Source organism: Haliotis cracherodii, unplaced genomic scaffold (assembly GCF_022045235.1).
Source record: "Haliotis cracherodii isolate W230 unplaced genomic scaffold, xgHalCrac1.p SCAF_4, whole genome shotgun sequence".
NCBI classification, from domain to species: Eukaryota; Metazoa; Mollusca; class Gastropoda; order Lepetellida; family Haliotidae; genus Haliotis; species Haliotis cracherodii.
In genome coordinates, this window is record NW_027266297.1 from 27,553,042 (window position 1) to 27,841,399 (window position 288,358).

The window sequence follows — 288,358 nt, forward strand, 5'->3', positions numbered from 1 at the left end:
ACACGTGATGATATGTTATGAATATATTCTTAAGTGCGAATGGATATTTGAATTTGTGATGAAACTTTTTGTTTTAACAAAGATAAGATTTAATTATTGCTGAAGAATGGATAATAGGTGTACTGAAACAGATAAGGGAAAAAAAATCCGTTTTTATGGAAAAAAATCTTTGTTGTTGAAAGAATAACAGAAATGTTTACACGTGGTTTAATAATGATAAATCCATTATTATTCTCCAAATTCCATTCACCAAGAGAATGCTCATGATGCTACATTATTATTATCCCGGTCAATGGATCAGTGTGCATGTTTTCATTCTCAGCTTCCTGGGGAGTATACAAATGAAAAATTTAACATTTAACAAATGTTGATTTCTGTTTTGGAAACATGCAAGTACTTGTGATATTGCATTTACCCACAGGCAGTAGATGTCTTAGAGTTATAGATATCAGTGTTGGTGTATCATGAAGGTTTGGAATATCTTCATATGATGGCATTTAATCACATGTGCAAGAGCTTTAAGGGGAGGTGCAATACTTTGTTACGAGGACTGGGATTCAATTACGAAAGTTCAACTGACTTGTCTATTTCTAGACGTGAAAGTATTTGGATATTTTTACATATTTTCGTATAGCTTTCAATGAGCAATGATTACAAGTTGCAATAAACAAAGATACCATTTTGTGGGGTTTTTTAAGTATAAGTGTGCTTTTTTTTGTCATTATTACGAGGATAATGTTTTGTGTTTTTTTCTCATCATTTTTACAGAAAGTGTTCGTTTGAATATGGCAACCTAGGTAGCTTGTATGAGATACGACCTATCGTCAAAAGATGCTGATAATTGTTTATTTAACTTTTTAGAGAAAATAAACAGTAAAGACAGATTAATATATTTTCCTGTCTTACAGATCTTCTATGCCAAGACGCCAAGATGCAGGATATAAAATGTGAATATATGTATTGATTATGGATGACTTAAGGTTAATGACAATGAATGAGTAAGATCTGAAAATTCCAAAACATTTTTGAAACTTTCTTGTGATTGTCATTTGGTAATTTATGTAAAACATATCTCAAATTATGATATAAGGCAAAACTATGAACATTGTGGTTTGAAATGTGAATTATCATTTTATTTTTCATAAAATTAAGATTACCGATATTGGATGATTCAAAACACATCAAAATATGTTGTCAATACTATCATGAAATCAAGGAATAAGGTTGGTTGCGTTTTGGCATGTGGTTTTATAAGATATAAAAAAGAAAACGATATGTTTCCTCATTGGAATAAACACACAAAACACATGAATTAAAAAAACTCTGATAGTGTAACTGATGTCTTGAACCTCCAAGTGTCTATTAATCCACGGGGATGGTCGGGTAGCCTAGTGGTTAAAGCGTTCGCTCGTCACTCCGAAGACGTGGGTTCGAATCCCAACATGGGTACAATGTGTGAAGCCCATTTCTGGTGTCCCCCGCCGTGATTTTGCTGGAATACTGCTAAAAACGACGTAAAAACCAAACTCACTCACTCACTATTAATCCACGTGTGATTGTATTGAGAACACATGGAACGAAGCCCTTCCCTATCAATACTTATCAGAACTATAATGAGTGAGTGAGTGAGTTGGGTTTAATGCCGCTTTTGACAGTATTCCAGTTATATCGCGGCGTGTCAGCTTAATGTGGGAGGAAAGCCCGAAGTGATGCAGGTCTCAGACGTTTACCTCTTCGGTGAAACCCACGAGCACGGGTATGGTGCTGACAAACCTAGAAACATAATCGGGGCGAACCGGGATTCGAACCCACAATCATAGGTTTCTGGCATGCCCAAGGGACGCAACTCTGCACAGCGAATCGCGGCGCCTAAGCTGACTGGGCCACCCGTGCCCCCATCAAAACTATAAGTTGATGTGGAGGAACAACTATGGTGGACATGAGTTAAAGTTATACATCAGTTGTTGATATGATACATGATAAGGCAGGCGATAATAGGAACTGGGGTTACCCAAAAAGTGTTTTTCAGTTGTGTAAAAAGTGAATGACAAATTAAATTGTAATTCAGTACTGATAGAGGTATCGATTTTCAATTCTAGAAAAACTATCTTGCTAGGATGGTATGATAAGAATTGAATGAGTGCTACTGTAAACACAGGCTTCACAATTATTTGCAAATTGCTCAGTAAAAATAATTTCTTTTGAAGCTACTTGTATTATTTAAGACGAGAACATGTTTTCCCTTCTTGCTTGCATAAGCTGGCTGTAAACTTTACAAAACAAAAGCAAACTGCTATGTTTTTAGTTTTTATTAAAATCCTCTTTGGATTTGCATTTACCTTAAGTATCTTTGCAATTTTACCTTAAGTATCTTTGCAATTTTACCTTAAGTATCTTTGCAATTTTACCTTGAGTGTCTGGGCAATTTTACCTTGAGTGTCTGGGCAATTTTACCTTGAGTGTCTGGGCTATTTTACCTTGAGTATCTTGGCAATTTTACTTTGAGTATCTTGGCAATTTTACCTTGAGTATCTTGGCAATTTTACCTTGAGTGTCTGGGCAATTTTACCTTGAGTGTCTGGGCAATTTTACCTTGAGTATCTTGGCAATTTTACCTTGAGTGTCTGGGCAATTTTACTTTGAGTATCTTGGCAATTTTACCTTGGGTATCTTGGCAATTTTACCTTGAGTATCTTGGCAATTTTAACTTGAGTGTCTGGGCAATTTTACCTTGAGTGTCTGGGCAATTTTACTTTGAGTGTCTGGGCAATTTTACCTTGGGTATTTTGGCAATTTTACTTTGAGTATCTTGGCAATTGTACCTTGAGGATCTTGGCAATTTTACTTTGAGTATCTTGGCAATTTTACCTGGAGTGTCTGGGCAATTTTACCTGGAGTGTCTGGGCAATTTTACTTTGAGTGTCTGGGCAATTTTACCTGGAGTGTCTGGGCAATTTTACCTTGAGTGTCTTGGCAATTTTACCTTGAGTATCTTGGCAAATGATTCAGAAAAGTTATCAAGCAAGAAAAACAATCAGGCTGGTCTAATGATATGAAAAATGTGCAGTTTAATGGCATGATCTGTATGACTGTTTTATTTTACTACTTTACAACTTTTTAAGCATCACCAACTATCACTTCATCTGCCATTCTGTATCTGTACATTTTGTTGTGAAAGCATGTTCATATTCTATATATATAATAGCTTGTACAAAGTGTCATTGACTATTTATGTGTTGTATATTGCGGATGTCACTCATATGCTGTGTAAATGACATCTGTGGATCAGCTGTTTCCTCTACCTCAGTGAATGGAGTTATACACGCAATCAATACACAGTGTATTCTCACTATAACATTGTTGAATAAATGTCAAATACCAGATCTCATCTTGTGTTTTTTCTAAAACATGGGGAGCGGCTCCGTGGTGTAGTGGTAGAGTGTCCGCTGGAGAACGGAAGGTCCAGGGTTTGATCCCTGGCAGCATCATACCAAAAGATGGTACTTGTTGTTACCCTGTCTGGCATTTGGCATTAAGGAGATTAAACAAGGACTGTTTGGCTCGGAGACAGTATACTGTGATTTAGTGCGGTATTCATGTTAAACTGCGGCATGGTATCTCAATGCACTAGTACTATATAGTCCATTAGTCCAGACTAGTACAAGCAGCCACACATGTGTGCATTTGCATCGCTATATAAGTGCAATAATCTTGAACGTGACATTAAACCCCATTTTACCTCACCTCATCTGAAACATCCTCAATGATCCAGGGAATTATATCTCCAATCTGTTATGATAAGTACCCTGGATCCGTCACCATAATTATGTTTCAGAAATGATGTCCCCATCACCATATCACTAACTTAGCATAGATTCACTCTCACTCAAGAGCTTGAACTCGACCACCGATAACAATGAGCTTCTGAAATACGTTCAGCACAGATCCATATTAAAAATTGCAGCATCATATGGGGAAGCCCCTGATATATTTTATGGAATCAGAACACTGTTGAAAATATAGTTGTAATTAGCTGAAAAAGATGTCCCGAGATCATAAGGCCAGGAAAGAAGACCTTGTGCTTCCAGGTAATTTTTTATTTGTGTATGAGATGGTTGGCAGAAAGGTGCAGTGTGCACTGGTGATGTCATGGCAATGTAGTTTGATTTGATGTTATTCTTTTGCGTCCAATAGAATCTGTTTCGGCTGATGATCGAGACTGGTTCGCTTGTCCAAGCATCCAGTGCCAGTACCAAACTCCCATTCTTTAACATATAACTACCATACTCCCACTCAATGTTTTCAGGGGAAATAACTCCATAAAGTACATCTCATAACCTTATTTCTGACTATAATCCATATTTACCAATGACGTAATTACCTAGTTCCTGACTCTGAAATAATGCATAAGTTGAATCAACCCAGTGCATCTCAGATTGCAGCCAAGGGAAATAACACTGTAAAGTACAATCCATAACCTTATTTTTCACTGAGCCATATTTACCAATGACCTAAATCATCTAGTTCCTGACTCTGAAATAATGCATAAATTGAATCAACCCAGTGCATCTCAGATTGCAGCCAAGGGAAAAAACACCGTAAAGTACAATCCATAACCTTATTTTTCACTGAGCCATATTTACCAATGACCTAAATCACCTAGTTCATGTCTCTGAAACAAGCATAAATTGAATCAAACCAGTGTATCTCAGACAGCAGGCAAGGGAAATAACTCCATAAAGTACAACCCGTAACCTTATTTCTGACTATAATCCATATTTACCAATGACCTAATTACCGAGTTCCTGACTGAAACAAAGCATAAATTGAATCAAACCAGTGTATCTCAGACGACAGCCAAGGGAAATAACTCCGTAAAATACAATCCATGGCCCTGTTCCTTAAAGCGATCTTAGCGCTAAGATCATCGTAAGCCTATGTTAAAGTATGCTATTTACGATCACCTTAGCGCTAAGATCGCTTTGAGGAACGGGGCCCATAACCTTATGTTCCCAAAGCTATATTCACCGATGACCTAAATGGCCTAGTTCTTATATATATAGCTCCTCTAGGGAACAATGCAGCATGACTGGAGGCAGACCAAAGTGCTCAGTGCTGCATCATCACCTGTGTGACTTGATGGCCACAAACCTTCACACGCAATACACACCATCAGGGAGGCCAGTGGCTGTTTCCACATTTCCAGGTGTATTTAGGACCTTCTGACATTATTTACAAACTCACAAAGCCCTGCTGGCAGCTGATGGTTGGACCACCCAGTCTCCGGATCTCATTAGATGCCAATACCCGATTGGTTGGATTGACCTAACATTACCTAAAGTGATGTTGTTGTTCGTGGTAACTCTGTGGCAGAAACGTTGCCATTATTGATAAAATTGTTTCTTCTTCCTACTTGACCTGACAGATTGAAGATAACATGTGCAATCATGAGACTCATATACCAGGAAATGGGATTTACCAGATTCCCGCGGTATCACAGCTATATCGCACCTGTCTGAGGTTGTTAGAGTGAGTGAGTGAATGTTGTTTGGTGCTGCAGACAGCAATAACCAAGCTATACTGTGACAGCCGGAAAATAACTGAATTTCAACCAAGCAAATTTGTGATTTCCATGTTAGCTGTTCAAGAAGCAAAAATGGTGAGGTGAGGTGAAATGGGGTTTACATTCATGTTCAAGATTATTGCACTTATATAACGATGTACTGACATTTGAGCTGACCAGGCCTTGTTTTAGCCCGTTAATGCTGAGCGCCAGGCAGGGTAACCGAAAAAAACAGACCCAATTCCATTGAGATTTTCACCAGTTACAAGCAGAAACCCTACCTGTTTTCTCTACTAGGTGTATTGGACTTGTATGAGGTGAGGTGTTCACAAGATATTCTGTCTCAAACAAAAAAACAGATCCAGTCCTTGAAGACTGTCACCAATACCCTGCCTGTTGTCTTACTTGGTGAGTTGACCCGTGAAGATTCCGGGGTAGAATAGGTCTTCAGGAACCCATGTTTGCCGTAAAAGGGGACTATGCTTGTTGTAAAAGGCGACTAATGGGATCGGGTGGTCAGGTTCGCTGACTTGGTTGATACATGTCATCGGTCCCAATTGCGTGGATCGATGCTCATGATATTAATCACTGGATTGTCAGGTCCAGACTCGATTATTTACAGACCGCCATCATATAGCTGGAATATTGCTGAGTGCGTAGTTTAACAACTAACCAACCAACCATCCAACTTGGTGAATAGGATTTGTTTCAGTGTCCACACCTGCCACCCAATACCTGTCTCCTGGCCCACCCACCAAGACAAGCTGACACAGACATCAGGTCAAAGCGAACTGACAACTCAAAATACACCATGTATACATGTCTGTCAAAATAAATATGTCGTGTTTGAAAACATCACTGCAAACCAACATGTTGGCCGATAAGGAAGGGTAAGAAACAGAAACACCACTTAGTCATAGGCTTGTGCTGAAAGAATAAGTTATCTGGTAAAAACATTTCAGTCTTATCTTTCATTCACCTTATAGACTGTAGACAAAACATCTACATTCTCCCAAAGTCTTGGCTGTAGGTCAACTATTCAAGCTCTGAAATTCATGATCTACAAGAAAGTTTATGCAGAACAGTATCACTGCATGGTGTACTAGTCATGTCTTGCTCAAACTGCCAGGCGCTAGCTTGAAAGAACCTACCTATGAAAATATTACCATGGAGCCTCAGTGACTGCTTTAAGAGTGTTTCCTGTTCTTCCCTTCAGTACCAAGAGACACCCGTGAAGATAGTTACATCTTAGTGTGCTGTTTCTTCACAGTGTATCTGATTGAGACAAAGGTATATGTAGGCTATTAGACTGACGGTGATGAAAAATGAACCCGTCATTTCCATCAGGGTTGTTTGCACACACATTTTGTTCTGAGTATTGTGTCACTGTAGAGGGGTGATGAGAGAGTATTGTGTCACTGTAGAGGGGATTGGTGAGAGAGTATTGTGTCACTGTAGAGGGGATTGGTGAGAGAGTATTGTGTCACTGTAGAGGGGATTGGTGAGAGAGTATTGTGTCACTGTAGAGGGGATTGGTAAGAGAGTATTGTGTCACTGTAGAGGGGATTGGTGAGAGAGTATTGTGTCACTGTAGGAACTATTGGTGAGACAGTATTGTGTCACTGTAGGAACGATTGGTGAGAGAGTATTGTGTCACTGTAGGAAGGGTTGGTGAGAGAGTATTGTGTCACTGTAGGAGGAATTGGTGAGAGAGTATTGTGTCACTGTAGGAGGGATTGGTGAGAGAGTATTGTGTCACTGTAGAGGGGATTGGTGAGAGAGTATTGTGTCACTGTAGGAGGGATTGATGAGAGAGTATTGTGTCACTGTAGGAGGGATTGATGAGAGAGTATTGTGTCACTGTAGAGGGGTGATGAGAGAGTATTGTGTCAATGTAGAGGGGATTGGTGAGAGAGTATTGTGTCAATGTAGAGGGGATTGGTGAGAGAGTATTGTGTCACTGTAGAGGGGATTGGTGAGAGAGTATTGTGTCACTGTAGAGGGGATTGGTGAGAGAGTATTGTGTCACTGTAGAGGGGATTGGTGAGAGAGTATTGTGTCACTGTAGAGGGGATTGGTGAGAGAGTATTGTGTCACTGTAGGAACGATTGGTGAGAGAGTATTGTGTCACTGTAGGAACGATTGGTGAGAGAGTATTGTGTCACTGTAGAGGGGATTGGTGAGAGAGTATTGTGTCACTGTAGGAGGGATTGATGAGAGAGTATTGTGTCACTGTAGGAGGGATTGATGAGAGAGTATTGTGTCACTGTAGAGGGGTGATGAGAGAGTATTGTGTCAATGTAGAGGGGATTGGTGAGAGAGTATTGTGTCAATGTAGAGGGGATTGGTGAGAGAGTATTGTGTCACTGTAGAGGGGATTGGTGAGAGAGTATTGTGTCACTGTAGAGGGGATTGGTGAGAGAGTATTGTGTCACTGTAGAGGGGATTGGTGAGAGAGTATTGTGTCACTGTAGAGGGGATTGGTGAGAGAGTATTGTGTCACTGTAGGAACGATTGGTGAGAGAGTATTGTGTCACTGTAGGAACGATTGGTGAGAGAGTATTGTGTCACTGTAGAGGGGATTGGTGAGAGAGTATTGTGTCACTGTAGGAGGAATTGGTGAGAGAGTATTGTGTCAATGTAGAGGGGATTGGTGAGAGAGTATTGTGTCACTGTAGAGGGGATTGGTGAGAGAGTATTGTGTCAACAGTTGGCAAGGGAAAGACATTATAAGGTGTGACTGTCTTCATATCGCCACAGCAGACACAACACGCCTTATCTCCAGCACTGGGACAACATTATGTAAAATGTGTTTTGTCTCTACTAATACAGGACATATTCTGGGGTGGAGCTTGAGTTACGGCCATGCAGATCAGTGTTGATGTTGCTACATGGCTGCAACCTGTTAATGATGCTCCTGGTACAGAGGAGGGATTGATGAGAGAGTATTGTGTCACTGTAGGAGGGGTGATGAGAGAGTATTGTGTCAATGTAGAGGGGATTGGTGAGAGAGTATTGTGTCACTGTAGAGGGGATTGGTGAGAGGGTATTGTGTCACTGTAGAGGGGATTGGTGAGAGAGTATTGTGTCACTGTAGGAGGGGATTGGTGAGAGAGTATTGTGTCACTGTAGGAGGGGTTGATGAGAGAGTATTGTGTCACTGTAGAGGGGATTGATGAGACAGTATTGTGTCACTGTAGAGGGGATTGGTGAGAGAGTATTGTGTCACTGTAAGAGGAGGTGATGAGAGAGTATTGTGTCACTGTATGAGGGATTAGTGAGAGTATTGTGTCACTGTAGAGGGGATTGATGAGACAGTATTGTGTCACTGTAGAGGGGATTGGTGAGAGAGTATTGTGTCACTGTAAGAGGAGGTGATGAGGGAGTATTGTGTCACTGTAGGAGGGATTGGTGAGAGTATTGTGTCACTGTAGGAGGGGGGATGAGAGAGTATTGTGTCACTGTAAGAGGAGGTGATGAGAGAGTATTGTGTCACTGTAGGAGGGATTGGTGAGAGTATTGTGTCACTGTAGGAGAGATTGGTGAGAGAGTATTGTGTCACTGTAGGAGGGATTGATGAGACAGTATTGTGTCACTTTCGGAGGAGTTGGTGAGAGAGTATTATGTCACTGTAGGAGGAATTGGTGAGAGAGTATTGTGTCACTGTAGGAGGGATTGGTGAGAGAGTATTATGTCACTGTAGGAGAGATTGGTGAGAGAGTATTGTGTCACTGTAGGAGGAATTGGTGAGAGAGTATTGTGTCACTGTAGGAGGGATTGGTGAGAGAGTATTATGTCACTGTAGGAGAGATTGGTGAGAGAGTATTGTGTCACTGTAGGAGGGATTGGTGAGAGAGTATTATGTCACTGTAGGAGAGATTGGTGAGAGAGTATTATGTCACTGTAGGAGGGATTGGTGAGAGAGTATTGTGTCATTGTAGGAGGGATTGGTGAGAGAGTATTATGTCACTGTAGGAGAGATTGGTGAGAGAGTATTGTGTCACTGTAAGAGGAAGTGATGAGAGAGTATTGTGTCACTGTAGGAGGGATTGGTGAGAGAGTATTGTGTCACTGTAGGAGAGATTGGTGAGAGAGTATTGTGTCACTGTAAGAGGAGGTGATGAGAGAGTATTATGTCACTGTAGGAGGAATTGGTGAGAGAGTATTGTGTCACTGTAGGAGAGATTGGTGAGAGAGTATTGTGTCACTGAAGGAGGGATTGGTGAGAGAGTATTGTGTCACTGTAGGAGGGGGTGATGAGAGAGTATTGTGTCACTGTAGGAGGGGTGATGAGAGAGTACTGTCACTGTGGGGGTGGGAGGGGATTGGTGAGAGAGTATTGTGTCACTGTAGGAGGGGTGATGAGAGAGTATTGTGTCACTGTAGGAGGGGGGATGAGAGAGTATTGTGTCACTGTAGGAGGGGGTGATGAGAGAGTATTGTGTCACTGTAGGAGCGAATGTTTAGAGAGTTTTATATTACTGTAGTATGAAAGCGAAGTGTAAATGAAATGACTCACAGTATTTAGTTTGATTTTGATACATCCATTCACAATATTAAAGGTGTCACACATATGCAACTTGTCATTGTTGTATTTGACTCATGTCACGGACAATTGTAAATCATAAATAGTTCCAATTAATTGTTAAACCCTGGTTCTTGAGAGTGATTGAGTTGAATCGCCTGGGGAGTTTGAGGTCAAGGAATAACCGTATCCAAATGTTAAAAATTGAAGGTTTAGAAACTCTAGATGAGGATACTTAAACAACTTACCTCAAGGACCCTAGGGCCCCCCCATGAAGATGGACACCATAGCTTTCTAAAGGTGTTGTTTTAAATCAAAATTTCAAATTTATCCTGGCAATGTCTGTCTTCTTTAAGCCAAGTCTGGCTCTTTTCATTCGTGATTAGAGATTTCAACAGTTGGCAAGGGAAAGACATTATAAGGTGTGACTGTCTTCATATCGCCACAGCAGACACAACACGCCTTATCTTCAGCACTGGGACAACATTATGTAAAATGTGTTTTGTCTCTACTAATACAGGACATATTCTGGGGTGGAGCTGTGAGTTACGGCCATGCAGATCAGTGTTGATGTTGCTACATGGCTGCAACCTGTTAATGATGCTCCTGGTACAGAGGAGGATAAAGCTGAAGGCTCTGATACCAAAGGAAGTGACAGGTATTCTGAGAGAGCAAGGAGGTATTTCAAGGGTGTAACGGAACCTGACTGAAGACTTACACTATGGTAGCAAGCACTAACAGTATACCCCAGCCACAGCCAATTAAACGGTGTGTTCCCTTCGTAGGAATGATATGGATTCAGACAGAATTACTAAATCATAGCCTGGGGATTTCTTCTAAGGGCCCATGTGGAATCTGGGAGTGGTGATGTGTTGATTTACTCCTGTTTTTGCATAGGTTCGGAGAAGGCATGATAATGGCCCTTTTTGGCACACTGGATCTGCCTAATTAGAGAAAACAACAGTGTTAGACATTGTTTTACAAGTTTTTAAGGGTGTGTGAGTGAATATTGTTTTACGCCACAGCAGGGGACACCAGGGTGAGTTTGGTTTTATGTCTTTTTTAGCAATATTCCAGCAATATCACGCCGGTGACTTTATCCTTATAACAGCCCATTATCTGAATATTTACAATGTCTGTGTGACGCCAAACCCCTTGCCATAGCGCGATTAATTGCGATAAACATGGCCGTCCAAAAAAGTATAATTTCCGAAGACCTATGATGCGACTTTATATATCAACACTGGTTGTTTAGGTAAAGATGAAAAGCATTAAAAAGAGTAATATTTGAACTAGAAAAAGTCTTTGACGCAAGCCTATTTTCTAAAATATACACACAGTAGAAAAAGTGGTAAACAATCTTGGATCAGACTTGTTAAAGTTAATTTGTCTTTGGATGTTTAAAAAATCAGCTTGTTATTCATTTTGGCTGTAATTATGAGCTTCATGATGTAGGAAGCTGAAAATTTGCAAATGTAAGAAAGAAAATAGGTAATTGTGAACCACTTCACGTATGATAATTAAGGTACCTCCTTCATTGGGGAATTTGCCGCCACCACAATTAGTTTTCTCAACAAATCGGTGTGGTGTGGTGGTGTGGTGGTGTGTGGTTAGGTGTTGTGTGGTGTGGTGAGGGGTGGTGTGTGGTTAGGCGTGGCGTGGCATGGCGTGGCGTGGCGTGGTGTGGTGTGGTGTGGGTTGGTGTGGTGAGGGGTGGTGTGTGGTTAGGTGTGGTGTGGTGTGGCGTGGCGTGGCGTGGTGTGGTGTGGTGAGGGGTGGTGTGTGGTTAGGTGTGGCGTGGCGTGGCGTGGCGTGTGTGCCCATGTGTACTAGCCCAGACTAAAGGCAGCCCACTGAGATACCAAGTACCATCCGTAAACGTTGTTTGGCGAGACGACCAGGGATGGACTAGAGAGTGAATCAGTAGGCTTTTACACAGCTCTCGGCAAGAATTCCTCTCATCACAGTTGACAGAAATCCACACTGCCAAATCTCCTCTGACTTGACACCATGTTCTTACAAAATGGCATCCAATCTGTAGCAGACGCAGGGTGACCAATTTTTCTGAGTCGAGGGAGCTAACTGACTGTAAAAGTCCAGTTTCCACCCTTGCTGAACTGGACTGGTATTTCTGGGCACAATCGTAGCGCCACCAGTGGCTATTACGAGTTCTGTCCCTTCTATGTCCCTCCTATTGACTAATCACATTCCCTCTCTCATATAACTTACATTTGCTTCAAATTAAATGCGTCGCTCAGAGAAGACGAGCTAACCGATAATCATGTTCTATATTGTAATAAAAATGGTCTTACTTTGCGACGTGCATCAAATCATGTGAGCACCTTGATTAAAAACATGACAAATATCTGTTGACATTAAGTTGTTGGTACACATGCTTTGCGGGGCACGGGTGGCCCAGTCGTCTAAGGCGCCGCAATTCGCTGTGCAGAGCTGCGTCCCTTGGGCAAGCCAGAAACCTATGATCGTGGGTTCGAATCCCTGTTCACCCTGATTATGTTTCTAGGTTTGTCAGCACCATACCCGTGCTCGTGGGTTTCACCGAAGTGATAAACGTCTTAGACCTGCATCACTTCGGGCTTTCCTCCCACATTAAGCTGACACACCGTGATATAACTGAAATAATGTTAAAAGCGGCGTTAAACCCAACTCACTCACTCACTCACACATGCTTTGCAAATCCTGCCATCGACTGAAATCTGCATGTCAGGTTATGATCAAAATGTCGATTTCAAGAAGCGATTTTGATTGGACTATGCATAGACTCGTTTGTCCAGCCAAAGCATAACTTCATAATTGCAGCCTCGTTGGGCAAGGGTGGAAACTGGACTTTTATGGTCAGGAAGATGAGAATGACCTGTGAGAGACATCACAACACTTCTGCACAGTGCTTGTCTCCTCCTTGGGACGTTGACATCGTGTACTTGTATACTCGTATAACATGTCACCATGACGATTAGTCATTTTGTGTGTTCTTTGTTACCTGATCACCAAATGGCGCCGAAAATCCAGTATGTTTTTCTTTAATCAATGGTCTTGATGAATTCAGCATTGGATTTTGCTTATCGAAACAGAATCAGCAGGAGACTGAAGACAGTCTTAAAAATCTATTACGTGATTGATTGATTCAACATGGCCAACTGCACACTGATCCCTCATTCCATTACGCCTATTAAAAGATGACAGACAATAAAATCAGTTCAAACTATTTATGTACAACATTTATATGAAACTGAAGTTTCATGAGCTTGTCTGAGTGAAATATGTGACATGATCTACAATGTACATGAGAATGAGTTGTTATTTGTAACAAGTGACATGATTGGTTATTTTACAGTGAAAATCTGAATACAACAAGCAACATGATTGGTCAATCTCATTAATTTCACATCTTAGTTCTCGCTACCCGCTAAACAAAGATCTGAGGACATCCCATTACGGGTCACGTCAGACCGACCTTGCGCGAACTTTGACGGACCAATGGAATGACCAATCAGAAGGCAGCTTTCTCATGCTTTACGGCACTAATTTCAAATTGGCGACTACGCTTCGGAACATATTTTGACAAATTCTCGATTACAAATTTGAAACCTGAACAAAAAAACATTCTGGAATGGTCTAGATTGTAAGGATTCAGTTGTTAAACCCGTAACTATCGTTCGGAATACCCCATGTTAAAGTTTTCGAGGATGCATGATTAGAAATCACATTCCGACTGTCACTTTCATAATGTGGTAAGCGACGCACTAATTGGTCGGACGAAAGGTCGTTCTGACGTGACCCCTAATGGGATGTCTACAGATCTTTGTTTAGCGGTAGTGAGAACTAATGTCTGATTATAATGAGATTGCATGATTGGTAATTTTACATTCCAAAACTAAATACAAAAAAACATTTTTTTATTCTACTGATGACAGTGATATGTACAAGTATGACAATGCCAAAGTGAGCTATGTACACTCTATATACACATATACTACTCTATGAAAGTTAAGGACCACCCGATTCTTTCATATTACCATTGTTAAGCTGCCAGGCCATGACAGTCGGGTGATCCTTAACTTATTTTAGTAGCATAGTAAGCACTTGAATATGAAACATCTTGTAACTTGGTAACAGCAAACCTTGTTTACTTCATCAAAAGGTGATATTAATATGAGTTTTGTGGTAAATATCACATATCAATGACATGAGTGAGTATGGTTTTACGCCGCTTTTAGCAATATTCCAGCAATATCACGGCGGGGGACACCAGAAATGGGCTTCACACACTGTACCCATGTCGGGAATCGAACCCAGGTCTTCGGTGTGACGAGCGAACGCTTTAACCACTAGGCTACCCGACCACCCCTCAATGACATGAAACAAAGGTATAAAATAATGGTACACCATAAGATACAAATGACATTATATGACACATAATTGCAAACATATGAACAAACACATACCGGTATCAAAGTATTCAATAATGTAACATACCTACATTTACACATGTTGTCTCACTTGGATGAGGGGGCACGGGTGGCCCAGTCGTCTAAGGCGCCGCGATTCGCTGTGCAGAGTTGCGTTCCTTGGGCACGCCAGAAACCTATGATTGTGGGTTCGAATCCCGGTTCGCCCCAATTATGTTTCTAGGTTTGTCAGCACCATACCCGTGCTCGTGGGTTTCACCGAAGTGGTAAACGTCTAAGACCTGCATCACTTTGGGCTTTCCTCCCACATGAAGCTGACACGCCGCGATATAACTGGAATACTGTTAAAAGCGGCGTTAAACCCAACTCACTCACTCACTCACTTGGATGAGTAAGTGAGTAAGTGAGTATGGTTTTATGCCATTTTAGCAATATTTCAGCAATATCACGGTGGGGGACACCAGAAATGGGCTTCACACATTGTACCCATGTGGGGAATCGAACCCGGGTCTTCGGCGGATGAGCAAACACTTTAACCACTAGGCTACCCCTAGGCCACCATCTCAATTGGAATGGTCCAAAACAGACATAATAAACACATAATGACGTACATAAGATTTACAGGAATCTATTCAATTGGTGTTTTGTGCAGTTAAGTGTGAGACTTCATTAACATCTGTCAACCAATGCAACAGTATGAATGAACAGTCTACACAGCACTGAAACTGGTGTCCAGTAAGATTTGTTTCCTGTCAAGTACCGGTAAAGTTAGCTCATAATTGTCTATTATACACCACTTTTGATATGTTTGTCTTTCCATTATACACAAAACTGATTCTCAGAATATGTCAAGTGTATATCTACATATATCAAACATATTTGATTATCTCTATCAAAAGTTGAGTAGTATACTAACTCTAAACCCACTAAAACAGTTGCCAAAAGAAATGTTGGAGATATTAGACTTAAACGTTCCTTCAACAGACTGCATGTTCTAAAGTATATCATGGAGCATAAAACGGAGCATTTTTTCTCCATGTGAAATGAGATTACCAAAATACAGTCACAGAGATAAAATATAATACAGTAAAGTACGGTTAAATGAACACGTTATAACGAACTGATGGATAACAAACTGTTTTTTTTTGTCCCAGCCTTTTGTTGTATATTTTATATTTAAAATATTGATGGATATAATGAACACACTAATAACGAAATAACGGATAAAACGAACTCACTTTGTCGTCCCATGTGTACTCTGTGAGCGACTATGTTTGTTTATAATGAACTGTTAATCTCTGAGCTGCTCACGTGTCACCACGCATGGCTGTTCACAGCGGCAATAAACAAGTGAAGGCTCGTGATTAACTGGATTAAGTACCGACACCTTGTCCTCAATTTGCACTCCCAATTGACAATAGACTCCTGTGTCTGTATGTCAGTGAAACTATCAATAACATATTTATAACATGTATTTACTTGTGTTATGTATTTTATGTCATTTATGGGATGTCTGCAGTTGAAATACTTACAACGAACTATGGTCATAACAAACTATAATTAGTGGTCTCTTCGAGTTCGTTATAGTGAGTGAGTGAGTGAGTATGGTTTTACGCCGCTTTTAGCAATATTCCAGCAATAACACGGCGGGGGACACCAGAAATGGGCTTCACACATTGTACCCATGTCGGGAATCGAACCCGGGTCTTCGGCGTGACGAGCAAACGCTTTAACCACAAGGCTACCCGACCGCCCCTGAGTCCGTTATAACCAAACTTTACTGTACTGGCTTTTTCTCAATGAAAACACTTTGAAAATGTGGTGCAATTTTAAATGATAGTAGAGTGAGTGAGTGAGTGAGTATGGTTTTACGCCGCTTTTAGCAATATTCCAGCAATATCACGGCGGGGGACACCAGAAATGGGCTTAAATCATAGTAGAACAGACTGAGCAGTCAAGCAAATTCGTTAAACTCTTACTATGCACACAAAGTTTCATAAAGTTTAAAAAACGTTTCCCTAGTCTCCTATACACTCACTCAAACACCTAGAAACCTGACCCTGCTGAATTTCACACAAAGAAACACTGTTACGCTGATATATTACATAAAGTAAATATCTTCCGCTCATAATTCATGGCTAATGTCTGTCTACGAAGGAGTCTTAAACCACAGACACCTGAAACACTCTTTCATCAAGCGTCAGGTGTAAATATTGTAGCCATTTAGTGTCCTGGTCAAACATATCCTAATTCTTTTATTGCCGTTGTGGATTTCTGTTCTCTCATCAAAGACATTATTGCCAGTTATGTACTTTGATTCGGTCACCAGCACGACCACACAGTGTTTCATTGCCATGTTTTATGGGTGGAGTGGAAGGGGCTTTGTTTTACACAGGTAATCTGGTGATAATTTACACCTGATGTCCCCGTGTTGAACCCTTGGAGGTAAGGTATGGCTGTAAGGTTGCGTGCTACTGTACACAATAGACGGAGTGGGACAGGTACAGCAGGTGCTTGTCATGCATCATTGGCGACATTCCACCTGGCTAGAGACTTAATGAACTGGTGGAGATCATTGGTGGCCCTGATATTGCAATACGTTATTACATGTACAAGTAATATTCTCAAAGATATCTGTTCATAGTGTTCATAAGTTGTGTGACATTGTAATTTGTCAATGACACCTGTGCCACCCCTACCATCCCTACACCTCATCTAGGGGGCACAGGTGCCCCAGTCGTCTAAGCCGCCCTTATTCGCTGTGCAGAGTTGCGTCCCTCTGGCATGCCAGGAACCTATGATTGTGGGTTCGAATCCCGGTTCGCCCGATTATGTTTCTAGGTTTGTCAACACCATACCCGTGCTCATGGGTTTCACCGAAGTGGTAAACGTCTGAGACCTGCCACACTTTGGGCTTTTCTCCCACTTTAAGCTGACACGCCGCGATATAACTGTAATACTGTTGAAAGCGGCATTAAACCTAACTCACTCACTCACTCATCTGTCCCTGTCAGACAGACTTCTGATACCCCACGGCCCTACCCATCATGCACAGCCCTATCCCAAGTTGGAGCCTACCCATAAAGCACTACCCTTATACTCTTGTATTATCCCTCCTTCTAGAGGACTACTGCTATCCCTCTTGTACTATCCCCCCCCCCCCCCCCTCGCAGCTGTACCCCCTTTTACCCCCCCCCCCGCTGCTGTACCCCCTATTGCCCCCCCCCCCCCCCCCCCCCCGCTGTACCGCTATTACCCCCCCCCCCCCCCCACCCACCCACTGCTGTACCCCTATTACCACCCACCCCCACTGCTGTACCCCTATTACCCCCCACACACACACACACACAAGGACAGAAACTCTGTCCTACACCTCCTGTCTATCTCTTCCCCACCCACTCAGCCCCCCACACAAGGACACAAGGACAGAAACACTGTCCTACCCCTCCTGTCTATCTCTTCCCCACCCACTCAGCCCCCACACAAGGACAGAAACACTGTCCCACCCCCCCAGTGTATCTCTTCCCCACCAACTCAGCCCCCCACACAAGGACAGAAGCCCTATCCCTCTTGCAATGCCACAACCACTCCTGTAAACCAGGGGCAGCAGAACTACCACCCACCACTAATGCACTTGTCACTGAAAGGATTCCTCACAATCCTGTAAGGTTCTTCCGACATTCTGACAGTGTTTATATCTGTTGAGCAGCAGACTGGGTCACGATGGTGCAGGTTCTGACATCTTCAGTCCAACAACAGCAACAGCAACAGCAGCAACAGCAGTGGAGGCAGCAGCAGACCGGGCCATGGTACCTACGGCTCATCCAGCCCCCAGCTTCAGTACAACCTATCAAGGCAGCATGCCCCTGTCATTCCTGGAACAAATCCAAGCAAATAAACATCTGCCATATAAATAAGCAATTCTCAGGATCAAACATATTACCTGACAACATTTTCATGGATCAGATATATGACACTGGGTAGTTCAGCATCTCTACATATTTCTTACCACAACAGCAACAGGGTCGGAAGTCAACCCTGACTCCTGAAACTGCCCCAGAGTGAGTGAGTGGGGTTTTACGCCGCTTTTAGCAATATTCCAGCAATATCGCGGTGGGGAACACCAGAAATGGGCTTCACACATTGTACCCATGTCGGGAATCGAACCCGGGTCGAACGCTTCAACCACTAGGCTACCCGACTGCCCGAAACTGCCCCAGAGAAAGCTGTCATGGATCATGACTACTGTCATATAACAGAAAGTCACGATCATATATTTTCAACACAACCCAGACTGTAGTCATTTTTTGTCATTATTTGTTGTTTAACGCCACACTCAGCGATAGTCCAGCAATATGACGGTGGTCTGTAAATAATCAAGTCTGGACCAGACAATCCAGTGATTGACATCATAAGCATCGATCTACGCAATAGGGGTACGATGACATGCATCAACCAAGTCAGCCAACCTGTCCTACCCCTCCTATGTATCTCTTCCCCACCCACTCAGCCCCCCACACAAGGACCCCCTAGGACAGGGGTTAGTCACCTCTTATGACAAGCATGTGTTGCTTTAGACCTATTCTACCCCGGGTCTTCAAGGGTCAGACTTTAGTCAGTACATATATAGTTTGTTTGTTGTTTGTTTTACATCACTCAGCAATAGTCTGGCCTGTAAATCATTGGACACAACAAACCAGTGAGTGATATTGTGAACAACGATCCATGCCATGGGTACATGGGGGAATGGAATCAACAAAGTCACAGATTCTGACCATCAAATGAGACGACAAGGATAGGTTGGTAGCCTGGGGGAGAGGTGAGGTGAGGTGAGGTGAGGTGAGGTGAGGTGAGGTGAGGTGAGGTGAGGTGAGGTGAGGTGAAATGGGGTTTAACGTTGCATCTAAGATTGTTGCACTTATATAGCAACATGCATGCACATGTGTCCGAGCCAACCAGTCCTTGTTTTTGCCCCGGAATGACATCAAGTCCAAGAAAGTATGACAAATTACACATACCAGGGATTATATAAAATTCATTTTAGAGGTATTAAGGGTGTTCAAAGATTGATTTTGTGTCTGGACAAGTAAGGGAACTTTTTTTACATTCGCTTGGTGCATGCAAACATAACTAAGTTACATTTTATAATAAAAAGCTGCACTGGTGCATGTATTATATAGCTAAATTGAGCCCTGAAGTGTCAATTCGAAATTCTAGACTATATTTTGGGTGACTAGTTCTTGAGCTTGCATGCAAACTCAAAAAGGTTGCCGTTCATTATGTGCCAAATTAAAGTATGCCCAACAGAAATGACCTGAAGATGAACAGATCTTCCTACACTCAACCTACTGACGAAAACCACAACCACCATTATGATTGACAGTTGTCGAGTATCATTACGAAAAATGGAAATTTAACCGGCTTTACAGAGAACTGTAAGACTTCTAATGCCAGCAATTAGTACAATTAGAGCAGCGTCCTAGTCTATCACTGCAGTCATCTTGCCTAAGCCAGTCAGTAATGCCAGAGAAGCCCCAGGCCATGACCATATCACTGACTGTAGCTGACCATCTCTCTGGCGATCTGGCAACTACGTCGTCTTGAGTGAGTGAGTGAGTGAGTGAGTGAGTGAGTGAGTGAGTGAGTGAGTGAGCCCTAAGCCATGACCATACCACTGACTGTAGCTGACCATCTCTCTGGCGATCTTGTAATAACGTCTTCTGAGTGAGTGAGTGAGTGAGTGAGTGAGTGAGTGAGTGAGTGAGTGAGCCCTAAGCCATGACCATATCACTGACTGCAGCTGACCATCTCTCTAGTGATCTTGCAACTACGTCTTCTTGAGTGAGTGAGTGAGTGAGCCCAAGGCCATGACCATATCACTGACTGTAGCTAACCATCTCTCTGGCGATCTTGCAACTACGTCTTTTTGAGTGAGTGAGTGAGTGAGTGAGTGAGTGAGTGAGTGAGTGAGTGAGTGAGTGAGTGAGTGAGTGAGCCCAAGGCCATGACCATATCACTGACTGCAGCTGACCATCTCTCTAGTGATCTTGCAACTACGTCTTTTTGAGTGAGTGAGTGAGTGAGTGAGTGAGTGAGTGAGTGAGCCTAAGGCCATGACCATATCACTGACTGTAGCTGACCATCTCTCTGGCGATCTTGCAACTACGTCGTCTTGAGTGAGTGAGTGAGTGAGTGAGTGAGTGAGTGAGTGAGTGAGTGAGTGAGTGAGTGAGTGAGTGAGTGAGCCCTAAGCCATGACCATACCACTGACTGTAGCTGACCATCTCTCTGGCGATCTTGCAACTTCGTCTTCTTGAGTGAGTGAGTGAGTGAGTGAGTGAGTGAGTGAGTGAGTGAGTGAGTGAGTGAGCCCTAAGCCATGACCATATCACTGACTGTAGCTGACCATCTCTCTGGCGATCTTGCAACTACGTCGTCTTGAGTGAGTGAGTGAGTGAGTGAGTGAGTGAGTGAGTGAGTGAGCCCTAAGCCATGACCATACCACTGACTGTAGCTGACCATCTCTCTGGCGATCTTGCAACTACGTCTTCTTGAGTGAGTGAGTGAGTGAGTGAGTGAGTGAGTGAGTGAGTGAGTGAGTGAGTGAGTGAGTGAGCCCTAAGCCATGACCATACCACTGACTGTAGCTGACCATCTCTCTGCCGATCTTGCAACTTCGTCTTCGTGAGTGAGTGAGTGAGTCCTAAGCCATGACCATACCACTGACTGTAGCTAACCATGTCTCTGGCGATCTTGCAACTACGTCTTCTTGAGTGAGTGAGTGAGTGAGTGAGTGAGTGAGTGAGTGAGAGACACCACACTCAGCAATAGTCCAGCTATGTGATGGCGGTCTGTTAATAATGAAGTTTGGACCAGACAAACCAGTGATTGACACCAAGAGCATTGATCTGATATGGGATATGATGACATGCATCAACCAAGTCAGCAGGCCTGACCACCCAAATCAACATAATCGCCTCTTACGCAATGCATTGGTTGCTAAAGACCAATTCTAACCAGGATCGTCATGTGAGTGAGTGAGTGAGTGAGTGAGTGAGTGAGAGAGTGAGTGAGCCCTAGGCAACGATTACTCACTGGTGATCTTGAAACTACATTTTCTAGGTATCAATGGTTAACAGGACATCAGTTAGATCACAGCATGACAGCCCAATATGAGAGGAAAGAAAAAGTAATGCAGGTTTTAGACGCTCATCACCTTGGTGAAATCCATGAGCACGAGTATGATGCTTTCCAACCTACAAATATAATCAGGGCAAATGTGGAATTCTAACCCGTCATAGCCCAAAGGGATTTAGACATGAAAATATGTGGGCTGCTTAATAACTAACATCTGGGTGAATTTGGATTCAAACCCACATCAGTGGATCTGAGGTGGAACTTGTCATGGAAATTGTAAAAAAGAAGAAGAGTTTGGAACCTAAGTCCATCTTGTTGCCACGGAAACGTAAAAAATAAAAATTTCTAAAAATTTCTAAATAGCAAAAGGCACCAGTTCAGCATGTACCTGACAAACCTGCAAAGTTTCATGAAAAAATATTGAACGGTTTATGAGTTATGCTCTGGAAACCAACCCTACCCTCACAGAACCTGAGTCTATCTTGTTGGCACGGAAACGTAAAAAATAAAAATTTCTAAAATTTCTAAATAGCAAAAGGCACCAGTTCAGCATGTACTTGACAGACCTGCAAAGTTTCATGAAAAAATATAGAACGGTTTCTGAGTTATGCTCCGGAAACGAAACGGACAGAGCCTGTTTCTATATCCCACCCGAATCTTTCATATAACTATAGTTAATCCATCATGACATGACAGATCTACAATAGTTATAAAAAAGGGTGACATAACAGATTGACTTTAGTAATATGAAAGAAGCGGGTGGTCCTTTACTTCTTTTGAGTAGTATAGGTATTTATGTTTATGTCAAAAGACCATTACATTCTTTTATCTCATACTGAGTTCCAATTGTAAACCATCAAATCAAATGCTCCCTTGTCTCACTTAAAGGGTTAACCTTGTTAGTCGGAACCCTTCCGGTAACTATCTCCCACGGGATCCACTTAACCCTCATAATCCTGGAGCTGGTTCAAATGATTGAAACTAATGATATCATCATTAGTGAAAGTGCACGGCTTCTCCAATCGCTTCAACAGAGCGCCTCAGACAACTGTGTCAGGATCTCTTCCAGTGGCTTCATTCCCCTTCACTAACTGTCCAGCAACATTACCTCAATTATTTTATCAAATTACAATGACAGAAACAATGAAAACACTTTCTTGAATGATATGCCAAAAATGAATATGAGAAATTTCAAAAAAGGAAGTTGGGTGAGTGAGTGATTATTGCTTAACACCATCAGCAATTTCGCAGCTTTTCACAACAAGAATTTGGGTGCAGGTGTTTGAAATTAAATATTGTTCTATCTTGAAATTTAATTGAAATAAGTGAATAGTCTCTCCACTCAAAAAAAAGAAGAAAACAAAGTGTGTGTGTTTGTATACACTAAAGAGAAAAATTAGAATGAAAAGAAAATTGTCACAAAGGACCAATCAAAATGTTTCCATTTTTCAACCATCGTTGAAAATATTTAAAAAAAGACACAAAATATCTTCCACAATATATAATAAGAAAAATCAGATCAAAATGAATGTTAAAACGGTCAATCCTACACTATGCAACTCGTTTGAAAGCTGTACCTGTTCAAACAAACACTTAAACAAAACCAGAAAAAGACGTTCTGATAAAGTTGTACCATAAAATCCAAAGAACAACATGTTTCCATTGGTGCCAGATGCCAATTCCCTCAAGGTGCATCTTATCAGAACCCTGTGTAAATATAACACAGTTACCATCAGTATGACATTCCATTTGCAAACTTCTGAGGCCAGATAAATCAGTCCATCATTTCAAAGACATGACACTGATCTGATTATTCAATTATCGCTGTAAAGAATCTAGCAACATCATCAACAACTTCATGTTTCACACTATTTACCCTTGGCGGGTTCTGCTTCTTGTCAAAGGTTCTGAGACAAAACAGTCCCAGCAGAGTTCATTTTGGGCACACATCAGTTAGTGGCCCCGAGTGGACCAGATCCAGATGATGGATATCAACCAGACTCAGGAGTTGGATCCGAACCAGTCTCAGATGAAGGACCTGGACCAGCTCAGTCTATGACAAGGATGCCAATCCTTGTGCCCTGTTCATGTCTGGTGTTTTCAGCCACACTGAACAATCCTGGAGTAGTTGTTGTTGTAGCTGTATGAGTGAGTGAGTTGTGTTTAAGGCTGCTTTTAACAGTATTCCAGTTATATCACGTCGTGTCAGCTTAATCTGGGAGGAAAGCCCGAAGTGATGCAGGTCTTAGACGTTTACCACATTGGTGAAATCTACGAGCACGGGTATGGTGCTGACAAACCTTGAAACATAATCGGGGCAAACCGGGATTCGAACCCACAATCATAGGTTTCTGGAGTGCCCAAGGGACGCAACTCTGCACAGCGAATTGCAGCACCTTAGACGACTGGGCCACCCGTGCCCCCTGTAGCTGTATGAAGCTGCAATCATCAGTATTCAAGCTATATGGCAGCAGCTTGACAAACCAGTGATTGATACTATGAGGAACATCTCATATTGTTGGGGTGCAATGGTACGCAATCAACCAAGTCACAGAGACTAGAACCATATAGTCGCCTCTTACGACATAGGTTACTGAGACTGATTCTAACTGAGAATCCCCACGTAGCTTTCATACTTTTACATATGGAGACTGTTCTAGGAAAAGCTACATACATCAATGGAACCTGTAGATAACTGCATCAGGACCAGTGGATGATGGCATGAGCACTGATCCAAACCATATCAAGGCATGATGACACAGGGAAGAGAATTTATAAAGTAGACACAATTTATGGATAGCGACTTCTTGAATTACTGTAAAGGCGACGTTTTTGATATAAATGCCATTCAAAGACTTGATGACAAAGTCGACCAAGTCTCACATTTGAACGATTGTCCCAATATCAAACTTTGTGGGTGTTCCCTTGATGTTAGTTTATATACTACAGGGTAACACCCCGGACATTCTGCTCTCAGGGCAGACACTCTACCTGTGTGTCAGCTAGATGTAGTATTAAAGCCCGAAGTGATGCAAAACATAGTTACATACCACTTTGGTCAAACCCCCCAGTACGGTTAAGGTGATGACAACCTAGAAACACAATCTGTGTAAACCATGATTGAACACAATCATAGGCTCCTGGCTTGCCCAAAGGATGTAACTCTGTGACCACTGGGCCCCCAGTAACCCCCTAATCACATTTTCAACATCTCCTAGTTCCAACATCACCCTCATCAAGCTGACAGCCTAAGCATCAACTTGTCAATATTAGTCTGGTAGATTAGGCCAGATTTGGTTGGTTGGTTGGTTGTTTAAAGCCGCACTCAGCAATATTCCAGCTATATGACGTCGGTCTGTAAATAATCGAGTCTGGACCAGACAATCCAGTGATTAATATCATGAGCATCGATCCACGCAATTGGGATCGATGACATGCATCAACCAAATTAGCGAGCCTGACCACCCGATCCCGTTAGTCGCCTTTTACGACAAGCATAGTCACCTTTTACGGCAAGCATTGGTTGCTGAAGACCTATTCTTCCCCGGAATCTTCACGGGTTAGATTAGGCCAGAAGACATGCTTGAAAAAAAGCTTCTCTGGTTTATGCACATGATCTTGTTATTCCCCAGGGCAATTGCGTAATAAGGATATCCAAATGCTACAGTTTATTTAGCCAGGTTTTTTTGCATGCTGATGTTTATCACAAGGGCATTCATATGTTGCAGTTTATACTGGGTGGATATTTTGCGTGATGATGTTTATCTTGAGGACATTCATGAAGGTAGGTTTACACTGTATGGATATTTCGTGCCATAATGTTTAGTCTCGGGAATCGAGAGTCCGATCTCCATTATCTACATGACAGAAGCACAACACAATAATTACCTCGAGCAGGTGTGGCCTCAGGCAATGTTCTTGCCAAAAACATCTCTCAAACTATCGTGTTGTATCTTGAAATAACAATAATTACAGCAATCTGTTCAGGTGAATTGGATCTTGAATGTGAGAATCAAATATTGACTTTTTGTTTCCTTATCTGAGTGAGTGAGTGAGTGAGTGAGTGAGTGAGTGAGTGAGTGTGTATGAGTGAGTGAGTGAGTGAGTGAGTGAGTGAGTGTGTATGAGTGAGTGAGTGAGTGAGTGAGTGAGTGAGTGAGTGAGGTTAAATGCTGCTTTGAACAGTATTCCAGGTATATCATGTTGTGTCAGCTTAATGAAGGAGCCAGGCCCGAAGTGGTGCAGGTCTCGAACGTTTACCACATTCATGAACCTCACGAGCACAGGTATGGTGCTGCAAATCTAGAACAATAACCAGGATTTGAACCCCGACCATAGACGTTTACCCAAGGCAAGCAACTCTGTGTCATACACTCCATACATCTCTGTGTCACTCCATAGGTTGTCAACAGCTTAAATGTCCATAAATAGTTTTCATAACATGGCCGTCGAGGCGGCCATATTGAGAACAGATAATTCAAGTAGTTTCTGGGAAGATGATGTTTACAGTGCAAGGAAATGCATTTTGAAAGAAATTTAGGAGTATGGTCAAAGGGTAAAATATAAAATATCACAAACAACTGAACATATGTGGCGAGTCTCACTACTAGCTACACTTTTGCCTATGGCAGCCATATTTGACTTCAAATGCCTCAAACAAACTTGGAAATACATACAGTGACCATTTCCAAGAAGTTTTAGGTCTATGGACCTTTACGTTTTGGAGACGATTTATGAGAAAAAAATATAATCAAAGATGGCTACTTGCCAGCCATATTGAAACTTAAATTTTGATGCCTTGAACCCTGATTGTAACAAACATCCACATCAAGCCATTTTGAAGAAGTAAAAAACATGTAAAACTTTTAAGGAGCTTACATGAGCTCTTCTGAGCTAAATACTTTACACCCAGTCACAAAAATAACTCCACCTGATATCAAACCCCACATTTACAACTCACTTGACCCGTCTGACTAAGCAATGTTTTGCACACACCTTCCCTAAAGATACCCCATCAAACAAAGACAATACTTAACAGAAGCGTTTATCAAGGATCCAAAAGCCATGCTTTCCTCAAATGGAGCAAAGAAAGTTCAAAGCGCTGATCGTTTGAGGTTCGGAGAAAAACACAGCAGAGGAGGAGGGGGTAATTAGCCCAACTCTGTGATGCTCTGTGCTTCTACAACAGTATCTCCCAACAGCTTGGACACCCTATCTGACTTCCAGTAAGTATCAGCAAACACTCCCTCTCATCCCTATCGTATCTCGCTATCAAAGAGACGGACTCGCTGCTCCATGGTGTTCTCCATCCTTTGTTGGCTTGTTTACTGTGAGCTTTTAGTTGTTTTTATCTCTGTTATTGTTTTGATATGATTATTGGCGTGTGGATGGGAAATAGATATCTACATGAAATTACAGGGGGGTTCTGCTGGAAGGAGAGCCTGTGGATTACAGGATTACTGTGCATGATGGCAGAGTGGGCAACTTAATGTCTTACTTGGACATTATTCTGGAGAGAGAGAGAGAGAGAGAGAGAGAGAGAGAGAGAGAGAGAGAGAGAGAGAGAGAGAGAGAGGCATGTGGTTCTGCTTGTGTGTGTGTGTCTGTCTCTGTGTGTGTGTGTGTGTGAGAGAGTGTGTGTGTGTGAGTAGTGCCTGTGTCTGTGTCTGTGTGTGGGGTGGGGTGGGGTGGGGTGTGTGGGGTGGGTGGGGTTACACGCCACAGAGTCAACCTATGTCAGTCCCTCCATGTGTTTCTGTTACCATGTGACCTCCTGCATGTCCAGTGTCACTATTTATTAAATTCTTGATCTGCCCTTGTCGTTATTAGAGTCCCTCCATGTTGTAATGTCCACCTCTTGACAAGAGAAGAGTGAACCCGCTTTTTTTCAGAGCATCCCAGAGTCACCAAGTCAGCTATCCACTAGATCCCCAGTTTACTGGACTCTCATGCCAAGCATGGGGTACAAGAGACCTGGTCTGACCTGGACTCACCACAGGGGAGTTATTCACTCAAGGAAGGCTGCTGTTGACATGCTAATCCTAGGGATGCTACTGGGAATAGCCCGGTCCAGAGAAACAGTGTTTACTGGTATACATACAGCAGCATTGCCATCAAGAATCTGACAAGTTCTGAACTCAGTGAACACCTCCTTTTCAGGAATGAGTCAGTCAGGATTAACGCCATTATTACACAAGCTACATACCAAACATAAATTTCAACTTCTTTAATTCTGTCAACGTGAAGGTGTGGTCCAGTTGCTTGTGTCTTATCCAAGTACACGCTTTATAAAGGTACTGGCATCTATACCAAAACATCACATTTACAGAATAAAAGAAGCTGAAATCCAAAAGCCCTGTCTGTCTGCACTGTCACCCAGCTTATAGAATGTCATTTAAAGACAAAGCACAGAGTGCTGAACAAAGTATCATGGTTTTTTCCACTTTGTCTCAAATCCTTGAGACATCTGATGAGACTGGATGGTATGTAAATCCACAACATTCAAGTACTTTTCTCCATACTAGACCTTTAATCAAAGAATAATTGTTTGCTTTAATTTTCGGCTAATTTTGCTCACAATCAGTAGGAACTAGGTGGATTGTGTAAATCCTGTCTCTGGTATAGTGATCTACCTTTGGTTGTTGACGATCTGTAGCCCAGTTTCATATTGTACAGTGTAATAATAGTTATAATTTTTTAATGCTCATATACTAGTCTTAAATTGATATAATCTGTGATAATCTAGTCCATCGTTTTGTAGACTATTACTTCATAATTTGGCCTTGTCATGATATGGCTGAAATACTGCCGATGTGACTTCACATTTTAACTCACTTTGATTATACTGATCCGCAAACTACAGTGAGTGAGTGAGTGAGTGAGTGAGTGAGTGAGTGAGTGAGTGGTAGGGCCGGTGAGTGAGTGAGTGAGTGAGTGAGTGAGTGAGTGAGTGAGTGAGTGAGTGAGTGAGTGAGTGAGTGTATCACCGCTTCAACAGTATTCCAGTTATATCACAGCATGTCAGCTTAACGTTGGGACAAGGCCCAAAGTGATGCAGGTCCTCACAGTGAATTACATAGCCTCAGACGACTGGGTCACTCTGGCCCCCAGTGTAGACCATGGGTGAACATCAATCGATGTCATCAGTTTCCGATGACATCCTAAAGTCAGGCCATGGTTGAGAGCCCCTTGCCTGAATGCCAACCATCAAGCACCATCTCTCCTACAAGCCAACCAATCCTCACTTTAAAGGTCTGCCATAACCTCTCCCAAAGCCTCATAATCAAGAGTCCCATGATGGTTGGGTTCACCACCACATACTTTAGAAGCTACAGGCCCTGACTAAACTCTTCAGGCCTTCATTTAATAATCTGCAGCTTGTGACAAATAAATCGACATATAAATTTACTGCAGGCCATAAGGACCCATACAAATTTGAAACTACAGCCCCTGACACTAAATCTAACTGCCATGGGCAGGTGCTTTTGTCAACACTGTGTTCAAACATGAGCTGCCTCTGAGCATTGAAGTCAGGAACTGTGGGGATTCCAGTTGGGGAGTCCGGTTAGGGAGTCCAGTTAGGGAGTCCGGTTAGGGAGTCCGGTTAGGGAGTCCAGTTAGGGAGTCCAGTTAGGGAGTCCGGTGGGTATTCCAGAAGAAGATTCCGGTTAGGGAGTCGAGTTAGGGAGTCCGGTTATGGAGTCCGGTGGGTATTCCAGAAGAGGATTCCGGTTAGGGAGCAGGTTAGGGAGTCCAGTTAGGGAGTCCGGTGGGTATTCCAGAAGAGGATTCTGGTTAGGGAGTCTGGTTAGGGATTCCGGTTAGGGATTCCGGTTAGGGAGTCCTGATAGGGAGTCTGGTTAGGGAGTCCTGATAGGGAGTCCGGAGGATATTCCAGAAGAGGATTCCGGTTAAGGAGTCCAGTTAGGGAGTCCGGTTAAGGAGTCCGGTGGGTATTCCAGAAGAGGATTCCGGTTAGGGTGTCCAGTTAGGGAGTCCGGTTAGGGAGTTCGGTGGGTATTCCAGAAGAGGATTTCGGTTAGGGAGTCCAGTGGGTATTCCAGAAGAGGATTCCGGTTAGGGAGTCCAGTTAGGGAGTCTGGTTAGGGAGTCCAGTTAGGGAGTCCGGTTAGGGAGTCTGGTGGGTATTCCAGAAGAGGATTCCGGTTAGGGAGTCCAGTTAGGGAGTCCGGTTAGGGAGTCCGGTGGGTATTCCAGAAGAGGATTCCAGTTAGGGAGTCCGGTTAGGGAGTCCAGTTAGGGAGTCCGGTTAGGGAGTCCAGTTAGGGAGTCCGGTGGGTATTCCAGAAGAGGATTCCGGCTGAGGGATCTGGTTGGGAATTCTGGTACTGCATCTGGGGATTCTTGTTGGGGATTGTTTGGGATTTCAGGTCAGGATAGATCCTCGGGATCCTCTGCTTGTAAGACCTCACCAAAAGGATCGGCCTTTGTGACATGGTTGACTGGAGACTTAAACAAAATATACTGTCTGTGTCTTTCATTGTGAATCATTGTTCATGAATCCAATCACTGTGATAAAACAGGACTACTTCTGCCCAGGATATAAACACCACTCACTCACACACTATCAAATTACTTAAAGTTTGGAATCGAATCATTTTCCAAGAATTGGTAAAATTGTCATTTGTCAGATAGATCACATCCAATGGCTGCAATACCTGGCTTCTAGGCAGTCTCCATGCACAATTACAGGATATCTATCTTCCCACAGCCTCCCGACACATCCCTCCATGGGGAACTTGATAGACCCAGGAACCGCAGTGGAAACACCACTGTAAGCATTATTACAATAATAATCATGTGTTATCTTCCCATGATTTGCTTGCATAGCTGGAAACTTGTTGACAACAAAGAGCCTCTTGACTTGACTATCTTAATTAATGGTTTATTTCCCTTTGATAGTGAGCCATATTTCAATGCAATAATTAGCAGATAAATCTTCTGGGTTCTCAAAATGTTGTTGGTGACCTTGATTTGCTGATAACAGTCCACAGAGGTGAACACACAGTCGGTTATCTCCTACATACAGATCACAGACGTACAGAGGTTTCAACTTATTCACACAACTGAAATATGTTTTGAAATTAATTCTTATTTTAATTTGTCAGCAAATACGATAAAGAGCTGCCATCTCTTCAATGGTTTGTTTGTTGTTAAACGCCGCACTCAGCAATATTCCAGCTATATGACGGTGGTCTGTAAATAATCGAGCCTGGACCAGACAATCCAGTGATTGATAACATGAGCATCGATCCACGCAATTGGGATCGATGACATGCATCAACCAAGTCAGCGAGCCTGACCACCCGATCCCGTTACTTGCCTTTTACGACAAGTATGGGTTGCTGAAGAAGACCTATTGTACCCAGGATCTTCACGGGACCTCTTCAATAGTAGTTGTTGGTCCACATGGAAATGTCAGCAGTCCTTCCTGAACTATGCTAGTGCCAGATGTGTGGACATAATGATAACTTTGAACCATGAATATCTATACCCAGTGTCCAAAATAACTGCCTGCCCGCCTGCCCGTGGCTGGTAACTTTTCTGTCAGGCTGCATGAAATTTTCCTCCACCTTCCCGACTGTCTGGCAGATAATTTTAGCTCAAACTATACGCTGATAAATAGAAGGCAAAATGAACAAAAGTGAGTGAGTGAGTGAGTGAGTGAGTGAGTGAGTGAGTGAGTGAGTGAGTGGCTGGTTGGGTGGGTGGGTGGATGAGTTAGTGAGTGGGTGGGTGGATGAGTTAGTGAGTGGGTGGGTGGATGAGTTAGTGAGTGGGTGGGTGGATGAGTTAGTGAGTGGGTGGGTAGATGAGTTAGTGAGTGGGTGGTTAGGTGGTTGGGTGGGTGAGTGGGCGTCTGAGCGCCAGACCAAGACTATATCACTGGCTGTAGCTGGCAATCTTGCAACTTCATCTTCTAGGCACCATTGAGTGAGTGAGTGTGTGAGTGTGTGAGTGTGTGAGTGAGTGAGTGGGTGAGTGGACGTGTGTGCTTGGGTGTGTGTGTGTGTGAGTGAGTGAGTGAGTGAGTGAGTGAGTGAGTGAGTGAGTGAGTGAGTGAGTGAGTTTGTTAGTGAGTATGGATTAAACATAAATGATGCAGGTCCTTCATATCTAACCCTTTGGTGAAACCACAAGTATGGAGATGATGTTTTCCAAGCAACACAAGCAGGGTGAATCTTGGATTCAAACCAATGACAGGCTTGTCACTTTGTGTGCACCATGTACTACAGGGCTAACAATGCCATCCAGCTTTTTTAGGTAATATTCAATCTGTAAACTGTAGGAATATGTACAGTGAACCTTGCTTAATCAGAACACCTCCATTCCTGGACAAATTGTCTTGATTAACAAATCTACAGGTAATCAAATGAAGAGTGAAGTGTTTTGTCAGCAGTCAGTCCTCAAGTTACAATGTTGTAGTATAAGGTGTTAACAGCTGAGCCAGGCCAGAGACAATGAATAACCTGGCCAATGAACCACACTACCACTACTGCTGTATGAACCACGCTACCACTACTGCTGTATGAACCACACTACCACTACTGCTGTATGAACCACACTTCCACTACTGCTGTATGAACCACGCTACCACTACTGCTGTATGAACCACACTACCACTACTGCTGTATGAACCACACTACCACTACTGCTGTATGAACCACGCTACCACTACTGCTGTATGAACCACACTACCACTACTGCTGTATGAACCACACTACCACTATTGCTGTATGAACCACACTACCACTACTGCTGTATGAACCACACTACCACTACTGCTGTATGAACCACACTACCACTACTGCTGTATGAACCACACTACCACAATATTCCAGCTATATGACGGCGGTCTGTAAATAGTCGAGTCTGGACCACACAATCCAGTGATTAATATCATGAGCATCAATCTACGCAATTGGGATACAATGACATGCATCAACCAAGTCAGCAAGCCTGACCTTCCGATCCCGTTAGTCGCCTTTTACGACAAGCATGGGTTGCTGAAGACCTATTCTATCCTGAATATACATTGGTATGTTCCACAAAGAGGTTACAGAGCTATGACAGGTGTAAGTCTATGTTAAAGTAAAGGAGTTACAATCAACTTAAGAGTTGAGGTCATCACCAGACAAACCAGTGATTGATATTATGAGCATCAGTCCACACAATCAGAGCATTAAGACACACAATCAACCAAGTCACTGAGCTTGACAAATAAGACAAATAAAGGTTGCTGTGGACCAATTCTAACCCATGATAAAGAATGAAGTTAATATTTGAAATTCAAACAAAATAGATCACATACCTGATGATAAAACCCTTCTAGTTTATTCGGCTGGAGCTTTTCTATTCTGAGGTGGCTGTCGTAGTCGTGTTGGCTGAAACAGGCAGGAATAGAAATGAACTATTTGACGTGTGCACCAGGGCACACATAAAGATTTTTGGATGTGCCCCTTGCAATTAAAGTGTGCCAACAAGAAGTTTCAGCGTTAGAAATTGGCACTAGTCCTGAAGTCCTTTCCAAACTGTCAAATAGTTAAGTGTAGTTGAAACCATGACGTTCCCTATCTCAACGGTACGAAATCTGCACGTGCGCCTCACAATGGCACGAAATCTGCACGTGCGTCTCATAGGCTGTTCGTAGTTTTTGTTCTCTCAAGGGTTTACAATGATTGCAAGCCCTCCTGCGAGGTGTTACCACAATTTCAAAAACTCCAGACTGAGACTGTTAGAGTATATTTTACTGCCGCTTCAATCAGTATATAATGCAACAGAGAGAGAAATGAAAATTTGAAATGCCTCCAATACCAGAAGTGTTGAAATTTGGTTGGATTGATCATAAAACATTGGTTGATGGGTTTGTTAATATATATGTATGGGTATGTTAATATATACTCAAACTCAAGTAATTATTAATTAAATAAAGAGTCTCTGTGTGCGTGTGTTTTGTTAACACCACACTCAGCGAGATTCCTGCTATATGACGGCAACCCGTAAACAATCAAGTCTGGGACAAACAATCCAGTGATTGATATTATGAGCAGCAAACCATGCTATCAGGGCATGTTGACACGCCATCAACCAAGTCATCGGGCCTGATCACCCTGATCGCCTCTTATGACCAGCATAAACTGTTCGCAACCAATTTTAACTCAGAATCCCCACGCGACTAGCCGTTAAATAAATATAGAGTATGTTGAGTATGTGGAATATTTTGACTCATGGATTGATTTAATATGTGATTGGGAATAAAAATGTATAACTGTTGAATGCATAGTTACATGGAAACAGATGAATTAGAATCATAGGAACATAACCAAACCACAGTAGTCTTCCTCTACAATCTAAACATGCTGAACACTTGTCAGTTATTTTTTATTTGACAAATATTTAGTTTTTTCAATTCTAGTTCAGAAACAAATATGCAAACATCTTGTTCTGCAGTCTTAATATATACTATTCAAAAGAAGTTAAAGAACACCTGATGTTTTTACATGACTAGTTAATCTGTTTTGGCTGGTGGGTATTGCAACACACAGTCTTCCAATTGTGGGTGTTCCTTAACTTGTTTTGAGTAGTATATAAGCCAGATGAGTCTGAGACTGTATTTCCGAACCCTGAAACATTGAGTGAGTGAGTATGGTTTCCCCCCTGGCTGGCTACGGCATTGGTTTTACGCTGCTTTTAGCAATTTTCCAGCAATATCACGGTGGGGGACACCAGAAAAGGGATTTCACACATTGTACCTATGTGGGGAAATTGAACACGTATCTTCGGCATGATGAGCGAACGCCTTTACCACTAGGCTACCCAACCATCCCCACCCACCCCCTGACACACTGATAGGCACTGACCTTGGTGAAGCCTCTCTGTCTCATCAGCATGTTGACCTTGGAGTTGTAGAAGTCAAACACAAACTGGGCCATTTGAGACATGTCATCGATGACTAGCGGGGTGCTCTCTGGACGCTCTTGTACCTGTGGGGTGTAAGGAGTTTCATGTCAAACAGAAGGAAACAGTTGTTCGTAGTTTGTCTTGGGATAGCTCGTCCAAATACACTCATCGATTAACTTATGAGCCCAAAAACACCGGTTGCAAAACCATTTGAACATGTTTTTTGTAATCTCGTGCTTCTCATACTCTGTATGTGACAGACTACGTTGAACAGCGTAACATCGTGAGTTGACATATTATCATTGTGGGACGAAGACGTCAATAGGAGTCCAGTCCGGAGATTGCTTTGATAACATTAGAGAGAACTTCCATTATCGGGAAGTTAATACCATTTTATGATACAAAGTGGTTAATTTTCACGCTTTCGGTGAATATATAGAAATGTAATTTTGGTGATATATTCATTAGTGTAAGCAAGGCAATGTGTATCTGTTTTTTTCAGACATTATCTTTTTGACTTGTTTAATTAATGGGGAATACAAACTGCCTCATTCCCAAATGTCTATATATTTGTTTCAGGGTTGAAAGTTTTTCATCCATAATAACTTGTCCTTGTACATTAAACTTCTAATGCCACTCAAAAGTTAATATATTATTTCAGTAGGTGAGTGGATGTTGTTTTGCTGCTATTTGGGTTTGAGTCTGGACTAGACAAACCAATGTATGATCCATGCCACAAAGTCATTCCCTGTAACAAGTGCATCCCTATTCTATACTACTCCACTTTGATAGGGATGTTTCTATCTTTCCATGGTACACACAACTGATTCCCATACGCCATGTGTATATATAAATAGAGTGACATGCCTGATTATCCCTATCAAAATAGAGTAGCATACATGTAGAATATTCTTATTGGGGCACTTTTCTTTTGTTTGTTGTTTAACGCCACACCCAGCAATATTTCAGCTATATGTCGACAGTCTGTAAATAATCGTGTCTGGACCAGACAGTCCAGTGATTGACATCATGAGCATTGATCCTCTCTTTTCTCTGACCTGGGAATTCCACGTTATTTCTGAGATGGTGGCTATGTTCAAATATCCCATTTGAACCATCTAGCACTGTGTTCCTTTAGATATTCCAACAACTGTATATATAATGACAAAATAGCTTCTCCCTGTCGCTGTACTTGAATCTTGTTGTAATTTTGCAAAACGTCTCTAAAACATTTTGGCTCTTGGGTAATTAATTTAAAAAACAGATGACCCAACTTTTTGTGAAGAGTTTGTTACCCCTCTGTCAATACTGTACTTCTTCGCACAAACCAGAAATAAAAAGGATTCAGTCAGAATATGTTCTGCTGATTGTGAGAAACAAGCTGCGAAGGTGAAGGTCAACATGGGAAATAACTCAGTATTTTTAAGATTCTCTGTTCAATCAGGATTTCTTATAAGCCTGGGCCTCAGTCATTCAGTAAAGCCCATGATAGAGTATCAGTCACACAGATGAGACTGCTTTGAATGAATGATGCACAGACTGTGTCATTTGTTAACCTGGAAGATCAAACAGTTGTAGAAACTCATCCTTATTGTGATATAGGCAAGAGCAAAATATTCTAAAATGTCCTCATTTCCACAGGCCATATTTGCAGGTATCTGAATCACCAGATGGACAGAGCAGTTGGTAATAAGCCTCACCTGTCTCTCGGGCGGAAACCCCTCCTGGGGCACGATGTGGATCTTCAGAGGTCGGGATGTCAACTGTGGACCAAACAGCAGGTATATTACTTGTCTTGTGCTACCATACATAACAGATATGGAAATAGACCTAAATATAAAACAGTTGCTATTCACAACCACTCACAGTCATTATCATTTTAGATACAAACAATACAAAAGATATTTGGCAGCGATACTTTGACCAAAGTAGTGTTATCTCATGGGCATTCTGATTAGTTTGTTGTGTTTCGCACAGAACACTGACAAGTCTTCTTTAGGGAAAGGGGTAAGTGATGATGAATGTTGACCATATGTGTGATGTGAACAAAATGATCTACATTGACTTACCCTGTTGAATATAGGTGTAAAGCCAACTTACTCTGTTGAATGGAGGTGTAAGGTCAACTTATCCTGTTGAATGTAGGTGTAAGGCCAACTTACCTGTTGAATGAAGGTGTAAGGCCAACTTACCCTGTTGAATGTAGGTGTAAGGCCAACTTACTTTCCCTGTTGAATGTAGGTGTAAGGCCAACTTACCCTGTTGAATGTAGGTGTAAGGCCAACTTACCCTGTTGAATGTAGGTGTAAGGCCAACTTACTTTCCCTGTTGAATGTAGGTGTAAGGCCAACTTACTTTCCCTGTTGAATGTAGGTGTAAGGCCAACTTACCTGTTGAATGAAGGTGTAAGGCCAACTTACCCTGTTGAATGTAGGTGTAAGGCCAACTTACCCTGTTGAATGTAGGTGTAAGGCCAACTTACTTTCCCTGTTGAATGTAGGTGTAAGGCCAACTTACTTTCCCTGTTGAATGTAGGTGTAAGGCCAACTTACTTTCCCTGTTGAATGTAGGTGTAAGGCCAACTTACTTTCCCTGTTGAATGTAGGTGTAAGGCCAACTTACTTTCCCTGTTGAATGTAGGTGTAAGGCCAACTTACCCTGTTGAATGTAGGTGTAAGGCCAACTTACTTTCCCTGTTGAATGTAGGTGTAAGGCCAACTTACCCTGTTGAATGTAGGTGTAAGGCCAACTTACGCTGTTGAATGTAGGTGTAAGGCCAACTTACCTGTTGAATGAAGGTGTAAGGCCAACTTACTCTGTTGAATGGAGGTGTAAGGTCAACTTATCCTGTTGAATGTAGGTGTAAGGCCAACTTACCTGTTGAATGAAGGTGTAAGGCCAACTTACCCTGTTGAATGTAGGTGTAAGGCCAACTTACCCTGTTGAATGTAGGAGTAAGGCCAACTTACTTTCCCTGTTGAATGTAGGTGTAAGGCCAACTTACCCTGTTGAATGTAGGTGTAAGGCCAACTTACCTGTTGAATGAAGGTGTAAGGCCAACTTACCCTGTTGAATGTAGGTGTAAGGCCAACTTACCCTGTTGAATGTAGGTGTAAGGCCAACTTACCCTGTTGAATGTAGGTGTAAGGCCAACTTACTTTCCCTGTTGAATGTAGGTGTAAGGCCAACTTACCCTGTTGAATGTAGGTGTAAGGCCAACTTACTTTCCCTGTTGAATGTAGGTGTAAGGCCAACTTACTTTCCCTGTTGAATGTAGGTGTAAGGCCAACTTACTTTCCCTGTTGAATGTAGGTGTAAGGCCAACTTACTTTCCCTGTTGAATGTAGGTGTAAGGCCAACTTACTTTCCCTGTTGAATGTAGGTGTAAGGCCAACTTACTTTCCCTGTTGAATGTAGGTGTAAGGCCAACTTACTTACCCTGTTGAATGTAGGTGTAAGGCCAACTTACTTACCCTGTTGAATGTAGGTGTAAGGCCAACTTACTTACCCTGTTGAATGTAGGTGTAAGGCCAACTTACTTACCCTGTTGAATGTAGGTGTAAGGCCAACTTACCCTGTTGAATGTAGGTGTAAGGCCAACTTACCCTGTTGAATGTAGGTGTAAGGCCAACTTACCCTGTTGAATGTAGGTGTAAGGCCAACTTACCCTGTTGAATGTAGGTGTAAGGCCAACTTACCCTGTTGAATGTAGGTGTAAGGCCAACTTACTTTCCCTGTTGAATGTAGGTGTAAGGCCAACTTACCCTGTTGAATGTAGGTGTAAGGCCAACTTACCCTGTTGAATGTAGGTGTAAGGCCAACTTACTTACCCTGTTGAATGTAGGTGTAAGGCCAACTTACTTTCCCTGTTGAATGTAGGTGTAAGGCCAACTTACTTTCCCTGTTGAATGTAGGTGTAAGGCCAACTTACCCTGTTGAATGTAGGTGTAAGGCCAACTTACCCTGTTGAATGTAGGTGTAAGGCCAACTTACTTTCCCTGTTGAATGTAGGTGTAAGGCCAACTTACCCTGTTGAATGTAGGTGTAAGGCCAACTTACTTACCCTGTTGAATGTAGGTGTAAGGCCAACTTACTTACCCTGTTGAATGTAGGTGTAAGGCCAACTTACTTACCCTGTTGAATGTAGGTGTAAGGCCAACTTACCCTGTTGAATGTAGGTGTAAGGCCAACTTACCCTGTTGAATGTAGGTGTAAGGCCAACTTACTTTCCCTGTTGAATGTAGGTGTAAGGCCAACTTACCCTGTTGAATGAAGGTGTAAGGCCAACTTACCTGTTGAATGTAGGTGTAAGGCCAACTTACCCTGTTGAATGTAGGTGTAAGGCCAACTTACCCTGTTGAATGTAGGTGTAAGGCCAACTTACCCTGTTGAATGTAGGTGTAAGGCCAACTTACTTTTCCTGTTGAATGTAGGTGTAAGGCCAACTTACTTTCCCTGTTGAATGTAGGTGTAAGGCCAACTTACTTTCCCTGTTGAATGTAGGTGTAAGGCCAACTTACTTTCCCTGTTGAATGTAGGTGTAAGGCCAACTTACTTTCCCTGTTGAATGTAGGTGTAAGGCCAACTTACTTTCCCTGTTGAATGTAGGTGTAAGGCCAACTTACTTTCCCTGTTGAATGTAGGTGTAAGGCCAACTTACTTTCCCTGTTGAATGTAGGTGTAAGGCCAACTTACCCTGTTGAATGTAGGTGTAAGGCCAACTTACTTACCCTGTTGAATGTAGGTGTAAGGCCAACTTACTTACCCTGTTGAATGTAGGTGTAAGGCCAACTTACTTACCCTGTTGAATGTAGGTGTAAGGCCAACTTACCCTGTTGAATGTAGGTGTAAGGCCAACTTACCCTGTTGAATGTAGGTGTCAGCTCGTAGCAGTTGCTGAAGAGGCCGACTCTGGCGAAGATGTACAGTCCCAGTCGAGCCCGGGACATGGCCACAACCAGACGGCGCACATCTCTATAAGAGTAAAAGTAGGTGTTATGAGTGCAGTAAATAAAGCTTTGCCTACATGGTCAAAACTTTATTTTAACAAAGTCAAAGTTATAACATTGTCTCTTATCCCAGTCCACCCACCTGAGATGTCCGACGGTCTTGGTCCTGACGAGGGACAACAGGATGTAGTCATTCTGCTGACCCTGATACCTGTCCACTGTGGTCACCTGAATAAACACCATTACACCATATGTATGATATGATTACACGGAAATGATATTATTAAATGTGAACGTTCTTCATGGTCTGGTGTCTTATAGAAAATAGCATATGATGTGCTAGTTTGCCTTGAGATTTTGTATAAATTAAATCAAGTATGTGAATGTAATGTTCATCACCTGGTAAAGACATAACTAACATTAGTGTTAGGTGAGTGAGTGAGTGAGTGAGTGAGTGAGTGAGTGAGTGAGTGAGTGAGTGAGTGAGTGAGTGTGAGTGATTGATTGTGAGTGAGTGAGTGAGTATGGTTTTACGCCGCTTTTAGCAATATTCCAGCCATTTCACAGCGGGGGACACCAGAAATGGGCTTCACACATTGTACCCATGTTGGGAATTGAACCCGGGTTTTCGGCATGACGAGCGAACGCTTTAACCACTAGGCTACCCGACCGCCCCAGAGATGTATGTATGCTCAATCATTCAGTGTTTCCATTCATATTGATGATATTTAAGAAGCTAAATTCATTGTTGAACAATATTTCATTATTATACAAATTACTCTTGATTTATCATTCTCTTTGAAAATTTTCATGTTTCTGTACTGGCACCAAAATATATCCGTGTATCAAGTGATTGTCTAATAGCAAGCTCTTAATGCCTGGAGGCCATCGCTTACTGACTGTTCAAACAGAACACTATTTAGCTGAAGATTTTGATACTTTGTTTTTGTCCAGGGTTTACATGGCCATTTTTTTACTAGTCAGAAGCAAGTGGATATATGGTAGACTGTCCATATCTTAACGAGTTCCAAATGAATTGTGGAATACATAGATTTTAACCATGGTGTCCCGTTCAGACATGATAAAGCTTACCTTGTGAGGTCTGCCGATGAAGGGGTTGTCTCCACAGCGCTGGTGTATGACGTCACGGATCAGATGTTTCTGCCCGTTGTATGTCGTGAGGATGGAGATCTTCTCAGCCGGGTAGCCAATCAGCCGCATGTACATGAAGAGAGCCACCACGTACTCCGCCTCCGCCAGGTTCTACAACACAAGGTCAGTGAGTGCAGGAGGTCATAGCACCCAGAGGGTCATGGACAGAAGACTTTCACGTATACTCAATTTATGTTATAATTCATGTTGATTGGATGGTTCACACCAATTGCTACTTTGTTTTAATTGCTTGCGGCCCAACAAAGTAATGTGATGTGATGTCTACTCACTGTCACAAATCATTGAACATGAGTGAGTGAGTTGGGTTAAATGCCGCTTTAACAGTATTCCAGTTATATCACGGCGTGTCAGCTTAATGTGGGAGGAAAGCCCACATTTACCACTTCGGTGAAACCCAAGAGCACGGGTATGGTGCTGACAAACCTAGAAACATAATTGGGGCGAACCGGGATTCAAACCCACAATCATAGGTTTCTGGCATGCCCAAAGGACGCAACGCAAATCACGGTGCCTTAGACGACTGGGCCACCCGTGCCCCCCATTGAACATGATCCCCCATTATTAATTGCATTATAAAACGGCTTATTTATCTCAAACAAAAGACTGAGATGAAGTCGCTGCTTGAGATTAGGAAACCCACATGTATCTACATTGACAAAGGCAATTGGGAGTATAGAGAATAACATACGTGCAACTTGGATTAGCACATAACCTGTCCCTCCTCATGAAATAATCTATAAAACTGATTCACAGATAATCCATTATTCCTAATTTTATTCCTCATTTTATTCCTCTTTATTCTCTCAGTCTTTCATCACAGTCAGCAGTATTCCACCTACATCATGGTATCCTAGCCCAGGAACATGTTTGATTTTTGTTTGTTTGTTGTTTAACGCTGCACTCCGTAATATTTCAGCTATGTGACAGAGGTCTGTATTAATTGAGTCCCATTAATTGATCCCATTAGTCGCCTCTTACGACAAGCATAGTCGCCTTTTACGGCAAGCATGGGTTGCTGAAGATGTGGACAGGGATCAAACCACCGACCTTCCGCTCAATCTTCTAGACAATAGAGGTGGTCATGGAATGAGTGAATGGAGTAAAGTTGTAGTTAGCAATTTTATTTTTAACAAAAACAACAACATGCATCGTGAAATACTTCAACTGAGACAATCTTACTGCTTACTACTACCAGCTTAATGACATGCCAGACCTACCTGGTAGAAGTATGGGTTTGGCTCTGACTCCCCGATACCATTAAAGTCGCCCACGTCCACCAGCTGATAGTCGAACACAAAGCCTGGATTGGCCATCTGGAACTCGGGGCGGTTGAGGACGTGGGGGAGACTCCCCAGCTTCTTGTAGCGCCAGTTGTACAGACTGGCCAAACTGGGGGGGGAAAAAAAACATTATTAATCCATTAGTGTCAAGGTCATTTGGAAGGCAAATCATTTACATGTCTACCAGCAGTGAAAATTGTAATCCAAGGTCAGCACTCCAAGTCTCCCTGGTACAGGACTTACCTTGCTCTGGCTCTCCCCTGTGCGTCAAGGTCCACAGCAGGCACTCCAAGTCTCCATGGTACAGGACTTACCTTGCTCTGGCCCTCCCCTGTGCGTCAAGGTCCACAGTCGGCACTCCAAGTCTCCCTGATACAGGACTTACCTTGCTCTGGCCCTCCCCTGTGCGTCAAGGTCCACAGTCGGCACTCCAAGTCTCCCTGATACAGGACTTACCTTGCTCTGGCCCTCCCCTGTGCGTCAAGGTCCACAGTCGGCACTCCAAGTCTCCCTGATACAGGACTTACCTTGCTCTGGCTCTCCCCTGTGCGTCAAGGTCCACAGTCGGCACTCCAAGTCTCCCTGATACAGGACTTACCTTGCTCTGGCTCTCCCCTGTGCGTCAAGGTCCACAGTCGGCTCTCCAAGTCTCCCTGATACAGGACTTACCTTGCTCTGGCTCTCCCCTGTGCGTCTAGGTCCACAGTCGGCACTCCAAGTCTCCCTGATACAGGACTTACCTTGCTCTGGCTCTCCCCTGTGCGTCAAGGTCCACAGTCGGTACTCCAAGTCTCCCTGATACAGGACTTACCTTGCTCTGGCTCTCCCCTGTGCGTCAAGGTCCACAGTCGGCACTCCAAGTCTCCCTGATACAGGACTTACCTTGCTCTGGCTCTCCCCTGTGCGTCAAGGTCCACACTCGGCACTCCAAGTCTCCCTGATACAGGACTTACCTTGCTCTGGCTCTCCCCTGTGCGTCAAGGTCCACAGTCAGCACTCCAAGTCTCCCTGATACAGGACTTACCTTGCTCTGGCTCTCTCCTGTGCATCAAGGTCCACAGTCGGCACTCCAAGTCTCCCTGATACAGGACTTACCTTGCTCTGGCTCTCCCCTGTGCGTCTAGGTCCACAGTCGGCACTCCCAGTCGGACCAGCCGGGTGAAGAGAGACTGCTCCATGTTAGAGAACTTCTGGAAGGCCATGTTCTTGATGACTGGAGGTAGCTGGTGGTGGTCGCCGATCATGATCCATCGCTTCAACCGGTTGTTGCCATCCTCGGGGTTCTTATGAAGGAAGTACAGGTAAAAGTAGTTAATTATTGAAGAATTTTTTTTATCCTTTTTATTCCTTTCCAACTACCCAGAAATGTATATATTAGTCTATTTCCATTTTGTTCCGTCCATGTGGGAATTATGGGTTAGGATAGGTCCCCAGAAACTGATGCTGGTCATAAGATAAGGATAGGAATTTATGGATGAACAACTTCTTTATTACAATTAAGAGCGACGTTTCGGTGTAGGTTCTTACTTAGTACTCCAACTTCTAAATGCCTATCAAAGAAGTTACTGGTCATAAGAGCCGAATAAATTGATAGAGGAATCAGTCTTGAGGACTTGGTTGAGCCTGTCATTGAACCCCATTGACATGGATGGTTGTTCAAGAGATCAATCACTGGATTATCTGGTTCAGACTCGATTATTTACAGGTTGCTTTCGTATAGCTTGAATATTACTGAGTGCAGTGTTAAACAACAAACAAGTATACTTTCAGCTGTAAAAGATTGAAGGGGACTTAAAAGCCCTTTCCTGTTGAAACTGCAACTCCTAGTTTACTCTAAGCAATGTCTAATATTGACTATAAATAAATCATGACCACATATTTCATGGTTTCCGTGACCTTACGTTTACAATGTTATAAATATATGGAGTTATTTCTCTGTTACCTTGGTGATAATGATTTATACTTGAAGCAATCCCAAAATCTCCATTTCACTTGGCCTAAAAGGGTTTCTTTGTAGTTTAAGAATAATGTGCAAATCTGGGAAGTGGATTAACGTTAAGTGTGCACACCAAAATTTTTATGGTAAAAACTTCACAGATTGCTTATTTAATCATTAAGACAAAAGGTTTTTGACAAAACGAAATCAGTGACATCATTCAGTGCAATATTATAACATAAGCCCCGCCCATTCTATTATCAGCCAATCAGGAAACAGTAGTCTGTTGGTGGGCATGGTCTACTTTTTTTCAGTTCATGAAAACACACAGAGAAAAATTGCTTGGTTACCTAATTAAATGTCACAGGATAAATTGCAATTTATCTATGTTTATATGTGCACAGTACCTGCAGCAAGAGAGGGATGAAAGTCTCGATCTCCAGAATCTGAGCTGCCTCCTCCATCAGAATGTTGTCAAACTGGAAACAGAATCCAATGTGGCTCCATTTATTAATTCTCATTACTATGACTAAACTGGTAATATAAAAATGTTAGTACAAATTGTATTCTTTCATTGAGATACTCACCAGACACAAACCAAAAGTAATGAAAATATGGGCAAAACATGATTAACATCAATCATTTTTTTATGTGGGGAGGCGTGATGGTGTGTGTGTGTGTGTGTGCGTATGCGTGCGTGCGTGCATGCGTTTGTGTGTGTGTGTGTGTGTGTGTGGGGGGGGAGATTTTCCAAATAAATAACATCCGAATACCAAACAGGCATACACATAAACATTCTACCAATAAAGATCCATCAATGGCAACATACTCACTTTTCTTTCTGTGCAAGATAAAAGTACCTACATGTTTATAAAATTCTGACCATTTTTTTCATAAAAAAATAATCTAAACGGTTGAATAAATATCAGCAAGGCCTAACATATAACCATATGGCACGAATCCGTACCTTGAAGCCCACACTGACAAGGTCCCTCCTCTTCAGGGCAGCATGGGTACAGGTCATGGCTATAATCTTGGCCTCCTTGATCAGCAGGTAGTTGGCTCGGTCAGCGCCACTCCGCAACAACTCAAATGCTCGGAACTCCTGCAGAGAGAACTTGTGTGAATGGTTTTTTGGCTTTATATTTTCATCATACCAGTCCCGAACTGGGAGTCAAGCACCAGCCACTGGCTCCCGGTGACAACATTTAAACATGCCGGACTGGGGCAGAGGGAGGTCATCACTGATCAACACTATTGTAGCAAAAATATATTGGCCTTTATCAGGATACCTTGCTCACGATCTGATAAGCCTTGACAACTGGGCCACCTGTAACCCTCTTGGTACTTATGTGCTGACTTCAGTTTAGTTGCCTGTTACGACAAGAAAATGGTGCTGGTGACCTATATTCTTACCCGGAGCACATCTTAAGACTGAGCGTGTGTGTACGTGTGTGGAGTAAGTGGGTGGGGGGCAGGGGTGTTAGGTGGGGTGGGGGTCACCAGCCTCCTCTTGCAAGCATGGGTCACAGGGGCTTACCCTTCCCCGACATCCCCACAGGGCCATTAGGTATTAGGGGTCTATAGGCATTAGTGGCCAAGAGGTATTAGGGATCTAGAGGTAATAGGGGCCTAGAAGTATTAGGGGCCTAGAGGTATCAGGGGTCTATAGGCATTAGTGGCCAAGAGGTATTAGGGGCCTAGAGGTATTAGGGGCCTTTAGGTACGAGGGGCCTACAGGTATTATGGAACTATAGGTTTTAGGGCCCTTTACATATTTGGGGCCTTTAGGTATTAGGGACAACTTGACCACTATAAGAGTTGATAAGATTGTCCCACCTCCAGTTGGGTGAATATCTTCTTGATGTGTCTGAAACAGCCCTCCGCGATGTCCAGATCCTCTGCATAGCTACGCCGCTTGAAAAGAGGTTGAGGAGCATTGTCGAAGAATTTGCTGAAGGGGAATATCTCGTTGATCACTTTCACATTCTGCTCCTGCAACAAAATAATCATGGTAATAAAATGCATAAAAAATAGTGTTTGTTTGTTTGCTTTGTAACACCTCATTCTGCAATATTCAAGCTATAAGACAGCAGTCTGAAAATAATCAAGTCTAGACCAGACCAACCAGTGATTGACATCATGAGCCTCAATCTAGGCAATGGGAATATGATGACATGCATCAACCAATCAGCGAGTCTGACCACCCGATCCTGTTAGTCTGATAGTCGCCTCTTACGACAAGCATTGGTTGCTGAAGACCAATTTTACATTGCATATTCAAGGGAGTAAAAAATAGTGAGTGAGTTAAGGTTGTTATCTGCAGTCAGCACTGTTAGTGCTAGATCCGGATGACCTGTCAAATTCAGACTGACAGCAGTTGTAACAATCCATGTCATTGCGGCAAGATGTCACACACTGTCAACCTCAGATCCCTGTTAGTAAGCTCTTAAGGAAAGCATGGAGTACTGGTGACCTATTGTTACCTGACCCACAGGGACGAGGACTGAGGACAGAATATTAGTGTAGCATATCATGCAAAATACTTTGTAAACATTTATGGGCAATGAATTCTTGAATGACCAGAAAGTAGCCTATTAATAGACACTGACACTAATTATGCAATAGGAATATTTTCTATACTTACTTTATCCTTGGTGGCCCTCAGCTTACTCAGGAATTCTTCCCATCTTGCTAATACCTGCAATGAGAGTTATCATTTTTTACAAATAATATTCATTAACATATTTATTGCTAAATAGAAATATGACATGGTAGTGAGTGAGTGAGTGAGTTGGGTTTAACGCCGCTTTTAACATTATTCCAGTTATATCACGGTGTGTCAGCTTAATGTGGGAGGAAAGCCCGAACTGATGCAGGTCTCAGACATTTACCACTTCGGTGAAACCCACGAGCACGGGTATGGTGCTGACAAACCTAGAAACATAACTGGGGCGAACCGGGATTTGAACCCACAATCATAGGTTTCTGGCGTGCCCAAGGGGCGCAACTCTGCACAGTGAATCGCGGCGCCTTAGACAACTGGTCCAACCGTGCTCCCATATGACATGGTAATACAACAGGTGATGATTGTATCAATGTTAACTGTAAGTCAGTGAGTGTACTGGTAAAGTGACCCCTTACCTGATACAGGTAGAAGTAGCCGGCGGTCTCACACGTGTACGACATGTCACCGGTTACTCCCAGACTGCCCTGCAGCCTAGCCACTTCCTCCAGCAGCTCAAGTCGCTGAGCCAGAACGTAGTTTACTCGACCATATCTGCCAGCAAAACAAGATGCTGGTATTTCGATGTTTCTCTTATGGAGTTAAAGTGAGTTAAAGTAAAATGAAAAGTATATACCAGTTCATTTGGCAACTATTATACAAAAATACATTCAAGTCTGCATTTTCAATGAAGTTTAAAAAGATATATTGCTTTTCTATTGGATGAGAGGCCGGTTACATTACCACAAAACTGACATTCATACGTTTCTTTTACAAAGTTGTATGCTTGAAATGATGGAGAATTGATGGACTACTTCCACATTCCTTGGGAAAATCCTGGAAATACCCAAACACAAATAAATACAGAAGCATTGTTTCTGATTTCTTAGACCCTTTAATCTTGAACTCAATGTTTTGGCATACATTGGGTAGCGTAATAGTTTGACTGATGCCCATGCACAGATATCCTCACTACACTTTAAACAATAATAAGAATGATAAATTACCTGCTGAAGTCTTTCTCAGTTTCAAGAGCCTCTTCACCGTGACCTAGACGTAGCAAATGTCTCTCGTCAATATCAAGCGCCATGATCTTCTCGAATAGCTGGTTCAAGGCCTACAACAAACCCGATGTACACGCGTTATATAACTGCATGATACAAGACACTCAACTCTTTACTCTTACACAGAAGTATAGTTCTATTCCAGCAATATCACAGCAGGGGACATCCAGAATGGACTTAATTCCCCTGTGGTAAATTAAATGTGTTTTTAATTGTAAAAAGTCAACATTTTAACAACAATTTTTCCTTTGATCCTAAAACTTCAAAGCATATCTTTCTATGAAACATAAGCTGGGTTTGGGTGGGTTCGGTTTAACACTGCATTAAATAGTATTTCAGTTTATTTAGCGTGTCAGTTTGATGTTGGAGGAAAGGCTGAGTTTAGGTGAGGTGGATGTGTGCACGTGTTTGAATTTGTGATTAGAGCACATGATAATAGGTTCCTGGCACAGCTAAGGGACATAACTCTACACATCTAATTGTGGTGCCTTTCATGACTGGACCAACTCTGCCCCAATCTGGATAGAAACTAGTAGTGGGACAATACACCAGCATTTTTTGCGCTTTTTTACTTCTTGATACAAGTTTCGATCAGTCACACACTAAGTAAAAAGCATCAGTTCTAACTTTAAATGTATTCTTTAATAAATGTTACACTAAAGACTAATTACTAGTGAAAAAGAGTAGTGAAAACACAAATATTTTCATCCACTGCGCCATACTTGGCACTGCCAGCTGTAAATCGCCAGGTATTTGGCCATCCTTGTCTATGTAAAAGATGGCTTACACACCATAGATAATGATAAGAACACATGCAAGTCACATGATACGTATCAGATCGTGAGCAAGGTATCGTGATACGAATCGGATCCCACAGTTGGTGTATTGTCCCACCCCCAGTAGAAACTAGGATCAATATCAAAACAACTGCTGGCCTCAAGGGGTTTGATGTAAGAAATAAACGAGTGGAAGTTGTTAATCAAACAATAAAATATTGGAGGGAGAATAAACCACGAGATCGTCTCATCTGTGTTGCCCAGCTACACTATGGGAAACAACTCACTAGACACACCCCTCTTAAAAATACTGTTGTCCAATTTACGAAGTCATCAAGTTGCAAGCGCATGTTCAAATCTCCCAAAGTGACGTCATGATGGAACAATGTTATAGCGTGAAATAAATCATGTTTTGACCTAATTGTTCTTTGCAATTTATCGCGTAGCTATCTTACATGTAACGATGCTATAATACGATGTGTGTACCTGGTTAGAGTGAGTGACTATGAGCGTCCTCTGGTCGGGGAAGTTGTGGTAGATGTTGGAGATGATCTGTACCGCCACGTCAGTCTTCCCTGTTCCCGGGGGTCCAACCACCATCGTCAGCCCTGGCTGCATCCCCGCCCGGATAGCCTCGATCTGAGTCGGGGTGAAGTGGATGGAGTTTCTGTCAACAAGGCACCACAAGGCATCAGAAGGTGGTCCAAATACAGAATTGTACAAGTGCATTGTCAATACTTCATGGTCTTTGAAAAAAATGTGATTTCGTGGCATTTGATTGGCTAACCAAACAATCACTTTTGCATTTGTTTCCCTAAACCGAAAAAAAGATTTAGGCCATGCCAACTAATGGACCAATGTTTCCTGATTGGCTGAAAAAACAGTAAGTGAGGATTGTGTTGCATTATGTGCCGAATAATGTCACTAATTTCATAAAGTTAGCTAAAGTATTTTTGTGTTAGTGAGGGAGTTTGGTTTTATGCTGCTTTTAGCAATATTCCAGTAATATCAATCAGAAGGTTTGTAACTATCTCTTCATATATACAGCAGGTACCCAGCATAGGTATGTGTTCATGGGTGAGGAAGATGCATACCGGTAAAAGCCTGTATTGAAGCCTGAAGCACGGCCAATGAGTGAATCAGCCATGGGGTTGTTCACATAGTGAGTGATTGTGGTTAACGTTACAGTCAGCTATGTTACGGCTATATGGATCCTCATGTAAATAATCAAAGCAACATATACCAGTAGTTGATAGCATGAAAATATTGTACCTTTTGTGCTATACCTGAGTAAAATCGTGTGTCTAGTTTGTGTACTTACCTCCGGGGCTGGTTGTAGGGGTAGGGTCCTGGTGTGTGCATGCGTGCATCTGTGCGTGAGTACTTACCCCCGGGGCTGGTTGTAGGGGTAGGGTCCTGGTGTGTGCATGCATGCGTCTGTGAGTGAGTACTCACCTCCGGGGCTGGTTGTAGGGGTAGGGTCATGGTGCATGCGTGCGTGCGTCTGTGTGTGAGTACTTACCTCTGGGGCTGGTTGTAGGGGTAGGGTCCTGGTGTGTGCATGCGTGCGTCTGTGCGTGAGTACTTACCTCCGGGGTTGGTTGTAGGGGTAGGGTCCTGGTGTGTGCATGCGTGCGTCTGTGCGTGAGTACTTACCTCCGGGGTTGGTTGTAGGGGTAGGGTCCTGGTGTGTGCATGCGTGCGTCTGTGCGTGAGTACTTACCTCCGGGGTTGGTTGTAGGGGTAGGGTCCTGGTGTGTGCATGCATGCGTCTGTGCGTGAGTACTTACCTCCGGGGTTGGTTGTAGGGGTAGGGTCCTAGTGTGTGCATGCGTGCGTCTGTGAGTGAGTACTTACCTCTGGGGTTGGTTGTAGGGGTAGGGTCATGGTGCATGCATGCGTGCGTCTGTGCGTGAGTACTTACCTCCGGGGTTGGTTGTAGGGGTAGGGTCCTGGTGTGTGCATGCGTGCGTCTGTGCGTGAGTACTCACCTCCGGGGCTGGTTGTAGGGGTAGGGTCCTGGTGTGTGCATGCATGCGTCTGTGCGTGAGTACTCACCTCCGGGGCTGGTTGTAGGGGTAGGGTCCTGGTGTGTGCATGCATGCGTCTGTGCGTGAGTACTCACCTCCGGGGTTGGTTGTAGGGGTAGGGTCATGGTGCATGCGTGCGTCTGTGTGTGAGTACTCACCTCCGGGGCTGGTTGTAGGGGTAGGGTCCTGGTGTGTGCATGCATGCGTCTGTGTGTGAGTACTCACCTCCGGGGTTGGTTGTAGGGGTAGGGTCCTGGTGTGTGCATGCGTGCGTCTGTGTGTGAGTACTTACCTCCGGGGTTGGTTGTAGGGGTAGGGTCCTGGTGTGTGCATGCGTGCGTCTGTGTGTGAGTACTTACCTCCGGGGTTGGTTGTAGGGGTAGGGTCCTGGTGTGTGCATGCGTGCGTCTGTGCGTGAGTACTTACCCCCGAGGTTGGTTGTAGGGGTAGGGTCCTGGTGTGTGTATGCGTGTGTCTGTGCGTGAGTAATCACCTCCGGGGTTGGTTGTAGGGGTAGCGTCCTAGTGTGTGCATGCGTGCGTCTGTGCGTGAGTACTTACCTCTGGGGTTGGTTGTAGGGGTAGGGTCCTGGTGTGTGCATGCGTGCGTCTGTGCGTGAGTACTTACCTCCGGGGTTGGTTGTAGGGGTAGGGTCCTGGTGTGTGCATGCGTGCGTCTGTGTGTGAGTACTTACCTCCGGGGTTGGTTGTAGGGGTAGGGTCCTGGTGTGTGCATGCGTGCGTCTGTGTGTGAGTACTTACCTCCGGGGCTGGTTGTAGGGGTAGGGTCCTCGTTGGTGCATGCGTCTGTGCATGAGTACTCACCTCCGGGGCTGGTTGTAGGGGTAGGGTCCTCGTTGGTGCATGCGTCTGTGCATGAGTACTTACCTTCGGGGCTGGTTGTAGGGGTAGGGTCCTCGTTGGTGCATGCGTCTGTGCATGAGTTCTTACCTCCGGGGCTGGTTGTAGGGGTAGGGTCCTCGTTGGTGCATGCGTCTGTGCATGAGTTCTTACCTCCGGGGCTGGTTGTAGGGGTAGGGTCCTCGTTGGTGCATGCGTCTGTGCATGAGTTCTTACCTTCGGGGCTGGTTGTAGGGGTAGGGTCCTCTGTTTGGTGTGACATGAGGCTGAACTTCCGCACTCAGACTGACAGGACCTGACGGACGGTCAACACCCTCCTTCCTCTTGCTCTCCGACTTTTCTTCTTTGAAGTTTATCCTGAAAGTACCAGTTTGGTATGTCTAGTTTCTGCCAGCAGTGTTCGAACATAACTGATAAAAACAAGACCTACATGGAAACATTTTCACAGATTGAACTTGGTCCTGGACACCATTCCCTATACTACCAAAGCTAAACTGACTCATGAATGTTTATCCCTGTGTTGAAATGCTGGAGTTGAGATGAAATGGGGTTTAACGTCGCGTCCAAGATTATTGCACTTATATAGCGACGTTCACGCACGTGTGTGTCTGGCTGCTTGTACTAGTCCGGACTGATGTTGATTTATAGTGCTAGTACACTGAGATACCGCAGTATATCATGAATACCCCACTCAGACACAGTATACTGACTCCGAGCCGTCCAGTCCTTGTTTTAGCCCCTTAATGCCGAGCGCCAGACAGGGTAACAACAAGTACCATCTTTTAACGTCTTTTGGTATGACGCGGCTGGGGATCGAACCCCGGACCTTCCACTCTCTGGGCGGACACTCTACCACTAGACCACGGAGCCAGTGTGAAATGCTGGAGCATTGCTTACACGAAGACAGACAATGACTCGTCTTGTATGAACAAGTTGGTTGCTGTTCACACAAATGTATGGAAAATAAGTCCACAGATATTTTTCTATTATTTATCAACGTATCTTAAATCAAGACTAGAAGCCAAAAGATGCTTATGAAAATATTTACTTAACCCATCATAATAACTATCTCGGCAGTCAAAATTAGTAAAATTGAAGTATTTGAAGTATATTTGATTCTGTCAAATGTCTAATCCATCGTGGATTTGTGATGATCTTCAAGTTTTGGTACAGATCATGTCTACCAGAAGCCACATGAAACAAATGCTACGAGAGTACTATCGCCCTCTCAATGGAATCGTTCAGCCAACATTGAACTTCAGTGGTCACATGGTGCTGTGATGGAATTAGCAACACAACTAGTTCGAACAACTTCTTCTTCAGCTGGACCCCACACAGCTTCTTATTTTTGTCAAATTCAGCAAAAAATGCATGAAGGAGTAATGCAGGATAAGTAAAAAATTCAGATAATCGTGGGTATTATCATATCATCTGCTAGACTCGTCCCACTGCACATGTTGGAAGCGGGGCTGCTGGGTAAATCTTATGTTGTGATGAGGACAATGATATTAGGGTCTATACATAACACTAAAACAGTATAATAAATAAGTCAGTGTCCATAAATACTTTGTCTATTTTGTCATCCGTCAACTACCTTAAAATGACCATGACACAATCCACGTCAAGTTGACTTGAGTAAGTGTCAGTGTATGCGAAGCAGTATAAGAATAAAGAAGCAAAGTGTCTGTAGTAGTTGGCTGGTTGTTCAGAGGAGATTGGCATTTCCAGGTAATTCAATCAAACTCAACAGAGAGACATGTATTTGGTTGTTCTTACATTCTCACCTGTATTTTAATCACTAGCAAGCATGAAGACAAACAATCTGATACCTGTTCCTATTGTTATTAGTACCTGAAAGGTGGGATCTGTTTCTCTTTGTCATCTGTTGCCACGGTGACATGGTGTTCTGGGAAGCTGGCCTTGAGATGGTCAAGGTCAAGAAACGTGTCATTCCAGTCTAGACTTGGGATCTTGTTGGGCATTCTGGAAACAAAAAGATTATGATTATGATGCTGATGAGTGACTGAGTGAGTGATTAGTGTTGATGTGTGCATGCATGCTTGTACTGGTCCTGACATCAGCCAGAGTTATAGTGCTAGCCCACTGAGATACCATGCCACAGTTCAACCTTTATACCCATCTCAGACACAGTATACTGACTCCGAGCCGACCAATCCTTGTTTTATCTCCTAAATACTGGATGCCAGACAGGATAACAACAAGTACCATCTTTTAACATCTTTTAGTATCACACAACCGACCTTCCGCTCTCCGTGCAGACCCTCTATCCACAGAGGCAGGAATTCACGGTTGGCTTGCACTTATTGGTCATTATACATACTTGTCATAGTGAGCTGCGTCCGGCTCCCCGTATCCCAGGATGAGGTCATGCAGCCAGTCCGGCACCACACAGTCAGTGTTCATCAGGTCTCGGATCGTCTCCAAGACAGCCTTGAAGTTGTTCTCCTTAGGTTTACGTCTCATCATCACGTTGAATGTTTCATACACATCCTGTCACAGAAACAGTTGCCATAAAGACAGTCTGTGATGAATTAAACATGAACGTCTAATGGTCCTTGTCCCTTGTCCCTTGCGTAAACTGGACTCATCAGGAGATGAAATATCCCCCTGGTCTGGTACAATTTGAAAATGGAGTTTAGCTACTCATACCCCACTTTGGTTTCACTGCCATAGGATTACTTCAGTTCAGCGAAGAAAAGAAATAATGCTGTTCAGTCTTTTCCAAAATCCCAACTCATCAAAAGGCACCAGTTTACCACTATACTGATCTGCATAGGAAGTTTCATCTAGAAATAGTCAATGGTTTTGGAGTTCTGCTCCAGAAACGAGCACAAGTCCAACTTGTCATAATGAACAAAATGATAAATAAAATAAAATAAAAATCCCAAACCATCAAAAGGCACCAGTTCACCACTACATTGGTCTATATAGCAAGTTTCAATAAGAAATGTCCAAACTGATTCCATGGATACCGAAAAACATAAAAATGCTAAAAATCTGCAAACAGCAAAAGGCACTAATTCAGGATCTGTTTGATATATCTGACAAGTTTTGTTGAAAGATTTTCAACGGTTGTTGAGTTGTGCTCCACAAAACGAAATCCACCCCTTATGAGACCAGGTACAAATTGATTCCATGGAAAACGAGAAAAATAAAAATGCCAAAAATCGGTTAATAGCAAAAGCCCCCAATTCAGGATTTGTCTGGGCCAGTTCCAACCCAGAATCCCCATGGAGAATGACAAGTAATAGACTGGGGACCTATTCGAACTGGGGTCAACACTGAGGCACAATATGTATGAGTATAGTACCGCCAGGTACTGACTGTTTCAGTTTTGACCTCTCACCTCTCCTCCATTCACAGTGTTGGTCATGTCCTGCTGGTACTGGTTGGGATCCAGCCACACCCGGAACGTCCTTGTGTCGCCCTTCAACTCTGGCTTGGGCTCCGGACCTACACGGAATCATAACAATGACAGTCATCATGACAACACTGACAGGCGATACAAAACTATGGTAGCAAATGGGTGATTACTTTGTTTGTTTGTTGTTTAACGCCACGCTCAACACTATTCCAACTATATGAGAGCGCTTTGTAAATAATTGAGTCAGGACCAGGCAATCCAGTGTCGCCTCTTACGACAAGCATAGTCACCTCTTATGGCGAGCATGGGTTGCTGAAGACCTTTTTTACCCCTGATCTTCACGGGTCCTAGGGTGATCACTACTTAAAAGAAGTAAAAAACACCCGATCTTTTCATTTAACTACTGCTTATCTGTCTGTGATGAATTAAACATGAAAGTCAAATCTTTTCATATGACTACAGCTTATCTGTCTGTGAAACATGATAGTCAAATCTTTTCATATGACTACAGCTTATCTGTCTGTGATGAATTAAACATGATAGTCAAATCTTTCCATATGACTACAGCTTATCTGTCATGGCTGGTGGTTATAACAACACACAGCCTTCCAATTGTGGGCATTCTTTTACTTGTTCTGAGTAGTATATATAATAATAGAATGGAGTTTTAATACCCTGGATAATAGAAGATGAGCAGTGTGCGACCATTAGGTGTGGATTTTACAACATTTCAAATAGAACCCTGAAGATGTACCATAACGATGTGCTCAGAAGCAGTAGCCATATTGCTACATCCTCCTCATCGTCTAAAGGTGCTGCCACTCACCCTCTTCAATGACTTTCCCTGCATCATCTAGCATGCCCTCTATCTCACAGCCCCGGACGTAGGCCAGGCCCACTTGTGGGATGAAGGGCTCCTTGTGTTTGTACTGGTACCCGATGGTCACGGATGGACGCAGGGTCACCAGGAAGGCAACGTCATGCTTCCTTAAACCTGGTAACAGAGCAGTGTTGGATCAGAATTAAGCAAGGTTGTTTGTTAATTGTTCAACACCACACTCAGCAATATTCAAGCTGCATCAAGACAGCTGACATTGATTGTTGAGTGTATACCGATTCAATTGTCCGGGGTAATACTAGCACTTTGAGCATGCCCCCGTGTGGTGTGAAAATATTCGCAATATATATGGCCAATTATTATTATTATTATTATTTTACATGATGACAACCTGTAAATAATCCAGTCAGGACAGTGATTGATATCATGAGCAACAATGAATGCTGTTGGGGTACGATGACCAAGCCCCGTTCCACAAAGTTATCATAGCACTACGACTGTCATGAGCTAAAGTATGGGAGTTGACATCACTTCAGTGCTAGGATTGCTTTGTGGACAGACCCTTGCTCCAAGTCAAAATGCATCCAGACACTGTACCGTTTTCCTTCCATGCCTGCAACACTTATGTTAGACAAGTAAAGATGTCAGTTATCTCCCCTGGTCCATGCTTAAGTATACCTGACCCCCACACAATGCAGTGAGCAATACAGATCCCCATGGTCCCCCGTATGGTTATCTACCTTTGGTTGCTGGCGATCTATAGCCCAGCTTTATATTGTACCTTCTAATAACAGTTATAACTTTTTAATGCTCCAATATGTGTTCTAAATATAATCTGTGATAATCTAGTTATTGTACAGTCCATCATCGACAAGTTTTTGTATGTCATTACTTTTTAACTTGTTCTAGTTGCAATATGGTTGAAATACGCTCTCTCAGTCATTCACTCCCAAGTAACTCACTCACTCCCAACTCACTCACTCCCAACTCACTCACTCACTCCCAACTCACTCACTCACTCCCAACTCACTCACTCCCAACTAACTCACTCCCAACTCACTCACTCACTCCCAACTAACTCACTCACTTCCAACTCACTCAGTCACTCACTCAGTCACTCACTCACTCCCAACTCACTCACTCACTCCCAACTAACTCACTCACTTCCAACTCACTCAGTCACTCACTCACTCCCAACTCACTCACTCACTCCCAACTCACTCACTCACTCACTCCCAACTCACTCACTCCCTCCCAACTAACTCACTCACTTCCAACTCACTCAGTCACTCACTCACTTCCAACTCACTCACTCACTCCCAACTCACTCACTCACTCACTCCCAACTCACTCACTCACTCCCAACTCACTCAGTCTCTCCCAACTAACTCACACACTCACTCACTCCCAACTCACTCACTCACTCCCAACTCACTCACTCACTCCCAACTCACTCACTCCCAACTCACTCACTCACTCCCAACTCACTCACTCACTCCCAACTCACTCACTCCCAACTAACTCACTCCCAACTCACTCACTCACTCCCAACTAACTCACTCACTTCCAACTCACTCAGTCACTCACTCACTCCCAACTCACTCACTCACTCCCAACTAACTCACTGACTTCCAACTCACTCAGTCACTCACTCACTCCCAACTCACTCACTCACTCCCAACTCACTCACTCACTCACTCCCAACTCACTCACTCACTCCCAACTCACTCAGTCTCTCCCAACTAACTCACACACTCACTCACTCCCAACTCACTCACACACTCACTTCATTCACTCACTCTCAACTCACTCACTCACTCCCAACTCACTCACTCACTCCCAACTCACTCACTCACTCCCAACTCAATCACTCCCAACTAACTCACTCACTCCCAACTAACTCACTCCCAACTCACTCAATCACTCCCAACTAACTCACTCCCAACTAACTCACTCACTCCCAACTCACTCACTCACTTCCAACTCACTCAGTCAGTCACTCACTCCCAACTAACTCACTCACTCCCAACTCACTCACTCACTCCCAACTCACTCACTCCCAACTAACTCACTCCCAACTAACTCACTCACTCCCAACTAACTCACTCACTCCCAACTAACTCACTCCCAACTCACTCACTCCCAACTCACTCACTCACTCCCAACTCACTCACTCACTCCCAACTAACTCACTCACTTCCAACTCACTCAGTCACTCACTCCCAACTCACTCAAGCACTCCCAACTCACTCACTCACTCCCAACTCACTCACTCCCAACTAACTCACTCCCAACTAACTCACTCCCAACTAACTCACTCACTCCCAACTCATTCACTCCCAACTCACTCATTCCCAACTCACTCACACACTCACTCACTCCCAATTCATTCACTCACTCTCAACTCACTCACTCACTCCCAACTCACTCACTCACTCCCAACTCACTCACTCCCAACTAACTCACTCACTCACTCCCAACTCACTCACTCCCAACTAACTCACTCCCAACTCACTCACTCCCAACTAACTCACTCCCAACTAACTCACTCACTCCCAACTCACTCACTCACTTCCAACTCACTCACTCACTCCCAACTCACTCACTCCCAACTCACTCACTCACTCCCAACTAACTCACACACTCACTCACTCACTCCCAACTAACTCACTCACTCCCAACTAACTCACTCCCAACTAACTCACTCCCAACTCACTCACTCCCAACTCACTCACTCCCAACTCACTCACTCACTCCCAACTAACTCACTCCCAACTAACTCACACACTCACTCACTCCCAACTCACTCACTCACTCCCAACTCACTCACACACTCACTCACTCCCAATTCATTCACTCACTCTCAACTCACTCACTCACTCCCAACTAACTCACTCACTCCCAACTCACTCACACACTCCCAACTCACTCACTCACTCCTTCTACATCCTGTGTTTACCTTCCCACTCCCACTTGACTTCAGGCCGGACACTCAGGTTGAGGGAGATGTCTGCTCGCACCTGGGCTGGGTGGTTCTCTCCAATCAGGGGCTTGGCAACCTGTCAAACCAACCATAGACATCCCATCAGACTGCCCTATACTCAATGTGGACCTTGAACCGTCATACACAACAGATAATGACAGAACAGCAGGGAGAGGATAACTTTCAACTTTCTCAAACCGCACCATGACCCATTAGCCAAGGACAATGGTACAAAATGAAATATTTGTGATAACTTCACCACCAAGCAGACCAGATATGACTTACACATCATACTTCCTACACAACAAGTGGCCTAGTCATCAAAGGTGCCACAAGTCCCTTACCATATTCAAGGTAATAAGCGCCCAGGGTGCACTCAAAATTAGAAATAGGGGGCTCTTATAAGAATATTATTTTGGTGAAAGATAAATTTCATGGTTTATGCTGACAGCCTGAAATGTTGATGTACGATATATTTTTCAAGAATTTAATTGCCGATAATTAAAGGAGCATATAACACACAAGTGCGTATTATACGCAAATAAATAAGTCTTATGTACATTGATCAATCAGAAGGGGTGCTAATTGGGATTGTTCACTAGACAATATATAGCAAATATCACCGTGGGCGCTTATCAGAGCGGGGGGCTTATTACATTGAATACGGTAATTCCCCTAGGTTATCTGTTGACCTGTCTTATTAGTTTCCACCTTTGTTATCTTTTTACTTTTGTTGTCCTTCCATGTACTTATAGATGCTCTCTGCCTCATGGCATTCATTCACCTGATGAAGGAGTAAGCATATACTCCAAAAAACATTGCGTTTCTTCATGACAAAGAAGTTGACATACATATATTCTCTTCCTTATGTGTATCACTTCTAAATGCCATTTAAAGATTTCTCTTAGGAATGCTAGGAACTATAATCAAGATTTGATTCCTAGATTTGCCCTGATAATGTTTCTACATTTTTGTCAGCACCACCTGCACTGGTGGCTTTCACCAAGGCGTTACACATCTTAGGCCAACATCACTTCCGGATTTCCTCACACATCAATCTGACATGCCATGACTTAACTGTAACTCTGTTCACAGCCTCTTTAAACCCAAATCCTCAAACACAAAAAACAAGTAGGCAAGATTTGATTACTATCTTTATCACAACAGTAGGGAGATATTCAAAGGCACAAACCTCAACCACGTTGAAAGCAACAATAGGCTGTGCCATTCTTGCCCAGCCCCCAAACAAACAATGCCCATCTTCTGCTCTCCTGAAATGAAAACAAAGATACGTCGTAACCATTTAATCACGCTTCTTTCTACTACAACACACATGAAATACTGAGAGACTTTCTTGCCCTAGATTTCCCACAAAGTGTATTAACACCTCTAACCTGGGTTATTTGCTGCTGATCTTAGTAAAATCTAAATATTTCTTACATTCGTTTACTTCTCCTGCATTACTGTTTACCTTACGACAAAGAAAGACAGCGCTTCGCGATGGTCCTGGGCGTGTTTCCATATCAAGTCTACTTTTGCAGGATCCATCACCACTGTCATGTGACAGATTGTGACATCACAACCAATTCACAGTCCTGGTCCTTGTTCTAAGTTGTGCTTCATTTAGCTCCTCCAACTTTGGTTTAATTTAGTGGTTAGCTTTCTGCTACCACATCAAATTTCGTCTACGATGGGTGATATATTCCTTTCCATATTACATTCACTTAATGCGTATTACTATGGAGATGTTTTCCATGTGAAAAGCACCCGTGAAGATCCGGGGTAGAATAGGTCTTCAGCAACCCATGCTTGCTGTAAAAGGCAACAATGCTTGTTGTGAGAGGCAACTAACGGGATCGGGTGGTCAGGCTCGCTGACTTGGTTGATCATGTCATGGATCCTAATTGCGTGGATTAATGCTCATGATATCAATCACTGGATTGTCTGGTCCAGACTTGATTATTTACAGACTGCCCTCATAAAGCTGGACAACAACAAACAAACAATGTGAAAAACTTTGTCTCTGAGATGGAAACAACATTTCTTCTTCACCCACGACCATCGTGAAGCCATGTCTTTCTTTGTCGTAAGGTAAGCAGTAGATGCATATAGGAGTAATGCAGGATAAGTTAAAAATATATCTGCTTGGATGTGTTACATTCCGTGTGTGCTTCCAGAGCATTTAAGTTGAGTTTCACCAACTCACCATGGTTTCATGTGTGACACTGCATCTTCAATGTCTTGTCTGATTTCATCTGCAAAACAACAAACAGTCAGTACTTACACACCGGCACAACAATAATCAATAACAGATGCACTTGAGATCAGATGTGACATCTAAGATTGATACGCATTCCTTGTATGTGAACTATTCCCAAAATTCCGAAATAAGGCAAACCAGTGACTTTCGGGTAAACTGACACACCATCAGTGAACATCTCAATGGAGTGACAAGCACAGGTACTGGAGATCTAATCCTACCCAATCCCATGAGGTGACAAACATAGGTACTGGAGATCTAACCCTACCCAATCCCATGAGGTGACAAGCACAGATACTGGAGATCTAACCCTACCCAATCCCATGAGGTGACAAACACAGGTACTGGAGATCTAACCCTACCCAATCCCATGGGGTGACAAGTACAGGTACTGGAGATCTAACCCTACCCAATCCCATGGGGTGACAAGCACAGGTACTGGAGATCTAATCCTACCCAATCCCATGGGGTGACAAACACAGGTACTGGAGATCTAACCCTACCCAATCCCATGGGGTGACAAGCACAGGGAAAGGAGATCTAACCCAACCCAATCCCATGAGGTGACAAACACAGGTACTGGAGATCTAACTCTACCCAATCCCATGGGGCGACAAACACAGGTACTGGAGATCCAACCCAACCCAATCCCATGAGGTGACAAACACAGCCAAAGGTACTGGCGATCTAATCCAACCCAATCTCATGAGGTGACAAACATAGGTACTGGAGATCCAACCCAACCCAATCCCATGAGGTGACAAACACAGCCAAAGGTACTGGCGATCTAATCCAACCCAATCTCATGAGGTGACAAACATAGGTACTGGAGATCTAACCCTACCCAATCCCATGAGGTGACAAGCACAGATACTGGAGATCTAACCCTACCCAATCCCATGAGGTGACAAGCACAGATACTGGAGATCTAACCCTACCCAATCCCATGGGGTGACAAGTACAGGTACTGGAGATCTAACCCTACCCAATCCCATGGGGTGACAAGCACAGGTACTGGAGATCTAATCCTACCCAATCCCATGGGGTGACAAACACAGGTACTGGAGATCTAACCCTACCCAATCCCATGGGGTGACAAGCACAGGGAAAGGAGATCTAACCCAACCCAATCCCATGGGGTGACAAACACAGGTACTGGAGATCCAACCCAACCCAATCCCATGGGGTGACAAGCATGGGTACTGGAGATCTAACCCTACCCAATCCCATGAGGTGACAAACACTGGTACTGGAGATCTAACCCAACCCAATCCCATGAGGTGACAAACACAGGTACTGGAGATCTAACTCTACCCAATCCCATGGGGCGACAAACACAGGTACTGGAGATCCAACCCAACCCAATCCCATGGGGTGACAAACATAGGTACTGGAGATCTAACCCTACCCAATCCCATGAGGTGACAAACACAGGTACTGGAGATCTAACCCAACCCAATCCCATGAGGTGACAAACACAGGTACTGGAGATCTAACCATACCCAATCCCATGAGGTGACAAACACAGGTACTGGAGATCTAACCCTACCCAATCCCATGGGGTGACAAGCATGGGTACTGGAGATCTAACCCTACCCAATCCCATGAGGTGACAAACACAGGTACTGGAGATCTAACTCTACCCAATCCCATGAGGTGACAAACACAGGTACTGGAGATCTAACTCTAACCAATCCCATGAGGTGACAAGCATGGGTACTGGAGATCTAACCCTACCCAATCCCATGAGGTGACAAGCACAGGGAAAGGAGATCTAACCCTACCCAATCCCATGAGGTGACAAGCACAGGGAAAGGAGATCTAACCCTACCCAATCCCATGAGGTGACAAGCATGGGTACTGGAGATCTTACCCTACCCAATCCCATGAGGTGACAAGCACAGGGAAAGGAGATCTAACCCTACCCAATCCCATGAGGTGACAAGCACAGGGAAAGGAGATCTAACCCAACCCAATCCCATGAGGTGACAAGCATGGGTACTGGAGATCTAATCCTACCCAATCCCATGGGGTGACAAGCACAGGGAAAGGAGATCTAACCCAACCCAATCCCATGAGGTGACAAGCACAGGTACTGGAGATCTAACCCTACCCAATCCCATGAGGTGACAAGCATGGGTACTGGAGATCTAACCCTACCCAATCCCATGAGGTGACAAGCACAGGGAAAGGAGATCTAACCCAACCCAATCCCATGAGGTGACAAGCATGGGTACTGGAGATCTAACCCTACCCAATCCCATGAGGTGACAAGCACAGGGAAAGGAGATCCAACCCAACCCAATCCCATGGGGTGACAAGCATGGGTACTGGAGATCTAATCCTACCCAATCCCATGAGGTGACAAGCACAGGTACTGGAGATCTAATCCTACCCAATCCCATGAGGTGACAAACACAGGTACTATAGATCTAACCCAACCCAATCCCATGAGGTGACAAGCATGGGTACTGGAAATCTAACCCTACCCAATCCCATGGGGTGACAAGCACAGGTACTGGAGATCTAATCCTACCCAATCCCATGAGGTGACAAACACAGGTACTAGAGATCTAACCCTACCCAATCCCATGAGGTGACAAGCATGGGTACTGGAGATCTAACCCAACCCAATCCCATGAGGTGACAAACACAGGTACTGGAGATCTAACCCTACCCAATCCCATGGGGTGACAAGCACAGGTACTGGAGATCTAATCCTACCCAATCCCATGGGGTGACAAGCATGGGTACTGGAGATCTAACCCTACCCAATCCCATGAGGTGACAAGCATGGGTACTGGAGATCTAACCCTACCCAATCCCATGGGGTGACAAGCATGGGTACTGGAGATCTAACCCAACCCAATCCCATGAGGTGACAAGCATGGGTACTGGAGATCTAACCCTACCCAATCCCATGGGGTGACAAGCACAGGGAAAGGAGATCTAACCCTACCCAATCCCATGAGGTGACAAGCATGGGTACTGGAGATCTAACTCTAACCAATCCCATGAGGTGACAAACACAGGTACAGGGCCTAGATTTTCGAAACGATCTTAGCTAAGACAAATCTGAACAACTAACGTTCAAAGATAAGATATCTTAAGGTTAAGATAAGATAGATTTTCGAAACTATCGTAAACCTGTTGCAGATCGTTCAGACTTACGATACCTACCGTAACTCTGACAGAGAACTCATTTGTGTTAGAGATTGAAAAAGCAAGGTGTTTCCCAATAATGTCACTGGGATTTCCCAGCCCTAGATTTACCACAAAGTGTATAACACCTATAACCTGGGTTATTTGTTGCTGATATTAGTAAAATCTAATAATTTTAGGGCTGCGATCGTTTCGAAAATCTGGGCCCTGGAGATCTTAGCTGCATCAGAATCCCCACAGGGGGTACTCACATGTGGACTCGAGTCGGAAGAGGTTGAAGTTCTTGAGGAGGTAGTCATGGAGAGTCAGGAACTGGAGGTTCAGCTTGGGCAGAGCCAGGCAGCCTGGAAACACAACACACACACACGTTTGTTTGTTGTTAATAACACCACACTCACCAGGGCCCCGTTCCACAAAGTGATCTTAGCGCTAAGTTGATTGTAACTCACTAAGTATGCGATCTTAAATTTTTGTTACGATCAGCGGCCCGTTCCAAAAGCAATCTTAGCGCTAAGTTGATTGTAACTCACTAAGCATGCGATCTTAAGTTTTTGTTACGATCAGCCGCCCGTTCCACAAAGCAATCTCAACTAAGAGAATTGTAAGTTAAGATCAAAATGCTAAGTTGCTCCGGACCAACTTAGGATTGTTAAAATCGATCTTAAATATTGTACCATAACAACAAAGATGGCGACTTTTATTATGGTGTGCAAGGAAATGCGTCGTCTGCTAAACGTGACCAAGGGAGGCCACTCTAAGGGAACCTTTCGTATCTTCATGGCTGAAGATTCCAATCTTTGTTAAGATCGGCTACTTAAGAACTTGTAAAATTACAATCGCCCTAAGATCACTTTGTGGAATGGTTGTAAACTTTAGCTAAGACAATTTTAAAAATCAACGTAAGTCTCTAAGATTGATTGTAGTTACGATCGCTTTGTGGAACCGGGCCCATTATTCAAGCTATATGATGCAATGGAAACTATGTGGATTTGTCAGATCCTGTTAAATTTTCAAGGTCAGTGACACTGAAACTTGCTTTCACTAATTAGATGAATTTTGAAACACATTTGTACAAATACTGGTATCTTACCTTCTCCTGAGAAGAACTCTGTGGGTACGATGTTCTCGTCCCAGATGATGTCTTCCGTGGGGTACAGTGGCATGTCATTAATCTCCTCCAGCTGAGATGGGTGACGTTCATGCTTTGACACCTACCAGGACAGTTAAATAACACATCAAAAGAAAGAATAATCCTACACCTATGACATTGTACTACAACCTTCAATTCCTACAGTACAGAAGATGGACAGTTATCAGAAATAACCTTAATGAGAAATGTGTCACATGTTCTTCCAGCATATATTAAGTCAAGATTCCAAGATGGACTAATAACCAGCTTTGATACACCCTTACATTTTTTCAATATGGCTGCAACCGGCTGTTTTCAGTTTTGATGCTTTGAACACATATGGGAATACTTATACAGAAAACTATGCAAATTCAAAGTACTGGGGACAATCAAAATAGATAGTTATCTGGGTGTAGTGACGATCACCTTAGAACTAAAATTGTTTTTGCACAACGGCAGCCAGGGTTGGAGGCTACTGCGTCAATGTTAGACCATGGATAAAGATTCTGCTGGGCCCAGAAACATAATAAAGTCACGTTATTTCGCACCAAGTTGACTGAGTCGGAGCTAACAGGGTTTCGCTTCAGTGTTCACTTCCCCTCACTTCTTCTTGAAACAACTGGGTCCAGGGCCATGTTCCACACAGTGATCGTAGCGCTATGAATGTCGTAAGTTTATGTTGAGGTATAAGAGTTACGATCACCACAGTGTTAAGATCGCTTTGAGGAATGGGGCCCTGGTGTACACATTGTTTACGCTCCTTTTAATCAGCATTGTTTCTTGGCACACTATATTGCTGGAATACTGAGAGGCACTCGGACACAGTATTGCTGGAATACTAGGAGGTACTCTGACACAATATTGCTGGAATACTGAGAGGTACTCTGACACAGTATTGCTGGAATACTGAGAGGTACTCTGACACAGTATTGCTGGAATACTGAGAGGTACTCTGAGACAGTATTGCTGGAAACTGAGAGGTACTCTGACACAGTATTGCTGGAATACTGAGAGGTACTCTAACACAGTATTGCTGGAATACTGAGAGGTACTCTGACACAATATTGCAGGAATACTGAGAGGCACTCGGACACAGTATTGCTGGAATACTGAGAGGTACTCTGACACAGTATTGCTGGAATACTGCTCACATCAAGCTTATTGCCCCGAGATGGACAAGAATACTGAGATACACAACTGTGCACATTGATAAAACAAGATTATTATGAACATTAGACAATTAGTGGTCAGATCCAGTGTGGGAATGTCGGCCTCACCATGAGATGCACCATGAATTCCGTGTTGTACACATCCTTCTGGTCCTCCTCTGGGTAGGGGAGGTAATTCAGTAGGGCCAGGATCTTGTGCAGGTCCATGTTACTAGGAGACAGAGAGAAGTACTGTTGAGTTTATTTAGATCTAGGGGTGAAATGATACAGCAGGGCCATGATACAATACGTACCACAATATATAGGTAACGATATGATACATATCGTAGTATGCATATTTATGTTAAATCACGTGGAAACGTCTCGACTTGAAATATTTCAGAGCAGGTTCAAAAGAAAAAGATAGCTGTAGACACATGTTATAGTGGCTATTTTTAGTACTGAACTTGAAAAAACTAATTACAACACATTTCGTGATATTTGACTGACAAAAATGCTGGGTGTCATTAAACGAGTAGTAAGTAAATTCTTTTAGCAAGTGTTTCGTCTTGTATTGATACAGAAAAAAAAGTATCATGTATCATATCGTAGCATGAAAATTTGGTGCACTGATGTATCGTTTCACCCCTATTTAGATCTATATCTGCACTACACTTAGACTGCCCCACATGAGCAGATGTAGTGACACAACAAGGCTGCATCAAATTTACTAAGTGACAATTCATCTATCCCATCAATTGCCAGAAAACCCTGTGTCATTCCCCACATGGATAAAAATAAGTGAATCCCACAGTACCATGCTGTGATAGATCCACTCCGATCCACTAATTCTTCTGAACAGAATTTGAACAACAGAAAATTATACAGGGTCCATTAGTACCAAGACTTTCATAAAGGCACTAATATATATATATATCTTTCTATTAATATGTGACTGGTCTTCAGATTAAGATCAATGTTGAACAAACTGTGTATAAACATAAATAGAGAATACTACACTCATTCTTGTTAGATAGAAAGTTCATGAGTTTCGTAAAAATGGTATCTAACGAGAATGAGTGTGGTATTTTATATTACCCACATTAAATATATATTTAAGTGTAAATACATAACAACTTTCGCTCGTTGACAGACCAAACTGAAACCGGTTGCAAAATCTGGTTGCGCATGAATATTCATACATGCCCAGATATGGACACTGTTGACATTTCTATGAATACGTATAAACAAAATGCGCCTGCTGTTGTGTTTGAAAACAAAACAGCACCAACGCTCAAAATCCTTTTGGAAGAATTCATGGTAATTCAAGCGCCATGTTGTAAGTACGCTGGACAGCTATAAGAAAAGTTAAAAAGTCACATTAGCGCCACGCTTTGACATCGGACCAACAGTTGGTCACTCGCACTGCCGAGGTCCCGTCTGTGCAATCAACATGGTTCGGTATCCTTGATCTGTCAGCTGAACTTATATCATGTCCGTACCATTTTGGATGAGGGAAATCAGAGTGTTCGCCAAAGATGCTCATGTTAACTTTACAGCCCTATACGTGAAAAGACGTGAAAATCAACAAACTCAAGTCTGCTTACATGTCAGTGACAGCTCCAAACGATCGAACGGCAAGGTCACCACCAGAATAAGAAAAGACAACCGTGATATCACTGCGCTTTACGCTAGAGATAGGGAATGTTATTGTTCACATTTGGGATATTTTGACCCACATAATCAGAAATCAGGCACATATCCTACTGAGTTTTCGAATGATTTGTATCGGAAATGTTAACTTTGAGTGATCATGATCGTGCAGTCGTGAACAAAAAATTCCCGAAACAGTGCCACAAAATACGCTTCGAAGGGGACACTGATGGCACAACCGGATCATCCCAAGTAAGTCTAGGTATCTATCCAGATAGTTTAAAATGACTTCATTTCACCACGCTAATGTTATATGTTAAATCAGATTGAAAGTTGTGAAAGTGGTCGGGTGCGTCATGCTCATTGGGACCCTCGCTCTATTGATCGGTAGTCGTACATTGTAAATGAATATAGCTGCTCCATTATATAATGTCTGTAGAAGCTCTGTGCATAACTTATATAGAATGCAAAACGAATTTCATGAGTGTGACTATCTTGTTTGGTTTAATAAAGTGTTTGTAAATATCTCTCGCTCTCATGAGATTGCTTCATTTCTGCCTTGTAGTTGCAAAATGAATGTCATCTCGCGATTTTTTATGAATGAAAAAAGTAGTCCCAGTGTGACAGAGGTCACGCTTATCCAATCAAAACGAATAAAACAAGTAACCTTGTACGACACACGTGTGACGTACAGATTTAGTATCTTACCACCTGTATCTTCACCACGTGGGTAATAAACAACAATACAAAACAAATGTGAAACCCTGCAACAGACAGCCCCAACAACATGGCGAGCCAGCGGTGCTACCTGAGAGGCTGGAAGTGTTTGAAGAGGTTCTGTCTGGTGTCCACACTGGCCACATTAGAGATGGCGAAACTCTGCAGGTCGGGGAAATGCTGGAACACTACTTTCTGAAACACAGGAGCAAGTATTGAAGCAAATTTAGAAAGTAGCTATTATCTTCTTGCTAATTCAACTTTTCAAACTCTAACTGTAGAGAGTTAGGATTCAGCTGTTCGCAACTGCTGGTAAAAAACTGAAGTTATTTCATCACGTAATTGACCTAATAATTCAGCTCACTAGTTTTTATGGTAATAAAATTTGGTAGTTATAAGGCAAATAATTTTCCCTAGCCTCAGGTTTATGTGATAGGGTAGGTGTTGCACACTGCTATTGCGAAAAATGAGTGTCTTAAAAACGTTCTTTAAGGCTAAAAAAAAGGCTTGGTTCTCAGGCACTGCCTGCATCATTATAAAGTCTGCTGCGCGATTCGTTTTTATTTTCATTTAAAAAAATAATTACAAAAATAGCACTCAGTTACTTCCCTTTACATGAGCACGTTTTTACTGTGCATCTCGTGATATGGTATGTATGCTTGTTTATGTAAGACGGCCCTTTCCCAAGTTGATAGCACACAACTGTTTATTTGGTTACATACTAGTTTGAACAAGCATAGCACTAAATCACATAGAACGCCACATCACGTCAGGAGATGATGGAAATACATGTATACACAATTTTTTATCAATTAGCTCAAAATATAGCACACGAACATAGCAATTATAATCCTTTGTGTACAAATGTTTAACCAATATGTGGTGAACATACAAATTGAACTTGTTAAATATTATTAGCACTGACTGATTACTGATACTTTCAAATGTTTCTATCCTGTTTGTCTCCACACTAGACTGTGTTTGGGCTGTGAGGATTTTAAGGGATAAGCACACTGTGTTTTCAATTACAATATTTTAAATGTGGATTTCATACCTGTAAATTTCATTGGAAAATTAGTGTGATAGCGTGTGGGTTCGACCTTGAAAAATTTACAGGTTTTAGCAAATTGGAGATCGAATGTACAGTAAGCAAGTATTCTTTTCATTTGAACAGTTGAACATTTATGTCTTTAAAACATTTTCATTTTGTTTTATTTGTTTGCTGTTTCACGTCGCACTCAGAAATATTACAGCTATATGATGGCGAACTGTAAATAATCGAGTCTGGAGCAGACAATCCAGTGATTGATATCAAGAGCATCGATCAAGCATGGGTTGCTGAAGACCTATTTTACCCTGCATCTTCACGGGTCTAAAACAGATTAGCAGAGACCCTCAAGTAAAGGGCTCTTCAGCGACAAAGAGTGGTCATTATGAGAAGAGCAAAAGTTACCTGGAGTTTGGTGACTCGGTTGTAATGAAGGTCAATCCGGTCATGTACTGTCAGGGCCTCGCCGGTCTGCTCATCGATCTCGAACCCCCCATACACTGCCAGCATGTCAAGGAGCTGGAACACGAGTGAGTGAGTGAGTGAGTGGTTGGGTTGTTGGGTGAGTGAGTGGTCGGGTGGGTGGGTGAGTGAGTGGTCGGGTGAGTGAGTGGTCGGGTGAGTGAGTTGTCGAGTGAGTGAGTGAGTGAGTGGTCGGGTGGGTGGGTGGGTGAGTGAGTGGTCAGGTGGTTGGGTGAGTGAGTGGTCGGGTGGTTGGGTGAGTGAGTGGTCGGGTGAGTGAGTGGTCGGATGAGTGAGTGGTCGGGTGAGTGGGTGAGTGAGTGGTCGGGTGGGTGGGTGAGTGAGTGGTCGGGTGAGTGAGTGGTCTGGTGAGTGAGTGGTCGAGTGAGTGAGTGAGTGAGTGAGTGAGTGAGTGAGTGAGTGAGTGAGTGAGTATGGTTTTACGCCGCTTTTACCAATATTCCATCAATATCACGGCAGGGGACACCAGAAATTGGCTTCACACATTGTACCCTTGTAGGGAACCGAACCCGGGTCTTCGGCGTGACGAGCGAATGCTTTAACCACTAGTCTACCCGACCGCCCATGGTAGAACATGTAGAGAACATTGCTAACTGTCCCTCGAATACCAAGATTGAAATATTAACTGACAAAACTTCTGATGTTCTGTTACCTGTCCATATAGCTTTCCCTCATCTCGCTTCCGGAGTTTGGAGAGTTTGCTGCGGACGATGACGTGAGCGCTGTCCATGAGGAGATTGAAGAAACGGCGAGTTGGAAGCTGAGCCTCAATGTCGATCATCAGCTCCATGAATCTTTCACAGTACCTCACTTTTGTGTCATCCACTGGACCTGGAGGGTTGACAGAGAGTAAAGTATTGACAAAACACTTAAAGGCAATCTATTGTTGAAACAGTAAAACACAATCTCATTAAAATCAGATCTTAGTTCTCGCTACCGCTAAACAAAGATCTGAAGGAATCCCATTAGGGGTCACGTCACTTTCATCCGACCAATCAGAGCGTCGCTTACCTGATCATGAAAGTGACAGTCGGAATGTGATTTCTAATCATGCAGCCTCGAAAACATTAAAACGGGGTATTCCGAACGATAGTAACGGGCTTAACGACTGAATCTATACAATTTAGACCATATATTAGCCATTCTAAAACGTTCTTTTGTTCAGGTTTCAAATTTTTAAGCGAGAATTTGTCAAAATATATTTTCGAAGCGTAGTCGCCAATTTGAAATTAGTGCCGTAAAGCACGAGAAGCTGCCTTCTGATTGTCTAATGTCGACTTCTTGTCAGTAATTCCATTGGTCGGTCAGAGTTTGCCAAAGGTCGGTCTGACGTGACCCGTAATGGGATGTCCTCATATCTTTGTTTAGCGGCAGCGAGAACTAAGATCTGATTTTAATGAGATTGCATGAAAACACTGCCAGTTTTGTGATGGACATATATATCTTACCATGCTTAATGACAGAGAAAAGATGTGAATTTTCAGAAAAAAATATTTCGGAAACCCATTAGAGCCATATCATGTTATTTTTTTCTTTCTTGAACATTCAACGTGCTAATTTGAAAATCAAGATAACAGGTTGAATCAGCCAGGTGACAGTGACATACCTGAGGACTGAACACTGTTTGTTTGTTGTTTATCGTCATGCTCAGCAAAATTCCAGATATATGACGGCGGTCCGTAAAAATTGAGTCTGGACCAGACCATCTAGTGACTGACATCATGAGCATCGATCCACATAATTCGGAGTCGATTACATAATCATGAGACAGCGAGCCTGACCACCTGATCTTGTTAATCGCCTTTAACGGCAAGCATGTGTTGCAGAAGACCTATTCTACTACGGATCTTCACGGGTCAGCTGAACACTGAATCAGCAAATCAAAGTGACATACCTGAGAGCTTAATACTGAATCAGCCAGGTCACATACCTTAGGGCTGAACACTGAATCAACTGGTCACAGTGACGTACCTTAGGGCTGAACACTGAATCAACTGATCATTGTGACATACCTGAGGGTTGTATAGAGTCCAGGATGGTAAAGTATGTGTTGATGAGTTTTGACAGGAATTCTCTCTCAAACTGGACCTTTTTTCTTTTCTCGTCAGTCAGCTTCTGATCATTCTTTTTTATGGAGTTGAAGAACTTCTTGTATTTAGGATGATCTTGGAAAATTTCTTCTAGTCTGCCCTGTAAACAACCAATTTCATTTGACATAAGTGAATGACTTGAGGTTTCAAGCTATGTTTAAGTGAATGAGTGAGTTTGGTTTTACACCGCTTTTATCAATGTTCCAGCAATATCATGGCGGGGGACACCAGAAATGGGCTTTGTACATTGTACCAATGTCGGGAATCGAACCTGGGTCTTCGGCATGACAAGCGAACGCTTTAACCACTAGGCTACCCGACCGCCCCAAGCTATGTTTAAATTTAGAGCTATATTCGATAAACAGCACGTCAGGGTACAAGGCATCCTGCATGTACATATAGCAGCCAGACAACGATGCAATACTGCTGATGCAGCCTAAATCAAGGAAGGGATATGTTTTCAGAACATTTTGTTATAATCCAGCCTGGATCCGATTGGCTGTGATTGATATTATATGCAAAGATCAATACCATCAATACGATGACAAGCCATCAAAGAAAATCATCAAAAATCTTTCAGATGGAAAGGATTTCTTTGTGTCCTTTACAACTGGAGTTGGCTTTGGTTTCTAGGCAAGGCAATTACCTCCCTTACCTATTTCCTTATCGTGATGTTTGATTGGTCGGTAAAAGTCAAAGAAAATCAAGGGCAGGTAATTTGAATCACAAGAGGCATGTTAATGGATCCAGTGGTTTGTGTAAGTTTACCGAAATGCGAGTCCTGGAGATATAGAGGATGGTTGCTTAGCCTGGAGATATAGAGGATGGTTGCTTAGCCTGGAGATATAGAGGATGGTTGCTTAGCCTTGAGATATGGAGGATGGTTGCTTAGCCTGAAGATATAGAGGATGGTTGCTTAGCCTTGAGATATGGAGGATGGTTGCTTAGCCTGGAGATATAGAGGATGGTTGCTTAGCCTGGGGATATAGAGGATGGTTGCTTAGCCTGGAGATATAGAGGATGGTTGCTTAGCCTGGAGATATAGAGGATGGTTGCTTAGCCTTGAGATATGGAGGATGGTTGCTTAGCCTGAAGATATAGAGGATGGTTGCTTAGCCTGGAGATATAGAGGATGGTTGCTTAGCCTGGAGATATAGAGGATGGTTGCTTAGCCTGGAGATATAGAGGATGGTTGCTTAGCCTTGAGATATGGAGGATGGTTACTTAGCCTTGAGATATAGAGGATGGTTGCTTAGCCTGGAGATATAGAGGATGCTGCATAGCCTGAAGATATAGATATTATATCAACATTAGAATTTCAATATTATCACTGTTGTGTGATAGTGTACAAGTGTCAAAGCTTACCGGCAGTAGGTTGATCCATATGGGGAGGGACACCAGTCTCTGGATCTGCTCACGGATCAGGTCAACCTCCTGTAACCATGGTATCGGTCAGAGCAGGTATTTACAGCAAGTTAAAGCAAGTTTTCACATTTATTTCTAAAACAGTGACTTACTATTAAGAATGCACAGGCCATATCTGTCCTAACCATGTCATAAATTTAACAGTTAACAGATATTTCATTGCATATTTATCTGACAACTTCAACTAAGAAGTGTCTTACAGTACAATGCAAACTCTTGGCCCTACTGAACATGTTCAGTGATGGAGTGAGTGAGGTAGGTATCACCACTGATACATGTGTGCAGGTGCTCTCTCTGGCAGACCCTTTATCCATACAGGTGGTCATGAGCACGGGTACCATGCTGACAAACCCAGAAATAAGGGTGAACCGGGAATCAAACTCAGGATCGTAGGTTCCTGGCATACCTAGGGGATCTAACTCTGCACAATGTTAGGTAGCAATGAGTTTAGGCGCAATAGGGTTTAATGTCACAAGTCTGTGCAGCTTGTCCAATCAACGCTGGTGTTATAGTGCTAGCTCACTGAGACGAGATACCATGCCGCAGTTGAAGTGTACCTACCAGACTGTTGAAGCAGTGGATGAGGAAGACAAGGAGAAGTGACTTCTCCTTCAGTGTGATGTCTCGCTCCTGTAGTGATGCCTCAAGCACCTGCTGGAAGTACTCAGGGAAGTGATCTGGCTTCTTCTTGAACACCTGGCAACGTCAAATATTGTTCAACACGATCAACATGCCAGTATTGGAGGAATAACGCTTGTGAACAAAAAGTGACTAGAGTATGACATGAGGTCAATCTTTAGGTGACAATTCAAATTCATTAAGAAAATATGATTCAAATAAATTTGGATTTTTTTCCCCCTGACCATCCTATATTTCATTGATTAGGAAATGAAAAGTAAAAAAGAGAAAAAAAACATAATAAAAATGTCACTGTTTACAAATATTGTATACTTTCCAGTTTCTAAAAACAAATCACGCGAAATATCCCAGCATCTCCATGATCACCACTCAAACAAATGGGCCCCGCACTGTAATCCTGTGCATGGCAGCCTACACCTCCTGATCATGTGGTTACTCCTGCCACATCATTCTCTTTCCCAGAGCTAACAAGCTAGGGGAGCTGTGAGTGAGTGAGTGAATTTGATTTTACCCCGCTTTTAGCAATATTCCAGCAATATCACGGCGAGTGACACCAGAAATGGGCTTCACACATTGTACCCATTTCGAGATTCGAACCCGGGTCTTCGGCATGACGAGCGAATGCTTTAACCACTAGGCTACCCGACCGCCCAATAGAGGAGCTGTGATGTCGGGAGGGCATATAGCATATTAGATAGGATAAGTATATAAATATACAATTAATGTAACATTTACACATTTTTAAACGTATCCTATCTCACACTATGTATTTATCCTATGGCTGGATGGTGTGGCACAGATACCCTAGCCATTAGTAGACTACAACAGTGAGACAGACACGTGGAAGCTGGCGCTGAACAGCGAGATAAATACATAATTTATAACCATGATAACACTGCCTTGCATCGTAAAGACAAGAATTTGTGAGCAGGAAAACATATCATAACAGGCAATATGATCCCGATACATTAGTTGGATGAACAGCATGAAATTTGGTATAACATGCGTTACACGTTTTCACGTATGACATCGTTACATGAACGACCACGTAGCTGTAAAGAACAATCTATACAGCATGACTTATAATCGTTCATTGTGGCCGCCGTAGGACGTGGGATGAAGAGTCTCTACTGGGAGCGCTGAAGTGGTCTCGCCAATCTGGTTGTCCCGAAAGCTGATTCTACGAGATAAATTCCCAGCACAGGCCCAGAAATATCTTCCTATTTTGTAACCTCTCAAACTGGACCCCGTTAACATCCAGAGAACGGATTTCACTAACTTGCCCAGCAGATGCAAGGGCCAGGAGAAAGACTGTCTTGAAGGTGATTGATCACAGATCCTTGTCAACAAGCAGTTCATATTCAGCCAAAGGCGATGTAGGACCATATGATGGACAGTAGCTCATCAACCGTAGATAGCTTTGATCTGGTTGTAGTAGCAATGACAGAGTTAATCACAGAAAGATAGGTAGCCAACTGGATCCTTTAAGCTTCCGGTAGATGGAAAATGATGGAGGTAGCTGGCAATCTGTTGTGGAAAAGCAGTGGTAGGTGTTAGAGCGTCTTAGTAGAGAAATGGTGAGCTTCCGTGACAGTCTTGGCTACTCTCCTTGAATACCCTTTGTCGACAAGGGATGTAGAGAAGTAGGGCTTTGGGCAATGGGTAGAGCAGGTGGGAGTCAGGCTGAAGGAGAACATCGTCACGTAGTAGAGGACGTTGGAACCTTCAGGGCCACAAGTAGTCTTAGACAATCCATATGTGCTGGAATCTTCCACAGGAAAGCAGAGAGTCTGCAGCCGATTGCGTCATCTACAAATGATCTAGGTCGATATGCACGGGATTACAAGCGTGACCCATTTGAATGGGTGGTCCCCATGGTAATGCTGGGATGTGTTCCGGTGACTTGTGTTTAGAAGCTGGAATCTTTGTTCAAGTAAGTTTTCACAGGATAGAAAGAAAGAAGAAATGTATAGTGTGAGATAGGATAAGTTTAAAAAGGTAATATTTAGTATAGTTAGTCAAATATGTTTCTGAAAAATAGTCTCCAACCATTGTAACATAAAAGAGAATAAGACGTTCATGTTACTGTAAATACATCCTACTCATTGTTTGATAGGGACAATCAGACATGTCATTCTTTTTGATAATATACACTTGACCTATTATGAGAATCAGTTTTGTGTAAATCCCTATCAAAAGTGTAGCATAGTATACCTCCTGAATGTTAAGCAAACTTAGCATTTTAACTCTTTTGCCCTCAACACCAACCACCCCAAACACACTAATGCCAAATAATATAAAGTGAACGTCAAGTAATGGGTGATTGAGCAGTGTTTTACGCCGCTTTTAGCAATATTCAAGCAATATCATGGCGGGGGACACCAGAAATGGGCTTCACACATTGTGGAGAATTGAACCTCGGGTCTTCAGCGTGACGAGTGAAGCCTTTAACCACTAGGCAACCCCACCACTCTGAACGTCAAATAAAAATACATTTAAACTACTTTCATTTCGTAGTTGTGACTGGTTACTACTAAATAGAGTGACAGCACTTACCTCCCATGCTGGCACTCTCTCTCGTATCTTCTCATTCACGATGATTGCTATTGACATCATGTGGGCAGTGCTCGTCTGCAATTGCAGGAAGAAAAATCATGTAACACAGGAAATGACACCATTTACTTTTGGAAATATACATTAAATGATAACTACATGAACGTGATGTATGCAATTCATTGTTTTACATTGATGATAAATAGGTGTGTCATATGACTATAGTTACCATATTCGACGTAATAAGTGCCCCGCTCTAAGTCTAATAAGCCCCCACGGCGATATTTGCTAATATTTGGCAAGTGAACAATCACAATGTGCACCCCTTCCGATTGTTCAATGTACACAATACTTATTTATTCGTGTATAATACATGTATTAAATGCATCCTTAATTATGGGAAATTAAATTCTGGAAAAATATATCTGTCGCATATAAACATTTCAGGCTGTCAGCATAAACCACGAAATTTACAATCTTTCAACTCTGTTGTTTTTCACCAAAATAATATTCTAATAAGAGCACCATGGGCGCTTATTATGTCAAATACAGTAATCTGTCATTTGTTTCGAAATGAATATGAATATACTAAATGTCACCCATCAGGCATAGGAATATGATAAATTCTCACCTTTTTGGGATCATAATTTGGCCAAAGGTAATTCTCCAAGTAACGACTGAAAATATAGAATTAACATGTCTGTTTAGTCAAGTAATGAAATGAGGTTGTGTTCAACTCACGGAAGTCAAATGAGCCCCGTGCCATGAACTCTGTGAGAACTACAACATTGTCTGATACGGAAGCATCATGTAGAGCAGATTCCAAAAGACTATAGTACATGATGCTTACCATGTCAAGTCCATTGCTTGATGTTAACTCAGTGCTCATTGCATCTCTGTTGCTTGAACTACGCCATCACTTCATTTGTTGGTTAATCAAAGAGACGACATCTTAAAGGGGCCATATGTACCAGTATTCACAGGTTATGGAGAAAAGTATGAATACAAAAACAATGAAGGATCAATGTCTTTCTTGAGTGAACTGGATTTAATGCTGCTTTTATCAGTATTCCTGTTATATCACGGTGTGTGTGGGAGGAACATCCGAGGTGACGCAGGTTTCAGATGCTTACCACATTGGTGAAGCCCACAAGCAATACATTATAATATTATCAGGGAGAAGCGGGGGTCGAGCCCACAACTATAGGTTCCTGTGTGCCCAAGGGACGCAACTCTGCACAGCGAACTGCAGTGCCTCAGATGACTGGGCCACCAGTGCCCCGTCTTTCTTGATGATATAAATTGTATAATAGCAATGATATGATGATGACTCACCTGAATTCTAACATCATTATCCGTCTTGTGGAAAACCTGCAAAATAATTTACAATGGTATCAATAATATTGATTTGTCATCGAGTATTACTAGCACTTGATTGCTACCTTTCATCAAGCATTCCACATGTGATCAGGGTTTTACTGCATGAAAACTGTTGTGTCCTATATGCTTTGTTGGTTTGTTTGTTTGTTGTTTAACGCCACAATCAGCAATATTCCAGCTATATGACGGCAGTCTGTAAATAATCTGTAATAAGTCTGGACCAGACAGTCTAGTGATTGACATCATGAGCATCAATCCACACAATTGGGATACGATGAAATGTATCAACCAAGACAGCAAGCCTGACCACCTGATCCCGTTAGTTGACTCTTACGACAAGCATAAAGCATGGGTTGCTGAAGACGGATTATACCCCGGATCTTCACGGGTCTGTTCTATATGCCTGTGTCCTATAAACTGTCACTGGATGAAATATAGTTCTCGGAGGACACACACAATTGACAATTTCGTGCTGATTGAATGAATCATTAAAGTAATCAATATTGTATGTTATATATAACTGATATTTATATTCTGGTGAGAAATATACTCAAAGTTTAGAGTGACAGTGGTTGTGTTATTTCAATCAAACACTGACATCCGACATATCATAAGCTAATAGCTTCTCAGCATATGCACTGAGATGATAAATTAATACAACACATATGTTACTTACTTGGAGGCAACAACTTCATTTTTGTAGAGATCTTCAACAATCTGGAAACAGGAAAACAGATGAAAATAACGTCCATAATCATAATAATTACTTACCTTGTGATAGTTTTCATTTCCTACCTTTCTCATATACATTATGATGAAGCTCTTACGATAGCATGAAGTGGGATTTTACAGTTATAACAAACTATGTGAAAATCTTAATTGAGTTAGGGGCTTTAACATATACCGTATTCGACGTAATAAGCGCCCCGTTCTAATAAGCGCCCACGGCGACCTTTGCTAATATATTGGCTAGTGAACAATCCCAATTAGCACCCCTTCCGATTGATCAATGTACACAAGACATATTTATTCGCGTATACTACGCACTCGTGTGTTATATGCACCCTTAATTATGGGCAATTAAATTCTGGAAAAATATATCTGTCGTATATCAACATTTCAGGCTGTCAGCAGAAACCATGAAATTTATCTTTCAACTCTGTTTTTTTCACCAAAATAATATTCTAATAAGACCCCCTATTTCTAATTTTGAGAGCGCCCTGGGCGCTTATTACGTCGAATACGGTATTTATAAATGAAATGTCATGTTAGTATTTCAGTTGCAATACATGTCAGCATACATGTGGGAGCATTGCCAAATGCACTGCATGTCATACATATTTACAACCTTGCTGAAACCCACCATAATGCATCATAAACAAAATTGGATTCAAACCTATGATGAACCTGGCAGCTACATAAAAGACAATATTCTGCACTTAAAAAACAATGTTAGATAAAACTGTTAACAGTTGAAGGGATATCCTTTCACTGCAGTTACCATATATGGCCTACCTGGGGTTTAAATGTTGATCCTTCCTTCAAAGCCTGTTCGATCCAATACTGACTGGCAACCTGAAAAAACGAAGTCAAGATCGTATCATGAGGCATCTTCCCAAGGCAAAAGAGTTAACTGACTACAAAAGTCCAGTTTCCACCCTTGCCGAACTAGGATGGTATTATGGAGTTACATTTTGGCTGGGCTAAGGGGTCTATGCACAGTCCAATCAAAACCGTGCACCGAAATAGAAATCCGGTTCGTAAACTGTCGTGCAGATTTCGGTCGATTGCAGGATTTGCAAAGCATGTGCACCGCCAACTCGTTGACAGCAGATATTTTACAAATCTTTTCATGTTTTTAATCAAGGTTCTCACAGGATTTGGAGCATTTCGCGATGTAAGACCCGTTTTATCACAATATAGATCTTGATTATCGATTAGATCGTCCTGACCGGGCGCCACCATTTTATGTGAAGCAAACGCAAGTGATACGAGAGATGGAATCTGATTGGTCCATAGGAGTGGCTTAGAAGGGACATAACTGGTAATAGCCACTGGTGGCGCTACAATTGAGCCCAGTTATTCAAGCTTAGTTCGGCAAGGGTGGAAACTGGACTTTTTTAAGTCAGTTAACTCTCTTGCCTTGGGAAGATGATCATGAGGTAACACTGTAAAGACTAGTGAGAAAATTACTGACATACAATGTAAATGGTAGGATTTATCTAGGTCTGTGCAGAGGCCATATCTGGCCCCATATCTCCAGTACAAGTCAGGAAAAATTCCCAAATTTGAACATGTCGAATTAATAACCTTTCAAGTTCACGTTAATATGGTTATAACTGATGTTATGAGTCCTAATGAAGACTTGTGCATCACTGATAATGTGGCCAATAACCATGATAAAGAGGAAGTGGCTTCTAAGCTTAGTTTTAGATTATGGAATACAACGCTGATTGGTAAAATACCTCTGAATTTAAGAAAAAAAGAACTAAACATAGATGTTTTCCCCAAATTGCCTGGTCTACTCATTGGTGACCAACTCGTATTATTCCGGGACAAGCCGAATAGCGACTCGTGCCCCCTTCAGTCCTGTGGCCATTTTTGTGGCTGGGTTCCGCCTTATACCTAAAACAATTGTCAACTCGTTGCGTAATGGTTCACATATATTTCCCACAATATTATAGATATTTCAGATGAAATTTAAAGCACATCGGGACGTGCGGAAGTATACAGTATGATTGAACACATTTAACTGTGTCTTGGGTTTGTTTTTAGATGCAAGACATATGTAAAACCAAAAATTATTTCTGAGGGATTCTTTGACGAATAACTTGAAATCATACACGCATTCTGATTGGTGTGTCACATATTCGCACATAACATTCATCGATGGGGGGACGAGTCCTCTTGCAGGTTACTGAAAGGGGCAAGTGGTGACAAATGTGTCTTCTACCAAGACTACTAACCTGCATTATAGTGTCACCCTGTATCTGTTCCACTGTCAGGGACAGACTTTTCTTCCCACTGGGAGCACTCATGATGTTAGTTTGTGTCAGTCTGCTTGATCAAAATTGAAGGTGATAAACCTGAAAATGTATCATGTTTATGACAAACATAAAAATATATCATTATTCACATATATTGATGACAGTGATTCAGGTTGTAATATGCTGCCTTTAGCATTGTGTAGAGCAGCATGAAAATAATTGATTCCAGACCAGACGATCCAATGATTGATATTGTGAGCAACTATCCACATTGTCAAAGTACAATGACACTCAATGATGACATACGACAATGATATTGTTACTTCCATTGCCCTTAGCCTCAAACCTTGTCATATTTAACCAGTAGCACGTACATTGGTCATCCTTGTTCTGATGTGTCTAAATAACCAGCATATTGTTATGTAACATTATCACCCTTCATGTTAGTCAACATGGTAAATACCCCAGCCATGTTCATCAGTGTTTATGCATGCATGTTTCGTACATTGCTATGGTCATGTTATCTCAGACAATATTCTTGTCATCAAGGGCACCATGATGTAACGTCAACAAACTACATGTCTAAGTTGTTTATTCAGAGAGATATTTATAGCGTGATCTCGAAAAGACTGTTAACAGCAGGCCACAGTAGTTAACGTTGTTGGTACAAAATGTGGACCAACTGCTATGCGACCAGTTGTCTGCAATCTTTTCCTACACACGACACACTGTAAATTTGGATAAACTTAAAATTCAAAATATATGCGAACATGCCTGACGAAATGTAAAATTCAACAATACATTTGCAGAAAAGATCGTGGACAGCGAAACAGTTTCACAAATTATACATACGATTGATTTCGCGTATGCTGATGAATTATGTTGAACAAAGCTTGAGAATAGTCATAGTTAACCGGTTTTGCTTTATAAACGTACTTCACATGTGCCGGAAGTTGATTTCCGGAAGTCAACATCATAGCAAAGCTAAAAAAAAAAAAGGTTTCGTATAAAGCTATCAAAGACACAGTTTCGTAACGATTCACTCCCTAACTCGATGGAAAGTGAAGTAAATTGGTTAAAATTAACCAATCGTATAAGCTAGGCTCCTTATTATTTCGTATAGTAAACACTACCCTCAGTTGAAATTTCTCCCAGGGAAACGCAAATATGAACAAGAGGAGGCACCACTTTAGTAGTAGTTCTCAGCTAGTTTAGTAAAAGTACTTGTTTGGGACCGTTCATTATTTATGGGGTGTGGGGGTGGATTTATGGAATCTGCTCTTCACGTTGCTTCAGTATCAGACAATGTTCTTACACAGCTCATAGATTGGGGCTCATTTGATATATAGAATCTAGTTACAGATTATGACACTACCACACCAAACTCGATACCCCACATGGATACAATATGCAAAGACCAATATTGGTGTCCCCTGTCGGGATGTTGCTAACATATAACTGAAAGCGGTTTTAAACCCTCCCTCACTAGCTCTTCAATAGTCACTGAAGCATGCGTAAAATACCGTCATATATTCCCTTGCCAGATTTTCTTGTCTGGACAAAAATGTCTCCTCATTATCTATTGTGGCGAAATGTCTTCTAGAAATACGGGCGTTCAAGGGGTCTTAAAAAATATACTTGATATGTTTCATAAATAAATTCCACGCATACAAACACATTTCATGTGAAACCAAAAGATTAAAAACACACTAAAATCACATTAAAATACTTCCCATTCAATCATCCATACGTCCCATGAGTGAGTGAGTGAGGTGGGTTTAACGCCGCTTTTAACACTATTGCAGTTGTATCACGGCGTATCAGCTTAATGTGGGAGGAAAGCCCGAAGTGATGCAGGTCTCGGACGTTTACCACTTCGGTGAAACCCACGGGCACGGGTATGGTGCTGACAAACCTAGAAACATAATCGGTCATACGTCCCATGAAGCAACTACAGATAATTATCTGAAAATGAAGGTTTGATAAGCAGGATGCTTCACAGAATGTTTTGTTTTTTTGCTGGAGCGTAAACTACTATTAAACTGCCGGACACCTACGTTTGGTGGTGACTAAAATGAAACAAACAAGGAATGGTTATTCAATTGTGATGTAAGTTTTTATAGGGGTATTATAGTTGTTTTTTAAACGCCGCTTTTAACAGTATTCCAGTTATATCACGGCGTGTAAGCTTAATGTGGGAGGAAAGCCCCAAGTGATGCAGGCCTCAGACGTTTACCACTTCGGTGAAACCCACGACTACGGGTATGGTTTCTGATAAACCTAGAAACAGAATCGGGACGAACCGGGATTCGAACCCACAATCATAGGTTTCTGGCTTGCCAGACTCTGCGCAGAGAATCGCGGCGCTTTGAAGACTGGACCACCCGTGCCCCCTTTTCGGACTAGTAACATTATAATAACATTTGTATTTTTGGGTCACATGCCCATTTTTCAGGTATATACTTTCTTTTGCCAGCAGTTTAATAACACGAATAAACAGAATGGAAACATCCATTAGTTACAGGACAGCGCTAATATATTATATGTAACAAAGACCATAGTCTCTGATCATATTATTAAATATAACATTTGTTCAGGCCTGAGACTTATTTTTAAACCGAAGTTAGTTTCAATCTTACTGTGCCATCAAATTAGATGTATATGAAGCTATGATGGTTTTGTTACACATTTTGTTTGAATACTTTGGAAGTAGAAAAAAAAGACAAAAATAAAAGGTGATCATCCTCTAGCCCTTGGGTTACTAACCGAATCAGACCTGTACCAATTAACTTGCATTCTTATTTTCTGAAACTTATAAAGCTACAATGCGGTTAATGAATGATTTAATTATGAATTAATCGTCCCATCAAATTGTCGGAGAAAGTTATAAATCAGGAATATAATAGGGAATGGTAGTAACCTTTGTCAATTTCTCGTACTTGAAGATTATAGATTTATTTGCAAACAGACAAAAATTGAAAACGTTTTGCGATATAGAAATTCGTATGGGAAATATAATGCGCATAAAGAGAAGAGAGATATCTATATGTTACAGAATAGCAACAAGATACCATGCCAGAGATCAGGATTCTGATTATATGCTAAAAATTAACGTATGTTCAGGCCTGAGAATTAAACTATTGGAGGGTGGCTAAATATGAAACAAAGAATAAATAGTTCTTCGATGGTGATGTATCGTAGTTTTTGACCTGTTTTCAGGGTTTCGGCGACTGGTTTCAGCCAAGTAACGTTTTGATAACGTATGTAATGTTTGGTCAAATCTAAGAAAACTTTCAACATTATTGGTAAAATTGTTCTACAAGTGTATACTCTCTTTTGTCCGACAGTTTATTCTCGTTTATTCATAAAACGAAATTGGTTTCCATTTCACTGTGTCAACCAATCAACTGTTTATCAACCTATCGAGTTTATTTATTACGCTTAGATACTTTCGATGAAGCAAAAACCCTGAATACATGAGCGTGGAGAAAATAAACATATTTAATTATTTACATGAAATGTTTATCGCGATATATTGCATCATTGAAACTATGTCATAGATTCGCGCTGTTGTGACTTATGTGAGATCGGTTACCGCTAATAACGGAATAATCATGTTAATCACGTGTGTTTGTTATCTATTTCACCTGTCACAATAGGTTACAGGTCTAATTTCGTTTGAAAACCCCATCGTCTTTCTTTGTCGTACGACAGGTGCGATGATGCGTTACAACCAATGAAAATGCTCCTGTCAAATAACGACAGCTCCTGCTGTCCAATGGTATGCGAGATAAGAAAACAGTTGCCGGTGAAACTCATAGTCGGGATCACAACCGAAGATGGCGGACAGCGAGAACTCGGTAGAAATGGAGGGACTTTTCCAGCCCCCAAACGAGCTTCAGAAAGATGCTCACGTCAAGAGCTTTGATCAGTATAAAGAAATGTACAAGAAGTCTGTGGAACAGCCAGAAGAATTTTGGAAGGAGATTGCAAAAGAATTTTATTGGAAGTCGCCCCCCACTGGCCGATTTCTTGACTACAACTTCGACTACACACAAGGACCGATATCCATCAAATGGATGGAAGGAGCGAAAACTAACATCTGCTACAACATGCTTGACAGAAACATCGAGCGTGGTTTGGGAGACAAGATTGCATTTTACTGGTAAGACTGTCATACAGGTTTTTGGGTTCAGATGTAGCAAACTAGAGTGTCAAATGAGCCAAGTGTCAGGCCATGAAGTCCATCCAAAGTTGTGACGTAACTTTGCCTTTGACGTAATCTGGTGAATATTGACGTATCTTCTATCGATCACAGAAATATTTACTGTTATTTCAAATATTTGTTGAAGTGACATACGGGAATAAAAGAAGATAGTGATTGTGAACGTGGTTGGTGCACTTTTTAGCTGCAACTGAATAGCAAAGTTTCTAAAAAAGATTTCATGTTTATGTTGTACCGAAAACGTATAGGCCTTTAGATCTACATACGTCTTTGGTTCTAGAATACTAAAGGACCAGACCCGTGAAGATTCCGGGGTAGAATAGGTCTTCAGCAACCCATGCTTGTCGTAAAAGGCGATTAACGGGATCGGGTGGTCAGGCTCGCTGGCTTGGTTGATGCATGTCATCAATCCCAATTGCGTGGATTGATGCTCATGATATTAATCACTGGATTGTCTTGTCCAGACTCGATTATTTACAGACCGCCATCATATAGCTGGAATATTGCTGAGTGCGGCGTTGAACAACCAACCAACCAACTAAAGGACCAGGAGCATATTGCACCCATCCTGTTCACTGGCTTAACAATAATATCATTATCATTATTTAGTATGTTAACCAGATATGGCTGAAATATATTTTGCTGTAGTTACTAAAACATTTCCATGGATGCAGTAAACCTGACATATTAGATAGCCAGAATCATCAGTATTTGTAGCTGTACACAAATAGACTTTTTTTTCTTATTGACCCTGTCAATTAATAATATGTATGTTTGTGTACATGAAGACTACATCTACAAATTCTTGTGCCCGAATAGGGGTTATAGCGAAAACGGCACCTCAGCAAAACAGCACCGACTGCCGAAAACGGCACCTCGACTCAAGCGAAAACGGCTAGTATTGCCTGGCAAAAAGAGGAAATACCATGAAAATACATCACATACATCCAATAACATGTACATACATCAAATACTATGTAAAGAAACCATATATATTACTACAAAAATGGTTGTTACCGTTATCAAAAATAGAGGTGCCGTTTTCGCCCGACACATAATAGCCATTTTCGCCAAATGCGGTGCCTTTTTTGCCAGAGAAATCGGTTACGTTTTGTTGAGGTGCTGTGTTAGCCTGCACCCCCCGAATAGTGATGACATACCTTTAAAATTTGATAATCTACTAATAGACAGGGGCTAGCAGGCTTTTTCCAATTTGCATCCTTAATTTCTATATCATATGCTGTACAATGAATGAGTGCAATCAAGGATATCATAGTTCAAGAATGTTAAAAATAAACCCAAACAAAATAAAAAATATGGCATGAGCATTATGAGCAGTAATTAATTCAGCATGTTGAGCATATTGAGAAGGATCTCTTCTTTGTCAGTTAAATATATTTTCAATATGATCAATTCAAACATATTGAGAATTAATTACAACAATATTATTATATTATGAGTAATCACTAGACCTTTTGTCTAGTTTGAAATACACACACACACAGAGACACAGAGACACAGACACACACATCGGCAGTCTGCCTAATCCTTTTACTAGCAGGCTGTGGAGGAGGCTGTGGTCAAACCTTAAGTCGCATAGCCACCTTGCAGGGCTCCGAAAATTTTAAAACTCATCACCTCTAGGACGTTTTTTCCAGCACTCAGAGATTAAATATGGCTTCCATTTTCCTCATTTCATGGCGATTTATGAGCAAAAAAAGAAGTTGTTGTACATATTATTTCAAAATGTCTGCCGGTAAACCGGGTTGTCATGTCACCGAGATGATCCAATTTAGAAAAATTAAACATACACAGAGAAGGGGTGAAATTTTGACTAGCCAGACGGGCCATCTACTTTATGCATCAGCAAGCCCTTTGTAACTTTAACTGGCCATGGGCCAACAGGCCAGCAGTTGTGTCGACCCCTGTTGACAGAACTTGTCTCTTGGCATCATTTCGAGTAGTATCTAATGTTGTTATGTGATGTATATGGACTGTTAATTACCAGCTTATCAGACAGAAAATGTTTTGGACTGTAGCTTCAAACGAGTGGCGAAGCTTACAGACAACTGCTGTCTCACACAATGTGGTATCTTTTCACCATATTTGCCAAACTCAGTGTTCATATTTACCGGTAATTACCGGTTTTGAAATTAGGCTTGGACCGGTAATTCATGTGACTGCCAGTCCCTGTTGACCGGCAAATAAAGTATCAAATACATCTTTGTTGTTGAACAAAATATTGGCAATATTCATATAAGTATATTTTTTTAACGAAATCAGCTTGTCTGTTACCATCAGGGTTTCCCCTTGTCTATTTTTAGTTCAAGGGTGTAACATTTCGCTTTGATTCAAGGATAAATATATATTTGTAGCAACTTAGTCTCGAAACACATGTTTTTTAAAAAAAATGAGACAATGACATGTAGATCTAACCACTGGTAAGTTTCTTCAGTGATGACATTGCAGTGAACATAATGTTGACAAAATTAAAATCATGTAATTTTCATATTTTTTTTTTATTTGTTGAAAGTCGGGACTGACATAAATTTGTGGGGACTGGTCATTTTTAGTGGACTGGGATTGGCAGTTTCAAAAGCCAGCAGGAACACTGCAAACAAAAGTTAAGCCATCATCTCATTGGTAGCCAAGGAACTCCATGCAGTGAATCATGTAATGAAGTCCATTTGTACTGTGAGTTCATCAAAGGTTCACAATCATTGTGTTCAGTAGGGAGTACAGCTGTATAGGGCCCGGCTGACATAAGCCCATCATTTGGTCAGTGATATCCCTGGCTGTGATAACAGCTTGTGACATCTGTGGTATTATCCAACCAACAATTATGGGTGTTTTGAACACAAGTCGTGTTTAGATGTTCAAAGATAACATAGGTTAGATGAGGGTGACATGTTTTATACCTCTGTTTTGTCCTGACTACAAAGATGTGTCTGTCACAGTGACTCGAAATGGAAACTTGCTGAATTTTTTAAAGCGTGTCATGGTTCATATTATAATTCGATATTAGATTTTGTACGTATGGCACTGTTTAAATAGTGCCCAGTGCCTATAGCAGGAATTTATCATGGATTCCAAATTAAGTGCCCATGGCAAGCAAATTAGGACAAAATTGTGATATTGTTCCAAATTTGATTATTTTGATGTTCTTATTTTCATAAATTCTGAGGAATTTGGAAATCTTGAATTCAAAATAGTAATATTGGCTATCATTTGCTGCAGGTTTGGGCCGACTATTGACCTCTTAACAGGTCTAAATAAATCTCTGTACAGGGCACAATTAGAAATTATATTTGTTACCTACTTTGTGACAAGGTTTATAATATGAAGCCAGTGACAAATGCTTTCGGCACAAGTAAAATGGACAAACAAGTGGAAAATGAGGGAAAGAAATGTGTATTTATTACTATGCACGTGTGCAACAGATGTTTAGATGTGCAATGATAAGGAGTTGTATTCAAGAATGTTTTGTCATGTTCATAGTACAGATAGCTTTCATAAAACAACATTCATCGCCAGCTTTATGTAACATACATTATAACAGGGTATTTACAAAATATTTGTTGTGTGTCCTTCAGGCGCCAGGAACTTATTTCAACTTTGCGATTACAAGTTTAATCCTCAATTCGCATGATCAGCACATGATGCAAGAAATTTCAAACCCTGGAATATTTGCTATCGTGGTAATTGCTCGTTCAGTTTAAGTTCAACCGACGGTATAATGAGTGCAGAAAAAATCAGTTGTTAATAGACATTATTTGGTGTACCAGGTTTGTTAGCACTTGTGCAGGAGGCTCAATTTCAAACCCTCATCCTAAAATTGTTGGTGTGCACGCCGAATATAGATCTTCTCGAGTGATTAATGATTATCATGATTATGTAGTTCATATTGTATAGCACCTCTGATGACCTTGACCTTGACTACACCACACCAGACATTCAGTGCCTCAGGCCTGTGTTGGTATATTGTCAGTTTGTTGACAGTGCTCTTTGACGTTAAACAGTACACAACATAGGTCTGTAATGTACACATCTATCATGCTGGTTTCTGTGTGACCTGCATGAAGTGTTTACAGGGAAAGGTTGATATATAGTATCTACTGATGTACTTACTATGGTACTATTCAGCTGTCTTAACCAAGGTAACTGGAGTAATTTATTTAGTCAACTTGTTTGGTAACTTTCATCTTCTCGAGGAAAGGGAGTTAACTGACTTTAAAAGTCCAGTTTCCACCCTTGCCGAACTAGGCTGGAATTCCTAGGCTCGATCATAGTGCCACCAGTGGTTATTATGAGTTATGTCCCTTCTACGCCTCTTCTAGGTGGAATCTCGTATCACTTGCATTTGTTTCAAACAAAATAGCAGTCAAATTGTCTGATCAATAATCAAGATCTATATTGTGATGAAACAGGTCTTACATTGCGAAGTGCATCAATTCACGTGAGCACCTTGGTTAAAAACATGAAAAGATTTGGAAAATATCTGTTGACGAGTTGGCGGTGCACATGGTTTGCAAATCCTGCAATTGATCGAAATCTGCATGACAGTTTACAAGGCGGGTTTCGATTTCATTTCATGCATGTTTTGATTGGACTTTGCATAGACTCGTTAGTCCAGCCAAAATCTAACTCCATAATACCACCCTAGATCGGCAAGGGTTGAAACTAGACTTTTATAGTCTGTTAGCTCTCGGGAAGATGTTTTTTTTCTGGGCCATGGCTATTTATGCAAGACTATTAGCTCAAAGCATTGACTGCAGAAGCTGCTTTGTTGGAATTGTTGCAAGAGCTGATGTGTCAGCAAATTCCCATAGTTAAGCTGAATGCTCTCACTGCCTCGTCAGCGTGGTTCTACCTTTCACCACAGGACATAAGGGGGATAGGTCTATGCTTGAAGTACTTTGTTGTGTGGCGTGGAAGGAATCGGCCACTCACTTGCAGCACTCTGTCCTTTGTCAAATCTGTTTCAAGTAGCATTGTTGTATTGTTGGAGCAGTAGTTTCTTATTTTCTTAAGTAGTTTACTGTTGTGACTTGTCATTTGGCTAGGGCTTACATGGCTTCTGAAGGTTTCAACAACAACATTGCTCATAAATTAAGGGTTATCAGGGGTGTAACTAGGGAAAATAAATTGTAAGCTCTTAAATGCTATAATAGTTTGACATGGCCAAGCTGTATTGTGTTGCCTAGAAAAGATTATTAGTTTAAAAGGACCATTGTTATAATTTGCAAATAGTAGATCAAACACTAGTACCAGATGTATCACATAGGTAAACTGAACCATTATGCTAATAGTTCGCAAAGCAAGGAAAGTGCAAACATTTCCAAATAATAATTGCCAAAATAATGACCTCATGACACACACATACTTTTGGAACACTGGAATTGTGGCAAGGAGCTGAAGGAGGAACCAAACACAAACAGGTTCTAACCCAGTGCCGTAGCCAGCCGGAGGGGGCAGGGGGTGCAGTTGTGCACCCCTGGATTTTTTAATAGAAAACAGTTTTATTTGAATCATGAAAATACAAGTTGGGGACAAGTGATACATGTACTAATATTTGACCCCCCCCCCTTGTCAAAAAAAGTTAACTTGTAACCACAAGTCTCTAAGAAATTGAACCATGTCACATTGACTTTCCCTAAAAAATTGCAAACCAATCCTAGAAGGTTTTAAAAACAAATATTCCACAGATTAACATTACAAGGAAAAATGATTAAACTCTCTGGATATGTGACTGATATATACCAACTGATATAAGATTATTTTTGGGGGATGGTGTGGAGGGATGTGTGTGTTAACATTCAAATTTCTTAATGTAGACGCTTGCTTTTTTGCTATGCAGTTGTAACAATACACAACTCTATATTTTTTCTTCGGAAATTGTGTCCTGACACCCCATTGATTTACTTTCGCCAATTTTTGCCAAAGATTCAAAATAGTAAATAAGAATGATTTGTGGAATTTACCAGAAAGAAATATCATGACATATAGCAAAACCCTTAAAAATGGTAAATTTCTACTAGTCCTTATGATACCTTAACTATTGAGCAGGTTGGCCAGGACAACAGGACTAGTGCCAGTTTCTAACGCGTAGTGTGTACACTCGGGGTAATGTGGGAATTCTGGGTTTTGAGTTTGTCTCCAGCAACCTATGCTAGTCGTAAAAGGCGACTAAATGGATTTGATGAACAGGCACAATGACTTTGTTGATGCATGGCATCATCATACCCCGATGGCATTGATCGTTGCTCACAATATCAATCTCTGGATTGGATTGCGTGGCCCAAACTAGATTATTTACAGGTTTGTGTGATTTATAATATACCGGTATATATTAAACAACAAACACATACACTCCCTGAGTTCGTACTGATCTGTCACTACTCCCACTACAAAATCTCTGAAAATGGGTCATAGCTACACAATTGGATATGGATCTGCTCTTTTCCAAAAGAATCCTCAAGTGCTTGTAACGATTTAGATACAAAATGATTTGAAGCAAATTCTTTACATTACTTCAACAATGATAGCAGTACATTCTTGCAAACATCCATGACAGACTCTGTTAAACACGCTGTGTCAGTCTGACCACACATGCTCAAGACCTTTTTTCACTGCATATGTGAACAGTTTAGTGGCCACTTTGAGCCCTTCTCATATCTCACGGGGCCATGACACAATGATCACATGCACGCAAGTCCTGGTATTTATAGCCATGGTGAAGTCTTGGGGAAATCGTGCTTGGACTTTATGCTGTGGTGGATCATCACTGTCACCTTGTTTTGAAAAATAAATTTATTACACAAACAATTGCTTCGTAACTCAATTCCTGTGTCATAAGTTAGCGTGAATCTATTTCTAAAACAGGTCGTAATGCTCTACGACAAGATATGTAGTTTTCTTTAAATGGGCAACAAAGCGTGTCAAATTTCTCAAGACCTATGCAGGCAGTGAGCGAGGAATGTGACTCTTTTGTCATTGTCCTCAATATCAAAATATTTCATGACAGTCTTAATAGTGATGGTCAGACAAAACATTGATCGTATTGGCAGCATCAGTCTAGGGTGACACCAACCAGCAAGATTACCAGTGCCTGTTTTAATAAGCTCTCTCTCTGTGGACCAATTCACCAGTGAATCACGATACTTCACTTCCCTATACAATACTGTGATATTCAGTGATATATAATCGTGATAATAGCAAGTACGCCTTGTATGGCTTTAGCAACAAACTCTTTGTAGCTCTGTAGCTGTCAATCGTAACCTGTTTTGCTGTACGAGTTTGTCAGGGCCATGTTCTCTTTCCACTTGTTGCCTGTCTTGTTTTCAAGTTCAATATAAGAAAACAAAATTTTAAAAACATTTCCAGTTGTCATGTATTTAATGTATTCTGATTTTTATGCCCCTATCATGTGTATCAGGCTGTGCTGGACCAAGTTGACCCAGCACCAGCGATGTGAGGCATAAGTTTATTGTATTTACGTAACTTTCCATGAAAGCCCAAACGACTTAACATGCTTCAGAATGGCCAGTAATTATTATTGACACTGCATGCCTGTGTGTAGTTCAGGGATTATAGATAACTTAAGTCTGTCCCCTGCCTTAAAAGTTATATTTGCATAAGATGTTTTCTGGTTCAGTCACATTCAAGCAAACATTGCTACACTGAGATATGCAAACGCATGCTTTGTTCTTGTTTGCTGACTTATTTCGGTTCTGGTTTTATTTTTTTCAAACATTAATATACTGCGCCACATTAAAATGGTAACAGAAACTTAGGTCGGGTACATGGAATCATGGTATAATACATCATAAATATTCATGGAGAATATTTCTGATGTGTTCTTTTTATATATAGATAGATAGATAGACCCAGTCGTCTAAGAAGCAGTACAGAGTCTAAGAGTACAGTAGAATTGTCTTTTGTCTAGTATGCACAGTTTATGATATGCAGTAAACTATGGCTCTAACGAACCCAAAAGGACCACCAATTTTTGTATTGTTATAACCATAGTACGCTAAAAGCATATTTTAAGCATATGTACAGCAAATGTCGGGGACCAAAAATATGTTCCTTATATCCTTCAGTTCGTTATAAGCGTGTTCGTTATACACATAGTTTCCTGTATTTACACTACCGGGTAAATTAAATTGAAATTAATGCCAAGAAACGGTTTGGGGCTTGTTGTTATCCTGGGTCCGGCTGTTTCACACACAACTATTATTGTCCCATCAACATTAAAGCCCTGGGTTTGAATAGAGGTGCAACATGGTTTTCTCTTTTGATGGAATTATTCAAGTGCCAATTTCCAACCAAGTTGAAGGGTAGGATATATGTGATTGCTGAAGACACTATTTTGGTTCTGTGAACATATAGCATACATGCATTCAGAAGACCCAGCTAGTGGCCTGCTATGTGGACACCATACAGCATACATGTATTCAGGAGACCCAGCTAGTGTCCTACTGTGTGGACACCATACAGCATACATGTATTCAGAAGACCCAGCTAGTGGCCTGATATGTGGACACCATACAGCATACATGTATTCAGAAGACCCAGCTAGTGGCCTGCTATGTGGACATCATACAGCATACATGTATTCAGGAGACCCAGCTAGTGGCCTGCTATGTGGACACCATACAGCATACATGTATTCAGGAGACCCAGCTAGTGGCCTGCTATGTGGACACCATACAGCATACATGTATTCAGAAGACCCAGCTAGTGTCCTACTGTGTGGACACCATACAGCATACATGTATTCAGAAGACCCAGCTAGTGGCCTGCTATGTGGACACCATACAGCATACATGTATTCAGAAGACCCAGCTAGTGGCCTGCTATGTGGACATCATACAGCATACATGGATTCAGAAGACCCAGCTAGTGTCCTACTGTGTGGACACCATACAGCATACATGCATTCAGAAGACCCAGCTAGTGGCCTGCTATGTGGACACCATACAGCATACATGTATTCAGAAGACCCAGCTAGTGTCCTACTGTGTGGACACCATACAGCATACATGTATTCAGGAGACCCAGCTAGTGGCCTGCTATGTGGACATCATACAGCATACATGTATTCAGAAGACCCAGCTAGTGGCCTGATATGTGGACACCATACAGCATACATGTATTCAGAAGACCCAGCTAGTGTCCTGCTATGTGGACATCATACAGCATACATGTATTCAGAAGACCCAGCTAGTGTCCTACTGTGTGGACACCATACAGCATACATGTATTCAGAAGACCCAGCTAGTGTCCTACTGTGTGGACACCATATAGCATACATGCATTCAGAAGACCCAGCTAGTGTCCTACTGTGTGGACACCATACAGCATACATGTATTCAGGAGACCCAGCTAGTGTCCTACTGTGTGGACACCATACAGCATACATGTATTCAGGAGACCCAGCTAGTGTCCTACTGTGTGGACATCATACAGCATACATGTATTCAGAAGACCCAGCTAGTGGCCTGCTATGTGGACACCATACAGCATACATGTATTCAGAAGACCCAGCTAGTGGCCTGCTATGTGGACACCATACAGCATACATGTATTCAGAAGACCCAGCTAGTGGCCTGCTATGTGGACACCATACAGCCTACATGTATTCAGAAGACCCAGCTAGTGGCCTGCTATGTGGACACCATACAGCATACATGCATTCAGAAGACCCAGCTAGTGGCCTGCTATGTGGACACCATACAGCATACATGTATTCAGGAGACCCAGCTAGTGGCCTGCTATGTGGACATCATACAGCATACATGTATTCAGAAGACCCAGCTAGTGGCCTGCTATGTGGACACCATACAGCATACATGTATTCAGAAGACCCAGCTAGTGTCCTACTGTGTGGACACCATACAGCATACATGTATTCAGAAGACCCAGCTAGTGTCCTACTGTGTGGACACCATACAGCATACATGTATTCAGAAGACCCAGCTAGTGTCCTACTGTGTGGACACCATATAGCATACATGCATTCAGAAGACCCAGCTAGTGTCCTACTGTGTGGACACCATACAGCATACATGTATTCAGGAGACCCAGCTAGTGTCCTACTGTGTGGACACCATACAGCATACATGTTTTCAGAAGACCCAGCTAGTGTCCTACTGTGTGGACATCATACAGCATACATGTATTCAGAAGACCCAGCTAGTGTCCTACTGTGTGGACACCATACAGCATACATGTATTCAGGAGACCCAGCTAGTGGCCTGCTGTGTGGACATCATACAGCATACATGTATTCAGGAGACCCAGCTAGTGGCCTGCTATGTGGACACCATACAGCATACATGTATTCAGGAGACCCAGCTAGTGGCCTGATATGTGGACATCATATATCATACATGTATTCAGAAGACCCAGCTAGTGTCCTACTGTGTGGACAGCATACAGCATACATGTATTCAGAAGACCCAGCTAGTGGTCTGCCATGTGGACACCATACAGCATACATGTATTCAGAAGACCCAGCTAGTGGCCTGCTATGTGGACACCATACAGCATACATGCATTCAGAAGATCCAGCTAGTGGTCTGCCATGTGGACACCATGACTTGCAAGCGTGGACAGGCTATGGGAGCACTTCCTACTCCACAGATAATGTATGACAATGTAGGTCAAACGATGATGTTGGCAACCTTTTGTGAGACATTGTTGCTGAGGTTCTTGTCACATCAACCGTCCTTGTAAAATAGTGTAATCTACCAATCTTATCCAAAGACAGAAACGAGAAAATGAAAAAGGTTACTTTACAACAAAGATTTGGTATTTTTGTATTCTCTTCATTCTTATGACAAAGGATACACGCTCATCACTTAGTCTTCATTACATCAGACCGACCTTTCGCAAACTTTGACCAACCAATGGAATGACTAATAAGAAGTCAACAATAGGAAATCAGAAGGCAGCTGACCCGTGAAGATCCGGGGTAGAATAGGTCTTCAGTAAACCCATGCTTGCCGTAAAAGGCGACTTACCTTTCGTAAAAGGCGACTAACGGGATCGGGTGGTCGGGCTTGCTGACTTGGTTGATACATGTCATTGATCCCAATTGCGTGGATTGATGCTCATGATGTCAATCACTGGATTGTCTGTGCAGACTTGATTATTTATAGACTGCCGTCATATAGCTGGAATATTGCTGAGTGTGGCGTAAAACAACAAATCAACCAACTTAATCAAGTTTTACGGCACAAGTTTCTAACTGGCAACTACGCTTCGAAACATATTTTGACATATACTAGATTAAAAACTGAACAAAAGAACATTCTGGAATAGCTGATAGATGGTCTAGATTGTTTGAATACAGTCATAAAGCCCATAACTGTCGTTCAGAATACCCTGTGTGTGTTTTTTCCGAGGTTGCACGATCAAAAGTTATATTCCAACTGTCACTTTCATGATCGGATAAGCGATGCTCTGAGGTGAAAGGTCGTTCTGACATGACCTGCAATGGGATGTCCTCAGATCTTTGTTTAGCAGAAGCGAGAACTAAGATCAGATTTGAATGAGATTGTACTCATACGATAATACCTACTGGTATATATCTGTTGTTATCATGACCATGATAACATGTTATCACTGCTGCTGCAGTCCTCCACATAAGCCTCCATTGATATAGATGTGTTCATAACCACTGTCGAGTGAACTGAAACTGCTGTAGCTACAGATGTTAGGGATATGATTACTCACCTGGATTCTCAAAATTTGATTGTTACAATTGATCATGCTGTGATTGCTTTAGATTGATATTTTGATTGATATTTAGATCCTGTCTGACCATTCATCCTGGGCTGGGGCAGTGGGGCAGTGGGGCAGGCGATAGAGGAATGGAGTTCGTCCATTTTTCCAGATTGATTTTCTCAAAGGGGACAAATTTTCTCAAAAACTATTTAAGTTAGAGAAATGAAATTTTACACACTGATATAAATAGTCATGATCTGAAATAAATTTGAAAATTGCTGTCTTAAATTCGTTTTTACAGAGTTATCCCCCTCACTCCGTGCTTTTCAACCTGGTGCATACTGCGTTTTCTCAGAAACTACTGAAATTACATGAATGAATGTTTGCATGCTTATATCATGTATATAAGTGATACTTGTCAAGACTGATTTTGAAAATTGGTACCGGTACCATAAATTTTTTATGGCCCTTGCTTTATGCTTTTGAACTTAGTGCCTGGTGTCTGCAATGAGGACAAGTTTTCTCAGAAACTACTGACATTACATGAATGAAACTTTGCATGCGTATCAAAGAGATACATGTCAAGACTGTTAAAAAATTGGTCCCCCTTAATTAATTTTTTCTGAGTATCTTCCCTTGCTTTATGTTTTTAGATTTTGAGCATACACAGTTACGGCCCTTGATCCTTGCTTTACAAAGTGCACAGCGTCTGCAATAGGGACACGTTTTCTCAGAAACTATTGAAGTTAGCTTATCTAAGAGATACGTTACCATGGTTACGATGGACAATGAGAAGGAAGAATATTCAATTCTAAACATAATAATTGATCATGTTGATTAGGTCAGTTCCTTTTTAGCATGATTTAATTAATTGCACGCATACATATAGGTAATTTTTATGTATACATACAGAATTATATAATTGATCAATTTAATATATTGTCATGATACTTTTGAATCAATATATATGAAATAGTTTAATTTCCCTGAAACATTTCTGGCCGAATAGTGGAAGGACATGAACATGATTAGAACACTTGTCAGAGGGGTATACAAAGTACGTGATCTTGGCTGCAAGTTGTAAGACTTTAATTTTTGTAGAAGCCAATGGGTCTGGCGATTAGGTGCCTACTCTGAGAGAGTGGGTTCAAATCCAGAGTTGTGTCCCCTGGGTGTGCCAGAACCATCTGCTCAACACGCTCAGGGGTTTCAACAAAGTTATTAACCTTTAACACCTACACACCTTAGGCATTCCATGCTGACATGCAGTGATATGACTAAATTACTTAACTCACATACACTGCAACCATGTTAATGTCTATATATAGAACTAGAGGGGCTATTATCTTGAACGCAACATTAAACCACATTTCACCTCGCCTCTAACCATGTTAGCAACCCGTCTTGAGCATTGTTGAGCGCAACATTAAACCACATTTCACCTCACCTCTTACCATGTTAGCTACCTGTCTTGAGCATTGTTGAGCGTGACATTAAACCACATTACACCTCACCTCTAACCATGTTAGCGACCTGTCTTGAACATTGTCTAGCACGACATTAAACCACATTTCACCTCACCTCTAACCATGTTAGCGACCTGTCTTGAGCATTGTTGAGCGCGACATTAAACCACATTTCACCTCACCTCTAACCATGTTAGCGACCTGTCTTGAGCATTGTTGAGCGTGACATTAAACCACATTACACCTCACCTCTAACCATGTTAGCGACCTGTCTTGAACATTGTCTAGCGCGACATTAAACCACATTTCACCTCACCTCTAACCATGTTAGCGACCTGTCTTGAGCATTGTTGAGCGCGACATTAAACAACATTTCACCTCACCTCTAACCATGTTAGCGACCTGTCTTGAGCATTGTTGAGCGTGACATTAAACCACATTTCACCTCACCTCTAACCATGTTAGCGACCTGTCTTGAACATTGTCTAGCGCGACATTAAACCACATTTCACCTCACCTCTAACCATGTTAGCGACCTGTCTTGAGCATTGTCTAGCGCGACATTAAACCACATTTCACCTCACCTCTAACCATGTTAGCGACCTGTCTTGAGCATTGTTGAGCGCGACATTGAACCACATTTCACTTCACCTCTAACCATGTTAGCGACCTGTCTTGAGCATTGTTGAGCGCGACATGAAACCACATTTCACCTCACCTCTAACCATGTTAGCGACCTGTCTTGAGCATTGTTGAGCGCGACATTGAACCACATTTCACCTCACCTCTAACCATGTTAGCGACCTGTCTTGAACATTGTCTAGCGCGACATTAAACCACATTTCACCTCACCTCTAACCATGTTAGCGACCTGTCTTAAGCATTGTTGAGCGCGACATTAAACCACATTTCACCTCACCTCTAACCATGTTAGCGACCTATCTTGAGCATTGTTGAGCGCGACATTGAACCACATTTCACTTCACCTCTAACCATGTTAGCGACCTGTCTTGAGCATTGTTGAGCGCGACATGAAACCACATTTCACCTCACCTCTAACCATGTTAGCGACCTGTCTTGAGCATTGTTGAGCGCGACATTGAACCACATTTCACCTCACCTCTAACCATGTTAGCGACCTGTCTTGAACATTGTCTAGCGCGACATTAAACCACATTTCACCTCACCTCTAACCATGTTAGCGACCTGTCTTGAGCATTGTTGAGCGCGACATTAAACCACATTTCACCTCACCTCTAACCATGTTAGCGACCTGTCTTGAGCATTGTTGAGCGCAACATTAAACCACATTTCACCTCACCTGTAACCATGTTAGCGACCTGTCTTGAACATTGTCTAGCGCGACATTAAACCACATTTCACCTCACCTCTAACCATGTTAGCGACCTGTCTAGAAATTGTTGAGCGCGACATTAAACCACATTACACCTCACCTCTAACCATGTTAGCGACCTGTCTTGAACATTGTCTAGCGCGACATTAAACCACATTTCACCTCACCTCTAACCATGTTAGCGACCTGTCTTGAGCATTGTTGAGCGCGACATTAAACCACATTTCACCTCACCTCTAACCATGTTAGCGACCTGTCTTGAGCATTGTTGAGCGTGACATTAAACCACATTACACCTCACCTCTAACCATGTTAGCGACCTGTCTTGAACATTGTCTAGCGCGACATTAAACCACATTTCACCTCACCTCTAACCATGTTAGCGACCTGTCTTGAGCATTGTTGAGCGCGACATTAAACAACATTTCACCTCACCTCTAACCATGTTAGCGACCTGTCTTGAGCATTGTTGAGCGTGACATTAAACCACATTTCACCTCACCTCTAACCATGTTAGCGACCTGTCTTGAACATTGTCTAGCGCGACATTAAACCACATTTCACCTCACCTCTAACCATGTTAGCGACCTGTCTTCAGCATTGTCTAGCGCGACATTAAACCACATTTCACCTCACCTCTAACCATGTTAGCGACCTGTCTTGAGCATTGTTGAGCGCGACATTGAACCACATTTCACTTCACCTCTAACCATGTTAGCGACCTGTCTTGAGCATTGTTGAGCGCGACATGAAACCACATTTCACCTCACCTCTAACCATGTTAGCGACCTGTCTTGAGCATTGTTGAGCGCGACATTGAACCACATTTCACCTCACCTCTAACCATGTTAGCGACCTGTCTTGAGCATTGTTGAGCGCGACATTGAACCACATTTCACCTCACCTCTAACCATGTTAGCGACCTGTCTTGAACATTGTCTAGCGCGACATTAAACCACATTTCACCTCACCTCTAACCATGTTAGCGACCTGTCTTGAGCATTGTTGAGCGCGACATTAAACCACATTTCACCTCACCTCTAACCATGTTAGCGACCTGTCTTGAGCATTGTTGAGCGCAACATTAAACCACATTTTACCTCACCTGTAACCATGTTAGCGACCTGTCTTGAACATTGTCTAGCGCGACATTAAACCACATTTCACCTCACCTCTAACCATGTTAGCGACCTGTCTAGAAATTGTTGAGCGCGACATTAAACCACATTACACCTCACCTCTAACCATGTTAGCGACCTGTCTTGAACATTGTCTAGCGCGACATTAAACCACATTTCACCTCACCTCTAACCATGTTAGCGACCTGTCTTGAGCATTGTTGAGCGCGACATTAAACCACATTTCACCTCACCTCTAACCATGTTAGCGACCTGTCTTGAGCATTGTTGAGCGTGACATTAAACCACATTACACCTCACCTCTAACCATGTTAGCGACCTGTCTTGAACATTGTCTAGCGCGACATTAAACCACATTTCACCTCACCTCTAACCATGTTAGCGACCTGTCTTGAGCATTGTTGAGCGCGACATTAAACAACATTTCACCTCACCTCTAACCATGTTAGCGACCTGTCTTGAGCATTGTTGAGCGTGACATTAAACCACATTTCACCTCACCTCTAACCATGTTAGCGACCTGTCTTGAACATTGTCTAGCGCGACATTAAACCACATTTCACCTCACCTCTAACCATGTTAGCGACCTGTCTTGAGCATTGTCTAGCGCGACATTAAACCACATTTCACCTCACCTCTAACCATGTTAGCGACCTGTCTTGAGCATTGTTGAGCGCGACATTGAACCACATTTCACTTCACCTCTAACCATGTTAGCGACCTGTCTTGAGCATTGTTGAGCGCGACATGAAACCACATTTCACCTCACCTCTAACCATGTTAGCGACCTGTCTTGAGCATTGTTGAGCGCGACATTGAACCACATTTCACCTCACCTCTAACCATGTTAGCGACCTGTCTTGAACATTGTCTAGCGCGACATTAAACCACATTTCACCTCACCTCTAACCATGTTAGCGACCTGTCTTAAGCATTGTTGAGCGCGACATTAAACCACATTTCACCTCACCTCTAACCATGTTAGCGACCTGTCTTGAGCATTGTTGAGCGCGACATTGAACCACATTTCACCTCACCTCTAACCATGTTAGCGACCTGTCTTGAACATTGTCTAGCGCGACATTAAACCACATTTCACCTCACCTCTAACCATGTTAGCGACCTGTCTTGAGCATTGTTGAGCGCGACATTAAACCACATTTCACCTCACCTCTAACCATGTTAGCGACCTGTCTTGAGCATTGTTGAGCGCAACATTAAACCACATTTCACCTCACCTGTAACCATGTTAGCGACCTGTCTTGAACATTGTCTAGCGCGACATTAAACCACATTTCACCTCACCTCTAACCATGTTAGCGACCTGTCTAGAAATTGTTGAGCGCGACATTAAACCACATTACACCTCACCTCTAACCATGTTAGCGACCTGTCTTGAACATTGTCTAGCGCGACATTAAACCACATTTCACCTCACCTCTAACCATGTTAGCGACCTGTCTTGAGCATTGTTGAGCGTGACATTAAACCACATTTCACCTCACCTCTAACCATGTTAGCGACCTGTCTTGAGCATTGTCTAGCGTGACATTAAACCACAGTTCACCTCACCTCTAACCATGTTAGCGACCTGTCTTGAGCATTGTCTAGCGCGACATTAAACCACATTTCACCTCACCTCTAACCATGTTAGCGACCTGTCTTGAGCATTGTTGAGCGCAACATTAAACCACATTTCACCTCACCTCTTACCATGTTAGCTACCTGTCTTGAGCATTGTTGAGCGTGACATTAAACCACATTACACCTCACCTCTAACCATGTTAGCGACCTGTCTTGAACATTGTCTAGCGCGACATTAAACCACATTTCACCTCACCTCTAACCATGTTAGCGACCTGTCTTGAGCATTGTTGAGCGCGACATTAAACCACATTTCACCTCACCTCTAACCATGTTAGCGACCTGTCTTGAGCATTGTTGAGCGTGACATTAAACCACATTACACCTCACCTCTAACCATGTTAGCGACCTGTCTTGAACATTGTCTAGCGCGACATTAAACCACATTTCACCTCACCTCTAACCATGTTAGCGACCTGTCTTGAGCATTGTTGAGCGCGACATTAAACCACATTTCACCTCACCTCTAACCATGTTAGCGACCTGTCTTGAGCATTGTTGAGCGTGACATTAAACCACATTTCACCTCACCTCTAACCATGTTAGCGACCTGTCTTGAACATTGTCTAGCGCGACATTAAACCACATTTCACCTCACCTCTAACCATGTTAGCGACCTGTCTTGAGCATTGTCTAGCGCGACATTAAACCACATTTCACCTCACCTCTAACCATGTTAGCGACCTGTCTTGAGCATTGTTGAGCGCGACATTGAACCACATTTCACTTCACCTCTAACCATGTTAGCGACCTGTCTTGAGCATTGTTGAGCGCGACATGAAACCACATTTCACCTCACCTCTAACCATGTTAGCGACCTGTCTTGAGCATTGTTGAGCGCGACATTGAACCACATTTCACCTCACCTCTAACCATGTTAGCGACCTGTCTTGAACATTGTCTAGCGCGACATTAAACCACATTTCACCTCACCTCTAACCATGTTAGCGACCTGTCTTGAGCATTGTTGAGCGCGACATTAAACCACATTTCACCTCACCTCTAACCATGTTAGCGACCTATCTTGAGCATTGTTGAGCGCGACATTGAACCACATTTCACTTCACCTCTAACCATGTTAGCGACCTGTCTTGAGCATTGTTGAGCGCGACATGAAACCACATTTCACCTCACCTCTAACCATGTTAGCGACCTGTCTTGAGCATTGTTGAGCGCGACATTGAACCACATTTCACCTCACCTCTAACCATGTTAGCGACCTGTCTTGAACATTGTCTAGCGCGACATTAAACCACATTTCACCTCACCTCTAACCATGTTAGCGACCTGTCTTGAGCATTGTTGAGCGTGACATTAAACCACATTTCACCTCACCTCTAACCATGTTAGCGACCTGTCTTGAGCATTGTTGAGCGCAACATTAAACCACATTTCACCTCACCTCTAACCATGTTAGCGACCTGTCTTGAGCATTGTTGAGCGTGACGTTAAACCACATTTCACCTCACCTCTAACCATGTTAGCGACCTGTCTTGAGCATTGTCTAGCGCGACATTAAACCACATTTCACCTCACCTCTAACCATGTTAGCGACCTGTCTTGAGCATTGCCTAGCGCGACATTAAACCACATTTCACCTCACCTCTAACCATGTTAGCGACCTGTCTTGAGCATTGTCTAGCGCGACATTAAACCACATTTCACCTCACCTCTTACCATGTTAGCGACCTGTCTTGAGCATTGTTGAACGGAACATTAAACCACATTTCACCTCACCTCTAACCATGTTAGCAACCCGTCTTGAGCATTGTTGAGCGCAACATTAAACCACATTTCACCTCACCTCTTACCATGTTAGCTACCTGTCTTGAGCATTGTTGAGCGTGACATTAAACCACATTACACCTCACCTCTAACCATGTTAGCAACCCGTCTTGAACATTGTCTAGCGCGACATTGAACCACATTTCACCTCACCTCTAACCATGTTAGCGACCTGTCTTGAACATTGTCTAGCGCGACATTAAACCACATTTCACCTCACCTCTAACCATGTTAGCGACCTGTCTTGAGCATTGTTGAGCGCGACATTAAACCACATTTCACCTCACCTCTAACCATGTTAGCGACCTGTCTTGAGCATTGTTGAGCGTGACATTAAACCACATTACACCTCACCTCTAACCATGTTAGCGACCTGTCTTGAACATTGTCTAGCGCGACATTAAACCACATTTCACCTCACCTCTAACCATGTTAGCGACCTGTCTTGAGCATTGTTGAGCGCGACATTAAACCACATTTCACCTCACCTCTAACCATGTTAGCGACCTGTCTTGAGCATCGTTGAGCGTGACATTAAACCACATTTCACCTCACCTCTAACCATGTTAGCGACCTGTCTTGAACATTGTCTAGCGCCACATTAAACCACATTTCACCTCACCTCTAACCATGTTAGCGACCTGTCTTGAGCATTGTCTAGCGCGACATTAAACCACATTTCACCTCAGCTCTAACCATGTTAGCGACCTATCTTGAGCATTGTTGAGCGCGACATTGAACCACATTTCACTTCACCTCTAACCATGTTAGCGACCTGTCTTGAGCATTGTTGAGCGCGACATGAAACCACATTTCACCTCACCTCTAACCATGTTAGCGACCTGTCTTGAGCATTGTTGAGCGCGACATTGAACCACATTTCACCTCACCTCTAACCATGTTAGCGACCTGTCTTGAACATTGTCTAGCGCGACATTAAACCACATTTCACCTCACCTCTAACCATGTTAGCGACCTGTCTTGAGCATTGTTGAGCGCGACATTAAACCACATTTCACCTCACCTGTAACCATGTTAGCGACCTATCTTGAGCATTGTTGAGCGTGACATTGAACCACATTTCACTTCACATCTAACCATGTTAGCGACCTGTCTTGAGCATTGTTGAGCGCGACATGAAACCACATTTCACCTCACCTCTAACCATGTTAGCGACCTGTCTTGAGCATTGTTGAGCGCGACATTGAACCACATTTCACCTCACCTCTAACCATGTTAGCGACCTGTCTTGAACATTGTCTAGCGCGACATTAAACCACATTTCACCTCACCTCTAACCATGTTAGCGACCTGTCTTGAGCATTGTTGAGCGCGACATTAAACCACATTTCACCTCACCTCTAACCATGTTAGCGACCTGTCTTGAGCATTGTTGAGCGCAACATTAAACCACATTTCACCTCACCTGTAACCATGTTAGCGACCTGTCTTGAACATTGTCTAGCGCGACATTAAACCACATTTCACCTCACCTCTAACCATGTTAGCGACCTGTCTTGAGCATTGTTGAGCGCGACATTAAACCACATTTCACCTCACCTCTAACCATGTTAGCGACCTGTCTTGAACATTGTCTAGCGCGACATTAAACCACATTTCACCTCACCTCTAACCATGTTAGCGACCTGTCTTGAGCATTGTTGAGCGTGACATTAAACCACATTTCACCTCACCTCTAACCATGTTAGCGACCTGTCTTGAGCATTGTCTAGCGTGACATTAAACCACATTTCACCTCACCTCTAACCATGTTAGCGACCTGTCTTGAGCATTGTCTAGCGCGACATTAAACCACATTTCACCTCACCTCTTACCATGTTAGCGACCTGTCTTGAGCATTGTTGAGCGTGACATTAAACCACATTTCACCTCACCTCTAACCATGTTAGCGACCTGTCTTGAACATTGTTGAGCGTGACATTAAACCACATTTCACCTCACCTCTAACTACCAATCTGTATACTTCTGTAATTCCAGATGCTTTGTTTTTTCCAGGGAAGGGAATGACCCGACTGACTGTGGTAAAATAACCTACAAGGAGCTCCTGCAGAAAGTATGCAAGTTCGCCAATGTTCTCAAGGCTCAGGGTGAGTACATCAGCCATCTGTTGATCTGTGAAAGGTTGTTTCAAAATATACCTGATCGTGCTAAGTAGCACAAATTTTGTAGGGATAGAAACTTGGAAACACAGCATCCTCTATGTCTAAAGGACTCTCATTCCCCTGGTTTCCGTGATATTCAATTACCTGCCCTTGATATTCATGAACATTTTACTGACCAATCAAACGTGGAGATAAGGGAAAAGAAAATGGGTAAGGGAGGTAACTTGTATTGCATACAAACCAAAGCCACCACCAGTTTTAATGGGCATGCAGGCATCCTTTTCATCAAAAAGAATTTGGAGAGATTTCTTTTGCACAGTATCGGGTGGTCATGCTCTGACTTGTTTTATGCATGTCATTGTATCCCAATTGTGTAGATCAATGCTCATTGTTTGGTCCAGACTCGATTATTTACGTAAGACTGTCATACAGTTGGAATATTGCTGAGTGCGACGTTAAACAACAAACAGATGAACGAACAAGCATATAGTTGAGATATTACTGAGTGCAGCCTTACATGCTTCAGCAACAAGCACTTTGAAAAGTCTGTAAACAGAAAAATGGTTGTATGCAGAGTTTAGAGCTGTGTTTCAGTTCTTTCATCATACTATTCGTTGTAGGCCTGGCAAAAAAAATCCATAATCGGAAATGGGATGGGAAGAAATATTAACAATTATCGATATGAAAATTGTGTCATCGATAATATCTTATATAAGCTATTGTGATGAAATAAAGTTTAGATTTACCAAAACAGGCTTGTTATTGTCAACAATGTTAATTGCTGAAGATGGAAAGTAACTGTTTTTGTTATATCTCAAATGTCCACAAATTAATCTCTGAATAAATGTGCCACCACTCACCAGTGGAGTGAAATATGTTGATTTCTTGCGGAATCTTTTTTACGTATTTGCTCAAAGTTTCTTCTCTGATATTTATCAATAATTGATCGGTATGTAGTTAACAATCACTATGATCTGTATCGATAGCCAGCCCTAATTTCTTGTGTATTTTGGTATCAGTGGTATCGTCAGTACGTATCATGATGAGTATCATATTGCGAGACCTCTGGCCATATTCAGCTCTAACAGTTGCCCAAGTTTTCAGTCACTGTTTTGCCTTGTCTACAGCTGCTGTGGCATAAAACAACACTCACTCACCGTTTGATACAGTGTGTCATGATGCACTACTTTTTCTGTTTCCAGGAGTAAAGTTTTCAGTCACTGTTTTGCCTTGTCTACAGCTGCTGTGGCATAAAACAACACTCACTCACCGTTTGATACAGTGTGTCATGATGCACTACTTTTTCTGTTTCCAGGAGTAAAGTTTTCAGTCATGGTTTTGCCTTGTCTGCAGCTGCTGTGGCATAAAACAACACTCACTCACCGTTTGATACAGTGTGTCATGATGCACTACTTTTTCTGTTTCCAGGAGTAAAGTTTTCAGTCACGGTTTTGCCTTGTCTGCAGCTGCTGTGGCATAAAACAACACTCACTCACCGTTTGATACAGTGTGTCATGATGCACTACTTTTTCTGTTTCCAGGAGTAAAGAAAGGGGATCGTGTAGCGATCTACATGCCGATGATCATCGAGCTGACTATAGCCATGTTGGCCTGTGCCAGGATAGGAGCCATTCATTCCATAGTGGTAGGATCTGGTTATGCTTGTAATGCATTCACTCACCCCAGTGCAAACTGCTCAGTGCCTTCCGTTTCTATTTACTGACGTTGCTTCCATCTGTCCGTAACCCATTTGTGTTTGTTGTTTCAGTTCGTTGTGACCCTTGCACTAGTCTTTTCATTTCGATTTCCTTTCATTCTCATCATGCTTACTTGGCTTCCATTATCAGTGCTTTGTAACTTTTTCTTGAACATTGTAAATAACTGTGTTTCTGTGAAATAACTCTGAAACAAGCATATCCAGGGATGAGAATCTTCTGCGAATCCACAAATTTCTGCAAAATTAATGACCACAAATTTGTTAAAATTTGATGGCTTCCCCCATAAACACCCCCAAATTATAGACGACACTCCATTGCAAAGATGTTTCAGCAGAAAAGAAAAATATCCATTCTCATCCCTGCATATCAGGACAGCTCTAACAGTAACTCTATATTTCATTGCAATCTGTAGTTTTGGGCAATATCTAGGGGTGTCACGATAAATCAAAATATCGATATATTACTATTGGTAAGCACGTAAAGTCAATAAATCGATTGTTAAATCAGTTTCCAATCAATAGTATCGATTTCAGTTAGGAATATCGATAGTTTCGATTGTATTTACCATATCAATAAAATGCAATGCTGTTCAAATTTGTTTTTTCTTTTGATCATGAGTGGTAGTAATTTACACATGGTAATGTGAAAGTTTCTTTTTCTTAAATTATTAGGGTAAAGAAAAAACAAATCAGTCATATCTCAAACTTTACTTTTTATTTGTTGTTATGGTTATCACTTCAACTCTAAAATCCATCTAAAATGATACACTGAAAACTGTCGATATTTATTGCAATAGTTTCTTGCAATATCAATGCTTATCGCGATAGGGATTTCCAGACCAAAAGTCACCCCTACTTCCAACCATGTCACCTGGAACACAGTTGTTTTTTAGCTGAACTGCTGCTGTTTTTGTCTTAAGGACTAATCATTCATCATTTGCAAATTATCATAGTTTTTAAAGAGATAGATTAGTTGGTTATCATGGTTAATACAGAGATCTTGAGCTTTTGGTTATCACAGTATTTTACCCTTGGGTTTGGTTTTAATTGGGTATCCACAATTGTCAGTGGGTATTCAATTATTTTTGCCCAGCTTATCTAGAGCTCTATTAGTACAAATCTTGTCCTAATTTTGAAATAAAATTAGATCTGAAAGCAAAATTATATAACACAACTTCACTCATTGTTTGGAACAAAATATCTGTTCACATATTTCTCTATTAGATCAGAAAGCACACACAGACTTTTCAGGGAAGATATGGTTTATGGTTGTTGTTTTTCCAAAGTGCCACAGGGCACTCGTAAAGAAGTTTAGGTGTGCCCTTTAGAAAATGACTTTTGATCACTATTGATCCGTCTTCGAACTTGGTGAATGTCAGGCCATCATAAGCATGATAAGCAGCTCTAATTTAGAAAGAGAGCTCTTTTTCATCGAGATTTGCAATTACCCTCTATCATTTCGGAATCTCCATATTGAGTTTGTGACTCATACCATGCATCAGGTGTTTTCATACATGTGGCATTTTTAATGTCACATTAATTTCTTTCAAAAGTACATTTATCACTGGCTTTTAAAATAAACATTTTTACAAGGCAATGTTTATAAAGGAAGTTTGGTGTGCCCTTCGAGAACAGAGGAGTAGTTATTTCTATGTGTAAGACTAATTTTCAGACCCGTGAAGATTTGGGGTAGAATAGGTCTTCAGCAACCCATGCTCGCCGTAAAAGGCGACTAAGGGGATTGGGTGGTCAGGTTCACTGACTTGGTTGATGCATGTCATCGATCCCAAATACATGGATCGATGCTCATGATATTAATCACTGGATTGTCTGGTCCAGACTCGATTATTTCCAGACCGCCATCATATAGCTGGAATATTGCTGAGTGCGGCATTAAACAACAAACAATCAAACAAACAAACTTATTTCTTTATTTTTGAGTAGACATGATTTGAGTGTCAAGGAAAAGATACTATTGTTTATCAGTTTTCCTTTCTCTGTTTGCTGACTGGTGAAGATATGTTGAAAATTGTTTGTCAACATTTGTTCTTTCAGAAAGTCACTGAATAAAGCAAAAGTAATGGAATACAGATTTTTTTCTAGTTTCTTAATTGATGATGATGAAATTCCATACTGTTAAATTCTATCAAAGAAACTTTTGACAAATGCTTGTCTTTATCAAACAGGAAGTGACAAACTTAGATTATGTATGTAAATAGTTTCATTAACATATATCCTTGTGAAAGCTACGATATAAATGTACGTAACAGCATGTGCCTCGTCATGTGATCCCAGTTCTCAGTCGTTATTGATTTGCCAGATGTCGCTCAGCTGTAAGTTGTAATAAGGGCAATAAATCTGTCTATCCCCGCTAAACTGGCCGAAGATTGAACTCCGAATACAGAAAATACTATTATTTGACCTTTATCAGGCTTCAGCATACTCTTTCATCTGATCAAAAGGACAGATTACTGTTGAAAATATCATGATAAATATACTACTTTTGTAGTAAATTTGCAATTATCATGATTATAACTGACCCTTCGTGTCATTTTTGGTGAAATAAACAAATTATATTGTTATATCAATAGTAATATAAGGCACGGGAAGAACCTGTGATCATAGTGGTATTTATGGATATTAATCTCAATGTTTTATATCAGCATAAGACCCTGATTTCCCCTTAAAATTCCTAAAACTCACATTTCAGATTTGTCAAAACAATCCAACTTTTCCATGTTTAACTGTCCATGTTAAAACCATGTTTAACTTTCCATGTATACAGTGAACCAAACCATGGGGAAGTATATGTGTATTTCATTGTGAAATGTTTCATTATCATAGGGATATTAACATACTTGAAATATCGGCTACTCAACTTTTGATTGAGCTATCAAGTGGTCGATTGCTTATCATATGATTTCTATTTTGCATTTGAAGTGACACAAGTTTGGCTTCATATCAACTTAAAATAAAAAAACATAGATATTTCAATATATCATTGTCAGAAGAGTCCCAGCAACCTGTGCTGGTTGTATGAGTAGACTTTAAGGATCAAGTGGTTGTTCCCTGACAGCATTGATCAATGCTCATAACATCAATTACTAGATTGTCTTGGCCAGACTCAATAATTTACAAGCTACTGTCTATAGTAGTGGGACGATACACTGATGCATCGGTGGATCGCGATATGTTACTTCCCGATGCAAGTATCGATCGCAGTCGCATACTTAGTTAAAAAATATTGATTTGTACCTTAAATGTTTACTTTAATGGTTGTTACACCAAACACTAATCATGCTAATTAGTAGTGAAAAAGTAGATATTTTCATCCATTGTACCATACTTGACACTGCAACTGTAAATCATCAGTGTGTGCAAGGTATTTGACCATCCTGTCTATGAAAAATATGGGTTATGCACCACAGATACGAGCACATGCAAGTATCGTGATACATATCGGATCGTGAGCAAGGTTTTGTGATACGTATCGGATCGCACATTTGGTGTATCGTCTCAGTCCTAACAGTCTTACAGTGGAATATCAAGTGCCACATTAAACAAAGAAAACAAAAAGGAAAGTCAGGAGAGTTTGAAATAAATGTAAATATTCCAGTTGAGTTGTTATGTTTCTCATATTTCAGCTTTAGAAATTGGCTCTAGTCCTGTAGTCCTTGCCAATTTACCCAATAGTTAAGGTATCATAAGGACTAGTAGAAATTTGCTATTTTTAAGGGTTTTGCTATATGTTATCATTATAACGACTAGTGGACTAAAAATGTTAGTTTCTACTGCTGTCTTTAGTGCTAAATTGCATCACTCATGCTTTAATCTGTTGTTCCTTGTTCTCTGCCTACTAACCAGCACACTCTCCTTTTGTCTTGCTTAGTTTGCAGGATACTCTGATCTTGCCGTCACACAGCGCCTCTACAGCTCCAACGCTAATATTATCGTCCTTGCAGGTTTGACTTTCATGGACAAATAAACCACAGCATCTTGGATGCTGTTTTGGGGAAAATAATGTTATCCGTTGCTTAATATGTAACTTAGAGTTTATAATCATGACAATCACATTATTATTTATGAATGGTCACCATGACAATGTTACAGCAGGATTTGTAAGTAATTCCCCTTGGGCAATGGGTACAAAAGTGGCTCCGTGGTCATGTCAGCTTGCTATAAATGGTGTCCAGGTTTGGCTCCCTGCATGGCTGCAATTTGTAGTCCCCAGTTTCAAGTCTACTAGAACATGCTGAAACCGTTTTCTCTCTTAGTTGCACACTGCTTGGGCAGTCAGGCTTGGTGAATTGGTGTGACCTAATACCCTGACAATGTGAATTATTGCTCATCATATCCAGGGGTGAGAATCTTCCGCAGATCAGCGAATTTCAGTGACCACAAATTTGTTAAAATCTCATGGCTTCCCCTATACACCCCCAAATTAGGGACCACGCTCCATTGCAAAGAAGTTTCAGCTGAAAAGGAAAACATCCATTCTCATCCCTGAATATCAATCACTGGATTGTCTGGTCCAGATTAGATTATATGCAGCCTGCTGTCATAAGTTTAGAATATTGCTGAGTGCAGCGTGAAACAACAAACAAGCAAACAAACTAGAATACCATCAGCAGAGGAATAACATGCAGAAACTCATGTTCAGTGCTGGCAATTGATGTTGGAGATAAGTCAGTCATACTAACATGCAGCCAGAGAAATGGGATTTAAAAAGACCTGCTCAGAGGCCACTATTCGGCCTCAAGCCAGCAGCAAATGTCATTAATAATTACCAAATTGAAGTTAATAATTATGCAATTCATAAAAAAAATATATATACCTAATAACTAATGTGATGTCTTTGTAGACATGGTAGAGGTAACCTGTTTTTCACTGATAAACAACCAGATAAGGAACAATAAAAAGGAAGAGCTTTCAGGCTTATTTTTTTATTATGCATTATTGCCTCATTTTGAACTGAGAAAACATAATTCACAATTTCCTTGTCAGGGGCACATGGTTTGGAATTCGAGATAAATCCCAGGAGTAACCCTGGTGCAGGAATACTGTATTTTTCATGCAGTCTGTCAGTAAATGACACAGACAATTACCACCTGTTCAGAAAAATAAGTATGGTCAGTCCACTTACTGTATAGGATAACCTGGCAGTATAAAATAGATTATAATGTATTGTGTCATTGGATACCGATATTTCCATATTACTCATTGGTTAAATACATAATCAATACAACCTGTAGCTGCGATCAGGCGATGTACTTCTCAAATTTTACTATCGCCATACCCTGGTCGCGAGTAACTATAATTCTTGCCTTCATATTTTCTACTCAAGTCTGATGCTAAATATGCAATAGTCTTTTGCAAACTTATTACAGCATCAAACTTTATTAATATGTTAAGAAGGCGTGAATCATAGCTATGGGTGAATGAGTACGATTTTACGCCGCTTTTAGCAATATTCCAGCAATATCACGGCGGGGGACACTAGAAATGGGCTTCACACATTGTGCCCATGTCGGGAATTGAACTCGGGTCTTCAGCGTGACGAGCTAACGCTTTCACCACTAGGCTACCCGACAGCCCTCATAGCTATGTATTATTAAGCAATGAATTCCTATGATTAAAGTGGAACAACCCATAGCTACGAGTTGACTGCTAACAGATCCCGTTAAGATCCGCGTTAGAATTGATCTTCACTCACCCCAGTTCAGTATCTCATTTGCATAGATCAGTGCTCATGATGTCAATCACTGGATTTCCTGGTCCAGACTCAATTATTTACAATCTGCCATCATAACGCTGGAATATTTATGAATGCGGCATTAAGCAACAAACAAAACAAAAAGTCCCTGCAAACACCACTTGTAGCCATACTGGGAGTGTTTTGGCTCTTGACATATATTTATTTAAGTTTATTATAAATGATTATTCACTAAATTCTATTTAAACTCTATGCAATGTTATCGATCTCATCGAATTCACCATTCAAAAAGACTTTTAGATCAAGAAAAATGTGCTTACAGCACTGTGCAGTCATCTGAGTTGTCTAGCAATTCACATGGATTTAGTATGGCAATGAATAATTAATTGTCAGTCTGTTGCCATGTGTCATTAAAGAAACAGTTATTGATATGTCCATTGATTCAGTGTTGTGAGCCTGAGACAGGATGAGAGATTTATCTATACCAGCTCAGAGGTCAATATTTGGCCCCAAATCTGAAGCAAATGTCAGTAAAAGTTCTCAGATTAGAATTACGTGGTACCTAGTTCATGTTAAAGAACTTATAACTAATGTTTTGGCTTTGTGGATGTGACTCTATATCACTGATTACGGGACCAATAAAGACGTGACCTTAATGCTGATATTTACATTACTGCAATGCTAAAATACCTCAGAAAATAGGAAAATAAAAACTTTGAAAAAATACCACTTTTGGACAAAGTATTTTTGGCCCAATATGCCTGCCAAGGACACTTAATTTAGGATCGCTGATAAGTTTCTGGATGATTAGTTGGTTGGAGGAACGATGTCAACAGAGAAACTGTTGCCTTACTTGTAAAGGACGAGGTATGATACAAACCCTGTTTGGCCAACAGGGTATGTATGCTTAATCTAACAGTCTTAAGAAATAAGTGAAACCTTTCGACCTGATTATGAAGGTTGTCAGATATGTCCATATGAATGAGATCTAGATGTTGTTGATTTCAACACTTGTATACATTGGACTTACAGCAACACTTAATGTATATATCAGGCTGAAATGTGTCAGAAAGGATGATTTTAGAGGCTTTCAGGAAGCACTTTTATGTATTTGAACATTAGCATGCCTTGACACAAGCTGGTTTTCTGAGAAAATGTCATGAAGTGTTGACTGAAAAACATATTCTGTCACAATGCCTTTTAGTTTTTATCAGTTGGTTTACATATTTTTTCGGCTAATATTCAATGTATAATACTATTGGTAGGTGGAAAAAATAAAAAATAAATAAATACAAATTCCACTTCCATATTACAACTCCTACTGAAGAATGGGAAATAAAGAAAGAATTTTAACCTGGCAAGATACCAGTAGAAAATCAATTTTCTTAGAATTTTGTTGAGATGTTCTGTGGCTCCCTGTTTGGGATCAGGGATGCTAGCACCCCTTGGTCACCTGTCACTGCTTAATAAACAGCACCCCTTTGTGTAACATGTCCTTGTTTCTTGTGACGGCTTTTTACACATCACACGATTCCAGACCCTAACATCACACGATTCCCTAACATCACACAATTCCCTAACATCACACGATTCCCTAACCATTTTGTTTTGCATGCCGCATGTGACATTGTTCATTACTCTTGGTCTTAGAGGGTATCTGACCTGTCCTCATTCTTGATTAACTTGTTACAACAGATCGTTTGTGTTTCAATAGAAAATGTAGAATGTAAATTTATGTCAGAATAGGAATTAATGTTTCTTGTGAATTTTTCTCATCTGTACTGTTTTTCGTTGGTGGTTAATATATTCTTTGAAGAATTTCTGCAACTTTTTGTCGCACTAAAATGAATAATAATGAATTACTAATTAGATTGAAAGCATGACGTAATTCTTGATGATATTGTTCTGATGTGTTTAATATGTTAAACCCTAACCATGACAGTTCATGAGGAGAATATTTGTAGGAAATTAATTATCAATTTGTGAACTTTTGTTAATGCATATATCATGTGTTAATTTGTTTATGGTGTGTTACGTCTTGATGTTAATCTTATTAATTCATCAGTGTGTTATTAATTTGTTGTAGTTTGCTGGATATTCCTCGGAGTCGTTAGCAGACAGATTCTTAGACGCAAAATGTTTGGCAGTAATTACTGCAGGTCTGTCTTCTAGTTGCATTCAGAGTTATTCCCCTTTTGTGACTGACTTTTTTATTAAACTTAAAACACTTTGGAAAGAATTCAGTCTGGATGGCACAGATTATGTGTGAATGTCGTGTATTTTGTGGGTACAGTTACAGGGACATTATCAATATCATGTTTATCTGAGCATATTAATGTTGAATACAAGCGTGTCACATCAGTTTCTGGGGCCAAATGGTTCTAAAACTAAATAGGTATAGCACTAAAATATTGAAAGTTTTGCTGTGCACATAAAACATTTTGATCTTTAGAAAACATTATATAATTCTTGGGTATACATTGTATTTTAACAGGCTCAGAGGATGATATTCAGACCAGAATCTGCAAGGATTGTCAGTAAAAACTTCCAAAATGGGACTAAACAAATTCTGAATCCATTTTATATTGTTTTTACAAAGGGCTTGCTTGGTCAAGGTAATTTGTGTTTCATTGAAGACAGGACCAATAAATTGGAAGAGGTTTCATTTTATATTATTGCATTGGAGCAATGTTAAAATACCTCTGAAATTAAGAAAACAGAAATACTTTTTAAACATCCCATTGTTTGTTGGAATTCCACACGTTCCCTCAGCACCCCATGCTTGACTGAAATCAGGATTGAGTCTTTACACTAGGTGACATGGTTAAACACATAATCCCCTACTGGTGTTGCTCATGTTATCAACCATTGGTTAGCCTGGCCCTGTTCCTACTGTTAACAGGCAGCCTTGATTTAGCTGGAATATTGCTGATGAGTAAAACAACATTCACTCACTCACTCACTTGTCCCTTGAACTCATTGAAGTGGTGTCTGTACAGTGGGATATAAAACACAGTCAAGGTCTCTTTCCCCTTTTCCCACACATCTAACGTATCCCAATTGCATAGATCGATGCTCATGATGTCAATCACTGGTTTGTCAGGTTTGTCAGATTCAATTGTTTACAGACTGGCTTCATATAGCTGGAATATTGTTGAGTGTGGTGTTAAATAAACAAACAAACAAACAAACAAACAAACCCTGACATCCCTTATGTAAATTACTTGATATTTATATACTACTCAAAAGAAGTTAAGGAACACCCGATTATTTCATATTACTATAGTTCTATCTATCATTGCATGACAAATTAACTATAGTAATATGAAAGAAACAGGTTTTCCTTAACTTCTTTTAAGTAGTATACATTTCTCAAGTAATGAAACAATGTGTATGATATTTTCTTATGGTATGTAGATTGTTTGGTCATTATTGTGAACTCATTAAGTTAAATTCTTCATTGACATCATGGTCAAGGCAGTCATTGTATGAATTGGGAAACATTGACCCCCTCCGTGCCATGGAAATAATGATGTTTTGTCTTTTAATGTATGTTTTATTGTTTTAAAAATGTTCTCAGCATTACACGAAACACAGGTAACAGTATTATGTGAAGATACTACTCAAAAGAAGTAGAAGAACAACCAATTTGTTTCATATGATTATATGATACGGCCATGACAGATTAACTATAGTCAAATGAAATATTTGGTGTTCTTTAACTTCTTTTGAGTAGAATGTATGGCAAACTATGTTGCATGTTTAGCAAAGCAAACCGTATTCAACGTAATAAGCGCCCCGCTCTAATAAGCACCCACGGCGATATTTGCTGATATATTGGCTAGTGAACAATCCCAATTAGCACCCCTTCCGATTGATCAATGTACACAAGAATTATTTATTCGCATATAATACACACTCGTGTGTTATATGCACCCTTAATTATGGGCAATTAAGTTCTGGAAGAATATATCTGTCGTACATAAACATTTCAGGCTGTCAGCTTAAACCACAAAATTTATCTTTCAACTGTTTTTTTCAACCAAAATAATATTCTAATAACTTATTAAGAGCCCCCATTCCTAATTTTAAGAGAGCCCTGGGCACTTATTACGTCGAATACGGTATTATCAGTAATAAATGTAATAAATGCCATTAGGAACATGCACCCTTTTGGTAGATGCTGGGTAAAGGGAAGGTGACAAATGCTGCCTTGATATCTGCTTTAGAGGAAGGCATAGACGAGTGTTTGGCTGTAGGTGTAGGGCTGGTATTGGTGCATTTATGTGTGCTTCACAGACATTGTTATGTGGTCTTTAGAATGATTGTCATGATTATAATCAGTATCCGTTTGAATTGTTTTAAGTTACCATGGTTATTGATATACCTTTATGAGAAAAGTGTATTTCATTGGATTAAGTACTGTGCTGTGATTGTCAATGACTTGTATATGAGAGTTATATTTGACAGTGAGTTTTTGTAACGGTAAACATTTCAGGGTTGCAGGTATCAGTACATCATATTTCTCAAATCTGTGTTTTTGTCCGCCATTTGAATTTGAAATCAATAAAAGATTCCAGTTCATTAATCACAACTCCTTATAGTATTCAGTTGTTAATTGCTATGTTGTGATTACATAGCCATGTATACATCAAGTTACAAAAAGCACAGAAAAATACCAACACCAGCATCTTTCAATAATCGATCCTCAGGTTCCTCAATCACAATTAATGATGGTGTTAATTACCACTGGTTGGAACTGGAATATGTTTCCTGACTGCTGGTTCTCACATGGCTGACTTCATAATAACTTCATAACTTGCAGATGTAGTGGTTTGTTTTGTCCAACTGTCACAGAATATGTGTTACACCAGCTGAGCCCACAGTGTTTAAGGGGCGGTGGGTAGCCTAGTGGTTCGCTCGTCATGCCGAAGACCCGGGTTCGATTCCGGGTACAATGTGTGAAGAACATTTCCGGTGTCCCTTGCCGTGATATTGCTGGAATATTGCTGAAAGCGGCATAAAACCATACTCACTCACTCACAGTGTTTAATGTGATAGTTTAAATGTGAACTCGGCAGAGTCCTACAGCTCACTGTTTTCTTCGCTAGATGGTGTGTGGCGCGGCACAAAACTTCTGAATCTCAAAAAAATTGTGGATGAAGCCATTAGGTTGTGTGGTGAGAGGTGAGTTCTATCTTATATCAAGTAACCTCCAGACAACAATATCAAGTTCCTCATGCATGTTATAGCTATTATTGAAAATAAACGATCCGTGACAATCTATGTTTTGAAGATGTATTTAAGTCTGTTTAAAGTATGAGCAGTGATAAGTCAGTGTTCAAAGTTAAGGGGGCCCTTTGGAAGGTTGGGTTGTTCTGCTGTAGTATTTAGATCCAGGGACCGCCTCAGGTTAATGACAAAGAGGGGCGGTCGGGTGGCGTAGTGGTTAAAGCGTTCGCTCGTCACGCCAAAGACCCGGGTTCGACTCCTGACATGGGTACAATGTGTGAAGCCCATTTCTGGTGTCCACCGCCGTGATATTGCTGGAATAGCGGCGTAAAACCATACTCACTCACTCACTCACTAATGACAAAGACATCCACTGTGTGGGTGTACATCATTTACAAACTGTACTCCTTGTTATGTATGAAAGCAATCGCCTAAAAACTATGTTTGAGAGCCTCTATTATTTTGGATTCTTTACATATATGTCTTCATATTCATTTATATTCATTCCAGAAGCCACAAGGTGTCCAAGTGTATCGTAGTGCGGCATCTGTCGCCGTCAGACGAGGAGGTGATAGATGGAGATGGGGACGGCCATGATGAACCCCCGGCCAAGAGGCCTTATCGGAAGCTCAAGGTTAGACTTGGGACATGATTTAGGCCAAAATGAAATAGTTGAGTTTCAGGTGACATGGACCCCCACAGATGTGGGCCGGAAGACCTGTGAAGATCCGGGGAAGAATAGGTCTTCAGCAACCCATGCTTGCCCTAAAAGGCGACTATGCTTGTCGTAAGAGGCAACTAACGGGATCGGGTGGTCAGACTTGCTGACTTGGTTGATGCGTGTCATCGTATCACAGTTGTGTAGATCGATGCTCATTATATCAATCAATGGATTGTCTGGTCCAGACTCGATTATTTACAGACCGCTGTCATATAGTTGGAATATTGCTGAGTGCGTTGCTAAACAACAAACAAACAAATGAACGAATGGAAGGTAGTTTTGTTTTTAGCTCACCTGACTGACTTTGTTAAGTGGCTTTCTGCTGACATTTTAGAATGTTGACTACATATCCAGGTGAGCTACAGTACTTTGGCACTATTTATGATTTTTTTAATAATGTTTGACACAGATAGCTGGTGAGGAACTGATGCTAGTTGCAGTGTTTGTCAAATTTGTAGATCAAAGAAGCAACAGCTATGACAAGATAGGGAAATATCTGACTTATATAATACTTAGAGTACCACAATGTAGCACAAAAATCAATGTCCCCTTCGTATGAAATAAACAAGCTTTGCTGTCGTAAAGTTTCAAGATGTTTCATATTCACGTGCTTACTATACTACTCAAAAAAGTTGATTCTTTCATATCACGACAGTTAATCTGTCATGCCATGAATGTGGCCATGAAAGAATCGGGTTGTCCTTAACTTTTTTTTTAGTGGTATATGAGTGTAAAAGATGGATCTTTAGGCAGTTGTTTCCAGCTGTGATGAAAACATTTTGGCTGCAAAATTGAAACAATGGGTCAGTCGGGTTACCTGGAACACCAGCAATTCCCGGGGGCACAAGACCTCAAACATCAATGATATAAACATGAATGATATAAACGTGATATAAACATGAATGATATAAACATGAATGATATAAACATATGATATAAACATGAATGATATACACATATGATATAAACATGAATGATATACATAAATGATATACCGTATATGACCGCGTATAAGCCGAATTTTGATTCTGTAGAAAGGGGTCGGCTTATCCACGGGATACACTTTCATGATAGTATTTTTCAGATTGTGATCTGTCAGAAACATCGCCTGAATGACGGTCTGATAGATCACAACTTCCCGAAAGTTTGGAAGTTGCCACGACTAGAGCCATTATTGTTATAAATTATCAATAAAGTTATTATTATACACCAATGTTGTCATTATTAAAAAAATGTTATGCATGTGACTACTTCCGATAATAAGTTTTCAATTGAATGTTCAAAGTTTATCGTTCTTCGTAAACTTCACAATCTTTACATGTAACAATATATGTAATTCACAGCTAAAATATATAATCCCCAGATGAAATCGCCAATAGCTATTAAATACGTTTTGCAAAGTTCATAAATTGATAGTGAACAAGTGTCTACCTTTATTGAAAGAGGCAAATAAACAACTGTATCGGCGAGTTATTCCGTTCGCCTTTTGCAAAAACATGTGATCAGCTGTTTCCTGTGACGTCACAAACGGTGACCACTGTGATTGCTTCCTGTTGTTTAAAAAGCAACACGGTACACAAGGAAATGAGCATTGATAATAACGGGCCGATTGGTCTTGTCATGTTGTTTACACAAACATTTTCAAGTTTTTGGTGCTTAGCGATCGTGTTGGGAGTAGGGACTTAATTCCTTTGTTTTCGAGAGATTAGTTTAATAAACTGGAGAAGCCTGTGAGTAAGTGATGGTCATTCAATGTGTTCATAGTATGATAGTTTATTTAATTCAATTGGATTAACATACAATAGTGGTGTAAAGGGGGTTTTAAAAGTTGGTATATTTTTACTGACTGACATTTTCATCATGAGTTGGAAACGAAAACGCCATGCTTACGATGCTGAATTCAAACTGCGAGTCTTCGCTCTAGCTGATATATTTTCTCACGGGTTCGTAATTCTATATACACCGATTCACAAAATGGCGCTTGTTGTTGATGGCAACATATAACGATCATTATGAGATTAAAAAAACCCACGAGAAACAGCTTCCCACATTATGAAAGTGGATGACTGGTTTGTTAAATCTTTATTAGAAATAATAATGACTTTTTCAATATAATTAAAACGTTTTTCATCTTATATTTTTGAATATCTGCGAGTACCGGCACATGTCTTGCAGTCCGACTTCGCAGTGTTATTTGCCTTTCAATTCCTGGTTCGGCTTATCTGCGGGTCATATCATTTTCTCTCGTATTTCAAAGGTCAAGTTAGCACCTCGGCTTATCTACGAGGTTGGCTTATCCGCGGTCATATACGGTAAACATGATATAAACATGTGATATAAACATATGATATAAACATGAATGATATACATAAATGATATAAACATGATATAAACATGTGATATAAACATATGATATAAACATATATAAACATGATCTTGTATGAATTTCTGATATCAGCAAAATAATCCTGTAAAATATTAGTATAGTACCAACAATGGTGATCTGAGTTAGATTAGGTTCTCAAGTAATGATGCATTTAATTCCATGGATAGGATCCCCATGATTTCTGGTGACTGCAAATGCCCACTTCCATATAACAGTCAAGAAATTCTATTGTTAAGTCCAAGTTGTGACCAAGTCCAAGGTTCGAGATTGCCTAATTTATTTTTATCTCGAATTCGAGATAAGGTGGCAAATTTATATGCATGTATTATATACCGTGGTGGTCTGGACTTGAGAATATATTCAAGATATCAGAACATTCAAGATAAAGGGTTTCGAGATAGTGAGTATGGTTTGACGCGCTATCATTGGATGGTAGTGAGACAGGTGGCACGGAAAACAGCTTATGATTAGCTGTGCCGGAAATTGAGGGGTTATCTTGCTTCTATTCTATTTGAATCATGAGGGCCCTTATATCGTGAACATTATGAGAAGGACCCCTTACTTTCCAGCTTAATTTCTAACTCTGTCCAGTCATGGTGTGTTAAGGCCTGGACCCCGTTCCTCAAAGCAATCTTAGCGCTAAGGTGATTTTAAGTCCCATACTTTAACATAGGCTTAAGATCATTGTAGCGCTGAGATCGCTTTGAGGAACGAGGCCCTGGTTCTTAAGTGCTCTCCGTCACGCGGAAGACCCGGGTTCGATTCCCAAACATGGATACAATGTGTGAAGCCCATTTCTGGTGTCGCCAACCGTGATATTGCTGGAATATTGCTAATAGCGACGTAAAACCATACTCACTCACTCACTCTTAAGTGCTCTCAGTACGATGAATTCTGTCTGTGCTGTCAAATATTATTATTATGATGAATCAGATGTGATAGGATTAATGTACGAAGATAACAACATAATGACGAAGCCTATGGGATTAACAGGAGCGGTAGTGATGACAAGGTGCTGGCTGTTGTGACACGACCCGTGAAAATTCCGGGGTAGAATAGGTCTTCAGTTAACCCATGCTTGCCGTAAAAGGCGACTAACGGTATCGGGTGGTCAGGCTTGCTGACTTGCTGATGCATGTCATCAATCCAAATTGCGTGGATCGATGCTCTTGACATTAATCACTGGATTGTCTGGTCCAGACTCGATTATTTACAGACCCCCGTCATATAGCTTGAATATTGCTGAGTGCGGCGTTAAACAACAAACCAACCAACTGTTGTGACACATGCAATAAGGCAACAGGTGAATACTGACATAGCATGCATGCTTTGTAAACATGTGGTGTATGTATTGTAGATCAACTGGCACAGCGACCGTGATGTGTGGTGGCATGAGTTGATGAAGGACAGTTGTGATACCTTAGAACCAGAATGGATGGATGCAGAAGACCCCCTTTTCATGCTGTATACAAGGTGATTATCTCCCTTGGGTCAAAGTCAGGCCTGGAATTCATAATTTTTTTGTTTTCAAACAGAATGAGCTGACTTTTACTCTTATCTGCTGACTGATTGTTTTGGGTGTTAAATGGAGCTGCTTATTGGCAGATGGTACAAGTGTATCCATGGAGTTCCGTATATCGCCGTTTATAAAGCGACCCCACATTTAAGACGCCACCCCCCCCCCCCCCCCCCCCCCCCCTGCACAAGCCTTTAAAATCGATGCTAATTTATATACCCCGTCTATAAAGTGAATCGGAATGAAGCACTTCACCAGCGCATACACAATCCCCACATTTGCAGTTAAAAATGTGTTTGTCTTCCGCAGAAAACAATAACATTGTTTCCCTTCAGTGATCAGGGAAACGAACAGATCATAACAATTAAACCTAGTCCATACAAATTTAAAGTTGAGATACGAAAAACACTAGACATGATCATTTTCCGATTAAATTGTATTTCCTGTTGTGATAGGCATTGTTTTATATGCAGAGATTAAGATTACCATGTGTATTTTCTCATAAACTAAACCGGAAGTAGCAATCAGCTGTACACAGGTTTCTCAGAATCTACCAGTGATTTGGTTAATAATTACCCAAGAATATGGCTTTAAGAATTTTGATACTCGAAAGAATTGAATCTGAAACTTTCATTTATTCGCAATAATTTATTCCAATATTGTTATTTTAGTAGTATTTTACTACCTGTATATATATTTGAAATAAAAAAAAATTAAAAGCCATAAGCGTAGCACTTTGGTCAAGCTGATAGCTATTTCCGTATATTTTTTTTGTATGGAACATTTTGACCAATCACTGGACTCGCAATAGTGAAAACTATATGTTGACAAATAATAGTCAAACAGCAACAATTCAGCGAGTCAAAGTATGGCTTTTTATGATATCTATATCCATTCTCTATACACTATAGTTCATTTCAAGGCGTCTATAGCGGTAATATGACCGTTTGCTGTAAATAACGGTGAGTTGTGAGATCTTCCGATCACTTCACATATTATTTTGCCGAAATGTAAATAAACAATATTGAATGAAATTTTGAATAATATTAATAAACTAGATTCCAAAGGTAAGTCCAGATATAAAATGAACTGTTTTTATAACCAGACAGTGTAATTACATGATTACTGGTAGTTTGCGTACTTCATTACGGATTTGTTGACATGGTGTTTCCGGTGTTACGTGCTCACAATAATGTATTTGGGTTGGGGGAAAAAACATCAAAACTCTTCAACCCTGTGCATAAGACAACCCCATCTTGAAAGCCCCCTAATTCGAGGTACGAAAAACTTGCCTTATACACAGCGATATACGGTATGCCTTCCACTGTGTTAGTCCGTCCCATAACATTGACTAACAATTATATATGTACACAGCACTGAATATGTGGATACAACCTTTTATGCATGTGGCAATAAATATTTGGGTTCACACAGGTAAGAAAAGTGCTTAGTTTCACAAGTCTTATGTAAATTGCTTGTTTTGGGGTTTCGTGAGAAAAGTGCTTGAAAAATTGTTTGTTTTAGGTCCTATGAAGATCTTGGTTAGTATAGGTCTTCAGCAACCCATGCTAGCCATAATAGGCGTCTATTCTTGTCGTAAGAGGCGACTGACTGAGTTCGGCGTTAAACAACAAATAAACGAAATGTTTATTTTTAGTTTCTGTCATTGTGAGATGCTTTTGTCAAAGCATGGCATGAATGTGAGACTTTTGAGCAAAGAATTTCCAAGATTGTTGCAGTACATCACACAAAAGGCAAAGTGATCCAATCCAGTGGTTGACAACATGAGCATCAGTCTACAGGATACGATGACATGCATCAACCAAGATATTGAGTCTGATCACCGGATCCCGTTATTCCCCTCTAATGATAAGCATGGGATGTTGAAGACCAATTCTAACGGATAACTCCCAATAAGTGTATAAGAAGCCTCATCAATAACACTAACATGTCCTCAACACAAAATTCATGTCATTCAGCTGGCGAGATGGCCCTTTGGTAGAAACATTTGTGTAAGTCAAAGGCCCAGGATTGAATATTCACATAGGCTCAATGTGTGAAGCCTGTCTCTGGTGCCAGCTGCGATGATATTGCTGGAGTACAGTAACTACATCTCTAACAAACCTGTTTATAACGAACTGACGGATATGAACTGATTTTTTAGTCCCAGCCATTTACAGCATATATGCTTATAAGAAACTATGGTTATTACAAACTAAAATTAGTGGTCCCTTTGAGTTCGTTTTAACCTTAGTTTTCTGTATTGATGAATATAAAAAAAAAAACAGTGCAAAACTTAATCATTCGTGTAAATTTTGTCTGTCTTGAATGTGTTTCAGTGGTTCTACAGGCAAACCTAAAGGAGTGCTTCACACTGTTGGAGGCTACATGTTGTTCACGGCAACAACGTTCAAGTACGTGTTTGACTACCAGCCTGACGATGTGTACTGGTGTACTGCGGATGTTGGCTGGATCACTGGACACTCGTATGTCTGCTATGGACCACTGGGAAATGGAGCCACCAGCATCATAGTGAGTGTGTCAGGGTGCCTGTAGATTAAACCACCTTACCATGATAAGTGTTTGTAATATTTTTAAAACCCAATAAAATAGTCGGGCAGATGACATAAGTGTTGCCTTCTCATCTTCAAAGTTACCTGATTCGATTCCCGAAATGGGTACAGTGTGTGAAGCCCATTTCTGGTGTCCCCCGCTGTGATATTGCTGGAATATTGCTAAAAGCGGCGTAAAACCATACTCACTCACTCAAAGTTACCTGCCCACATTCTGACATTATAAATATTGAAAAATTGCGCCTTGATTCAGTTGAATTAATACAAATAATGACTCGAGAATCTACAAGAAGTTATTATGAAACTGAATACCTAAGTAGTCTTAAAAGTTTCCCACCAGACAGGTGGAGGAAAATCTCATGCAGCCCAACAGAAAAGTTACCAGCCACGGGCACATGGGCAGGCAGTTATTTCGGACTCTGACTATAATTGTATTTAGTTTTACATTAGTGCTTTGAATGTGATATTAGAATAGTTCTGTATAGCTCTGAATTTCAGAAGCTATGGATTTGGGAATTATTTTGTTTACCTGTTTGGTTTGGTGCATGCACGTTGCTTATTATCTTAGTTATATCCCTGACATAGTGCCAAGAGGAATTCTGCCTGCACCACTGACATGTATAAAGAAATTAAGCAGGAAAGTAAGGGGTTCTTTGCATAATGTTGAAGATATAAAGTCTTAATGTATTGATATTGGGGTAATGCTGTTTTGCTGCCAAGATGTTGATGGCTTCAAGTTTACATTAGGACTAGTAAGTTTATCATGTATACCAAATCCAGTTGACATCTGTCTGTATGTGTGCCACAGTTTGAGGGAACACCGATGTACCCCGACGCTGGACGACTGTGGGATGTCGTAGACAAGTACAACGTGACCAAGTTCTACACTGCCCCCACAGCCATCAGGTCACTCATGAAGTTTGGGGACAGCTTTGTCACAAAGTAACTACAATCTTATCCTTACTTGCTTATTGTGTTGTGGGCTGGGCTCGTGAGACAGCCATGTCGTGGAAGTGCTTACTGGGAAGAGAAAGCCCCCAGGTGCCTATTAAGGATTGAGTGGTTGCAGTGTATGACATGGTTTCCAGTGTGGTTCTTAACTCACTGACTTGGATCGGTGTTCATGCTATCAACCACCAACTTTCCAGGCCTTTTTGACATACCGTATTCGACGAAATAAGCGCTTCGGGCGCTCTCAAAATTAGAAATAGGGGGCTCTTATAAGAATATAATTTTGGTGAAAGAGTTGAAAGATCGTACATTTCGTGGTTTATGCTTACAGCCTGAAATGATACAAAAGAAAAGTCGGTGCATATTATACACGACAGATATTTTTTTTCGGAATTTAAATGCCTGTACTTAAGGGTGCATATAACACACAAGTGCATATTATACATTGTTATAATAAATAAGTCTTGTGTACATTGATCAATCGGAAGGATGCTAATTGGGATTGTTCACTAGCCAATAAATTAGCAAATATCGCCGTGGGCGCTTATTAGAGCGGGGCGCGTATTTCGTTGAATATTTTAGGTGGAATTTTGCTGAATCACAATATTCAGTCACTCATTCCCTGAATATAACATGTTATTTTATTGGCTGGTTAGTTAATGAAGAGTGTCATGGCTTCACTACATATTACTATAAGACAGTCTGGGTAAAGGAGGAATATTGTGTATGCAATACCTTGGATGATAACAATAGGAAATAGTTAGTGAGTGAGTTGGTTTATTGCCACTTTGGACAGTATTCCATTTATATCATGGCATGTTTGGGAGGAAAGCCCAAACTAATTTAGGTCTTGGATGTTTTCCACATTGCTGACACACGAGCAAGGGTATGGTGCTGACCAACCTAGGAGCATAATCGGGGCAAACCAATTTTTGACCTCAAGGTCAGGTTTCTGGTGTGCCGAAGGGAGTTGTTGCCCCTTTGATGACGAGGCCATCTGTTCCCCCAGTGAAAAAAGACATGTTAGGTTATAAGATTCTTTATTCAAATGTGTTCAGTTTGCATCGTTCAGTACTATTTTGTAGATACTCCCGGAAGTCCCTGAAGATCTTGGGTACTGTAGGAGAACCCATCAACCCCGAGGCCTGGCTGTGGTATCACAAGGTGGTGGGCAACAGCCGCTGTGCAATAGTAGACACCTTCTGGCAGACTGAGACGGTAGGTCAACTGTTGGGTCATCAATACAATGCAGCAGAACAACATGAGAACTGGCCCGTGAAGATTCATGTTAGAATATGGCTTCAGCAACCCATGCTTGTCATTAGAGGCGACGAACAGGATCAGTTGGTCAGGCTCGCTGACTTGGTTGATGCATGTCATCTGATCCCCCAATTGCATGGATCGATGCTCATGATGTCAATCACTCGATTGTCCGGTCCAGACTTAATATTTACAGACTGCTCTCATATAGCTGGGATATTGCTGAAATATTGCTGAGTGTGGTGTTAAACAACAAACAAATATTAGAACTTTTACCACAAACAAGACAAAATGTTATTGAAAGGATATTTCTGTTCCAGCACATATCCATCAGAGCAAAACAGAACGAGACATGACAGAAGTTAGCACATCTGAAAGTGATGACAAATTGAGAATCTCACCCAAAAGTCTTTTGATATAAAATATATTAACAGTTGAGAACAGTTTGACTCAGAGCCTTGCTGAAGAATTTTTTAAGTTTTATCAACGAGATTAGTTATGTCATTGGATTGTGATGTCATGTTAACCGATGATGTCACAATGATGATGCAATGCAATTTCATATCTCTTTATGTTACCTAAACGATATCTAATATGGAACCCATTTTTGGATTATAAATATGTATTGTGTCGTCATTCAGTAGAGTTTGTGAAGATGCAGGTGGATACTTTCAATAAAAGTCTGTTAAGCCACTTTCTCTTTTTGCATGGAATGCATAGCGAGCTTAGGGTTAACTACATAGGTATTCAGCTATGTGGAACTATTCACTGGTATTATTAGCTAGATGTTGGTGGGTTGATGTAAGTGTTTCTCTGTGATGTCATGTGATATTTCTGTTTCAGGGAGGTCATGTGATCACCCCACTTCCTGGTGCCACGACCACTAAACCAGGATCAGCTGTGAGTAGACTTCCCTCATGTTTGTGTCAGTCTTTCAGGTTTTCAGTGAACAGATCTAGTCCCTTACCCTTTGTTAGAGTTAGAGGACCACCTCCGTAGTGTAGTGGAAATGAGGCGTCTACCTAAAGTGCAGAAGGTTGGTTCTTTGATCACCATACGTTTCAAGACAAATGACTCAAAAATATTTACAAAATATTACATGTAAAAATATAAAATTTATTTTGGAACTGATTCAGCCTGAACCATGTTTAGTATTGTTCCACCTCCAGTGCTTGTACAAGAAGTATGACGGCGTCATCATTGTCTCTGACATACCACTTGCTGAAACTCGTGGGCATTGAGAATGGGTTATGTGTTGTAAATATTGAGACAGATAAATATCTTGGAAGATTGTAAAGGACCAGATATAACTTCTGTGTTTCTTTGGCAGACATTCCCTTTCTTCGGTGTAGTTCCAGCCATTGTGAGTGACGAGGGAAAGGAACTCACAGGCGCCGCTGAAGGATATTTGGTAGGTGGAATTTTTGTGTGCGCCAAACCCTGTCATTCCCGACTGTACCGTTTCCAATGAAATTGACCAGCTGAATAAGTTTTAGTATTGATTTAGATTGGTCTGCTGTTATCGATGCTTGTGACTTAATGGATCGAGTAGACAGATTCAGCCAAGTTGATCATATCGTGATGGCAAAGGATTTAGCTCGTAATATTAATCACTGGTTGTCTGGTCCAGGCTTGATATTTGACATGGCAATGTCGCATAGCTGTAATATTGCTCAGTGTGGCGTTACACTAACCATGCTAACAGACAGATCGCTATTTTAAGTGCTTGAATTGAACTCAACATACAAGCGCAATTGTTTACAGGTCTTCAAGCAGCCATGGCCCAGCATCATGAGAACAGTGTACGGAGACCAAGAGAGGTTTGAGACCACCTACTTCAAGAAGTTTCCTGGGTACTACTGCACCGGAGATGGTGAGTAGTAGTTTTGGTCGATTATTGCAGAACAATAGGATTTGCACACATCAATTACAACATGCTGGTGCCTATAGACTAAAGTACAGTCTCCAAAATGAAATTATGCTGAATTAAATAATACTGTGGAGGGGTCTATTAATTCTTATGAATCCTCAATGACATCATTGGATTTGCTGTCAACTATAGAGGGAGTGTACTAGAGGCAGAACTTGCCTTCCCTCTGGTACATGCTGGCAATGATGTGATAGAGGTAGCGGATTCGTAAGAATTATCAAACAATAGTTATCATTTTTAATAATTGTAAGAATACCACCTCTGTTAAAATGGTTACATCAGAAATACTCCCTCCCACCTTTTTAAGGCAAATGCTTCTTTCTATAACAGTAAAACATTAGCCGATTTCAAATGGATTTTGACCCATTAAGATCTGGGTTAGAATTGATCTTCAGTAACCCATGCTTGTCGTAAGAGGCGACTAGTGGAATTTGTGGTCGGGCTCGCTGACATGGCTGATGCTTGACACCATATCTCAAATGCGTAGATCAATGCCCATGATATCAATCACTGGATTGTGATGTCCAGACGCGATTATTTATACACCGCTTTCATATACCGTATTCAACGTAATAAGCGCCCCGCTCTAATAAGCGCCCACGTCGAGATTTGTTAATATATTGGCTAGTGAACAATCCCAATTAACATCCCTTCCGACCCCTATTCGCATATAATACACATCGCTTCCTTCCCCTATTCGCGTATAATACGCACTCGTGTGTCATATGCATCCTTTATTATTGGCAATTAAATTCTGGAAAAATATATCTGTCGTGCATAAGCATTTCAGGCTGTCAGCATAAACCATGAAATTTATCTTTCAACTCTGTTTTTTTCACCAAAATAATATTCTAGTAAGAGCCCCTTATTTCTAATTTTGAGAGCGCCCTGGGCGCTTATTACGTCGAATACGGTAGTTGGAATATTTCTAAGTGCAGCACTTAACATTAAACAAACAAATGAAATGGATTTCTTGAAAAAATATATAATTGTTCACAACTTTATTTTGACCTTAGACTTGGTGAACGATGTTCCCTGTTTACAGGGAGAAGCTGTAATTTGCTGAGTGATACTCTGTGTGTTTCAGGTGCACGCAGAGATGAGGATGGGTACATCTGGATCACAGGACGTATTGATGACATGGTGAATGTGTCAGGGCACCTGTTGAGCACAGCGGAAGTAGAATCGGCTCTCATTGAGCACAAGGCTGTGACTGAGGCAGCGTCGGTCTCACACCCACACAAGATCAAGGGAGAGTGCATTTACTGCTTCGTCACACTGAAGCAGGTGAGTCGACACACAAGCCCTGTACTCTATACAGTAGCTGCCAACTGTCCAAAATAATTCATATTTGTTACAAATTTACGGCTTGAATAGATATCTTCCTTAATTATCCCTCTCATGTGTTTTTCGGGGGTTATTATCCCCTGCCATGAAGTGGAAGGGGGATATAGGAATGGGTGCTGTCCGTCCGTCCAGCCGTCCTTCCGTCCGTCCGTCACATTTCGTTTCCGTAACAGATCTTGAAAACCGTACCATATTTCTTCACCAAACTTGGCACATAGATAGGTCTTGTTGTGAACTGGTGCCTTTTGATAGTTTGGGATTTTAAAAAAAATAAAATTTTGAGTTTCCATGGCAACGACTTTGACTTAGACTGAAAATGGTGGTAGTCCTCGTTTCCGTAGCTGATCGTGAAAACTGTACCATATTTCTTCACTAAACTTGGCACATAGATAGGTCTAGTGGTGAACTGGTGTCTTTTGATAGTTTGGGATTTAATTTTTTTTATTTTTTCGAGTTTCAATGGCAACCAAACTTGGCACATAATGTCATCTCACAGTATTGAATACATTTCCTTTTCTTGTTGGTAAGTTCTGGATTGCTTGAGTGTATGTTCCTCCAAAAGTGTCATGGACACAGTTGTTGCATTCACTGACTAACTTCATGCAGAAACAGAAACACAACTCATTACAAATACAACAGTGTAACTGATCTTAAACCTACTCAACTGTATAAACACTATATATTCTTGTCAACCATACTCTGTACTTCACTTGCTTGATAACGGTGTTAGAACCTACACTGAAACCATCGCTCCTAATTGTAATAAAGAAGTTTTTCGTCCATATGTCTCATCCATACTCATTACAAATACAGTTACATATTCTGTCATAATCTGCAGATGGCAAAACAAGACAAGTAATAACTGTTTTAGTGCTGCAATAAGGCCATTACTAAAAGGTCACAGGAGCTAATGCATTGCACACAACTGGACATGTCATATTGGCGGAGGATGTGAGTATTTCATGCTTGTTAAAATTGACGCCTTCAACACATAGTTTCTTAAACATGTTAATGGACCATGGTTGCAACTGAATTGTATTCACGTTATCACGGTCATAAATGTTTGTTTCAGGGATTTGAATTCACCTCTGATCTTATAACTGAACTGAAGAATATTGGTAAGTGTGAATGAGTTTTAAATAGGAATAGATAAATTGCAAGTGATGCCATGGCATTTGATTGGCCAACCAAGCAATGTTCCCATAACCCTTTGTAAACTATAGACCCCGCCCACGACCAGACTGCTGATTGGCTGATAATAGGGCGGGATGGGTTGTATTATTGCGCTGAATGTTGTTCACTTATTAAGTCTCTCACTCTCCCTAATGATTAAATAAGCAGTCGGTGAAGTTATTATTGTTGACTTACTTATTCGAGAATTTACTTCAGTCATGTTCAATATGGTTTTGTGTTACGGAGGATTAAACGTTATAAAAATAAAAATACAAAATATATTTAAGTCAGTGCTCAAGTAAAGATAAAAAACTCTGTGTACTCTTTGCATAAATCAGTTACAGTGATTTACACAGCATGCACACCATGTTTTATGTTTGTCCCTCCTTAAACACAAAATACGTTAAAGTCATTTCTTAAATATATCCAGGAGATATATTCAGGAAGTTTATACAGATGATGAAGACTAAATGTTGTTATATATTCAGAATAACAATGTCTTGTTAATTTAGTAGTTTTTGTTTGTTTGTATGTTGTTAACGCTGCACTCAGCAATACTCCAGCAATGTGCTGTCTGTCTGTAAATAATCAAGTCTGCACCAGACAATCTGGTGATTTATAGCATGAGCATCGATCCACACAATGGGGATCCGATGACATGCATCAACCAATTCAACGAGTGTGACTACCCAACCCCGTTAGTCGCCTCTTATGACTAGCATAGGCATCCTTTAATGGCAAACATGGGTTTGTGAAGACCTATTCTAACCCATATCTTCACAGGTCATTTAGTAGTTTTATTCAATTTATCGGTATATTCATTTCAGTTCGCGCAAAGATCGGACCATTTGCTCAACCTGACTTCATCCAAAATGCTCCAGCTTTGCCCAAAACTCGATCAGGGAAAATCATGAGACGTATCTTGCGGAAAACAGCCGTCGGTGACCGCCAGCTTGGTGACACATCGACTCTGGCCGATGAAAGCGTCATCGATGCGTTGTTCCAGAACCGACCAAACGATGCATAAACTCATTACCTCTATTGTAAATATATCTGAAGTCAAGATGCAGTTGTTACAACAGCTAGGGTCTGTTTTAGCTCAATTATTATCAACAATAACTGGGATAGGATGAGTAAGATTGTGTGGGATATCACTGTTAGGCAGCTTGTTACATTCAGGTGATGTGTATCAGGAGTTGTTAGCACTTAGGTTGTGCATCATAGTTTCTCTATGTCTTCTTTGACAGAACGTTGTTTTTAGGGTTCTTATATTTTTTAGTGTAACAGTTAGTTTGTGTGCATTTCGGGAAACAGTTTATGGTTGCTCTTTTGGGTTGTCGGTTTTAGTGTGGATAAGATTTTAACTTTCAACTGTCTCTTGTACGGGCCGAACAAATGTGGACTTCATTGCAAGACGCCTTTGATGAGGTATGCAGTGAAATTAAGATGCAAAGTCAAGGGGCCCTTCTCATCACTCTTGATGTTAAATGCTACACATTTAGGGGTCTGGATTCAAGTACTATAGAGCAAGCATCAAGGCTCCACGGGCCCCATATTTCAAACACTGGGTAATTTTTTCAGTATGTTTGTGATAGCTTTGATGAAGTAATGCAAAGTATGTGATAGCTTTGAGGACATAATGCCAACAGTATATAGTAGCCTTGATGAAGTAATGTATCAGTGATGAAGTAATGCTAACAATATATGAAAGCTTTGATGAAATTACAACCTTGGCAAAATAACAGTAACGTTTAATGATAGCCTTGATGAAGTAAATGTAACAGTTTGCGATCTCAATGTACAACTCTTTCACAATCTTTCAAATTGATAGGAAGTACTGATGAATGATGATGTTTGAGAAGAATCCTACAATGAACTGAACAGAGAACCTGCAACATCACTTCATTATGGGGGCACAGTTGTCTGAGATGCCGCAACTCACTGTGCAGAGTTGAATGCGTTATGCATGCCCGAAATCTATTATCATGGGTTTGAATGTATGATGCCCTGATGATGTTTCTAGGCTTGTCAGCACCGTACCTGTGCTCATGGCTTTCACCAAAGTGGTGAACATCGTCAATCTGAATCACTTAGGGCCTTCCTTCAATGTGAAGCTAACACGCCATAATACAAATGCAATACTGTTTTAAGCATCATTATTGCATAATTACAAAACTCTTTGTAACAGAATTAGCAATATGTATCAACAAGAAAATCACTTGGGCACAGTTAGCTCATCTTGGTATCCAGGTCATTGATGCTTGCTCAAGCCTTCTTGGCTTACTGACAGCAACACTGTTATGCTTAATTACTGGCTGAATGGTATTACCATAAACCCTTGAATAAATGTTTACAGTATGGTCTATTGGCCTACAATGATATATGGGTGCCACAATTCACTGTGCACAGTTGCGCCCCTGATTGGTTGCTGAATCAGCAGATCGTATTTGTTCTGATATTGCGCATTGATTTGTCAGCACCATTCATGGGCTTTCCTTCCACATTGAACATACATGCCTTGATATTACAGAAATATTGTTCAAAGCAGTACTTTGTACTGTAAGGCCATTTTTTTATTAGTTGAACCATGGATCTACTGACCCTGTCTTCTTCAATACTGGATATATTTTTCTTCCAAACTTACACTTATTTTTTTTCGCTGAGAAGGACATTACTATGATTAAAAACAAATCTTCGATGAAACTTATGATGCTCAATTTGACATTAATATTTTGCAATTCAGTTTATGAGTTGGAGCGAAATTCCTTGCATAATGAATCTTAGAGTTATGTCCTTTGTCCTTGATACACAGACTCTGTCTTCCTTGAAAAAACGACAAAAAACCAAAGCTTCCAGCGGACAATGGCACTAAAGATTGTAAGTTTGTGGAAAAAATATATATCTGTGATCCAAAAAATTAAAAATATACTGGCCTAAGTGAGAATGGTTCTTTGTCTCGTCAGAATACCATAAAAATATTCTGTCGACAAATTAAACCTGAGTTGAGAGTATTAACCTGTCATCATGGTCTTAAAGATGATCAATTTGTGACATTTGCCATCCATTTTGTCTCACTGTTACAATGGTAGTAGCAGTAAACTTATGTTTTTGTGTTTATACTCATATGCCCCTTCAAGAAATACTATGTCTGATTTCTAGTTTTGCTGACTTTTTTGTTCTTTTGTGACAATTAGCAACTGACATTGATATTTGTTATATTACCGTCAATGTGCCATTCCTTACTCTCACACAGCAATGTGTGCAATATTACACAAGTACTCACAATTTTGTCACTTATTATTTGCCTATACATATCCTTTGTTTCTTGAATTTTATATCATTTATTTGTTGTTTTTGTTTGGGAAACTACTAAAACCTAAATATTTGTTTATTTTGCATTTATAAGCAAAACCACAAAATTAAGTTATGATCTATTTATTTGTAGAATCTAATGAGCATTGATAAACATATATATGGGCTGAACATTATTTAATGAAAGAAATTATCTTCCCGAGGCAAGTTTTTAAAGTCCGTTAACTCCCTTGCCTTATTAAGATGGAAATGAAATAATTACTAGAATTATGTAGACCTGTTTTTGTTTTTTTTTATCAGTAATTGATTTATTTTATGTGTTGTTAACTTAAGTCTTGTTTGTTAGGTGCTTGATAATACATGAAGGCCACAGAACATGTTACCAGGAACGAGAAATAATTACATTACATGAGGTGCAATATGAAATGTAGCTACAATGGAAGCTGAAGCAATATTAGTGATGTGATATGAACTGTATCACAGTGTTTTATGTGTTATTTGGGTAACACATTACACCTCCTTGTGAATTGCTACTTATTTCATTACATTGTCAGATTTTTGCAGAGCTTACTAACTTTTTGAAAACTGACACAGAATTATATCATGAATTGATACATGGCTAGTATAATTATAAGAAATGTTTCACATTCATGAAGTAATCATCATTGTAAGTAATGTATCACAATATTAGCATTGTGATATGAAAGGTATCTCAATATTAGCATTGTGATATGAAATGTTTCACAATACAAGTTCTGTCCTGTGAAGTGTGTCACAGTGCATACCCCATGGTTGTATTGTCACCCCTGTTAGCGGGCTATGTTTATCATTTCCTCAACCTTTTTAGTCTTATTTACAAAATAACCTGGTTTGCCTGATCCAAGTATGTAAGTTGCAATGGAGATATTGCAAAGTATTATTTTCTTTTCCAGTATTCTTTATTTGTATTGGCTATGAATCTCTCCAGTTATGTTTCATTCGGCCGGAACTATCCCAGTTCAAACTCTCAGCATAAGAAAAGTTAACCTCCATTGTCTTCATATTATCAAATATAAAGATACAATAGGAACTAATGATAACTTTTAAAAGCTATTAATTTAAGCATTTTGGTTCAGTAATGGTGCATTTCCTGTTCTACCATTCCATTTAACATACCGGTAACTCTGAATACCGTGTGTGATAGTGTGTGGTTTGTATTCAGAGCCCTGTCATCCAAGCATGAAAGGAGATACTACTACATTGATCTAACATTGGTATTGGTAGAGGGTGGCTACTGTGTGCTTGGTATCGCTAATATATGATGATAATGAGTTGCATCTGTGTGCAAGACAAAGGTAAATGTAAGGGGAAAATATCCTGTAATTTCTTCTTCCTAACTCCTTGGGTACATTGGTAAAGAGTAATAGGGTGTCCCATCCCAAACTTGTCAAATATGCAATAAGACCATAATAAATTGATGAATGTACTTTGAGCTCATTTTTATATGAAAACAAATGGTAAACATTAATCTGCAATACATTTTTTTACCATGGTCTCTGGGTGCCAGAAAGTCATGATGTGTATGTAAAAGTATAGCTTTTAACTATTACATAGCCTCATAAAGGGGTATGTGCACTACAGTATTCATTTGCGGAATTTATCTGTAATTTGGTGATTAGTTGCAAGTTACTTTGTGACCCGATTATGCACATTTCGATTTGCAGGACACTCCACCAAGAGTTACCAATTGACAAAGTAAAGGTCACATACCTTTCTCACCATGTCATCGCATTTCTGCTACACACCAGTGATTGTATGCCCTATGTACTGTACTTAATTACCTCAGGAGACCTGGAGATTGTGGTCTTTGACACAGTTATCTCCCTTTGTCCATCTTCACTGGATAGAAGTTTGTTTCATTGTCGTTTTTTTTACATAATTCAGTATTGATTTGTCTAATGGTGTTATTGGATTGATTAGAAGTGAATGAGTACAGTGCGTACAGTCCTCAATATGATATTGATAAAGTAAGGTAAGACCTGATTCACTTTACATGTGATTAATCATTTTGAATGAAATTGGTCCTACAATTTATGGGTTTATTAAATCGTGTGTCTTTGCATGAACATTTTTATTGGGGATCATGAACAGGTGGGATTTGAATTGTCCACGGTTGATAAGTGTTAATTTAGAGTGTCCCTTTTCGTAGAAATTTAGGACTCGCATTCCTAATCACATAGATCAGCAACTCATTTTTGACATAGCTGTAGCTATAGATAACTTTATACAGAGATCTCTAGGTATAAATATATATATATGGCAATATGTAACAGTTTAGACAAACTAATATGTATGTATTTAGCACAGTCATGTGTCTTTTATTGTATGGGTGGTAACTGGATGCAAGGCAGATGTTCATATCAGCTTCACAATACAGAATATCTTGGTTGTTAGTGTATGATAACATGTATGTCAGCAGAATAAATTTCTACAGGAACCATGTGGTTAATTTGGTTATTTGTCTTCATAAGTGCTCACAGATGTTAATGGTATGTGGGCACGCCAGAAACTTCTGATCGAGGGTTCGAATCCCGGTTCGCCCAGATTATGTTTCAAGGTTTTTGGTGGATTTCACCGAAGTGGTAAATGTCTAAGACCTGCATCACTTTGGGCTTTCCTTCCACATTAAGCAGACAGGCTGTGATGTAACCCAAGTCACACACTCACTTTATGGTGGTGCATCTCTCCAATCCAGGAAGTGCACTAATATCGGAAGTTGCTGTAGTCTAGTCGAAATAGACACACACTAAGTCAAAGACACTCACTGACATTGAATTACGATTGTCATAGCGCTGATATCTCTGTTGTGTTTGTTTGTTGTTTAATCCCGCACTCACCAAAATTCCAGTTATATGACTGTGGTCTGTATATAATCAGTCTGGACCAGACAATCCAGTGACTCACATCATGTGCATCGATCCACACATTTTGGATACCAAGACATGCATCAACCAAGTCAGCGAGCCTGACCACCCGATCCCATTAGTTGCCTCCTACGACAAGCATAGTCGCCAAACCAGTGACTTCAACCATGAGCAGCAATCCACGCCATTACGTTGCATTGACACACAATCAGCCAAATACCAGGGTGCGGTTGTACAAAACAGAGTCTATGTTAAGGTATGGGAGTTCCGATCACCTTAGCGCTAAGGTCGCTCTGAACAACGGCACCCAGAGCCTCACCAGGCGTTCGCTAGTCGATCCCCCACATTGGTACTATGTGTGAAGCCTATTTCTGGTGTTCCACGCCATGATATTGCTGGAATATTGCAAAAGCGGGACAAAACCATACTCACTCACATGGCAGCAACACCTGATAGTATAATAGGGAGAAGGAAGGTGGTATCGAGAACAAGACGTACACCTTACCCACTCATTCTGGTCCATCAGCATCCCCTACAGCCAGTCCATGGCTGAGCGTAGGTCTCCTCACTTACCAATCATTTTGTCCAATCAATCCCCAAATGGCATTAAGCAATAAAGGTGCTAACCTCTTGTTTCCAGAACAAAGTACAAGAAATCTTGGAACATATTTATTGATTTATTTCGCTTTCAAATTTCACATTTGATTATGTGGAAACAGACCAGGAGGATTGTACAATATTTGGCCTCTGGTGAAAAGCATTACAAAATATAACTGGCATTGTGGAATAAAGCACGCAGCAGGGTACGTTTACAATGTACAATGTTAAAGGACATGCAAACAGGACAACAGCATTCATCGCACTGTTCTCCGACTCTGACCATCAGTAACAATCATCAGAGTTAATCACCAGACAAAGGCAGAGCAAAGGTGAAAAGTTCCAATAGGAAAATTGACACATGCGTTTAAGTTGTGACCTTTACTTATTGTGAAAGATGGGGTTGACAGTTTAGGTGATGTGGGTTTTCTTGGGTGAAAGAAAATTTGGATTTCATGGAAAACGTGATACGCTTGTTAGATATAGTCCTTGTTTTTTAGGTTCCGCGACCCCTAAACTTTTCCCCAACCCAATTATATTTCATTTGTGTGTACGGTTAAGAAACAACTATTGCGATTCAAATTCTAACTTTTTTCTCACACCAGGGTGTATTGGACTCGCACAGGAACCAAGTTTCTGGTCAGTTTCTTCGTATTTCGAAGCGCGGGGAAAGAGGTCAAGTAGTACACTACTTCATAATTTACCTTCATATAGACCTGTGACCTACTTACGATTTAAAATTAAAAAATAAGGTCATCCCGGTACGTACCCATTCAGTTTTGAAAAAATGTCACGAACAAGGAGATATATTTTTTTCAAGTGGCCAAGAACGTGGTAAGTCGAGTTCAATATCGAAACGGGTGTGTCCAAACGATGGAACGTCAACACGTGCACTACATCTATCTGGTGAGTGAGTATGGTTTTACGCCGCTTTTAGCAATATTCCAGCAATATCACGGCGGGGCACACCAGAAATGGGCTTCAACATCTATCTGGTAGACATCCGTGTCAGGAATAGGAGTTTCCATTAATGTGATCATGTTATGGTAAATTCTTCACCAAAATCGGGTTCATTGAAACTATTCTCCTTGATACTTCACTCATGAAATTAATTTATTCAGCAAGTATCGGGAGACGGCGAAAAAGTGCACGTTTTGCACATGCATTTAGAATCTACTCGCAATGTGCCATATTCATCTTTGGGATGATTAGCGAATGGTGTACAATGCCACAGTGATACATGTTATCAAGTTGTGTGGAAGCGGACTGTAAATAATAGTAGGAGGAAGGCAAATCAGTGATTGGCTGAATCCGCAACGATCGACGCCATCGGGCAAAGAAGGTTCACACTCAATCACCCCGCAGTACACCAACACACAAATAGTAGGACCTCACATTTTTTATTTTTCGTTTCACGGGCCAGCCGCCCCTAATGAAAAGCAGCCGGTCTACGAAATAAGTCAAACATAAAAATATAATTTTTATTATGTCTCCGCTAGTATTATAGACCATCTTTTACAACATACATTGTTTTATATAAATTCTATGTATACATCACAATCTGTGATTCAAGAGGCCACCTGAAACTCCACAATAAATAAATAAATAAATAAATAAATAAATAAATAAATAAATAAATAAATAAATAAATAAATAAATAAATAAATAAATAAATAAATAAATAAATAAATAAATAAATAAATAAATATTTTTTATTTCGACCGACCCTGTGTGGCAAATCTGGAATGCATCCGTGAAACGTAACATTAAAAAAGTGTGGCCTAAAAGTTCAATGACACTGGAGGTCCACATTCAACGGTTATACGAAGTACCAATGCAATTAGTCCGTGTCGACAAATATCACATTTATAGCGTCCACTACTTATCACAATATGCTTGTTGTGTGACAAACAACACTTACAACACACGCAGTGTTTGTGGGATTCCTGAAATTTGCATGCATATACAGTCATTATATATTGCCAAGGAATTACTACAGGACACAGTAAATCGTCCCATAATGACAAAACTAGCACAACAGGAAACATTCATTTGAATTTCAGTGAACACATCATATGTATCTATAAGATACAAACACAGAGCCTGATGAATACAGGTATTAAAACACATGACTACAACAGGAAGTGATCGGCCTTAGCCACCGTGCAGGTTAATCTCGTGTCTTATTAGAACCGCCAATTAAATATTCGTGTTTGGTAAAACGGTTGGGGCTAGTACGGAACCCCATTTATGATTAGGCCGTGACACTTTTTTAATATTGTGAAAATTAATATAAAAAAACAAGTAGCTCTCTTAAAATTCAAATTATCAAGTTGAAAACTGTCTTGAACTATCTTGAAATACTGTGTGGAAAATTAAAGATAAATTGATTTTCGGGAAATGAACCCCCCACCCACACCATGATGTTTGTTTGTAAAACCGGAGGCCAAAGTATATTATTTCAGTATTTTGTAACCATTTTTAAAAATTAAACAATAACATAAAATGGTTGTCATGTCACTTTACGAATGGTATGATGCCAATACGCCACGTGTACAATACCATGCATGTTTTGGGTATAAATGGTAAAACGTATTATTGGGACTAATACACATGCCTACTCTAAAGTATCAACATTCTAAAGCCTGTAGGCGAGACCACGCATAATATTTGTTTGTTGTTTAATGCCACAATCAGCAATATTCCAGTTTTATGACAGCGGCCTGTAACCAAGTATGGGACAGACAATCCAATAATAATTATTGTGAGCATTTTTCCACCCAACGACACGCAATCAACGAAGACACCGCGTGTGACTACACGATCCATTTGGTCGCCTCTCACGACCAGCATGCACTGCTGGAGACCAGTTGTTCATCCTGACCAACAGTGTGAGTGAATGCTGTTTAACGCCGCAGGAGTAAGCCAGCTATATAAGGGTGACCTGTAAATAGTCGAGCCTGTAACAGGTGCGTGTGTAACTGCAATCATGATCAGCGATTCGGCCATGTTCTCAAGTAAAGTTTGTCTCATGTATAGACGGGAGTCACGAGTCAGTTGTCACGGGGAGGCAGTCTGTTGTGGGAGGAAAACCCAAACTGACGCAGAGCTTAGACCTTTAGCGTATCTATGAACGCCACGAGCACGGGTATGGCGCTGGCTGAGCTATAGATGTCATCGAATCTGGGATTCCAACACGCGGTCATAGATTTCGGACACATCGCACAGCGTCTGGTGGCGGCTTAGGAAATTGGGCTCTTGTGCCTCACAATTTCCTGTTTACATGTGTTTCAGCAAGTTATTTCAACAAAATAAACACAATATTAATCATAAAAAAGGTTACGTTTGAGGTATGGGGTTGAAATAGAAATATGAAAGAACAGTTTCACTGATATATCTTTAAATATACACCCATACTAAATACCCTGGAGTGTCATAGATGGAAGCACACATATTCACATGGTCTAAAGAAAATGTTTGTGAACGTTTTAAATGCGAACGTAGAAATCCAAAAATACTGGATTCAATACGTCAAAAACACATCCCAAGTCATCAGGCTTTTTGCAGCTACATTCATTTTGTATAAGCGGAAAATAAATCATTTCAATTTAAAATAATGCATTATTTGTTGTCTGTAAGACGTCAATGAAAACCCATCTCCACAATCAACTGTAGTACGACTACCATCAGTCAATACAATAAGTTTCACATAGCGATCATATGATATTGTAATATGGGAGTTGTAATGCCGAACGCGTTCGAGTGGGTGGTGAGGTGAAATGAGGTTTAACGTCGCGTCCAAGATTATTGCACTGATCTAGCGACGTGCATGCACGTGTGTGTGTGTGTGTGTGTGTGTGTGTGTGTGTGCGCGCGCTTGTACTAGTCCGGACTGATGCCGATTTATAGTGCTGGCCCACTGAGATACCATGCCGCAGTTTAACATGAATACCCCACTCAGACACAGTATACTGACTCCGAGCCGACCAGTCCTTGTTTTAGCCCTCTAATGCCGAGCGCCAGACAGGGTAACAACAAGTACAATATTTTAACGTCTTTTGGTATGACGCGGACGGGGATCGAACCCCGGACCTTCCGCTCTACCACTAGACCACGGAGAAGCAGTTCAAGCAGGTGTGATCCTTCATGTTAACTTATGAAGTGTTTTCCCCAAAAATCATGGAAAGTCCTTTGCCTTAAATCCGTTTCTCCAGATACTTTCAGTCAAAATTTCTTACATACAACTTCGAACGCATCGCCGCACGCACAGCGTAGACATTGCTACAGCGTATTACCGTTATGTACGGAGAACGTTCATTTTTTGTTCTGATCAAGACACGGGTGGTCATCTGATATGACACTTAAAATCGGAAGTTTCAAAAGCAGCGACATGAAATATGAAACATGTATAAGCTCGATAAAATTGGTCAAAAGTGGCCGAAAATAGAGTTTTACTACTTGGGTAAGTGTCTGTGTCTGAGTTAAACGTTCAGTCACACCGTTATGTTTCAGCATACTTTGCTCAATAACATTATATGAGTGACCCACGAAACCAACGAGCACGTATATCGTGCAGACAAACCCAGTGACATGATCTTGTTGGTTTGTTGTTTAACGCTGCACTCAGCAAATATTCCGTCTATATGACGGGGGTCTGCAAATAATCAAGACTGGATCAGACATTCCAGTGATTGATATCATGAGCATCGATCTACGTAATTGGCGAACCTGACCACCCGATCCCGTTAGTCGCCTCTTACAACAGGCATAGTCGCATATTTGCCTTTTACGGCAAGAATGGGTTGCTGAAGACCAACTAATACCCGGATCTTCACGGGTCAAGTAACATAATCAGGGCGACTCCCAGGATGTGTGTAAATACGTTTCCCTTGTAGAAGAGTATACAATATTCATACAGTTCTTAAAGTCTTTTGTTAACGTTAGCGTGAACTACATATCTTATCCTCACTCTGAACATAAGTTGTCAATCATAGATGTTCAAAACAAAAAACAGTCGTATTGTTACAAGTCTCCATCAACAGCACCATTGAAGAAGCGTCAATCAATCGGAATTCCCAGTGCATGTGTTCCGAATTCGGTTTCATAAGGTAGCCATTTGTCTCTTGCACATCGCCGTTTTGCATTCTGGGACATCGGTGAAACAACATACAGCTCAGCCTGGTTCCCTGGGTATGCTGCGCTGGCGCTACCAGCGCAACATACCCAGGGAACTAGGCTGCATACAGCTTCACACACAGACACATATATAAACCTTCTTTCAGAAAATCGATAGCAATTGTCTCTCTTCCAGACAAGCTCGTTTTGCACAGAATCGACAATCTAGGTGACCTCATGAAAAAGCACGAGCCATTATAATTATTATCATGATCACTACAGGGGTCGATACACGTTCGGCATGTCAGCAATCGCCACCTTCTTCTTGACAACGTATGTATTATCATCCTTGAAAGCAGATGCCAGTTTGTCAGTGAGGGATTTACACTGTCGAAGCTGTCGCAAACACTCTATGCTGTTGACGTTCAGGATGGAGGTGATGCACTCCAAGCACCTGCCACTTGCTACCCGTTCTTTGTGGTTCCGCCCACAGTCGAGCGAGCTATTCTGAATGGCTGTTATTAATCCGGGTAGATGACGGAGAATTTCCCTTGAAGGGCGTTCGATGAGCTCCAAACGTCGGAACAAAATATCGGCTTTAGCATCCCCGCTCAGTGAATTGAAATCAGAGTAGGACTTCATAACGTATGTCGGTCTGTAAACTGCCATGCTTGCAAATTTATCAAACGCTTTTCTCAAACAGTACCGGTCTGCCAGGTAGAGTATATGAGCGAGGTCGCTGTTCGAAGGGTTGTTTTTCTCGCATCGGCATAACAGATACGTTTCGCAGCGTTTCTTCAGCTGTTCCATTTGGTACTCGTCCGCCAGGGACAGGACGACATCTACGTTGTCCTTGTCGATCTGTTTCATCGTCGAGGGGTAGATACAAAGAAGGAATTCGACAAAGTCTCTGTATTTCTTGCCTGGGAGAGGAATCTCCATTGCAGATTTCTCTTTGAAGTCTGAATGAAACATGCGGCAGAAAACAGGCGAGGATAGCGCCAAGACGATTCTTTCAACATAGATCTTCTTGTCTTCGACTATGATTATAAGATCTGTTGTAGCGGATTCATTGGTAAACATAACATTTTCGTCCTCAGAACTATCGTCTGATGCCAGGTTTTCCGCCATCTTGGAATACTGAGTCAGAAGCGATCGATACAGCGATGACGGAATTGGCAAACTTCTCCCGCAGGCGAGGTGGAGTTGTAACCATCACAATTGTAGTATTGATTCCATTACGTGTTTGAAGGAGTTTAATGAGTGAACTTTGAGTCGGGATGCCCAGTTCTTCATGTTAACGACGTGGCAGTGGGAATATTATCAAAGTATAACTATCGCGCAATAAAATGGGATAATGGCCAACACAGAAGTCAAGTGCCTGACTGAGTGAGGCAGTTGGAATTTGAGCCGCTTTTAGCATTATTCCCATCAATCGCGGCGCGGGACAATGCAATGCATTCTTTCGGCCAACCTCGCCCTATTCCGTAATCGAACCGGAAAATGCCGATCGTGTTCAGAGAGCACGACATCAAGTCTTGTACCCACTTAGGAATTCGAACCAAGATCATGGGCGAGCCCACCGTTCAACCAATACGTTACGCTACCGGTTTCACTATATATAGGTACATTAAGTAACATTAACGTCAACAACATTGGTAACTCTTTGGTAAAGGAATAGGTATAATAAATATCATGAAATTATTTAAACATGGTCCTTAATGATTTCTGTAATCTCGACGGTACCGTCGCCGGTTAAATTGTCCGTATTGTAACGAACACTTAATACGGAATAATGCCCCTTTGTGTATTAAGATCGGTGGTGGATCCAGAGGGGGAGTTGTGGCCAGACCACCCCGTTTCTTATTACATCTGATGACAGTTTGTATGAGCATTGCCTACCATGATATTATGTTGATTTGTTTGTTAAAGTAAAATAATTTTACCCACATTCACATACAGCATTTGATGTTTTAAATTTAAGTCCAATCTGATGCAAACAATAAAGTCAGGCACACAGTATGTATTTAAGTAATTTGTTTCCTGGAAATTACGTGCACTCCGTGACGGGTATATGAGCCAAGTTTAGCAAATACACGTGCTGCGCGTGCAAGATATGGCATATAGAGCCTTTCTTTGGGGTACCTGTAATTTGATGCCGTGCGTGCTGCACGATATTAGGTCGAACCTTGTCAGTGTCAAGTGAATAAATAAGGCAACGTCGTTGATAACAATAGTTTATTTCGTAAAGTTGATTGACGTGTGGGTCTTACTGGTATTTACAACTCATGGGCGATAACTCATGTAGATCATAGAACTTATTTAGACCACATACATGGGAAAATATTACATTTATAAATAAGGACTAAATCGGAAAAGATTTCCGTCAGTAACCCTGCTTCCAATTCATTTTCCTGTGCTAAATAAATGATACTTTTAACCAGGGGTATGTTTTTTTCAAACTTTGCGGCAGGGTTTACGTTCGGAAGCTTTACCTATAAATCTAAAATAGTGAAAGTGTATTGCAAGAACAAATTGGGTTACACTTCACAGAACATCGACACTGATTCTGATTTCAATATTTACAAGTTGCTTTCTTCCCTAACTATGTTACAAGCAGTGTCATCTAACATATCGAATACAAAATAAAAGCATTTTGTCTCATTGTAAAAAAGGTAAAAATGCGAAAGTGTATATGTACAAATTAATTACAACATAGAAAGGAACAATTCCGTGATATTAGTCCTTTTACAATTTTTTACAAAATATACAACTTGTGATCAGTGAGAGGAAGTTAGTAGGTCAATAGGTTATAGATTTACAACACGTGCTGTTTCGATATGGTACAATTTTTCAGGTTGGCAAAAACGCCAATGTCTGATAATATATACAGCTGTGTAAATGTACAGTATATGTCATACCAACAACATGACAAAATAAAACTTGGACAGATTCAAACTATATACATGACGTCACAACATTCGATGTATAACAATGTATAAAAAAATATTAACAATAACATTTTTTGTCTCCATTGAAATAATGGATATAACAGATGATACTATTTTTTTTCTATTTTTTTTAATCATATATCTCATATACAGGCCTACGGGCACTTGTTCGGAGCGTGAACAACACACAAGACACTCCGGTTATGATATCAATTCAGTAAGTATGATCCATATATATATATATACATAAAGCAGCGTTAAAGTTCGCTGCAGACAAGATACAAATACTTTGAACAATGTAGCACAAATTAAATAAACATAATTAATGAATATATTCAGCACTTTTTTATAAATCACGATCGCAAAGTAGTAGCACCTTATATCACGATAGACTGTCGGGTGCACATTTATTAACAGCTGAAATAATACCCTTGGCACCATCAAAACAAAAGCAGTCATCAGATATGTCAGCGTGACCCACGGAACATATAGAAACCCCATATAGAAATTATGTCATGGGGACACAAAGTGTGATAAGTATCTCAACCTAAAACACGGATCACTATTGTTCATTTCATATCAAGCAAGTCAAATCGAAACATCACGAGCAATGGTGTTGGTAACCTCTGATAATGTTGGCCAATCTTCGATGCTATCTCGGTAACAGAGCACTGAGGTCACATGAAATGAATCATGTTGAAAAATACCAACCTAGTCGAGATATTGTTTCCAAGTTTCCAAGATTTCCATCAAATCAGTGGACGTCGGTCTGTCTTCCGGGCCAGCAACCCAGCACTGGGTGTACAGATCTTGATACAGTTTATCAAACGGCTCATCTCCAATCACGGGATGTTTTGGTCGGAGTCCATACGCGACGACACCGAAGATGACAACGTGCTGGTTTTCATTAGCGTAGGGAGTTTCCCGACTTAGCATCTGCCACAATGTCACTCCAAAGGAATAAATGTCAGCTTGTAAAGACGGCGGCCCTCCTTTGAGGAGTTCAGGTGCCCGGTATGCAAAGGTTCCGGTTAACGCAGATCGGTTTGTGGGACTAACTCGACCCGTATTGAACTCCACTTCTTGACAACAACCAAAGTCGCCCAACTTGCAGTCGTCATCTTGGGTGAGAAGAATGTTCACCGGTTTAATGTCCAAGTGTACAATGCAGTTGTCGTGAGCGTATTGGATAGCACTTGCAATCTGAAGGGCGTACTTCAGCCTCCGTACCATACACAACTGCTGGTCCATATTGTTTATAACACCGTGTAGTGTCTGGTCGCTCACATACTCCATCACTATCCATGCACCGTCGTTGAAGTCCTCCAGCGTCGTTGCAGTGAGGGTCCTGACAATATGGGGATGTTTGAAGTTCAAAATCGCCAGCTCAGCCTTGAAGCTCTGTATTTGAGCTTGGGGGTTCTTGGTTACAGCGTGGAGAATTTTGACTGCAACTTCTTTGTTTTTGTACGTCCCCAAATACACCGACCCAAACCCCCCTGAGCCTAACAAACGACCCAGGGAAACGTCTTTTTTCGATAAGGTTGCACCACTGAGACTTTCAATGGTATAGTCATATGTATTGTTTGGTAAACTCAGGGATCGCGACTGGCGATAAATCACATCACACACCATCGCGATATCAGTACCGTCCTCCGTCGGTCCGTCGTCTGCGCCCTCTGCAACTTTCGGCATCACGTAACAAACGCCTTTTCAGGCAAACTGGTATATTTCATTTTCAGCACAATGTTGCGCGTGTCGAAAGCTGTACTGCCACCTTATAGCTTTAAAGTAGTCCTTAAACGCCAGAAAGTGATCGGTAGACAAAATATTTCAAACGGATTATCGCTTGAACATACAAACTATTCTCACTCGTTGTCTGAGTAGACTTGGCAAAATTACAAATTTGGATGAAATGAAAACATTGCGATTTCAAGCATTGGCTATTGTCCTGTAATCTGACGCCACGCGTTCTGCGAGTTTCACGTACTTGTTTTGCTAGTGACCATGTTTTGATTGACCAGGACCTAAATGGATAGGCGTCTATCACCATAACACACTGGCGAAAGTTCCGTGCAAAATGCTTGCACGTTTTAGTACAAGATTGTCAGGTAATGATGACGTTTTGTAGTGATGTAAATTTCAGTGTAAGTCCAAGCTATTTTACAAATAATAACACTATACGTGTTCATAAATTCATATAGATACGGCTCCGTCCGAACCCACTTAAAATATTTCACATGGCCAATATCTTGTTTATTTGTTCAATGCAAAGCTATTTCTGTAAACACATTTGATAATAAATCGTAACTTATAATAGAAAGGGGGCTGGCGGAAGGATTCCGTTGAGTTGGCTTACCAAGTTTATCCGCTGTGTAAATCGTCATTTTGGACACCCCCTCCAAACACCAACCAACCAAACAACAAAAATAATTTTAAAAGAAGAAGAAAAAAACACCAAAACCAAAACACCAATAAAAACAACCTTAACTACCACCCCCCCCCCAAAAAAAACCCCACACCAAACAAACAAAAAACAACAACCCCAACCCCCCCCCCCAAAAAAAAAACAAACAAACAGCAACAACAAACAAACACCCCCCCCCCCCCCCCCCAAAAAAAAAAATAAAAAAAATACAAACCCCAAAAAACAAACAACAACAACATGAAAAACAACAGTTTTAAAGCAAATTTACCTTAAACTTTATACCTAAAACACACACATATTTTGAAATACGACCATGGTATCATCTGACTGAGTAATTCTTCATTACACTTTGGATCGTTCTAAGTACAAAACCTTTATCTGTAAAAGCTGGGTGAGTCAAAATGTATTTTAATCAGTACTTATTGAACAGGGTGCAGGCGAAAAGGCACCTCAGCAAAACGTCATCGACTTCTTGGGCGAAAACGGCACCTCTATTTTTAATAACGATAAGAACGATTTATGTAGTGGTATATATGATTTATTTACATGCTTCATTATGTTGTGTTGTATATGTTTTTCTTGTGCGGGGACACGGTCGGTTATATTCTTGTATTCTTGTGATGTCGGCAGCCAGCAGAAAGGGGAGATATGACAGACAACAACTTCGTAACAACAATGCCTATATTGTTTTTATTGTCGCATAAATCCTCGTACTCCTTTTTTTTTAAGCAACATCACTAATCTGTTACCACGCCTAAATAGCATCTAATGCTTTTTTGGAGTTATGTCCCTTTGTTTACACTCGCTAGGTGACACTGATAAAAGCACTTCCGTTAAAATTGGTTAGCTTTTTAAGAACAGGCATGCAGTTTGATATTATCAAAATATGGTACGATAAACAGACGTGAAGATGGACAAAGATTCATGTAAGTGCAGTCTGTTACACGGAGCCCATTTCCTATAACATTTACAGTTTTGTTACGGTAACAAAAACGTGTATATTAGTAAACCCTCAGTTGTGAGGGGTTAACATTAGGCGACAGCAACACTACAGGGGTAGACAACAGGTATAGAGTCCGCTAGCCCAAGGACGTTTCCCAACAGTTAAAATATCACGATGGGTAGTAGATCTTTTATGGGATGTGTATATTACATCGCTATTCGGGATACCGTTTCCAGTCCAGGGTCGATTTGTCAATCTGGGCGCGCGCATTATTCATTGTTATTGGAAACATCTCAATGTCTGAAATAAGTTTCTTCACTACTTCTCGTCAACTGACAACACATTTAATTCATTGTGGTTGGTTACTTGTGTCACACCGTGTTTGCTTCATGTGGGAAAAGAGTCTGATGTGATGCATGATTTCATCAACTTTGGTTCAATATATCCGGCCATGAGCATGGGTGTTGTGGCAAATCTGGATTCGATGCTATGTAAAAACTGAAATACTGTTCAAAGGTTTCACTCACTTTGAGTATATAAATGCCAACTACTCCTACTAATATAATGGTAACTGTGAGTGACTGAGTGAGTTTGGTTTTACGCCGCTTTTAGTAATATATTCCAGCAATATCATGGCGTGGGACACCAGAAATGGGCTTCACACATTGTACCCATATCGGGAATCGAACCCGGGTCTTCGGCGTGACGAGCGAACGCTTTAACCACTAGGCTACCCGACCGCCCCTATAAAGGTAACAATATTTGTCAGGGCATTATCATTTTACAGAAGCTCGAGGTCTGCCGTAAATAGCCTGACGAAGGAGGCTAGTTGAACAGATCAAGGATAGAATATTAGCTAACCCCAAAATGATCAAAACAACAAACAGCAACACAAGTTTAGTAGCTGTATTAAGAACCTCACAACGGAGGTCACTGAGTTACGTATAGCAACGTCATAGACTATGATATAAGATGACGCCACAAACAAGACATGTGACGCCAGTGATGTCACATGACAATAGAACAGATAGCAGCCCGTCATTAGGGAAATGCAGGCTGCTGTCAAGTTACAGTGGCCCACAGATTTCTGATAACATTCAGCCTTTTTGTGATAATTCTATCTATTTTAGCTATAAGGGAAGGTAATGCCCGATGGGACATTAAGTTCCAATAAATGGTCCCATACATGTTACTTTAAGGTCAACTCAGAATAGGTACAGGTTCTATTTGGCATCTGTTTAATGATGTAGTTTTTTAAATATTTTGCCTCAGCTAAAGAATGTCTGCAAATAAACACACGGACAAAAGAAACACAAAAAACATACATGTTGGTTAATAGATGAAGAATTACTCATATTCAAGAGATATAGTTTGGTTTGATGCACAAACAAACATACTTGTATGTTGTTTGAATCAACGCTCATGAACATATCACATGTGACAAGATGCACCATTTGTCTCGGGCAGGATTTGGGTGTTAAGTTTGAAAATCACGTACAGCATATCGTGATAAGAATAGAGACACTGTGGTAACACTTGACTGATTGTTAGTTTTGTCATTAAGTGGTACACATTGGAAACATCTCTTAATGTACATTATTCTCTCTATGTTTCAATGATTCATGCTTCTTTTGGCGTTAAGTATCTATTCAATAATTTGAATTTCTTTTTCTGTTATGACATGCCCATGTTTCAGTTTTCAAGGACAGAGTGCTACACAGACTCTATGGAGACAAAGATACTGACCTGGTGAAGCATCAGAATGATAAGTCATCACATGAGACAACCAGGACAAGCCCCAGCCACCAGGTGGCTACAAAGAGGAAGGTGTACACCGTGTCTCCAGCTCCCTGTGACTGGGGGGACAACTCTGTCAACAACAATGTCAAAACCTCAGCAGAGTTACCTCCCGTCTCCAGTGAATCAGCCTCGTCAGAGACAAACGAATGTAAGTGTCTGTTTCTGGTATATGTATATGGCTATCTAATATGTATTGTTCTTATATCTGTGCTGATGTATCTTTGGAGACAGAAACAGATTGTTTTGGCTGGCTTGACGAGTCTATGCATAGTCCAATACAAAATAGCGTAACATAACTACATGGAGACTGTCGTGCAGATTTTGGTCAACTGCAGGGTTTACCAATCATTTGTAGTAAAAAGGGTACTCAAGTGATTTGATGCACTTCATGAGGTGAAACCTGTCTAATTACGTATAGATCTTGATTATTGATCAGATTGTCTTGACCGGGGGCCGACAGTTTGTTTGAAGCAAATGCAAGTGATATAAGAAATGGTATCTGATTGGTCAATGGAAGGGACATAACTCATAATAGCCACTGGTGGCGCTACAATCGAGCTTGGAAATTCCAGCCTAGTTTGGCAAGGGTGGAAACCGGAATTTTATGGTCAGTTAACTCCCTTGCCTCATGAAGATGGGTGTGTGTGAGTATGTGGGGTATAAATTATGGACCAGCCCTCGGGACCACTCACTTTAGATGCCAGCAAGCTTTCTGACATTTCTGCTTGACACATAACATGTTTTGGACCACCAGGTAAGTTGTCCCTGAAGAGTGAGTGATTATCGTTTGACGCTGCTTTTAGCAATATTCCAGCAATGTCACTTCGGGGAACTCCAGAAATTGGCTTCACACATTGTACCCGTGTCAGGAATCGAACCCGGGTCTTCAGCGTGACGAACGAGCGCTTTAACCCCGGGCCTACACGACCCCCCTGACCCTGAAGAAAGGCTAACGAATTTTCATTTGTATCCATAATGTCAGATGTAAACCTGTGTTAGAATGATGTATTTTCTCAAGGCACTGTTGTATAAGGGCAGACTCTAGATGGGAATATCGCCAAGCCATACCAAGTTCAGTCAGTTCAGTTGTGGGCAGACTTGCTGACTTGGTTGATACATGTCAATTGTGTAGATTGATGCTCATGATGTCAATCACTGGATGACTGAGTTCAGTAGGAGGAGACCAATCGACCAGGTCACACATTGTGTTCAGTCGATTCTCATTTTCGTCCTCATATTCTGCCTTAGTATCTCTAGTTGGGTCAGCCTATATATATTTTGTAATGTGGCATGACCTTGGTGTTTGAGGTGAGGTGAAATTGGGTTTAACGTCGCGTCCAAGATTATTGCACTTATATAGCGACGTGCATGCACGTGTATGTGTGTGTGTGGCTGCTTGTACTAGTCCGGACTGATGCCGATTTATAGTGCTAGCTCACTGAGATACCATGCCGCAGTTTAACACGAATACCCCACTCAGACACAGTATACTGACTCCGAGCCGACCAGTCCTTGTTTTAGCCCCTTAATGCCGAGCGCCAGACAGGGTAACAACAAGTACAATCTTTTAACGTCTTTTTGTATGACACGGCCCGGGATCGAACCCTGGACCTTCCGCTCTCCGGGCGGACGCTCTACCACAAGACCACGGAGGCGGACCTTGGTGTTTGAAATCATGTTGACCCGTGAAGATCAGGGGTAGAATAGGTCTTCAGCAACCCATTCTTACCATAAAAGGCGACTATGCTTTTTGTAAGAGACGACTAATGGGACTGGGTGGTCAAGCTTGCTGACTTGGTTGATGCATGTCATCGTATCCCAATTGCGTGGATCTATGCTCAAGATGTCAATCACTGGATTGTCTGGTTCAGACTTTACGGACAGTCATCATATAGCTGGGATATTGCTGAGTGCAGCAATAAACAACAAACAACCAAACAGACATTGAAATCGTGCTGTATTGAACTAATTATTTTTTTGTAAATGTAAGTTATTCATATTGCATTTTGGTGTTTCAGCTGATGATGGCGCTCAAACACCATATAAAAGGAGAAAAAGAAGAGGAAAAAGGTTTAAGATTGATCCAAATAAAGCTGATGTGCTTCGAAGTGAGTCAGGACCATTGGATGTAAAATCTGAATCATCAAAACAAACAAACAATTTTGATTCCAATTCAGGTGATCAGACAAAATTGACAAAAAATCAGAAGAGGAAGTTAAAGAAAAAGAAACGGAAAGAGAAGGTGAAGGAAAGTTTGCCCAGTGACCTCAACACGGAGTTTGTGTACGGAGCAACGTGTGACCATTGACCTCAACACAGAGTGTGTGTGTGGAGGAACATGTGACCATTGACCTCAACACAGAGTTTGTGTACGGAGCTACGTGTGACCATTGACCTCAACACAGAGTGTGTGTGTGGAAGAACATGTGACCATTGACCTCAACACAGAGTTTGTGTATGGAGGAACGTGTGACCATTGACCTCAACCCAGAGTTTGTGTGTGGAGGAACGTGTGACCCAGAGTCAACCCAGAGTTTGTGTGTGGAGGAACGTGTGACCTCAATACAGAGTTTGTGTGTGGAGGAACATGTGACCTAAACACAGAGTTTGTGTCTGGAGGAACGTGTGACCTCAATACAGAGTTTGTGTGTGGAGGAACGTTTGACCTCAATACAGAGTTTGTGTGTGGAGGAACGTGTGACCTCAACATAGAGTTTGTGTATGAAGGAACGTGTGACCTCAACACAGAGTTTGTGTATGGAGGAACGTGTGACCATTGACCTCAACACAGAGTTTGTGTCTGGAGGAACGTGTGACCTCAATACAGAGTTTGTGTGTGGAGGAACGTGTGACCTCAATACAGAGTGTGTGTGTGGAGGAATGTGTGACCTCAACACAGAGTTTGTGTATGGAGGAACGTGTGACCTCAACACAGAGTTTGTGTGTGGAGGAACGTGTGACCTCAACACCGAGTTTGTGTGTGGAGGAACGTGTGACCTCAACACAGAGTTTGTGTGTGGAGGAACGTGTGACCTCAACACAGAGTTTGTGTATGGAGGAACGTGTGACCTCAACACAGAGTTTGTGTATGGAGGAACGTGTGACCTCAACCCAGAAGGTGTGTGGAGGGACATGTGACCAATGACCTAACACAGAGTTTGTGTGTGGAGGAAGGTGTGACTATTGATCTCAGCACAAGTTTGTGTGTTGATCAACGTGTGACCAGTGACCTGAACAAAGTTTGTGTGTTATTCAAAGAATGTGTGATGTCAAAACAGTTTGTGCTTGAACAACATGTGATACAGAAATTGTGTTTTGACATAATAAATATGACACTTTTGAATTTAAATCAGAACCATTTTTTTCTGCAGATGTATTTGTACAGTGGAACTTGTCAAAACCTTGCCGTGGCCAAAAGTTTAATTTGGTTAGGCAGTAGTCCGGATTAGTCAAGATTCATTCAGTTGATGCATGTGATTTATCGGAGACAAAATCCATAATCAGAAAATATATTCAGCATGTTCAGAAATAGATTACATTTGTTTTTATTTGCATCATCACCATCATCATGACCCCATTGATGTATTAAATAAATATAAAATACATCTACAAAACAATACAAAATCAAAGCAACTATTAACATATTAAATTGGGAGACAAACATGCTGTGTTTTCAATGTAGAGCAAGGCTACCTTTAGATTTAACCGTGCTAAATTGATTTTGGAACTGACCTAGCATTACTTTAAGTGGATACATTTGATAAGAATTATAAGTAAAGAAGATCATGAAGATTGTTTGACAGATATTTATTGCATATTAAAATGATTAATGTATACATTTCACGCTATCATATTAACTTCAGGAAATGCCAAATAAGACACATTCCAAAGAGACGGGTCAGATTATTTGGTGAACATTGCAAAGTTTCTGTTACATGAGTTAGCACAATGTTATTTGGTTGATACCCCACAAATTCAATATCTCTGATCATAAACAACTATTGGGAACAGGTAGATAAATGAACTGCCTAACATGAACATGATGAAAGATACTTGTAATCAATAAATGCTCATTTAACATTTTTCTTACCCTAAAGAACAGAACTCTAAAAAAAACCCAATATGCTCCTTCCGATTACAGGACTATTTAAAGTACCCAAAAAAGCAGACCCTTGAAGATTCCCTGGTAGAATTGATCTTCAGCAACCCATACTTTCCGTAAAAGGCGACTATGCTTGTCGTAAAAGGCCACTAAGGGGATCGGGTGGTCAGGCTCGCTGACTTGGTTGATACATGTCATCCATCCCAATTGCGTGGATCGATGCTCATGATGTCAATCACTGGATTGTCTGGTCCAGACTTGATTATTTTACAGACCGCCGTCATATAGCTGGAATATTGCTGAGTGCAGCGTTAAACAACAAACAAACAAATAAAAAAAGAGCAAAAATTGTTCCAAATCTTCCAATTTATGTCCTTACTGGTCCAAATGAAACTACAAGATGATTAAAAGTCCTGTACAGTGCATCTTGTATCTTTCCACCTACTGGTCACTTTTTTTTAACTATTGAGATCCGTAAACCAGAAAACAAATTTGGCATACAGTGATAAAAAATTTTTTTGGAAAAGATTCAGTTTTAGTCATATACATCTCCATTGTTGTATCAATACGATCTTTACCATTGGCAGTAAAAAGAAATACCTTGTTATTCTAAAAAAAATTATTTTTACGTCAGCGAATCCATAAACCAAGCAAAATAAGTGTGAAAAGTGTAATTAATTGAGTCTGGACCAGATAATCCAGTGATTGATATCAGGAGCATCGATACACGCTGTTTGGATACGATGACACGCATCAGCCAAGTCAATGAGCAGGCTAGTCGCCCCTCACATAGCATGGGTTGCTGAAGACCTTCTAACCAGGATCGTCATTGGTCAACACGTTAATGAAGTACAACCTCAGAAAACACGGGCAGATACTGTATGATGGACCGCCTCTGTGGTCTAGTGGTAGAGCGTCCGCCCGGAGAGCGGAAGGTCCGGGGTTCGATCCCCGGTCGCGTCATACCAAAAGACGTTAAAAGATGGTACTTGTTGTACCCAGTCTGGCGCTCGACATTAAGGGGCTAAAACAAGGACGCGGCATGGTATCTCGGTGAGCTAGCACTATAAATCGGCATTAGTCCGGACTAGTACAAGCAGCCACACACACACGTGCATGCACGTCGCTATATAAGTGCAATAATCTTGGACGCGACGTTAAACCCCATTTCATCTCATCTCATCTGTATGATGGATTTTAAAACGTTTAACACGAGAAGGCAGGAAGAAGAATGTTTATTTCTTATGAATCACGGCGGGGACATTGAGAAGTTGACAAGCAGAAACTATTTACAGTGATGAGACAATAGTTCGTGGAGCATACACAGTCCACATTTAACATACTGACCTTTATGAGAGCATGACACGAGCTGATACTTTCGTGAGATCGAAATGTCCGAAAGGGTTATTAATATGAAGCCTGAATACAACGAACACATATCGTGCTGACGTAACAAATTGACTCTTTCTATACATTAGTATTAGTAGGTGTAGTAGTTATAGGTATAGCGGATTAAGCATCAAATAATTTTGGCCAAATGCAAATGCCCCGATGAAAGTTCTGCATACAGCTAATAGAAAACGCCTGCGGAAACGGACTGTAGGGTTCAAGCGCTTGCGCACACTGTGTCCACATGGTGAAGCCGTTGAAACACGCAGTGAAGATAGGGCGTGTATTAGGGAATAGCGATATCAACGTTCTACAAAGTCAAGGGAACAATTTTCAAAACATTTTCCAGAAAATACGAGGTGTAATCGGCGACCACAAACTGCATTGAATTCTTGAGGGTGGTGTCATCGGCCTTGATGTAGGATCATGTCTTGACTGTTTGACCCCATCGCGGCTCTCGGTGACCGCATGACCCGTTACGGTTCACTCCTCCATTGACGTGACCCTTAATGCTGTGTGGCGGTGATTCTCACGTCCGTCTTCACTATCAACGTGACATTGACTGCAATATCTTGTTAACACTGCGAATCACTTCACAGAATAGTTAACGTACGTTAACGATGGACATGGCGCTTATCTATCTACTTTCCCTCATCGTAGGGTTATTAGTCTGGCTACTTTACCAGAAATGGTCGAGCTATCGGAAATGCCCTTTACCCCCAGGACCCTCTGGTGTGAGGGTATTCTCGGAGATTATCCACGCCCTTCAGTCGCAGAGAGTCCACCTGTCGGCGGTAAAATGGGCCAAGGAGCACGGCGACATGTTTTCCGTGAATGCCTTCGGGAAGACCATGGTGTTCTTGAACACATCTGAACTGGTCAGAGAAGTGATGAACGGTGCGGATTATAAAGCAGTCACCAACGACAGACCCGAGACCTTCTTCGGTAAATACGTGGCCAACAACTACAGTAACATCACAGAGTTCGTGACGTACGACAGCACGTTGGTGTATTTCAGGAAAATGTTTCACAACTCCCTGAAACTGTACGGAGACGGTGTTCACAGTTTTGAAGCCTTGGCATTGGAAGAGCTTCAGAACGTTGCCCACATTCTGCGTACGTCTTCCGGAAACGTGGACATGGAAACAGTGTTTTCGGAGTCACTTTTACGTGTAATTCATATTCTGGTAGGTGAAGGTCATTCATATTCTGGTAGGTGAATGTCAATCATATTCAGGAAAGAGAAGGTGATCACTATTCTTCTGGGTGGAGGTAATTTATATTAGTGAATGAGAAGGTAATTCATTAAGATGTTGTTTGATTTGAACTTTAACCCGTTGGCCTTATCTGCGTCGCCGCGATAGTTCAAATCTTGTTTGTTGGAAATTGTGATTAAATAATGTTAGTCGACTTCGACCCTTACTTACGGCCCTATTTGAATCGTTTTTTTAAAAAATGACCCCTTTCTAACCAATTTCCCAATTCTTTCATATCGTGTTCAGTGAATAAACCTCATATTTATTTAACTCACGAAAACTATCTTTCTTTTGATTTTCTCTTTTGCCGTTAAACATCTCATCGATTGAAACTGCGTTCATGACGATTAAACTGGATTATGAAACGGTATCATTCTTATCCAAACATTGTATTTCCTGTTCTAATTTTTAACACTGGCGAAGAAAATGTTTATAATTTTGTAGGTCAGCTTTGATCGCACAACCGATAAGTATTAGCTCTAGAACGTCTTCCACCGTCATGTATATCGTGTTGATATGTTGATATTTATATGTGTTGTACCTCATATGTCGAGTGTAATATCGTAATGATAGGTGTTCCACATGTTACTGGTGACGCCCCCACGAAACCTTTAATCGTTTTACGTTTCGGGGAGTCCTTATTCAATGTACACTTTCGATGAAATAAGAATTGGCTTCAGGCATGTTATAACCATGTTGTGATTCGAAACCGGATTCACTTTGACAACTAGTATTACCAAGGTCGAACTACGGGTAAAGATCGGGGAGAATCTGGAGTTCACACGAGCAGCGGATCCTGGCATAGCTAAGGTATGCAACTTTTACAACAAATTTGTAGTCATCCATGCCTCCTGTGACGTATAGAAAACTGGAGATTTTTTTAATAACAGATAACTGGCGATAGTGCCGACAGGGAGACGAACATCATCGATGACATGAAGAACTACAACTTGTGGGGTAATCGCCTGAATGGCTTCGACGTCCAGACGGTGCTTGCTACCATCCCCGTGCTGCGGTATTTCCCTATCAAACATGGCCGCATCTGGCAGAACGCTGTCAAGTATAGGGACGCCGTAGCTCAAGTATTTGTCAAGGATCGGAAGGTCAATATTTTGTTTTCTTCAGTAGTCGGATAAAGTTAAGTAGACTAACATAACAATGATGAACCCCAACTGGGCGATATGTATCTGTATCTCCTGTTCATTCATCTGCATCCTCCCCATCCCTGTCGTGGAATGGGACCAGACTGTGGAATAGAGCTAGCTTGAGCTGGCTAGACTTGCTTTTGTATGCATTTCTAGATTATTTTTTTCATATAATAAATATATTCCACGGTCATGGTGCAGGACTAAAAATTAAGTTATGGTGGTATTTGTAATTATTAATTTTTTTTTCGCCCCGATTATGTTTCTAGGTTTGTCAGCACCATAACTGTGCTCGTGGGTTTTCACCGAAGTGGTAAACATCTGCGACCTGCATCACTTCGGACTTTCCTCTCACATTAAGCTGAAATTCTATGATATAACTGGAATACTGTACACTCACCACACTTCTACATGTGTGTAGTGCTGTCGATTTGTACTGCCCTCAGAAGCGAGATACCCCCGGGGAAGATCGGGGTGGGGTGGTGTCCGTGTTGCTGGAGGAACAGAGACGGAAGGAGGAGGAGGGGGAGCAGCAGCAGCAGCAGCAGCAGGCAGGTGCCCAGGGACTCACGGACGACCAGATATCAGCCATCACACTCGACATGAGTGCAGCAGGTGAGATACGGAGATGACAACACTATACACATAATTTCTGTGTCGTTTGCGCACTACATTCGTCCACGATTTGCCTTTCAAGACGAAAACGTTTGTGCCCACCCTGAAGACATTACCTCCAGCAGCCAAACATCACCAGAATGCAATGGTCATCCCTATGTCCCGGCCTTCTTTCCCCCATAGAGCACATCTGGGACATGATCGGGAGACGTGTTCGCCGACGTCAAAGGCCACCGCTACTCAGCGGAACGGGTCCAGGCGCTGCAGAGTAGGGGACAACACCCTCAAATTATCATTCGGAGATTGATTCGGACCATGTCACACCGCATAAACGAATGTTTGACCCATCTTGGGGGCATGAATTGAGGCGGGTATGGCGGGTAAGAGATACTTGTCAACACTGAAATCGAAAATTGGTCCTGTCAATTATTATTTACAGAGTTATGGCCCTTGCTCCATGCTCTTCAGCTTAGTGCGTAGTGTGTGCAATGGGGGCACGTTTTCTCAGAAACTACTGAAGTTACATGCGTAAAAGTTTACATGCATCTAAGAGATATTTGTCAAGACCGAGTTTTCGAAAGTTGGTCCCGAAAATGATTTGTTTACACAGTAACGGACCTTGATCCATGTTATTTTACTTGGTGCATAGTGTGCGCAATGGGGACATGTTTTCTCAGAAACTACGGAAGTTAGCTTAGCTAAGAGATACTTATCAAGACAGTTCTTTTTTTCTTGAGAAGGGGATTTTTGTGTGTATTAATTTCACATTTTATATCTGAAGACATAAAGCGCCCCATGTGCCTATCTCTCCTAAGGCTACATAGGGCTTTTTTTGATAGTTTTTATCCACTGCTATATGAAAAAGAAAATTCTAATTTGCCCCATGGTGGTGGAAAGTGATAATGCTGTTTTCTTGTTAATCAAGTCATCTGAAGGTGAGGAAAGGTGAAATGGGGTTTAACGTCGCGTCCAAGATTATTGCACTTATATAGCGACGTGAATGTACGTGTGTGTGTTTGTCTGGCTCCTTGTACTAGTCCGGACTGATGCCGATTTATAGTGCTAGCTCACCGAGATACCATGCCGCAGTTTAACATGAATATCCCACTCAGACACAGTATACTGACTCCGAGCCGACCAGTCCTTGTTTTAGCCCTTAAATGCCGAGCGCCAGACACAGTAACAACAAGTACCATCTTTTAACGTCTTTTGGTATGACGCGGCCGGGGGTTGAACCCCGGACCTTCCGCTCTCCGGGCGGACGCTCTACCACAAGGAGGCGGTCTCAAGTCATCTGAAACGTTCACCTTTAGACTACACGCCCTTATCGTCCTTCTCTGTTGTTCGCACACTAACAGTACACCGCCATCATCTTCTGTTGAGTGTCATGTTAGACCTCGTCCTTCCTTTATCTTATCCATCCATTACAATCACTCGGCACCTCTTTGTATTTCCGCGATCATCTGTTATTTAAACCAGCGTTATAGATGGCGTTATCGTTACAGCCTACCTGACCTCGAAGGGGGCTCTCGTCGGCATGTTCCTGTCGTTTCTGCATTACCCACATATTCAGGAACGGATATATAACGAGATCGAGGCTAAGATTGGAACCCGTAACCCTGTTATTGAGGACCGCTCCAGTCTTCCTTACACCGAAGCAACCATTCTAGAACTGCTGAGGTACATCAGTCATGCAGTGCTGGGAGTTCCACACAGTTGTAGAAAGGACATCGAAGTAAGAGGGTTCACCATTCCAAAGAATGCTATGGTACGTATAACTTATTGGTAACGGGTCTTTAGCATGCATGAATGCTGATTTTCAGGGGATGGTGCATCAAGAATATGATTGTGGTAGTGACAATGATGATGATGATGATGATGCTTTCTATGCTCAATGGAATCTGTTTCGTCGGACAATCGAGACTGGTTATTCTCTGGCGTTGACTTATCTTATTTATGATTATGGTATTGTTGCTTCATGTTTTGTGTGTTGTTTAACGCTATTATTCCAGCTATATGACGGCGGTCTGTAAAAAATCGGGGCTGGACCAGACAATCCAGCATCATGAGCATCGATCCAATGACATGCATCAACCAAGTCAAATGGGATACAATGACATGCATCAACCAAGTCAGCGAGCCTGACCACCCGATCCCGTTAGTCGCCTATTACGACAAGAATGGGTTACAGAAGACCTATTCTACCCCTATGCTTCTTCCTATACAGGTGTACATATAGGAGTTCGGACCTTAGGCGGACATTTTACGAGCTATACAGCAAAACACGTTCAATATTCGCCTTCATTATGATGCTCTCGGGTTTCACTAAAACTTGACACTGAAATGCTGTTCCCAGCTGCGTTAACCCCATCACACCCACTCTGATTCTGTGTCAGGTAGTCTCCAACCTGTGGTACATCCACCACGACGAGGCTGTGTGGGGAGACCCGTGGAAGTTCCGCCCGGAGAGGTTCCTCGGAGATGACGGGACACTCCTCGGTGGGGAACACCCCCTCAGACGGAAGTAAGTAAACAGGTCCTTTGGAATTTAAAAAAAAAAAAAAAATCTGTTCTAAAATTGTTAAAGGTTCTGGAGATGATGTGTTGTGGGTTCTGCTTTAAGAGAAAAGTACAGGCAAGACTGTCTCTGACAGAAATCTCAGCTCCACCAGAATAGTAAATAGTCAAATGTTTCGGTAACATCAACATTTAGTGTTCTCGTAAGGGGCTACGGCGTAGCCTTAAAGCGTTCGCCAGTTACGCCGAAGACCCGGGTTCGATTCCTTACTTGGGTACAATGTACGAAGCCCATTTCTTGTGTCCCCCGCAGTGATATTCCTGGAATAATGCTAAAAGCGGGGTGAAACCATACTCATTCACTCGTAAATATGACGAGACATAGTCCCTGTTGACACTGACCATTTAAATGACGGGTGAAATTTGGTTTAACTTCGCGTTCAAGATTATTGCATTAATTTTGCGACTCGGGTGCGCGTGTCGGCATGTGCTAGTCCGGACTAATGCCGGTTTTATAGTGCTAGTCACTGAGATATCATCCCGACGTTTACCATGGATACCTCACTCAGATTCAGTGAACTGGCTCCGAGTCGACCGGTCCTTGTTTTATCCCCTTAATGCCGAGCGCAAAACAGGGTAAAAGTTAGTATTTGAACGTGATTGAGGCACTAGGCTTGGTCACTTGGCAGAACTGGTAAGTTTGATTCAATTAATTCACACACCATTTTGGCTGCAAACTCGTTTTTGTATAATTTTCAAAATCAACCTTGCAGCTAATGAGAAGAGTGAGTGAGTGAGTGAGTGAGTTGTGTTTAAGATCGCTTTTAACAGTATTCCAGTTATATCGCTGCGTGTCAGCTTAATGTGGGAGGAAAGCCAGAAGTGATGCAGGTCTCAGACGTTTCCCACTTCTGCTGACAAATCAGAAACATAATCGGGGTGAACCGGGATTCGAACCCACACACATCACAGGTTTCTGGCATGCCCAAGGGACGCAACTCTGCACAGCGAATCGCGGCGCCTTAGACGACTGGGCCACCCGTGCCCCCTGCTAATGAGAAGAGTTGCCACACAGAAACAATGTTTTAGTACCACCTGGAACTGATAACCTTGACCTTGGGCATGGGCACCAGGTCACGGAACATAGATCCTCCTAAGAGTAGTGTCTGCTTATAATGTCGCAGTCAGCAGCATGGCATATATATGACGTGACTTGTTTTTGTTTGTTTGTTTGTTTGTTTGTTTGCTGTTTAACACCGCACTCAGCAATATTCCAGCTATATGACGACGGTCTGTATATTATCAAGTTTGGACCAGACAATCCAGTGATTGATATCACGAGCATCGATCCACGCATTTGGTATACGATCAACCAAGTTAGCGAGCCTGACAACCCGATCCCATTAGTCGCCTCTTACGACAGGCATAGTCGCCTGTTACGACGCGTATTCGTTTCTGAAGTGTCTACCGGAACTTCACGGGTCAGATGTGTCTTGAAAGTAATCTTGAATCCAGCTTCAGTGGTAAACCGCAAAAGCAACCATCCACGCCGTCGTGCCAAGATGACGCACAATCAGCTCGAGCACAGTCTATGTCCGATTAAGTGGACTCGTCCGATAACCATTTGAGGAACTTGGGCCCATTCTGTCCCATATTCCCTTTGCAGAGCGTCTTTTAATAAAGCATGACCTCATCGTCCAGCCTGACATGCTATTCTTAATACAAAACATATTGTTTTATAATTGCTCTCTATGTTTTTAAACGTTTAATTGCTTGAGTAATGTTATATTTAGCCTCTTATCCTCTTTTACAGTCTACTTCCGTTTGGGACCGGAAGACGTCAGTGTCCTGGCGAAACTCTTGCGAGGTCAAGGCTGTTCCTGTACGTCACGTTCCTGTTACAGCGTTTCGTGTTTCTGCCACCAGAGGGCGAGACGCTTCCGCCTTTCGATCCGAGTCTCTGGAACCCTGGCATTATCATACAACCGCTGAAGTTCACCTGTAGAGTCGCTAGTCGCCTACAGAAGTGAGGCAAGCGCTTCTTTCTCTGAGATGCTTATTCGAAGTGATGAGTTTGATCAGTCATCCCACCCACGTGTTAATTCAATTGTACTCGTATGCTTTCAGAACCCACGAATACTTGCATGGGGTTCATGGGATTTATTAAGTCTGTCGTTCCTCAAGTATGAAGATCCCAACACAATAGTGTGTCATGTTGATGAGGATGATAATACCAAAAAAATATGAATAAGGTTAAATTAGTGGTATTCAGTTACAAGAATCTGTTTGTCAAAGTTGACATGCTTGATGAAGTTGCATGCTAGTATCTACATCTAGCTATCTAGGGGTGGCCACACACCCTTTTTGAAATGTGAATGTGAAAAAAAATGTTACCTACCATGATAACATGTTCATTTTACGTTTACGTAAAATAAATAATGGTTCACATATCGTATGTGTGATGTTTCGGTGGAACCCTCAACTGAAGGTACAGATGGCCAAGTTGGAACCCCTTTTTTTTTAAATCATGGATCCGCCCCTGAACACAATTGCTTGATTTCACTCTTTTAACTTCAACTTTGCCCAAACATAAAATGAATGACACCTGTCTAAATGTTATCTATGAACACAATGGCATGTTACGTTCTATGGCTGCCAGTGTAGCTTTGGTGTTACTTGACATTAATGAAAGTGAGTTTGGTGGTGAGGTGAGGTGAGGTGAGGTGAGGTGAGGTGAGGTGGGGTTTAACGTCGTGTTATTGTACTCATACAGAGGTATGTTACATGCAACACAATAGGTCAAATTTGTGTCAGATGCAAAAAAGTAACAGGCCCCAGAATTCACATTACTGCACTCACGAAAGTTCACAATATTGTCACTGTTACATGTCTTGACAGAGGCCTGTCTGAGATCTTGAATCTTGTCTGTTTTGCCGTAAAAGGCGACTGCTGTCGTCGCAAGAGGCGACTAACGGGATCAGGTGGTCAGGTTCGCTGTTTTGGATGATGCATGTCATCGTATCCAAATTGCGTGGATCGATGATTATGATGTCAATCACTGGATTTTCTGGTCAAGACTCAATAATTTACAGACGGCTGGCATATTGCTGCCATATTGCTGCCATATTGCTGAGTGCGGCGTTAATAAACAAACACACAAACAACATAGGTTGAAGTACGTACGCTGCCTTCATCAATATCCCAGCCATACCACAGCGGAGGATACAAAACAATGGATATACATATATATTTGAGGACTCGTCCCTGGGCCTTCGGCTTGATATGCCAACGTTAAGCATTGTGGTTAACATCTCTGAAAAGTGCTACTTTGAGCATTCAAGACAGACTGAAACATGGATATAATTGAAATACTGTTAACGACGTATGCTCAACGCATTTACTCTTTTGAAAGCGACCCGTGAAGATCTGGGGTAGAATAGGTCTTCAGCAACCCATGCTTGTCGTAAAAGGCATGATGCATGTCATCGATCCCAATTGCGTGGATCGATGCTCATGATATTAATCACAGGATTGTCTGGTCCAGCCTCGATTATCTACAGACCGCCGCCATATAGCTGGAATATTGCTGAGTGCGGCGTTAAACAACAAACCGACCAACCATCCAGCTTTTGAAAGCGGTGGATTATTGAATGAAGAGGACATATAATATCACTGAAATCACCATCTTTAGTGTCGTACTCGTAAAGATTCTATGGTATGATCCGTATGACATCGTTGTACGATGAAACGTAAGTATCTGCCACGGAATTAAAACACATCTGTGACGTCATTCTATAATGAACGCTCCATTATTTTTAAGGAATGGAGAGTTGCTTGTAAACTGTACATTATCTTGAAGCAGCATTTGCATTTTTCAAATATTTTCAACTACAGAATATTTTGTCAAAGTGTACAAGTAGGGATGAGTTTTAAGAAGGGGAATATCCTCGTAACTCTCCATTCCTTAAAAATAATGGGCCTCTGTTCCATTATTTTTAAGGAATGGAGAGTTACTCGGACCCCCCCCCCCCCCCTCCCCTCTACGTAATGAGCGAAGAAGGTTGGTTGGTTTGGTTTTCGTTTAACGCCACACTCAGCAATATTCTAGGTATATGACGGCGATCTGTAACTAATCGAGTCTGGACCAGACAATCCAGTGATTAATATCATAAGCATCGATCGCTTCGACAGACGCTTCTCATCCTTCTCATCTGTGACGTCTAGCTAGTTTCAGCGACCAATTGGATATGTAAAATATGTCTTCAGCAACCCATGCTTGCCGTAAAAGGCGAATATCGAATGTCAAAAGATGCTACAAAGGGGACCGGGTGGTCAGGCTCGCTGACTTGGTTGATGCATGTCATCGTATCCAAATTGCGTGGATCGATGCGTTTGATGTCATATCACTGGATTGTCTGGTCCAAACTCGATTATTTACAGACCGCCGTTATATAGTTGGAATATTGCTCCCGTTTTATAGCTGGAATATTGCTGAGTGAGGCGTTCAACGGCAAACAAAATCACAAAATCTAAAAGAACGGTGAACAACAACAACAACAACAACAACAACAACAACAACAACAACAACAAATCATATCAGGGGGAGTGTAACATTCAAACTAGGATATGTTTGATTAAACATAGTGCAGGGGTCTTATATATATGCAGGGGGTTATACATGTGTTCATGAGCCAGACACCCACGTGTTATGATATCGGACCATTCTGCTGCCTCCAGGGTAAATATAAATGCATTTATTTTAAGGGTAACTCCTTTGAACAACTGTTCAACAGGAGCTCACATCTTTGTGCCATGTCGATGGTTGACCTACTTTTCTTTAAACTATTGTAAACAGGTTTAGTTCAGAAACGGCACCAGATACTGTCTGTCCCGAGGACAGATGTAGGACATATCCTCGGTACGGGCCGTGTGTTGAATAACATTATATGTGATGTTCTGTAGCGTTCTATCCACATGTGGTGTGGCTTTACATACGTGCGGGCATTGAGACCTAGTGCACTTGTCCTCTGTGAGTTCAACGTCGAAGAAATGTATCTTGAAAATAGTTTTTTTTTAATGAAGACTGCATTAATTTGTTTTTAGTACCTATATAAACCTCTAAGATTAAGTTTGATGAATGGAGGATAGTCATACTTTCTGACCAGATACCATTGTTACGCCTTTCATATGTGTTATAGAGGCGGTGGGGTAGTCTAGTGGTTAAAGCGTTCCCTCGTCAGGCGGAATACCCAGGCTCGATTCCCCACATGGGTACAATGTGTGAAGCCCAGGTTTGGTGTCCCCCGCCGTGATATTGTATTGGTGGAATATTGCTGAAAGCGGCGTAAAACCATACTCACTCACTGTCTATTATTTGAAGCAGCGATATGACGGATAGCTTTACCAACAACATACATTTCGACAAAAGAAAGTGAACCTATCATTTTTAGTATTGATGGCCGATACTTGTAAAACAATAGAACTGGGTCTATTATTGGAATCTTTTGGTAGCTAGAAATAACAAATTATTTGTTTGTTTGTTGTTTAACGCCGCACTCAGTAATATTCCAGCTATATGACGGCGGTCTGAAGATAATCGAGTCTGGACCAAACAATCCAGTGGTTGACATCATGAGCATCGATCGACATCCAGGTTAAGATGGTATGGTGGTCACGTGGTGTCCTGTGTACTGGATGTACTGCATATGAGGGCAATACTTCACGCATGGCTGCGGAGAGATTTCAAGGACTATACCCGGATCCTTGGGTGCCTTTGTACCAGGTCAGTGTGAGAAGAGACATTTACTGCATTAACGATAAGAGGTCAAACATGCCGTGCTTGACACATGTCCTTGAAAACACAATACAAGGCTTCTTTTGATGAAAATAATAACATGCGAGTCAACAAGTCGGCCATGCATCACCGCAGATGTGTACACCGCCTCCTCGGTCTAGAACTACACTACCTGGCAAAAGAAAGTATACACCTACGTTTTATGATGGCCCAGATTGAACCTAACAAGAAATGGTTATTCCGTGGTGAAATATTTGATACATTACATTCATCATAGCAATGCTTAAGGAATATGGGGGATGGCAATTCTACACTATATACACAGTAATGAGCGGGGTGCATTGCCCTGATCAGTGTGTGCGGGTACTTTCTTTTGTCCGGTAGTTTAGTAGGCTACAGTTTTCACGAGTTAAGTTTCTGACGCACCTATTCATAATTTTTGAAACGTGAATTATGTCAGCGCCGTGGGTGAATTCCTGTCACGCGACATTGAGTCTACCCCTGAAATTAAACTTACCCAGAGATGAAGATTAAGTTATTTCTATCTGATGGCGTAAAATTAAATACCGATCTAAAACTGGTTTGAAAAATAGACAGTTGTAAGTGCTGTCAGAGAGTTTGCTGTGCGTAAGCGTAAAAGAACAGTAACATTTTATCGTTCACCGTTAAACGTATACTGTTCGAAGATTATAATATTTTATAGCCGTCTAATGTGAACGAGGACAATGATACTTAATATCTGAATGACAATGATATATCATGTAATGATTTGGGGGTCGGTGGGGTAGCCTAGTGGTTACAGCGTTCGCTCGTCACGCCGAAGATCCAGGTTCGAATCCCATCCAGGGTACAATGTGTGAAGTCCATTTCTGGTGTCCCCGCCGTGATATAGCTGGAATATTGCTAAAATCGGCGAAAATCCATACTCATGATCTATGTGTCTATTCATAACCTTACACATTCGAAACGGAAAATAGCTTGACTGAATAACTTGGGATGATATCTCAGAACAGAATAATCCCGCAGAATGCGAAAATTCCAAACTGTCAAGCGTGTATTTACTCACCAACATCTAGAATGCTAATCGAACAGTTGTTAAGTGTGTTTGTGCGCGTTATACATGTGTACTTCCAAGCCCCCCTCCCAGCTAAAAAACCCCCAAACAAATAAAAACAAAAACAAAACAAACATGGTATTTTTACGGATATACGTTTTTCGGATTGACCGAGCCGATGCGAGATTATTTGTTCAAGTATTCGCTTGTCACGCCTATGGCCGGGTTGAATTCATTCAGTGGGTGTAATGCGCAAAGGCAGTTATTGAAGTTCACGCCATGGTGGACCCGGAATACTCAGTCGCTCATCCCCGCAGGTCCCATGCACCAGTAATATAACTTTTACATGAACATCTAATGTAATATTCGATGCAATTTGAGAGGACGACACAACTGACCTTTGTTTTGCTTGTTAAGGCTAAACCATTTAGCTAAACTAAACCATTTATAGAGACACGTTTTGATGTCTCCTGTGCCACTTTAAGCCACTGTGAATGTTTATATGATCTCCTTGGCCTATTTTATCTGCCTTGCCCCAGGGGATCAGCCGATTGACTGGATGACTTTATGAACGTGATCTATGTGATCTACCTTCCTCCCGCCATCAGCTGATAGACTCGATGACTGAAGCTGACTGCAAAGGGCAACTTCGATCAATGATTGGTGATCGATAACGTGAGTAGCAGTTGTGACCTGTTTTTATCAGTTGTTTTACGGATTTTTCCTCTCAAAACTTGAAGACGGTGGTGGAAAATCCCCCCTAAAAGCACGTTTAATTGTTTTTATCTCTTGTGTAAACATATAGTCGGGAGGCATTAAAAAATAAATACGTTATAATTCCGTGTCATGAGGGCCAAGTTCCCGATCAATTATTGAAACATGCTGTCTTGATGGGTTTAATATATTGAAAACACTTTGTGATACATTTTATTGCTAAATGGGGTTTTCAGACACGACGTAAAAACTCTCAAGTGAGAATTATTTCGTTTTCTTCTTTCCAGATTTTTTACGGTAAGTGTATCAGCAGTCGTCTTCAGCCTCCAATACATGTAAATATAATATCCGCCCAAAGTCACAAAATAGTTTGTTTGTAAAAAACAGTTTACGGTATTTAGCCGTATAAGGCCAAGTACGATAATAATAATAATAAGTTACCAATCTTTTTCTTACGTTAATTAATAAGAACATCTGAAATTCAGCGTTTCTACTCGACGCATATGCCTAACCCCATTTCTCTCGGAACGCCCACACCAAATGCAAGTTGCAGTTCTGCGTGGGTTATTTCAGTTTGTCAATGGGTGTCTTGTGTTGTGGGATAGAAGTGCTCGATACGGGCCCTAGTTTGCTCTACTTTTTGGAACATGTTTTCTCTACTTTGTACTACATGTATGCCCCGATTTGCTGACAGCACAGTCTGTCCCGATACGAGGTCTAAATCGGCACAGTCGCGTCAAACTGACCTCCAGGTAAAGACCTTTGTCAGCTAAGAATGAGAATAAAAACATTCTGTAAACTTTTTAATGGTAAATGATCAAATGGTAAATGATGTAATTAAGGCAGATGGACTGGGACAATATATATATTCAAGATGACTGCTCTTAAATAGCGACCTGTATGTGTGTCCGTGTGTGCGTGTGTGTGTCCGTGTGTGTGTGTGTGTGTGTGTGCGTGCGTGCGTGCGTGCGTGCGTGCGTGCGTGTGTGTGTGTGTGTGTGTGTGTGTGTGTGCGTGTAATATGCCCTTGCCAACTAATTGTCAGTGAGTGAGTGACTAGGTTTAGAATTGTGAGTGAGTGTGTGGTTGGGTGAGTGAGTGAGTGAGTGAGTGAGTGAGTGAGTGAGTGACAAGGTTTAGACGCTAACATCAGCACGACGGGGTATGTATGGTTGTCAAAGTGGCTACAGATATTAGGACTTGGCATGACACATAATTGGGACTCGAATCTAGGTCATCAGAATGACGATTTAACACTATAAGCACCCACCGCAAATTTGGAAACGCACTTAAATGATGGTCGGGCTGACCTATTCAAAAAGCATTTATAACGATTATCTATCCGAGGTGAACTCAGAGCCGCAATTAGCTTTCCGGAAACCTTTGATCATAGGTTCGAATCCCGGTTCGCTATGATTATGTTTCTAGGTTTGTCAGCACCATACCCGTGCTCGTGGGTTTCAACAGAGTGCTAAACGAGACCTGCATTATTTCAGGCTTTCCTCCCACACGAAGCTGACACACCGTGATATAACTGGAATACGATCAAAAGCGGCGTTAAACCCAACTCAAATAAAGGTAAACCCAGTGATATCGAGTGTCAGATTTAGGGCAATTTCTTTTCAAACCAAGAAGACATAACAGTAAGCCTTTCAACAGCTTCCAACTGGTTGTGCGTACTTTGCGCTCGGTGAAACCACACACGACTGTCCTCGTTTCTGGACAAGCCTGGTCAGGGAGTTGCTCAACGGTTGGGGACAAAGGTCAAGATGACAGGCATGGCAAGATAACTTGTGCTTCACATTTATCAAAATACTGTCCCAGTTCTTGATCTACGTTGAATAGCAGAATACAGAATGAAACCCACATCGTGCAGCTTATCAAGCAGGGTCAGTTACCCAAATGTAACAAATGGTCGGGTAGCCTAGTGGTTTTCTCGTGGTTCGCGTTCGCCCGTCACGCCGAAGACCCGGGTTCGATTCCCGAAATTGGTACAATGTGTGAAGCTAATTTCTGGTGTCCCCCGCCGTGATATTGCTGGAATATTGCTAAAAGCGGCGTAAAACCATACTCACTCAATCAATAAACCTAATGTACATACGAGTTAAGAGTTGTCAACTGATCTCGAGGGGTATATAGAGTGATGTACCCTGGGTATGAACCTATGTACCCGAGTCTACAGCAAGGGATACATAGGTTAACACACAGGGTACATCACACCATAAGCCCCGAGGGATCGGTTGACAACGAACTCATCCACATTCATTCATACAAATCCGGAATATATGTGATATATATATAAAGCTTTGATTTAGCAATTTTGACAGCTAGCAGACGACGCAAACCGAATTACTTTCCTTTACCAAAAGCATACGGATGAACATCGGTTCATGACAGCTCAACGATACTCATGCGAGATAAGCAAGTTACCTAAGTTGTGTTCCGATTGTTTTCTTGGCGTGGAATATGAGTGGGCTACATGGAAAATAATTGCCCGTTCCTTAACCAATCAGAAGCTTGTATTTTAATGTAAGGCGAGATAAGTACATTTCGTTGTCCAGTAACAGGGCCAGTAGCGGGACTTTATCTTGTTCATTTTTTGTTTGCGGATCTTATGCTATCAAGATATCTTGGTACACCCGAAATGCAAACTTATTTTATACATATTTATTTGTTAAGCTATGCATCAGGAGAGGCTTGTAACGGCATTTTCCAAAACAAAGCGACTCGGTCAGTATCATGAATCAATTGTTTTAAAAATGTCATAAAATATATCATACAATTAGTGAAAAACATTTTATTTATTTCTTATTTTTTAAATTTGGTTTTGCCAGTCCTTGTTGCTGGTTTAAGTTGGAGATGAGATACACATAGACAAAAACACACTTGGTTCTGAAATAGTTCTGCAATAGTTCCGCAATAATATGACGAATTCCCTAACAGTTTTTTTTTCTTTCTAAAAAAACCCAGGTTTTCCTGGATTTTAAGTGCTAAATCACAAGGGGCTTTCCTCCAACGTCAGGCTGACGCGATTTGATATAACTGATATACTGTTCGAAGCGGCGTTAAAATCAACTCACTCACTCACAGTCCCCTTGTACATCAAGTTAAGCTGGTTGTCAGGGGAGTTGTTGAGGGATTGAGTCTTTAAAAGGCCTTTTGGATAACCACACATCCCTTACAAATAGGTGCATTTCGGTCAAAGGCTGATGGTAAAGTAAATTATTGTAATAAATATGCATTGTGTTACGACTGTATTGACTGAACTATAAATGTTCTGTTGCAGTGTAAATATACTCGCAGTTCCATCAGCCCTCAAGTACAGAGAAGGTGAGGTGAGGTGAGGTGAAATGGGGGATAACGTCGCGTCCAAGATTATTGCACTTATATAGCGACGTGCATGTACGTGTGTGTGTGTGTGGCTGCTTGTACTAGTCCGGACTAATGCCGATTTATAGTGCTAACCCACTGAGATACCATGCCGCAGTTTAACATGAATACCCCACTCAGACACAGTATACTGACTCCAAGCCGACCAGTCCTTGTTTTAGCCCCTTTATGCCGAGCGCCAGACAGGGTAACAACAAGTACCATCTTTAAACGTCTTTTGGTATGACGCGGCCGTGGATCAAACCCCGGACCCTCCGCTCTCCGGGCGGACGCTCTACCACTAGACCACGGAGGCGGTCGTCAAGTACAGAGAAACCTGGAAGGCTCTGCTAGGAAACCCTGACGTCAGAACGTTTTTTGTTTAGGTGCAGTGAAATGGGGTTTAACGAATATGATTACTGCACTTATATAACGACGTGCGTGCGAGCGTGTAGTTGTACTTCTCAGGACTAATGTCGGTTTTATAGTGCTACGCCACTGAGATACCATATGGCAGTTGAACATGGATACCCCACACAGACACAGTATACTGACTCCGAGCCGACCAGTTTCCCTTTAATGCCAAGCGCCAGGCAGGGTGACAACAAGTACCATCTTTTACCGCCTGTTGGTAGGACGCTACCGGGATCACACCTACTGACCTTCCCCTCTTCGGCCATACGCTCTATCCAATAGACCACGTAGGCGGTCTCCTGCGTTTGAAAGTCTACGAATAAACAAATGGAATTCATCGAACAAATACTTAATCCAATAATTAACGGTCGATCGATCCGTGAACTACAAGTGTTTGTTCTGTCGTTTGTTATTTAAAGCGACACTAAGCATTATTATAATTATATAACAGCAGCCTGTAAATTATAGAGTCTAAAAAATCCAGTGATCGATATTGCGAGCAACGTAGCCGTGGGGGTACGATGACACGCCATAAACCAAGTCACGACCACCGAATCCATTTGGTCGTCTCTTACGACCAACACAGGTTTCTAGGAACCTCACCTACGTGTAAGTGGTAAAAGTCTCAGACCTGCATCATCCTTCCTACCGTGGTATAATTGGAATAACTCACTCACTCACTCTAGGAAGCTGTTCTAACCAGGAATCCCCACGGGGTAAACGGAGAGTGTGTCACCCTGACAGGAAGTAGTCAGTCGGCAGAGCGTTCTCTGGGCATTATGCCCGTAAGTAGCTTTGTTAATATATGGCCAGTGTGATGTGCTTGGATCGGAAATGTCAGTAGGCTATCGCTAATGAGTGAATGGATAACTGTAGATTGTGTTATCAGGACTAATGATTAGTACAGGTAAATAAGGCAAATAATCGCGGAAAGCTTGAATGTACTTTTTGTACTTGGTAACTTAAGGACAATCAAGACATGACGCTTACATCTTGCACAATCATTTGTCGTCCTGGAAACAAGAGGTGAGTGAACGAGTTCATGTTCAACGTCTATCACAGAAGGTTAAGATATTCAGGGAGAAAGCTCTAGCCGCAGACGTTTACGACTTTGATGACACTGTATGGTGGTCCCTATGACAGACAAAGGATATTAACTGTGCTAATCACGGGTTCGAACCAGAATAAGCGGATCCTGGCAAGTAGGAATTCACCTCTGAGCATTGAGGAGGACAAACCTTTACAGAACGTAATCCAGTCGTACTATCACTAAGAGATGACAACGTTCTATCGGTGAGCATTCTATGATTAATTTTTTTATCGTTTGAGTACATTGATGTGACCTTGCGGAGACCCCAACCACCCCAACATAATCTCAATAGTTTATTAATTATTGAGGAATGGGATTCGTTTCACAAAATAATTTCTTGGGGTTGTCTACATTTTCACAATTAAGTTGGGATTTGGGTGCGTAGGGGTAGGTATCAAAAGTTATGGAAAATATTTTTAATCCTGACATTTTAAGCTGCTCCCTAAGAGGCGACTCCACTGATCTGGTTCCGTGACGTATCGAGTTTTATAGCTGTGGTGTTGCTGGAATATTTCTGAATGCGGGGTAAAACAACAACCAAATTAAAGATGATAGAAGCCAGTTTTTAGAGAGGTAAAGACTGACAATATCCTGACCAACGATGTCCATATTATTAAGGTCCCGATTAACGAGGTTGAGACTCACGAGGTCCTGACAAACGAGGTCCAGATTAGCAAGGTCGAGATAAACCATGCCCCAAGATAAACCAGGTCCCAAGATAAACCAGGTCCAGATGAATACGGTACAGACTAACTTTGTATTGACTAACAGGGTCCTGAATAACGGGGTCCTGAAGATATAGATGCCCAGACTCCAGAAAAATGAGATCCGCACAAATGAATCTCGAAGATCTAGACACTCAAAATCCAGAAACACGAGATCTGCACACCGGAGTCCTGAAGATCTAGACGCTCCAGCTCAAAGTCTAGAAAAACGAGATCCGCGCAACGGGGACGCCACTATATGTGATCGCTGAAGCTTTGTAGTTCCAACTGACCAGTTAAACAGAGCGAGGAGTTCTTCACGAACAAAGATATTGCTAAAGCGTTGTAAAAAACGTGCCTATCTCAAGTCCTTTAACGTTACCAGCTTTAGTGAGTGAGTGAGTGAGTATGGTTTTACGCCGCCGCTTTCCCATATCGGGAATCGAACCCGGGTCTTCGGCGTGACGAGCGAACGCTTTAACCACTAGGCTACCCGACCGCCCCGTTACCAACTTTAGATATAGCAATGGGACAATAGCGGGGAAAAAGGTAAATGTTATACAACATATATCTCTATCTTATGTATTTAATCATTTCGTACTCGCATTTATTTCAGTTAGCTAGTTTTAGTCAACTAGTCGGCATTCGTTGCCTCAAATAATATACAGGGGATTTCTTTCACAAAGAAATCTGAAGGCAAGTCTATAACAAGTCTATGTTTTAAATATAGGAGTCGTAGGGCTGCGATCGCTTTGCGCAATCAGAGCCGGATAATAAAATATACGACCACTCTAAATATTTTCATAGTTATTTAAAAAAATACAAATCCAGAGAGGGGCACATGTCTGAGTGACCTAGAAAACAAAAACCGTAAGAGACATTGACAGTTTTTATGAATGCATCCGGCCTGCCTTCTGGGCATGCTCTCGAGGTCAACGCTGGTGTGTGGGCGAATATTTATTAGTCATTCCATTGAGTAAACTAGCGACATACGATTAGATATGCTGAAAATAGAACATGTCTTTGGGATGATATCACATAAAAGGTCTACATGGGATGAAGTTGTACCTGTTTGAAGTTCCCCATCTGGTGTAATCAACTAGTCAGCATGTGGTTTATTTTACGGATATGCATTTTGGGAGTCACCGACTATTTTTTCGTATTTGAGGTTGGATCGACTAACCACATTTGTAAAAATTATTAATATATTTTTAAAGTGACTGAGACAGTCATAGTGAAAAACAATGTTTACTGCACGATAACGAAATTCAATACACGTCTTTGCACTTTGCCTTCTATAAATAACCCCCAAAATAACGCGCACTTAACGACTGGTGTAGATGGGATAGGCTGTATCCTGATTCCAGAACATATTAATTCATAATACAAGTTTATGATAAAACTTTGATGTTGTATGTGGTTAGAGTGAGTGTTTGTTGGTTGTTTAACGCCGCACTGAGCAATATTCCAGCTATATAATAATAATAATTCTTCAAAGCGAATACAAATCATCTGTTCTTATGAGTGAGTGAGTATGGTTTAAAAAACCCGCCGCTTTTAGCAATATTCCAGCAATATCACGGCGGGGGACACCAGAAATGGGCTTCACACATTGTACCCATGTCGGGATTCGAACCCGGGTCTTCGGCGTGACGAGCGAACGCTTTAACCACTAGGCTACCCGACCGCCCCCACACTTATGTAAATCTGTGGTCAGACTGGTCCGGTTAATGGCCACGTTAGTGTAGTTCAGTATGACATATGAAGAGCTGTAGCCAATTGGCAGTCCGTGGGTCAGTTGACACAGCTACAGGTCATCTCCTCACGTACCTTCCACGCTTTGGCTTGTGTGCCCTTTGATAACGCCTCGTATGTGTTATTGGTATATGACCCCGCTAGGAATCCGGGTACAAAGAAAGGTACTCAGCAACCTGTGCTTGTATGAGTGAGTGTGTGAGTTGGGTTTAACGCCGCTTTTAACAGTATTCCAGTTATATCGCGGCGTGTCAGCTTAATGTGGGAGGAAAGCCCGAAATGATGCAGGTCTCACACGTTTACCAGTTCGGTGAAACCCACGAGCACGGGTATGGTGCTGACAAACCTTGAAACATAATCGGGGCGAATCGGGATTCGAACCCACAATCATTGGTCTCTGGCGTGACCAAGGGATGCCCCCTGTGCTTGTATGAGGCTGTTTCAGGGGTCGGGGGGTCAGCCTAGTTGATTTGGTTTGATTTGCATGTCATCGTACCCCGTCAGCGTGGACCGTTTGGTCATGATCTCAATCACTGGATTGACTGGTCCAGATTCGAAATGTTTTACATTTATATAATTTATTAATAAATTAAGGGGGAAAAGAAAGTATACCTTGTTTGATTTTTATGTAATTGAAAGTTAAAAGAACTGTTGTTAAATTTGATTATGTCTATGTTACCATCACTCATTCCTGCTTCAGTTTGTAAAAAGTAATCTGTGGCTGTGTAATTTTGAATAAAAATAAATTGGTTCAATGAAGACTTGGTTAAGGAATTTGCAACCACATGACCCCTATCGTGTTTGGAGATGTTGTACATTTGTGCCGAAAAAAGCAAATGCATTGGATGCCTAAAATACCAATCAGTAGTGCACCAAATATGCGATTACTTTTAATTTAAAAATTTTTTAAATCAAATTATATTTAAAAAATAAAACCATATAGGAGTATTAACTTAAGATATTTTCAATCGAAAATCAAACACATGATAAAAACCGCGACTAACGGGATCGGGTGGTCAGGCTCGCTGTCCTGGTCGAAGCATGTCATTGTATCCCTATTGCGTGGATCGATTCTCATGATATCAATTACTGGCTTGTGTGATCCAGACTCGAATATTTACAGAGCGCCGTCATATAGCTGGTATATTTCTGATGCGGCATTTAACAATAAACAAACAAAACATATAGCAGGCACAAGCCTATGTATCGAGTCTGACTCAAAATACGGGGTTTGACAGATGGAAGGACACGGCCAGTAACTCTTTAAGACATTTTCTTTTCATACGCTATCTCTGTTTGTTCGCCCAAATTCCAGACTAGACGACAGAAAATCGACAAGGCATACTACTGATAAGATTATGTCCAGAGTGTGGTTAAAAAAGATGATAGCAGAGGTGGATTTCTTTATCTGCGATCTGAAGCTCAGTGTTCACTAGGACAATGCTCTGATACAACGGGTGATCCAGTGGCCGTGATTGACACTCGGAAGTAGGCAGTGCGCATCTCTCGACCGAATCTGTGGAGAAACAGTTTCAAGGACTCGGCGTCACAGGTAAGGCGTGTTGAGGGGTCAGTCTCGCATTATATGCCCACATCATGGTGATATGTCGAACCACTAAATGCTAAGGTGGTCAGTCGTCTAAGGTGTCGTCATTCTCTTGCGGACCTGCGTCCATTTGGCATTTCAGAAATCCATGATTGAGGGTTTAAATCCCGGTACGTCCTGATTATGTTGCTAGGTTTGTCAGGACCTTAACCGTGTTCGTGGCGAATCTGGAATTCGAACCCACCATCATAGGATCCAGGCACACATAAGGGACGCAACTCTGCACAGCATGTTTCTGCGCCTCAGGTGACTGAGTCTACCGACTCGCCCTTAACAAATATTAATCGTGACTTATGACCATTCGCCACTGACGTAGATGGTAAAAGAACATTCCAAACTTTAATCGTGCCAAGATTAGTTCTTGAACCCTTTTGATAACATGACATATTCCTTGCGGTAACAGACATACAAGGTTCATATTTAAATACATTGACATACCCCCCAAAAATGAATGTCATTGAGTGTAGTATTATATGGAGTCTCGTCTGTATGACGCCTTTATTCGAAGTAAAAGGAATTATAAAACGTTGCCCTCAATAGATTTCAATTCCAACGCCTTACAGGTAGCAGACAATCCCTTTCAGCAAAATGGACATATTTATGTGTTTAAGCCAATTGAATGTGTTTGAGTATGTCTGCCAGTGGAATTTATTTGATGCAGTGATGCACAGAAATCACATGAAGTATTATCCTTCAATTGCACTGTACTTCAGAACATTGATGTAACGTGACTCGGGTTTATTGTACGGCTTTAGAAACCTCCATTGAAGCCATGCCTTTGTTCCCCGAACCGCTTTATGCCTGGTAAGGATTTTCCTTACCTGATATCCCCGAGATACCTGAGAGTATGTCAAATGACGGGGATGTTATCTTGCCATTGACTGTTTTCACATATATTTCCCAAACGCCTCCATGGTGTAGTGGACGGAGTGTCTGCACGGGGAGCGGATGGTTGGTGGGTCGGCCCAGTCATACCTAAAGACGTTACAAGATGGTACGTTTGTTTGTTTGTTGTTTAACGCCGCACTCAGCAATATTCCAGCTATATGACGGCGGTCTATAAATAATCGAGTCTGGACCAGACAATCCATTGATTGATACCATGAGCATCGATCCACGTAATTGGGATACGATGATATGCATCAACCAAGTCAGCGACCCCCCGCACCCCCTTCTGTATCCGCCCATGGCACGTATGTACGCCGATGTACACTGGCAGAAAACAATAAACTCTCGCGTTTCACCTCTGAGAACACCTTGGCGTGAGCAAATGAATACCTTGGCAATGCAGCTTCTATTGTAAGACAGGCGATTCACTGATATGCACACCTGTAGCAACTAAAGAGCAATGGTCCTCCCCACTTGAAAAAGAATCTTTAAATACGCGATTTTTTATTAACGAAGATAGCTGCATGCGTGACAACACCAATACGCATCGCATTCGTGACCAACTCGTGTTATTCCGGGACAAGCCGAATAACAGGTTACGGAAAGGGGCGAGTGGTGACGAATGGCGTCGATCACGAGGTTACAATCCGGGAAAGGATTGGCAGTCAGCTGCAGGTGACTGCGAGCGGCTATTTATAGCAGCGTGTGTACCCAGGGACGAAACTACCTTTGTAGCAGAAAAACAAATTTCTTTCACCTAAAAAAAGTTTTTTTGGCACCTACAAAACCGACTTTTTTAAATAAGTAAACCTCAATTGATTATCTATGCAGTAAATTATTAATTCAAACTCTACACGGTCTAACATGATATTTACTGTCTAAATCGGAATCTTTTACGCACTTTAGGATATTAGCGGTAGATGGTTAGTGACGTAAGGAAACTGCGCTCACAATTATTTCATTTAGGTCGGCTCGCCGTGTGAAGTATATATAAATATATATGGTACAAGTATATATATATATATATGACTATTAAAATTATATCATAAATAAATTACCAATATTTGTTACAAATATAATATAACATAAACGGTCCCCAAATGCAGGAAATAGAGTTAAAGAACATTTAATTTTTGAATATTTCTGAGTGAATATGTTTTAGAGGGTATTCAACTTTTTTAATCGAATTTCTCTTCACATTTGAGTATTTAACTTAAAACCTGTTTTGTACACAATCCATGTTAAACTTTTATAACTGTGAATAGTAGTGTACCCGTCTGCGTCTGACTGCGGCTCCCTCCCCTGGAAGCCATTTTCTGTTAATTTGTTAATTTCTTTAATCACCTATCAGCGACTAATTAAGATAAACCATGTATAATGACTGGGCATGATTAGCATCTATCAGTATGTTTGTCGCCGAAATGTTTCTGAATGTAACTGTTGGCAAGAGAATTTGGCGATCGGCTAACACACAATAATTTTATCTAACAGTTAATATATACACCATCGTTTTATGCAAATAGTTATAATATATCTGTTCCTCCCACATTAAGCTGACACGCCGCGATATAACTGTAATACTGTTAAAAGCGGCGTTAAACCCAACTCACTCACTCATCAAGATTTCCGTTCCTCCCACATTAAGCTGACACGCCGCGATATAACTGTAATACTGTTAAAATTGGCGTTAAACCCAACTCACTCGCTCATCAAGATTTCCGTTCCTCCCACATTAAGCTGACACGCCGCGATATAACTGTAATACTGTTAAAAGCGGCGTTAAACCCAACTCACTCACTCATCAAGATTTCCGTTCCTCCCACATTAAGCTGACACGCCGCGATATAACTGTAATACTGTTAAAATTGGCGTTAAACCCAACTCACTCGCTCATCAAGATTTCCGTTCCTCCCACATTAAGCTGACACGCCGCGATATAACTGTAATACTGTTAAAAGCGGCGTTAAACCCAACTCACTCACTCATCAAGATTTCCGTTCCTCCCACATTAAGCTGACACGCCGCGCTATAACTGTATTACTGTTAAAATTGGCGTTAAACCCAACTCACTCACTCATCAAGATTTCCGTTCCTCCCACATTAAGCTGACACGCCGCGATATAACTGTAATACTGTTAAAAGCGGCGTTAAACCCAACTCACTCACTCATCAAGATTTCCGTTCCTCCCACATGGGCCACGCCGCGCTATAACTGTAATACTGTTAAAAGCGGCGTTAAACCCAACTCACTCACTCATCAAGATTTCCGTTCCTCCCACATGGGCCACGCCGCGCTATAACTGTAATACTGTATAAAGCGGCGTTAACCCCAACTCACTCACTCATCAAGATTTCATCTCAATTTTAGATCTCGCTGTGTCTCCAACTTGGATGTTGTTTTTTTGTGTCATGTATCTATGAGGCTCTGAGGAAGCCAGATTCTTCTTGATAAGTTTATCAACCAATGTAATTAAATTCTTAAACAGACCGCTATATATGATTTACATTAATGAATGTCTCATCTAAGAATATACATGATAGGGGTTCAACAATTCCTGAAAGACATCAGTTCTTCATTCATGTGGTGCCTTTAACTATTCCATAGAGGGATCAGTGATATTTGATTTGCGGGGGTGGGATCCATCTTTCTATTGAAGGAGAAGCAAGCATGCTTCTGACGTTCTGCTTATTTCTATGATAGCTATATTGACGAAGACAATTATGAGATGGGAAAACCACCGCGCTTTGAATATTCTAAACGACCCGGGACATGCAACGTTATCTAGTCTTCATTTTTCATATTTACGTCACTGGAATGTTTTACTTAGGATAATAGCTATTTATTAAAAAATACGAATTAACCAGATATAGTTGCGTTGAAGAAGATATATTTTCCCGTCTGTCAGTTTGGATATTGATTATCTGATTAGTATTCCTTCACACTTCCACCCACTCACTCCATCTTTCTATCTGTGCCCCCTGAGATCCCCCTGCCAAACAACCCACGCTTATGTTGATCTACCCATCTTATCACTTATCCATTATATACATAACCGCGCACTTATCCATCCACCTACTCACTTATCCAGTATATACATAACCGCGCACTTATCCATCCACCTACTCACTTATCTATTATCTTCTCAATTATCCATCCATCTACCCACTTATCTACCAATCTAAACTGTTCTATCCATCTACTCATTTATCAATCCATCTACTCACTTTTTTCATCAATATACTACCTTATCTATCCATCTACTCCCTTATCTATCGTCTACTCATCCATGCCCTTATTTACCCTGCTACTAATCTACACACCTTTCTACCCATTTATCTATCATCTACTCGTTCACTCACTTATCTAGCCATCTACCCACTTATATATCCATCTAATCAAGTATCAATCAGTCTACTCCCTTATCCATCAATCTACTCACTTATTCATCCATCTAACGACTTACCCACCATTTACCCATTCATCCATCCACCCTCTTTCTATCCATCTACTCACTTATCTATCTGTCCTCCTACTTAGCTATCCATCACCTACTCACCCACGCTCTTATCAACCATTCACTAATTAATACACGCACTTAGCTACCCCCATAACCACTTATCTATCAATTACTTAACAGCTGGTAATCCACGCACTTATCTATCCACATATCTCTCATCGATCATCTACGCTTATCTATCAATCTACCCACCTATATATGCCTCTACTCATCCATTCACATATCTATGCAGCAACTCACCCACGCATTTATCTCTACGTCTCCCACGTATCTATCCATCTACTCGCTTACCCATCCATATATGAACTTATCTATCATCTACCCACACTTCCATCTATCAATAATCTAATCACCAATCCATCCATTATCTCACTTATCTATACATCTTATCACTGATCCATCCACATACTCACTTATCTATAGATCTAATCACTGATCCACCCATCTACTGACTTATCTTTGATCTAATCACTGATCTATCCACCTAATCACATATCTATCCATCTGATCACTAATCTATCCACCTACTCACTTATCTATACATCTAATCACTGATCCATCCACCTACTCACTTATCTATACATCTAATCACTGATCCACCCATTTACTCACTTATCTATACATCTAATCACTGATCCATCCACCGATTCACTTATCTATCAGTTAATCACTTATCCAATCATCTACTTACACACACATATCTATTCATTCACGTTCACATGACACATATTCATTCTACCCACTTATCTATCCACTCAGTTATCCATCCACGCACACAGCTGTAATCATTATGCCTCAACGTGAGATTGACCAATCAGAGAGCTGAACTACGAACCCCAAATGTGCCTGATTGTTACTGACCTAAAATGAGACCGTATACCGTCAGTAGCAGCCACTTTGGATTTTCCAGCAGCCATCTCACATATTTCACCTGAAAAATCTGGTACAGAAATTCGTTATTCAACACTGTTTTGTGTTTAAATATCATTTAATTGTGTTGTGCAAAATCATTAATTAAAAAAAAAACACCTTCGTGACTTTATTAATTAACACAGAGAAAAAAAAGCCCACAACCGAGGTCACTGATTTACAAATAGCAACGTCACAGAACATTATATAGGATGACCTCAGAAACAAGAAACATGACGCCAATGACGTCACATAGCAATAAAGTAGATAGCAGCCCTTAGTTAGGGACATGTGGACTGCTATCACGTTGCAGTGTCCCGCATATTTCTGATAACATGCGAAATGTTTTATGATAATTTTAGCTATAACACTTGTTTAAACGTTCACATTGTGTGCGTTATACATTCCATTGTTAACGTTTATGTTTACATTAAAGCGTTGGATCGGAAACATGTACTGGGCCCCGTTCCTCAAAGCGATCTTAGCACTAAGGTGATCGTAAGTCCCATACTTTAACATAGGTTTACGATCATCGTAGTGCTAAGATCGCTTTGAGGAACGGGACCCTGGTCCTCTTATTAATACCAGTTGTAAGTGTTCATTTTTCAAGTTTTCATTTTGACATGACATGTGCCATAACGATACAAAACAGTTTAAACATATCGGCATAATAAATTCGTCATGGTGTCTTTAAATGCCGTATACGGTGTCAGATTAGGTTAGCAGAAAAATATTAGGATCGGCTCACGCCTCGCCAAATATCTTTTCTGCTTACCTTATATGACATCGTATACGGCAATTAAAGACACCACAACTAATATTATTACCTACAAGGGCAATTATATCGGGGTTCATAAAAACCATATGTGCCCTCGGGCCATATGACGTCACGATAAATATAGAATACTAAACGAACCCCCGTGTAATACCAATTTTATGAAACGAGTGAATAGTTCTGGTATCTGACGAGCGAAAGCGAGTCAGATACCACAACTATTCACGAGTTTTATAAAATTGGTTTTACACGGGAGCGAGTTTAGTATTTTATTTATCACTGGCCATTCATAACGTTTTTAGAATTATACTGCTGAGAGTGAATAGGCTGACACCTACACGATCCACGGCATAATCCAACTGAGTTAACACAGTAATACTTCAAATACGTCAAAAGTTGAAACGTATGAATCTAATACCATTCAACGGTCCACCTTTAGAATTCAGGCGTCCGTTCCACAAAATTATCGTAGCGTTAAGGTTATCGCAACTCATATACTTTACTTTAGACCAACGACTGTCTATGCGCTACCGTACGATCGCCTTGTGGAACGGGGCCTTGCACCTCAAAGTTTACAATCACGTCACAATACCCGATGACGTAATTTGTGGAATTTTGTTGCAAGATCCTACGGCGAAACAATGCCATGTGACGTCAACCTAGCAACAAGGTTGCTTGGGTCATCGATAAGCTGGGCCCCGTCTCCAATATCACAATATAGGAGCCGGTACAGGCCAATAAGACAATGGCTGTGAGCGCCTTCGAAATATTAAACATACACTATGTTATGTAATTTTTCATTGGTCGCTATTTTTAGACGAAGCGCTACCCTTCTACAAAAGCCTCCACTGACAAACGTCACAAACTACTTTAGTCATTTTGTTAGATGTGCCACCATCTGCTGCGGGAAAGACCTTCAAACTTTAAATTGTAATTGCTGAGTGTTTTTTATTTTAGCCTGTACCGGCTCCTAGCTTGGCGCAAGTTGACGACGCGCATAGGGAGCCGGGAACCAGCTTAGGGTCATCGAGTGTGCATAAGCTCCTCTCAGTGATCGATCATCTCCACACGCAATGTCGATGAATAAGCCAAGGGATGTTGAGAGCTTTCAATACTTGTTCGTGAAACGTGTTCCGAGAGTACATAAGCACGTGTTTTGGTATTACACGATGTGTAATACAGCTGTACGTTTATTAAACGGGTGATCTCTTCACGGGCAAGTAATAATACAGCGTATTGTTGACGTCATTCGAATCTTATTGTGACCTGAGGTCGGAACGAAACGACGTCATGCGGATGATTGTTGACGTCATTCGTCAAGTTGTGGTTCCACTGCTGTTGCGACTTGCTGTCCTTGTAGGTAAACACTAAAACTCGTCTCTGTATGTAGACATCTTCTTCGGTAATAAATAGAACATTTGATCATATAATGGTTAGGTTTCTCGGCAGGATAAATCCAATGGATAAAAACTATATTCGTTCGGGTCATATGCGGATAGAAATGCAAATGTCAAAGGTCAAGTAGGGACTACTTTCAGAGTGAGTGTTTGTAAACAAGCGTCATTCGGAGAAGTTCTATCATCACCAAAAGAACAGTATAATATAAGGAAAGTCAGTGTTTTACTGTGGCGTAGCTAAGACATTTTTCAAGTTTTAGCAACTTTGGCGATATAAATTGCGAAACAATTTGCGAGAACACGAGGCTAGCCAAGCGGGATCAGTTTTCCATTTCTGTACTTGTCGATCTCAGCGGCTTGGAACCATTCCCCCAAATTAAAACAGCTAGATTTGCCCGAAATATGTCAGAATTGTTACCTTGTTTCGTTTTGTCGCTGTGTGTACGCCTGACTACACTTTGTAACGTTATGAGAGGACAGGACAACAGTCAACGAAGTCTGACTGTGGCCGCGACGTCTCATAAAGGAGGGTTAGAGTAGCTTCCCTTCGATAAGGGTAGTTACTCTAGCGAACAGACCGATGATCGCCCGCGAAAGGCAAGTAGAAACAATTTGTGTAGACAGTTGTTATTTTGCATATATGTAGTTACGCCACTGTTTAAGAAACAGATTTCAGATGGAACTATATTGGCTACTGTCACTGTCCGACTGACACATCACTTACCTTCTGACTTAATATATATTATTGCGCACATTCAAGGAAAACTTGCAATCTTTAGGTAATGTTTGTGAGAGTTGGGAAGAGATGGTCGAACACAGATACTGAAGAATGACATTACATGATAAAGAGTTTATCACCAATATACAGAGGTTATCACGCGAGTGCGTTTTGGGGATGGTAAATATCCTGCCAATCCTCGCAAAATACAATGTTTATTCCAAATACAGGATATATACCCAACCCCAAACACACTCGCGTGATAACCTCTATATATTGGTGTTCATGTCATTCTATGTTTACGACACTCGTGCCTAAATTTAGACACACGTGTTGTAAACATAATATGACATGATAACTCATATCGTGGCCTAACTGTCCCACCCCCAAATCGAGTCCCCCCTCCCTCCCATGTACAGTTAATCTATTACACCCATCAGTCACGACCCGTCACGACCCGGGGTAGAACAGGTCTTCAGCAACCCATGCTTGCCGTAAAAGGCGACTGTGGGTTGTGGTAAGAGAAGAGGCGACTAACGGGATCGGGTGGTCAGGCTCGCTGACTTGGTTGATACTTGTCATCGTATCCCAATTGTGTAGACTGATGCTCATGATGTCAGTCACTGGACTGTCTGGTCCAGACTCGATTATTTTACAGACCGCCGTCATGTAGCTAGAATATTGGAGTGCGGCGTTAAACAAACAAACAAACAAACAAATAAACAAACAAACAAACAAATGGTTTGACATAATGTCAAAAACTGGTTTGCATGGCCCATGACCGTGGTCACAAAACTGGATTATCGCTGAGTGTGGCGTTAAACAAAAAACAAAACAAACAAAAGATGTAGGCTATAATTGCGTCACTACACAAACCTGTTACGCTCTACCGCCAGACTACCCTTGGGTAGTATTCAGTATGTCGTATATACACAGTAAACATGTCAATACGTTTTATAAGCTGGCTCGAAAGTGTCGCAAGTCGACCTCATTATAACTGTTCCCGTTTGGGGTCAGACGGACACATAAACAAGCTGCACCACAGAGATCCTTGTTTAATTCATGAGGTTTGTCCAGAAACTAGGCAACTGTAACTGAGATCAACGCTGTTTATCTGCCAGACCCAGTGGCATTTTTTGCATACTCCTGAGACAGTTTGATACAGACGTTTCGTCATTCTAGACGATTGTCTAGATTGATTGTATGATTGATTGATGGTTCGCCATCTGTTCGATCGGTAAACCCATTTCTTGTGACTTGATATCACTGAAAGCGGTGTATGACTATTCCCACCAACACCGATATAACATCATTATGCATGACATGTTACTTATGTATGAAGACGTGACACGCCGCAGTGAGTGAGTGAGTGACTGAGAGTGGTTGTACGCCGCTTTTAGCAATATTTAAGCATCATCACGCCGGTGGACACCAGAATTGAGCTCATAAAGTACCCACGCATGGAATCGAGCCCGGATCTTCATCGTATAAGGCGAACGCAGTATCCATTTGTCTATCCCACCGCATTGAAAGTTTAGTTCATTTGACTAAGGCTCATTTGTATATTACTCTAAATGTGCATTGCTGCTATGGCACATGGCTTTTGATGTCAGCACGATTTGATCGTATTTCATAAACACATGTTCTTGATTTTATGGGGATACAGAGGACTCTGCTTTTTGCCCATCTTCCCGAGGCAAGGGAGTTAACTGACTATAAAAGTCCAGTTTCCACCCTTGCCGAACTAGGCTGGTATTATGGAGTTACATTTTGGCTGGACTAGCGTGTCTATGCATAGTCCAATCAAAATCGCGCACCGAAATCGAAAGCCGGTTCATAAAGTGTCATGCAGATTTCGGTCGACTGCAGGATTTGCAAAGCATGTGCACCGCTAACTCGTTGTCAACAGATATTTTCTATATCCTTTCATGTTTTTAATCAAGGCGCTCACGTAATTTGATGCACTTCGCCATGTAAGACTCGTTTGATCACAATATAGATCTTGGTTATCCATCAGATCGTCTTGACTGGGCGCCACCGTTTTGTTTGAAGCAAATGCAAGTGATACGAGAGGTTGAATCTGATTGGTCAATAGGAGAGAAAGGACATTACTCGTAATAGCTACGATCGAGCCAAGGAATTCCAGCCGAGTTCGGCAAGGGTGGAAACTGGACTTTTAAAGTCAGTTAACTCTCTTGCCTCGGGAAGATGCTTTTTGCCGAGATTTCTTGTGACTAGGGAAATGGTTTTGTGGCTTTCATTGTTAAGACGCACAGCGCATATATCTATACATCCGCCCGCTTATATATCCACCCACCAATGTATCCACCTATCTGCTCATGAACGCACTTATTCTTCCATCCACTCACCTATCTGTCCACCTAAAGTCTCATCGATCCGTTCACAGAGGTTATCACGCGAGTGTGTTTTGGGGATGGTAAATATCCTGCATTATACATTGTATTTAGCGAGCCTTGGCGATCTAAATACATAGTGTTTATTCCTAATACAGGATATTTAACATCCCCAAACACACAAGCGTGATAACCTCTTCATCACATAATGTCATTCTTTAATTCTGTGTTTAAAAATCGCTTCCCCTCTCTCACAAATATTACCTAAACATTGCGAGTTTTCCTGCAATGCGCGCATTACTATCTATTATGTCACAGGGTAAGTGATGTGTCAGTCGGACAGTGACAGTAGCCAATATAGCCAACTGAAATCTGTTTTTTATACAGTGGCGAAGCAACATATCCGCAAAACAACAGTGGTTTTTACTTGCATTTCGTGGCAATCCATCGGTCTGTCCGCTTGAGTAACTGCCCTTTGTCAAAGGGAAGCTACTCTAACCTTAGTCTATGAGACATCACGGCCACGTTCAGACGTTGTTGACACTCGGCCTGTCATGTCATAACGTTGTTAAAAAGTGCAATCAGATGTACACACAGCGACAAAACGAAACAAGGTAACAGTTCAAACATATTTCGGACAAATACAACTATTTGAATTTGTGGAAAAGGTTTCAAGCCGCAGAGGTCTACAAGCACAGATATGGCTACTGATCCCGCTTGTCTAGGCCTGGTGCCCTCGCAAAATTGTTTTGAAATTGATATCTCCAAAGTTGCTAAAACTTATAAAATACCTTAGCGACGTCACAGTTGGACACTGATTTTAAGTTTATTAGACTGTTCTTTTGATAATGATAGCAATCATCTCTGTAGTTTATCCAGATTCCCGATGGTTAATTCTGAGTCGATCGCCGAATGACAAAGGCGACGCCATTTTTGTTTATAAACACTGAAAGTAGTCCCTACTTGACCTTTGATATTTGCATCTCTAGCCGCATATGACCCCAACGGATATCGTTTTTATCCGTTGGCTTTATCCTGCCGAGAAACCTACCCATTATGATAAACTGATATATCTATCCATATCATTTCTATCCTTCCATCCATTCACATAACGTCCGTGAAGATATTAGTTAGAATTAATCTTCAGCAAGTACAGTAAACTACGTTTATAACGAACACGCTTATAACGAACTTACAGATATAACGAACCCGGTCATTTGTTATGTATATTCTGATTATACTGAACCAAATTAAAAACTTCACAATCCTAAAATTTTAACATTTTGACCAGTTATCATTGTGGGCCCTTATCGTGTGTTTAAACAGTAATGGCCACGTATTGTCTTCAGATAACACCCGTTTTTGTGCAGGTGAATCGATCAAAATCATGTGCATAGCGCTATAGTGACAAAAGTGGTTTTTCACGTGCAACTGGTCACGTGGCCATAATACCGCACGTGTTTTCAGCCATACTTGTTAGCAGTCATTAACAAAAAAAGAAAAGCACAAGAAAACAAAAGTCTTTACGGCCATTTGTCATGCCACGCCTTTCAAATGTGCAACGTGAACGTGCCATTGGCATGTTGCAGACGGGAACGTCTGTAGCTGAAGTCGCAAGGGCGATGGGTTGTAGTCGACGGACTGTTTATGATTTACAGACGCGTCAACAGCAAACGGGTACCACCGCTGATCGCCCTCGGCCTGGTCGACCACGTGTGACGTCACATGCAGAGGGTCGTCAGATAGTCTTACGGCACCTCCGTAACCGATTTTTGACGGCTACATCAACCAGACATGAACTGTTTAGGGTTAGACTGAGTGCGCAAACTGTTCGAAACCGTCTGAGAACTGCTCACCTTCAAGCACCACAGCCATACTGCGGGCCGATTCTGACTCAATTACACAGACGTCAACGTCAATTGAGGGCACAGCGACACTTACGATGGACTCAAGAGGAACTGGAATCAAGTCGTCTTCAGTGATGAATCCCGATTTAATCTTCGATTTGCTGATGGTAGGGCGAGGGTGTGGAGGCGCCGTCATGACTCGATTATTTACATACTACAGTCACATAACTGGAATATTCCCGAGTGTGGCGTTAAACAACGAGCAATCTCTATCCATCCATCCACTCACACATCCATCCACTCATATATCTATCCATCCAATCCCCATCCATCCACTCACATATCTATCCATCCAATCCCCATCCATCCATCCACTCACATATCTATCCATCCAATCCCCATCCATCCACTCACATATATATCCATCCAATCCCCATCCATCCATCCACTCACATATCTATCCATCCATCCATCCACTTACATATCCATCAACTCACATATTTATCCATCCAATCCCCATCCATCCACTTACATATCTATCCATCCAATCCCCATCCATCCACTCACATATCAATATACTCATATATCTATCCAACCAATCCCCATCCATCCACTCACATATCTCTCCATCCAATCCCCATCCATCCACTCACATATCTATCCATCCAATCCCCATCCATCCATCCACTCACATATCTATCCATCCAATCCCCATCCATCCACTCACATATATATCCATCCAATCCCCATCCATCCATCCACTCACATATCTATCCATCCATCCATCCACTTACATATCCATCAACTCACATATTTATCCATCCAATCCCCATCCATCCACTTACATATCTATCCATCCAATCCCCATCCATCCACTCACATATCAATATACTCATATATCTATCCAACCAATCCCCATCCATCCACTCACATATCTCTCCATCCAATCCCCATCCATCCATCCAATCTCCATCCATCCATCCACTCACATATCTATTCATGTAATATCTATCCATCTAACCTCCATCATCCATCTATCAACTCACATACCTCTCCATCTGGGTGTCAGACTACCATTGTTATATTCAGTTCGTCGTATTTACACGTAAACATGTCCATATGTATTAAAAGCTGCCCCGAATGTGTCCCGAGTCGACATTTGTATAACTGTCCCCGTTTCTGGACAGATGGCTTCATAAACAGGCAGGGCCTCGACTCGTACAGATAGTGCAGCGTCACCATATAGAGCCTCCAAAATCTGTCCAAAAATGAGGCCACGTCAAAGAAGGTCAACACAATTTATCTGCGAGATCCAGTCGGCAGTTTTTCATTCGCGTGAGACAAAGTTTGGTACATACGTGTTTATAGCCATGTAGACTTAATCCTGAATATATTTTTTTTTACCGATTGTAGATTGATCTCAACAGAGAGTAACTATAAAGCATTGAACATAAATATTCGTTAAATACAAAGAACATTTTCGTCATTAAATATTCAGAAATATTTACACTGATCATGTTTGTTGTAGGGAGAGGTACCGGAGGCAGATCGCCTCCCTCGACCCTTTGGAAGATCTGTTGAATACTCTATACACCCAGACACGGGGTAATACGGAGTTTCTTCTCGAGATGACCCTGTTATTTTTTCACTGTGGAAAAACGAATGAGAGACAATAAAAGGACATAAAAATATTCACAAATAAACTGTTTTACATATTTCAATATGATAGTGCTATGTATTCACTCCTCTTCTAAATTAACGTCCCCTCAATCGCAAACTTGCTGATTCGGCGTAAAGCAATATTCATTCATTCATTCATTCATTTCGTGTGATACTGAGCACTGAATTTTAAGGTTCGCGACCGAGGAGGAGGTTTGAGGGGGAGGTTTGACCTGAGGGGTGATAGGTCAAAACGTCGGCCGAGAGGTCTTACTTTTTGACCTATCCCCACTCTAAAGCCGGAGGTTTATATAATGTATGGTCCAGATTAGATTGCTCAAAGGTCGCTGTCAAATGGCATGAGTATTGCTGGTAGTGGCGTCAGGAAACAAACATAGATTGACATTTTTAGGACAGTTGTGTATGGCGGGTGCTACCGGTAGAGCAGGACATGCTCACCCCTATTCCCAACACCTGGTGTCATCACTAATTATCAGTGACCTATTCAGACATTTTTCATCACTATATTGTCTTTTACGTCCAATGGGATCTGTTTCGGCACATAATCAAGTCTGGCGTTGACATTAAGGAAATGACGTCTTATCATCAAAGTAGATATTTTCCAAAGCCCTGGGTAGCTTGATAATGAGGAGAGTTATACATGGATGTGCTAATTCGGGAACCGTAGTCACGCGAGGCCGGCATTATGCCCCTTAGAGCAAACATTAATGTTTAACTTTTCATTCAGAATTAGACATTTCACAGTGTCGTCTGAAACGCTTGTTAATCACTTGGACACGATCTCCGGGCACAGCTTGGAAGAGGTCAAGAAATGTATCCGGCTTCACTCACTCAGTAGAAGTATTTCTATATTCCTTAGTGCTTAGGCTGTTTCGTTGCTGTGTGTATAGTTTTAATTAGAACATTACGTTATCTAAGCTGTATTTACTCGATACGTGAATATTGTGAGAAGATAAATGCATTTCACGAGTCTTACAAAGTGGAAATTCGTACATTCTGAAATAGATTTTTATATTTGCTTCAACAGTTTGTATGGTGACGTGTTAGAGGTGTTAACGTCACATATAACTTTCCCTATAGAAGGTGTAACAGTTTTCATCGTTTGGTAATGTGGATATCAGGGGTAGTAACACAGCCTTAATCAAAATAGTTTTAAACAGTGGGTACGCTCCACTAACTTGCGCGGCTACGTGCAGGTATGTTTATACACACGAGGATTCTATCGTCAAGGGTAGGGGGCGTGGTTACATAGTATTTTGTATGTTCAACAACACAGGAGAGATATCGGTGGTTACAGACCACACGGGGTACATATAAACTGGGGTGGTCTGGTGCTTCGTTTTCTCTTATTGCTTCTAAAAGTTCGTCGCCATTTATTTTTCTGACAGTTTGGTGGAACGGCAGCATTGAACACGCTCTACTTCTTAAAAGAAGCGCGTGTACCGCACACGTTTACCCCGTGGGTAACGGTTAAAGGTAGGGGCCGACGTGAGACACTCAAGTGTATAAATATCCGCCTATTATCAAATCCTGTTTTATCCCACTCTTTCATATATAGATTGGCGGTAATAATGACACCCGGCGGCCTGAAGTCCCGCCCACACAACTCAGCTGTATATTAAGTGCGAATCCAATGAAACCACACGACAGTACCAGCGGCCCGGTGTCCAAATCTACAATGGAACTCGTTTCAAGCCTCTCGTTGGCTTTTGGTGTATTGGGATGCAGTGCTTTGGTCGCAAAGTGGGCTCTGTACAGAAACAGATCGTCCCTACCTCCGGGGCCAAGTCTCCTGACTGTTGTACGGGACTTGTTCAAAGCTGGTTTTTCAAACTCTGCTCATGCACAATTTGAGCAATGGGCTAGACGATACGGGGAAGTCTTCTCCGTGTCGCTCCCAGGACAGACCGTGGTTGTCCTCAACTCCGTGCGGGTCATCCGGGACTTGTTTTCTGGAACCTACAAACACATTACCAACGACCGACCTCCTAGTTTTGTGGGCAAGTACATGTTCCGAGGCTGCGGCATCACCTTTTCCAGTGCTGGAAAGTATTGGAGGAAACTTCGGCAAGTGTTTCATTCCTCGATAAACATGCACGTGGACGGGGGCAAGACGATTGAACAGACTCTCCGGTCCGAGATGGTGACCACTGTCCGTGATATAAAGTGTGAAGGTGAGACCGGCAACGTGCAACTGCAGGAGATCATTTCCAAGTATCTGATGAACGTGCTTCATATTCTGGTGAGTACAAATGACTTTGTCCCAACACTGATAATGGTTTTGATACTGCTTTCATATATGTGATACAAATAATTGTTCTCAAATTACCATTTTTAAGAATAAGGTGCGTATGCGTAAGCACCAAACCCGTGCTCGTGGGTTTCACCGAAGTGGTAAACGTGTGAGACCTGCATCACTTCGGGCTTTCCTCCCACATTAAGCTGACACGCCGTGATATAACTGGAATACTGTTGAAAGCGGCGTTAAACCCAACTCACTCACTCACTTTTTCTGTATCGATACGAGGCGACACACTTGATTATATAAATTCCTAAATACTACTTGTTTAATGATCTCTCGGCGTTTTTGTAGGTCAAATAGCGCAAAATGAGTTGTTATTCAAGTTAGATGTCCACTGCTACAAATAGCCGCTACGATCATGTCTACAGTTCGCTTTGTCATTTGAACCTGCTCTGAGATATTTATAGAAAACAACTACCCTCACCCTCTTATAACAAGCCTTGTATTCCCTCTCCTCCCCTCAGTAAGAAAGAAAATGGTGTAAGTGTGACATGTTAAGTTTAATGCAGTTTTCACTATTTGTCAGTAGTTTGTAAGGTCATCATTTTATCAGACAAAACAAGGATGACAATCGGGCCTACTTAATGTGTTTCAAAATTTTGATGGTTGAATTATTGGATAGATAATTGAATACCTTCAAAACGCACTATTGAAATATAATCAGTGAAAGTTGAACATTTCAACGATCAACGGATCCTGGTAAGACTAAGGGTCGCAACTGTGCGAATGCTGCGCTCTAGGTGACTGAGCCATGCAAAAAGGTAATTGGTTTCAACTTTGTCAAAGAATGATGACTCCGATTTGTAGACATGACATGTGAAAGCAAACAACATATGATTAATCAGTTAAAACAGTCAGCCGTCGCGTAAGTGACACTGGTTTTTGGTTGATAACTTTGACATTTAGATCGTGGTGGAGCTTGATCCCAACAAAGGTGAAGGTCAGTGGGTAACCAATCAGGTCGATGTGAAGGACACCGTATGGTTATGGCCATAACGTGTTGGGCACAAATCCGAAAATATTTCATATGCATTCTTGTTTCACGTACAATCGTTTCCGCTTCAACCGATGAAAAATTACGGACAGACAAATTAAATTCTCTACTTTAGTTCTAAAGTACAGAATAAAATCTGCCTGTTTGCCTGTCAGAAAAAATGTAGTATTTGTATATTTTGGTATACAATATATTAAAATGACCGTAACGATACAGAGGCTATTGAGAATCAGTGTTCATGACAACACCAACGCTTGAGCGTCAATGTCTCCTCTGTCCTGATATCGTGTAGGCAGTCATCCATTGTATGAATACAATCATTTTGTTTACAAGTATTGTATTACAAATTCCCAAATAGCTCCATAAACATTATATACTGTTAGTATCTACTTCGTGTACGGAGATAAAAAATGTTCAATAGAATTATGGCCGTTGTAAAAAAACCCGCAGTGGTATAAATGGTGAGTGTATTGGGTTCAACGCCGATTTAAAGAGTATTGCAGTTATGTCACAGCGTGTCAGTTTAATGTGGGAGGAGACCCGTGAAGATCCGGGGTAGAACAGGTCTTCAGTAACCCATGCTTGCCGTAAAAGGCGACTATGCTTGTCGTAAAAGGCGACTAACGGGATCGGATGGTCAGGCTCGCTGACTTGGTTGATGCATGTCATCGATCCCAATTGCGTGGATCGATGCTCATGATGTTAATCACTGGATTGTCTGGTTCAGACTCGATTATTTACAGACCGCCGTCATGTAGCTGGTAATTGCTGAGTGCGGCGTTAAACAACAAACCAACCAACCAAACCAACTAATGTGGGAGGAAAGCTCGAAGTGATATATGACTTACCATGATTTACCATTATTGGGAAACCCATAAGTAGAGGTCCCGTGGTGACAAACTGAGTCAGGCGAATGTTGGGATACCAACACACATTCAAAGGATCCTGACACTTTGGAGGGACGCAACTCTGCACAGAAAGTAATGTCATCTCCTTATGAACTTTTGTTTACTTGTAATATGTGAGAAAAGGGAATTTGTGTGTATGTCCCGCCCTTGGGAGACCGATGGATTGTTGTGTGTGCCCCGCCCACGGGAGACAGATGTGTTGTTGTGCATGCCCCGTACACATGTCCAAGGATGATTGTTGAGTATGCCCCGCCCCAATGTCCTAGATTGATTGATGTGTATGCCCCGCCCTCATGTCCCAGATTGATTGATGTGTATCCCCGCCCCCATGTCCCAGATTGTTTGATTTGTATGCCCCGCCCACATATCCCAGATTGATTGATCTGTATGCCCCGCGCACATGTCCCAGGATGATTGTTAAGTATGCCCCACCCCTATGTCCCAGATTGATTGATGTGTATGCCCCGCGCACATGTCCCAGATTGATTGATGTTTATGCCCCGCCCCCATGTCCCAGATTGTTTGATGTGTATGCTTCGCCCACATATCCCAGATTGATTGATCTGTATGCCACGCGCACATGTCCCAGGATCATTGTTGAGTATGCACCGCCCCCATGTCCCAGATTGATTGATTGATGTGTATGCCCCGCCCGCATGTCCCAGATTGATTGATGTTTATGCCCCGCCCCCATGTCCCAGATTGATTGATGTTTATGCCCCGCCCACATATCCCAGATTGATTGATCTGTATGCCCCGCGCACATGTCCCAGGATCATTGTTGAGTATGCCCCGCCCCCATGTCCCAGATTGATTGATTGATGTGTATGCCCCGCCCACATGTTCCAGATTGATTGATGTTTATGCCCCGCCCCCATGTCCCAGATTGTTTGATGTGTATGCCCCGCCCACATATCCCAGATTGATTGATGTGTATGTCCCGCGCACATGTCCCAGATTGATTGATGTTTATGCCCCGCCCACATGTCCCAGATTGTTTGATGTGTATGCCCCGCCCACATATCCCAGATTGATTGATCTGTATGCCCCGCGCACATGTCCCAGATTGTTTGGTGTGTATGCCCCACCCACATGTCCCAGATTGATTGATGTGTATATCTCGCCCACATGTCCCAGATTTATTGTTGTGTATGCTCCGCCCACATGTCCCAGGTTGATTGTTGTTTATGCCACGTCCACATGACGCAGATTGATTGTTGTGTACGCTCCGCCTACACGTTACAGGTTGATTGTTGTATTTATATCCCCACATGTCCCAGATTGATTGTGAAAACTCTTAAATCCCAACTCCGTTTTTCTGGAAACACCGTGTCGATCTGAAAGAAACAACCATAAAGAATTACAGCATCATGAATAAACTGACGACGGAATTTCTTGTGCAATAAGGGTATATAGATGATACTGATGGCATGTTAGACACTCACACTGATTCAAAAAAAGAAAGACCCCCCCCCCAAAAAAAAAAAAAACCAAACAAAAAAAACCCCCCAGAAATGCCACGACTGACATTGTGGTTGCTCCCGTGTTACTGAACCTGGTGCAACATTACAGACAGACCGGGCAGACTGATAAAAAAACCCAACAACAACCCCCAAACAAACACAAAAAAACAAAACAAAAAAACCACCACAGAAATGCCACGACTGACATTGTGGTTGCTCCCGTGTTACTGTCACTAGCCTGGTGCAACGTTACAGACAGATAGGGCAGACTGATAAAAAAGAACCTCCCCAAAAAAAAAAACACAAAAAAAGCACCAAAAAAGCACCACAGTAATGCCACGACTGACATTGTGGTTGCTCCCGTGGTACTGAACCCGGTGCAATGTAATAGACAGACCGGGCAGACATCAGACAGGTCAAGAACAGGCAGACTCAGGGTCACTACGACCAGTGAAGACTGGTACTTGAGGCGACTCATACCCTCCGGATTATAGCCTTTTATGTGTACGCCGTCGATACAAATACATGTCTACTAACGGCCTTGACAGCTTAAGCTAGTCCATAAATCTATGCCATTGAGTTGTTACATATCAAGGCCAATAGCCTCCAACGACCTTGCCACATACGTGTGTATGGTGTGAAACGTTGAAACTGAAAATAGATTGGCAGCGTGAACAGGTTCAAAAATGACATTTGAACAATTTATAATAGGTTCATGTCTGAAATTAGTCTCATGTTAACATTCACACGGCACATGACTAAAACAGTATGATACATTCAGGAAGAGTGTGTGAGTTGGGTTTAACGCCGCTTTTAACAGTATTGCAGTTATATCACGGCGTGTCAGCTTAATGTGGGAGAAAAGCCCGAAGTGATGCAGGTCTCAGACGTTTACCACTTCGGTGAAACCCACGAGCACGGGTATGGTGCTGACAAACCTAGAAACATAATCGGGGCGAACTCGGGATCTCGAACCCACAATCATAGGTTTCTGGCGTGCCCAGGAGATGCAAATCTGCACAGAGAATCGCAGCGCCTTAGACGACCGGGCCACCCGTGCCCCCACCCCTAGGGATCGGGATCTTGGGAAAACCTACTTTCCAGTTGGTTGTAAATATTAGGTCCGACCGCTGCAGGTCTCAGATACCGAGTAATACAAGCAGATTGGTGGACATACTTGTTGAATACTCTCCTCTTATTTGGGAACACGGTTGATCCGTAGGACAAAGATGCCGCAGTTCAATGTAGGGTGTTTTGTCAGAATCTGCTGGATTCCATTCCCTCATTTATCCATAATAAAGAAGGTTTGATGTTGAAAGCGCCTTGGTAATCCACAGATATGGCTGAAACTTGTGGGCCACACTAGGTTCGAGTAGTTAGCAGTAAGCCGGGTGATGTACTCATAACCTTTGTGTGTTGTATTAATGCACCACAGCCATCAAGAGAATAGACGAAACATGCATGATTAATGTGCAAGTTTATTGCACAAGTGCCTGTCATATACCATTTTAATATCTTACAACTCGTTTCAAAACGTATCTGGGGGCACGGGTGACCCAGTCGTCTAACGCACTGCGATTCGCTGTGCAGAGTTGCGTCCCTTGGGCACGCCAGAAACCTATGATTGTGGGTTCGAATCCCGGTTCGCCCCCATTATGTTTCTAGGTTTGTCAACACCATACCCGTGCTCGTGGGTTTCGCCGAAGTGGTAAACATCTGAGACCTGCATCACTTCGGGCTGTCCTCCCACATTAAGCTGACATGACGTGATATAACTGGAATACTGTTAAAAGCGACGTTAAACCCAACTCACTCACTCACTCAAAACGTATCTAGATAAAACACGTAAGATAACTGGTATCCTGTAGTAATCTCTCTGTCCCGGTCGTCTGACGCGCCGCTATTCTATGCGCCGCATCTCGTCCGTTACACTTTCCGGGAACGTATGACTGCGGGTTCGACTCCAAGGATTCACCTTGATCATAATCCTTAGTTTATTAGCTCCATATCCGTGATTGAGTGTCTACAAAATTGTAAAGTTCTACTACGTACATCGGTCGGGTAGCCTAGTTGTTAAAGCTTTCGTCACACTGAAAACCCGGGTTCGATTCCCGACATGGGTTCAATGTGTGAAGCTACTTTCTGGTGCCCCCCGCCGTGATATTGTTAGAATATTGGTGGAATGTTGCTAAAATGGGCGTAAAAACACACTCACTCACTTCATGCTTTCCTCGTCACTCTGTGCTTCCTGTTCAGCTAACTGGTGAATCCCCTGCTCCCGGCAGTAACAACATCGCCATGATGAGAGAGTTGGACGACCACCTCAACAGGTCCTTGAGCATCGACCAAGAGGCTGTCCTGGTCAACCTCCCCTTTCTCCGACATCTCCCCAACAGCTATGGCCGTCGCTGGAAGAAGACAGAGGCCTTAAGGGCCCAGCTCACGAAACTGTTCTTCACCGACTATAAGGTAAGGCCATTAGCTTTGTCCTTCTAAGTATCTGATCATTTACAGGTAATAAAAATGGTCTGTTTCCGAAAATGCTGCTTTTGTAAATTGTAAATTTGTTTATTGTTATCTTGCTTGATCGACATTATGGGGGAACCCTTGAAGATCCGGGTTAGGTCTTCAGCAAACCATGCTTGCCGTAAAAGGTGACTCTGCTTGTCGTAAGAGGCGACGAAAGGGATCGGGTTGTCAGGCTCGCTGACTTGGTTGATGCATGCCATCGATCCCAATTGCGTGGATCGATGCACATGGTGTCAATGACTGGATTGTCTGGTCCATACTCGATTATTTACAGATCGCCGTCATATTGCTGGAATATTGCTGAAGGCGGCGTTAAACAACAAACAAACAAACACACATTATAGGGATAAAACAATGGCGTCAGCACACGCGAACACACACGCACGAACGCATGCACGCACGCGCGCACGCACGCACGCGCACACACACACACCGTTTAGTGTAGGTTAGCGTATTCCTTGTTCACATGTACTCATTATTTTACCAAAAACGTTTGGAAGCTCTGTACTTGAAGCCAAAGACCCTGGTTTTAACCCTTCCCACTGCCCCTGGGTATAATGCGTGGAGGGGCGGTCGGGTAGCCTGGGGGTTGAAGCGTTCGCTCGTCACGCCGAAGACCCGGGTTCGATTCTCGACATGGGTACAATGTGAAAAGCCCATTCCTGGTGTCCCCCGCCGTGATATTGCTTGAATATTGCTAAAAGCGGCGTCAAACCATACTCACTCACTACAATGTGTGAAGCCCATTCCTGGAGCCTATTTCTAGTGCCCCCCTCCGCCACATGCCTGGGATATTGCTATCAGATGCATAAAAACTCTATCCACTCACTCACTACAATCCCCTGTACGCGAAGGTGTGTCTGACAATAATTAATTTCCTGTTAAGGTCAACTTCCGGTCCGGAAATGGTGTCATTGATAGGTTTCTTGAAGAGGCCTCCAAAGAAGACTCCCCGGTGACGAAAGATGACGTCCTTGCCCTCATTTTCGAACTGGTGGCTGCCGGTAGGTGTCACTATGTACTATGCGACCCGTGAAGATCCGGGTTAGGATAGGTATTCAGCAACCCATGCTTGCCGTTAAAGATTATGCTTGTCGTAAGAGGCGACGAACCGGATCGGGTGGTCAGCTAGGCTCGCTTGGTTTGTTGTTTTAACGCCGCAATCAACAACATGGCATCTAAATGATGGCGGTCTGTAAATAATCGAATCCAGACAATCCACTGATTGATATCATGAGCATCGATCCACGATCCACTATCACATGCATCAACCAAGCCTGACCACCCGATCCCGTAAGTCGCAAGTCAACGCTGCTTGCCTATCTTCCTTTGTGTACTTCCTGCAGGGTACGTGACGTCCAAGTCAACGCTGTTTGCTTATTTTCCCCTTATTGTACTTCCTGCAGGGTACGTGACGTCCAAGTCAACGCTGCTTGCTTTTCCTACTTTATGTCTTTCCTGCAGGGTACGTGACGTCCAAGTCAACGCTGCTTGCTTATCCTACTTTGTGTACTTCCTGCAGGATACGTGACGTCCAAGTCAACGCTGCTTGCTTATTTCCCCCCTGTTGTACTTCCTGCAGTGTACGTGACGTCCAAGGCCACGCTGCTTGTTTATCTTCCTTTGTGTACTTCCTGCAGGGTACGTGACGTCCAAGGCAACGCTGTCTCCTTACCCTACTTTATGGATATTTCCTGCAGGGTACATGACGTCCAAGTCCACGCTACCTGCTATATCTTCCTTTGTGTACTTCCCGCAGGGTACGTGACGCCCAAGTCCACGCTGCCTGCTTATCATCCTTTCTGTACTTCCTGCAGGGTACGTGACGTCCAAGTCCACGCTGCCTGCTTATCATCCTTTCTGTACTTCCTGCAGGGTACGTGACGTCCAAGTCCACGCTGCCTGCTTATCATCCTTTCTGTACTTCCTGCAGGGTACGTGACGCCCAAGTCCACGCTGCCTGCTTATCATCCTTTCTGTACTTCCTGCAGGGTACGTGACGTCCAAGTCCACGCTGCCTGCTTATCTTCCTTTGTGCAGTTTCTGCAGGGTACGTGACGTCCAAGTCCACGCTGCTTGCTTATCTTTCTGTGTGTAGTTCCTGCAGGGTACGTGACGTCCAAGTCCACGCTGTCTCCTTACTCTACTATATGTATTTCCTGCAGGGTACGTGACGTCCAAGTCCACGCTGCCTGCTTATCTTCCTTTGTGTACTTCCTGCAGGGTACGTGACGTCCAAGTCCACGCTGCTTGGCATGATGCTGACCGTCCTACACAGACCGGACATCCAACAGAGGCTGCAGAAGGAGATCGACGAGGTCATTGGTGACAGGGTCCCCTCTCTGAACGACCACGCCAACCTACCGTACTTTGATGCTCTTCTCTTTGAAATGATGCGATACACGAGCCAACTGCCTATGGGGTTGCCACACATGGTCAGAGAAGAGATTGATTACGAAGGATGGCGGATCCCCAAAGAATCCTTGGTAAGAATATTAAGCAGGCGCTCATATAAATATTTATTTTTCTGCTACAATATCGCTTAAAGCGGTGTAAAATCAAACTCACTCACTTTTACGAGCTCTGTCTGCTCAAAAGCTCAACTTCAGCTAATGCTGAACCGATTATATTTCTAATGCTAGTCACAATATGGCTGAAATACTGCCGATGTAACTTGCTCACTCGCTGATGTAACGTGGACATCGAAACACATTGGGTGGTAGTTCGTTGGAAAATAACACTGACGCACATTATATGGTTTAAAATAAATACATGTAGGATGGTCGTGAAATGTGTCTTTAGGTGACACTGATGTCTAAAGCGATGTAATCGCTCTGAAAAGTTGCGTCCCTTAGATGTGCAGGATCCGATGATAGATGGCTCGAATTCCAGTTCAATCACATTATGATCCTTGGTTTGTCAGCACAAAACCCATATTTTACAAAAGTGGAAATCGTCTAGTACCTCTGTCAAATGTCCCCCATGTTAAGGTGACACGCCGTCATATAACTAGGATGCATCAACATGAATCTCACTCACTCACACAAATGACAGATGTTCCTCTACGGTTTCAGCTCCTGCCAAACCTGTACTATATGAACCATGATCCCAGCGTGTGGGAGGACCCTTGGCTGTTCCGTCCAGAGAGGTTCCTGGAAGAAGATGGCAGTCTCGTTAGCCCTTTAAGTGAGGCCAGACAAAGGTATGACATAATACACCAACGCAAGAGTGAGTGAGTGAGTGAGTGAGTTAATTTAAAGTCACATCGACAATATTTCAGCCATATCGTGATACCGTGATATGCATTGATATTATAGATTTATATAAAAAACTGTCAACGAAGGACAGTATAACAACCAGCAATATATCACAGATCATAAGTGTAAAACAAGTTTTAGAGCAATAAAATGATTTGATTACAACAGACGACACATTATAAAAACAGGCTTTTAATCACCAACAACTAAAGTTAGGCCACCATACTAGGGACCAAGGGGACTTACAGTACCTTTGCTACCTACAACGCAAGAGAATAATCAGTCTCCCTTACCTGCCGAAACACATTCCATTGAACGTAAAAGGCAAAATAGCGGTGAATATTATATGAACGAATCACTGAAAATCAGGGGGCAGGGGTGACCCAGTCGTCTAACGCACTGCGATTCGCTGTGCGGAGTTGCGTCCCTTGGTCACGCCAGAAACCTATGATTGTGGGTTCGATTCCCGGTTCTCCCCGATTATGTTTCTAGGTTTGTCAGCACCATACCCGTGCTCGTGGGTTTCACCGAAGTGGTAAACGTCTGAGACCTGCATCACTTCGAGCTTTCCTCTCACATAAAGGTGACACGCCGCAAAAAATCTGGAATACTGTTAAAAGCGGCGTTAAACCCAACTCACTCACTCACTCACTGAAAATCAGTGATGACACCAAGTGTAAGCTGAGTTGTGGCAATGCATTTTCCCGAGACAAGGGAGTTAACTGGCTATAAAAGTCCAGTTTCTTATAGTCAGTTAACGCCCTTGGGAAGATGGTGGAAATGTATATAGCATCTGAGTGAGTTGGGATTAATGACGTGGCATACATATTGATATGACAAACCAAACACATACAGAGGAAATGTGAGCCCATTTCTGATTTCTAGAATATGCGGCGTAAAGCCATGCTCACCCATCACTTATGTTATTTATATAGAAAAACAACATAGTATTAGGGTACATTTTCAAATTAAGGCGATGACCCCTTTTAGACAAGCAGATGCCAGACTAAAATTTTACTGGTTTTGATAAAATCAATATTTATTCCAGGTTTGTGCAATTCGGGGTAGGGAAGCGTATCTGTCCTGGTCAAAACTTCGCCCGGTCCCGAATCTTCATGTTCATTGCTACGGTCTTTCAACAATTTGAGTTTTTACCACCCGACAACGAACCACTTCCGTCCTGCAACCCTGCCGACTGGGAACCCGGCCTCATTCTGATGCCAGAGTACGTGCATTGTAAAGTACGATGTAGAAAAACAGGTGGAACGGGGTAGATTGTGGCTGGTTGTTGTTTTGTAAACATTCAGTTTGTTTTTATTCCAACAGAACACGATTTTTATTGAATCAATTGAATGTGTTTGTTAAGTGACAAGATTAGACAATTTTATCGTGAGAGCAATAAATTCGTTTTGACAATTTTATTTTCGGGTATCGAAAATAGGATATAAAGCACACAATAACACCCCCAACGACCCTAGAACAAGCAATAGAAGCCATATCTCGTATCCCATCATCTCATAGTCTCACTCAGCGCTTTAAGGGATTAAGTAAAGCTATGTAAAGGTTCACGACCTCGAATTCGGCCTTGGTCGGAGTGGAAAGACCCGAGGGGACATAGGTAAAACCGTAAGACAGAGAGAACGTTAGACTACTTTTCGAACTTCCTCCGCCTCTTCCCCCATACCGCCAGAGTGATCTTACTACACTATGAAAAGACCAAATTTGAGGTCATAAACCGACATCTTCTTTGACTGATGCGGACATGAATCAAAGAGGTTCATTCGATTCCTATGCCACATTTATTCCACAAAGGTGGCTTGTCAAATGGTCGGCCCTTGATGTCGTAGTGTAGTAATGTCGGAATTGCCATTGTCATGAAATGACATCGAAGTCTTTCAACAAGAATCAACTTGACTGGTGTTTCCTTATTCTTTTAGAACCATTCTTGAGCTCAAAAGGGTACCGCATCGGATATGTTTAGGAGATGAACTTCATAGTGGATGGCCTTAACTATTGCCTGGTTGCACTGTTCATTGTTCTGCGTCTGTTCATTGTTCTGCGTCTGTGTTGCGTTGTCAAGGTCACCCAGGAATATACTTCTACTTGTTCAGCATACACTGTGACGTATCCCAACCTTATTGGTTTATAGGCATTTCATTTCACGGTTAATGTCTTGTTTGTTTGTGTCTGTCAAATATTTATTAATTTCACATGGCCAGTATGCATAATCCTTATGGGATTTAATGCACAATTGTATTGTGATGTCTTTCTATATGATAATGGAATTTGTTATATGTGAACATAAACTGTACCCGGTAAAGATGTTACAAGAAAATATAATATTTCAGTGTTATACACTTCTTTAAAGTACTGATAAGAACATTAATATGTCTTTTATATTTACATGTACTGACGACCAAAAGAAACATTACCATAGTTTAAAATCACTCTACTTTAAAAACCACAAAAGATAGATGGATGAAGTAAACTGTAATGTCAGTCACGTCGCTGTCAACGATATACAGTCCGGGCCCATCTCACTCTCTGACGACGATGTTGCGCCGTCAATAGCTGTCCTCTGTAAAGATCGATTTCTTTAAGCTCTGAGTCGCCAGGACTCTGTCTGTCGACTAACCACATGTCCTACCTAAAGCATTTGTCACTGATGACGTCACTGTCAGGAATCGATTCCGGACATGCAAAGTACGCAAGTACAGGTCTTCACTGGGCGTAGTTACCCAGGGTCTGCCTGTTCTTGGCCTGCCTGGTGTCTGCATCCAAACGTTCCAACAATGTGGACATGGGTGGCTCCCATCTGTATCATACAAAGTTTCTTTAAGCCGTCAGCTCTAAAACAAAATGCGAACAAAATTTTATAAGAATAATTTTTAAAAAGTCCCATTACAAACCCAGATATTAGAATCAAGTATTGTCACGTGGTTGTAATTCTCCACGCGAGATGTATCCGATTCGTTAAACGTGTTTAGATTGGTTTCCACTGTAACGTTTGTCCTGATTGGTTTACCGATGTGTTGTTACCTTTGTCCTGACTGGTTGATCGCTGTGACGCTTAGCGAATTAGCTTTTGATATTTCTCTGCAGTTCAAAACCGTCCATTTCAAATCTTCAAATTTTTATATGTGGACAAATATTTGGTATGGCCAGAGTGGTGCCATTGGTAACACGTTGTAACACATAAGTGGAAATAAAATTATGTCGAAAATGAGATTGTTATGATGTTCCTGCGACATTTAGTTACAGGCAAACGTAATTAAGATCATATTAATTATTGAAAAATTGATAATAACATGAAAATAATGACTATAAAGATTTTCTACCTGCATACACAACAAACCACATTTCAGGAGAAACCGGGGAACATGTTTGTTTGTTTGTTTGTTTGTTTTTGATGCCGCTAAATCCATTTCTGGGTGAAAAAAAGAAAGTTTTCTTTCTATTTCAAATTGCTTTTTATGATTTATGGCGAACGCAAACATGTCACATTAACAACACAAATCTCATCCGAAGAGTTTTATTTAATTTGAAATTCATTTTAAATCTATGAGTTCCATCTTTAAATCTTTGAAGTGAATTCGGTTAACGCCGCCAGCCTTGTTTAGGGGTCAACGCCGTCAAGCCTAGATTAGGGTTTAACGCCGTATGTAATTGACAACCCTACAGTTGTCCATGATGAGGCTCACCGGTGGAGGACTGACATGAAACGTTTCTTTATTGAATACTTCTGTCTTACATTACCCGATCTCAGTTATCTGATCTGTTCGACTCTGTCACCGTGACCATATACATGACAACTTACATGTCGCGTTCGAGATTATTGCACGCATACATGTGCGTGCGTGCGTGCGTGCGTGCGTGCGTGCGTGCGTGCGTATTTGTCGGTACACAAATAATGAGGGAGTACGTGCCAACTTTGGCGTTCACCTTTTCCGGTAGGGGTATCAGCTCGCCTGCTTACATGATACTTCTGCCCCTCTATTGTAAGCTAAGCGTCATGGGCCGTCTAAAAACAGGTATTTGTTGTAAACAGGCACACAGGTAGATGACCCTAAAAGATAACCCGTTTCACTCATAAACTCATAACAAAACTCATCAGTAAGCGTTCCTTACCATCATGTGTTATGGTTATTTTGGAAATGTATTTTTGGGGTGATTTCCCAGACACCTACATAGAGATATTACGTTCCCAGGGCGTTCTATGTTCCCAGAGCTCTACACAGTGACATTACGTTCCCAGAGCTCTACACAGTGATATTACATTTCTGAAGCTCTGCGTAGTAATATCACATTCCCGGAGCACTATATAAAAATATCGCGTTTCAGGAGCTCTTCACAGTGACATTACGTTCCCAGAGCTCTACACAGTGACATTACGTTCCCAGAGCTCTACACAGTGATATTACATTTCTGAAGCTCTGCGTAGTAATATCACATTCTCGGAGCACTATATAAAAATATCGCGTTTCAGGAGCTCTGCACAGTGACATTACGTTCCCAGAGCTCTACACAGTGATATTACATTTCTGAAGCTCTGCGTAGTAATATCACATTCCCGGAGCACTATATAAAAATATCGCGTTTCAGGAGCTCTGCACAGTGACATTACGTTCCCAGAGCTCTACACAGTGATATTACATTTCTGGAGCTCTGCGTAGTAATATCACATTCTCGGAGCACTATATAAAAATATCGCGTTTCAGGAGCTCTGCACAGTGACATTACGTTCCCAGAGCTCTACACAGTGATATTACATTTCTGGAGCTCTGCGCAGTGATATTACGTTCCCGGATCTTTGCACTGTGATATAACGCTCCGGTAGCTCAACGCAGTAATAATTCCAGAGCTCCATACAGTGATATTACGTTCCCCGAGTTCAAAACAGTAATACAACTTGCCCTGAGCACTGCACAGTTATATTATTCGTTCGTCACGCCGAAGACCCGAGCTCGATTCCCCACATGGGTACAATGTATGAAGCCCATTTCTGGAGCCTCCCATCGCATTATTGCTGGAATATTGCTAAAAGCGGCGTAAAACCATACTCACTCACTCACTCACTTAGTTATATTACGTTCCCGGAGCTCTACACACTAATTACGTTCCTTGATATAAATGGTTTAATTAAGAATGTGATACAACACTTTGATATGAAGGGTTTCACTAAGGCGGGGATACAACACCTTGATAAGGAGGGTTTCATTAAGATTGTGATACAACAACCTGATATGAAGGGTTTCACTAAGACGGGGATACAACACCTTGATATAAAGGGTTTCATTAAGACTGTGATACAACAACCTGATATGACGGGTTTCACTAAGAAGGTGATACAACTACCGGGTATGAAGGGTTTCACTGGAGGAGATACAACACTCTAATATGAAAGGTTTCACTAAGAAGGTGCACGTGATACCTGAGCGGTCGGGTAGCCCAGTGGTTAACGCGTTAGCTCGTCACGCCGAAGACGGGTTCGATTCCCGACATGGGTACAATGTGTGAAGCCCATTTCTGATTCCCCTGCTGTGATATTGCTGGAGTATTGCTAAAAGCGGCCTAAAACCATACTCACTCGCTCACGTAAAAATGATTACTAACTTTAATTTCGGAGTCGGAGGGGGGTCGGGTAGCCTAGTGGTTAAAGCGTTCGCTGGTCACGCCGAAGACCCGGGTTCGAATCCCGACATGGGTACAATGTGTGAAGCCCATTTCTGGGGTCCCCCGCCGTGATATTGCTGGAATATTGCTAAAAGCAGCGTAAAACCATACTCACTCACTCACTCACTACTACTAAAACATTTCGTTCAATTAGAAACGTCAGTCCGTATCAACTCGACAGTCGACTGTTATGGGAAAATCGAAAAAAGTCGGAAAATATATTTCGCATCCATGCTAACAATTCAGAAATGTTGCAGGGAAGATGACATGTGACGACCGCTCTACCAATGCCAAAGTGTGGATTTTACGAGCGCTTAGATGACTTATGTCATGTATCACATAGGGAGACGTTCGTTTGTTGGTTTAATTCTAGGTGTATTCACCACGGCCCGTAAATAATCAGGTACGGACCAGGCAAACCAGTGATTGATATTATGAGCAACAATCTACACCGGTGGGGCACGATGACATGCAAGCCACAAGCATTATACCCCGATCCAGTAAGTTATCGGGGGCATACTCTAACACAGATTATGGCGAGATGACACATATCGCACCTACATACAATATATTAATGGATTGACAAAAACGCAGACGAGGAAACAGTGATATACAGAGGCAAAAATTCAAGAAACATCACCACTGCACATCCAATGTACATGTGTGATTTAGTCTTTTTAAGTGAAAAGAAAAAGGAATTACGAGGCTGGCTTGTCCTTGCCATTTGAAATAGAAAATTGCCACAAAATATCGCGATTTGTGTTAAAGGAGATAGTTGCATGCGTGATAATACTTCTAAATTATTTTAATACTGGGCCACAAGAGTATGACAATGGCATCCCAAAATATAAGTGTGTCGAAAGGCTCATTAAAGCCTGGCCAAGCTTAGAAATGCATTCGTCTTTCTGTGAAATTTGCACAAAAAGTGTGTCCCTTATTCCGAGTAACCCGGGCATTGTGTACACATGTAAATGATGTCCGTAAGTTACCCGGTGTTCACGTAACTGAACTGAGCTTATATTTGCTATTGCATTTAGAGACAATGTTCTCAGTATTGTTTTTGGTTTGAGAAAGTAATGGGGAATCAGTAATAGTTGGAAAGATGTAACCAAACTGTATCTTTGTTTCACACGTGTATAATGATATGCGAACATACGAAATACATAAATAATTATGAATTTTTTTTTAACTGTATTTTTTCCCCTAAATACTAGATGTGTTTATGTTATTCGGCGAGAGAGAGACACGCCCTGTCCCAGACTCGTTTGGTGTCATCCAGATCGGCTGAATATACATTTAAGCATAAGAAAATACTGTTCGACCGATCAGCACTATATATTCAAGCACAATCGACGGATCAGAGCTGGGCCCACTTGCATAAAGCGATCTTAGCGCTACGACTATTGTAAGCCTATGTTAAAGAATGGGAGTTACGATCATCTTAGCGCTAAGATCGCTTTGTGCAAGTGGGCCCTGGACTTTAACAATTTCAAAACAGAGCGGTTCTCTATTTATCAAGTACAGTAGGGGTGTAAAGATAAAGAGATAGAGTTTGGATGTCAGCACTGTTTTATACCTGACAAGTGAATAGTTCAAAAGCATAGATTTCACGATGACAACATAAAGTTAGATAAAATCACACACGGGAGACAAACGATATTTGGATGTTTTGCACCTTGAAGTTGATACATAAAGTTAGATTTCCATGCGCCCAGCAACTTCGCAACGGAGTCCATGTAGTCTATGGCAGAAATCTTCAAGATCCTGGGTCTATCTTTCTGCCTTCCCACACCTTGATCCTCAGTGATTCATCACCTTCTCCAGGCTGGTTCACGTCTGAGTCCGATAACTTCATCTTCCCGAGGCAAGGGAGTTACCTGACTGTAAAAGTCGAGTTTCCACACTTTCCGGAATTTCTGGTTTCGATCTTAGCGCCATCAGTGGCTATTACGAGTTATTACCCACGTGGTGAAGATACAGGTGGTAAGATACTAAATCCGTACGTCACACGTGTGCCGTACAAGGTTGACCTTGTTTTATTCGTTTTGATTGGATAACCGTGACCTCTGTCACACCGGGACTACTTTTTTCATTCGTAAAGAATCGCGAGACGTCATTCATTTTGCAACCACAAGGCAGAATTGACGAAATTAATGAGAACGAGTGATATTTACAAACACTTTATTAAACCAAACAAAATAGTCTCACGCATCAAATTCGGTTTGCATTATATATAAGTTATGGATAGAGCTTCTACAGACATTATATAGATCTAATCGAGCTATATCCATTTACAATGTACGACTACCGATCAATAGAGCGAGGGTCCCCATGAGCGTGACGCACCCGACCACTTTCGCAACTTTCAATTTTATTTAACGTAAAGGGATAAGCGTGGTGAAATGAAGTTTGTTTGGACTATCTGGACAGATATCTAGACTTACTTGGGATGATCCGGTTGTGCCATCAGTGTCTCCTTCGAAACGTATTTTGTGGTGCTGTTTCGGGAGGTGTTGTTCGTGAATGAACGTACACGACTGCACTACCAAATCACCAAAAGTGAACAGTTCTGATACAAATCATTCGAAAACACCGTGGACGTGTGCCTGACTTCTGATTTTGTGGCCCCAAACATCCCAAATGTGAACAATAACATTCCCTATCTCTATCGTAAAACGCTGTGAGTAGGCCTAGATCATGGTTGTCTTTTCTTATTCCGGTGGTGACGTTGCCCTTCGATTGTTCGAAACTGTCACTGACATGCAAGCAGACTTGAGTTTGTTGATTTTCACGTCTTCAGTATAGGGTGGTACAGTTAACATGAATGTCTGTGGCGAACACTCTGATTTCCCTCTTCCAAAATGGTACGAACTTGATATAAATTCAGCTGATAGATCAATGAAACCGAACAAAGGAAACAAACGGGACACCGGCAGTGCGAGTGACCGACTGTTAGTCCGATATTCAAAGCGCGGCGCTAATATGACTTTTCAAATTTTCACTAAGGTGTACTTCGTACCAACAACATGGCGCTTGAATTACCATAAGTTGAACAATTTCTTCCATAAGGATCTTGAGTGTCGGTGCTGTTTTGTTTGCAAACACAACTGCAGGGGCATGTTGTTTATGCGGATGCATAGACATGTCAACAATGCCCATATTTGGGCATATATCAATATTCATGCGCAACCAGATTTTGCAACCGGTTTCAATTTGGTCAGTCAACGAACGAAAGTTGTTATGTATTTACACTTAGATATATTTTTAATGTGGGTAATAAATAAAATACCACACTCATTCTCGTTAGATACCATTTTTACGAAACTCGTGTACTTTCTATGGTATCTAACGAGAATGAGTGTAGTATTCTCTATTTTTACGTCCCTTCTATAGACCATTAAAATTCTACCTCTGATATCACTTGCATTTGCTTCAAACAAAAAGGCGGCGCCCAGTAATAACAACGTGATCGATAATCAAGATCTATATATTAGTAATAAAACGGGTCTTACTTCGCATCAGATCACTTGAGCACCTGGTTTAAAAACATGAAAAGATTTGGAAAATGTCTCTGACACGACCGAAATCTGTACGATAGTTTACGAACCGGATGTTGATTTCGTGATGCGACTTGTATTGGACTATGCACTCGTTGGACTCGTTAGTCCATCCAAAATGTAACTCTATAATTCCAGCCTAGTTCGGCAAGGGTTGAAACTGGACTTTTATAGTCAGTTGACTCCCTTGCCCCGGAAAGATGAATAACTTGAACCATCTTCACTTCACTTAATAACTTTGCCACTGAAGACATATCAATGTCAACAGTATCACGTAGGCTATGATTGAGTCAACCTAATACCCTATGTTCCTTGAAAATAATAACAAGTGCTTCCGGAAGTCATCGTTGTGAAAACTAGCTTTTTTTAAATAATGTTTTTATACATTCTCATGTCTGATTCTGAAGGTAAAACATGCAAATTACAATTTATTTAACCTTCTGAGTTACACATGTGCGTTTTATGACAGTATAGGTACTTGGATCAATAGGTAGGTATGCTACAGAATTTCTGATTCTGATTGTTTTTCCCATTTCTGATCGTATTTTCGCACATACCATTCATCGATAGAGGGACAAGTCTTCTTGCAGGCGACGGAAAGGGGCGAGTGGTGACGAGTGGAAAAGCGTACGTTATAAGTTGCAATTATTGTTATATTCCTTATCGCCGGAATAGCTTCTTCTTTACTTAATAATCGCGATATTAAGTGTCGAGGACCACAGTAGGGACTAGGACGCCTACATACAGTTGTTTTTATTAAAAGATCCAGTTTCATTTCCGTAATACGTTTTTATTCATGATTTATTAATAGATGCCTGAATATTAGCTTTGCATCAATTTACTCAAGGAAGCAGTCGAGTGGTTAAAGCGTTCGCTTGTAACGACAAAGGCCCGTGTTACACACACGGATACATTGTGTGAAGCCCATTGCTGGTGTCCCTTATCGTGATGTTGCGGGAATGTTACCAAAACGACGTTAAACCATGCTCTCACACACTGCATTAGTGACGGGGGATAACAGACGATCGAGCGTCAGTCACATGGGGGTTCGATAAGGGTATCTTTGGGCTTTTAAACAAAAATTGTATTGCTTCTTCGAGTTGTTATTTTGTTACACAGAGATTAACTTAAATCAAAGATGATGCCAATGATGTTTGTGCATGAGTGAAGCGTCTATAAACACAATAACTGTTTGTTACTCAGCACCTCTGTCAGTATAATATATTTGTCATTGCAGTTTAAAATTTTGTGGAAAGGTGAGGTTAAATGGGGTTTAACGTCGCGTCCAACGTTATTGCACTTATATAGCGACGTGCATGCATGCACGTGTGTGTGTGTGTGTGTGTGTGTGTGTGTGTGTGTGTGTGTGTGTGTGTGTGCGTGTGTGTGATTGTAGTAGTCCGGGCCATGCCGCTGTTTAAAATGAATGCCCCACTCATACAAAGTATACTGACTCCGAGCCGACCAGTCCTTAAGCTTGTTTTTGCCCCTTAATGCCGAGCGCCAGACAGGGTAACAACAAGTACCATCTTTTAACGTCTTTTGGTATGACGTGGCCGGGGATCGACCATGCGGACGCTCCACCTCTAGACCACGGAGGCGGTCCTTTTAGGAAAGGCATTAGCGTAATAAACGAACCACGATAATTTACAAAAAGCACTAATAAGACCGGGTTCGATTGCCTGTATGGTGAACCATGTCCATTTACGTGGTAATTTCGGCATTATTCGTTCTTCTGAAACGTCGAATAGATTAAACTATTGATTTAAGTACAGAAAGTAGTCGAGTCTCACAGTCTTCTTCACCAGCTGATTTCAGGTGCTTCTATTTGCCAAAAATTGTTGAAAATATTCATCGAAATGCTTCAAAGACGTATATTGCACCTGCAAACCAAAATTCAGCGCAACAAGATGCGGAACACTGCCAGCCGTCACATGTTCAAGGACTATTGAGCGACATAAACGCGACGTGCGTATCTCGGTCGCCATTTTGAATGGCTGAGGACCCCGCTGGAGAGATGAGGATGTGCCGAGGGGGAGTGATTCCGTGGTACAGGAGGAAAACCTGCCTAATATGGACACTGTTGATTGCGGGGGCTGTCGCCTACTTAGTTTACACCCGGAGGCGACACATAGCCTTCACACAGTCCTTAATGGAGCATATTCCGGTAAGCTTACTTCGGTTTTAACTGATTACTTTTTCATAAGGAATATTTGATATACTGTATATGTGGCTTTTGAAATACAAAAAGAATAGAGCCCATTTCGGTGATAGGTAGGGGTGTAAAGTGTAAAGTTTGATTGACTTTGGTTCCTTCTTTTGAGTATGACGTTTTGTTTGATATTATTTTGTTTCTATCAATTCTGATGATTACTATTTCATTAAGCAATGTTAACGAGTCATACAGCTTGTAATCATAATATATACTAGATCACATCGATAGATAATTTGCCTACGTTTAAATATTAAACAGTTAATAGTAAATCTTTGCTCATTTAAATCTCTCTCTCTCTCTCTCCCTCTCTCTCTCTCTCTCTCTCAAACTCTATTTATGTGTGTGTATCATAATGAATATACACATGAATAATATAACAAACGAGTAACACCAAGCACGCAAATATTATCAACGACACTGAAAAGTGATTGAAAGTTTTTGCCCGTTATAAATATGACATGAAAGCGCACACATAAAAGTTATCGTTACGACGTCTGCTTCCATGAATGCTGACATTCAACACTACAAGTCTCCTCGATCACTACTTCTCTATCAAAAATCTATATGCCGCCTTTCAACAATGGTGACATCTGGCGCCTAAAGCTCAACACACTGTCGATACCTACACACGCGGTGCCGCAGATGTAACACATCATTCCAAAAGCCGTGTTTATTGGCGGACACAGCGAGTTCGGTTGACACTACCTTAAACAGTGTTCAATTCAATCACGGACTCCTGGGCCCACTTGCACAAAACTATCTTAGCGCTAAGATGATTGTAACTCCCATACTCTAACATAGGCTTACGATAGTCTTAGCGCTAAGATCGCTTTGTGCAAGTAGCCCCTGATCTTGCTATTACAACTTTGGTTCAAGCAACATGCACGGATATGGTGCTGACAGACTACCTCATCTAAGGGATACATGTTAAAATTGTGTGAAACTTTTAAATATTTTCAAATATTTTCATAATCATTAAAGGTTTAGAAAATAAAATGCATAACGTTGTGTTGAGTTATGCTACCTATAATTATATTAAGGTCAAATGACTTTATATGTACTTGATGACACCCCCCCCCCCCCCTCCCCCCCCCCCCATATATATCGATCTTGTTCAGGGCTCTATATTTCAAAAAATAAGTTTTCGTTGTGAGGGGCGGCGGGGTAGCCAAGTGGTTAAAGCGTTCGCTCTTCACACCGAAGCCTGGGTTCGATTCCCCACTTGGGTACAATGTGTGAAGCCCATTTCTGATTCTCCTGCTGTGATATTACTGGACTATTGCTAAAAGCGGCTTTAAACCATACTCACTCACTCACTCTCAAAATGTGATTGGTACAATACTCGTTAAGGGCCCATAGAATTTGTAAATGGGGATGCAACTTGCATTGTAAAGAAAAGTTACAGAGAAACACGACCCACGTGCGTCACGCAGGGGCCTATAAATATCGACTACAAAGAGTTCTGATTTCGTTTTGGTTAATATTTTCCAAAAAAGAGAGTGTTTTGTCAATGTCTGAAAGTAGTGACGTGTTCTGAGAAACTTCTCGGGCCTGACCCCATTACTTTTCAGGAATGGACAGATACCCAGACTTTACCTGACACAGAATGATAATCAGGGTGACACGGGGATTAGAACACACGATCATCGGAATTTGTCACGACACAACTCAGGGGACACAACTCTGCATAGCTTATTGCGACACCAGAAACTATTGGTCCATCCGTGCTACCGTGGAAGAAATCTCGTGGAGGAAATACGACCGAATAAATATTGTTCAACTATGTTATAACACAAAGATGATGCATGGCCATACATGATGAGGATGCACTCAGCCTAAATCAACGCAAGCGAGGCCGAGCATATCTTTAGATCCTAGATGGTGGTTTCAATATCAAGCTTCTTCAATGCGCAACCTAATACAGTAACCTACGGTTATAACGAACTCAAAGGGACCACAAATTTTAGTTGTTAATAACCGTAGTTCGTTATAAGCATAATTATATACAGCATATATACATCAAATGGCCGGGACTAAAAATATGTTCGTTATATCCATCAGTTCGTTATAAGCGTGTTCGTTATAAAAGTAGTCTACTGTACAGTGAAACATCTTTAGCCCGGACCCCGTTAATCCGTACACCCAACATTCAGGGCGGTTACTGGGGGGAACCATTTAAAAATACACGAAGCACATTACCCCGTGCCTTGTATATGGTAATATGTGTTAGTCGGGAGGATTTCATTGGATATGGTATGGGGTTTGACACGCTCTTGTAAGGTGAACTGTCCGCTGTCCGTTTACAGGGATCGCACTGTGATAAGACCTCTCAAGCACCAGAGCCGTTATCAGTGATAAAATGCATGTTTGGGACAAAATTCAAAACTTTCCGATTTAGAATTGATATTCAGCAACCCATGCTTGTCGTAAGAGGTCACTCACGGGATCGGGTGGCAGGCTCGGTGACTTGGTTGATGCATGTCATCGTATCCCAATTGCATGGATTGATGCTCGTGATGTCAATCACTGGGTTGTCTGGTCCAGGCTCGATTAATTTCAGGCCTCCGTCATATAGCTGGTATATTGCTGATGTCAGGGTTAAACACCAACAAATACAACACATTTCTAGCATATTAATCAGGTTCAGTATTACTGAAATATTTTTTGACTGTCAAAGACCAATATATTCAGGTCACACAATGAGAATATCACCATCAATTTTTAAACAGTACATATTTACAGGTATAATCATACATCTGCCCACAACAAAAAGAACCGCCCACGACGTCAAACACTGAATTGTCTGATCCAGACTCGATTATTTACAGTCCACCGTCATATAGCTGGAATTTTACTGGGTGAAGCGTTAAATATACATTTTGAATGAAAGCCCGCATTGGAAGTCGCAGATGCTTACCAATTTGCCAAAACGAGTGAGTGAGTATGGTTTTACGCCGTTTTCATGCAATTTTCCAGCAATGTCTTAGCGGGGACACAGGAAATTGGCTTCACACATTGTACCTATGTGGGAATCGAACCCTGGCCTTCGGCTTGACGAGCAAACGCTTTAACCTCCAACCCCCACCTCCCCTGTATTGTGCTGAGAGACGCAATCTCATTAAAATCAGATCTTAGTTCTCGCTACCGCTAAACTTAAAATCAGATCTTAGTTCTCGCTACCGCTAAACAAAGATCTGAAGACATCCCATTAGGGGTCACGTCAGAACGACCTTTCATCCGACCAATCAGAGCGTCGCTTACCAGATCATGAAAGTGACAGTCGGAATGTGATTTCTAATCATGCAGCCTCGAAAACTTTAAAACGAGGTATTCCGAACGATAGTTACGGGCTTAACGACTGAATCTATACAATCTAGACCATATATTAGCCATTCGAGAATGTTCTTTTGTTCAGGTTTCAAATTTCTAAGCGAGAATTTGTTAAAATATGTTTCGAAGCGTAGTCGCCAATTTGAAATTAGTGCCGTAAAGCACGAGAAAGCTGCCTTCTGATTGGCTAATGTCGACTTCTTGTCAGTAATTCCATTGGTCGGTCAGAGTTTGCGAAAGGTCGGTCTGACGTGACCTGTAATGGGATGTCCTCAGATCTTTGTTTAGCGGCAGCGAGAACTAAGATCTGATTTTAATGAGACTGTGACAGACCCAGAACCATAACACGACGGTGGTCTCAAACACGCGGACAGTGGATCCTGGTACGGCTCACAGGCGCATCTCCGCACAGCGAATAGAACAAGTAGAATACATGCCACCTGAAGCGCCGCTATTCGCCATGCGGAGTTGTGTCCCTTGTGCGAGAGTTCGAATTCCAGATTCGCCATGAATATGTGTGTCTAGGTTTGTCAAAACCATTCCCGTGGATTCATAACTTTGGGCCCTGATATAACAGAAATAACTCACTGTTTCTGCAGGGGCAGATCCAGGTGTGTGTGTTTGTGTGTGTGTTTGTGTGTGTGTTTGTGTGTGTTTTTGTGTGTGTGTGTGTGTTTTTGTGTGTGTGTGTGTGTGTGTTTTGTGTGTGTGTGTGTGTGTGTGTGTGTGTGTGTTTTTGTGTGCGTGCGTGCGTGCGTGCGTGCGTGCGTGCGTGCGTGCGTGTATGTATGCGTGCGTGCGTGCCCACTTTGGCCATTTGGTAAACCCCTATTAATTTACTTTAACCACCAAATCTACATGTTATCGTGTTACGTTTTTTGATTGGTGGGGTTCACTTACACAAGTGGGTATCGAGGGTCGCCACCCTCAAACCCTCCCCCTCCCCCATCCACCCCCACCCCCACCCCCAAATAGCTAATGATAATTATTTGTGTCTGACTAACCGAAAGGTTGTGTTAAAATATTACCACATGTTTTTTGGTTTTCATATACTCTTTATATTTTCATCAGCAACTTGGCGGAGGCGGGGGTGGCTCGAATGTCGCAGAGAAAGAAGGTGGATTCTGGGAATCACACGGGGGTGAGGAACTGAAAGTCGGCCATGGAAAGGTACGCGTGAGGCAACCAGTTCGTGAGCCTGTACACTTTGGCCATGACAGAGAGCCTCATGTGAATGACGTAGAAGAGGTGAAGGTCGAACACAATATACCGACACATAAGCCTGTCGTCAAAGTGGATGAAGTCATTGACATAGATGGACCGGATGGGGACGTGCAAAATGACAATCAGGATGTAAAAGAGCCAGCAGACACAGGTGATATTCCTGGGGTCAAGAACGAACAAAACAATATTGAGGTCAAGGTCGAAAACAAAGTCCCTGAGGTCAAGGACGAAGTTGAGGATGTAAACAACAACATTGAATTTGCAAAGGACAAAGAACCAGTTCAAAACAAAGAGCCGGCGATGCAAAAACATGAAGTAGCAAAGATACTCGGTGCTGACAAAGAGAGACTTGCCGCTCTGAAGCGAAAATTAGAATTTGCTCAGAAGGAGGCTAACAACGTGGCGCCGCCTGGTCGCGCTGGGGTGGTGGACGCCGTGCTACCCGACAGAGCAACCCTCAGCACATGGGACCATGGGCGACTCGAGTCTACGTTCCACAAGTAAGAATGTTGAGAACAATTCTTTCACTTTATATATAAAACTATTTTATCGCAATGCAGGGGACGATGAGCGTTAATAATTGCTACACAAGAATAAGATATAATATCATTACCCCTGCATGCATAATACGTCTGAATAGATAGAAACGAGAGTGCTCGTGTGATCCTCTACAGAGGGGCATGAATGTAGTAGTCTGTGCTCGTGTGACCCTTTACAGAGGCATGAATGTAGTAATCTGTGCTCGTGCGAGCCTTTACAGAGAGGCATGAATGTAGTAATATGTGCTCGTGCGAGCCTTTACAGAGGGGCATGAATGTAGTAATCTGTGCTCGTGTGAGCCTTTACAGAGAGGCATGAATGTAGTAATATGTGCTCGTGTGATCCTTTACAGAGAGGCATGAATGTAGTAATCTGTGCTTGTGTGATCCTTTACAGAGAGGCATGAATGTAGTAATCTGTGCTCGTGTGAGTCTTTACAGAGAGACATGAATGTAGTAATCTGTGCTCGTGTGATCCTTTACAGAGAGGCATGAATGTAGTAATCTGTGCTCGTGTGATCCTTTACAGAGAGGCATGAATGTAGTAGTCTGACCTCGTGTGATCCTTTACAGAGAGGCATGAATGTAGTAGTCTGTGCTCGTGTGATCCTTTACAGAGAGGCATGAATGTAGTAGTCTGTGCTCGTGTGATCCTTTACAGAGAGGCGTGAATGTAGTAATCTGTGCTTGTGTGATCCTTTACAGAGAGGCATGAATGTAGTAATATGTGCTCGTGTGATCCTTTACAGAGAGGCATGAATGCAGTAGTCTGTGCTCGTGTGATCCTTTACAGAGAGGCATGAATGCAGTAATCTGTGCTCGTGTGATCCTTTACAGAGAGGCATGAATGTAGTAATCTGTGCTCGTGTGAGCCTTTACAGAGAGGTATGAAAGTAGTAATCTGTGCTTGTGTGAGGCTTTACAGAGAGGCATGAATGTAGTAGTCTGTGCTCGTGTGATCCTTTACAGAGAGGCATGAATGTAGTAATATGTGCTCGTGTGAGCCTTTACAGAGAGGCATGAATGTAGTAATATGTGCTCGTGTGAGCCTTTACAGAGAGGCATGAATGTAGTAATATGTGCTCGTGTGAGCCTTTACAGAGAGGCATGAATGCAGTAAACTGCCGGTATGTCTCTACGTTGACCAGAGGCCCACTGATCCCAGTAACATTGCTCTCCCCACTCCAACGCAACACACACATGTACTCTCTCTCACACACACGCACACACATTTGCACTCTCTCACACACACATGCACTCTCTCACTCACGCACACACACATGCACTCTCTCTCACACACACGCACACACACTCGCACGCGCCCACACACATCATTGAAAAAAATCTTTAAAGAACGTTGAAATACATATGTACATGTATTAATTTTAATTTAGTGATTAAATAATTTCATGACACGATCACGACGGTTAATTACTATTCAAGATAGACACTTTTCCCCATTTCCCCTTATTACATATCATTACCCAAATCTCACAGGTCAGAGTACATAACCTCAGCTGTGGAAAGTAGTTGGAAAACTAGAAACTACTTCAATGTAGCTGATATAACATTTTCACTAACATTTCCTTAAATCTCTGAGTAGCAGAGGTTATGAAAAACAAGGATCGTTTTTATTATCGTGTCCTTTTCAATGAATCGAATTTTCTTCATTTTATGCAAGCTAGCTTTAATATTAATTCTTAAAATTGTTGAATTAACATATTCATTTAAGACGTTCGTCAAACTTAAGTCGAGGCTTCAATAACAAGGGGCGTAACTCTGTATACCTTGATCGCAAATCATCGCTCATCTGCTGTTGACAAGACTCATGTCAGTGGTAGCATGTTTCCAATGTGTGATATATGATAATGTTTTTTATTAATGATATTATCAAATCTATAATGCAGATCAACAGTTCAGGCAATTTTCGAATTACAATTGTCTATCTTAAACATTCAGACCTGTTACCGGATTGTGTTATTAGTAATTGTATAGGGATGCCAAGTAACCGTGAGCGTCTCGTGTTTTGTTTTCAGCTATGTGATCGTGCCGCAAATTGAGTGTGCTATAATCGCCCCCATGGGGAAGAAGGGGGACGGGGCATGGGACGTGTGCCATGCAGACGGGTACCGCCCTGAACGCCCCTGCTTGATGTACTCATTTGGGTAAGTGTAGGGAATGGACACCCGTTATTAAGGAGCTATACATTATGCATTATGATAAACTACAACCACTACTACTTCTACTGGTACTTCTACTACTTCATCTGTTGTTACTACTACTACTACTACTACTACTACTACTACTACTACTACTGCAACTACTACCTCAACAACAACTGCTACTACTACTACTACTACTACTACTACTACTACTACTACTACTACTGCAACTACTACCTCAACAACAACTGCTACTACTACTACTACTACTACTACTACTACTACTGCAACTACTACCTCAACAACAACTGCTACTACTACTACTACTACTACTACTGCAACTACTACCTCAACAACAACTGCTACTACTACTACTACTACTTCTACTACTTCATCTACTACTACTACTACTACTTCTACTACTTCATCTGCTACTACTACTACTACTTCTGATACTTCATCTGCTACTACTACTACTACTTCTACTACTTCATCTGCTACTACTACTACTACTTCTACTACTTCATCTACTACTACTACTACTTCATCTGCTACTACTACTACTACTACCACTACTACTACTTCTACTACTTCATCTACTACTACTACAACAACTACTACTACTGCAACTACTACCTCAACAACAACTGCTACTACTACTACTACTACTACTGATAATCATACGTTATGTACTAACGCTGCTACTATCACCACTTTTACAACAACGTATACTACTGTAACTAGTTCAATTTCGAATTACTATCTTTTAATATATCTTCCACTTAGTCTATGCTATGTGTTTTGTAATGACTGCAGTTCTAACCTTGCGTCTATCAATATTACTACATCTGCTACTGTTGCTACATCTACTACTACTACTACTACTACTACTACTACTACTGACCCACCTATGAAGAACAGGGTTAGAATAGATCTAACCCATGCTTGTCAAAAGAGGCTACTAACGGGTTAGGTTAATTGGTTGATGCATGTCATCGTATCCCAATGGTGCAGATCAATGCTTATGATGCCAATCACCGGATTGTCTGGTCCAGACACGATTATTAACTGGGCGCCGTCACAAAGCTAGAATGTTGCTGAGTACGGCGTAAAACATGAAACAAACTACTTCTACTACTGCTACTAGTACTACCACTACTACTTCCACAACTGGCACTACTACTACTACTTTTATTTCTAGTACTACTACTATTACTGCTACTGCTACCCCTACTCCATTTACTGCCGCGTCTACAACGGCTACTTCATGTACTAAATTATAATGGTACTATTTCTACTACTGCTACTTCTACCCTATCACTGCATGTGTTACTACAACATGTAATAGTAATTCATGTATGTCTATCACCACTTCAACTACTGCTTATTCTACAACAACGTCTTCATCGTCCAAATGTTAGTGTGCGCGAGTCAGTGGGTTCAGACAGTTCCGCTCAACAGCGACCTGTGCAAACCGTCCATATACATATTTTGTATAACTGATAATGCACATCTAGATGTGTTAAAAGTATCACTGTAACTGAATAAGTAACTTTAGGTCAGAAAGTGAGTTGGGTTAATCGCTGCTTTGAAAACTATTTCAGTTTTACCAAGGCAGGCCAGCTTAATGTGAGACGAATCCGCGACGGTGATTGGCTGATATGAAAATTCACATAAACCGTTTCGATGAAGCCCACGATGTTTTCATTCATACACATTGTACATACAGATTTTGTTTTTAATTTTTCAAATTCGACACAAACTTTAAGTTTGAGGACGAAGTTACAATGGATTTTCTTTTTCTTTTTTCAGATTCGACACAAACTTTAAGTTTGAGGACGACGTTGCTAAAAGATACGGATGTGAAACTCATTATTTTGACCCAAAGTGAGTAATATGACACATGGGACTAAACACGCTGGCTGGGTAAGAATTGGTCTTTAGCAACCCATGCTGGTCGGAAGAAGCGACTAACGGGATTGTGCGGTCAGGCTTTCTGACTTGATGTTGAGTAATGCGTGTCACCGTATCCTAATTGAGCATTTCGATGTTAATGAAGCTAATCACGGGATGGTTTGGTTTAGACTCGGTTATATACAGCCCGTCGTCATATAGCTGGAATAGTGCTGAATGCGACGTAAAACAACAAACAAACAAAAATATACTGGTCACGTAACGGTAGATATTCCACATTGTCTGGTGTTGTGATGTGGAATTACTTTGGAGGCTCATTAAAATTGTAGTAAATTTTCAATACATGGATTCCTATTTATCCCCCAAAATCCATAATACAATTATTTTACAATCCACTAAGATACTCGTTTCTGATTGTTTACTAAATGGACATTTTTTCCCATGAATCCCGCTGAGAGATGAGGTATAATTTATATATACCCCGCAAGAAAATGCCAAACTTCTTACCAATGCGAAAACAACTATATGATTATTTTTTTCTCGAAAATGAACACCTAGAAATTTTGTTTGGCAAAAACGAACCGAGCATAGCCAAGTAATACAAGGGCGATAACTCTGGATGTGTTAACATAATCTACCAAATATTACCCTGTCAGCGGAACGGTTTAATTGCCATACGTTTATATAAACACGCGATACGTTAAGAGATAAATTCGTTGTCAACCGGTTCGTAGTGTAATATGGTGTGATGTACCCTGTGTGCGAGGCACTTCGAATTCATGTACACTATTCCTACCGGCTCTGTTGACAACTAATAATATTGATCGGTCGGGAAGCCTAGTGGTTAAAGCCTTCGCTCGTCACGCCGAAAACCCGGGTTCAATTCCGGGTACAATGTGTGAAGCCCATTTCTGGTGTCCCCTGCTGTGATATTGCTCAAATATTGCTAAAAGCGGCGTAAAACCATACTCACTCACTCACTAATAATATTGATATCCTGTTTACATATGTATGTTTTATGAACATATAGAGGTTATCACGTGAGTGTGTTTTAATATATTTAATATCCTGTATCAGGAAAAAAACCCCATTGCATTTGGAGAGCCTTGGCGAGCTAAGCACATCGTGTTTATTCCTAATACAGGATATTTAACATACCAAAACACACTCACGTGATTACCTATTTATCATATGTCATTCTTAAATTCGGTCGTCGAAAAACATTTTCTCATCTTTTGTAAACATTACCTAAACATTGCAGTCTTTCCTGGAATGCGCGCATTAATATGTATCACGTCAGAAGGTCAGTGATCTGTCAGTAGGACAGTGACAACAGTATAGTTCCAACCGAAACCTGTTTCTAAGACAGTGCCATAGCAACGTGTGGGTAAAATAACAATTGCCTACACATATTGTTCCATTTGCCTTTCGCGGCCATCCATAGGTCCAATCTCATTAAAATCAGATCTTTGTTCTCGCTACCGCTAAACAAAGATCTGAGGATATCCCATTAAGGGTCATGTCAGAACGACCTTTCATCTGACCAATCAGGGCATCGCTTATCAGATTATGAAAATGACAGTTCGAATGTGATTTAGGGGCGGTCGGGTAGCCTAGTGGTTAAAGCGTTAGCTCGTCACGCCGAAAACCCGGGTTCGATTCCCGACATGGGTACAATGTGTGAAGCCCATTTCTGGTGTCCCCCGCCGTGATATTGCTGGAATATTGCTAAAAGCGGCGTAAAACCATACTCAATCACTCACTCGAATGTGATTTTTGATCGTCCAACATCGAAAAGAAACCACACATGGTATTCCGAACGACAGTTATGGGCTTTATGTCCGTATTCATACACACTGGACCATATATTAGGCATTCCAGAATGTCCTTTTGTTCAGTGAGCCTAGTGGTTAAAGCGTTCGCTCGTCACGCCGAAGACCCGGGTTCGATTCCCGACATGGGTATATTGTGTGAAGCCCATTTCTGGTGTCCCCCGCAGTGATATTTGCTGGAATTTTGCTGAAAGCGGCGTAAAACCACACTCACTCACTTTTGTTCAGTTTTTAATTTTTTTAATCGATTATATGTCAAAATATGTTTCGAAGCGTAGTCGCCAGTTTGAAACTCGTGCCAGTAAGCTCGATTCAGCTGCCTTCTGATTTGCTATTGTCGACTTCTTGTCAGTCATTCCACTGGTCGGTCAAAGTTCGCGAAACGTCAGTCTGACGTGACCCGCAATAGGATGTCCTCAGATCTTTGTTTAGCGGTAGCGACAACTAAGATCTGATTTTAATGACATTGTCCATAGGTCCGCCCGCTAGAGTACCTGGCCTTCATCAAAGGGAAGTTACTCTAACGCTAACATGGGAAATCACGTGTGTTTAGTCTTATTTTGTCTGTCCTATCATAACGTCACGAAGAACTGCGTACAAATCCAACTGTTTTAAATTAGGGAAAAGGCGCAAACCCGCAAAGATCTACAAGCACAGATATGGAAACTGATCCTGCTAGGCTGGTGTCTTCGCTAAATTGTTTCGCAATTTATATGTCCAAAGTTGCCAAAACAATACGTTAACTACGTTCCAGTTAGACACTGATTGTCAGTATCTTTGAACCAAAGTAGTAACTACCGTTTTTATCCGTTGGCTTAATCCTTCCGAAAAACCTAATTATTACATGATAAATGGAGAATATTTATTGAATTTTTTTTTGTGAGAAAGAGAACTCTAGCAAATAAGGATATTTCCTCACCGTTTGTTTGGCTGTGGATGTCACTCACATGTAGTCCAATCTCATTAAAATCAGATCTTAATTCTCGCTATCGCTAAACAGAGATCTGAGGATATCCCATTACGGGTCATGTCAGAGCGACCTTTCATCCAACCAATCAAAGCGTCGACTACCAGATCATGAAAGTGACAGTCGGAATGTGTTTTCTCATCATGCAACCTCGAAAATGCTAACGTTGGGTATTCCGAACGAAAGTTACGGCCCGTAAAAATTATCGTCTATCTCTCGCTTCCGCGGGATAAACATTTGAACGGAGGAGGCGTTGCACAGTACATGGGAAGTACTGCCATGCAATCTCAACCATATATTAGACATTCCGTAATGTTTGTTAGTTCAGTTTTAAAATTTTTAATCGAGAACTGTGTCAACATATTTTTCAAGCGTAGTCTGAAATGGAAGTCGCCAGGTTGAAACGAGTACCGTAACGCTCGAGAAAACCGCTTTCTAATTGGCTGATGTTTGTCATTTCATTTGGTCGGTCAAAGTTCGCGAAAGGTCGTTCTGACGTGACCCGTAATGGGATGTCCTCAGATCTTTGTTTAGGCAGCGAGAACTGAGATCTGATTTTTATGAGATTGCATGTATTCGAGATTTTACGTGCGACTTGTCCTCAATGATATAAATTCAGAATTATCTCCCTTCCTCTTATCCAAACTCAGCAATGGTTGAAGCGATTCGCATGAATACGGGGTGTGAGTGAATGAATGGTGTGTGTGACAGAGAGCTCTTTTTTCCCCTTGCTCCTTTTCGTTCCGCTCCATTCTCTCTCGCTCTCTCGCTGGGTATTGATGGACATTATTTATTCATTTGTTGGAAAAATGTGAACACAAAGCGACGGTGGAAAAACACTGAAGAGATTCGACGCATGCGTTAGAAGAAATAATTGCTTCTAGATTACCAGATAAAACTCTACTCAGCCAGGTGCAGAACATGTATGCTTGGGTGATTCAATCTTGTCTCGCTTCTTGGCCAGGGTGGGTATTCATGAATACTTCATAATTCGCCAAGCATGAAATCGGATCAGATCTTAGCTGTTTATGAGCTAGTGTGTCATTGTCGTTATGACATTGCATAATTTAAAAATGACACTAAAGTACTCATGGAAATGAAAAAAAAAAGGGTTTGGTGGATTTAACCATCGACACAAAGCATTACGTAGATGTAAATACGAAATAACAAAACAACTGGAAAAGTACTAGTCTGGATTTGCTAGTTTTATCTCAGTGCTCAATAAAAAATGCACTTTACAGGAGGTAATTTGTAGGCACTTTCAACATTCAAAAATAAAAGTCCAAATTGACATGTCACAAACAGGCTAGAGCCTGGAAAAAAGTTATCAAAACAACAATAAAAATAACAGCTATGTTTATGTACATAATAATAATGACATGTCAGTTGTTGTTTGAGAGGGGAATATGTTACTTTTACGTTTTGATATTTTGACGATGATTCACTATCCCACAATGCCACTCACAAATCACTAACTACTGACATATCACATGCACGTGGGTTTCAAGCACCTGTTTTCATCTGTCGTCAAGGTGTCATGGGTCATGGACATTCACCTTGATCTACTAACACCTGGTTATATTCAGTTTCACAATAGTCTGTTTTGTTCATATTTTTACACACTTTTACGTGTAAAAAGACATAAAAACTTTGGAAGCTGTATTTGTGCCAAGGCCCAATTACTACTAATTGAGTTGTTTGAATATTTATATATTTTGTATATTAACTGCATTTATTTAAAATCTGAGATCGAAAAAGCAGGGTTTGTTTTCATTTCCGTGAGTACTTTAATTACGCTCTATTGGTTGAGATTGGTTCTTGAAAGGGAACAAGGTATTTTCGAATTGCTTTTAATAATATTTCAACAGGTTATTTTAGGCTAATTGTTACACTTACCTTACATCTTAATACAATTGCTATGCAAAAGTAGAATTTTGTTGATGTTTCATTTTGGAGTATATGTTCAAGCAAACGGAACATATTCATTCTCATGATCGCAGTTTATCATATAATGGGTAGGTTTGTCGGAAGGATAAAGCCTACGGATGAAAACGATATCCGTTTGGGTCATATGCGGAAAGAGATGCAAATAACAAAGGTCAAGTATAGGGACTAAATTCAGTGTATACAAACACAAATGGCGTCGCCCTTGTCATTCAGCGATCGAGTCAGAATTAACTATAAGGAATCTGGAGAAACTACTGGGAAAATTGTTATCATTATCAAAAGAATAGCCTAACACTGTGACGTAGCATTTTACAATTTTTTACCTTATTTCGTTTTGTCGCTGTTTGCACATCTGACTGCACTTCGTAACGTTATGACACGACCGTTTAGACTCTGTCAACAAACGTGGCGTCTTATAATTATAGACTTTGTGTTAGAGTAGTTTTCCTTTGATAAAGTACAATTACACCAGCGGACAGACCAAAGGGTTGCCGCGAAAGGCAAGTAGAAACAATTTGTGTAGGCAATTGTTGTAGGCATTGTATGGCAATTGTTGAAGGCACTGTATGGCAATTGTTGAAGGCACTGTAAAAGAAACAGGTTTCCGCTGGAACTGTAGTGACTGTTCTCACGGTCCGAGTGACACATTACTTAACTTCTGACGTATAATATATATTAATGCGCTAATTCAAGGAAAACTTGCAATGTTTAGGTAATTTTTGTGAGAGACGCTAAGGTTCGCTAAATACAATGTTTATTCCTACATCCCTAAACACACTCGCGTGATAACCTCTCTTCATATGTTCTCTGGAGATCATTGTTAAACAGCGTAGACCATCTTCCCGAGGCAAAAGAGTTAACTGACTTTAAAAGGGTGGAAACTGGACTTTTAAAGTCAATTATGTGAACACCGAACTCACAATAGATATGTGAACCCTTCTCACACACAGGAGTCCCGAAGAGGGACAGGTCAGCCGAAATTGCCTAGGCAGAAGGCGACCTCTTAAACACCTAATGCAACAACAACAACAACAACAACTTTTAAAATCAGTTAAGTCTCTTGCCTCGGGAAGATGAGTGTAGACTGGACGAGGACTTGTGACCGCAAACGTCAGTCAACCGCATCGAACACATTTCCAATCAGGTGTTTATGCTGGAAATGCCGTTGCAGCCTGCCTTGAATAAGTGCGTGTGTGGATAGGGTTTTATGCCGTTTGGGGCAATATTTCACCAATACTGCGTCGAGTGAGTGAGTGAGTTTGTTTAACTGCGCATTGAACAGTATTTCCGTTTCAAGGCGTGTTAGCATATAGTGGGAAGAAAGCCTGAAGTGATACAGGTCTTTGACGTCTTACACTTATGCTAAGCCCATGAGCATGAACATGGTGCTGACAAACCTAAAAACGGAATCGAATCCTGAATCATAGGTTTCTGACACACCAAAGGGAAACAACTCTGACTTAGGCGAATGGGCCGTCTGTGCCGCCGTTTAAGGTGACGCATTTATCCATTGGCTGCCCTTCGGGTAAACCTTCGGTGACATAGGGATGGATATAAACACATACATAATTACACTAATCATTTCCCATTCCCAGGATGAAAGCAATGGACGGGCTAAAACGCTTGTCGGGAGTGGTCATCCATGCCCTCACGTTGTCATCGGACAATGGCCGAACACCAAGTGGCTGGAAGGTCCGAACACTGGCCACAGTAAAGGACGAATTGTTTCATACTAAGGTAAGCGATATACCACGTTGGTTGGTTGGTTGGTTTGTTGTTTTACGCCGAACTCAGCAATATTCCAGCTATATGACGGCTGTCTGTAAATAATCGAATCTGGACCAGACCATCTAGTGATTGATACCATGAGCATCGATCTACACAATTGGCTGGTTGGGTCGTTGTTGTTTTACGCCGCACTCAGCAATATGTCAACTATATGACGGCGGTCTGTAAATACTCGAGTCTGGACCAGACGATCAAGTGATTGACATTATGAACATCGATTCACGCAATTGGGATCGATGACATGCATCAACCAAGTCAGCGAGCATGGGTTGATGAAGACCTATTCTACCCCGGATCTTCACGGGTCGATCTACCAAGAGGCTATTCAGAATTATATTATGAAAATACGTACAGTCGTACCAGGATTGTTGAGTAACGAAAGAAGCGTGTTTAAGATTTCATTTATGTTACTTGAGTTACGTCAGTAATATGGGCATGACTATGTCCAAATTGAATCAAGTTTTAAGTTACACTCCTGCAACTCAAGCAAATGTTGCAATGTCTGCAATTAAACTCCATCTCCCTTCATTGATGGGACACCCGTTTATCCATCCTCAGACCTTCTATTCATCTATCAAGTCAAACACCCGTTCATCCGCCCTCAGACCCTCTATTCATATGTCCATTCAAACACCCTTTCATCCGTCCTCAGACCCTCTTCTGATCCGTCCATTCAGACACCCGTTCATCCGTCCCCAGACCGCTCAATTAATCCGCCCATTCAAACAGCCGTTCATCCGTCCTCAGACCCTCTATTGATCCGTCCATTGAAACACCCGTTCATCCGTCCCCAGACCGCTCTACTGATCCTCCCATTCAAACACCCGTTCATCCGTCCCCAGACCGCTCTATTGATCCTCCCATTGAAACACCCGTTCATCCGTCCCCAGACCTCTCTATTGATTCGCCCATTCAGACACCCGTTCATCCGTCCCCAGACCGCTCTATTGATCCGTCCATTGAAACACCCGTTCATCCGTCCCCAGACCGCTCTATTGATCCGTCCATTCAAACACCCGTTAATCCGTCCCCTGACCGCTCTATTGATCCGCCCATTCAGACACCTGTTTATCCGTCCCCAGACCGCTCTATTGATCCGCCCATTCAAATAACCGTTCATCCGTCCTCAGACCCTCTATTGATCCGTCCATTGTAATACCCGTTCATCCGTCCCCAGACCGCTCTATTGATCCGTCCATTGTAATACCCGTTCATCCGTCCCCAGACCGCTCTATTGTTCCGTTCAGTGAAACACCCGTTCATCCGTCCCCAGACCGCTCTATTGATCCTCCCATTCAAACACCCGTTCATCCGTCCCCAGACCACTCAATTGATCCGTCCATTCAAACACCCGTTTATCCGTCCTCAGACCGTCTATTGATCCGTCCATTGAAACACCCGTTCATCCGTCCCCAGACCGCTCTGTTGATCCGTCCATTCAAACATATGGCACTAAAATGAGCATCAACATTCTATTAAAGACAAGAGAAATTGGATTGAGAATATCTGCATCAACAAGAAATAATTGAATGAAATTGATCGAGCCAGCCCCGGAGATAACCTACCGACAGCCGTGAACGGGTTTCTTTTTTGTTTTCCAACATCGATTGTGTTGGTCGATATGTTGTTGTTGCATTAGGTGTTTAAGAGGTCGCCTTCTGCCTAGACAATTTCGGCTGACCTGTCCCTCTTTGGGACTCCTGTGTGTGAGAAGGGTTCACATATCTATTGTGATTTCGGTGTTCACATAATTTCTGTTTTTGCATTGATATGATTTCTATTTTCTTATATTGATATGATTTCATTTTTATCCTTGGCTGCTCTGTTTATATACGTTCGAGCAGCTGTCCATCTCTCAGAAATAGAGTTAGTTTGGCCTTCGCTATTGCATCTCTTGGCTTTAGGAGATCTATGACAGATAGCGGATCTAACTGCAATTCTTGTTTTAACCTAGCCCGGGCTGGGGCATGGTCTTGACATTCTAGTAACAGGTGGTCAATGGTTTCAGCCTGATTGCAAGATGAACAAACCTTGTCATAGTGCTTTTTGTGACCAAGTCTGAGGCGTGAGATAGCAGTTTCAATTTTCCTTTCATTTGAGTATGAGTTTGGCTTTTGTTGGACCTTGGGTTGAATTTTGTATAGCCATCTGCCGATCTTACTTGCGTCCCAGAGGTCGATATACTCCCTTAGTTCATCATATAAGCTGATTCATTACCGACACTTCATATGATCCAAATCTCTCGCATTTCCCACAATGAACACGGATTAACATGTTCTGTCTTTATACCACAGGCTATCGATATTCTCAAAGTCGATATCGAGGACAACGAATGGCGAGCGATACCGGAAATGTTCGAGAGTGGAGTTATGGGCAAAGTGAAACAGTTTCTTCTGGAGATTCACGTCTTGTCTCAGAGCAGGACGGAGCCTTCCAAGGAAGACTACATAAACTACCTAGTGTTGATGCGTGATATATACATAGACGGCTTCAGGATTGCCCGTACACGTCCTCACGACAAAAAGATTAAATCCATGTTTGGCGAGCAGAGACCTCAGAGCTATGATATCATGTTTCTGAGGATTCGAGAGCAGGCGAGATCATAATCTTGGGAGAGAATAACGTTGGGGTCAGTTTGCACTGAAAATTTGAACTTTAAATCTGATATTTTGTTAACATAGGTGGGGAGCCGAGTGGGTTTGGAGATGGTGTGTGTGTGTGTGGGGGTTGATTGTGTCATGGAATCCGGACCCCCCTTTTAAAAACCAAATGTAGTATGTTTGAGACAATCCCCGTCACTGAGAGATGATTTTTATATTTTAACATTGCTGGATCTACGCATGGTTACAGTCTTGATATGCTTCAAAAATAATTGTCCTATACAGGACACTACGCTCGTAGAGAGTGGCGTGGTGTAGTATACATGACAAACACATCGATGTATATCGGGCTGTAGCGGTATTGCTGCAGGTAAGTGGGTAGGGCACCGGTATCGAGGGGGACAGACACTACCATTCAGGGTACATCAACCCATATCACCTGAGGGATCGGTGGTCAGCCAATTTACCTTACCACACACCTTGTCATATTGCAGGTTAGTCTTATATATGCATGCTTTGGTCCGAGTCGGTAAGAATACCACAGTTAGGCATTATCGCAGACGACAAAAAACAAACTCATTCCCCAAGAGCTTTTTCATTCGGAAAATATCGTAAATATCCGGAGAATGTCTTTCATAGTTTCATAAAATGTGTGTCCGCGGAGTACATTGGAAATAATAATATGGGTCTCAGCCAATCAGAATCCTACTTTCATGCACAAGCTTAGATGATGTGATTTTCGCGTTCGTTCATCATACTATCCGGGCTCTTTTTATGTATATGTATACTTTATGTAAACCAGCTTTTGTTGAGATACTACTACTTAATGCGGCATTCAATTACTTACCAAAGTAACACTAAGGTGCCGGGCAGAAAATTGGATTTGACCCCAAAATGACAAACATTTATATGATAACGTTACCAGGCTACCTGCTGAGAGATATGATGCATTTAATATCGCCTATCATACCTGTTTCAAATACATCACCATCGAATAAACATTTCTTGTTTCATTTTAGCCACCATCAAACATGCCTGTACACTTTCTTTTGGCCGACAGTTTAGGTATATTCATTACCAACGAATCAGTGGCCAGTGTCACTTACTTTGCTGATCAATACAAAGTATATACGTCGAAAATTATCTTAAAATAAATGAACTTTTATTAAGGTCGTCTCAAAGTGTGATACTAAAATAAGGGAAAATAAATTGATATATCCTTTCTTGTTACATTTCTAGCTCCAAATAACGAAAGTAGAGTTAATCCTTGGATAAAACTTGGATGATTATTTGATAAGTTTTGAGGAGCACAAATACAAATTATACATGAAAACCTATGGATGTGGGTATGGATGTGGATGTGGATGTGGGTGTGAATGTGGTGTGGGTGTGGATGTGGGTGTGAATGTGGTGTGGGTGTGGGTGTGGGTGTAGGTGTGGGTGTGTGTGGGTGTGTGTGGATGTGGATGTGTGTGTGTGAATGTGGGTGTGTGTGTGGGTTTGGGTGTGGGTGTGGGTGTGGAAGTGGGTGTGGAAGTGGGTGTGGAAGTGGATGTTGGTTTGGATGTGGGTGTTGGTGTAGATGTAGATGTGGATGTGGGTGTGGATGTGGATGTGGATGGGGATGTGGGTGTGGGTGTGGGTGTGGGTGTGTGGGTGTGGGTGTGGGTGTGGGTGTGGGTGTGGGTGTGTGGTTGTTGGTGAGGTGAGGTGTGGTTTATATGCACCATACATTATTGCATAGGCCTTGCGAGCTTTCCTCCACATACTGACACTGTGATGTGTTTGAAACAAAAAAAACCCCACTCACTCACTCACTCCAAATGACCCATCTATGACCTACAGACAGTGGTCACGCTGTAACAGGCCGGATATGCCACAGAAAAGAAATACGGTCGATAGTAATGGAGATCAAATACCAGGTGAAATGACGTCCACCATATGTGCAGTGCATATCGTGCTTCAGCGATAACTGGTGGTTACACAATGATCGATCCGGATCAACATGTGTCACCATTCGCAACGATTTTTTTTGGGTCATAGGTGATGTTCAAAGCAGTATGAGTAATGAATCGTTAACACTCAACCTGTGTAAACTATTACAGCAAACTATGTCCTTTGGGGCGGAACAACCTTCTGTTGAATCGTTATGACGTCAAAATGTTAATATAAGTTTCCATAACAACAAATGGGCCTTATTTCTTCCCCGACCAGTTGATCTGTATGTTTTCCAGTTATCATTTTCACTTGCCCCGAGTGACACGACACGTGTTGTGACGTGTGTTTCGGGTGTATGAACGTATTCGTGTTTCGTGTTGGCAACTAAGCCTATCTCTATATCCCCTTAAGACTTTCTTTCCTGACCTTTGCATCATCCCATAGTTCTATGATGCAAGGAGAAGGTAGTACAAGGGCCCTAGTATTCTCTCTTAAACTTGCAAGTCATTTGCTTCTTATATGTTTATCTTGAGCACGGAATTTGTGTATAAGATGCTCTATATATATATCTATAATTTATGATTTATCACAAGAATGACTGAAATGTACGAAACAAGGGTGATTTTTTTAACTTCAAGACAAAGTATATTAATGGGTAAGTCCTTCACCCAACATAAGCTTTTACCGTTATTTGTTTGAAGTACTGTTAATGTCTACATGTAAGAAAATCAGCTTGTGTCAAAGGCTTGCTAATGTTCAAATTTTATAACCATGCCTTTGAAAACCTCTAAAGTCAGCCTTACCGACACATTTCAGCCTTATATACATTTAGAGTTGTAAGTACAAAAAATGCACGTTATTAAATGAACAACGTGTAGTTCTTATTCATGTGAGTATATGTGAAAATGTCATAACAATATCTAAGAGTTTTACTTATTTCGTACATGTTAGCAGATTTTATTAGCCAAAAATGTCCCTTGACTGAAATACTATTCAAAGCGACTATAAACCCAACTCACTCACGCACAAAGGTACTCGAGAATGTATTATACCGACTTACCGACTGACAAGACACTAGATCTACTGTAAACAATAATAACACATTTTTGTTGATGGTGAAATTGACGTAAGTATGGAATGCCACTGTTTTAGAATACTGAACAAAATTGTAAGGGACCACACATATTTGTAGGGCTATTTTTATGAATTGTTTGCTCAATCTTCACTACAAAAATATACCCCCACCCAATATTCAAAATCCCTAACTTCTTTTGTTCAGAATATACAATAAACACGTTAGAATCTTAAACATGTTCCGATGTTAATCACAATGCTAAACGTGTTTAAAGCTCTATTAACGTAGGTGTCGATGCTGTGGTTGGCGTGAGATCCTTGCCCCTTTCACGTGTGTAAAATCCTAGTTGCATCTGGAAACAAACATTCATTATCATCATTATTATCTTACACCTGTTAAACAGATGTTCCAATTCATGACGACAATGTCAACGTATTCGCCGTGCCAGTTAAATTTGTACTGTGTAAGTACAGTCAAGTCCCGTTAATCCGACATCGATGGTTGCATATGATTATGATGTCGGATTAACGAGTATGTCGGATTAATGAGTATGTCGGATAAATGAAATTAAGTAGTATCAACGTTCGTGATCGAAAATCGGACAACTACACGATAGATATAAGACACGTAATACAAAATATAAAATAAATATTTATATTGTTATGTTACATTGTTGGCGGAATATGTTTTCTAATCATGCAACCTCTAAGGTTTAACACAAAACAACTGTTACGGACTGTATGACTTATTCAAAATACTTTAAAAAGCATAGTCTGGAATGGAAGTCGCAACTTTGAAACTGGTACCTAAAGCTTATTATTGTATAAGAAAGCTGCTTTCTAAGTGGCTAACGTCGACTTCCTGTTGGCCATTTCATTGGTAGGTCATAGTTCGCGAAAGGTTGTTCTGCCGTGACCTGTAATGGGATGTCCATGTATGTATGTGGGTGAATGTGGAACAGCGGTGTAACGAGAGTGTACATATATAGACTTTAGTCTTAAATTATTTATTGCGCTGTATGTAGCACATAGTGGGAGTACAAAGCGGATTTCTTGTATATTTCTGTGTCCATCGCTTAGTGATTATAAGCCATTGAATAAAAAAGTGTTTATCATACAGGGCCTTTTATTATTTGCATCAAATGAAATTCAGAGTTAAAATTAGTTCAGCAACGAGTCACACAGATGTGCCTATCATGATTCGAACGTGACCTCCATTGTCGATCCGTATTGGAATTGGTCCCCAGAAACCCATGTTTGTCGTAAGAGGCGACTAGCGGGATCGGGTGGTCAGGCTCGCTGACTTGGTTGATGCATGTCTTCATATCCTAATTGTGTGGATTGATGCTCATGATGTCAATCACTGGATTTTCTGGTCCAGATTATTTACAGACCACTGTCATATAGCTGGAATATTGCTGAGTGTGGCGTTAAACAAACAAACATTAATGCGCAATTGATATTATGTTATTACAATACAAAATATATTTAATTGATGTTTAATGGATAAGGTTAAATCTGTTAAGAAGCTTGTTTTATTTGTTTTGGTTTATATATATTATATTCTGTATAACACCCACCGCAAATCCTTATAAAGAGGTTCGATATACCAAACGTATGGGATAACTTACAGACCCGTCATCAGCATGCATGTAGGTTGTATATTTATTATAATATATTAACATAATTTATGTTCATTTTGTTCCTTGAAGACTGAACGCAACGAGTTAAAAATAGAAATATTGATCTGTTTTAAAGACAGACCGAAAGAGCGTGCCCGAGACAAATATGACAAAGGTTTGAATTGTTAGGTACGAGATAGATAATGAATAAATAACGACTAAAGCTTCAGCGCAGTGCACGCAATTCCAGGCATTGGGTTTCCCCGCAAACGGACATATCAATAATACCACAGTAAAGATTGGTTGGTTGGTTGTTTGTTGTTTAACGCCGCACTCAGCAATATTCCAGCAATACGACGTCGGTCTGTAAATAATCGAGTCTGGACCAGACAATCCAGTGATTGACATCATGAGCATCGATCCACCCAATTGCGATACGATGACATGCATCAACCAAGTTAGCGAGCCTGACCACCCGATCCCGTTAGTCGCCTCTTACGGCAATCAAGGGTTGCTGAAGACCTATTCTACCCCAGATCTTCGCGGGTCACCACAGTAAAGAGAACTGAACTGCACACAATGGACATATCATTATTAACGCTGACCTCTACAACAAAATTTATAGTTCTGATGTTTGACCCTGGTCACCTGCATAAATAATTGGTGATCTGATAAATGAGCTAAGGCATAGCCACGTTCAACAACACATAACTTATTTCCTTTTAACTAATAATTAACTAATATCATATTTAGTGTTGTGGGAGAAGACCACCTTTTGCGTACAGTGTCGTCTATAAGTTTTACCACAAGTTGTAAAGGTTAAACCAAGTGGACTACATACATTAAATTTTGAAAATCGATGACTTATTCTTGTACTTAGGTGAGGTGAGGTGAAATGGGGTTTAACGTCGCGTCCAAGATTATTGCACTTATATAGCGACGTGCATGTACGTATGTGTGTTTGTGTGGCTGCTTGAACTAGTCAGGACTGATGCCGATTTATAGTGCTAGCACACTGAGATACCATGCCGCAGTTTAACATGAAAACCCCACTCAGGCACAGTATACTGACTCCGAGCCGACCAGTCCTTGTTTTAGCCCCTTAATGCCGAGCGCCAGACAGGGTAACAACAAGTACCATCTTTTAACGCCTTTTGGTATGACGCGGCCGGGGTTCGAACCCTGGACCTTCCGCTCTCCTGGCGGACGCTCTACCACTAGACCACCGAGGCGGTCTTTTGTACTAAGGCGTACATCTATGAGTAACTTGATGGATATTGAGATGAATCTCGAATTCGAACCCACGATAATAGGATTCTGGTGGGCCGAACGGACGCAACTCTTCCAAAGGAATTGCGGCGTCTTAGATACTTTGGTCACACGGGCCCTCGCGTACGTAACACATCTTCGACCAATACTGTCCATAATTCCAGGTACAATAACAAAGCCAATTACATAAGCAAGATAAGTCTTTATATATGAATGGAATTCCGGGGTAGAATAGGTCTTCGGCCACCCATGCTTGCTGTGAAAGGCGACTATGCTTGTCGTAAGAGGCGACTAACGGGATCGGGTGGTCAGGCTCGCTGACTGAGTTGATGCATGTCATCATATCCTAATTGCGTAGATCGATGCTCATGTTATCAAACACTTGATTGTCTGGTCCAGATACGATTATCTACAGACCGCCGTCATATAGCTGGAATATTACCGAGTGCGGCGTTAAACAACAAACATCATCATCCAAACTACAATAAATTTCCCAAAACCAGTTGCTAAATGAAATACACAAGAAGAAGCACACACAGGTTTATTCACACAGTGCAATGTCCCACATAGACATTTATCGTCTAAAACTGGCTCCCACAGGAGATAATTGAATAATTATTCGTTATTCATGGCCACTTGAATCGAATATTTATGAATATGCTATCATGTATATTAACATACCCTGTACCTAAAAATATCCATAACAACATATTATATGCATAGATTTCTTTCAATGACAACACTCTAATAATATTTAATTTGATAGTTTTGTGTTCACTGGTCATTGTCGCATTTGAGCAGATACTAGTACCTGGATACGTGCAATATATAAATGTATAATTTATTAATAATTAACAAACCATGTCAAATAATAACACTTAAGACCCTGCTAATTACTGTCTACAAACTGAAAACGATGTTGGATGATAAATAAAATCTCACCCTCGTGTCTTTTGATATCAAATATATCAACACTCGTTGATAAAAGTGGAAAAAATAATCCTCGGCGAGCCTCGGAGTTTTCCCACTTTCATCAACTCGTGTTGATATATTTGATATCAAAAGACCCTCGGGTGAGATTCTCTATTTAACAATTGACGCCAACCATGTGTAAAAAACCCAAAATGGCCGCTCTCCGCACGTAGCACTTCCCCCATTCTAAATTACAATTCGTACCTCAAGTTGAAAGACGGACAAATACCACACATCAGATGTCGATACAGTACCATACCCTAGGGGTTCACTAGTTATTGGTAACTTAAGTCAACAGAATTATAACGAAAATCAGCTAACTTAGTCTCACACGGGTTTTCAAATCGAACGAGGTTTTTATGTTATCATGATCACTGCGCATGTCAAACACCCTTGGGGTCAATTCCTGAACAGGTACTCCCTTGTCAGGTCGTGTTTCTAGACCCAGAGAGTGTTCGGAACTATACTGAAAGGCGGAGACTTGATTGACCACGAATGGTATGTACATATTCATGTGTACCTCTTGTGTGATGTAACATACTAGCCTGTGAGATCTTAAGCTGACAGCGTTGCTTCTTTTTCAGCAGTGCTAATATCGACATGTCCGATAAGATATATTTTGTGAGTGAGGTCATGTGTTGTTGATAACATGTCATGTTGTTGAAAACTATATAACATGACTATGTTGCGTGATTTTTACGAGTTTTGTGTCTGAGTAACTTCGTTGAAAATGGGAATATATATTTTGTGTTCTGTCGTTCACATCACACCACGACACCATATTGTCATACACTTAAATACACTTAAAATACAATTTGCGGTATCAGCTGAGACATTTTGAGCATAAATGTACATTAATATACGATAATTTATTGAGGCTATAAATGTCATAATACTAGGTAAAATAATTCTGTATTCGATAATGGCACAATAACCTGGTTTTACGCCCAAAGAGTTCCGCATGCGAAATAAACTGCCGAAGAAAAGAAATTAAAGAGACCGGATAGTGATGTAGAAATTGATTTTATTTATAACATTGTATATTGTAAAATAGGATCTTCATTGCCAGCGGGAGACGAACAAAAGACAAATATTGTATGCTTTTCTTTAGGGGCGACTGGCCTGTGAAATTAAAAATAACGTACATAGAGTTAGCGTCCAAGTTTCACACCAAGGCGTGGTCTCGTCTAACGCCGACCACGCAACATTCCTAACACTAGACTCGCTCGATCTGTTTGAACAAGTTCGCCTCTGCGTTCCCGCGTTCCCAGGTTGAATTTCAACAGCAGTCAGTTTATGATAACAAGTAGTTCCCCTATGCCACCCCATACACTGTGTGCTGCTTCATCAGCGGACAAGCTGTAGACAGAGGAAGGATATAGAGTGCGTTAATAGGACCTCATCTTATAACTTCGTCTCCGAGAAAAATAGTTTTGAGATACAAGATATGCAATTTGATATTCTGAGCTCATTGTCAGGGTTCACTGACTTCACACAGAGGCCATATTATAGATGGTCTCTGCTTCACTTCACTAAATGATGCCACGCTGAGCTATTCTATCAACGATACGCCTCGGTGATTCCCACTCCCCAAGCCCTACCCGCGCTACACAAAATCCCATAGCAGGAAGTAGAAAAGAATCTTATTTTATTTTGGTGTCTCATATATATACAGAGAGAGAGAGACAGAGAGAGAGACAGAGAGAGAGACAGAGAGAGAGAGAGAGAGAGAGAGAGAGAGAGAGAGAGAGAGAGAGAGAGAGAGAGTTGAAAATGGGAATATATATTTTGTGTTCTGTCGTTCACATCACACCACGACACCAGAGAGAGAGAGAGAGAGAGAGAGAGAGAGAGACAGAGAGAGACAGAGAGAGTCTAGTTCATTAAAATATTCATAGTTAAAAAAATTACAATATCCGGCCAGTGGGCCTATGAGACATCCAGCTCAATAATAACAATAATTATAAATAATGATATTAAATATTAGATGGTTTCAGTTTAAGATTATTCACTACATTCTTACAACTACCAAATATTTATATAAAACCGGATATGTTGATTCTCCTGTATGTACTTTCTGTACAAATCAACCTCAAACAATAATCCACATGTATGATTGTGGACATGTGAGAAAGATTTGGGAGAAACTGTACATTGTGGAAGGAACCATTGATTTAAACAGAGAAAATGTTTTATTTGGATTTCAAGGCAAACATAACAACCCACTGAATATTGTACTATTAATAACAAAACAAGTAATATACAGACAATGTAGGAAAGGATTAATGCCACATTTTGAACACATACAGCATGGGATATTACGTTATTACAATGCTACAAAGGTAATGTCATTCACAAATTGTAACTATGGAAACATTTTTAGTTTTTGGTCTTCCCTCCACACTTTGTTAAAAACTGTTACAGTGATACACCGATACAGTACGTGGACTTTACAGGCAAGAGTTTATATGTATGGAAAGATGTTCATTTCTTGAACTACGTGTACCACAATTGTATTGACTTGTACCTCTCCTCCATCCATTCACATCATAGGCGTACCTGTCATCCGTACACTTTAAGGCTGAGGGGGGAGAAAATAAACATCATTCAGTTTCGCAATGCATACAAACTGCTACCATCTATCAAAGTACACCAAGCAAGGTTTACCATGTATATACTTTCACACAAATCCGTTCCTTTCAAATACGCATCTCTTCACGTCAGACATATAGCACATGTATACCATCACACACAATGTAAAATATCATTCACTATATGAGAAATAATTATCCCATAACACTAAATGTTTACATCAATGATTTAACAAAGGCTGTTTTCTCCGTTGAAATATTTGTAGTTCTAAGGCGGCTAGGGGTGTAACAAGCTTATCATTCTGCATTAAGAATGAGGTCTGGTCGGCAGGGGACATCTGTAAAATGTTGGGTTTAGGTTGGATGCTAATTTCCATTAATTGTACCTTAAATATGAATTGAGATTACAACCGACAAGAAACTGTATCTCACCTTTAACGCCATTATTACAGCGTTTACAAATTCTGCCCTGAAGTGTAGTTTTAGGGCGAGTAAATCTACCTAATTCTATTTTTAATGTCAGGGGACGGTCGGGTAGCGTAGTGGTTGAAGCGTTCGCCAGTCACGCCGAAGACCCGGGTTCGATTTCCGACATGGGTACAATGTGTGAAGCTCATTTCTGGTGTCCCCCGCCGTGATATTGCTTAAAGCAGCGTTGTCCGGAGTAGAATAGGTCTTCAGCAACCCATGCTACCCGTAAAAGACGACAATGCTTGTCGTAAGAGGCGACTAATGGGATCGGGTGGTCAGGCTCGCTGGCTTGGTTGATGAATGTCATCGATCCCAGTTGTGTGGATCGATGCTCATGATGACAATCACTGGATAGTCTGGTCCAGATTCGATTATCTTACAGACTGCAGTCATATTGCCGAGTGCGGCGTTAAACAACAAACAAACAAACAAACAAACAAACAAACAAACAAACAATTGATTTGTGTCGCCTTAGACGATTAGGCCACCCATTGCCTGCTGGTTTCAGAACAAATATACTTTCACGATCTATTAAACATCTTCCTGATAGCAGATCCCTCGCTATAAAATCGATACTTGTACCCCGTTTACATAAATCTTGGATAAGGTCCCTTGTAATCAGTATTAGTCTTTTTTGACCCGATACACGTCTTCCGACACGATTCGGGCAATTTACATTCAATCAATACGTCTTCATAAATGTTTGATGTTTCCACAACAACGGGTGGAAATGTTATCGGTAGATCATTCATTTGCAAAGTTTGGGATAAATTCTTCAAAGACTTTGGAAAAGATCATGGATGCCGTATGGTCAGTCAAAGACTTCAAATCACATCATGTATTAGGTTTGTTCAGCGGGCGAATTCGTAGCCGCATCACCTCAATCATTGTCAAATAATATTAATGTGCATATTTGCCGTACCAAGAATATAGATAGATATTCAGAGCATATATGTTTCAATGATATTGCAAATGAACGTATAACAGCAGAGTTGTTAGATTTTATAACATGTTGTTTTTATGCCTATTGTTAAACATCGGAATATACTTTGCTCTAAGCAGTTCATACTTATCACATACTAATAAAACATGAAATTCATCCTCAATTTCTCCTCATTAGCAGTTTTTACATGTACCCATTTCAACGTCCCTTTTCACATCTACGTCTAAAATGTACACTGAAATTGTGGAATGATACTCTGAATTTACATAATGCCATAACAAGCGATTTATCATCTGACATCCTTATATATACTTCTCTGGTTCTATAGACTTGATATCCTTGTAATGGTTAAGGAAACGAGAAGAAGATATACTATCATGCCAGTTTTGACTGTACATATCCTGTAACCTTTGCCACCCGTGGAGTGTAGGCGACATGATACCAATCCCTAAATATGTAAAACTATCTACAACTTCAATTAAAATACCATTCTAATGCCACTGCTCTAGAGCTTTAATTTTACCACCTTTCTAAAACAACTAGTCTAGTTTTAAGGAATATTAACTTCTAATTACCTCTTAGGGGCGGTTGGGTAGCCTAGTGGTTAAAGCGTTCGCTCGTCACGCCGAAGACCAGGGTTCGATTCCCGACATGGGTACAATGTGTAAAGCCCATTTCTGGTGTCCTCCGCTGTGATATTGCTGGAATATTGCTTTAAAAAAGCGGCGTAAAACCATACTCACTCACTAATTACCTCTTATTCGAATAAGCGTATGATGAATTCAGCTGTTGCCCATAACAGTTTCAGAGAATATCACAAGGTCATCAGCGTGCATTAACAGAAGGGTGCTAAACAATGTATAACCTGTTACATTAAGTTTCAACGAGTTGTCTATCCAGCATTCACACAGAAATACAGTATCATAAGTTCAGAGAACTGTTTTTGATTTTTATCCTCCATGTTCAAGGATATGATTTTAATCTGCGCTGACACCGGTACCACACCCCAGGAGTGTCGCACTTCGACGTGGGTGCTCCAGGCCGTATATAATTTTACCCTCGATGTACAAAATTGTCACATACAAAAAATGTTTCCTTGTTCTCAGGTTTAGCCTGCCTGCATGATGACACCAAATATTTCCTTATTTCTTGTATTTCTTTGGGAAATGTGTGTGTGTGTGTGTGTGTGTGTGTGTGTGTGTGTGTGCTTTGGTTGCTCTGACGACTGGCTGCCGTGGGGTAAGAGTTCACAAGGTTGACCGTGGGGGCTGCCATGTGGACTCGGTACCCCATACTGGATGTATGAAGTAGAAAAGTTAGTATATCATCTACGACAAAATATTAAGCTCTCAAAACTATCATAGAATAAATCTACACCTTAGCTCGAATCGCTGAGCTTTGTGGTCAGTTGGCGGAAATTGCGAGCCAAGGAAGTAATTAAACTGTAGACTGAACTGACAGACCATATCACCGAAAGCCCAATGTAGACGGCCAGATGACAATCTGATGCTAATTTGTAAGTGACAGCCATCTGGTCAGCAGGGATACGATTGTATGTAAGTACCAGATGTACGTTACAGCTACTTCACCACTCTCCTTCCACGTGGTGCTTGACCACGTTGATCACGTCAGCACCGTGTGGACGGACAGACAGGTTCAGGCAGACAGGCAGAGAGACGGACAGTTTATTTAAGTCTCACTCATGTTCAGCAACATTACAAACAGGTTATAACAGGTTATGGAGCATGAACTAGACCGCCTGAAAGTCTGTCTTCAGAATAATAGCAAGACAATGATGGAATATGGATATGCCGTCTCCCATCTGGGTGCATTGTAATATTTTATTGTTGTGATATAATGCAAATGTAAATGTATATAAAATTGTATAAGAAAATAAAGAATAATGTAAAAGAATGTGTTTGAAGAATTATGTGAAAGAAATGTGTTTTATGGCTCATATGGTAATCATTTGGAATAACAGCTACCTCAGTCAGTAATCTGTATTTAATCCCTCCATTGTTTGTGGATTATCCCGGGAGATTACCTTAATGACAATGACAAAATGACAAATTGCTTATTTTTTTCCGAATGTGAAGATCGGTTAAAATTTGCTTACGAACAGGATTGGCATTGGTCTTTAGCAAATAGTTCTAAAATGTTCCATTATACACTTTTCAAAAATTCATTCAGTCTAGAGTTGTATTTGTCTGCTATCACTATCAACAAATTTCGTGTTGCACTAGCCCAGTTTCGCTGTAGCTCCCACACTCTCCACATTGAGACTGGTAGATACGTTAATACTCAAAGAGAGCAGAGATTGTGCAATAGTTACAACCAAAGATATGTCGAGAATGAATATCATTTTTTTATTAATGTGTAACGCTTATGATGAACTTCGTCTTCAGTATTTACCAAGGAAGTATTTTGTACATCCTACTCTTGCTAAATTCAATATGCTTATGGTGGTAAACAATGAAACTGTTATTAGAAATGTTGCAACTTTTATATACACAAAGCCTATAAATGTTAATGATGGACCAAATATTGTACCATATGCCGCAGGCCTACACATGTACATGCATAAAGAATTGAATTGAATAACAGAAGAAGAAGAAGAAGAAGAAGAAAATTATTTTATTAAAGTGTCACATGCTGCAGTACTAAATATATTGACATATAAACATTTCATTAAAAAAAAAAGAGCACCCGGCCAGTTGGCCTACGAGACACTAATTACATAATGGTACATTTAAAATATATAAAAAAAAGAAAGGAAAAATTAATTGCAACTTTATATATTACTACACCCACACCCACACCCATACCGATACACCTACACACACATCTGCATTAAAATCCCGCTCAAAGCATTCAAACAGGTAAGCATACAAACAGGTAAGCATACATAACACTCACAGCAATCTCATTCAGAACACTCACAACAATTTCACACAGAACACTCACAACAATCTCATTCAGAACACTCGCAGCAATCTCATACAAAACACTCACGGCAATCTCATACATGTCATACATCTATACACATATGCGTCCATATACACACAACTTAATTCATCAATCGTGTATACTCACCTACATGTATAACCAGCATACATACTAACATACCAACCTACATACATACCTATATCCATCAAACATAAATCAATCCGTATTATACATACACAGGTCCATCCATACCTAAGTCCGTTCAAACACATCTCAATCCAAATATTCTAACACACATACAACCATACATCCATACCTAACAGCTACCTCAGTCAGTCAGTTAATCTGTATCTGTAAACCCTCCATTGTTTGTGGATTATCCCGGGAGATTACCTTAATGACAATGACAAAATGACAAATTGTTTATTTTTGTCTCATCAGAGATACAGGTTATAGGCACATACATCATTATAAAAGTACACTATAAAGTATCTCTGCCACTCACGATGTGGGTTATAAGAGACCATACATAATACATAGTAAAACAAATTGAGTAAAAAACATATAAAAAGCAATATAAATATATGGTGTTATTGGTAGTGAGATTTTCTTCGGACAGCCCTTTTGTAGCACATACTACCTAGTGTTGAAATAATATGATAATCATTTAAAATATATACAAGCTCAATATAGTTTAATTTAATTAGCTCAATTTAAGTTGCCATTTGTGGGGTTAAATAACTGTGGAAGGTGGGTAACACGGATATCGTCATAAAGTGAGCAGTGGAGGAGAAAGTGAGTTTCATCTTCTACACATCCAGGGCAATATTTACAAAAACGTTGGTTAACTGGCACAGGAGGATTAGAATAACGTCCCAATTCAATCTCGAGCTTCATCGAACCGCATCTTAAAGATGATATAACCGACCTTTTATAAGGAGGACATAAGGCTCTGTATAAATAGCTGTTTTAAATGTTCTGTAGGTTCTCATTTTCGGTTTAGTTTCAAATGATTGAAGCCAGGTGTCATTATCATTGGACTTGAATGAAAGTTCTATCCGAGATAAAACCCATCTTGCACTCTTTTCATTACATCTTCAAATATCTAAAAGTCCATATTTGTCAAAAATTCGTTGAACTCTTTTATCCCATGAACTACCACACTGTAAGGACCATTTGTGTATCTTCTATGTAAGACTCTGTACGGGAAGACGTTCAAACCTGCACCACAGACGAGTGTTTCTAATTAAAATTCCAACTGTGGGTCAGTCCATCCCATGACGCCCCGCACAGCGAGATTACATGTATTACGTTGTACTCCAAGGAAAATACGACATGCTCTATGTTGCACACTATATACCTGTGGATATTTACATATCCTTAATTACCCTAGACAAGACCTGCCGGCAAAGTGGGAACACACCGTGACAGTATCATCCTTCTGTTGTCATTACCTACTCATGTTATCCCACTCATGCAATTGTTGTTACTGTTCATCCTCCCCCTACTATAACATTCTGTACTCAAACTCCAGGCCAAACACAGTCAACAATATTCTATACGAATATACAAAACTATCGGACCAAGGGCAACAGCTGGAGCTGTGTTGGATCCCCTCTCACATAGATATTCATGGAAATAAAAAAGCAGACTCACTGGCGAAGCTAGCTCTAGACAAAGCGGATATACAGCCTATTCCCTTTAGTAAACTAGGGATGAAAAGCAAAATCATAGCCTCTATTGCCCAAAGATGGCAAGTCCAGCGGGACGCAAGTAGGATCGGCAGATGACCATACAAAATTCAACTTTTCTATATACAACTGTGACGTCATATCTTTTGCATCACAATGAGCGATACGACTAGTCTTCATAAGTGTGTGGGGCGGTCGGGTAGCCTAGTGGTTAAAGCGTTCGCTCGTCACGCCGAAGACCCGGGTTCGATTCCCGACATTGGTACAATGTGTGAAGCCCATATTGCTGGAATATTGCTAAAAGCGGCGTAAAACCATACTCACTCACTCACTTCATAAGTGTGATGTGCGGGATGTGCAGTGTAGAGCGAAAGCTTTGCAAATTCATGCTGCTTCACTCAATGTATTTGCTGACACCAGAGAGTTCGCGTTTGTCATGGTAGAATGGAAAAAACATGCTGTGAATAGACGATTTACTACTTCGCTTTTATCCAGTGAACCTCTCAAGAATGTTCAAAATATGTGTGTCGATGACTTCGAGAGTGTTTTTTATAGACCGTAACCGGCTTATATTTGGCAGTATTCTCGCTTGGACTTTGACCTCGTATTTTGCGTTTGATGAAAGTGTGATAGTTGTGTGGTCAGTTGTAGGAAATGACGAGCAAAGGAAGTGATTAAATTATGGACTGAAACTGCCCGTGTCCACTGTATAAATAGAGATATCACTACAATGATATTGCATCACAATGCTTTTCAGACCATTGCGACGTCATCGGTTACCATGCCGTCAGAATCAAATGGCACCACTTCCATGGCACTGAAACGTGTTAGTTGTACTTTTTACACTCACGTTATTGGTTTTTACCGTTACTGACAAAAAATTGAAAGAATGAATTTGGATTATAAATAAAATCATCGTCAACATACTCGTCGAAAAAACTCCTCGGCAAACTTTCAACAACTTGTGTTGATATTATGCTGTAAAACGAACCTCGGGTGAGATTCTATATAGATCAGAGAGTTGTACATATTGATTCTATAACTCTGCTTTAGTGATACTGTTGACATTTGAAAGTGAAACCCAATCTAACTTGGTCTTTATGAATTATTCATATTACTTCATCAATTGCCTGCATTTAACAGTATCAGCATTTGTTCATGATATGTTATTTTTTGTAATATACGATACCCTGTGCAAAATTAATAAAATCCCTCAACCCAAATTGTAACCGCAGAACGATATTTTGAGAATCAGAAAAAAGATATTATGCGTGCGCGTCCACAACTGATGCCAAATCCTCTAATCAAACAGACTTGACTATTTCATTGCGGATATAATTTCCAGCTCACATGGCCTAGACAGGTCCATTCAGCAAGTAGGTGTTGCCACAGTTAACCTTATGAATAAACATTATTGATATATAGTAAGCGATACCACACCTACAATATGGATTTCTCAAAATCGAGGGTCGTGATTTGTGTGGTCAGGCTCACAGGCTTGGTTTGGTGCATGTCATCGTATCCTAGGTGCATAGATGGGTGCTCATGATGTAAATCACTGGATTGTCTGGTCCAGACTCCAGGTTATTAACAGACCGCCGTCATATAGCTGGAATATTGTTGAGTGCGGGGTTAAACAACAAATAAAACAATTCTAAATACAGAGCCTGTAATCACAATCTCCACGGTAAAACGCATAATTATGTGGAGTGGCTTTCTCAGAGAATATGTACTAGTATATAATAATTAAGAAATGAGCGACGAGTGGGAGTTGTTTGTCGAACTATCAAATACTGCAGGGAGAATAAACCATGATAGGCGCAGCCCCGAGTTGTTTATTCGCCCTGCGGTGATTTAATGTATGATAAGCAACCCTCACTCGTCATTTATTTCTTATCAGATATCAACATGATGTACTGCCTCTTTAACAATGATGTAATTAATAATTCAAATAAATTATCATTTATTATTTTATTAATGGTAACTCCTGAATACAATCCCAAATCGGCAATATCGGACAATTTCAGTTTATGCACAGATGGATTACCTGTCGATTACCTGTACCCGTTCTCCCAGTGCCGATTGTCATATTTTCCCAGCATATGTGCGTTGCCAAGTTACATTTATGGGGAACAACTTACGAGACACCCCCCTCTAAAAAATAACGTCGTTCAACTTACGACGTCATCAAGTTGTGGGCGCATGTTTGAATTTCCAGAAATGATGTCATGATAGAACAATGTTTTATCGTGAAGTTATACCACGGTTATTCTTCATTCTTCTTTGCGATTTATCGCGTAGCTATTATAACAATATAGTTTCCCTCGTACATTATGCGACCGCCTCCATGGTCTTGTGGAAGAGTTAATCCCACTTTCACCTCACATTGTTCATTATGCTTGGAGTTCAATCAATACACGACGCTCGCTAAACTGTACCAATGCCACGTCACGTGACGTTCTCCTTTCTGCGCATGGCAAACACCTGAAGCTATCCGGGATTGATATTGAGGCCGAGGCTTAGTTGTGGTGGTCCACCGCTGCGATCGGATATTGTTGGACGTACACGAATGTCCTATACACTCAAAGAATTGCCTCAAGTTATACTGCAGCTGGTATGTACTTTTCTGTTGACAATGTACCCTATGGTTGATAAATAGCAGTGGGTCTGTCACTTTATGCATTGGTATTTTACAAGAAAATCATTATTAGCTTTTTGCTTTTCCAAATTAGACACTAAATTACTTTCGTCGATGACAATAATCAGTTTAAAATAGTTAACCACACGTACAAGTACATGACCGACTACTTATTTGCCTTTATCATGTGTGGTGATGTTTATGATGTCGTATAACAACCGTTGTATGATGGTACATAGGTATGACTTAGAAAGAATCACCTTTATGTAATTATTTATAGTACAGGTGTGATATTCAGCTGTGTTAAGTCAATACACCCGTGCCAGGTATCCGCCCCCACATGCGTTCTGAATCACACCAACTTGGTCCTATTCAATATGAGTTGCACCCGACTCGCCTAAAAAAATCTGACCCGACTCGCCTAAAAAATATATATGATATTTTGGTATGCGTTTGGCAAATATAACTTAGGTTAGGCCTAATGATCACAATTACTAGTATATTCATACACAAGTATGGAAATAATATAGAAAACAACAACGTATCATCCATAGAATTTGTCTTCTGTCATATTTACATCTGCACTTCATGTTGAGTCAGTGAGTCAGAGCCCAGTCGGTTACGCTATTGGGACCGAGACTACAACACTAACATTTAGGTACATTATGTGTATAAAATGCATTACTATGCATTTCTGATAGTTACATACTTATTCTAAAATACAAAAACCGACCGTAGTTCGCTCAAAATCTTTTTAGGCGAGTCGGGTCAAAATCTAATTTAGGCGAGTCGGATTTTAGGCGAGTTGGGTGTATCCCTTCAATATACATGCACTGGACGTCCATCTGGCCGAGAGAGGTGGACGATGGCTCAATTCTTGTTTAGTTGAAGGTGTGTGTGTTGCTTCGTCTTATAACACGTTATGGTCTGATAGTCACAAGTTATGGTCTGATAGCCACCTGTCTACCCTCTGTGCACAATGGACTTGGTCCTTTTGTATTCAACAGGGATGTTCTCATTGTCTATAGTCTGTATTCACCTGTAGTATATGGTGTCGTTTTCACCTTGTAAATACAGTTCTCTTCTCGGGTGTCAGTCCCATCTCACCAATTTAAATAAAAGTAACTGAAACAGACTATAGCCGCAGTTTATAGAAAAGTCTCAACACGCAAGGTTGATTTGACATACACTGGGCCGGCAATGAGCTGGCTGAGAATATGACCCGGCTTGCCTGACCTGCCCTCTTTGTGTGAACTGGTTATACATTTCTGTTGGGCGTTTTAGTACAGTTATTGTGTTATTCTAAACGTCTTTCACTTGCTTTGTGTTCTCTCTGTTGCCTTGGTAACTAAAGGTCAGTCACTCAAAGGTCAGAAGCTATCAGCCGAGTCATATGAAGGTCGGGGCCAGCATTTTTAAAGGGAGGAGTCCAAAGTATTTAAATCCCACCTCATGTACCCCTACTGCCTACAACATACATTCAAGTCCCTTTATTCCGACATGGTTGGTTGCATATGACAAAAAGACTATGATGCAAGTGCAAAATCGTTTAAGTGGATAGCAACAGGAAAACAAAATACTAAATGATGTCGAACTGTCAGAAGTATTCATAAACCCGTCTATTTGCTCTACTTCATGGCTGGTTTCAAAGGTCGAGAGAACTCTTAAAGACCAATCATTCTCAACAGTGGCGAGAATGTATCTTATCAAGTTCAAAAGTTTATACTACCAACATTTAAAAGAATTACCAAAATTCGAAAAATTTCATTACTTCCCCAAACTATCTACTTGCCAAGTTTACAATTTCGAACATCCAGTCATCATTTGCCCATTGAAACCGGCCGATGGCGAGGGTTACTGAGAGAAGACCGTGTTTTGCAAACTATGCAATTCAACTGCTGCTGGAGACGAATTTTACTATCTTTTTAGTGTAAAACACTAAATGAGATACGCGTGTGTAATCGCAAGGTAAGCCTTGCGCTTGGGCAGGGTCGAGTCAAAACTAGTCAACAGCAGAAATAAATACATAATTTAAATAATATAATAAAACATTAACATGCACAGGTGGATGGGCGTGGTTTGCGTCTTGCGTCGGTATGTCGCTGACATTTCCTGATCTGTCATAGTGCATCTACAATACACCACTTCTGCCCATTTTGCAGATTCTATAGAACTTTAATGAACTTTATTTTTCTCCCTAAGGCTGAACCACTTCCCCCACGGCAAAAGAGAAATGTATTGAACATGTGATATTATATTGACAAAAACATAGCAATAATTTCTTAGATATTATTTTCGAGCATATAATTGATATAAACTTAGATACAGATTTCATATTGGATGTACAAAATAGGCGTTGGAAAGAGACCATACACAGTATGCCAACAATAGTATATTTGTTTAGATATGCACAAATGTGTATCTTCTATACATGAAACTACCTTTACAAAAAAGATCTGCTACCTCGGGACGTGGGGTGAAATCTCCAAAGTTATGCACACAACTTCAGCAAATTGTATGCAAAGGATAACACTCGCGATCGCTTTCGAGGTTTGGTTTGAAAATGTGAAAACCGTATAAATACAATAAACACCATAAAGAATAAATAGACCAATGGGATACCTTATTGTGAAAGAATAACAGAGTCTGTCTGAAACGAATTCGATGACAGCGTGCGAGAAAAAGGCCACGTGCAACATGCAGACAGACAGACAGACAGACAGACAATAATTTATTAACGTCTCACTTCTGTACATACATAAAACAGCTTTGTACAACGTGACATAGATAAAATGTACAGAACCATTCAATAGAATTATGAGAGACGAATTATCACAGAATTTATACATAAATGATATAAAGATGATATTGTAAAAAGTTATCCATATAAAAGATGTTTTCTACGATTAAGAATTAAAAAGCAGACTTTGGCAAGTATAAAACACACACTGGAAAATAAAACAAAGTTTGTCGATATCAGGTATATCTAAAACATTATAAGATTTAGCAATACATTCATTAAAATGAGTTGCCCTGATATCATCATATAATGCGCAGTGAAACAAAACATGGACCTCGTCTTCAGACAACTATGGAATACTGTAAGGGACATTCTCGCCTTCTGAAGTCAGTCAAAAATATGGTTAAACACATTTTTTATCACCTTCCCGGTGGCTCAGTGGGAAAATAGTGGGTTACATTACTAAACGTGAAATCGAGTTATGTAAAGTGTAACAACTGAGATGTAAAACCTCTGCAGTTGTCAGGCGAATGTGTAACCTCTCACGACGTTACTATTAGATATCCATGTGGCAGTAGACTTATTCATTTTTTAGTCAAGCGGGTCGGGTTTCGGACACGCAGCTAACCCCTGTAAGGGCAGGTCATTTTTCACAAAATCCCTCTTATGAATACTCGGAACATACCACCACGTATTAATGCTGCTTCTGTTAACAATATTAAGCTTATCATGACCCGTGAAGATCCAGGGTAGAATAGGTCTTCAGCATCCCATGCTTGTCGTAAGAGGCGACTAACGGGATCTGGTGGTCAGGATCGCTCACTTGGATGATGCAAAACAAACAAAACAGTTTATCATCATGTATTTGTAAAATGTATTTTGTATGTTGCCTTCATTGGAGGGGTATTGTCGTAAGTGTGGTTTGCCGTTCCGTGTAGTCATGGTCAGTTAAGCTGGCTGCAACTCGCCTGGTCATCGGATATTCTCTGACCGTTACTTCTAGTTGTCCTATTGATATAAACATATTTATTTCAATAAAGTGGAGGGATTGGCAACAAGCAAATTTTGCTTATCTGAATGTCTTTCCCAAACATGATACATATACAAACTACAATATATTGAAAGTTACACGAGAAATAGCATACATTGTATAATTGACATTAAAGATAAGTATTGTTCTGTAAATGTTTAATTACTGTATTATCTTTCGTAACTACAGTTACGTTATTATTTGCATCCAACACACCATCGCAGTATCATATGGCAAAGCCAATATCTCAGACAAAATCTCTAGATAGTTGTCCTATTCATGTACGATCACCCACACACCTAAGGATTAGGAAACACAATATTTTATACACATATAAGTTTACTCAGCCAGTGTATCTGAACACAGTTCCCTCATTGCGGGTTGCTAATGGCTACATTGGAACAGACTATAGCGACATTGCAGGCCGCAGATACAGATAATCAGCTTCGGCTACAGACAAGTGGCTGAGTATGCAGATAATCCGTTGAAGTTGAATACTGAGAGAAAGAGAGAGAGAGAGAAAATACTGTACTGGGATGACAAGTATCACATACCCACATATTTAAAAGTCGATATTTGTTATTGAATACTTTAATTACTAAATGTTCCGTTCCGTCAGACACCCCATACGTCAGACACCCCATCCGTCAGACACCCAATGTGTTAGACACCCCATGTGTTAGACACCCCATGTGTTAGACACCCCATCCGCCAGACACCCCATCCGTCAGACACCCCATACGTCAGACACCCCATCCGTCAGACACCCCATACGTCAGACACCCCATCCGTCAGACACCCCATGTGTTAGACACTTTACTGAATAAATAAAGTGAGCTTACCTGTGCTGTAATGGGCTCGTCCAAACTAGTTAGACTGTTTAGAACTACTTCCACTGACCAATGAAATAGGGATTAAAGTAACTATAAGCTCTCTGGGAAAATGAATTACAGTGTATATATAATACACTGATAACTACCACTAATTAGGATTACTGACCAGTGAAAAGGGATTAAGATAACGGAGTTAACTATAAGCTCTCTGAGAAAATGAATTATTTGAGTTTAAACTAGATTGTTAACTAGGATTTTCTAATTTAGTTGACAAAACAATAATTTACCAATTTATATTGAATTCTTACCATCAAAGATAAGACCCCTATATAATCCCAACTCAAAACTAGCATAAAATGGATTAGAAGGGAACATGGCAAACTTTATTGACAGCTTCCTGCAAGACAGGTCGCTATCAGTTAAAATAGGGAACAATCTATCTGATCCTATGGCACTGGACAATGGCACGTCACAAGGCAGCATTATAAGCCCAACCCTGTTTAACATCATGATCAATGATCTTTTTGATCATGTCAACTCACCTACCCAAACTTCTAAATTCGCTGATGACGGAGCAATATGGGTAAAGCACAGAGATATTTCACAAATCAGAAAAAACTCCAGTCAGCCCTGGACGAAGTAGATCAATGGTGCAATAAATGGGGATTCACCCTTTCAAGTGAAAAACTGTTGAAAGTTTCATTTATATACCTAAAAACCCATACACCTAAGTCATTCCAAAAGAATCTTGAAGAAGAATGGTTAGACCTTTTGTTATTCTTTAATGATTTACAACTTTTGCAAGTTCAAATTAGCAAAATCACCTGAAACAAGAAAGAAATCAAGTCTAGCCTGTTTCCTTGGATTCTTTTTCCCCCCAAGTAAATTTCCTTACATCTTCATTTCGATCTCTCCAGATATCAACTAAATTAAGATTTTGGAGTTTCTATAACTATATTTCTTGCTCTTGGATTGTTAGTATTTTTATAATTTTCAAGATCAATAGTTGGATTCAAAACCAGGTTCCAATCTCCACATATAACAATAGAATGATTTTCAAATTCCTTGATATTAGTAAAAAATGTTTTATAGAAATTTGAATCATCCTGGTTAGGTCCATAAACAGTAGCTAGAGTCATCCTTATGCCTTCACAAGTTCATTACTTCTTTTCACTTATTCTTTTGTGCTAGCCCACTGCAATTAGCAGAAACTATTTGCATCTTATTAGCCATTGAGATAATAAATAGATACATGAAAATTTGTTTCTCTGTTGGTTGCCTACTGAATTGAATATATTTTTTGAAATGTAAAAAATGAAAACAAACACAAAAATGGTGTGCAAAACAAACAAAAAGACTCCTTAACACCCATGCCATACTTAATCCCAACTCATTATAACAAGAAAAACACTCAAAGCCACTTTGTGACCCCAGGACATCACTAGTCCCAATACATAAAATTGTTCAATGACGAAAATGCAATCTAATATTTAAAAAAAAAGTATTCAATTTTGTAACCGAGCACTTCATTGTAAGCACGGGTGAAAATGTGTTTTAAGCAGCATGGAATTAATCGTGATAAAGTTTAGGTGTTACAATCTGATTCATATTACCTTGTTATTTTTTGAGTTAGAGAGAAAAGGAAAACACGAGGAGGGGTGATAGCTCTGGTTCTGCAATGTGAACAATGCATATTTAACATGTTACTGCACATCCATACAAAATAAAGCTTGTTTAATTAAGACAGCAGGTCAACTCCAGATTCCCAAAATAATATTCCCTAACATCTTTAACACGTTTATGTTGGATATGGGTTAAGTAGGACAAGATGCATCGTTAAAGTCAACACTGCCCGGCGAAACAGCTGATCACTATGTGCACGTATGACTCATGAGGACACTACACAACAGCACACACACATACACGTAATATGAACAATTATAAACGCTGTACACAGAAAAGCGCCAATTTGTACATATCGCTATTTCAATCCTTGAGTAAGAAGTAGGTTTATATAAATGATAGCTTGATAATGTAACTATCATGTATCAGTTTCAGTTCGATTTGGTCTAATGTGATTTAATCAATCTGGACCGTATCGTTTCCACAATTATGGTATAATATGAGCATAATTCACGGTAAATGACTTTTGTTGGCCGGTAAAACATGTTTTTCTTATGATTATGGCGAGGGTTTTATTCAACATGAATTTTATAAAGCCACTGTACAAATACGCCCTCAATGCCACCTTTATGCCATTTGCCCTCATATTTTATATGCATGACGTAAATCGGCGTGATCAATGAGACGTTGCTATGGTGCACAACATCATGCCGTTGGACGATTAGTTTGTCTTTCATGAACTATATTTTGTTAACTTCCATAGCACATACCCTTTTATTCTTCACATAACTGTTTATGGAAATTTAGGTTGGTGTGGTTCAGAAATCTAAATACAAATGTAACTATATTTAGACGTACCCTTCCATTTTTTAAAGGGAAGGGTCGAGAAGCACGACGATTTGTATAAGATCTCCAAAGTGGAATCCTGTGACAAATATCATTTGAGCCACTGTGGAATGCCACCGTACACGCACAGGCCACACTTATTATTTTGACATATTGGTATATTTGTTGTCAACAGGGACCACTTTCATGGTCCAGTGGATAGAGCGTCAGCCTGGACAGTCGAAGGTCCATGGTTCCATCCCCGGCCGCGTCATACCAAAAGACGTTAAAAGATGGTACTTGTTGTTACCGTGCCTGGCGCTCGGCATTAAGGGGCTAAAACAAAGAATGACCGGTTTGGAATAAGTAAACTGTTTCTGAGTCAGACATCCATGTTAAACTGCAGCATGGCATCATATTAGGCTGGCACTACACAACCGGCATCAGTCCTGACTTGTACAAGCTTCCGTGCATGCAATATATATATGTTCAATAATTTTGAACGCTTCATTAAATCCAATTTCACCCCAACCTGAACACGGACACGTTAGTTATTGGAAACATTAAGGTATGTCTACACTGTTAGTTGCTATGGTGATATAGATTTGTTTGAACGCGTACATGTATATGCATTGCAAAGGAGTTTATCACTAGTGGCGTATTGTTGTTCCTAATCGTTTGACTTATAATCAATGAAACATATGTAAACACTATAAATTCACTAAAGTCCAACTCACATATGTAAAATGCCTGGTGACTAACAAGATGAATACAAAGAGTTATTGATTTTTTTATGCTATCTGACTATATGTACCAGATGGTTTTTCTGGTTGATAACAGTGTGTTGTTATGGCCGATGGACTGATATTTTCCACCATTTAATTCCCAACAATAACATAAATGATATAACAAAACGTCCAGATACACATATATGCAGAAAGGTGTAACCGTTTAAATTTCACACTTTCATCATATATTTGTGGAACAGTTTTATGGATGTCAATGTCCCGGTGTTTGGTCTTACACCTGGTGTCAACGTCTTAATGGGAACATCGTTTCTTAGTATCGTTATACTCCTTATGTCAACGTCTTATTGGTATTAGGTACATGTGTTTTTTTTAGTATTGTCATACTCTTCATGTCAACATCTTATTGCGAATAGGTACACATCGTTTCTTGGTAATATTGTCACACTCCTTTTGTCAACGTCTTATTGGGAATAGGCACACATCGTTTCTTAGTATCGTTATACTCCTCATGTCAACGTCTTATTGGGAATAGGCAGACATCGTTTCTTAGTATTGTCACACTCCTTTTGTCAACGTCTTTTTGGGAATAGGCACACATTTTTTCTTAGTATTGTCACACTCCTTTTGTCAACGTCTTATTGCGAATAGGTACACATTTTTTCTTAGTATCGTGATACTCCTTATGTCAACGTCTTATTGGTATTACGTACACATCGTCTCTTAGTATTGTCATACTCCTCATGTCAACATCTTATTGGGAATAGGCACACATCGTTTCTTGGTATTGTCACACTCCTTTTGTCAACGTCTTATTGGGAATAGACACACATCGTTTCTTAGTATTGTCACACTCCTTTTGTCAACGTCTTATTGGGAATAGGCACACATCGTTTCTTAGTATCGTTATACTCCTTATGTCAACGTCTTATTGGTATTACGTACACATCGTTTCTTAGTATTGTCATACTCTTCATGTCAACATCTTATTGGTATTACGTACACATCGTTTCTTGGTATTGTCATACTCTTCATGTCAACATCTTATTGGGAATAGGGACACATCGTTTCTTAGTATTGCCACACTCCTTTTGTCAACGTCTTATTGGGTATAGGCACACATTTTTTCTTAGTATCGTTATACTCCTTATGTCAACGTCTTATTGATATTACGTACACATCGTTTCTTAGTATTGTAATACTCCTCATGTCAACGTCTTATTGGGAATAGGTACACATCGTTTCTTGGTATCGTTATACTGCTTATGTCAACGTCTTATTGGGAATAGGCACACATCGTTTCTTAGTATCGTTATACTCCTTATGTCAACGTCTTATTGGTATTACGTACATGTCGTTTTTTTAGTATTGTCATACTCTTCATGTCAACGTCTTAGGTTAGTTGAAATGGGATTTAACGTCGGGTTTAAGATTGATACGCTTATGTAGCGACGTGTATGCCCGTGCCCCCGAGCGCTCGTGTGCGTGTGTGTGCGTGTGTGTGGCTACTTGTACTAAACATTTAAACATATTTATCTGTTTTAAACATATTAGACCACCTCCGTGGTCTAGTGGTAGAGCGTCCACCAGGAGAGCGGAAGGTCCGGGGTTCGATCCCCGGTCGCGTCATACCAAAAGACGTTAAAAGATGGTACTTGTTGTTACCCTGTCTGTCGCTCGGCATTAAGGGGCTAAACAAGGACTGGTCAGCTCGGAGTCAGTATTCTGTGTCTGAGTAGGGTATTCATGTTAAACTGCGGCATGGTATCTCAGTGAGCTAGCACTATAAATCGGCATCAGTCTGGACTAGTACAAGCAGCCACACAAACACACACGCACGTCGCTATATAAGTGCAATAATCTTGGACACGACGTTAAACCCCATTTCACCTCACCTCACCTTTAAACATATTAATTCACAGACTGTGTGAGCTGGATTGGTAAACAAGTAAAGACTTATCTCAATACCGCTTCAGTTGTCATACAATGCCATCAATTGTGGTAGTGATTTTTCATAAAAATACAGAACTTTATCGACGAAGTAAAACGCTGTAAACAAAAATCAGTTACATGAAAGATTAAACACCAGCATCACTTGTGTTGACAAAGGAGAGCACTTATAAGTTCGTCTGAATTTTATGATATCATTATAGCGGATAATGTGAAACTATAGCTATTTAATTTCGTACAATTTTTCCTTCAGGGGAAACATATCAGAAAAAACATGGCTATAATTCATGTTTAGGTGTGTCAGGTTGACCCGAAATCTCCGTTACAACTGCATATACAGCAAGCGCATTATCTAAACTGGGCCAAACATGTGTTTCGTCCAGCCTCAGCTGGTTCAACAATAAACGGCCTATTATTAGAGCCTATAACTCTGTGGAACTGTATTCCACCCAAACAGTAAAAAGATATAACAAATTTGTCCAGATATATTATATGTCTATGTAAGTTAATTAGAATGAACCGTGGACCCTGTCACTCGTCTTTTGTTTTGGTGGTTTCCTTGAAAATAAACTGATTCTGAATCTGAGCCAAAGTCCTGTGTTGCACGGTGTCTTCACAGGACGTCCACCTTTTGAAAATCAGGAATGCATAGAAAGTCGACCTGCAAGCCAACCTAAAAACATTGATCCAAATACACGTTCCTCCGATTGCTTTAGACCCTGTGTGGGCGGTCGGGTAGCCTAGTGGTTAAAGCGTTCGCTCGTTATGCCGAAGACCAGGGTTCGATTCCCGACATGGGTACAAAGTGTGAAGCCCATTTCTGGTGTCCCCCGCCGTGATATTGCTGGAATATTGCTAAAAGCGGCGTAAAACAATACTCAATTAGACCCTGTGTACGTGTGTCTAAAGACACATGCATCAGACAAATGAATCCAAGTTTTGGCTAATTAAAAGCCTCCACAAGTACGCCCCCTCCCCACGTCATAGCCTAGCACTTGCGTAATGAACGATACAGGTTACTATGTACATAAACGCTATCGATGATCCTCATGTTTGTTCAATATATTTCGAACGTCTGGATCTCTAGAGACACGAGGGGCGGTCGGGTAGCCCAATGGTTAAAGCGTTCGCTCGTCTCGCCGAAGACCCGGGTTCGATACCCGACATGGGTACAATGTCCCCCGTCGTGATATTGCTAGAATATTGCTAAAAGCGGCGTAAAACCATACACACTCACTCACTCACTCACTCACTCACTCACTCACTCACTCACTCACCTTATTGAATTATGAGAGACTTATCTGTAAGACATATGTACAATGACATACGAACACAATTACATGAGCAATATAGTGAGTGAGTGATATTGCTAGAATAGTGCTAAAAGCGGCGTAAAACCATACTCACTCACTCACTCACGAGACATGTTGTATGAAAGACAAACATTCCCTGTTCCACTTCATCACTGTTGGAATCTTTGTAAATACAGTAAACTACGGTTATAACGAACACGCTTATAACGAACTGACGGATATAACGAACTTACTTTTTGGTCCCGACTACTTGCTGTAATCATGCTGTATATGTGCTTATAACGAACTACGGTTATAACGAACTAAAATTAGTAGTCCCTTTGAGTTCGTTATAACCGTAGTTTACTGTAATCCTGACATATGCGTTTCTCTCAAACCCTATGGAAACAGTTGATGCATGGTCTTTTATATTTCCTTTAGTTTCAAACCTGTATAAAACTGGTCACAGAAAATTAATTAATTCCGTTATGTTTAAGCACCGCTAGGAATACATGTAAATAATTTATTTTATGAGCATACACTGCTAACATTTGGCATACAAAGACAACGTTGCACATGCCAATATCATATTCCAGGGGTGATGTCGCATATGGGAATATACTCGAACCATTCCAAACCTTATTCCAAACATAAAGACACATATGGAAATGTACTATTACATGCAGTTATACCATCTTGTCATGTGTTTTATGTAATATATAACCTACATGTAAAATATGCTCTTGTACAACCATGGTTCGTATGAGAATAAGACCCGTGAAGATCCGGGGTAGAATAGGTCTTCAGCAACCCATGCTTGCCGTAAAAGGCGACTATGCTTGTCGGAACAGGCGACTAACGGGATCGGGTGGTCAGGCTCGCTGACTTGGTTGATGCATGTCATCTTATCCCAATTGCATGGATCGATGCTCATGATGTCGATCACTGGATTGTCTGGTCCAGACTCGATTATTTACAGACCACCGTCATATAGCAAGAATATTGTTGAGTGCGGTGTTACAACAACCAACCAACCAACTTATAAGAATAAACGTTGATTGTGAACAAGGTAATTACAAACAACTCATGTTACTCTCGTGTTGGGGAGGTCGGGTAGCCTAGTGGTTAAAACGTTCGCTCGTCAGGCCGAAGACCCGGGTTCGATTCCCGACATGGGTACTATGTGTGAAGCCCATTTCTGGTGTCCCCCGCCGTGATATTGCTGGAATATTGCTAAAAGCGGCGTAAAACAATACTCACTCACTCACTCACTCACTCACTCGATCACTCTCGTGTTGTGTTAAAACAACGTTCACTCACTAAGCCATATGGAGAGCGTCTAATGTTCCCTTCGTGGAGACGAGACAATGAAAGAAAATATAATTACAATCATGTTTTCATTTTGTCTCAACTTAAATTATCCGCTTTATAAATATGGTCTTATTTATTCTTAATTTAGTACCGTCTCCGTGGATTAGTGGCTAGAGAAGAACAGACGGTTAATGGTTCGATTACCGGCCGCGTCATACCAAAAGACGTTAAAAGATGGTACTTGTTATTACCATGCCTTGAGCTCGGCATTCAGGGAATAAAACAAGAACTGGCCGGCTCGGAGAGTCAGGATACCGCGCGTGATTGGAGTATCCATGTTAAAGATAGGCAAGCACCCTCTCTTCTCTCTCTCTCCCCCCCCCCCCCCCCCCCCCCTCTCTCTCTCTCTCACACACACACACACACGTGGCTAAATAAGGGCAATAATATTGAACGCGACCGCAAACCCCATCTCATCTCAAGCCGACACAAAGTCAAGTACTTGCTTCCAAGGGAACGCCGTTTGGGTTGGGAAAGCAAATACAGCTTATCTTGACGTCGATTTATAATGCACAATTTTCTCCGGGACATTATGTTTGCTTATCGTCAGTAAAGTCATTTGCTCATATAAATTACTCTCGGTATACATGTACGTGAAACTAAGTGTGCTCAAAAGATTGATTAAATAGTTTCTCACATAAGGTTAACAATGCCATGTCATAGACTTCAGCGAAACCCTGACTGGTCTCGTCCAGACTCGGATATTTACAGGTGTGTGGTGGAGTGTGGTTTGTTGGGGGAGGGATGTGGGGTGAGATGGGTTGGGTTGAGGTGGGGTGGGATAGGTTGGCTTGGGGTGGGGTGGGGTGTGATGGGTTGGGTTGGGTAGGATGGGGTGTGTTGTGGTGTGGTGGGACGGGTTGGGTTGGGTTGGGGTGGGATGGGATGGGGTGGGGTGGGGTGGGGTGGGGTGGGGTGGGGTGTTGTGGGCTGGGATGGGATAGGCTGGGTTAGGTTGGGTTGGGTTGGGGTGGAGTGGGGAGGGTTGGGTTGGGGTGGGCTGGGATGGGATAGGCTGGGTGGGTTGGGTTGGGGTGGGGTGGGATGGGATGGGATGGGATAGGCTGGGTTGGGTTGGGTTTGGGTTGGATGGGTTTGAGTGGGATGGGATAGGTTGGGTCGGGTTGGGTTGGGGTGGGGTGGGATGGGATAGGCTGGGTTGGGTTGGGTTGGGTTGGGGTGGGGTGGGGTGGGGTGGGGTGTATTTGGGTGGGATGGGTAGGGGCGGGATGGGATAGGTTGGGGAGGGTTGGGTTGGGTTGGGTTGGGTCTGGGCCTGGGTCTGGTGGGATGGGTTGGGTTTGGTTGGGATTGGATGGGATGGGTTGGGGTGGGTTGGGGTGGGTTGGGTTATGTTGGGTCTGGGTCTGGTGGGTTGGGTTGGGTTGGGTTGGGTTGGGATGGGTTATGTTGGGTCTGGGTCTTGGGCTGGTGGGGTGTATGTTATGGAAGGATAGACTATTTGATTCACGAACGTCAAAGGGCAAAGTGAATCAGCTATAACCTATGGGTCATATTTTGCGATAACGTGTAAACACCCACGACAGATTCAATACGATTTCGCATAACTTGGCTCTCAGCGTCATCTTCATTTTGATGGAACTGATCTGCGTTACGAAAAACTAGGGTAAGCGTTATCACGTGAAACATGTTATGCAAATAGTCCATATAATCTGCCGGGCCAAAAAAGTTGGATTTGACCCAAACATTTTTCAGCCAAGTATGATAAAAACAGTCACCAACACACTGCAAACTTTAGGGCCAAAGCATAACAACTTCTGTTATACCCGTATCAGATATATCCCCATCGTAAAACCATTTCCTGTTTGTTTCATGTTAAGTCCTACACTGAACCAGGCAATGACTGCACAATGGCCGACTGCACAATGGCCGCCTCCACCAGACGTATTTACTATAGAAAAACGCTAGGACGGGTGGTTAAAATATTTTCTTAGCATTTCCATGAATGCTCTTGCAATGTATATGTCACGAGAATAACGTCCATTGTTTCTTTTAGTGAAGAAAAACATTATTTGAGCTGTTTCTAGACTCGAAACTGGTCTTCATATCAGTGAAATGTAAACAATGACACACCCCCCATTTTCAACAGTGATATATGCGTTAATTTTCGTGTCAGCTCACTGTTGTCACGAAATCGTACTCATAATACACGGGAATTAAACGACCACGTCAATGAAATACCGTTAGCATCTTTAATTTAGCAAATTTGATGAAGCAAATGGGTCAGTGTAGCGCCAGCGCAGCATACCCAGGGAACCAGGCTGTCAGAACTCGAGACAATGCATTAGCAGTAGAGTTATCTTTGCCTTTGATATGCTTGATGTCTAAATCTAATTCTTGCGAAGGCAGGTTCCAGCGCCAGTGTCGTTGTTTTTTTTCTTCATTTATGAAGAATAGTCAAAACCCAACTGCCTAACACTATCAAAATCACCATCGATATCCTTTGAAGTACCCCACCTGTCAAACAGAATTTCCATCTGAGATACCATGCCGCAGTTTAACATGAATACCCCACCCAGACACAATATACTGACTTCGAGCCGACTGGTCCTTGTTTTAGTCTCTTAATGTCATGCGCCAGGCGGGGTAACAACAAGTCCCATCTTTTACCGTCTTTTGGTACGATGTGGCCGGGGATCGAACCCGGACCTTCCGCTCTCCGGGCAGACTCTCTACCACTAGACCACGGAGGCGGTCCTCCACGTTCCATGAAGGACGGAAAAGAGTAAGTGAGTTGGGTTTAACACCGCTTTGAACAGTAACGGCGTAGGTCTTAGACGTTTAGTGTGATGACACGGTCTGGCGGTCATTGTGGAGGTAATAAAATTAGGGCTGGGTAAAGGTTTATCTCTGTATCCATGGTAACATATATACTAAAAGTATATGGCAAAAGTGACGTAAACTGGATGCAATTTATGGACGTTTACCACATTGGTGAAATCCATAAGAACTGGTATAGTGTTGACAAACCAGGACGAACCGGGATTCGAACCCATGATCACATGTTTCTGACTTGCCTGAGGGACGACACTCTGCGTGGCGAACTGCGGTTATTTATGTGACTGTCATGTCATCCGTGTCCCCATATATCGACAACTTAATATTGATGATGCTTATGATGAAATGGACTCCGTACATGTGACATCAGAGCATCATTTCTCTAATTGTAAACAACCATAACTAGATACTTCAGCTTAAGACCTTGTGTAAATTCTTGAAATTAGACATCTTGAAATTGGCGGCCATCTTGAATTTTTGTAGACTTGTCAATAGTCGATAACATTCAGTAGTTGTTATTGTCTTATTTTGCATGCTTTTTTCATCAAAACATTGACCCTCATCTGAAATATGAAGATATATCAATTGATAATTGGTGGCCATATTGGATTATGCAAATTACACATATTTCCCAAACTGGGATTGCTCTGGACTTTAATAAGTATGTTGTTTTCGGGACCCTGTAGAAATGCATTGTGGTGAAATACATTCTGTTGCAATTTGTTCCAAGTGAAACCTTGTTTTGCCTGGACTAATACCCATTAGCGCGCATTAGATGCAAGCATAATAATCAGAGCGAATCTGGAATTTGAACCCACGGTCAGCAGACCCTGGCACGACACTGCACATCGACAGGTTAAATAGAATCACTAGACATAACACTGTATTCACAAAAAAATATTGTAATATCATATGGTCTCGAACATTGGACGTTTGTGCTTGAGATCTACGTTTCAAGGATATATCTGACATGAGAGTAGCGTCCCCTGGTAATGTCCTTGACCCACTGAAAGCGGCGTGGTTGAAACAGTTTTGCTCCCGACTAAAGAAAAGTAACAGTCAGGTAGTGTGTACAAGATACATTTGCATTTGCAACTCCAATAAGCAGACATAGAGATTACTACACGAGTGTCTGTCAGATACCATTGATCTTACAACGAGTTGTTACAATGGTATCTGACAGGCACGAGTGCAGTAATCTGTTTCTTACACACCCTAAAATCGCACCTTTTTAGCATCGAACCGATGAATTTTGTCTATTCTCATGATTGCAGTAGCGCATTAATACGTAACACCTCTGTCATAAGTGACGTCATCCTATGTGCTGCTTACTACTCATAAATAATGTGGCCCTACACAAAAAGGGTTTCCGTCATATCTGTGGATTATCAAGGCGATGATGAAAATGCATACTAGACAAAAACCAAGAACACGCTGGGTGCCAAGTTTACACCTCAAAGAAATTACCAAATATGTACAACAATGTTTACTTCCGTATGACATCACTACCGGTGACAGTACGCGGGATTTCCAGAGAAGGTTTTCGTTGTTTGAGGGATCGTATACACATAAATGTGTCACGTAGGTAATCAGAAACATTCTGACAATCTGCGTACTGTTATTTGTTTACCATGTTTTCCAATGTATCAAAGAGAATTAGTCAGAAATGCAGACAACTACCGTCATCGTTGTGCGTGATTTAGCGTCAGTCATGGCGTCACACAGGACGGAAACTTTTACGGCTTCTGTTGAATTTACCACATCATTGTATTGTATATATGTGTAATTCCATAATTAGTGCAACGATACTCTTCCCATGAATATTCTCAAACGCGTGATGGAGCCAGTGTGTGCAACAATTAGTCGAAAGTACCTCTAAAAATGCTACACAGTGTAAAATTTGAATTTTTGCTTTGTTTACATTTCAGCAAGTACAGTTTTCCGAGCACAGTTTTCGTTTCCATACCTAATTTATTTCGCATGATTTCATCTAGATAATTTGCATTGGTGACAAAGACCATTTATCCGTTGTTTCGAAAATGTATGAGGAATTCAGGGATGCATGTATAGCAGCTGAGTTTGAAATATACCTGATCGAATAGGCGTCTCATAACCGGCATTTTGTAAACAATCCAATATGGCAGAACGTACACTTCGGCGTTCGGATATGCGTATTTTCCAAAACATTCTAAACGATTCTAGGCTTATCAGCGACGTTTCAGAATTGTCATTAGTGATGTGATACCCGTAATCACTAATATGCTATTTTTCTACTTTAATTCTCGAGTTAATATCCGATATTTAGATTTCTAAACACACAGTAAATATTTATATAACGCCGTGAATTGTGATTTGGCGAGATTGTAATTACAATGTACCTAACTTTCAGTCACTTTCAGTAATTTTGAATTGCCTAAAATGACAGTAAATGATAAACAGAAGGGGGAATTCAAAACTGTGAAGATTCTGCGTGATGTGTTGTGAAATTTATTCGATTTCGAAGTGAGGGTTGAAGAGAAGGGACATATGTGTCGCTGTGGCATCCAGGGGGTTTACACTCTGAAAAAACGATAATGTTGCCATAACAACAGACAATGTAAGTGATAATAATCACAAACAAACTCGCAGACGAAGACGAGTTTGTTTATTTTTATTATTAATTACACGGTCTTGCTGTTCAATACAGACGTAGGTGAACATTCGACTGAAGCACGAGCTACTTATGAATGACTTACACTCAGGAAAGTAGTCCGTCATCATCTGACCCCAGGTCATCACCATGGAGTAGCCAATCACGGGCCTGAAATTTGATCTCACACATATGTTTGATACCAGTTATATCAAATGGGTTTCTCACCCACAGGTGTGTAAGAAAAAATGTATTTGTCATCTTTTTGTCTTGATTATTTTAAGATAATTTGTGTTTGAAAGTGAGTTTATCTGCACCGGGTCAGTTGTCTGGGAAATATATGGTGTCATATCATGTCGTTGCAAACTGGAATGCCTGATATGTCTTCTATCGGTATAAGAAAATGTGTCGGAATCGATGAGTATCGCTGTTCCTGAAGAGAGTTGCAGTTGCAGTCGTGGTACTGTTTTGTACAACGGCACTCTAGAGTTTTGTTTTTTAATCATTGTGCATGTCTTTAAATAAACACGAGTTGCATGATCTTTGATATGGACACAAGGCATCCACTATGTGATATTCCAAGGGGGTTGGGGCTGGGGGAGCGATCCGCCATTTGAAAAACAAAAAAAATATAATAATTTGTTCCTGAACACAAAAACTAAAAAGAATTAGAATCTTATTTGTTTTACAAAAAAAGATAATTTTTTTCGCTGGATTCGTTAGATTTCCTGAAAAAAATGTATTGTGACTGTTCCAGAACCAAAATGCGTATTTTGAATTTTGGGTCTGGAAATTAAGGAAGCACTGGGTGTGATGTACATGTACGTAGTGTTTTTTGTTAAAAGGTTTTCTGCCCCATGGGGCAGCATGGCTGAATCTGCTTTAATGTCAATGTCTAACTCCAATATTTTATTCTTTGCAGACCTCCGGCACTGGACCAGACCGACAAACTAAAGGTTCATCATGCCGATCCAGTTTTCTAAAAGTCGCATCCTTGGAGTTGTCCTATTGACATCTTTTATGGTGTTTGCAATGTTCAAATGGACCAATCTCAAGAACGTTCAGGTTGTCTATATGAGTACTGGTGGTTCGGGGAAAAGCATACAAGCGCCTGTCGCCTCAGGAAACACTGTGGTGATATCAGTAAGTAGGTTTGCTCATTTGACAACTGTTTGTTCTTGGTTAATACACAATCTGATTAAAATAAGATATTATACTCCCATACCATACTTCGCCTTCATATGTCGCGTGGGGTGAACTTTCTAATCGGCCAATCAGCGTCGATGCTTCTACGTTCTCTACTAGCGAGCAAAACATTCGGGCATCCCGAAAACGAACGTAACGGCCAGTTCCGAATGCAAACATTAATGGTTGCGCCAATTGTGGGTATGTCACACATACATGGTTATTCCTGAGCGCAATGGCATCTGCACACAAAAGGGAATACCATTGAATGAAGAGTAAGTTCTATTCTTAGGATTTCCTTTACAATTTTCGAATTGAGGGTGTAAAGAAATGAATTTGAAATTTGACATCTGATTGGTAAGAGAACCAACGCATCCTTCGTGGGTAGTCAAGGTTGTCACACGATTCCCGACGTGACTTTTAGTAGAGGAGTTGTAAGATCGTCTTGCATCGCATATTATGGGAGTAAAAGATTTGATTTTAATAAATGGTGCAGAATATCATCTCTAACCATTGTCTGTTTGTTTGTTTGTTGTTTAACGCCGTACTCAGCAATGTCCCAGCTATATGACGGCGATCAGTATATAATCGAGTCTGGACCATCCATGCAATTGGGATACGATGGCATGAATCAACAAAGTCAACGAGACTGACCACCCGATCCTGTTAGTCGCCTTTTACGACAAGCATAGGTTGCTTAAGACCTTCAGGATAAGATGATACACAAACTGCCAGGTCAGACAATCACCCAAGACCAATGGTAGCCCGAATCTTCAGGGGTCTAACCAGAGTGACTCTTGGGGTCCTATGGTTAACCTGGACACCGAAGCTGTCACGTAGATTTAGTGTATATGGACAGCGACTGTCAAAGTGATTTAGTTAATCCGTACAGGTTTGAAATTAAACCCTTTAAAATTCGGGTTGCAATTGGTTTCGCTAAATATTAAATGCTTGTCGTACGAGTCGACTTAATGGATCTGGTGGTCAGGCTCGATACCTTCCGTGGATGACCTCCCGTTGCTTAAGTTGCTTATAATATCAGTCACTGGTTATCTAGTCCGGATTCAAATATTTTCATGTCATATTATACATGCAGCTGGAATAGTTCCAAGTGTGACGTTTGACAACTAACATATACAGGTCCACAGTAATATAGGCGTTTCCCGTACTGGAGCGGGGCGGTCGGGTAGCCTAGTGGTTAAAGTGTTGCTCGTCACGCGGAAGACCCGGGTTCGATTCCCGACATTGGCACAATGTGTGAAGCCCATTTCTGGTGTCCCCCGCCGTGATAATGATGGAATATTGCTAAAAGCGGCGTAAAGCCAAAACACACTCACTCACTCATCATACTGGAACTTCAATGTTGAGCTTAGCATACAACCTGTTACGTTAATGGCACAACATTAAATCTAGAACTGAACGAGCAAACATATGTCTACCTTGTGTATAGCACCTTTCGAAAATATTTGATAATATATTTATATTTATCAAATAGAAAACTTCAAATGAATGATGACTGCAATTTATTGAAGTATAACGTCTTTGATGTTTCTCGGTTGCATTAATGGCATACTTTGTGGTTTGTCAGCATCCTTGTACGTGGTTCCATCAAATTGGTAAACGTCTGCAACCTACGTCAATTTAGGCTTTCCTGCCAGATTGAATAAACGCCCTAACGGAACTCAATTAAAGATTAAACATTCGTCTAACATCCTCACTAAAGGCACTGTTTCCATCGACCTATATTTCTTTCAGAAACCATCTACACAAGGTCAGCCTATGCCCACATCACAGGTGTTGAAAACGTTGGACAGAGCACAGCTGTCACAGATATACCACAAGTAAGGCCTGCAAAAATAGATTATGCCCATGAATGCCAGTTATCAGTGAAAGAAACCAAACAGCAATTTAGAAATGTGTGCAGACCATCAATAACGTGCAGATCGACATAATGATTGTGTTACTGAACAAAGGAATCGTACATACCTCAATTCAGGCATTGCAGGTACAGAACGGCCTTGCTGCGTGTGGATCAAAATCTATACCCAATATCAAATATGCCTCCACTCGGTGTCGTTTCCCACCACTGCATTTGTGCCGCACTCATCAATATATGGCGGCGGTCTGTAAATAATCGAGTCTGGACCAGACAATCCAGACAATGAGCATCGGTCTGAATTGGTGTCTTCGTGTTAAAGAATCTGGTCGTCAGGCTCGGGGACTTGGGTTTTGTGTTATCGAACCTTGGTGACGTGTGACGTCGTTCATCATATCAACCACTGGTTTATTTGGTACAGACTCTGGAACTAATTATTTACAGGCCTTCGTGAAATAGCTGAAATGTTGCTGACTGGCGTGGAACAATATACAAACCTTGAAATATATACAAACGCTTAAGAGTTTAAACTACAGTAACAGTTTAATTTTTTTCCAGCTATGTGAACAGCGTTCAGATGTCGTGCAAGAAGGTGGCCAGGCGTGGCAACGTCGGCGACGGTGGCTGGAACGTTTGTGAAGACCCTCCCTACGAAATCAAGACACCCTGCAATATTTATTCCTTTGGGTATGTCTGGTCGATTCCTTGTCGCTATAGCAACAGTATTTATGTTTCATACTGAAAACAATCGGTGAACTCCCACCACCAGTCTTTGATCGATACTGGCTTTGACTTATATCTGTGGTACAACTATTAGCAATGAGACATTTTCCTTTGTCGAGACCCTGAGAACCTGATGACCTTGAGCTCCGAACGAAGATCAATAAATAACATGCCAACGCAGCATTAACGACCTGGCTGTTACCTTGACACTTGCTATTGGGTAGAACGTGGTTATTGATCGAGTCACACAGGATCATTACTGGACGCCGAGTACAGTAACATATACGGGCGGGGTAGTGTAGTTCTTGGCTGGTGTTTCTGATGAATTCGTCAGTATTTCAATAATACAAAAGAGGATACCAGTAGCAGATCTTGTGGATCTAACCGCACAGCCCATCATCTGTTCTTTGTGGGGCGGTCGGGTAGCCTAGTGGTTAAAGCGTTCGCTCGTCACGCCGACGACCCGGGTTCGATTCCCGACATGGGTACAATGTGTGAAGCCCATTTCTGGTGTCCCCCGCCGTGACATTGCTGGAATATTGCTAAAAGCGGCGTAAAACCATACTCACTCACTGTTCTGTTTGTTGAGCAGTTAACCCATCTGTAGGCATCTGTTATGAATGACGCAACCTTTGCTTTTATACCATAAAGCAATTAGTCGTTCAACTCAAATCCTTAAGAACATTTGAGTTTTCCACATAAGGAAATGCTTACTGCACCCTTGGTCGTTAGTCAAACAGACAGGAAAGCTTCATACATTTTGTTTTTAATGCGAGAAACAGCTTATTCTCAGGAAGGCGACACCTCGACGGGAGTATAAACAAAACGCTAAAACGGTTCACCTCTTCGCCAGGTAACCAGTTAACTTGAACAATGACCATAACGTGTTTATTTAAGGCGTAAATTGGAATCCCAAACGTCTACTTCGTCTAAATATACCAGCTCTGTGATTCAGTTTCAGTAGGAGATGAGTTTCACACATCTTTTCAGATGCGAAGCTCTTCTCCAACAAAGACTTCTGTATATTCCAAAGAAATACTACTTGTGGCCAAATATTTTAAAACTCTTTTGAACTGTATCACCCAAAAAGATATAAGAAATTTGTCGAGATATATTGTATGTCTATGTAAGTTAATTAGAAAGATCCTGTCACTCGTCATGTTCATATCTTTTTGTACCCCGGTGGCGGTTTCTTTGAGATTAAACTGAATCCGAATCTGAATCTGCCCAAGACGTTTAAGTTATCAGTTACTTTGTTAATGCGTTCTACGTTTACATACATTTTACACGTAAAATATGTATACTTCCCTTAAAACAACACTTGTTTTAACACACATAAAAGATTAACAAACAAAATTTTGTCTTTACCGTTATACCTGCCTTGAAGTCAGACGCGAATTGTTTTTAAAAGAGTCCATGTAGCCGTCATATACATGTCAGATAGATAAATTATGTATACATTATTGTGTGGAATTAAATACGATATTGATATTATGAACGTGTTCATTTGGGGAGACATTTAAAAACAATATGTCTAAGATTCTCAAAGTATAGTTTTGACACGCTGAGTTAACGGTAATATATACACACACACACACACACACACACACACACACACAGACACACACACTGATATATACTTCAGGTTACAAAAACATCAAATCTTAAAATGAAGGAAGTCTCTGGGCTCCTTTGTATTATATGTTATAACTAGTATTTAACAACTGTTTTATTTGTAAAATATGTTCATTTCAGAGACTAGATGCTAGTCTAGGTCCACATTATCAACTGCTGGTACATGTATTGAATATGTTGTTAAATACACCTTTTATCTCAGGGCGTTCCCTTGACGTATTGAAAACAAATTCTAACCACATCACTGGGATATATAAAACGTATAAAGTTAAAAAACGTATTTTTGTTCGGGCAGTTTCGGACCATATTTGATGGGGTGAGACTGTAAGATCACCAGTTAATTACTAATATCTATTCATGGTATAGTTAATTTATGTCACAGCCATTTGATACGCCTTTCAGGATCAACAACGACTGGAGTTTTGACGATGCGGTTGCTACAACATACGGCTGCCAGGTGCACTCGTATGACCCCAGGTGCGTTCTTAGGCCTTATCCTCCTTTGTTAAAGATCAAGTGTCATGTTAAATTGGTGTATAGTTGAAATCTCAGATACCAGAGCCATGTCACCTCTGGTGCAGTCCAGTACGATTATGATTATGATTATTCACAGGACGCCGTGACATGTCTCACCCTACCGGGTACCCATATTTAATGCTGGCTGAACAGAGGCATATTTCGGACAGAGTTGCTTGCCTCAGCAGACGCCACATGTGTTACATGTGCTTCAGTGTGGGGGACATACCAAAAGACGTTAAAAGATGGTACTTGTTGTTACCCTGACTGGTAAAAACAAGGACTGGTCGGCTCGGAGTCAATATACTGTGTCTGAGTGGGGTATTCATGTTAAACTGCGGCATGGTATCTCAGTGTGTTAGCACGTCGCTATATAAGTGCAATAATCTTGGACGCGACGTTAAACATCATTTCACCTCACCACTGGTATGTCAGTGAGCTAGCACTATAAATCGGCATCAGTCCGGACTAGTACAAGCACACACGCACGCACACTCGTCGCTATATAAGTGCAATAATCTTGGACGCGACGTTAAACCCCATTTCACCTCACCACCTCACCTCAATTGAATTGAATGCCGAATGCCAAGACAAATAATGTGGTATGCGGGATGCTTAGAGTAGTGGTTGGCATCCTTACGCATCCTGTTCCCGATTAACAAAAAAGTCCGTCCATAGTTTCGTGGGGACGAGTTACCAATTTGAGTTCTTTTATTGCCTTAACGGACGTGGAAATGAGCTCTCGGTAAGCTGACACTAATAACTGCAACAGCTGTATTGATTTGAGTGGATCTTCAAGCGCCGGCTGTGACACGGACAACTGAATCCCTAGCAACTAAGTATACATAAATATATACACCGTGTACCTTTGTAAACACGATACTGACATTATGAATTCCACTACCATCATATCAATATTACCTGCCATAAATTCCCAGGTTATTATTATTATCACGGTATATGTAATCAGAGGATAAATACGTGGATCGATGCTCATGATATCAATCACTGGATTGTCTGGTCCAGACTCGATTATTTACAGACCGCCGTCATATAGCTGCAATATTGCTGAGTGCGGCGTTAAACAACAAACAAAACCAACCAACCAGCCAGGGAGACATAAGTGTTTATAGATATATAAGTGCAATAATCTTGAACACGGTCGCGACCTTCTGCGCCATTTCACATCACCCCCTTGAATGATGAGGATCATTCCTTCTGGCAAGAGGTGATGTAACTAAAAAATGTGTTAAACCCGATTCACTCACTCATTTGTTTTTTTTTCAGCATGACAAAAGTGAAAGATCACGACAGAAAACCCAACCTGCACTTCCACCGGACAGGCCTCAACACATCTGACGAAACGAACAAAATGGGCTGGCGCATGCGCACTTTCAGCTCCATCTTGAAGGAAAATGGCCACTCGCAGGTAGGAAAACGGGCAATTTATTATGTCAGTGACTGTCATATAAACCCCGTTTGTCTGGACGGCGGCGCCCTCTGTAAAATAGACCGGGTTAATGCATTTCCGAATTTATGAAATGGTATGAGAAATATTCATTTGTGTCCATTTTGACGTTTCAACCAGTAATTGCCCGAAAATTGAGATTCAAGTCCCAGACAACCGGGGCTTGGACTAAATAGCTTAAATACAACATTAAACAACATATAAAATCTAAACATACCGGAAGGGCGTATCGTATAACAATTTACAGTTTTGGCGCTAACGTATCTGAAATAAAGCTTGCCGGTTTGAAAGAGTATTTACTAAAGAACGATATAGAGTCTCAGTCTACTGCATTCTGACCCGGTTTTTCTCCTGAAATAAGCATTCATATTGTTTGCGGGATAATGATGTTTTGACGATAATGATTTCTCGAATAGTTGATATATGTTTCTATAGAAAATGAATCACTTTTCACCAACTGACGCATCCATTGCAACGAAATGCGCCTGTTTTGTTCTCTGTTCAGCAGTATCCTTTATCTTTCAGGCAGTGATCGATCTACTGAAGATTGATATTGACTATTCGGAATGGTGGGCATTTCCTGAAATGTTAAAAAGTGGAGCTTTGAAAAATGTTAAACAGTTTTGTTTTGAAATTCACGTCAAGCTGAACGGCCAGCCAGAGCCTGACATAGACAAGTACTTGAGAGGTCTGGAGCTGCTGAGAGACTTCTACAATGCAGGTTTTAGGATATTCCTTACGAATAAAAATATGGACGCTAAATACAAGTCAGTATTTGGCATGGAGCGAACAGGTTGTCATGAGATTTACATGGTGCGCAGCGACACACAGACATTTGGATAAAGGGTTAGTGTGCAAGGTAATTTGGTGTTGCAAAAATATGCGTTGAATGTCTGGATAAAGGGTTAGTGTGCAAGGTAATTTGGTGTTGTAAAAATATACAATTGAAAATGCTTTTATCCAGCGGCTGCATTTTGATCCAAGAAGAGGCATGGTAGTTTTCTTAGTAGATTGAAAACAAATATATATGCCATCGTCAAATATTTGTAGTTTCACCATTTGTGAGTAATCTGCTGTTAAATGGGATTTGTCTCAAAGACTGCCTGTATTTCGTATTTCAAATATTATTTCATCCTCCAACCAAAAATATTGCTCAGCTAAAGTTCTGACTGATGACACAGATGCAATAACCCATATATATTCTGCAGCAAATGATATTATTGTTTTATACAGAGACGGTGTCTTATTTTCGTAGTACACCGTCTCTAACTTCGGGAGAAGTCTATCATGTAAAGAATCACACATTCGGTGATTGTGGGTAAATTGCACGAGTCATAGGCACCATACAGGAATCAACGTTTCTACAAAAAAAAACTGCACAGTTCTCATATCATCCCCCGCCCCAACGAAGCGTGCGTGCGTGCGTGCGTCCCGAAATCGTTTCTGGAGCATACATCAGAAACCGATAAATATTTCTCTACGAAACCTTGCATGTCTATCAGCTGAACTGGTGTCTTTTGCAATTTAGGAATTTTCGAAATTTGCATTTTTTACGTTTCCATGGCAGCAAGTTGGACTTAAGTTCTATAAGGGTGGTATTCGTTTCCGGAGCGTAACTCAAAAACCGTTAGACACTTCCTCACAAAACTTTGCATGTCTACTAGGCACATACCGAACTGGTGCCTTTTGATATTTCTAACTTTAAGAAATATTTAGTTTTTACGTTTCCATAGCAACAAGTTGGATTCAAGTTTTAATATAGGGTGGGTTCACTTATGGGGTATAACAAATAAACTCTTAAATATTTCCTTGCCAGACATTACTGAACTGGTGCCAGCTATTTTGACACGGACTAAGAGAAATGTTGGGTCAGTTACCTGGTTTGGGACCATAACGACGGAGTCGTGTTAAAATGGGCGGGGGATATAGATGACTTCGTCGACTATACGCTTGTTTTACTTAAATTGGGATTATGATTACCCTTCTGAATTGTAATCTTCAGTGGAACATGGATTCCAACATTTTGAATGCATTGCAGTTAATAATAATATAACAATGGAAACCATGCTTTTCTACAGACAAATGCGCACATATCCTGCTTACATTTTGTTTATGATTGCCTTTTACATTTTATTAAACCATGTAGTTATGCCACGACATGCCGTTGTGGGGTTTAATGTTTGAATACTCATTTGAATGTACTTTGAATCGTGTGAAATGAATGTTGTTTGACCTATGTTCAACTAACATTATTTTTGGAATATTCTGTTATATTACATCACACCTCTCCCCAGTGAAGATCCGGGTTAGAATAGGTCTTCAGCAACCCGTGCCTTTCCCAAGAGGTAACTAACGGGATCGGGTGGTCAGGCTCGCTGACTTGGTTGATACATGTCATCACTTCCCAATGGCCTAGGTCGATGATCATGATGTCAATCACTGGATTGTCTGGTTCAGACTCGATTTTTTTCACAGTCCGCCGTCATGTAGGTGGAATATTGCTGTGTTCGGCGTTAAACAACAAACATACAAATATCTCAACAAAATATAAAAATATCTCAACATTCCATAGAGTATCATGCAAATATGTGCCTTGCCATTCCAAATTTTATTTTTATGGCATTTGTTTTCATCATTATATTATTGGTTGTATACTATATATATATGTACCCCAAATTGGATTGAAATTTCAATTGCCTCTGCGAACATGTGATTTAGGTTCTCGTGTCTCTGTTGACACTGGCGTGAGTATTTTTAGAATATAATAAGATTCGGGTATGTGAGCATTTTTACATTACATATTTTGTTGTATTATCGTTGGATGTAAAATTCCCTAAACCTATTAAACCTCAACTCAAATATCTGAGAGACGATTAAATGGGGATCGGGTGGGCAGCCTCCGGGACTTTCAAGGCTGTTTGACACCGAAGGCGTGGGCCGTTCGTCATGCTATCAACTTGACTATATACAGGCTGCTCTGTTGGTGGGATACTGCTCAAGAGTTGGTAGATGCGGCGTCAAAACACAAAGACAAAATACCCTCCAGAAACCTACATGTGTCTTAGAGCTGTATGTGATCTCGTGTTGTGAATAAGTGATGCAGGTGTGCATTTGAAATCAGTATGGTGCAGAATCAGACAAATTCTACAATTCCGCGATGGCGGAAAGTTTTGAAGAAAATCATTCGTGACCAACTCGTATTATTCCGGGACAAGCCGAATAGCGGTCTTCTTGTGAGTTACGGAAAGGGGCGAGTGGTGACGAATGGAAGAAAATGTGACTTATGGCCGAATTTGATTAGATTGAATATTTCATCAATCAATACTCTATTTTTCAATATTTTCAAGCTTTCTATCGCATTTTGCACTTGAATGATGCCCAAAATTTAACATGCGATCCAAACATGCAAAAATGAATCCTAAACAAAAAGAAATTCAAAATGAATAATTGTCACTTTTTAACGTTCATGTGGTATCATGTCTACATGAAGCTGACATGCTAAACTAACCATAAATGTCTAAATGCAAGAGATTAAAATTTGTTCATTTTTGAGGCGGAAATGGTTTTTGTTATTACGGCAGACGTTTCGTACTTTTACGGCAGAATTCGTCTTCACAGAAAGAATAACGTTGGACTGGATTGTTCCGGTTTTAGATTAGAAGACACGATGTTAAGGAATGAGTTATGTTATTATCCTTGTGAAGACAACTCGATGTGAAAGGGTTGGATGAAGGTACTATATTGTGAAGACTTTACTCGGTGTAAATGAGTTGGATGATGTTAATATATTGTGAAGAATGTACTCGACGTGATGGAATGGATGATGTTCTTTCATTGTGAAACTCATTGTGAAACTCATTGTGAAACTTACTCGATGTAATAAGGGTTGGGTTTTGTTATTTTATTGTATATATATTTTATTGTGAAGACTGTATTCGATGTGAAAAGGTTGGATGATATCATGCGTATCATAGACCCGATTTACATGTTCCTCCATGACCCCATTAGGGACAGACTATCTTTTTTCGAGGCGAACGAAACAGCTGCAAAACCAGATATGTTTTCAAGTAAAACTACGAGCCTAAATATTTAAAACAACCAAGCTTGCAAGAATGTGTTTTTTGTGGCAGACAAGCTAAATTTTACTTTTCAAGCAAATACTGGAACATTTTTGAAAGAAAATAAATAAATAAAATCCCAGGCTTCTCACAGAATATGAAATGGTCGGTCCTAACATGTCTGTGATTATTTCAGCAGATTTCGTGGTCTCTTTTATATATATTTTTCTATCACTAATACCTCGGCACTCGCACTAGATAATATAACAATCATTAGATCTAGACAGCAAAATATACACTTGGCATTATGTTAAACACAACGCCTTTATGTTCGTATGTCCTGAGTGTTTGTGTATCGTTTGAAAATACGTGACGTCAGTTTATGTCTCATGTTGATGCTGCTGAAACATCGGTACAAGTACTGATTCATATCATATGCATATATCATAACCAATTAAAAGAGTTATCAGTATGTATGGAGAAGTTACAGTTCGTTTTCTGTATTCCAATAAATAAACATTGTATGTTACTTTGTGAATATTTTATGTGACCATAAATATCAAACGATACTGAACTCATTTCCGGGGATACAATCGTACAACGCACGTCTCGACCAAAGGCACAAATAGCAGCTCTGTATCAGGCGATGTCTCGCATTAGCGACTGGCATCGGTCGTTATTCTAGGCTACGGGAAAAAAGAGCGCGTGAGATAGTTTGGTTTAACACCGCTTTGAAGAGTATTCAAGTCAGTTTAATGTGGAATGAAAGCCCGAAGTGATGCCGGTCTCAGATGTGTACCAATATGGTGAAAACCACGAGCACGGATGTGGAGCTGACAAACCGAGACACATAATCGAGGCGAACCGGGATTCGAACCCACGAACATAGGTTTCTGACGTGTCCACGGGACGCAACTCTGCACAGCGAATGGAGCGCCTTAGACGACTGGGCCCCCCGTGCCCCCAGGGGAACAAAACTATACTGCTGTTCAAAGAAATAGTGTTTGTATCTACATTATGTATCTCGTTAATCATGCTAAACTTGATATATGAATATTTTATTTTAAATAGTACAGCGCTATTGAGACTCTACTGGTGCTATTAAAATTGTACTTTCCAGATTTACCTAAAGCAGTTCATGCGATTAACTGGTCTGTCCAAGAAATATTAGCAGGCAAACCTATAAATACAATAGTTTTTCTTTTTTCTAACGATTTTTTCAATCGTGTTTGTAACCATCCCTCTCAGCCATATTGGTGATTTTGCGCAATGACTAATGTTCGTCATGGAAGAATTGAGTATGTTTTCAATTTAGAACTGTTCTATGTTGGTTGCCCGTGGGTTAACGGTGTCATTGTGTTATCTCCAAATGGTGCGATTATATTTTGTTTGCTTGATCTGATGTTGATTTAGGTAATGTTGAATAAAAACTAAGGTTTTCTTTCCTGTGTTGTTCTTAATCTGTTGACTGAGTGAAGTTATTACACCAAGCTAGGCGTGCCTGACGGTGACGTGGAAGCAACATTGGGCGCGTCGCTTGTCGGGGGCGGATGTTGTGCTCCCTCAACCGGTTGCTTACAGTTCAGCCACTAAGTGCTTTCAACCCAGGAAGTATCCTGGCTGTTTATGTGGCAGTTTGTATCGATTCTGTAGATGCACCATCCGAATATGGTTGTCTTGTTGACGTGCCGTCACGTGGACGACCAGCCCTTGGCAAGTCACGAGTGTTGCACTGCACGCACGCACGAACGCACGCGCGCATACCACCTACCCAAGCCCCAATACCAACCTTACGTTCAATATGAAGAATTAAATTCGTCCACGTGTCAGTTTCCAGACTACTAGTATTTGCACGACTCGATGACTAACTCGCGGCTGTTTCCAAATAGGATTTTTTTCCGCCCAAAATGTACACATCCGTAATGGTCAGGTCTGACATTTAACGAATAAAGTTGAGGTAGAAATACAAACGCCCACGGCTGGTTCGCCAAATGTTACCACCTCAAACTCAGGGATCAATGACTTGAATAATGAAACTACTTGCCTGAAGTAGTCACATACTGTAGTTTTGCCCTTTGGATTGAGCCATGTTAGAGCCCAGTATTGCAGCAAGGGGAAATGTTTCACTTTTCTCGCGTAATCAGGCTACATATGACGGGAAGACTTACTTCCCTTACATCATACACATTGACAATGCCACAGCATCGACCACAAGTTAAAATATTTGTCTTTTGGGAGGCGTGCTGGTCTGTGCATAACACACGGTGAAATACAAACACCGACAAGAATCAGATTCGGCTCGCCAAATGTTATTACCTCAAACTCAGTGATCAATGACTTGAATAATCAAATTACATAAAAACGTGTGCATTCGTTATTATTGCATGTCAACGTCTGTTGGAAATTGAATATAAATTATATAAACATTGCGTATCGCATCACCATTAGTCATGAAACTTGAATTCCGGGCGACTAGTGTAAGGTACGGCCAGACATTTACAGAGGGCATTAATCCTGTAACAATTCGGTGCAAGGGTGGACCATTCGTCAAAGCCGACGCATTTCGCTGTGCAGAGTTGCGTCTCAAACCAATGCTGGTGGGTTCGAATCCCGGTTTGCCCCGATTGTTTTTCGAGGTTTGTCATACCCGTGTTCGTGGGTTTCGTGGTAAAGGTCTAAGACTTGCATCACTTCGGGCCATATTTAGCTGACACGCCATGATATAACCCGAATACTGTTCAAATCGGCGATAAACACAACTCACTCACTCCCTATCTACCTCACCGGAACAATTAATCCGAACCATTCCACTGGGAACGGTCCCGTCCGGTTTAACGAGGTTTCTCTGTATGTAAATTTAATTTCACACGAACGCATACATAATAGTCGGCATCTTATTGTGTACTAGTGTAACATGTGTTAATATTCTACACGCGTGCACAAATAGATGTCGATGCATGTACATATTTTTTATCTTTAATGTAAACTCTCTTGAATGAAATGTAGAATTATCTGATGAAAAGGGAACCACAAGAGGTAAATCAACTTTTGCCTTGGAATGGATAGGATGCTATGGCGTAGATTTGTTTGGAGATCAGGGTGCCGTTGTACAAAACAACATTAGCGCTAAGGTTACCTTATATCCTTAAGTTTTAACCTTAGGCCTTTACTAAGGTTGACCCCCCTGTTGCATGAAACTACCTTACGCTAAGGTAGCCTTAGTTAAGGTGAAAATTTTAAGGTTGGTCAGACCCAACCTTAGCCACGGTAAGGTTGATACTTCATTGAATTTCAACATGGCTACTTTCTTGTTGATGTGTGAGGAAACTGAGAGAAGTTTGAGGAAACAGCGTGTTTTCCGAGATCGCACCATGCAGCTTGAGACACTGACAGACTTGGACCTGATATCGCGTTATCGACTCACTCGCGAAGCCATTTTCTGTCTCGTAGACAAAGTTCGTACTTTGGTCGAAAGACCAACACAGCGTTCGTACGCAATGACAGTGGAATCTCAAGTTTTGTTTAAGCTGAGATATTTAGGAAAAGGGGGATTTCTTTCTGAAATTGGAGATTTGCATGGTTTGGATAAAGAAAGAAAATGAGCCGAATAAAACATGGCTGCGACACTTAACTTCATCGGCCAAGAGTGTCAGCTCACTTGATGTAAAGTGTGATTGCCGACACCGTTTCTGTGCACTGGTAGACGGCTGTGTCATGTTGAAGTAGCAATATTAGTCGTCTGCAGATGTGAGCAGGGGAGATAACTCTCAATCGTAACTACGGACATAATTGAGTCTCCCACACTAAAGAGTTCAACCTTAGTTAAGGTTGCCGCTAAGTATCCTGTCCACGTTAAGGTTGTCCTAAGGTAGTTTTGTGCAACGGGCGTAATGTTTTGATAAGGTTACCTTAAGATTAACCTTAGTAACTAAGTTCATCCTTAGTAAAGGTTGTTTTGTACAACGGCACCCAGATCAATAGAAAATAAATAAATTAAAGGAAATCCATTTCCATAATCATACGAAATTTCCTTTGTACGATTCCGACACAATCATAAGCATGTGTTTTGGAATCACGATACCGAAGTGATGAGAAACGGTGACGTAAACTGTCACACCGGTGGCACCAGTCACAAACTTTTTTTTTGAAATTAGCAACAATATTATCTTTGATATTAATTCAACAGATGTAACAATGAACTCAACATGTTGCAAGTAAAGTCGTTTAATAGTACGAAACGAACAACGTGTCTGTGACAAGTATCTAAATTTCCAATTTCTCTGAGTTCACTTAGTTCATTCACTACAAAATATTCGAGACAGCGAACTGACAACAGTCGTGTTTTAACTCGCAAACAGATGTTACCGATTCTGTCATCGCAAATTAAGAGTGTTTGATTTGTACTGATCTACAGCTTACAAGACCTGTAGCTGTAATACCTAAATATCCATCAGAAATCAGCATTCGAATATAGTAAAACACATTTCTCTTTCACCGTCAGTTATATTATATTTTTGAAGGGTAGGCTTCTTTTATATTTGTGTTTTTAATGGGTTCAGGTGCTGTGTTAACCCCAATTTTAAATTTCCAAACTTACATCTGGTTGTTTTACATTAAACTTAACCCAACTCACTCACACAAGGGGTGTTAACTTAGTACATGCAAAGAAAGGTTAACGTTCGCGCATCTCCTCCAAAACAGATGGACGCACCGGCATGACCGATGTTATTGACCAGTCTTCAGTTCAAACCAGTAACCAGATTAAATCCTGTCAAGTTTTATATAGCATTGATATATAATGCAGAGT

The 288,358-nt window shown here is 41.3% G+C and overlaps 9 protein-coding genes and 1 long non-coding RNA gene across 13 annotated transcripts; 7 read left to right on the forward strand and 3 right to left on the reverse strand.

Moving 5' to 3' along the window:
* Window positions 1-18,063: 18,063 nt before the first annotated feature.
* Window positions 18,064-82,223, reverse strand: LOC139478475 (RNA helicase aquarius-like). 2 transcript variants are annotated; one of them, XM_071260960.1, is made up of 40 exons: window positions 82,186-82,223; window positions 81,229-81,348; window positions 79,778-79,837; window positions 78,939-78,979; window positions 78,218-78,253; window positions 77,514-77,559; window positions 76,886-76,960; window positions 74,252-74,386; window positions 73,631-73,699; window positions 72,188-72,365; window positions 70,828-71,006; window positions 70,098-70,211; window positions 68,736-68,839; window positions 66,404-66,506; window positions 65,088-65,208; window positions 64,249-64,341; window positions 60,782-60,830; window positions 59,768-59,846; window positions 58,552-58,651; window positions 55,581-55,748; window positions 54,737-54,843; window positions 53,711-53,880; window positions 53,221-53,352; window positions 51,586-51,726; window positions 48,966-49,146; window positions 47,647-47,756; window positions 47,059-47,194; window positions 46,562-46,615; window positions 45,754-45,909; window positions 44,882-45,019; window positions 44,322-44,393; window positions 43,074-43,261; window positions 41,916-42,087; window positions 40,618-40,788; window positions 39,668-39,753; window positions 39,439-39,550; window positions 36,277-36,339; window positions 34,537-34,659; window positions 32,988-33,060; window positions 18,064-18,393 (listed from the first exon to the last, which is right to left on the reverse strand). In XM_071260960.1, the coding sequence occupies exons 2-39, from the start codon at window positions 81,298-81,300 to the stop codon at window positions 33,010-33,012; spliced, it is 4,185 nt and encodes a 1,394-aa protein (XP_071117061.1). In that variant the 5' UTR covers window positions 81,301-81,348; window positions 82,186-82,223; the 3' UTR covers window positions 18,064-18,393; window positions 32,988-33,009. The 2 variants fall into 2 exon arrangements, with proteins under 2 accessions (XP_071117061.1, XP_071117060.1); XM_071260959.1 differs by having other exon boundaries at window positions 82,102-82,215.
* A 2,859-nt stretch (window positions 82,224-85,082) lies between these two features.
* LOC139478470 (acetyl-coenzyme A synthetase, cytoplasmic-like) lies at window positions 85,083-139,017 on the forward strand. Of its 2 annotated transcripts, none has more exons than XM_071260939.1 (16): window positions 85,083-85,414; window positions 106,612-106,703; window positions 108,260-108,363; window positions 116,235-116,307; window positions 119,260-119,335; window positions 119,891-120,014; window positions 123,845-123,960; window positions 126,343-126,535; window positions 127,385-127,518; window positions 128,613-128,745; window positions 129,631-129,687; window positions 130,118-130,198; window positions 130,552-130,660; window positions 131,805-132,004; window positions 133,137-133,182; window positions 134,065-139,017. In XM_071260939.1, exons 1-16 carry the CDS (start codon window positions 85,089-85,091, stop codon window positions 134,262-134,264), a joined length of 2,064 nt encoding a protein of 687 aa, XP_071117040.1. In that variant the 5' UTR covers window positions 85,083-85,088; the 3' UTR covers window positions 134,265-139,017. The 2 variants fall into 2 exon arrangements, with proteins under 2 accessions (XP_071117040.1, XP_071117041.1); XM_071260940.1 differs by lacking the exon at window positions 85,083-85,414 and adding an exon at window positions 89,852-89,930.
* A 2,756-nt stretch (window positions 139,018-141,773) lies between these two features.
* On the reverse strand, window positions 141,774-146,295 carry LOC139480132 (BTB and MATH domain-containing protein 38-like). The gene has a single exon (XM_071263160.1). The coding sequence runs from the start codon at window positions 146,293-146,295 to the stop codon at window positions 145,441-145,443; it is 855 nt and encodes a 284-aa protein (XP_071119261.1). The 3' UTR covers window positions 141,774-145,440.
* A 2,531-nt stretch (window positions 146,296-148,826) lies between these two features.
* On the reverse strand, window positions 148,827-149,810 carry LOC139480050 (serine/threonine-protein kinase mos-like). Its single transcript, XM_071263031.1, has one exon. It carries the CDS (start codon window positions 149,808-149,810, stop codon window positions 148,827-148,829), a length of 984 nt encoding a protein of 327 aa, XP_071119132.1.
* Window positions 149,811-151,380: 1,570 nt separating this feature from the next.
* Window positions 151,381-156,544, forward strand: LOC139480178 (protein FAM133-like). The gene is made up of 3 exons (XM_071263209.1): window positions 151,381-151,469; window positions 153,183-153,434; window positions 155,305-156,544. The coding sequence occupies exons 1-3, from the start codon at window positions 151,454-151,456 to the stop codon at window positions 155,592-155,594; spliced, it is 558 nt and encodes a 185-aa protein (XP_071119310.1). The 5' UTR covers window positions 151,381-151,453; the 3' UTR covers window positions 155,595-156,544.
* Window positions 156,545-159,397: 2,853 nt separating this feature from the next.
* Window positions 159,398-166,340, forward strand: LOC139480494 (steroid 17-alpha-hydroxylase/17,20 lyase-like). The gene is made up of 6 exons (XM_071263584.1): window positions 159,398-159,964; window positions 160,924-161,136; window positions 161,625-161,793; window positions 163,299-163,561; window positions 164,190-164,317; window positions 166,124-166,340. Exons 1-6 carry the CDS (start codon window positions 159,398-159,400, stop codon window positions 166,338-166,340), a joined length of 1,557 nt encoding a protein of 518 aa, XP_071119685.1.
* A 14,339-nt stretch (window positions 166,341-180,679) lies between these two features.
* Window positions 180,680-194,904, forward strand: LOC139480526 (uncharacterized). The gene is made up of 3 exons (XR_011654422.1): window positions 180,680-180,756; window positions 194,404-194,551; window positions 194,745-194,904. It is a non-coding gene; the product is annotated as an uncharacterized lncRNA (long non-coding RNA).
* A 1,625-nt stretch (window positions 194,905-196,529) lies between these two features.
* Window positions 196,530-209,559, forward strand: LOC139478916 (cytochrome P450 2D6-like). Its single transcript, XM_071261603.1, has 6 exons — window positions 196,530-197,138; window positions 202,820-203,032; window positions 203,979-204,096; window positions 205,316-205,578; window positions 206,167-206,294; window positions 207,398-209,559. Exons 1-6 carry the CDS (start codon window positions 196,530-196,532, stop codon window positions 207,621-207,623), a joined length of 1,557 nt encoding a protein of 518 aa, XP_071117704.1. The 3' UTR covers window positions 207,624-209,559.
* An 8,009-nt stretch (window positions 209,560-217,568) lies between these two features.
* On the forward strand, window positions 217,569-237,695 carry LOC139479030 (uncharacterized). Its single transcript, XM_071261768.1, has 6 exons — window positions 217,569-217,746; window positions 222,196-222,848; window positions 224,924-225,052; window positions 226,862-226,936; window positions 233,305-233,446; window positions 235,792-237,695. Exons 1-6 carry the CDS (start codon window positions 217,573-217,575, stop codon window positions 236,101-236,103), a joined length of 1,485 nt encoding a protein of 494 aa, XP_071117869.1. The 5' UTR covers window positions 217,569-217,572; the 3' UTR covers window positions 236,104-237,695.
* A 5,665-nt stretch (window positions 237,696-243,360) lies between these two features.
* LOC139478384 (probable methyltransferase-like protein 24) lies at window positions 243,361-284,992 on the forward strand. Of its 2 annotated transcripts, none has more exons than XM_071260821.1 (7): window positions 243,361-243,470; window positions 273,013-273,233; window positions 275,031-275,116; window positions 275,710-275,838; window positions 277,912-277,986; window positions 279,313-279,454; window positions 280,019-284,992. In XM_071260821.1, exons 2-7 carry the CDS (start codon window positions 273,054-273,056, stop codon window positions 280,334-280,336), a joined length of 930 nt encoding a protein of 309 aa, XP_071116922.1. In that variant the 5' UTR covers window positions 243,361-243,470; window positions 273,013-273,053; the 3' UTR covers window positions 280,337-284,992. The 2 variants fall into 2 exon arrangements, with proteins under 2 accessions (XP_071116922.1, XP_071116923.1); XM_071260822.1 differs by lacking the exon at window positions 243,361-243,470 and adding an exon at window positions 254,109-254,228.
* The last annotated feature ends 3,366 nt before the right edge of the window (window positions 284,993-288,358 follow it).

Excerpts from the sequence above, each read along its gene's own strand:
- LOC139480132 (XM_071263160.1), bottom strand. The coding sequence starts at position 146,295 with ATGGCGGAAAACCTGGCATCAGACGATAGTTCTGAGGACGAAAATGTT.
- LOC139480178 (XM_071263209.1), top strand. Across the intron at positions 153,435-155,304 it reads CTCGTCAGAGACAAACGAAT|CTGATGATGGCGCTCAAACA; the intron begins GTAAGTGTCTGT and ends TTGGTGTTTCAG.
- LOC139479030 (XM_071261768.1), top strand. The coding sequence starts at position 217,573 with ATGGCTGAGGACCCCGCTGGAGAGATGAGGATGTGCCGAGGGGGAGTG. Across the intron at positions 217,747-222,195 it reads CCTTAATGGAGCATATTCCG|CAACTTGGCGGAGGCGGGGG; the intron begins GTAAGCTTACTT and ends TATTTTCATCAG. Across the intron at positions 225,053-226,861 it reads TGCTTGATGTACTCATTTGG|ATTCGACACAAACTTTAAGT; the intron begins GTAAGTGTAGGG and ends TTCTTTTTTCAG.
- LOC139478916 (XM_071261603.1), top strand. The coding sequence starts at position 196,530 with ATGAAACCACACGACAGTACCAGCGGCCCGGTGTCCAAATCTACAATG. Across the intron at positions 197,139-202,819 it reads TGAACGTGCTTCATATTCTG|CTAACTGGTGAATCCCCTGC; the intron begins GTGAGTACAAAT and ends CTTCCTGTTCAG. Across the intron at positions 203,033-203,978 it reads TGTTCTTCACCGACTATAAG|GTCAACTTCCGGTCCGGAAA; the intron begins GTAAGGCCATTA and ends TTTCCTGTTAAG.
- LOC139480494 (XM_071263584.1), top strand. The coding sequence starts at position 159,398 with ATGGACATGGCGCTTATCTATCTACTTTCCCTCATCGTAGGGTTATTA. Across the intron at positions 163,562-164,189 it reads CCATTCCAAAGAATGCTATG|GTAGTCTCCAACCTGTGGTA; the intron begins GTACGTATAACT and ends ATTCTGTGTCAG. Across the intron at positions 164,318-166,123 it reads GAACACCCCCTCAGACGGAA|TCTACTTCCGTTTGGGACCG; the intron begins GTAAGTAAACAG and ends CCTCTTTTACAG.
- LOC139478384 (XM_071260821.1), top strand. The coding sequence starts at position 273,054 with ATGCCGATCCAGTTTTCTAAAAGTCGCATCCTTGGAGTTGTCCTATTG. Across the intron at positions 273,234-275,030 it reads GAAACACTGTGGTGATATCA|AAACCATCTACACAAGGTCA; the intron begins GTAAGTAGGTTT and ends TATTTCTTTCAG. Across the intron at positions 275,839-277,911 it reads TGCAATATTTATTCCTTTGG|GATCAACAACGACTGGAGTT; the intron begins GTATGTCTGGTC and ends TACGCCTTTCAG.
- LOC139480050 (XM_071263031.1), bottom strand. The coding sequence starts at position 149,810 with ATGCCGAAAGTTGCAGAGGGCGCAGACGACGGACCGACGGAGGACGGT.
- LOC139478470 (XM_071260939.1), top strand. The coding sequence starts at position 85,089 with ATGGCGGACAGCGAGAACTCGGTAGAAATGGAGGGACTTTTCCAGCCC. Across the intron at positions 85,415-106,611 it reads GACAAGATTGCATTTTACTG|GGAAGGGAATGACCCGACTG; the intron begins GTAAGACTGTCA and ends TGTTTTTTCCAG. Across the intron at positions 127,519-128,612 it reads GGGGACAGCTTTGTCACAAA|ATACTCCCGGAAGTCCCTGA; the intron begins GTAACTACAATC and ends ACTATTTTGTAG.
- LOC139478475 (XM_071260960.1), bottom strand. The coding sequence starts at position 81,300 with ATGAGTGCTCCCAGTGGGAAGAAAAGTCTGTCCCTGACAGTGGAACAG. Across the intron at positions 53,881-54,736 it reads ACACTGTGAATGGAGGAGAG|GATGTGTATGAAACATTCAA; the intron begins GTGAGAGGTCAA and ends TTTCTGTGACAG. Across the intron at positions 33,061-34,536 it reads GACAGAGAGGCTTCACCAAG|CCAACACGACTACGACAGCC; the intron begins GTCAGTGCCTAT and ends TGCCTGTTTCAG.